Source organism: Budorcas taxicolor, chromosome 7 (genome assembly GCF_023091745.1).
Source record: "Budorcas taxicolor isolate Tak-1 chromosome 7, Takin1.1, whole genome shotgun sequence".
Classification (NCBI taxonomy): domain Eukaryota; kingdom Metazoa; phylum Chordata; class Mammalia; order Artiodactyla; family Bovidae; genus Budorcas; species Budorcas taxicolor.
Genome location: NC_068916.1, coordinates 80,076,482 through 80,320,274, shown reverse-complemented (window position 1 = coordinate 80,320,274; position 243,793 = coordinate 80,076,482). Strand labels below are relative to the sequence as shown.

The 243,793-nt window shown below is 39.3% G+C and overlaps 2 protein-coding genes across 2 annotated transcripts; one reads left to right on the top strand and one right to left on the bottom strand.

Moving 5' to 3' along the window:
* Positions 1-1,728: 1,728 nt before the first annotated feature.
* Positions 1,729-191,459, bottom strand: MSH3 (mutS homolog 3). The gene is made up of 24 exons (XM_052643629.1): positions 191,253-191,459; positions 189,422-189,542; positions 179,960-180,180; positions 178,448-178,654; positions 176,035-176,151; positions 175,512-175,629; positions 173,530-173,675; positions 170,163-170,329; positions 143,321-143,433; positions 140,407-140,521; positions 134,856-134,940; positions 132,112-132,221; positions 104,293-104,425; positions 91,723-91,910; positions 90,663-90,831; positions 78,602-78,666; positions 75,618-75,734; positions 67,416-67,523; positions 61,134-61,245; positions 40,482-40,639; positions 18,502-18,688; positions 14,644-14,773; positions 5,498-5,669; positions 1,729-2,384 (listed from the first exon to the last, which is right to left on the bottom strand). Exons 1-24 carry the CDS (start codon positions 191,457-191,459, stop codon positions 2,288-2,290), a joined length of 3,363 nt encoding a protein of 1,120 aa, XP_052499589.1. The 3' UTR covers positions 1,729-2,287.
* A 268-nt stretch (positions 191,460-191,727) lies between these two features.
* On the top strand, positions 191,728-205,375 carry DHFR (dihydrofolate reductase). Its single transcript, XM_052644199.1, has 6 exons — positions 191,728-191,813; positions 192,182-192,231; positions 194,743-194,848; positions 199,081-199,207; positions 201,476-201,591; positions 205,297-205,375. The coding sequence occupies exons 1-6, from the start codon at positions 191,728-191,730 to the stop codon at positions 205,373-205,375; spliced, it is 564 nt and encodes a 187-aa protein (XP_052500159.1).
* Positions 205,376-243,793: the final 38,418 nt, after the last annotated feature.

Genomic DNA, 243,793 nt, shown 5'->3' with positions numbered 1-243,793 from the left:
CCCTGATGCTGGGAAAGACTGACGGCAGGAGGAGAAGGGGACGACAGAGGATGAGATGGTTGGATGGCATCACCAGCTTGATGGACATGAGTTTGAGTAAACTCCAGGAGTTGGTGTTGCATAGGGAGGCCTGGTGTGCTGTGGTTCATGGGGTTGCAAAGTTGGACACGACTGAGCGACTGAACTGAACTGTACCCTGTTGGTGGGACTGTAAACTAGTTCAGCCATTATGGACAACAGTATTGAGGGTGCTTAAGAAATAAAAACTAGAACTATCGTATGATCCTGCAGTCCCACTTCCAGATAAATAATTAAAGGAAATCAACTCAGGATCTCAAATACATTATATCTAATGTTAGAACTGCAGCCCTCCTTAAGTTTGATACGTGGAGTATGTACCCAATCAATCATCTTTACTGCCAACCTCCACGACATATGCACAACCATCACAACTAGGACTCTGACACAACTTTCCCTTCAACACCTCAGTGCCCTGGCTGGGAAGGAGCCTCACTTAGAAAGGGTGTTTGGCACGGCTGGTCTTCTTTCAAACTTGGAGGCAGGCCTGACCTCCCGCAAAGTGGCTAGCTGATATCCTGCTTTACGTTAGGGAATCTACTTTGCAACATTCTGCATTGTCACTTGCCAGACTCTGGGGACTGTCACTGCCTGGACACACTACTCCTGAAACTCTTACCTGCTTGAATGTTGACACTGACCTGGGCAAGCAAGCCAGAGATGGCCCGGAATGTCCACCTGGACATGAACAGTGACTGCTGGTCCCTGCAGCTCCCCGGCCATGGGCGTGACATTCCTGAATTCATCTCCTTTTCTGCTGACCTGCCTTTAAAGCACTACCTCTGTTAACATAAAACATTGACAGTCTTACTGAGTATTGAAACACTGTTTAAAAAGTGCTATTTTTAAAAGTTAAAGAGTAAATCCCAACTAACTCTATTTTGAGATATTTTTGAGAATTTCATTATATGTTAATGAAACATATAATGCAAGGATGGAGGAATCAAATCACATCATATTCTAACTCCATAAAGGGCTAGAGTGTAAGTGACTCAAAAGTGTAATGGTGGTCTAGCGGCTAAGACTCCCTGCTCCCAGTGCAAGGGTCTGGGTTTGAACTGGTTAGGGAATTCGATCCCACATGCCGAATACTAAGACTTGGCACAAATAAATAAATATATATATTTTAAAGTGTAGCAACCAACCACTTGCTTGGTTGCTCCAATCAACTTGGAGAGACTCAACTGACTGTTTCCAGGGCTCACTGTTACGGCCACTGTTACAAAATAACCTAAACAAGAAATTAGAAATATGACCATCAAATGTGTGGAAGGCATTTCACTGAGTAAGAATGAAAACTGAGTGGGAAGTAGGATAGAGAACCTTTGTGCAAGAAAGAAAAAGCATATGAGAAGCCAGGTTTCAAGTGCTATAGAAAGCCCGGGGACACAGATGATCATGTGTTACCCTAACCTTGCAGAGAGGGAGTGCTTTTATGAATCAACAAAGCTCTAAGGCATTTGCTGTACCAGATAGTAGAAAGGTCCAAAGTGAGAAAGCTCAGTTCTGTGCACATGGGAAAAACAGCAACCTTGGTTCCATAACTAAACCCCAAATTCAACAGGAAATAGATCATAAATTATGCCAAGTACTCATCAATGTTTATTACTGAAATGAATGACAAATAATTTCATCCAACAATCTCCAAATTGCTTAAAACTATGACAGTATTTAACTTCTCAAATTTCATGACCTTGTTCTTTCTGTGCTCTAGTTTCTAAACAGCCTGACAATTCTATTTCTTTTCAAAAATTCTTATGCTCACAGTGAATAAACTGGTGGTATCATAAAATTATTTCAGTTCGAATAAAAGGTGTATTCCTGCCAGACATTTCACCCAGCTGCAAATTATCTGAACTGAAACAAATAAAATCATGCATTACTTTTTATATCAGCCTCTAAAACTTCATGAACTGTACTGCCTACTTCAGATTTTACTTAGAAGCTTTTTATTTTCTTTGAATCGTACCGTCCATGAGATTTTTTAATGACATGATAGGAATCTTAATATTCAAAAGTGTTTATACTTTTAAAAATCAGGATAGCAGGAACCTAAACAAAAGGCCTCCCTGTTTCTGATAGCAATATGCCACGGTCAGGCTTTATGCTCACATCACACAAAGATGGGCTGTTACTGGAGAGTTGTTTTCACACAGTTTGTATTTTTAATTCTCTATTTTTTGGTTCCAAAACGTAGCCTTTATTTTCATCACAAGGAGACGTCTGTAATTTCTTCTTCTGTCCACTTTCGCAAGTCTTTTGCATCATTTACCGTCCATAGCTTCGCAAAACTCTTTAGCTTTTTCCTGGACAGAAAATAAAATACCATTTCTTTTATAAATGGAATTGTTAGGAGCCAGTCCATCCCATCAAAACTATAAAAAGTCTGTGATATTAGAATAGCAGGCAGGCTGTATGGTTAGCAGGCTATGGCGGGAAGCACCAGCCTTTTGGTGAAATAAGTTCTCAGGGCGGCTGCTTTAATCAAGAGACCAAGGTTGCTGATCAGCTCCAGGGAGGGGATGGCACAGCTTCCTTCTCTTCTAACTCAGCTAGAGGCTGTGTGTGCTCACAGGATGAGAAGTGAAATTGACTTAATAAAATAATGCAGGCTATTGGAAAAGTAAAATGCTAACATAACACAAACCTACTTTTCTTTCTGCAAAAACGCAATCCAGTTAAATGTTAACATCTTATGAAAAACCTGAATGAACTTTTTGACCAAGCCAATATTCAGAGTCTGAAGATGGAACGTATGAGTCCCGATCACGGCTCAACCATCAACCAGCTGGGTGACCCTGGTCCCGGTCGGTTTCCTACCCTCACTTGGCCTCGTTTTTCCCAACTACAACATAGGATGAGAGCGGTACCTATTTTACAAGGTTATCCTAAGGGTTAAGTGAATTAATGTATGTAAAGCAGTAAGAATAGTACCTGGCTACAGTGTCTAGGCTGCTGCTAAGGACTGACTACCTAAACTTGCTGGTACCCATAGCAAGCACTCAATAAACATTAGCTTTTAACAAACTCACAAGGATGCACCAGATTCAGTTTGGGTTCTGTGACCAATGAAATCAATGTGATAACCACTTTTAGTGAAAAGGAAAAACAACAAATACAGTGTGTCCTGATAAATCAAAAGATATCATGCCAATGTAGCCTCTTTCTACAATTCGCTGTCTTATTAAGCTAACTTTCTAGATTTTAAAATATTATATACTAATTGGAAGAGCTAAAGTATTTTTTCCCTTCTTATTTTTAAATTAATTTATTTTAATTGGAGAATAATTACTTTACAATATTGTTACAGTTTCTGCTATATATCAATACGAATCGGCCACAGTCTCTCCCCACCCTATCCCTCTGGGTTGTCCCAGAGCACTGGCTTTGGGTACTCTGCTTCATGCACTGAATTTGCACTTTGTCCTCTATTTTACATATGGTAATGTACACGTTTCACTGGGGTTCTCTCAAATGATCTCACCCTTGCCTTCTCCCACTGAGTCCAAAAGTCCTTTACATCTGTGTCTCCTTTGCTGCCCTGCATGTAGGATCCTCGGTGCCATCCTTCTAAATTCCATATATATGCATTAATATACAGTAGTTGTCTTTCGGAAGCGTTAACATACTTATAAATAACCTGTGAATTTTACTGCTCTTCCTTTATAGCCTACAAGAACTTTCATATCTTGCTGCCATCTTGCACCTTTTGTAGTAAAGTTTAATTCCAGTTTCTTTATGAAAAAAGAAAAATAAGAAGACAACAAGAGAGGATTTAAAGTTGTCTGTGGACTTTGAGCAGAACTAAGGGCTAAGCTTACTTTTAAAATCTCATAGATGATCACTTTTCCCTCTAGAAAAATTTTATGTGAATCTACTTTGTAACAAGTAACTAGAAGTAGCCTGTCACTGACTGGATCATTTGTTTCTAATCTGGTATTGTGGAAAGGATCCAGAAGAGAATGTCACCGGAGGAAAAGACCAACTGCTGCAGTATTCCAGCACTTTGGACCTGGCCCACCACCAGTTATCGTGGCAAGGTTAGGAGTGCGAGGCAGAAACACAGAGGAAAAAAGAAGAGGAGCAGAAGCTGCTGCAGGACTGTCGGTATACAAGCTGGCGACTGTCTCTTTAACTAAAATATCAGGTATTCATAGTTCAATATTTAAATTGGTAATAATTCCCAGAACTAAAAAATATTCCTACAGCATAATGGCCGGCCAGGATGGTCTACCTGACTCACAGCCTATTCGCTCCAGATCACATGGTCATGGACCAGAGCAGTAATGCCCTGCCCGGGTCAATTAGACTCTTCAGGCAGAGCAGGGTGGGGTAGGAGGTGGGCGAGGAGTTTATGCTGTTTTAAAATATAATCTTATATTTGGGAAACAAAAGGCTGCAATTTATTATTTATTAATACTATATTTTCTTAGGAATATCTTCCTTCCAAAGTATGTTTCAGGTTTGTATGACGGTCAGTTTATATACTGACAACATACTCGCTGGATGTCCAGGGTAAAAGTGCATTCACATAAAGCATTCTAGGTGGTGGAGAAGTTTGTTTAGAATAAAAAATCTGTCACAAACAAATCCACAAAGTGACATGCACAGATACCGACTCTAATCACCTAACTCTGTGATACTGATTTTACCAAAAAGTTCATTCAGGCATTTCTGTAAGATGTTATGTAAAAAACCTAAAGTACTTGGTTGAAAGTGAAAGTGAAAGTGAAGTCACTCAGTCGTGTCCGACTCTTTGCAACCCGTGGACATGCTAAATTGCTTCAGTTATGTCCAACTCTGTGCAGCCCTATGGACTGTAGCCCACTAAGCTCCTCCGTCCATGGGATTCTCCAGGCAAGAATACTGGAGTGGGTTGCCATTTCCTTCTCCAGGGGATCTTCCTGGCCCAGGGATAGAATCCAGGTCTCACACATTGCAGGCAGACGCTTTAACCTCTGCACCACCAGGGAAGCCCCAGTACTATTATTTTCATTCACATTCTGACAGAACTCTTCATTTTTTAATGCAACTGCTGCATATCTGAATGAGCATAAAAGAGTATAAAAGAAATACTCTAAATATTATTTATATATTGAGGTTTCCATTAGTAATATTCTTCATAAACGAATATTTTAAGCAACCAATGTGTTGGTATACATTAAGGAGTTAATTCCTTAGAAAAATGACTGGGAAACCAACTTAGCAACTTAACAGATAAAGATCTGACTAGAGAGGCCTAAATGAATTCACATGGGCTTTGGGAAAAACCATTTTCATTTTATCATAATTGAATGTTTCAGAATATTTGAAGAGGTGCTTGAAGGAAGATCTGATGTTCATTTACAGGACAATCCTCTTCCTGGGACAACTTGGAAGAGTTCATTATAAATCAAAAATGCAGCACAATCATTCTGACCTTTTCATATTTACTAATCCTTCCAGCTCTTTGGACTTGCTAGCTGCTTTCTTTAAAATTTCTCCAGGAACATCTGCTAGTTTAGCCACATTGAGTCCGTAACTCCTTGCTGCAATTCCTCTGGTTATTTGATAAAGAAATATGACAGAATCAGGGACATGGTCTTCTTCACCTGAAAGAATAAAGTTAAAAGAAAGAGAAAGACAAAGAAAACCACACTTGAAAATTGAAAGAAATTAAAGACAAAATAGAAACCTGTATAACTTTATTCAATTAAAATTTGTAATCTGAAAAAGAAATTCATTGTTCCTAATCTGTTACCTTCTTTTATCAATATTACATATCTAGAAAAAGGGTAAATACCATTTTGAAAATGCTTTTGCATTTAGGATCTATCTTTTAGCTCAGTTAAAATGCTTTTTAACAATTATTCATTGTTAAGTTTAGAAATATTTAGCTGTATGCTGCTTGCTGAAAATTTTCAAATGAATTTCTTTTTTTTTTTTTTCCAAAAAAGAGTGATTCTGATACATGGTACAATATAATTTCTCCCTTAAAAACAGTTTTGGTTTTTTTTAAAGTGTTTTCCAGTGAAAGAGTGTATTCACCAGTCTTGTATGTAACATACTCTGTAAAGTAACACATATAAAGGATGTTTCCAGGAGTGCAAGAAACAAAGCCACAAAACCAGATAAGGAAATAGTCCATGTTGCATAGTTTAGATAACAAGACTGAGAAATTCTGGCTTCTTAAATATCCTAGTTAAAAAAGAGTTATACATATTAAAGTTGATACTGTTCACATGTGGGCATGCTAAATTGCTTCAGTTATGTCCAACTCTGTGCAGCCCTATGGACTGTAGCCCACCAGGCTCCTCTGTCCATGGGATTCTCCAGGCAAGAATACTGGAGTGGGCTGCCATGCCTTCCTCCAGGGATCGAACCCCGGGTCTCTTGCATTGGCAAGCAGGTTCTTTACCACTAGCGCCACCTGGAAAGCCCATGGATGCTGTTTGGTACCACCCAAATCCCATTCAGACTGCTACAGCTATTAGAGCAACCCTCAGCTGTGTGCTCTCTTTGGGAACTTCCGCAGCTGGAGAAAGCTGTTTCACCCAAGGTCACCTCCCATCTTGGGGAGCCTGCATCCAGTCGACTGGCTGCTACAGGGGCTGATAGGCAGCTTCGAAGGTGGCCACCAAAGCTCCCCTGCCTCCTGGTGTCCATGTCCTTGTGTCATTCTCCCTCTCTGACTGTGAGCTGAACCAAGGGACTTGCTTCTAATGAATAGAATACGACAAAAGTTATGGCATGTCACTTTTGAGATTAGACTGCAGGAGACTGTGGCCTGTCTCGGGCGCTCTCACTTTCCTCCCTGTTTGCTCTAAAGGGAGCCAGCAGCCATATTGCGGGCTGCCTTGTGGAGAGGTCCACATGGAAAGAAACCGATGCCTCTGGTCAACAAGTTAGTGGGGTCTGGAGGCCAGCCAACAGCTGTGTAAGTGACCTTGGAAGGGACATTCTGAGGCATGCCAGCAGCATGTGAGGGGGCTGGGAAGTGGGTTGTCCCAGTCAGTCCCTGAAGTGATGCTACTCGGCCAATATTTGGATGAAGCCGGTGAGAGACTGTGAGGTGTTCAGCTTGGGTTCGTGACCCACAGGAATTATGAGATAATAAACAGTTGCTGGGCTAAGCTGCTATGTTTTAGGGGGAAATTTGTTATGGAACAATAGATAATAAAAGGCATAAGAGTCTGGCTCTCTCACCTCAAGCTGAGGTGACTCTGAAGGACCAACCCCTGACTGGGCTCTCTGCAGGGTTGGCTGAAGTCTTACAAGTGTAACGCAGCTCAGGACTGCCCAGTCCTGCTCGGGTATTGATGGTGAAAGCATTTCTCAATAAAACTCTGACACTCAAATTTCAGAATCTGTTTCCTAGGGTACCAGTCTACCACCTAATACATATGCTTGAAGCTAAAACTTTTAAAGAATTGGGATATCATGAAGTACAGTGTTCATTGGAAGGACTGATGTTGAAGCTGAAACTCCAATACTTTGGCCACCTGATGCGAAGAGCTGACTCACTGGAAAAAACCCTGATGCTGGGAAAGATTGAGGGCAGGAGGAGAAGGGGATGACAGAGAATGAGATGGTTGGATGGCATCACCGACTCAATGGGCATGAGTTTGAGTAAACTCCAGGAGTTGGTGATAGACAGGGAGGCTTGGCATGCTGCGGTCCATGGGGTTGCAAAGAGTCGGACACAACTGAGCAACTGAACTGAAGTACAGTAATACAAAGACAACACTACGAAGATATTCAGAACAAAATGTGCCACTTTGGCATGCAGACTCTCTTGAGTTGAAGACAGTGAAGGTCCAAAAGGCTCAGGAAGACCTTTCTATCTCCCCCTTCAATGGCCTAAAAAAACTTAGATGGGCAGAGGGGTGCTGGCTCGGAGACAGACTATTACCAGAGAGAACTTTTATCAGAATGACCTATGCATATGGCAAGACAAACAATCTAATTAACAAATATCTGTTTTTCCCATTTTCCCATCAATTACCCTCCTCCTCTTTGAAGCTCCTTCTCCTATCCCATTCCTTAGCTCAGGACAGTAGAGAAGCCTCAACCGCCTCACTGGCTCTCATATTTTTCTGGGGCTCCTGTAGGTACATAATTAAATTTGCTTTTCTCCAGTTAATCTGCCTTATGTTAATTTGGTTATCAGATCAGCCAAAGAACCAAGAACAAATTCTTCCTCCCCAACAGCTGCATAGAGTTTAATCTTCGATAAATCTAAAGCAATTCAGGATTATGTAGCTTTTATTACAAACTTCAACATAATTGCACTCTACTGCAAAAAATGGCCAAGATGACCAGATTCACAGTGACTTCTGAGACCCTGGTATACTTATTATAAGTGTATCAGGAGTTTTTCTCATAACATTATTTCATTTGATAAATATGTAAGTTTTATTCTTTTATCAGCTAAAAGCTAAAAAGCCCAAAGACTGAACACAACAGAGAAAAAAGGATAATGGAAATTTCTTTAATCTCCTCTAAGAATTCAGCAACAGACAAATAATACCTTTTTAAGGGTGGGTGCTAGAGGTGGGAGGTGAAAAGGAAGCTGACACTCTCAGAATACACAGACTAAAACTCACATTGCAAAGCACTAAGAATATCCTTTACCTCCAAAGAAAACTAAAGGAACGCAAAGAACAGGTGACGAAGTGGGTGGGAAAAGACTAGGGAGGAAGCATGTAGAAACCAGGGCCTGCTAACCTGGATAGTTTTTTGTTACCCTTCAATTGCTCACAAGACCCAAAGCGAAGTGAACAGCAGTGGGGTATCAAAAAGGTGAACTCTCTTCATTTTTAAGACAAACACAGACTTTATCACTTCAACTAGGCTAGTCCTAACTGATGTTTTCACCTCCAGCCTCACCTCGATAATCCAGACTTGACAATGACCATTCTAAAAATGAGATTAATTCATCTGTCAGTCCATCTGTCCATTCATTATCCATCCATTCATCCATCCATTCATCTATCCATCCTTTACTGAAAGCCTGCTGCTAAATTCCATAAACTCCCCTCATTTAAACATTGCTTTGCTGACAGCTTTTTTCTTTTTTTGCTTTATATACATATACTATGTATAATATGTAGTATATATAATATAGCTAGCTAAAGATGCTTCTTAAATGTAGCTATAAAATATAGCTAAATTATATCTGCTGCCCCAAAAGACTCATTAACACATCTCAGGACAAACAACTGCTGAATTTGTCATCATATGTAGTCTCTACTTTAGTAATGATCATGGTAGTCCTTGGTGGCACTAGTGGTAAAGAACCTGCCTGCTAATCCAAGAGATATAAGAGATGTAGGTTTGACCCCTGATGGGAAGATCCCCTGGAGAAGGAAATGGCAACCCACTCCAGTGTTCTTGCCTGGAGAATCCCATGGACAGAGGAGCCTGGTGGGCTACAGTCCATGGGGTCACAAGGAGTCGGACACAACTGAAGCGACTTTAGCACACAGCATGGTAGTTCTTAGAGCAGCATCAAGGTAAATACTGTGACCACTCTTCCATAATCACCTGAAGGAGCTGTATTATAGTTAGGTTCTACCTTAAGACTATCTTTCACCACTCTTCCATGGGAAGGAGAGGGAAGAAGTGGGAGGAGGAACAGAGAAAGAGAGGACAGGGAGTGCGCATGTGCGTGTCTGTGTGTAAGATGGAAATGTGGAGGCAGAAAGAGCCAGGTCAGAGAGCAGATGGGAAAAACAACTCATGTCTTTACAGCCTCAAATAAAAGCTCATGGTGAGGACTCTCCTTATAAGCTATGATCATTTCTTGTGTGTGTGTGTGTGTGTGTGTGTGTGTGTGTGTGTGTGTGTATTAGTTGCTCAGTCATGTCCGACTCTTTGTGACCCCATGGACTATAGCCCACCAGGCTCCTCTGTCCGTGGAATTCTCCAGGCAAGAATACTCCTTCTCCAATGATCATTTCTTAAATGGATATTATTGAAAAGCTTATCTGACACTGCTTAGAGTCAGTGAAAGCAATCACTCAAGTTTCTCCTTGTTACAGGGAAACTTAGCACAACTGTCTTAAAGCAAAACTTCTCTAGGCAGTTATTAAACAGATGTGTGCTGATCAAGTAGTTTCTGAAATCACTTTCAGGAGAGATTCCTAAAAGTTATTAGACACGGATGACATTAGGTGACTTGTCCAAGATCTTATGGACTGAAAGACACTAAAACGCAGGTTTGTCACTGCTGGTCCACTGATTTATCTACCACCCCAAGGGAAAGAGATAAACAGAGAGTCTTAAAAGGCACCCAAAAGGCCTTTGGGGAATTTACTGATGACCAATGGCCTCTAATTTAGACAGAAGAGGGATTAGGTCAGAGGCAAAGGATGAAGCCTAGATACAGCCAGGGGTAATACTGGATGTGAGCAGGCAATGGAGCAATGCTTCAAGTTTCTGAGAGAAAATGATTCTCAACCTAAAATTCTAGCCCTAGCTAAATTATAAATCCAGTGTGAAGGTATAATGGAGACATTTTCATTCATGCAGAGTCTTAAAATTTTTATCTCCTTTAATTAATATTATTAGCAGCTTCTCCAAAATCTATTACACTTCTAAGAAAACTCTGACTTATAAAGGGATTAATTCCCTGAGAAATGTTGGACTGGATGAAGCACAAGCCGGAATCAATATTGTTGGGAGAAATATCAATAACCTCAGACATGCAGGTGATACTAAACTTATGGCAGAAAATGAAGAACTAAAGAGCCTCTTGATGAAAGTGAAAGAGGACAGTGAAAAAGTTGGCTTAAAGCTCAACATTCAGGAAATGAAGATCATGGCATCTGGTCCCATCACTTCATGGCAAATAGATGAGGAAACAGTGGCAGACCTAATTTTGGGGGGGGCTCCAGTATCACTGCAGATGGTGATTGCAGCCATAAAATTTAAAGACACTTGCTCCTTGGAAGAAAAGCTATGACCAATCTAGACAGCATATTAAAAAGCAGAGACATTAACAGCAAAGGACCATTTAGTCAAAGCTGTGGTTTTTCCAGTGGTCATGTATGGATGTGAGAGTTGGACTATAAGGAAAACTGAGCACCAAAGAATTAATGCTTTTGAACCGTGGTATTTGAGAAGACTCTTGAGAGTCCCTTGGACTGCAAAGAGATCCAACCAGTCCATCCTAAAGGAAATCAGTCCTGAATATTCACTGGAAGGACTGATGGTAAAGCTGAAACTCCAATACTTTGGCCACCTGATACGAAGAGCTGACTCAATGGAAAAGATCTTGATGCTGGGAAAGACTGAAGGCGGGAGGAGAAGGGGACGACAGAGGATGAGATGGTTGGATGGCATCACCTAATCGATAGACTTGAGTTTGAGTAAACTCTGGGAGTTGATGATGGACAGGGAGGCCTGGCGTGCTGCAGTCCAAGGGCTCGCATAGCACACAGCTGAGCGACTGAACTGAACTGAACTGAACTAACTCCCTGACCATTTAACCCAGGGGATAATGTCCTTATGTCTACTTCCAAATGTTGATTCCAATTAGTCTAGACTGTTCAAAGTTATCCTTGCCATTCTCACTTCTAGAAAGTGGTTTAAGAATGAGCATGTGCACTGATTCACTTTGCTGTACAACAAAAACTAACACAACACTGTAAAAGCAACTACTGTTGTTGCTGTTTAGTCACTAAGTCCTTGTGTCCAACTCTTTTGTGACCCCATGGACTGTAGCCCACCAGGCTCCTCTGTCCATGGACAGAGGATTGCCCATGTCCATGGGATTTCTCCAGGCAAGAATACTGGAGTAGGTTGCCATTTCCTCCTGTAGGAGATCTTCCAGACCCAGGGATGGAACCTGCATCTCCTGCATTTCCCACATTGCAGGAGGATTCTTTATCACTGAGCCACCATATTCCAATAAAAATTAATTAAAAAAAAAAAAAGAATGAGCATGTGAATCAATTCTGAAAATAAGACAGGACACTGATGAGATCCTAGTAGGCATCTAAGAAAAGTTCTCCTGCTCCTAAGAAAGACTCACAGGAAATGCTGGTCCTTTTTCTTCCTTCGGACATTATCAGTGCTGGATGTGATGCCCAAAAGAGCTGCAGCCATCTTGCTACTAGTGTGATGATGAAATTAGCAGAGCAGGAAGACAAAGCCTGGAGAACCGCAAAGAAGAGAAGCTGAAGCCCACCCTTCCTGAGGTTCCCGTAATACAAGATAGTATTTATCCTCATTGTCTGAGCCAGAGTGAGTCCAAGCATTCTGTTACTTGCAAGCAAACGAACAGAAGACAGGTTAAGAGACATCCCAGAATGACACCAAGGCAGGTCTTGGGACAACAGCTGAGGTCTAGGGAGAAACCAGTACAGATGAGCAGGAGGACATAGGGCTCCAGGAGGAATGACCCCAGTAAGGAAAACTGGAATCAATAGGTGCAATCACGTGAAAACTCTCTAGAGAGGCGTTTTACAGTTACTGGAGGATAGATTCAACAAGAGACTCAAAACAATGAAATGAAAGAATAAAAACAATTAATCATGACCTTGGAGAAAAAAGGTAGAAAAGAAAGAAAACATACTTGTGCCTCATATGTGCCTCATGAGTAAGCAATAACTAACGGCAGTAACAGTGAAAACAATGAATGTGAATAAAATAGGAAAAATGTGAAAGTATTACACTAGGAGGAAAGGGGAAGGGAGGACTGAAGACCTTCATTTAGCACAAGCAGTCAGTAATATTGTCAGGTTGGTGAACCAAGAGACAGGAAAATAAGCACAGTATTTAGACCCAGGGAAGAAATGGATGGATGAAAGAGCTGAAAACAGTTGCCTTGGGACTGGAGGGAAGAGGGGCCGTGGAGGAAAAAAATGGAAGAGGGGACCACTGCTGTTAGCACAAGTCTTTAGCATCATTTAGTTTTTCTAAAATTCTGTTCATGAATAAAAATTTAAATCAATAAAATAAAAAGTCAAAACACTTAAGATATAAGGGTCTGGGTTAGCAGTTCACATCAAACGCTTACCACTGACCCTCCCCTGCTGGTGAAATCTATTTTGTTTATCCCATGCAGTTTTAGCTTATGAGCTCCTCCTGTCACTTTGGATGCAGATGAATAGATTTGAAACTGTCTCCATGAGAGAATTTATGGTGTGTTTTTCAAGATCGCATGGTGGTGAAAGGCAAGGATTGCCTAACTATATTTATCTCAGGTCCACTGCTGTTTTATTTGGGCCAGTTGCCTGATTTCTTTTTCAGGTCCATCCTTACTTATTACTTTTCCAAAATAAAACCTGGACTATGAAGTATCTTGGATAATGGATTTTCCATTGTAGCACACCAACTGTGTAAACCATCACTGGCCCACAGGCTGGTGGCTTAAAAAAATTACTACCGAGCATGGGGAAAAATGCTAAAATCTACTACATTACTAACAGCGCTTGAATTTTTTTATTGGCTAATGACGTTCTTTTTTCATGAAATGTTTCATTTCTGTGACATGAGTAGTAAGTGGAAGGCTAAGGAAAAAATACTGTAACTCTCACATAGCAGTTCTAACAGAGATGAAAAGAACCTGCAGGAAGAGGGCATGGATTCTAGGTTCAACTCAGCTTCTACACAGGTGCCTGACATGGGGGACCCAATTTACCTGCGATTCACTTTCCTTGTCAAATTAAGATAAAACATATGTCCAGTACAGAATATCAGAGACATCACTTTGCCAACAAAGGTCCGTACAGTCATAGCTATGGTTTTTCCAGTAGTTATGCATGGATGTGAGAGTTGGACTATAAAGAAGACTGAGTGCCGGAGAATTGATGCTTTTGAACTGTGGTGCTGCAGAAGACTCTTGAGAGTCCCTTGGACTGCAAGGAGATCAAACTAGTCAATCCTAAAGGAAACCAACCCTGAATATTCATTGGAAGGACTGATGCTGAAGCTGAAGCTCCAATACTTTGGCCCCATGGTGCAAAGAGCCCACTCACTGGAAAAGACCCTGATGCTGAGAAAGATTGAGGACAAGAAGAGAAGGGGGCAAAAGAGGGTGAGATGGTTGGATGGCATCATTGACTCAATGGACACAAGTTTGAACAAACTCCAGGAGATGGTGAAGGACAGGGAAGCCTTGTGTGCTGCAGTTCATGGGGTCACAAAGAGTCAGACACAACTGAGCAACTGAATAGCAAGTATAGAATATTGCTCTTAGTAAGTAATTCATGTTAAATCATATTTTGGGAAATATGTTGAGTATTTTTCAAAGATTACTAATATACTTGACTGTTAAGGCATCTTTCCTAAGATGGACCTAGGAGTAAAATCTAAATGTTCCCCCCTCGCCCCACCTTCTTCTTGAAGAAAAATGAGATAAAGAGGGCTAGAGAAGGACTCAAGAGATGGCGAGGAGAAATGCAAACTCTGTTTGACCCTAAGCTTAGAGAAAATGATGTTGGACAAATGTCAATTACAATGGACATTCATAGTTTTTATTATTAATAAGCAGTAAGTTCATACTCCTATGAACTTTGGGTTATTCATCACAAAACCGAACAGAATGATAGTTGTACTTACTGCAAGAACAATTCATACCTGCACCCTGTTTGCTTTCATCCTCGTTGACCAAAAATCCCATGTGATAATTCCCCACCTGCTGTGAGTAACTTTTTTCCAGTTCACAAACTGGTGGATAATGGGTAACAAACAGGGTTAAGGATTCCACCTAAAGCAGTGAGACATAATGAAAGTTATTTTATTTTTAAATTTAAAATTTTCTCCAACTTTATTTTGAAAAATTTTAAACCTTCATAAAAGCTGCAATGAAAGTACAATGGACATTCATATATTCTTTATTTAGACAACCACTTGTTAGTATTTTGCTGTATTTCCCCTTTCTTCCTTCCTCCCTCCTCTACACACACTCACATGAACACACATAGTTTTTTTTCCTGAACCATTTAAGAACTGCAGACATCATAAAACTTCATCCTTAAATACCTAAGATTCTATCTTCTGAGAACAAAAATATTCTCCTCCATAACCAAAATAAAGTTATTATGCTCAAGAAATTCAACATTTGATATATCACTATTTGGGCTTCCCTGGTGGCTCAAAGGGTGAAGAATCTGCCGGTAATGTAGGAGACCCAGGTTCAATCCCTGTGTTGGAAAGATCCCCTGGAGAAGGGTATAGCAACCCACTCCAGTATTCTTGCCTGAAGAATTCCATGGACAGAGGAGCCTGGTGGGCTACAGTCCATGGGGTCGCAAACAATCAGACACAACTAAAGCGACTAACACTTTCACTATCACTGGTTACTAATTATGTAGTCTGTGAATTTCTCTTACTGTCCCAATAATGTTCTTTAGAAATTTCTTTTTTAAAAAAAATATATTTATTTATTTGGCTGTGCTGGGTCTTAGCTGCAGCATGTAGAATATAGTTCCCGAACCATGGATTGAACCCAGGCCCCCTGTATTGGAAGTCTCAGCCACTGGATCACCAGGGAAGTCCCTAGAAACCTCTTTATATTAAAAAAAAAAAAATCAAGATTCATGTAGTACACCTGGTCATGTCTATTTAGTCCCCATTAATCTAGAAGAATTCTCCAGACTTCTCTTTTTTTGACTTTTATGTCTTTAAAATTTTTGAAGTATCCAAGATAGTTGTTTTGCATAATCTCTCTCAGTTTAGAGTCACCTGATTGTTTTCTCCTGATTAAATTCAGATCAAAATTTAATGCCAGAAATATTACATATACATGTAGGTGACATAATCTTTCTAATATATCACATCAAGAGGCATATGGTGTCAATCTGATCTATTATTGGAGGGTGCTAAATCTGCTTATTGGTTTAAGTGCATGCCCATTCTTCACGGTACTGACACCTTTCTTCTTCTTAATTAATAAATAACTTGTGGGGTTACACTTTGAAACTGTGTGACTATCATTTTCTCCAACAATCTTACCATCTATTGATCATTACTGCCAGAATCGGTCATTATTGTCATAGTTGATAAATGTCAATTTAAAAAACAGCACTCTCTGTTTAGTAGCTGGCATTTTGTAATGTAGAGTTTCCCTTCTTCCCATCCTACCCCCACCATTTAAAAATTTACTTTTGTGTTATTACTATCAGTACAGACTTGTGAGTTACTTAATTAGCATTGTTTCAAAGCACACATTCTATGTGTTCTAGAAATCCTTGTCTTAGGGGAAGTTAACATCAAATCTTGGTCTAAAAATTAGCAGAAAAGGGTAATCGAATTAAAGAACTCCAGTTTTGATTCGTCTGCCATCACCTTATTAAAAGTCAGAACATATGTCTTCTGTCTAAAAACAAGTACAAATAAACTTATTAAGGCAGGGTTTCTTTGACAAGTTGCTCTTAAAATCTGCCCTAAAGCATCTTAGGACCAGCTGGCTCCGTGGAGCCCCTTCCCTTAGCTGACAGGCATTTCTAGCTGGAAGATCTAAGGGTTTGGCCTCATCAAGGCCACACTCAGCTTAATGCAGCAACACAGAGCCTCCCCGATTCCTCCTCTCTTCCCTATTCTAGCGATCAACAGACATCATGAAAAATAAAGATTTTCATCCATAAAAGGTTAGGAATTTTGTGACTTTCTTCAGTGACTTTCCTCTAAGATAAAATTTACCTAAAACTAACACTTTCTTCACCAACATTTATAATATCCAAAAACTGTTACTGAAGCAATGAAAACAGAAATGACAAATTCAATTCTGTCATAATTTGTTCCTGAAAGTGCTTAAATAACTCCCTGGAATTTTGACAAACTGCTTCTGGCCGACAGACTCCAACGTGGCCCCAGCGATCTCCACTTCTCGTTGTTCAAGCTCTGGAGGGCCCTCTTCCCACACTGAAGAGCGCTGGCCCTGTGTACTCAACAACGTGATGGCAAAGTCAAATGCTCTGTTGCTTCTACCCTGGCCTCCTGGAATGCCTCCCTCTGGGGGAAGCCAGACGGCCCTCTGTAAGGATGCTCGAGCAGCCCACGAGAGGCCCACCGGGTAAGGAAGCGAGGGCCCTGGCCAATCGCCTCACCAACTCGCCAGCCATGTGACGGAGCCAGACTGTGAGAGGACCCTCCAGCCCTGGCTGACAACTCGACTGCAACTGCAGCAGAGGCCCTGAGCCAAAGCCACCCAGCCAAGCTGCTCCCAACTTCCTCACCTCCAGACACTCCGAGAGATCATGAATGATTATTGTTGTTTTCAGCCACTAAGTTTAGGGGTAATGCATTATGTGGTCATAGTAACTGATAGACTTCTACAGAGTAGATACAATTAAATTCAAAGTTGACAAATTCAGCCCTGTCATAATTTGCTCCTGAAGGCTCAAAAAAAAGGAGTATCTTAAACAATTTTTTATTAAATGAAAAATTCTTTAAATTCTATAGTGTGTTACAATTTTCAAAAGTTTCACACACATGATTTCATATAACCCCATAACATCCCTTTTTCCTCCCACCCGTATAATGGCTCTCCCCCTTCCCTCTCCCACTGGTAACCAACAGCTTGTTCTCTGTATCTGCGAGTCTGCTTCTCTTTTGTTATATTCACTAGTGTGCTGTGTTTTTTGACTCTACATAAAGTGATATCCTACGGTATCTGTCCTTCTCTGACCTATTTCACTTAGCATAACACCCATCTACGATGCTTAAAATGGCAAAATTTCATTCTTTTTTACAGCTAAGTAGTATTCTTAAGTGAATGTTTAAAAAAAATCCATTTGGGAGGCAGATATAGGACTTTATTGAATCCATGATATATAGTTTCTATAATGATTAAAGAAAAGTTCCTGAGCTATACCTTTTTGCAAATACAGAATTTCTTTTTTTTAAGAAAATATTTATCTTAAAATATATCATCATTAACTATGTAATGGGGAGAATTTGATGAAAGTGACAGGGATGGAAAGTTTGCCACAAGTAAAATTGTACATTGAGATGCTTAGGAACAAATTCTGAAAACAAAAATGACACACACACTGAAGGAGTGGAGTTACTAAAACAGAGACTCAAGAAGATTAGTTCAAAGGCCTTATATGGAGATCTTTTAGGATATCGCTGAAAAAAAGGATTTCACAAGGCAAAAATGGCACTGTCTTTTATCTGGTTCTTTTCTCAAGGATTGTGTTGAAGGTAAACGGTCTTTGATCTTAATTTAGTTTGCCAAGGATAGTAAGATACAGTTTCTAGGTGGAAATATTGCCAAGGAGGCCTTTCTCCTACTGACCAGGTTTATTTCACTTCAGCTAAAGAAAGGAACACACATCAAAGAACTCAAACATTATTTAGGGCCAATCTACCTGGGTTCCATGTATAGCATCTGAATGATCAATTGCAGGAATAGGATCAACTATAACAAAGATAGTGTTGATTATTTAGAAACTGAGGTCAGGGTACAAAAAAGGTATGCATGATACTTACATCTCTAATGAAATGTTCAAGTGTAGCATAAGCAATGGCAATTCCATCATGGGTGCTCGTCCCCCTTCCCAATTCATCCAAGATAACCAACGACTGTGGTGTTGCTTTTCTTATTATTTCTGCTGTGTCAGTCAGTTCTTCCATAAATGTACTCTGTCCTTTATATATGTTATCTGCAGCCCCCATCCTATAAACAAAATGACAATATCTTGATTTTCCTTCATTATTAGGATCCCAGACATTATTTTCTGAACAATCATTATAAAAGAGTTCCATGAGTCTATGTACTTTGAGCCAATAACAGCTGAAATTACATTAAACAAGCCAAAAAAATGTTGTATGTAAACCGTGTCTAACATCAAATGGCAGTTTATAGAAACATTCTGGAGAGAATCCAATGTATTGGACAGAGCTCTTGAAAAGCAGGGGAACCTCTGACTAGGCCATTTTCTGACAAGTCATTTCAAACCGAAGTTTTGGTATTTACAGTGCAAAACAATACTTGTCGTGTTGCTGTGTTTAAAACCCATGAGTAATAGTATACTGTACAATCAAAGGCTTTTTCCAGTGTTTCCTTAAGATTCCATACTGATATTACAAATTAAAGGACCACATTGAATAAGATAAAACTATCTTTTATTCAAACTAAAAGTATATAAGTTTAATAGCCTCAAACACCTAATACACGTTTCTAAAGTGGACTTCATGGAATAGAAGTGCATAAGAGATGTCAAGAAACAGGTTCAAAAGATTTAAGAGTTCATTCCTGTAAGACTTCTTAGAGCCTTTAACATTCTACTATACATTACGCATTTCTTACAGCATATCTAGTACATAGCATTTCAAACTCATTTAACCACGGACCCTTGAAACTTACCCTGGAGTTTCAAGGTCTACAGTAATGGTCTGACAATAATGGTCTACAGAACACATTTTGGAAAATGTATAAAAGAAACTGGGGTGCGGGGGTGAAATTAGGTATATGCACTCCAGGCAACTCAGTCAGCAGCAAAACCTAGAATCGACTCTGACCCACTAACCAGCTTTGTAAATGCTGTAACTATTAATATTTATTTTCTCAGCAAAATACCTTCATCAATTTAGCTTTTCTACAACAGTTCACATGTGACCCACAGCAGGATAATATATCTCTTATTTCTGGAAGAACTCATGGTGAAACCGAGGCTTCATCAATCTGTGACTGGAGCCCTGCAGTGGGCAGGAGACAGAGTGTAATTTCCCCCCATGCGAGACTGGTGGAGCCTTAGGAGAACTGCTCTAGTGGCATTTAGAAACTACAATTAATTACATCTCTGATGGAAGGAATGATGCTAAAGCTGAAGCTCCAGTACTTTGGCCACCTCATGCAAAGAGGTGACTCATTGGAAAAGACTCTGATGCTGGGAGGGATTGAGGGCAGGAGGAGAAGGGGACGACAGAGGATGAGATGGCTGGATGGCATCACGGACTCGATGGACGTGAGTCTGAGTGAACTCCGGGAGATGGTGATGGACAGGGAGGCCTGGTGTGCTGCGATTCATGGGGTCTCAAAGAGTAGGACACGACTGAGCGACCGAACTGAACTGAACTGATGGAGGTGATATGGGTTTACTCAAAATGCTGCTGATTTTATCCATTTTCAAATCAGTAACCACAAAACATAATTTCTGAAATGTTGCTAACTTAGGAGCATTCTGGTTACTTTATCTAAGTTCAAATTCCGTTATTTACCTCAATTTCAAAGTTCACTTTACCAATACACTCCCTACCATAAAGCAAGAATATTAAACTTTCCTATCTCTGCAACCACAGTGAATTCTTCAGAATATTAATGTTTGATCCTCACTTAATGATACTTTATTTTATTCCTGACTGTGAACTGATGAAACAAATGTATCTTTGGCTGACAATGAAATAGATCTGATAAGGGCAAATGACTGGGAGGGGGTGGTCTTTGATTCAAGAATTAGAATAACAAGCAAGCATGGGATAATATTTTAATGCAACGGTTTACATATAAAGCACTTCTTAGAAATACTACAATAACAGAACAGTTTCAATGGAACTGCAGGAACTATAGAATGCTCTTGGGAAAGATATTATAAGGTGAGATTTCAAATCAGGAGGGAAGAGTGCATGATCAATCAATCAATCAAAAAAAAAAAAGATGGTAGCTAATTGGTTGCTTCAGGAAAAAAAATATCAACACAGATATGCAAATCATATTCCACAATAAATCTATACAAATTTAAGAGTTGAATGTAAAAACAGAAACCATAAACATACCAAGCAGCCTAGATGAAATATAATCTCTAGACAGATATGTGGGTGGCTTTATATATTAATCTGTGTGTGTGTGCTCAGTCATGTCCGACTCTTCGCAACCCCATGAACGGTAGCCTTCCAGGCCTCTCTGTCCATGGAACTTTCCAGGCAAAAATACTGGAGCAGCTTGCCACTTCCTATTCAAAAGGATCTTCCTGACCCAGGGATCGAACGTGCGTCTCTCGCATCCTGCATTGGCAGGTGGATTCTTTACCAATAGTGCCACCTGGGAAGCCTACATGGCATCAAAACGTGTGAAATAAAATCCCACAGTACCAGCATGTCTCACAGTATTACAGGGTTTCTGTCCTTTAGGAGGCTGGGCCAGGTTTGGATGGATCTTGGATGTATTTTTATTAAACAATGGTCTCGACTCTACTATAACACCAGTGGTTTTCAAATATCTTTTTACCTGTTAAATCCTTTGTTCACATATAATCTTATAAAGAAACTCACTCTGCAGATGAGATAAAAGGAACACTGATGTGGCCAAGAACCCAGCACTATGAGGCTCACTTTCCCACCTAGAGGGGGCTCTGTGGGAGAATTAACACCCTGTAGAACATTCTGAAGGCCACTGCATTATTAGCAGCCAACACATCTTTCACAACTCCATTTTTCCACAGCATCTGATGATAAAGTAGCAACGCTACTCAGCAGACAATGAAGAAATGCTGGCAATTAAACAGTCACTGGGGTCATTAGGGAATGTGTTTGTCACTGTGGCAACTGTTTATTGATAAAAATATTTTCTGTTAACTTCTCCTAAGAAATTTAAGAGATTCCTCTTCTTAAGAAATTAATTTTTCCCATAAACTTCAGCAATATAATAACTTTGTAAGATTCTGATGGACAAAGAATTTTATCACTAAACACATTTTCCTTTTAGTCTTGGTTACTAGGAAACAATTGAATAACATCTTAAAATAATAGCAAACAGCAACTGTGACTTTATCTAATGTTTCTATGCTAATTTCTCCTTGATCTTTGAATACCATTATACTTTCTTATTATCCTGCTCTCTTGTATATATCCCAGTAAACTGCCTAAAATAAGTTTTTAAAACAAGGCAGGGTTTAGCATCCTTAACAAAAAGTCTCTAATTTTCTATCACTCCAACAAGCATTTACAAGACATCCTATGGGACAATGATTCTGAATTTTTTCAACTGTTAAAATATATTAGAGATTTAAGCAATTTCAGAACATATGTCATTGTTATCATTCTGCCTGTATTTGTATTCATATGCAGTGAAAATGAAAAATGCACTCTTTAGGTTTCATCTCAGAGTTTGCTCTGAGTAGACAGGTTACAGATATGTGATTAAGGAAAAAAAATCACTCTGATATTTTTAGGAGTGGAGGCTCACTAATCTTCCTAATCCCCTACCCACTCCTCGTCTATAACCCTTATATAGGTCAGCAAAGCTTAATAAAGCATTAATGGAGAAAAGAAATTACTACTTTTTTGAATCAGTTTCTAAAGTCAAGAATACTTTCATGAAAAGTTGAACGAGGGTTTGTTTTTATGAAGTCTTGATATTTTGAAATAACATTCTAGACGTTTCTAAATTACAGCAAATAGGTGGGCCTCTGTCCATCCAAAACACAATCTCTGGGCCTTATGAAAGGAAAATGCTAGCATGAGAGAAATACTACAATTAACAGGGGGAAAAAAAGATTTTTTATATTGAAAGAAAGTAACTGGAGCTTAAATATCAAAACTAAATAGAGGCAAAGATTATTTGTATGCATCAGGATTTTTTGACATGCTTTAAGTGCTTTTAAAATAACATATAAGTATATATTATTTTACATATACATATATATATATATATGTATATATATATATGGCTTTCCAGGTAGCTCAGTGGTAAAGAATTCACCTGCCAATGCAGCAGACTCAGGTTCAATCCCTGGGTTGGGAAGAGTCTCTGGAGAGGGAAACAACAACTCACTCCTTGCCCAAGAAATCCTGTGGACAGAGGCACCTGATGGGCTACGGTCCGTGGGGTCACAAAAGAGTTGGACACGACTTAGCAACTAAATAACAACAACATGCACATGCGCGCGCACACACACACACAACTGAAATTTACCATTTTACCTTTTTTGGGTGTATAATCCAGTGGTATTAAGCACATTCACAGTGCTATACAGTCATCACTACTATTCATCAGCAGAACTTTTTCATGATCTCAAAATAACTCTTTAAAAACTAACTTCCCAATCTCCCCTTCCCTCAGCTCTTGTCTCTACAATTTACCTCTTCTAGTTTCTCAGATAAGTGAAATCACACTCTATGTGCACTCTGTTTTGTACAGAAGGGCTTTTATATTAGCTCATTTTGCCTTCTTTTTGAAACTGAAGATGTTCTACTCACTTCACTTTGCTAAAAACTTTGCACAATTCTGTATAGTATTGGTATCTTTGCTTGGGTTTTTTTCTTGCATATTATATAAACTTTACAAAAGGAAAATAATCTCCTGAATAGCAAAATACTCTAATTTTTAAGAAGGATGATGGTCTAAGGGAAAAAAAGTTAAAGTCTAAGAAGAGAAAAGGCTGAAAATGATTACCAAATATTGAAAACTGTATATACACCATGGCATTTAAAAGGTATAAAGAAATGTGAAGTAGTAGATTTGTATCACATTTAAGTAAACATAAACTAACCCAGCAATGGAATGAAATCACAAATAATTTACCACTATACATGTGCACTTTTTAAAAGCCTGGAAGGTCATATACCTAAAGAACAATGGTTTTCAGGTCGTGGAATTATAGGTGATCTAAATTTTTTTCCTTTTTGAGCTTTTCTATAGTTTTAAATTTGCAATGAACAACCTTTAAAGTGTCATCAGAAAAACACATGTTAATTTAAAAAGCCACAATACATTAAAATGCTTTGTACTCTACTGATACATTTAAAACACTGTATATTCTACTGTTATCATTACTTTAAGACAAGGCAAAATGGTCGTAATTACCAAGAAAAATAACCAGCTTTCTTCTACCAATATCAAAAATACCTTATTAGCAGCGATGAGATTATGATAATAGAAAAGAAAAAGGTTTATTTCTCTAGTTTACCTGTTTCTACTAACAGCTGCAATCAGATCACACTATGGTATTTAAAGTCAATTTATAACAATTATGACAGTGAACTGCAAATATAACCAAGCAAAAAACCACTACAGCAATCTTTCTGGGTCGATGGAGACACGCTGAGAATCAAGGCAGCAATCCAGGAATGCCAGGCTTTTACGGGCTCACATGAAATCACAACCACTAGAACCACCTACAAAGCACATGCAGGCCACGTAAGAAGGACACAGGTGTTTTCCTATCAAAAGAAGCTCAGTGTGCTGAGTGGGCAAAACATCTACTAGTCTACTCAGGGGGATGGTCCCAAGAAATTCAAGGGAAAATAGTTAACCATCTCTTAAACTAGTTTCTGTGAAAAAAAACATAAACAATTAAAGCCATCAAAGGAAGGATAAGATTAATCAGTCATGAGGGTAAGAACTAACCATATTAATTAATAAGTATTAGTTAATAAGACGGGAATCCGACACAATCAAAGGAGGCATTGTTATAACTGTATGAGCTCGAGCAAATCAGTCTGTTTTCCCTTATGTAAAATGTCCAGCATTGAGACTGAATAATAGCTCCTAAACCTGGATATGTTTCTGAGTCACTTGCAGAGGTTCTTTTTTAAAGAACATTTTACTTAAAAAAATGTAAGTATAGAGGGCTTCCCAGTGGCTCAGTGGTAAAGAATCCACCTGCAGTGCAGGAGACATGGAGATGAGGGTTCAATCTCTGGCTGGGAAGATCCCCTGGAGGGGGAAATGGTAGTATTTCCCAGCATTCTTGCCTAGAAAATTCCACGGACAGAGTCTGGCGGACTACAGTCCATGGGGTCACAAAAGAGTCAGACACAACTGAGCGACTAAACAACAATAAATAGTTGATTTACAATGCTGTGTTAGTTTCAGGTGTACAGCACAATGATTCAGATATATGTGTGTTTGTGTGTATTCTTTTTCAGATTCTTTTCACTTACAGGTTATCACAGAATATTTATTAGAATTTCTGTACTATACAGTCAGAGAAGGCAATGGCAACTCACTCCAGTACTCTTGCCTGGAAAATCCCATGGCCAGAAGAGCCTGGTGGGCTGTAGTCCATGGGGTCGCTTAGAGTTGGACACGACTGAGCGACTTCACTTTCACTTTTCACTTTCATGCATTGGAGAAGGACATGGCAACTCGCTCCAGTGTTCTTGCCTGGAGAATCCCAGGGACGGGGGAGCCTGGTGGGCTGCCGTCTATGGGTTCACACAGAGTCGGACACGACTGAAGCGACTTAGCAGCAGCAGCAGTACCATACAGTAGGTCCTTGCTGGTTATCTATTTTATATATAGTGGTATGTAAATGTTAATCCCAACCTCCAAATTTATCCCCTCTTCCTTTCCATTTTGGTAACCATAAATTTGCTTTTCATGTCTGCAGGTCTGTTTCTGTTTTGTAAACAAGTTCAATTGTATTTTTTTTAGACCCCACATATAGACAATATCATCTGATATTCTTCTTTCTCTGTCTGGCTTACTTCACTGAGCATGATAATCTCTAGGTCCATCCCTGTTGCTGCAAATGACACTATTTCATTCTTTTCTATGGCTGAGTAATATTCCATTGTGCACACACATCTTTATCCAGTCATCTGTCAATGGACATTTAGGTTGCTTCCATGTCTTGGCTATGTAAATAGTGCTGCTATGAACACTGGGGTGCGTATATCTTTCCAAATTATACCTTTGTCCAGATATACACCCAGGAGGGGGTTGTTGGATCATATGACAACTCTATTTTTTAGCTTTGTAAAGAACTCCATATTGTTCTCCATACTGGCAGTGCCAATTCACATTTCCACCAACAGTGTAGGAGGGTTCCTTTATTTCTAACACCCTCTTCAGCATTTATTATTAGTAGACTTTTTGATGATAGCCATTCTGACTGGAGTGAGGTGATACCTCATTGTAGTTTTGATTTGCATTTCTCTAATAATTAGCAAGACCGAGAATTTTTTCATGTGCCTGCTGGCTATCTCTATGTTTTCTTTGGAGAAATGTCTATAGATTCAATGTAATCCTTATCAAATTACTAATCGCATTTTTTCACAGAACTGAAACAAAATTTTTTTAAATTTTTATAGAAATACTAAAGATCCCAAACAGCCAAAACAATCTGGAGAATGAAAAACGGAGCTGGAAGAATCAGGCTACCTGGCTTTAAATTATAGTACAAAGCTATAGTAATAAAAATAGTATGGTACTGGCACCAAAGACAGATACATAATCAATGGGACACAGGAGGAAGCTCAGAAATAAACCCATGCACCTACTATGGTCAATTAATCTATGACAAAGGAAGCAAGAATACACAATGGAGAAAAAACAGTCTCTAGTCTCTTCAATAAGTTGTGCTGGGAAAATTGGACGATTATATTTAAAAGAATTGAAAAGATTGAAATTGGAATGTTTTCTAATACCATTTCAGTCATTTCCAACTCTTTGGGACCCCATGGACTGTAGCCTACCAGGCTCCTCTGTCTATGGGATTTTCTAGGCAAGAATACTGGAGTGGGTTGCCATTTCCTTCTACAGGGGATCTTCCCGACCCAGGGATCAAACCCGGGTCTCCCGCATCGTAGGCAGATGCTTTACTGTCTGAGCCACCAGGGAAGTCCAATACCATATACAAAATAAATTCAAAATGGTTAAAGACCTAAATGCAGAACCAAACACTACAAAACTCCTAGAGGGAAACATAGGCAGAACACTCTTTGACATAAAGTGCAGCAATAGCTTTTTAGATACATCTCTTAGAGTAACAAAAATAAAAGCAAAAATAAACAAATAGGACCTAAAAACTTAAAAGCTTTTGCACAACAAAGGAAACTGTAAGCAAAATGAAAAGACAACCTACAGAATACAAGAAAATATTTTCACATGATGTGATTGACAAGGGATTAATTTACAAAACATACAAAGAGCTCATACAGCTCAGTTAAAAAAAAAAAAGTACACAATTAAAGAAAGAGAAGACCAAGCAGGGGTTCTTAATTACAGAGTCTCAAAACCTCCTTCATCATACTGGTAACACTTGAATCTCCAGGGAATCTACATTTCAGGGACATGCCTGGAATCTACACTTAAAATTAAACCAATTCAAACCCTCAGGTGACTCTGAAGCATTAAATTCATACAACCACTTCCCATCAAAAAGATGAAGTGAGATATCTCCTGTTTGGCAGACAAAGCTATAGGAGCTAAATAAACCAGAGAGACACTCATAACGTAACATTTCTGATGCCAATAAAATTTTCAACTGCCCACTCATTTAGTAATATACAATGTGGTTTTTAGTGCTAGTATTTACTACCAACTAGACAAACACATACTGACTCAAGATGTTTTCTTTCTATTCAACCAGGATATATATTTTTTAACAAAGTGTAAATACTCCACAATAGGTACTCAATCAGTATGTCCTGAATTAAACTAAATTGGGCAAACAGACCAGTTATCATCCACACAGCCAAAAGCAAACATTTAAGATAATTTAATATAAGTATCTGAAGACCTATCACCTTCAACTTCTCTCTCAAAATTAACACACTGGAGCTATTCTGGTTACACAGCATTGCTGAAGCTGGGGGCCATAAAAAAGAGTTTACGTGGGGAGCGCAGCATGAAAATTACTAAGCAGGGGCCACTTAACGTAAATACCTTTCTACCAACATTTAACTGTCATAAATAGACATAAATTATGCTGAGAGAAGCCAATTGCTTTGTTTTAAAACTAGACAATAATTCATCATTTTTCTAAAACTTAATTACTGAGTCTAAAGCACTGAATAAGGTTTAAGTTTGCATTTATCAGAATAACAAAAAATAGATCTTAATTCAGTGATGCACTCAAAGATGTTAATGATCTTTGGAAAAAAATGTCCAGAAATATTTCACTGATGAGCATATATATCACAATACACTGATATAAATATACCAATTATAGCCAAATGAATATGTCTGCAAAAATTCTATTTCTAAAAAATGCTTCTTATTCAGAGAAAGGTTCAACATTCAACATTCATATGAGGTTACAACATTCATCCCAAAGCCTCTTGTTTATAGCTTTTCATGTGTTTATTTAGTCTTCTTATAACACAGCACATAGTAGGTACTCAATAAATATTTAAGCAAAACATGAATTTAGTCCTAGTGTTGTAAATATCCAATTAATAATGCAAAAATAAACAATTTAAAGATACAGCCTGGAGCCACATGTTATGTATATATGTTAGACTTTATTTTTTCCACTGAGCACAAAAAAGATTTGAAGTGATTTGGAATAATAATATATTTATAACAGAAGAGTTACAATGAATAGGAAAGTAATATTACAAGCCATACAGCAGAGTCTCAAATTTGAACAGCAAATATAGCATGAGCCTTTAAAATGCTAAATTTAGGGTCTCAGGCCAAAGATTCCAATATAGTAGGTCTGTGACAGGCCTTATTAGAAAGTAGCATTTTTAACAAGAATCTCTGATTCTGATATAGCTGTTCTCAGAATTATGCTATAGAAGTACTCATGGGAGAAATAGTCCCATGTAAGAAGAGAAGGGGAAAAACAAACCCTGAATTTGTTTCCACATTTCTGCCTTGAATTTACCTCTTGCCTTCCTGGCAATCAACACAAAAAGTAATTAAAGAGGAAGCAGCCATTGGCTGAAAACAAGAGGCCTGGCGGTTTGTTAGGGAAGGTCAATAAATTGCTTCAAATCTCTTTGTAAACAGGCAGTGTATGCACATGAAGGAAAAAAATTCCTTAGCATTAATAAAAAGTGATTTATCAGATGGTACTTTATGTAAAACACATTAAGTAACAGGAATGAAAATGTCTTTAAGAGCAATTTTAGAGAATATAGAGAAACATCATCAAACGGGTATTCTTATTCTAATTCATTTTAAAGCATCAGGAAAAATTTTACACACTGCTGATGGGATTCTAAACTGGTCTAGCCTCCTTGAAGACCAAGACAGATGCACTTTCCTTATACTCTACCATCCCACTCCTAGATAAAGTCCAGAATCAGCAGACTCACTTGTGTACTACATGTGTGTAAGACAAGTATCAGCACTTTTGATATTTGCAACCAATTTGGATATTAGATATTAATAAAGAAAAATGGATAAATTATGGTACAGGTATACAATGGACTACCACAATTAGAGAAAAATGATTGAACTAGAATTATATGAATCCATAACAATAAAGTTCATAAATAAAACAATGAGGGGTGAAAAGCCACTTATAGAAGTTTAAAAACATGCCAAATAATTCTGTGTATTGTTTCAAAACATACCTATATTGTAAAAATACAGAGAAATTCATGGGGTAAAAACCAGAGTCAAAAAGGGCGGTTACTCTGGAGCAAGTGGAGAGGAATGGGACCAGGGAGGACTAAGGGTTCAGCTGTATTGGCAATGCTTTATTTCTTCAGGAGGGTGGAAGTTACATAGGGGATTGCAATATGTCTGAATAATTTCATAATGAATAAATGAAAAATGTGAGGGCATAATATTAAACCATACCCTAGTAAAAATTTAAAATCCTAGGGATACAACTGAATGTGGTCCACACAGACTCCTTTCCAACGGTAACAAGAACAGCAGGTGAGGACAAGGAATGGATAGGGAACAGAGCCCTTTCTACTAGAGCAGTGCAGTGCATCCCAGATGGAGCTTTCAGAGGCTGAAGAGTTCAGGGAACCTCTGCACGGCAAATATACACCAGCCAATAACAGTGTGATTCTAATCCATATGAACTGATAGGCAACTCAGGTCCTCCACAAATTAGGAAATAAAAGCAAGCTAAATAACAATAATGCTTAGTATTAACATAATTGGGTTTTCCTGGTAGCTCAGATGGTAAAGAATCCACCTACAATGCAGGAGACCTGGATTTGATTCCTGGGTTGAGAAGATCCCCTGGAGAAGGCGATGGCTACCCACTCCAGTATTCTTGCCTGGAGAATTCTATGGACAGAGGGGACTGGCAGGTTATAGTCCATGGGGTTGCAAATAATCAGACACAACTAAATGACTAACACTAACATTTTAAAAAGAGAAGATTTATGTATACTTGTAGATTTGCAGAAAGTTGTATAAAGAACCATAAATAGATGCTGGCCTGAGGAGAAGGTAAAGATTTCACTTTATACCCCATTACATCGCAAACAGTTTCATAAGAAGTTTCTATTACTTTATAATTAATCAACAGAACTCTCCAGCAAGGGCTTAGGGAAATGTGTCTCAATCTTGGTCACCTTCAAAACTATCTGGACACATGAAAAATTCAACTTCCAGATCCCACCCCAAATTAGAACCCCTGAGGTTAGGGTCCAGTACCAACATATTTTAAAAGCTCCATTAAAAAGAACCCAATGTACACAAAGGGAAGTGTTAAAAATGCAAATGGCAATATTTCTGTTATGAAAATCAAAAACACCAGGTATACTGATCTCACAGAAAGCCATCAATTCCTAGTCGGAAGAACTAGGGCTACTCAGAGGTTTGGTTAAAACTTTGGAAACATAAGATCTGATATGTTGTTGGGAAGCTTTAAAGCTTCAACCCCAAATTCTACGCAACTGAGTTAAGAGAAGTTTACCCTCGGAAAAAAGTATTCCCAGACAACAACCAAATACACATTTCAGTAGACTCCTAGGAAACATCTCATTTTGACTGATACTACCCTAAATTGGTGGAGAAGGCAATGGCAACCCACTCCAGTACTCTTGCCTGGAAAAATCCCATGGACAGAGGAGCCTGTTAGGCTACAGCCCATGGGGTCACTAAGAGTTGGACACGACTGAGTGACTTCACTTTCACTTTTCATTTTCATGCATTGGAGAAGGAAATGGCAACCCACTCCAGTGTTCTTGCCTGGAGAATCCCAGGGACAGGGGAGCCTGGTGGGCTGCCATCTCTGGGGTCGCACAGAGTCGGACACAACTGAAGCGACTTAGCAGCAGCAGCAGCACCCTTAATTGGGGTGGGGGGGTTGGGGAGGTATTTACTTAATTACATGTTTATTTCAGAATTTAAAATATATTCATAAACCAAAGGAAAAAAGTCACCATAATGCCATATTCTTGACAATGATTTTGGAATAGAGCCTTCTATCTAGATGGTTTGCACTGCATATATTTACATATATAATTTCTCATACAAAAGTGGAATCATACCGAATGCCAGGCTCTGTAACCAGCTCTTTTTCATGTATTTTAACAAAAATATTCTTTTATGTAATACTACCTCTGGTAAGACCAGGTAACTATAAAATGTATCTTCAAGTAGCTGAATAAACTAATGTGTTTAAAGGAGTTATCAGAATGAATACTACTATACCGGGCTTCCCAGGTGGTGCTAGTGGTAAAGAACCTGCCTGCCAATGCAGGAAACACAAGAGACATGGGTTTGATCTCTGGGTCGGGATGATCCCCAGGAGGAGGGCATGGCAATCCACTCTGGTATTCTTGCCTAGAGAATCCCATTAACAGACAGCCTGGGTGGGCTACAGTCTATAGCATCACAAAGAATCAGACAAGACTGAAGCAACTTTGCTGTTGTATACTGAAACAACGAATTTAGTGTTGGCAACGTTTACAGCTCAGGTGTTGTCTTATGCAGTGACTGGTTACTACTCGAGTTCCTTAAGGCCTCCCCTGGTTCCTGAGCTCCAGGCGTACCTTCATGCCATCAGTGTGGAAGAAGAAGCTCACATCTCATGTGAACACCCACCGTGTCAGCTGATGCTGCTGTTGCTGCTAAGTCGCTTCAGTCATGTCCGACTCTGTGCGACCCCATAGACGGCAGCCCATCAGGCTCCCCCGTCCCTGGGTTCTCCAGGCAAGAACATTGGAGTGGGTTGCCATTTCCTTCTCCAATGCATGAAAGTGAAAAGTGAAAGCGAAGTCGCTCAGTCATGTCCAACTCTAAGCGACCCCATGGACTACAGCCCACCAGGTTCCTCCGTCCGTGGGATTTTCCAGGCAAGAGTACTGGAGTGGGGTGCCATCGCCTTCTCCGACCATGTCAGCTACTTCTTGAATAACAAGAGGAATGGCTCTTTCACCATTCCATTTTGTGGGGCTAGAGCCTCTGGGTCGACGATTCTTACCTGTTTCACATCCTGAGAGTTTCAAAAGAGTAAGTAACAAGGGGGTTATATTTGGTTAACGTCTTTCAAGGATCACAACTAAGACCAGAAATTCACAGTGGTTTCACATCCTTTAAAAAATATTCTCAAAGCCTGTAAAGCAGATAATATCAAACCTTTGTTCTATAGGTGTCAGACCTGAAGCAAAGTTTAGGAAAGGAGTGCTACACTAACATACACATGAAGCCAGACTTTACAATCCAAAATACTAATGACACAGACTCTAGAAGAAGGAACAAAACTCAGATTTACTGAGCACCTATTATATGCCAGGTGGCTTATATACTTAATTTTTATTTCTCACAATAATCTATGATTTAAGCAGTATTGTAGGAGACAGAAAGAATAAAAGAAAATCAGGCCCTGGGAAGTGCCACAAAAGAAACTAAAGAGCCTCTTGATGAAGGTGAAAGAGGAAAGTGAAAAAGTTGGCTTAAAGCTCAACATTCAGAAAACTAAGATCATGGCATCCAGTCCCATCACTTCATGGCAGACAGATGGGGAAACAGTGGGAACAGTGGCTGACTTTACTTTTCTGGGCTCCAAAATCATTGCAGATGGTGACTGCAGCCATGAAATTAAAAGATGCTTACTCCTTGGAAGGAAAGTTATGACCAACCTAGACAGAATATTAAAAAGCAGAGATATTACTTTGCCAACAAAGGTCCATCTAGTCAAGGCTATGGTTTTTCCAACAGTCATGTATGGATGTGAGAGTTGGACTATAAAGAAAGCTGAGTGCCAAAGAACTGATGCTTTTGAACTGTGGTGTTGGAGAAGACTCTTGAGAGTCCCTCGGACTGCAAGGAGATCCAACCAGTCCATCCTAAAGGAGATCAGTCCTGGGTGTTCATTGGAAGGACTGATGCTGAAGCTGAAACTCCAGTACTTTGGCCACCTGATGCGAAGAGCTAACTCACTGGAAAAGACCCTGATGCTGGGAAAGATTGAGGGCAGGAGGAGAACGGGACAACAGAGGATGAGATGATTGGATGGCATAACCAACTCAGTGGACATGGGTTTGGGTAGACTCCAGGAGTTGGTGATGGACAGGGAGGCCTGGTGTGCTGTGGTTCATGGGGTCACAAAAAGTTGAACACGATTGAGCGACTGAACTGAATTATTGATAAACTGGATGCTACAAGGCATAAGACTCTTGGAACAAGTCCAGAGGGAACAGTTCATAATCTTGAAAACAAGATATGATCCTGGCGTTGGAAAACCTACCCCAGACGGTTTCTCAACTGGTGTCTCAGAGTCACATGTTTTACGTATCTGGTGGAAAAATCTATAGATAAGAATATTAGTCTTAGTTATCTATTTGTTATTGACTACTGTTTCCTAATTACTCAATGGTTAATGATCATTTCGTTCTGTGGCCCTGAAGGCCACATGAGTTATAGTTTAATTCCCCGCATATTCTTTCATTCACAGCTGAAAGTATAATAAAGTTGGCTTGGATTCAGTCTCGGCACCTTCACCTTGGAGCGGTGTTGGTCCCCTGATCCTCGCTTTTCTCTGAATTCTTATGTCTCGTTTCTCATTCTCTCACTGTATAGCGCTTTTGGAAACCCTGCTTGTCGAGCTGGTCTCGACACAGTATAATCTCCATTTTCATAGGTGATAAAATTGAAACACTGAAAAGTCAAGTAATTTAGTAAAGGTCACATAGTTGTTAAGTGGAAAAGTGGGATTTGTACTCAATTATAACACATCTTTTTTTTTTTCTTTAAATAAAAGGACACCATACTTCTTTCAAGGCCCTAGGTAAAGTAACTAGTGCATGGTCAGGAAATTGGTTAATCCGTGTGGAAACCTGCATTTTCTGGCTCTAAAGCTTCCATCCTTTCCCAATACTAACCTATCTACTTCCATCTTCAGTCCAGTTCAGTTCAGTTGCTCAGTCGTGTCCGACTCTTTGCAACCCCACGGACTGCAGCACGCCAGGCCTCCCTGTCCATCACCAGCTCCCAGAGTTTACCCAAACTCATGTTCATTGAGTCAGTGATGCCATCCAATCATCTTATCCTCTGTTATCCCCTTCTCGTCCTGCCTTCAATCGTTCCCAGCATCAGGGTCTTTTCCAGTGAGTCAGCTCTTCACGTCAGGTGGCCAAAATAATGGAGCTTCAGCTTTAGCATCAGTCCTTCCAATGAATATTCAGGACTGATCTCCTTGAGGATGGACTGGTTGAATGTCCTTGCAGTCCAAGGGACTCTCAAGAGTCTTCTCCAACACCACAGTTCAAAAGCATCAATTCTTCAGCACTCAGCTTTCTTTATAGTCCAACTCTCACATTCATACATGACTACTGGAAAGACCATACCTTTGACTAGTTGGACCTTTGTTGGCAAAGTAATGTCTCTGTTTTTTAATATGCTGTCTAGGTTGATATTATCAAGAGATAAAAGAATCCTGGTGACCCATCCAGAACTGGCCAAAGTCTTGGGTTATATTCTATTTACGTCAAGTTAATCCAGCACCCGTTTCATGGATGCTGTCAAAAGACACAAAAATCCTGAATCAGAGACAAAGGACTTATTACTCATGTTGGTTTGCATCAGCTGTTAAGTGCCGTAGGGAGAAGGCAAAGGGCTCACCATGGATGCTGATACTGTGCATGTAGTGGGTCGTTAATCAAGCAGAAACTCTGAGCTTGAGGATTGACTACTTGTGCAACAAACAGAAACCAGCTTCCTCATTGAGGGGAGATGTCACCTCTTCTCTCAATATTGCTTACTGCAAGTCCACCTCTGACAAAAGCCTAGGTAGGGAGAAATCGGGTTTTCTTGGTATACTTAGCAGGTACATGCAGAGACACTCAGGCCCATGGCAGACTGCTTCTATCAATATAAACATGACCTTGAGGTCCATGAAACAACAGCTACTTAAAGGGTAAAGCATTAAGAGAATGTTCCATATTTATGTGTTTAAATCTTTATAATCTATTTATTTCTTTACTTCTTTAACTGATTCACAGTTACAAGTTTGCTAATTAACTAGTGTTTTAAAGCTGTGCTCAATCATGCAGTATAAAAGACCAGTATCTCTCTCTGTTTCAGACAGATCTAGAGATCCAAATAGATTTAGATTTGATTTGTTTGCCTTGAATTCATAGCTTGTGTTACAAACTTTACCTAATGTTTGGTTGCCTCTCTTTTCATGACATTAGCAGCCATTTCTAATTATTGCCTAGATATATAATGACATTAGGGACTGAAAAAAAAACGGGGGGGAGGGTGATATTCTAATTCCACTATTCCCTCTCTGCTAGCTGGAACAGTGTTATAAAGGGAAAATTCTTCTCATCATCCTTTTGGAAAGACATGGTAGCTGCTTGATTCTCCCCTTTATCTTTAAATTCTCATTCTCCAAAGTGACTAATGACTTCTTGTTTTAAATATCATGAATTCATTCTAATATCTTCCAAGGTGATCGATGCATCTTTTTTTAGAATCATAAATTCATGGACATAAACATACCCCACTGTACATCCCTCTTAAACATGTTCAAGTTACCACTCAAAAACAAAACAAGTCCCTTACTGGATTTCTCACCTCCTCTTCCCAGTCAATCTGCTCCAGTGTCATCTACTAACTGTATTTCCTAACCTCTCACTTACTGTTGAACCCTCTATAACTGGAGGGTTAAAGTTATAACCTCCCACCACCCAAACATAACGGTTCTTGCAAAGGTCACTCCTGTTCCAGTTCAGTCGCTCAGTCAAGTCCAACTCTCTGCAACCCCATGAATCACAGCACGCCAGGCCTCCCTGTCCATCACCAACTCCCAGAGTTCACTCAGATTCACGTCCATTGAGTCAGTGATGCCATCCAGCCATCTCATCCTCTGTCGTCCCCTTCTCCTCCTGCCCCCAATCCCTCCCAGCATCAAAGTCTTTTCCAATGAGTCAACTCTTTGCATGGGGTGGCTAAAGTACTGGAGTTTCAGCTTTAGCATCATTCCTTCCAAAGAAATCCCAGGGCTGATCTCCTTCAGAATGGACTGGTTGGATCTCATTGCAGTCCAAGGGACTCTCAAGAGTCTTCTCCAACACCACACTTCAAAAGCATCAATTCTTCGGCGCTCCGCCTTCTTCACAGTCCAACTCTCACATCCACACATGACTACTGGAAAAACCATAGCCTTGACTAGACGGACCTTAGTCGGCAAAGTAATGTCTCTGCTTTTTAATATGCTATCTAGATTGGTCATAACTTTCCTTCCAAGGAGTAAGCGTCTTTTAATTTCATGGCTGCAATCACCATCTGCAGTGATTTTGGCGCCCCAAAAAATAAAGTCTGACACTGTTTCCACTGTTTCCCCATCTATTTCCTATGAAGTGATGGGACCGGATGACATGATCTTAGTTTTCTGAATGTTGAGCTTTAAGCCAACTTTTTCACTCTCCACTTTCACTTTCATCAAGAGGCTTTTTAGTTCCTCTTCACTTTCACTAGTCACATCCATTTTGCTAAAACCAAGGTGGACTTCTGAGGCTTCATCTCATTCAACTACTGTGGACCACTTCTTCCTTGAAGCACTCTTCCCCATGCTCCCATGATACTGGGATGTCCTGGTTTTTCCCCCTACCTCTCTGGTTACTCCTCCTCTGTTGGTTTTTCAAGCTTATTCTTCTTATTCAGCCATGACATGTTGGCAGTTCTAAGGCTCAATCTTGGAACACTGTCTTCTTCACTATACTCCCTGCCAACAAGATCCCATTCACACCCAGGATTTCACTCCCCACTTACACAAAGATGTCTAACAACAAATCTATATTGTTACCTTTCCTTCTCCCTGAACTCAAATTTTATATTCAACTGACTACATGACAGCTTTCTAAAGGTCTAAGACTATTTCTACCTACCACATACAGACATAAAGTCAATACTCAGTCATCAAAAAGAATGAAATAAGCCATTTGCAGCACCATGGATGGACCTAGAGATTATTATACTAAGTGAAATAAGCCAGGCAGAAGAAGACAACTATCAGATATCACTCATATATATGTAGAATCTAATTTTTTTTAAATGATACGTATGAACATATTTACAAAATAGAAACAGACTCACAAATTTCAAAAACAAACTTATGGTTACCAAACAGGAAACATAAATTAGGAGCTTGGGATTAACATAAACACACTATATATAAAATAAATAACCAACAAGGATCTACTATATAGTACAAGGAACTCTATTCAATATTCAATAATAACCTATATTAAAGAATCTGAAAAAGAATGGATATGTGTATATCTGTAACTGAAGCCGGAGAAGGCATTGGCACCCCACTCCAGTACTCCTGCCTGGAAAATCACATGGGTGGAGGAGCCTGGTAGGCTGCAGTCCATGGGGTCGCTAAGAGTCGGGAACAACTGAGCGACTACCCTTTCACTTTTCACTTTCATGCATTGGAGAAGGAAATGGCAACCCACTCCAGTGTTCTTGCCTGGAGAATCTCAGGGACAGAGGTGCCTAGTGGGCTGCCATCTATGGGATCGCACGGAGTTGGACAAGACTGAAGCGACTTAGCAGCAGCAACAGCATAACTGAAGCACTTTGCTGTACACCTGAAACTAACAACATTGTAAATCAACTATACTCCAATAAAATTAAAAACAAAACTAAAGTCAGGATCCATGGGAAAAAAAAATCATCCTCTTCCAGTAAATGCCACCATTCTTCAACCAGATGCACAAATTATTCTCATCTCTGAAAACTCCACTTATTTATCTCAGCCTCATACCTATCTATTATCAACTCCTGTTGATTTATCTTCTAACTGCCTTTCAATTATGACTCCTTTCACTTTAACACTACAAACCCAGTTCAAACTACTGATACATCTCACCAAGGCCACTGCAAGGGCCTACTGATAACATTGGTCTGATCAACTGTGTCCTTTCTCCAAATATCTTCTGCGTTGCAGCCAGTGTAGAGGTGATCATGCCAAGCCTTTCAGTGGTTTCCCACGGCTTTTACACAGACTCCTAACATGGCCTACACTCTGCGTAACTTGCCTATTTTCTTCTTCATGTCTTCATTGAAAATGTGCTCCCCTAGAGAGCAACCACTTAGTCTGTTATCTATGTGGGCTTTTTTTTTTTTTTTAATGTGAAAGAACTTTGCACATGCTGCTTCCTTGGTCTGAAATGCTCTTTCTTCAATTTAACTCCTCCTTCCCACACACATCACTTGCTAAAGGGAACCTTCCCCTGATCTTCCTGACCAGATCAGATCCCATTACCACAGGCAGTCATAGCCTCTTTACACAATCTTTGTAGACCTGTCGTATCTGTAGTTTTACATTTCTTTATAGGATTTTTTTGGTTTATGCTAATATTCTCCATCAGGTAAATTTAATGGGAACAGAAACTATGGCTGCTTTGTATTCCGAGCACTTGTCACGTTAGATGTCAAGTTAGTGTAAGTTGGATGAATGAACAAGTGAAAACAAATGGATAAATATCCAAGTTTGTTGAAATTAATATGTGTTATCCTTTTCCAGAAGGCTTATGTTTGCTCTCACTGAATGCACTTTATATAAATATTTTATGTACACAGAACAGTGTCTATTCATTGATAAGAATATTATATTAATATTATAATTTTTTTATTATCATAAAGGTTAGCTGTTGTTATCACTGAATTCATTCCTTGTGGCAGAAACTATTTTCTGGTTACTTCTGAATCTATTCCTGAACATCCTGTCCCTTACCTAACTCCATTATAAAACTAGACAAAATCACATTCATAACTTGTTTCCCTTATAATTATCGCCATGAGACACAGTTCTGGTTAGTGAAATATAAGTGAAGCTTTCTGGGAAGCTTCCAAAAAGGTATGGACTTCCTGAAAAACAGAAGTCTTTGCATTCCTTTTCCCCTTTTTCCTCATGCAAATATCAACGTGCTATCTAGATTCACAGTAACTATCTTGCAGCTATCAGGAGAAGACAACCCAACTGCAGAGCCACTAAAGCACCAGAAGGTGCCACCTGCTTCAGGCCTGCTTGCTCAATGAGAAAACTAAAACCTATTTTCTTTTCTATTACTTGTCTAGAAAAATACTCCTGATATTCTGCTAACTAGACTTTCTTCCAGACAAATTACCTTACATGGACCAAGATATTTTTTCTCTTTCTTTTTATTTTCCTTTCTTTATATCTTTTTTCTCCTAATAAAATTTCTCTGTCAGTCTCCCTAATAATGTAACCAAAATAAAATAGTATATTTTTCTTAGGAAACAGAAAATTAATTATAATTTTTAAAACTAAAGGAAGATTTTTTAAATTTCTTGAAAGTGAAAGATAGTCATGTCCGACTCTTTGTGACCCTATGGACTTTGTGACCCCATGGAATTCCCTAGGCCAGAATACTGGAGTGGGTAGCCTATCCCTTCTCCAGGGGATCTTCCCGACCCAGGAATTGAACCGAGGTCTCCTGCATTGCAGGCGGATTCTTTATCAACTGAGCTATCAGGAAGGCCTAGTTAATTTACAAATATATGGAAATCAAAATAACATCTGTCTGGTGATATGGCATAAAACATAATTTAAGCTGCTTTGCTTTTGCTCATTCTTAGATATAAAACCAAATTTTAAAGTATTCTAATGTCTATTCAAATACATGAACATTAGCATGTGACATATTCTGATGTGTTCAAGGGTCAAATATTAAATAAGCAGGAAAATAAATCAGATACTCTATAGACATACTTTGACTATGTGCTATAGACTATATTTATTTTTTTCCTAAAAATTAAGTGTAGGAAATATAAATAATACTTTAAGAACTCATAAATCTGAATAAGTAGATTAAACTATGAATCTTAACACATGGGACCAGGATATTTCACCTATATTCCAAATATGGCATATAATTTAGGTTTATATGTTGAGGGTAAGTCTTAGCCTCATGTTATGTCCTTAGAGCAAAAAGGAATATGAATTAAATTATCTGGGGCCAGTGCCTTTTCCAGTCTGTTCTCAGTTCCCCATCTATAAAACAAGGAAGGTAGACCACCAATAAAACATGGATAGCAGACTTCTCTACAGAGCCTAGAAACCAAGTCTCCAAGCTCTCTACCTCTGATGATCTTCTACACATGATTTCCTTTAAAGAAAGAGCTCAGTAACTAAAAATAACTTGGAAACTATTGGACAAAATGATCTCCTAGGTCTCTTCTGATATTAGTTTCATGATGAAGTGATTTCTTTAAACTCCTAAATTCTAAATAGCAAAATCCTATACAGCAAATCTGTTCAATTAAATATGTACATAAGAAAATTCATGTGACAATGTGGTCTTGATTTATTGTCAGAAATACATTCAAATAGAATTTGTGTTTTTACCTTGTGAAAATGCCATCCACAATTCCAATTGTTGCTTCCTCTGCAGGTACGTAGGAGCCAATCTGAGCCATGACAGTAATCAGTGCAACCTGTTTTATATACGAGCTTTTTCCACCCATGTTTGGTCCAGTAATTATCATTACTCTCTCCGAGTCCCCCTAGAAAATTAAAAGGCAATTTCACTTATTGTACCAGAGGGGCTTCTATATAATATCTATAATTTATTCCATAAATGGGAATGTATTAGGCAAAGATTATGCTGTGGTATTTAAATGTCACCCATTAAGCATCACAAAGGGAAAGAAGCTCTCTGTCTTCAGTTTGAACTGTGATATTACAGAACAGTGAATTCTCAGCAGTGCACAAGGTTGTTTCGGAGTATAAAAAAGGAAATAACAAGAATCAACCTAGATGAGATAACCCCTATGGTTTTCTCTTTAAATAATCATTAATCTGCTTATGAGCGTCTTTTATATTACTTACATTTAAAATCTATCAATTTCCATATGTTCATCTTGAAAATTACAGGTATTATACATCTAACTGCAGAAGGCCTAGTCTGAATTGGTAGCACATGATATTTTCAGTTATAGATTTTAATATAGATAGTAAAGAGATTGATAATACCAAATTCTAGGTATCAATTTTATCAGCATTTAATTACTCACTGACATTTCACCAGAGTAAAGTGAAAAAGGCAGAAAAGCTGCAATAATTGCTGTGATTAAATTTCTAGAACTTACCTGTATTAAACAATTCTAGTACTTGCCAAGTATATCCTAAGAGAAACCATCCAAATGCAGTCCTCTACAGAGGAGTCAGCCTTAGGCATCCACGTGCTTTACTATGTGAACATAACGCCCTTGGCAATACCTGCCTGGTCAAGAGTAGCCAATCCATTAACTGACCAACAGCCTAAGAGAACACATAAACATCTTCTGAAACTAGGGTCATCAAATCATCTCTTGGGAGTTGAAATTGAGAACCATGGAGTGCCTGCGTGCATGCTCAGTCACTTCAGTCATGGCTGATTTCTTTGAGCCTCTGCGGACTGTATATAGCCCACAAGACCCCTCTGTTCATAGGATTTTCCAGGCAAGAATACTGGAGTGGGTTGCTATGCCCTCCTCCAGGGATCTTCCTGATGCACGCATGGAGTCCGTGTCTCCTGTGGCTCCTGCATTGCAGGCAGATTCTTTACCACTGAGCCAGTGCAGAAGCCCCAAGAACCATGGGGAGGATCAATCTATTGATAACCAGAGGAGAGGTTGATAAGAAAGGCAGAATGAAGCTACAAGGCACTGGGGACTGTAAATGAGAAGTTATGAGGAACCAAAAGGTATGACATGGGTAAAAAGAATAATTAGCAATGATTAGGAAACAAAAAATAGAGAAGAGCCAAGAGGAGGTGAGATGCCTCATGCAAATAATGGGGGTATCAGATTAAAGCATTATAAAGCCTTACAACTGAGGGGATAAAAAGTAAACCTATTCCATCTCTAAGTTGAAAAAGTGAAGTGTTAGTTTCTCAGTTGTCTGACTCTTTGCAACCCCATGGACTGTAGCCGCCCCCAGGCTCCTCTGTTCATGGAATTCTCCAGGCAAGAATATTGTAGTGGGTTGCCAACCCTTTCTCCAGGAGCTCTATCCAACCCAGGGATCAAACCCACAGTCTCCCACATTGCAGGCAGATTCTTTACTGTCTGAGCCACCAGGGAAACCCTGAATGATAAAACTTGTGATCAAAAATCTTTTAATTTTTCTACAGATGTTAAAAAATAACCTATTATAAACAAACATTTGGCATATGAAATGCTTTGAAAATTCAGATTAAATGAGCAGGGTTCTTTTAAAAAATATATAAAAATAATATAATAAATAGAAAACAATCCAGTATATATTAAAGATTTTATATCTGTAATTAAAAATCCTTCAACAAGAAAAACCCAAACCGAGATAACTTTCCCACTAAGGACAGGGAAGCCTGGCGCGCTGCAGTCCATGGGGTCGGAAAGAGTTGGACACGACTGAACGACTGGAAAAGAAAATCGAAAAAAATAGTATCAATCTTACAAAAACCATTCTAGAGAATAGAACAATAGGGAACTCTTCCCAAATCATTTCTGAAAGCCACCATGATCTTGACATCAAAACCTGACAAGAGCATTACAAGAAAGAAAACTTACAGGTCAACTTCATCCACAAATACAAACACAAGACTCCTCAACAGAATATTAATAAGACAATCCAAAGATATATAAACCATTTAGAATTTTTGAAGAAAATAAGGTTGGTTTAATATTCAAAAGGCAGTTAATGTAATTCACCACATTAACAAAATAAAGAAATTAAACATCCATTCATTTTTTAAAATGTAGGAAAAGGAAATAAAAGATATAAGGATTAGAAAGAGATTAATGAAACTGTCATTACTCCTATATGTCATTACTATGTTACCAGAAAATCTAAAGTGATCTATGAAAATTATTAGAATCTACAAATGAATTGAGCAAACGCTTTAGGTACAAGTTCAGTTTTCAAATGTCAACATAATTTCTACATTTTATCAACAAGTAACTGGAAATTTTTAAAATGATCTAATTTACCACAGTATCAAAAGAAATCAAATATCTAGGAATAAACCTAATGCAATGAACAAGATTTCTACAGAGAAAACTACAAAATATTATTGAAAGAAATTGAAAAAGGTAAACAGTAAAAAAAAAAGTTTCTTTTAAAACAAATTTATAAAAGCTTTTGAAGGCTTGATGCTTTTGAACTCTGATGTTGGAGAAGACTCTTGAGAGTCCTTGGACTGCGAGGAGATCAAACCAGTCAATTCTAAAGGAAATCAGCCCTGAATACTCACTGGAAGGACTGATGCTAAAGCTGAAGCTCCAACACTCTGGCCACCTGATGCAAAGAACCAATTCATTGGAAAAGACTCTGATGCTGGGAAAGACTGAAGGTAAAAGGAGAAGAGGACGGCAGAGGATAAGATGGGTTAGACAGCATCATCAAATCAATGAACACGAACTTGAGCCAACTCCAGGAGATAGTGGAGGACAGGGGAGCCTGGCATGCTGCAGTCCATGGGGTCACAAAGAGATGGACATGACTTAGCAACAAAACAACAATAACAACATTGATCAAAAGATGTCATTAAGAGAATAAAAAATTACAGAATATATGATATACTACTATATATTTCCCAAAGACTTGGATGTAGTGTACATAATGAACTTCCACAAATCAAAACAAAGACAAACTTCAAGAAACATGGTAGAGAAAAAAAAATTTCAGTGACAACAGAAAAAACCACCAATGACCAGTAAGATGACAGTCTACTTTAAATTATTACGAAAACACAAACCAAATCAGGGATACAACATTACTTCACTAAATGGCTACAGTTAAAACTAAAAACTGTCAGTATTAAGCTTTGGCAAAGATGGAGGACAACTAGAATTTTTATATACTATTATTAGGGGAGTAAATTGTATGCTATTTTGGAAAACCGCTTGAGAGAGTCTACTAAAGCTGAAAGTAGACATATCTGAATAATTCTGCTCCCAGGTACATGTCCAACAGAAGTGTACATGATGTACATTAAAAAAAAAATGTAAAAGAATGTTCACAGCAATACTTTCATAATAGTACCAAACTGGAAGTAACTCAAATGTTTACCAACAGAACAGAAAAGTTATATATCTATACAATGAAATTCTCTATGACAATGTAAATATGCAATATGGAAAAAAAAAAAAAGGATGAATCACATAAAACCAATGTTGAATCAAAGAATCCAGACACAAAGAATACATATTGTATGTTTCTATTATATAAAGCTCAAAAACGAAAACAAAAATAACCAAATTATTATTCTTTGGTAAAAGAAATTAGGAGAGTGGTTACCCTCTAGAAGGGAAGGAGTTATTGGGAGGCCCTCCCTTTCTCTACAAATGGAGATTTTAGAATATGTTCCTTCCCATACTATTCTTCCATTTCTTAACCTGGTTTTGGATACTTATATGGGTACACTTTGTGAAAATTATTTAAGCTGTACGCTTACGATTTGTACCTAATTCTGTATGTTATGTTTCAATAAAGGTTATCTTCAAAAGGAAATGAATACATTCTCACAAATTAACCTACATGCAATACAACTGTAGAAGTTAATTCTGAAATTTCTTTGATAGAGTTAAGTCAATTCAACTTTGAAGAATGAGCTGGGAGAGGAGACTTTGTAAAGCTATAGTAATTAAAAGTGCAGCACTGCTTTAGGAACAGGTAAACAGAGAAGTAACAGCAAGCCTGGACACAAACCTATATTGGCACGTGTATATGTGAGAGTTAGGATCACAAATAAGCAGAAAAGATGCCACGCTCAATAAACAATGGTGGGGTAACTGGGTACTCATATAATAAAAGTCAGGCTTGAATCTCACACAGCCTCTAAATCAATCCAGATGGATCAAAGAAAAAATATGAAAAGCAAGCAATCTTTTAGAAGAAAACATGGAAGAACAAGTTAATGACATGAAGGTAGGGAATAATTTACTGTCAAGATAGAGTAAGCAATATAAAAATATAAATCATACAGGAAAAGACTAATATATTTGATTAAATTTTTAAAACCTCTGTTATTAAAAGCAGTCACCAAACACAAAATGAAAAGGCATATAACAAAGAAGTAGTGCTCCTACTTATTAGGACCATCAAAACAATGGAAAAATAGGCAAAGGACATAAATATATTATATACACAAAGGCCAAAAAGCATTTATCAGAGAAAGGAAAATGAAATCAGCAGCATTTTTCAAGGGACCTATACGCTATTCCTCATAGTCTTATAAGAAAAAAAAAAAGAAATATCAATGGTCAAAATTTCTGAAGGAACAATTTTTAAGAAATAACTTTTTACATTCATCATACTATCAGAAAGTTTAAAAGTCTGCTTACATAGCATGTTGGCAAGAACGTGGAGAGCAATTTGGAAATGTTTACTGAAGCTAAAGAGCCCATACACTGGTCTACGTGACACAGTGATTCCCCTTTTAGAAATCTAGGAAAGTACACTAGCACTCAAAAAGACATTTATAAAGCTGTTCAGTGTAATACTGTTTGTATTCATAATAGACAAAAAAATGGAAAAAATCTAATTGTCTATCATTAGGAAAATGAATTGATCTACTTAGTATAATAAAACAATTATTTACAACGTAGAATACAATTGTATTGGGGTATATTTATGTACAGTTTAAGTATATACAAAAATAATTATATCATATTAAGATATATCTATATCAAATAAAAGAATAAAAACCATCCATTATGATAATAAATAACACCAGGATAATAGTGAGGATAGGAGGTGAAGAGGGAGGAAAAGAGATGGCAGTTAATTACATATGACCTTAGCTATATGTGTAATCTTTTACTCACTTCAAAAAAACCTAAATTTTCACAAAATGTCAGTCTTTATATTTGAGTGAAGGGTAAATGAGTATCTATTACATAGGTTTCTGTACCTTCTCCTTTATTTGAAATATCAGGTAGTTAAAAGTTATTTAAGTGAATTACCTTAAGATTTAATTATTTATTCATGGATAATCATGAACAAGGAGAAGGCAATGGCACCCCACTCCAGTACTCTTGCCTGGAAAATCCCATGGGTGGAAGAGCCTGGTGGGCTGCAGTCCATGGGGTCACAAAGAGTCAGACACGACTGAGCAACTTCACTTTCACTTTTCACTTTCATGCATTGGAGAAGGAAATGGCAACCCACTCCAGTGTTCTTGCCTGGAGAATCCCAGGGACGGGGGAGCCTGGTGGGCTGCCGTCTATGGGGTTGCACAGAGTTGAACACGACTGAAGCGACTTAGCAGCAGCAGCAGTCATGAATAATCAAGTAACTCTTTACAAAGACACTAGTATAACTTACGAAAAATTCACAAGTTTCAAACATTTTGTTATTTGGACTTCTTAGTGTATTACACGAAAAACAACTATTATAGAAATCTAGCACATAATGGAAAATGAAAGAATACAGCACAAAGCAGACAGCCCACAGAAGGGTTACTCCCGTCATGCTAAGGCCCCCCATGAAGGCCTGGTTTATGGAGCTGCCTGAAGCGGAACTACCCAACTCGATGAGCACAAGAGGGTGGCCAAGGAAATGTGGGAGTCAAATTTTTGTTTAAATCAGTAATTTAGGGAAGCTATGAGACAAAGGAAAATGAACACCTTTTATCTGGTAGACACCTTACTCTTTTCAACATCTTAAAAAATAAGTAATTATATTTATTCTTCAATTCTGTTTTTCCTTCCAAACAGAATCAATAATTTGACAGAGTATCTTAAAAAATCTTAATTTAATAACCAAATAATTTAGTAAATAAGATATACAGTGATAAAGCAAAATAAAATAGAAAATAATGTTTGTAATTAGAAGACAGTATCGGTTTCTGGCTTTCATTCAGTTCAGTTTAGTTGCTCAGTCATGTCCAGCTCTTTGCGATCCCATGGACTGTAGCATGCCAGGCGTCCCTGTCCATCACCAACTCCCAGAGCTCGCTCAAACTCATGTCCATCAAGTCGGTAATGCCATCCAACTATCTCATCCTCTGTTGTCCCCTTCTCCTCCCACCTTCAATCTTTCCCAGCATCAGGGTCTTTTCTAATGAGTCAGTTCTTTGCATCTGGCCAAAGTATTGGAGTTCAGCTTTAGCATCAGTCCTTTTAGTGAATATTCAGGACTGATTTCCATTAAGATGGACTGGTTTGACTCCTCACAGTCCAAGGGACTCTCAAGAGTCTTCTCCAACACCACAGTTCAAAAGCATCAATTCTTCAGTGCTCAGTTTTCCTTATCGTCCAACTCTCACATCCATACATGACTACTGGAAAAATAGCTTTAACTATATGGACCTTTGTCAGTAAAGTAATGTCTCTGCTTTTTAATATGCTGTCTAGGTTTGTCAGTATGAAAAGACTTTCATTAACAAGGTACAATCTCATCTTCTCATCTGTAAGAATGAGTAATAGAAATCCTGGCCTTACACAAATTTTGTGAAATTTAACTAAATAAGAAAAAAATTATGTGAAAGTCCTTCAAAATTATCAACACTAATGATTTTTGTAAATCACTGTTTCTTAAAACTAAGCCACATGAAGAAAAAAGTTGCAACACACTCTAGAGTATCTGAAACAGCAAAAATGAACAAAAGGCAATGAAAGTTTTTTTGCCTTAGACTTTTTTTTTTTTACAATACTGTATTGGTTTTGCCATATATTGACATGCCTTAGACTTAATGTAAAAGTCAAATGTGAAACTTACTGGAAGAGTTTGATAAGTAAAATAAGCATGTGTATGCATGGGGTCGCAGAGTCAGACATGACTGAGCGACTGAACTGAACTGATGGCACATACACAAATAGAAATGTTACTTTCTTTTGGATTTAAATTGCATGTAAGTCAGTGAAAAATGGATAAGCAAATCTGGTACTTCCTATTATTTTCAAGAGGAACGACATTTTTCTTCTACACTGAACTACACAGAAACTGCTGTTATTTAGAACCACATCATCATGTACATGTTCCTTGAATACTTCGTCTCTCCTTCAATACAGGACAGCAAAGCTTTTAATTTTTTATTTCAGAGCCAACTGATGCACAGAAATCAATTCTCTGTATTTAGCTTCTCCAAGCCTTTCTTTCCTCACCTGTAACATGGGAAGAAAGGCCTGGAGAAGCTAAGTATCTTGGCCAGTAACACAGAGCCACTACAGTAGCTAACATCCTGACAGATGTCTCAAAGGGAACTTCCACTCAGTGACAAGAAATCACAGTCACTGCTAAATAGGAGGAGTGCTCCCCTAGCTCTGGGCCAGCATCCTTGGATTCCTCACTGGATAAACTACAGTAATGATCAATCAGTATCTATGAAGTTATAAGATGCAAAGAAGGGAAAAAAAAGTTGTCTAATGTTAATTTCCAAGACTTGAATATCAGCTAATTTTCTGCAAAAACTGTCTTCTTCCTTGACAGGTACAGATATTCACATCCATCCTTTAAAAAGAATCATGGTAGAACTATTTATATAATAGTTGCAGACTGATGAAAAGTTTGACAGTTTCAAAGTGTTTTATTCCCTGAAAACATCAATCAATGGCACATTATAGTAAGAGGACTTCCCTGGTGGTCCAGTGGTAAAGAATCTACCTGCAAATGCAGGGGAAACAGGTTCGATCCCTGGTCCAGGAAGATCTCACATGCTGTGGAACAACTAAGCCTGTGTGCCACAACTACTGAGCGCCACATCTACTGAGCGCAAGCCCGAGAGCCTGGTTACTCTGCAACAGGAGAAGCCATCACAATGAGAAGGACACGCACTGCAGCAAAGAGAAGCCCCCACTTGCCACAACTAGAGAAAGCCCATGCACAGCAACAAAGCCCCAGCACAACCAATAATAAATAATTTTTTTTAATAGCATGTTACAGTAAGAGACTCCTTAGTGAAAGCTCTGTCCAGGCAAGCGCTCAGCCAAATTTTTATACTTTTCACTCTAGGTACCTGTCAAATAGAAAGGGGGAGAATGAGGCTGGAGAGTTTAGGCTGCATGCTAAGATACCAAGATAAAAGTCCAAATCTTTCCGACATCTCCATGCTTTCCAATTTACATCCTACTGAGAGCTAGTGGTTACTCAGCCCAACCCCTGCACTTTATGGATGACGAAATCAAGACCCAGTGAGGATGGTGGCCTATCCAGAGATGACAGTACACTAACAGCAAAGTAGGATTTGAATTTACCTCTTCCATCATGGTTAGGCACTCTCCCACTACACCCATGTACCAAAAAGTGGTATATGATGAGAAATTTTTTTTTTTTAAGGAACAGAGAAAGTGCTAGAATAGAAAGAAATTATTTCTGGCCAGATGGGGAAGGCTTTAAGGAGGCAGTAGCATTTTGGGGGCCTTGAAGGCTGAGTAGTGCAAACAGTGAAGATGAGTGAGACAGGAAAAGAAACAGGAACATTCTGTATCACGGAACAGTTTAAAAAGCGGTTATCCTTGACACTCAAACGGTGAAGAGTTTTATGTTATCAATCTATAACAAAGGAGGCAAGAGTATACAATGATGACAGTCTCTTCAATAAGTGGTGCTGGGAAAACCAGATAGTTACGTGTAAAAGAACTAAATTAGAACGTTCTCTAATACAACAACACAAAAATGAACTCAAAATGGATGAAAGACCTAAATGTAAGACTGGATACTGTAAAACTCTTAGAGGAGAACATAGGCAGAACACTTCCTGACATAAATTGCAGAAAGATCTTTTCTGATGTACTTCCTAGAGAAACGAAAATAAAAACAAAAATAAACAAACGGGGCCTAATGAAATTTAAAGGCTTTTGCACAGCAAAGGAAACCATCAACAAAACGAAAAGAAAACCCACAGAATGGGAGAAAATATTTACAAATAAAGTGACTGATCAGGGTTAATTTCTAAAATATACAAGCAGTTCATACAATTCAATAACAAAAACAAACAACACAATCGAAAAATGGACAGCAGACCTAAACAGACATTTCTCCAAAGAAGATATACAGATAGCCAACGGGCACATGAAAAGATGCTCAAAACTGTTGATTATTAGAGAAATACGAATCGAAACTATGAGGTACCACCTCACACCAGTCAGAATGACCACCACAAAGAAGTCTACAGAAAGCAAATGCTGGAGAGGTTGTGGAGGAAAGGGAATCCTCCTACACTGTTGGTGGGAATGTGAATTGATACAGTCACTATGGAGAATAGTATGGAGGTTCCTTAAAAAACTAAAAACAGAACTACCATATGATCCAGCAATCCCAATCGTGGCCAAATATCTAGAGAAAACCATAATTCCATAAGATACATGCACACCAATGTTCACTGCAGAACTATTTACGATAGCCAAGACGTGGAAGCGACCTAAATGTCCATCAGTGGAGGAATGGATAAAGAAGATGTAGTATATATATACCATGAAATACTACTCCACCATAAAAAAGAACAAAATAATGCCATTTGTAGCAATGTGAATGAACCTAGAGACTGTCATACTGAGTGACGTAAGTCAGACAAAGACAATATCATATGATACCATTTTTATGTGGAATCTAAAGAAATAGTACAAATGAACCTATTTACAGAAGTTGAGTCACAGATGTAGAAAACAAACTTGTTGTTACCAGGGGGAAGAGCAGGATAAATTGGAAGATCAGGGTTGACATATACACACTTATATATAGAATAGATAACCTATTAAGAACCTAATGCACAGCACAAGGAACTCTATTCAATACTCTGAAATGAGCTGTATGGGAATAGAATCTAAAAATAGAATCTAAAAAAAGTGTGGATACATATGTACATATAACTGACTCACTTTGCTGAAGAGCAGAAACTAATACAACACTGTAAATCAACTATACTCCAATAAAAAAATTAATTTAAAAAAGAGTAAGAAAAAAACATTGATTTTTTTTTTAAAGCAGTTATACAAAATGTCCTTCTTTAACTCACTGTTTCATAATCAGGAAGAAAGGAGACAGAAGCAACAGAAAACAACACTGATGCCATTAATGTTTCCTTCAATCATTAACAATACATCTGATGATTATGCTATGTGAAAAACACATTTATAGTGATTCTCACTGAAAATAAACTACAGACTGGCAGAAAAGACTTTGTACAACCAATGCTGTAAGAAAGATCCTAAAGAGACTCTTCAAAAATGATACAAATGAACTTATTACAAAACAGAATAGACTCACAGACACAGAAAACAAATTTATGGTTACCAAAGGGGAAGAGGTAGTGGGGATTAATAACTGTAGACAGTCAAACACACAGATATACATATATATCTATATACAGAGATAGATATAAAAAAAAACTATATCACTTTGCTATACATGTGAAACATTGAAAATCAACTATACTTCAATAAAAAATAAAAAGAAATGGAAAGGTCACAAAGAATTAGGTAGGAAAAGAAGAAAAGTCATCAGATCAGGATCTAGGCCCCTGGGAAAGGACACAGAAGAGAAAAGGGATCCTTCCTGGGGAGTGATCCGGTCAAGCCACATACTGGGTGTCCCGACCTGGAGTACAACACCAGGAAGACAAGTCCCCTGAGCTGCTTAGAAAGCCAGCGGTACTAACAGGAAGGCCTAAAGAAACCTAGCAACATAAACAAACCCCATGCATGGATGCTAAGTTACTTCAGTTGCGTCTGACTCTGTGCGACCCCATGGACAGCAGCCCACCAGGCTCCTCTGTCCACAGGATTCTCCAGGCAAGAACACTGGAGTGGGTTGCCATTTCCTTCTCCAAATAAACCCCAAGGTAGCCACAAATCAAAATCCTACAATAAATAAACAAAAATTAGAGAGAAAGGAGGACAAGCATAACACTAAACAAGAATCATCAAACCACAGGTAGGTAAAATAATAAAAGAACAGACAAACTACAAAAACAATCAGAAAGCAATTAACAAAACGGCAATGACAGTAAGTACATGTGCGTACGTGCATGCTCAGCTGCATCAGTAGTGTCTAACTCTTTGTGACTCTATGGACTCTAGCCTGCCAGGCTCCTCTGTCCATGGGATTCTCCAGGCAAGAATATCAGAGTGAGCTGTCATATCCTCCTCCAGGGATCAGACTTGAGTCTCTGTGTCTGCTGCACTGCAGGTAGATTCTACCCACTGAGCCACCTGGGAAGCCCTAGTAAGTATATGCCTACCAATAATCACTTTAAATCACAATGAACCAAATGCTTCAGGCAAAACACACAGGATGGCTAATGAGATTTTTAAAGTAAGGACTCATCTATTTGCTGCCTACAGAAGACTTGCTTCAGAGTTAGAGACACACATATTGAACATGAGGGTGAGAAAGATATTTCATGCAAATGAAAACAAGAGAGTGGAGGTAGCAATATTCATAAGAGACTAAACAGACTCTGAAACAAGGTCTATAATAACAAAAGACAAAAAAAGGGCATTATACAATGACAAAGGAACTAATACAAGAAGAAGCTATAACACTCATTAATATTTTTGTACCTAATACAATACAGTGGTGTTGGAGAAGACACTTGCGAGTCCCTTGGACTACAGTCAATCCTAAAGGAAATCAACCCTGAATATTCATTGGAAGGACTGATGCTGAAGCTGAAACTCCAGTACTTTGGCTACCTGATGTGAAGAACTGACTCTTTGGAAAAGACCCTGATCCTGGTAAAGATTGAAGGCGGGAGGACAAGGGGATGACAGAGAATGAGATGGCTGGATGGCATTACCTACTCCATGGACATGAGTTTGAGCAAGCTCTGGGAGATGGTGGAGGACAGATAAAACTGTCCTTCTCTGGGATGTGGGTTTCCCTTGGGTTACACAGATACACAGGGTTCCAGTACTTCCTGGGAATCTTCCTGCTTTGCATTTGACTAACATTTACAAGGCACCAACTATATCTTCCCCTTTCTCCTTCCCAATGTTTATATTATTTATATTTTTTACAAAAACACAAACTAAAACCCCCACCTTTGATTTCTATCAAAAACCCATCTATTACATGAAGAACAAGGATCTACTGTATAGCACATGGAACTCTGCTCAGTGTTATGTGGCAGCCTGGATTAGGAGGGGACTTTGGAAGAGAACTGATACATGTATATGAATGGCTGAATCCCTTTGCTGTGTCCACCTAAAACTATCACAACACTGTTAATCAGCTACACCCCAATACAAAATAAAGAGTTTTTAAAAATCCATCCATTACAAAGTCATTTGGCTTAAAATGCAGAAAACTCCTGAGATTACAGTAGGTTATGGTGGAGTTTCCCAAGTAGTACTGAGACAGGCTGGGGTCTGGGATCTGGGATACTTTGCTGTAGTGCTTGCATCTGGACAAGTATCTCTTTGAGTGTTATATTCTGTTAAATACAAAGAAACTATAAGGGACCATAAATAACTGCATATATATACAGTTGGGGCAAATTATGGACAATAATGTATAAAGAGACCAAAAATCCAACTGCCACTTCTGAAGGCCAGGAGCAAAACAAGGGTACTGCGCATGCCTCCTGCATACAACACCAACAAAGGGGTGGGCAAACCACCTAAGCTCCCCCTCTGGCCTGACCCTGGACACACCCCTATACTCCCCCATATAAGGAACCAGCTCAGCTCCCTTGAGCAAGCAAGGGAAACTGCTGCTTTTTATCACTCTCTACTGCTGCTGCAGGGGCCCCAATAAACTCATGCCTGGCCTCTTAACAATTTCTATCGATTAAGGAGCCCAAGAACCCTGGTTGGTAGCAGTATGTCTTGGCATACTGCGTCTTGGACTGCCTCAAAGGTTACAGGTGTTCTAAAACGTTGACCCTCAAAGTGGCAGGTGGGGCTGGGGTGGTCAGAGCCCTTGGGCCAACCTCATTTTCTCTGAGCAACCTCTTCCTCCAATGTACCAGCGCTGTAATCATTTTCTTGGTGTGCTGTCAAGTGAAAAGGGTTGGCAAGCACTGGCTTGCCTTAGAATACGTGTTTTGGGAAACAGGTCATGACTATTTGACTTTAGAAACCCCCAGCAAGTCGATTCCCCTTTCTGGGCCTTGGTTTACTCCCAAGTCACACCAAATGATCCCTAATACCCCTTCTAGTTCTTCAGTATAATTACTGTATGAATTGTGAACTCCTAATATGATATCCTGAAAAAAAACATTTCGTGAAGGAAAAAAAAGCACAAATTTAAAGTAAGACTTGGCGACTGCTCAAAACTTCAAAGCTAATCCCTTTTTATTTAACAAATCTGACTGGATCCCTGCTATGTGCCAGAGAACTGCAACTGACAGTATGATTACAACTAAAGAGGAGAAGCAAAGCCCCTGTTCTCTTTAAGCTTATAAGCCACTGGCAACCACAAACCCAAAAAAAGGCAATTACAATTTAGTGGGATAAAGACTAAACGAGGGAGAAACATAGAGTGTTGCGGGCATACGACGGGGGGGACCCATCCCAGCTTCGGGAGGGAAGCCTTAGTCAGGATGCGACACCAAGACCACACTTAAAGAACGAGCAGGAGCTGGAGGGTGGACGGGGTGCGATGTGGGCGTGTGGGAGGTGGGTGTGGACGGTGCGGGGGAAGATGACGTTCTAGGCTGAGGGGAGACCATCTGCCAAGTCCTAGAGGAGCAGTAGCTTGGGAGCTGCACGGCTGGAATTTTCAGCGTTAATTCGAATGAGGGAGTGATATGACAGGTTAGGAAAAGCCCTGTGGCTGCAGAGTGGAGAAAAAACTGGAGGTGGGCAGATCCAGTGGCTGTTAAGTCTACAAATACTCAGATTATGTAAGGAGTCGGGGAAGGGAACCAAAAAAAGAGGGTTTAAAAGTGTATTCCTTTCAATTATGCTTGCAGAAGTCAAACAAGGTCTCCTAGAAGATGAGGCAGAGCGAGGTCTTAAAGGCTGAAAAGAAATATACAATAGCTCCTTAAAAAAATTTTTTTTTTGTATTTTTATCTTTTTGATGTTCAGAAGAAACAATAACTAAATGCTAAACATTAGGTAGGGATATATTTAAAAGATACTTGAAAAGTTCTCTTCATTTAAACCCACTTTCAGTGAAATGACTCCTTTCATGTCAATGCTTGAGAAGGCTTTTTCCTCAGCCTTCTTTACAGAGTTATACAATCTCCCTGAGAGACAGACCCAGAATCTAAACCCCCTGAACATGCCTCATGATCACTGTGGAAGCCCTAACTCCATCTCAGCCCTCTCTCCTGGCTTTTATATCCACCTTCATATTGAGATCTCCACCAAACGTCCCACAAGTACCCCACAGTTCCTATTTGAGTCTTTGCTAATACTCCTCCAGGAAACTCAATATAGCAGTTTAAAAAAATGTTAGTTTGTTTATTGACCATTTGGATATCCTCTACTTTGTTATGCCTGTTCAAGTCTGTTGCAATTTTTCTACTGGATAGTCCATTAGGTCCCTCCGTTTTTAATTGGATCAATTTCTCACCAGATTAGAGATATTATATCTCTTCTTTGTGAGCCTAAATTCAAGCACAATATTGACACAAAGTAGTTGAGTTAAAATCTATAAGAATAAAATATTCATAAAACAATGCTAGCAAAAATTTGTAAATCAATGCAAGATTGTGAAATGTGAAAAAATGAGTATTCTTCAGTTATACACATACACATATATTATTTTTCAGATTATTCTCCACTATAGGTTATTACAAGAGATTGACTATAGCTCCCTGTGCTATACGGCAAACCTTTGTTGAGTGTCAGGTATCTAAAAAAATGAGTATTCTTAAAACTGGTTGAGGAAAAGTGGGCAGTAACTTGGCTCATTTAGAAACATTATAATCAGTTCATATAATACAGATCCAGAAAAGTACACTCATAATTACATGTACAAAAGACCATTTCTTAAAATTACATGACTGTCAAAAGCAATAATGCCACTTGACTTTCAGGAAATTATTTTCAGAGTATATTTTATAATTAACACCTATAAAATATTTAAAATTGAGTTGTACATAGTAAGTTCTTCTTCAACACTATCCCTATATAGAAATTTATACCCTGCAAAAAAGACTGTACTTCGCCATAGCAACAGTTCTGTATCAACTCCTACTCAAGTTAGAAAAAGCATATGTAAAAGAAATGAATATTCTGGAATATTCTGAAGTGCTTGCTGGAATAAATCGCTCCATTCATTTTGTAAAAATTTAAATAAAAGAGTTCAACATTTCTTTAAAACATCCCTGTCATTAGGCTAATTTAGTTTCTCAAATTTTGCTGTTTTAAATAGTGTAATACATTACTTAATAGAAAGGAGGGGAATGAAAAGGAAACAAAAATAAAAATTCAGTGTCAAGAATAACATACATGAGATCAAGTTGACTGATGTTTAGGGGCATGGGAATAATAATAGGAAATGATATTTCAAGTGATTTATAAGTAAACCAAGGTACTAAGGGGAACAGCTGTATTATTTTCTCAAGAAAAGCTACACCTTACTAGTATCATGGACACTGAAAAAGGAATTCTTATGTTCACAGAGACTTCCTATAAAAGACAATAAATACATTAGTGCCTGTTAACTTGGTTTGATAAATCAAGCAACTCACAAATTCTCTAAGGAGAATAAGCATGTTTACAGACATCAGAGATCTAGTTATGTACTATTCCAAGTTTCTGTATGATACTGCCAGCTAAAAACTGCCACCTTCCATTTGCCTCTATAAGGACTAAGTCATAAACCGCTGCAGCCGCTGTTCTCCAACACACCCTGAAAGGAGTTCAGGGTGGAGATCAGGAATCAGGCACTCTGGGCTTTGGGAAAAACTGGCAGCCAGGTCTTTAGATAGTTAGCTTATTTGCCGGAGAAGATTCTGAGCCCAATTCTTGCATCTCCTCATATCTAGAAAAGCACTAAAATCATTAATGGTGACATCTGCTCCTTGTGACTAGCAGTAAGCATCTGCCAAAATGTGTGCTTAGCTGCACGTTCCCCACTTCACTAAAATCATACATCACAATGGCCTTCCCCCCATGTCTCTGGAGCAGTTTCTCAGAGCTATCTGAAATGCTATCTCCTGGGCCATAGTCCTCATTTTGCCCCACATAAAACTTAATACACAGCTCTCACGTTGTGTTTTTTTTTTTCTGTCAGCAATATCAAAAATGTGTTATTGAACTAGATATAATTCAAAGTATTTCCTTTTACTTGCCCCACCCTTATGGTCAGCCAAATTTAGCAGGCTCATATCTCTGTCACCCTGCTCACAGCCCAAGATGGAATATTCTGTGATAGTCCCAACTGCCTTGCCCTCCTGGGTTTCCTTTGTGTGATCTAATTTCCAACTGATTCCCTACATTTCAATTTTCTCACTGTCCTCTGAAAAATTCCCCAAGACTTCTATGTTTCTAACCTCCTTGTTTAACATTTCCTTCACACACTGACTTGAGCTGAAAGCTGGCTGTTACTCCCCTGCAGTTCTCTCATTTCAAGGATGAGCCTTTTGCCACATCCTTTCATTTGTATCTCAGGGTTCAAAGGTTCTCCCATATCTGCTTCTTTAGGGCCTTATCATCTACCTCCAGCTCATCAAGTCTCCATCTCTTGGAATCTCTGACCCCTGGACCACCTTCGCATGCCACTACAAATCAAGTTGTTTGGACAATTTCAACACGCCTATGGATACCTTCTTCTCAAAAGCTGTTCCTTGATCTCCTCATCTCCAAAGACCTCCTCCACTTCTGCTACTCACCATCCATGGGCATCCCTGGGCAAAGACCTCCTCCACTTCTGCTCACCTTCCATGGCCATCCCTGGGATCTTTCTATCACCCAGCACACTGCCTCTGGAATCTGTAAGTCAGGAACCTCATTCTCCAATACAACCTCCCTCACTTAGCGACCCCTTCCAAGTTAATTCTTTCATATCATCACCAGATAATTTCACTGCGTTGACAGAGACTCCCTTCTTGATCAAATGCTAGTCAGGCTCCTCTGAGCCCACTGGGTTCCAACCTTGGCCTATAACAGCTGCAATCCTCTTGGCACAAATGATTTCATTCCCTCCCCACTAAGAGACCAGAACAAAAGCCAGCATATAGTTTCTATTTAACAGCTCAAGGCCACAATCTTGGGATGATCCCAGTCCCCATTAAAGTCCCTGCTTAATATCTGAGGCTATTGATATTTCTCCCAGCGATCTTGATTCCAGCTTGTGCTTCATTCAGCCCAGCGTTTCTCATGATGTACTCTGCATAGAAGTTAAATAAGCAGGGTGACAATATACAGCCTTGACGTACTCCTTTTCCTATTTGGAACCAGTCTGTTGTTCCATGTCTAGTTCTAACTGCTGCTTCCTGACCTGCAGATTTCTCAGGAGGCAGGTCAGGTGGTCTGGTATTCCCATCTCTTTAAGAATTTTCCACAGTTTGTTGTGATCTACACAGTCAAAGGCTTTGGCATAGTTAATAAAGCAGAAGTAGATGATTTTCTGAAACTGTCTTGCTTTTTCAATGATCCAATGGATGTTGGCAATTTGATCTCTGGCTCTTGGTACTCAGACAAAAAGAAAGTTTTCAGAATTTAAAAAGACACATGTACCCCAATGTTCATTGCAGCACAACAGACGAATGGATAAAGAAGCAGTGGTACATATACACAATGGAGTATTACTCAGCTATAAAAAGGAATGCATTGGAGTCACTTCTATTAAGGTGGATGAACCTAGAGCCTATTATATTGAGTGAAGTAAGTCAGAAAGAGAAAGATAAATATTGTTCAGTTGAGTTCAGCCAATCAGTTGTGTCCAGCTCTTTGCGACCCCATGGACTGCAGCACACCAGGCTTCCCTGTCTATCACCAGCTCCCGGAGCTTGCTCAAACTCATGTCCATCAAGTCAGTGCGCCCATCCAACCAACTCATCTTCTGTCATCCCCTTCTCCTCCTAGAAAGATGTTACCGAAGAATCTATTTGAAGGGCAGCAATGGAGAGCCAGACATAAACAGACTTATGGACATGGGAACAGGGGAGGAGAGTGTAAAATGTGTGGGGAGAGTAACATGGAAACTTATGTTACCATATGTAAAATGGATAGCCAACAGGAATTTGCTGTATGTCTCAGGAAACTCAGACAGGGGCTCTGTGTCAATCTAGAGGGGTGGGAAAGGAGGGAGGTGCAAGAGGGAGGGGATATATGTATACTTATGACTGATTCATGTTGAGGTTTGACAGAAAACAACAAAATTCTGTAATGCAATTATCCTTCAATTAAAAATAAATTTAAAAAAATAAATAAATAAATAAAGTCCCTGCTTACAAAAGCACAACAGTGCCAGGAAAGAATCTGTATTTGTTCCAGCCAAAACCTAGTGAAAGATAGACATCAAACCTACTTTTTGAGCAATTACTTCAGAAATCTTGTGGTTATAAATCCTCTCTAACCCCTTTAAGAGGTAAGTCTTCTACCACTTAGAAATAAATGCGTGTGGAGCCTCTCTTTGAAATGCTAACATCCATGGTGATAACTCTCACTGTCCTTCTCAGTCCCCATGGGAGAGGATCAGCAACAGTTGCTAGTTATGAAACCCAGAAGGGTTTCACATTAACCAAACCCCTTTTCTCAGTTTTTCTGTTTCCACTTCCTTGAACCTGGCCATGCCCAGCCCTCCTCCCTACTTGCTCATTCTTACTTTAAGACACCTAGTCATCTCTGAAAGGACGGCAGAGAATGAGATGGTTAGATGGCAACATCGACTCAACGGACATGAATTTGAGCAAACTCTGGGACGTAGTGGAGGACAGAGGAGCCTGGTGTGCTGCAGTCCGTGGGGTGGCAAAGAGTCGAACGTGAGCTAGTGACTGAACAAACAAAAACATCTCTGCACAAACTGTACTCAGTTCAAGCTAGACTTTCCTATGCAACAATATTACTGAGTAAAATTACCCTTATCACCTGAATTAGTGCATGGCTCTGTTTATCATGGACAATGTAACTCAGTGTAACAAACATACACACACAGGTTCACTTTTTTCTGCAGGTTTAAACACTCTTTTCCTAGCATTCTCAATCCTTTAAGAAAACAAACAAACAAACAAAAACCCTTTAAACTCCTTAATACGGCTTTAAACAAACTGGCCTCTTTCTTATTTCTGACACTTGCTTCTTTATAGTCTATGCCCCAACCTTATGCAACATCTTTCAGTTCCTTGAGCCCACCGGCGCTGCTTCACCCCTAGACTCTACCACCCTGGCTCCTGCCCTGGAATAATCGTCCCCATTTCCCTGGTCTGCACTAACTCCCTTTCTCTTCAGTCAGGATCTCATCCCTGGGAAACCTTCCCAAACATTCTCCCTAATTCTGGGTTACGTCAATCTGCTACATGCTCTATGACACCTGGTCTCCTGAATCCTGGCCTGACCGAGCCACATTACAATAATCTATCTTCCCTGCTAGACCACAAGCTCTCTACCAGCAGGGCATACTTCTGTCTTGCTTTCCACTGTCTGTCCTAATACTCTGTTTCACTACCTGGTGCTAAAAAGGTACTCAGTAAGTACGTGTTGGATGAATAAATACTGTAAATCATTAATGTTCTATAAGAGAACCCTAGTCCATATGACAAAAATTCTTTTTTTTAATGACAAAAATTCTTATCACTGAAATCAGCTGAAGCATCTGTGATCCTTTCACAAAACATCTGAAAACAGACCACAAGACAAAGCCTATACTATACACCAACAGGAATTTGCAAAACCATGGTGTGATTCCTCTCCATTAGCACCTGTGGGCATTTAAAAATATAAAATATTTTTGCTGGGTTACCAGCTAATTAAGGCTAATCTTTTAGTTGCTAAATTGTTCCCTCTATGGATAATCTTTTATTGGAAATAGCACTGACTCCATATATGGTGTTGAGTATAAAACTACAGCCATGGATTAGTTGACTGAAAGCCAAAGGCAAAACTTGGGTAAATTTTTAAAACATCATATGGTATTTAAAAGTTCGAGATCAATGTTATCATCTTCCACCTTTTATTGTCATGATGTGGTACTTACTGACAAATCTGTACTATTGGGAACAAACTGGTCCTGCTCTCCCAGCAGCACATCAATCACAGGGTGCCGGCCATTTTTTATTAGGATTTTCCTTTCTTCTTGTAGAGTTGGTCTGTGAGAAGAAGCATGTTTCAATTGACAAGGCAAGGAAAGAGACTTTTAAAAAATCTCAAAAAGCATGAAGATTTTTGTGGACAGTCTGTCAGACACACAACCAAACCTTAAACATGGACTTTAAGAACATATGCTCAGGACAAAGCTGAGTATAAAAGTTTAAACTCAACTGTAGAATCAGAATTGGAAAGACAATTATTATAATTACAGTGCTCTGAAGCATAAACTTTAGAAGAGTCTTATATGGCTCTGTAACTAAGATCTCCCTTATAAGATCCTTTTTCTTTTTTTCTTTTTCTACTACTCTCTAAGATATATTCATTAAAAAAAATTACATTTCAGATTACTGCTACTTAAAATATTTTTAGCAATAAACAAAATTTTAAAAATCATGCAAAATTATTTCTAGATTATTACATTAATATAAATTGTATGTTGGACTCAAGGACAGAATGACCTAAAATTTTCACATTCTGTTTAATTAAAACATCTTTCTATGGTCTTTAGTATCTTTTACTTTTTTTGATATAAAAAATGTTTATTTGCCTTGCTTGTTTCTTAAGGTCTTATATTTCTGTTTTCACCGATACCTTCATCGATTTATCCAAGCTCTCTGAGCGCCAGCCTTCTCTCAGTTTCCTCCCCAGAGGTTACCACTGAGAGCAGTCTGGCATCTACCTTTTCCAGTTTGGTGTCTACCTTTCCCAATGTTCTTCTATGCATTTAAGTTTCCATAAACTCATTGTATCGCTTTCTGATTTCTTCTTTAAAAATAAACAAACAACAACAACAAAAACCAAGAATCATACTGTAATTCATCATTCCACAACTACTTTCCCCCCACTTAATATTCCTTGATACCTATAAAAGACAGACTTCACCATTTACCATGTGGGTCCAGTGGACTCTGTCATTTTATTTCTTTAAATCTTTTCTAAGTTATTTTATAAGTACTATGTAGAATTGAGAAAAAAATAACAGTGAGGGGAAAAAGTCACGACAACTAGTAAGAATCCAAACATAGCAAATTTCAAATTTTTATTTCATATTTTCCAGGTTTTTAAAGCACATATAGGGCTTCCCTGGTAGCTCAGTGGTAAAGAATCCGCCTGCCAATGCAGGAGACCCAGGTTCAAACCCTGGGTCAGGAAGATCCCCTGGGAAAGGAAATGGCAACCCCATTCCACTATTCTTGCATGGGAAATCCCACGGGCAGAGGAGCCTGGCAGGCTACAATCCATGGGGTCGCGGAAGAGTTAGACACAACTTAGTGACTAAACAACAGGCATATATACCCGGAATGGGCAACACACTATGAATCTAAGTAACTGTGCATCAGCTGTCATGCAGGTACACGGACGATATTCACTTACAAATACTAATTCTAAACTCCAATACATTTCTAACAGGTTCTAGCTTATCCTTATTTCTGGTTCTTCTCCCACTTGCAACAAAAATGCAATGTTTGAAGAACATTTTGAAATCTTTTAAAGTTCATTATTTTGATAAAGAGAATATAGCTATCTTCTTTGCTTCATAATTACAAAACATTTTCATATCTACATTTATAAAGACAATTCAAATAATCAATCAAATGAGTATTTTTATTTTATATCATCTATTTTCTTTCACTCTCCTGCTTCAGCACCTATCCCCAAGCAAATAGTATCAAGTAAACTTTAGGGTACAAATATCATAAAAGAATACTCCCATATGTGTTTTTAGCAAATACTAGCGTGTGAGATGAGTGCAGTTGTGCAGTAGTTTGAGCAGTTTTTGGCATTGCCTTTCTTTGGGATTGGAATGAAAACTGATCTTTTCCAGTCCTGTGGCCATGGCTGAGTTTTCCAAGTTTGCTGGCATATTGAGTGTAGCACTTTCACAGCATCATCTTTCAGGATTTGAAACAGCTCAACTGGAATTCCATCAACTCCACTTGCTTTGTTCATAGTGATGCTTCCTTAGCCCACTTGACTTCGCATTCCAGGATATCTGGATCTAGGTGAGTGATCACACCATCGTAATTATCCAAGTCGTGAAGATCTTTTTTGTATAGTTCTGTGTATTCTTGCCACCACTTCTTAATATCTTCTGCTTCTGTTAGGTCTATACCATTTCTGTTCTTTACTGTGCCCACCTTTGCATGAAATATCCCCTTGGTATCTCTGATTTTCATGAAGAGATCTCTAGTCTTTTCCATTCTATTGTTTTCCTCTGTTTCTTTGCACTGAAGACTGAGGAAGGCTTTCTTATTTCTCATTATTCTTTGGAACTCTGCATTCAAATGGGTATATCTTTCCTTGTCTCCTTTGCCCTTAGCTTCTCTTCTTTTCTCAGCTATTTGTAAGGCCTCCTCAGAGAACCATTTTGCCGTTTCGCATTTCTTTTCTTGGGGATGGTCTTGATCACTGCCTCTTGTACAATGTCATGAACCTCCATCCATAGTTCTTCAGGCACTCTATCAGATCTAATCCCTTGAATCTACTTGTCACTTCCACTGTATAATCATAAGGGATCTGATTTAGGTCATACCTGAGTGGTCCCTGCTTTCTTCAATTTAAGTCTGAACTTTGCTCATGATCTGAGCCACAGTCAGCTCCCAGTCTTGTTTTGCTGACTGTATGAGAGCTTCTCCAATCTGATTTCACTATTGACCATCTGGTGACGTCCAGGTGTAGAGTCTTGTGTTGTTGGAAGAGGGTGTCTGCTATGTCTAGTGTGTTGTCTTGGCAAAATTCTGTTAGACTTTGCCCTGCTTCAATTTGTGCTCCAAGGCCAAAACATACCCTTACCTATTAGTAAATTTGGTATTATCAAACTTTCTAATTTTAACAGTGTGATCTCATTGTTTAAATATGCACTCACTGCTTCATACGGTTGACGTCTTTTCATCAATTTCTTGACCCCTTTTCTTTTTCATCTTAATGTCCTATCAGTGATCTCGAGTTTTTAGACTCAGACCTTTCACATATAAGCACATTTCTGAACATACTCATAACACCAAGAAATAATACTTTCCTGAATATTGAATTCTTCTTAAATATATCTGACTAACAAAACCCTGAGAGTATACATTCACATCTCTAAAACAAAGTTACTAAAGTATCTTCCAAGTAAATGATTTGAAATCACCTTTTGAAAAGGGACATTTAAAGTTACAAGAAAATGACACTTTTTAAATTTTAGAGTATAATTTTAAAACAGAATTTTTATCTATATAGATTATGAATATACTATAAAGAAAAAATGATGAAACCAACTTTAAGTTGTATCAGTTTTAAAATTCTAAGTGCTCTGCCAAGTGAAATCAACATATCATATTCATGACACTGATATGGCTTCCCAGGAAGGTTTTCACTTTAAAACAAAAATCTGAGTGATTTGTTCTGCTCTAAAATCTACACTGACTTACTCTGTTGCCTTCAAAACTACATAATGACAACACTTTCTGGTACAGTATGAAGCAAATGATTATTCAGAGACCTGAGAAAATTTATTAGGACAGGACAGTGATAGTAGAACAATATGAAATGTTGATAGCATTTAGTGGCACTGAAGAGTAAGAACCGAGAAAATCTGGATGCTGCCTGAAAAGAATGAAACACTAACCTTAAACAAATTTACCCATTTTATTTTATATTTTTAAAACTGCATTATTCTCCTTTGAATGAGCCAGAGAAACAGAACAACAGTCTATATTAGTAAAAATGTACAATGTCCAGAACACAAATTGGATACAAAGACCTGGAATAAGAACTTCTGTATAACAATTTAGAATATAGTGAATAAAATGTCCTAATAACATTTAGAAAGACGACTGTAATTATGAAGCTAATGATCAATTTGAACTAACTGCAATAACTCAAATGCCTAAAAATCTTTAAACAAGCTGGAAATCTAAGAGAAAAGAGCATAAACTTCAGATTATTTAGATACTAGTTTTAAACGCATTTTAGAAAAAAGCTTCCTATTTCATGGCTATTTACACTCAATTTTATGGCTGCCAAAAAAAAAATAAAAAAGAGAGAAACTGATTGTATTACTTAAAGATGATGGCACAATTCTCATTTAAAATTTTTCAGGTGAAATTTTCTTACTATAAAATATATAGTATCCAATTTGGAAAGTATTTTAGCATGTGACATTTCCTGACACTGTCTTACTGACAGAAGATGTGGTTTAGAACAATCCTACTGAGGACAAATAAAAGGCTGGATAAAGTATAGAAAACTTGTACTTCACTTGAAGTATACTACTTGAAGCCACCTGACAACTAACAAGACAACAAGGAATTACCAGGCCAGGAGCCGGGGTAGGACCGAGGATAGAGGGCCAGGGAGGGTGTTTGCTGATTTCTGCTGCTTTCTGAGGGGATGCTGAGCACTATAAACAGCTTTAATCTGGATTGAGACACCAAAAGACTGCACACCAGGCAGAACACTGGATCTGAAGTGATAACTGCAGGCTTTGAATCTTTGAACTTTTGAATCTTTAATCCTTTGAATTTCTGAACCTTCTCAAGCTCTGATGTGGACTAAGTAATGCCAGAACAACATTAGTGTCTTAAGATGTGACCCTTTCAGAGAAATATACATCAAATTATTTATACAAATGACTTTGCAAATATAATGCCCAGAAGATAATCAAAATAAGCAGGCATTCAAAGAGATGCATGAATGAAAATGAACAGAAACAACAGACAATAGAAAGAGACCCACAAGGACCACAGACATATGAATCATCAGACACAGACTTTGAGATAATTACGCTTACCACATTCAAAAACACAGAAAAGATTGTGAACTGATGGAAAACAAAAAGCGATTTTTAAAAAAATAAATAATGATAGGTATGAAAGATACTAACAACCCATAAGCTCAGATGTTTTTATTATAGGCAAAAAAATTTTACAATACTTAATTCTTTCTGATGTTTGAATAAACATCAGGGAGTAACTATCGCTGTTTATTAAGTATTTATCATCTGCCTGGTTCTCCTTAGAAATTTCATAAAGTCTTTACCTCATTTAATTTGTACAACAGTTCTAAGGGCTAGGTATTATTTTGTGAAGAATATGAAGAAACTGAGGAGCACAGAGGTTATGAAACTTAGTTTAAGATTAGTGGTTAAAATAACCAGGCTGGTGATCAAACCTATGCTGCTGGGAGGTGATCAGGTCTTAAGGGCAGAGCCCTCAGGAATAGGTTACTACTCTTACATAGAGACCCCAGAGAGCCCCCAAAAGGGCTTCACAGAGAGCCCCCAATGCAGAACTGCAGTCTAGGGGAGTTGCTGGAATGAGCCCAGGCACAGAATACCAAGCAGAAGTGGGGCCACCTCAGAAGCAGAGCTTGGCCACGGAACGAACCACTGCGGGGACTGGGCAGCCTGGAGCCCTAGGGGCCTAACCCCTGCCCAGCAAAGCTATGGGAACAGGATTACTACCCCCTCGGGCCTGGAAAGCAGGACCTCTGTGCCCCAGTGGGCCTGGAAGGCAGAGCACTGAGCCAAAGCTTTAGCTTAAGATTTAGTCTTAAGGAAGAGCAATTTGAGAACAACTGAGTGGAATTTGCCTTAAAATGAATCATACCTTAAGTCTCCCCCATATCTGATTTAGATGATGTTTAAATAAGACTTTTATAATTACAAAGTTAAACATATCCTAAGTGTTCAAGTGAATGCTAACAAATGAAAGGATTGCTCCTCTATAAAAAATGTCACCCACATAAACCTAAAAATTGAAATATGTAACATTTCCCTCTAGTTATAGTCATCATCTGCTTTCATTATACTCAATGGTAGAGCAAGAAAGGAATTTCTTAATTTTAAATCAAGCTATATGTGTATGACATTCAGCTTTACCAAGAGTTCAACATATCTGAGTAATTTTAATACTTTATAATGGAAGTGAAAGTCACTCAGTCAGGTCTGACTCTCTGCAACCCCACAGACTATACAGTCCATGGAATTCTCCAGGCCAGAATACTAGAGTGGGTACCATTCCCTTCTCCAGGGGATCTACCCAACCCAGAGATCAAACTCAGGTATCCCACATTGCAGGCAGATTCTTTACCAGCTGAGCCACCAAGGAACACTAAATTAATTGAAAAATTCTATCTGTTCTAAAGCACTGAAAAGAGCTGAGGTAAACAAAACAAAACACATTACCTGCAATAAACTCCTTGCTTAGCGACCTTGGCCAGGGAGAAAATGCAGTCAATCGTTGCTAGGTGATGGACTGCTTTACACAAGGTGTGATAATGTTCACTGAAATTCCTACAGAAGCAACAACAACAAAAAGGTGAGCAAATTGATTTCTTAGATCTATAAAAACTGTATAATAAGTAATCAGTTTGGTAGCTATGATGAGCATAAATAAATAGGCACACAGCTAGCAGTTGAGAAAGGTGGAAATTACATTGAACTATTTTCTGTTTAATAACTTGATTACTGAGACTTTATTTGGAAAAAGAAAATATATATATATTTTAAAAGTTTCTTTACAAAGACATCTACTATTAATACCATATTGCACATTTCATCTGACCATTACTGTGAACTCAGACCTAATTAACACTAACGTAAAGATTATTTTCATTTAACTTAAATGACATCACGAACTACCCAAATGGATCAGCTTCCCTTTGCACATATCCTTCACAGCATTGTCCAAACTAGGAAAACAGTTTCAATATCTTCTCCTAAAATTTATTGGAAGTGTCTCAATGGTAGAGCGCATCAGGTCCACCTGATTTATCTAACATCTAATAATAGAGTTGGCACTGCAATAAATTTTTTGAAGGCAAGCAAGAAGAAAGGTCCTTTTTTTAGTGATCTTCAGTTTTCTTATTAATAATTCATACAGAAATTAAATATTAGACTTTTTTAAAAGGTCACTTTAAATCTTTGGCTAATATAAACAGTGCTGCGATGAACATTGGGGTACATGTGTCTCTTTCAATTCTGGTTTCCTCGGTGTGTATGCCCAGCAGTGGGATTGCTGGGTCATAAGGCAGTTCTATTTGCAATTTTTTAAGGAATCTCCACACTGTTTTCCATAGTGGTTGTACTAGTTTGCATTCCCACCAACAGTGTAGGAGGGTTCCCTTTTCTCCACACCCTCTCCAGCATTTATTGCTTGCAGATTTTTGGATTGCAGACATTCTGACTGGTGTGAAGTGGTACCTCATTGTGGTTTTGATTTGCATTTCTCTAATAATGAGTGATGTTGAGCATCTTTTCATGTGTTTGTTAGCCATCCGTATGTCTTCTCTGGAGAACTGAAAGAGACACATGTACCCCAATGTTCATCGCAGCACTGTTTATAATAGCCAGGACATGGAAACAATCTAGATGTCCATCAGCAGATGAATGGATAAGAAAGCTGTGGTACATATACACAATGGAGTATTACTCAGCTGTTAAAAAGAATACATTTGAATCAGTTCTGATGAGATGGATGAAACTGGAGCCGATTATACAGAGTGAAGTAAGCCAGAAGGAAAAACACCAATACAGTATACTAACACATATATATGGAATTTAGAAAGATGGCAATGAGGACCCTGTATGCAAGACAGCAAAAAAGACACAGATGTGTATAATGGACTTTTGGACTCAGAGGGAGAGGGAGAGGGTGGGAAGATTTGGGAGAATGGCATTGTAACAGGTATACTATCATGTAAGAATCGAATCGCCAGTCTATGTCCGACGCAGGATACAGCATGCTTGGGGCTGGTGCACGGTGATGACCCAGAGAGATGTTATGGGGAGGGAGGTGGGAGGGGGGTTCATGTTTGGGAACGCATGTACACCCATGGTGGATTCATGTCAATGTATGGCAAAACCAATACGGTATTGTAAAGTAAAATAAAGAAAAAAAAAATCTTTGGCTAATTAGGTAGCTGGTGATCTAAAAGTTTAAAAGACTTGCATTGAAAGACTTATGCTAGAAGAAACATACGCTGTATGTAGGGGTTTTCCTTTCCTTTTTTTGCTTAGATACTTTCATTATCTCTTATCACAGGAGTTCCTCATAACCTGCTAAAGATGATCCTCTCCAAAAGAGATGCGTATTACACTGAATACATCTCTTAAAAAATATTTCTCTATTTAATACTGTGGGTTTCAGAAACTAAGAGATTTACTCTGTTTGCTTCTTAAATCCAAAGGTTTTTAAAGTGCTTCCTACTAGAAAAGGATATCCAGATTAAGCTACTATGTGATCAGTTATTCCAATATTATTACCATTGTACTGGTTTTCTAGAACCCATAATTTCTGACTTTTTATTAATATTAAAATAAGATATTCTATGTAAATGACTTTTCCAGATACTAGAACATTTTAAATATTCAGTTTTAATTCTAACTATTTGTGAATTACAGGGTATATTTACAGCATAGTTTAAACTTCTTTGTCTGAGTAGATACAGTACTTGTTCAGTTGCTAAGCTGTATCCAACTCTGAGATGCCACGGACTGCAGCATGCCAGGCTTCCCTGTCCTTTCACTATCTCCCTGAGTTTGCTCAAACTCCTGTCCAACCATCTCACCCTCTGTCATCCCTTCCCCTGCCCTCAATCTTTCCCAGCATCAAGGCCTTTTCAAATGAGGCAGCTCTTTGCATCAGGCGGCCAAAGTATTGGAGCTTCAGCTTCAGCATCAGTCCTTCCAATGAATATTCAGGGTTGATTTCCTCTAAGATTGACTGGTTTGATCTCCTTGCTGTCCAAAGGACTTAAGAGTCTTCTCTAGCACCACAGTTCAAAACCATCAATTCTTCAGTGCTCAGCCCTCTTTATGGTCCACTTCTCACATCCATACATGACTACTGGAAAAACCATAGCTTTGACTAGATGGACCTTTGTCAGCAAATTGAGAACCTCATAAACAAGGAGAGCATAATGAATATAATTTACCTATTTCCCCCAAATTAAAGTTACTCAGAAGGACTATATGGTTACCACTAACAATGTTAAGAGTCTGTGCAAAATACCAAACACAAAGGAGACTGGACCCTGACATTAAACAGGAGCACTCAGCTGCCACCTTAAAAATGATTCTTAGTTTTGAAGATGCCATGTGCTGTATGGACATAATGCTCCTGAGGGCGCCCTGTCATTTCTAGCCTAGCTGCAATTTTAGATCTGACCACTCATCTACCCCTTGGACTGTGGCTGATTCTGTCCCTATTCTAATTACTTTTTTTTTCCTATTCTAATTACTAATCTATCTGGTCTTCCTATCCTGGCACTCTCTCTTTTGTCAGAAAGCAGCCATATTTGATATTTCTGCTCTTGCCTCTCTGAATCTGAGTGTTCAATATATCCGTGGCACTACAGTAAAAAAAATTAAAAAACAGCTGATTTTTTCTCATCCCCATTCCTTCCTTCTCAGGTCCTGTCCAGGCCACTAATTTGTCACTACCCAACAGCCTTAGGTTGAGGATAACTGTCCCTGATGATCTAACTTCAAGGATTGAAATGAGTTAACTCTTGGTCAGTACCATTTCAGCTTAGCAACAACAAAAAAGGCAGGAGAGAGAAGGTAAATTATTTAGCTGTGGACAACAATGTTCCTTTTCATGTCAACTGTATAAATAAGGCATGTGAAAAAAAATTTTAAGCTATCATAAACCTTAAACATCACCATCACAACTCTTACAAAGCCTTGCTTGACTTCTTGGTCTTTGCCTATTTGTTATTCTTGATCAAATTTCAAAGAGATCATTTTAGAAAAATGACAGGCTGAAAAATGGACAATTCAGGTAACAATCCAATAGACCTGGGTTTATGTCATAACAACATACAACTTTACCAGTAAGCCACCAAAAACAACTTCAACTAATCACTGTGATTTAATCTCAAAAGGTATTGCTGGGTCCACGGGAAAGAGATTAAAGACACTGGGGTTCTAAAGTTATTATGACAGTTTACCATCCGATGTGATTCAATAATATTTGAAGTTAATTAAAAAGGAGAATATTTTATTTTCTATTTGCAAATGTATTTCTAAAATCCTTTGAACTACTGTATGAGATGTAATTTTATTCAACTGAATAATATTCAATAATCTTATTATTAAAGATTTTTCAATTGAGATTATTCAATATCGAGAGCCCATTTTTTAGAACATGAAAGAAGAGACACTGTTTTTTGAGAGAGGGTTCCATTCACAGACTTTCTTACAGCCTTGATTTCTTGCAATATTTTAATATAAAGTAATATGACTAATGGACAACTGTTAGTATCTCAGTAAGAGACAAAAACACTTGTATAGCTGGTATTCAATCCTCTGGTGTCAGATTCAATGAGGTTAATCATTTTTGAAATGACATTATATTCACACCATCTGGCACCTCAATAAATAGCATGTCTAACAATCACTGCTATTCTCAAGTGGGGGTCTAGCTGCAAATGTTGTAGCTAAATTTCAGCCAATATTATTTAGATAAAAAAATTTATATTTTTCTATTTGAAAGTACTATATGTATATTACAGAAACTTTTGATATCATGGATCTGCAAAGTACATTAAACTTCCAGTAATCTCACCCTCCAGAATTAATGTTAATATTTGAAGTTATTTACATATATATGGTCAGTAAGCATATTAATAATAGCATATGTATTCAATATTTTAAAATACAAAAATGTGTATGCTGTGCATGTATGTGAATTTACACATACAGAACTGGCATCACATTTTTAATACTTTTCATCCTTTTTTCACTTGGCAATATATCATATTCTTCTATGATGTTTTATTTAATGCTAGCTTACTCTCAGCAGCTCCCAACTCCAGCCAAGCCACAGTATGATGAGAGCAGGATTCTCCTGGGTTAATGGGGTAGAAGGGCCCAGGCAGAGGGCTGACACAGTGAGAACGGCGGGGTGTGAGAAGAGGATAGGAGTGGAAGGGGCAAATCAAAGAGATGTTTCAAAGAGAAAAAAGACAAACAGGAATTTGATAATAGATAAAGGCGAAAAAAGGAATAAAGAATCAGGATAGTGCCAAAATCTTTACCCTGGGAGATCCGAACTTTCTCTACTCTAGAACCAGGAAAGAACATAACCCAGACCTATAAAATCACGTACACTATGCCGACAGTGAAGACGAACAATCTCATTGAATCCTAGAACCCTAGAATACAGTCCTTGAAGCTTGAAAGGGAAAACATCAGTCCACTTTTCATGTTCTCAGTGATATCACTAAGGGGAAAGTCAGGAAAATAAAAACTCAAAAGAGCCCTGAAAATCCTTAGCAAGGGTAATTGAAAGTAAGTTGGAAAAGGAAGTCAGTAGACCAAATTTCTATCCCCGGATTCAAGACTCAGAGTCAAGATAATCTCAAAAGATTCAGGGTAAGTGTACTGAAATCTCTTTCTGATCCTGTAATTCAAAACTCCTCTGGGCAACAAGAGATAGTACCAACCTACCACCTTATAAAAACTGTCACATAATATCTTTTTTGTTCCTCCTTTTTCACTTGTCAGAGTTGTTACTTTAAATGGAAAAAACTTCCCTGAAGACTACACTGAATATACTGTTCAAATTTTTAAAGAGCAAGACTGAGAGATTTCCCAGTGAAGCCCATGGATTGATTCACCATAGGCAGGCTCTACAGCCTGACAGTATAGATCACATGCCCTACCACCACACGCCCTGAGTTGAATCTGGGTTACAGTCTTATTGTGGACAACTTAATTTTTATTTCTGTCGCTCACCTTATTCATTTGTAAATTGGGAATGATAATAGTATTTCACTCTTAGGACTCTTATGAAACAAAATGAGCTAATAAACAAAGTGCTTAGGTGACTGGCAGTCTGGAGCTGACTTCTATGGACTCATGAAAGTCAACTGTGTGCACATCTCTTTTCAATCGAGGCCAGCAGGAGCTTGTAATCAGTCCTGGATGGTGCAGTGACACCAGAGAAATCAAACACACACTACTGCTCTCCAGAGAGCTGGCTATTCACCATTTATCAGAACACCACCAACTTAAAACTATTACGAGGAACATGTGACTGCTAATAAATCCAGAATGAGAGATTCTTTGAGACAATGGCATGGATGCCTCCCCTCTAAATTTCATAATATAAAGGTAGAGAGCTATTCTAGATTAAAATATACTAATAAAACTTAATAGACAAAATGCAACATGTGAAAGGATTTTTTTTTAATATGGGAGGAGGGGAAATCACAGTCATGGAGAAAAGACTTGTGGTTGCCAAGGAGGAGGGGGCTGAGGGAGGGAAGGACTGGGAGTTTAGGATTAGCAGATGCAAACTAACATATATAGATGAGTAAGCAACAAGGTCCTAGTGTATAGCACAGGGAAATGTATTCAATATCCTATGACAAACCACAATGGAAAAGAATATAAAAAAGGAATGTCTATATGTATATAACTGGGTTACTGTGCTATATACAGCAGAGTTTGGCATAACTCTGTACATCAATTGTAAATCAATCAATTTCAATAAAAAAATAAAAACAATAAAAATATGGGGAGAAGAGGAATTGAGACAATTTAATATTTAACTTAGTAGCTGCAGTCCATGGGTTGCAAAGACTCAGACACGACTGGGTAACTGAACAACAACAATTAAAGTTTCTTAGGAATAATAGTGGTAGCAAAATTATATAGCAAAATGTCCTTATTTTTAGAAAATGTATGCTTAAGTATTTAGGGGCAAAGTGTTATAATGTCTAAAACTTACTTTAAAATGTTTCAGAAAAAAAAAAGTGTGAAGGAGATATAAAACAAATGTAGTAAAATCTTAACACTTTAAATAAACCTAGGTAACGAACACAGACCACCTGACCTGCCTCTTGAGAAACCTATATGCAGGTCAGGAAGCAACAGTTAGAACTGGACATGGAACAACAGACTGGTTCCAAATAGGAAAAAGAGTATGTCAAGGCTGTATATTGTCACCCTGCTTATTAAACTTATACGCAGAGCACATCAAGAGAAACACTGGGCTGGAAGAAGCACAAGCTGGAATCAAGACTGCCATGAGAAATATCAAAAACTTTCTGATATGCAGATGACACCACCGTTATGGCAGAAAGTGAAGAGGAACTAAAAAGCCTCTTGATGAAAGTGAAAGAGGAGAGTGAAAAAGTTGGCTTAAAGCTCAACATTCAGAAAACGAAGATCATGGCATCTGGTCCCATCACTTCATGGCAAATAGATGGGGAAACAGTGGAAACAGTGTCAGACTTTATTTTTTTGGGCTCCAAAATCACTGCAGACGGTGACTGCAGCCATGAAATTAAAAGACGCTTACTCCTTGGAAAGCAAGTTATGACCAACCTAGACAGCATATTCAAAAGCAGAGACATTACTTTGTCAACAAAGGTCCATCTAGTCAAGGCTACGGTTTTTCCAGTGGTCATGGATGGATGTGAGAGTTGGACTACGAAGAAAGCTGAGTGCGCCAAAGAATGGATGCTTTTGAATTGTGGTGTTGGAGAAGACTCTTGAGAGTCCCTTGGACTGCAAGAAGATCCTACCAGTCCATCCTAAAGGAGATCAGTCCTGGATGTTCATTGGAAGGACTGATGTTGAAGCTGAAACTCCAATACTTTGGCTACCTGATGCGAAGAGCTGACTCATTGGAAAAGACCCTGATGCTGGGAGGGATTGGAGGCAGGAGGAGAAGGGGACGACAGAGGATGAGATGGCTGGATGGCATCACCGACTCAATGGACATGAGTTTGGGTGAACTCTGGGAGTTGGTGATGGGCAGGGAGGCCTGGCTTGCTGTGATTCATGGAGTCACAAAGAGTCGGACATGACTGAGCAACTGAACTGAACTGAACTGATAGAGTACAGAGATCACCATTTCAACTTCCCACAGATTTGAATTTTTTCAAGATACAAAGTAGGGGGAAATAGGTAAAGGATGCAAAAATATAAGAAAAAAATTAAATGTAGATAGTGGGTTGGCCAAAAAGATCGTTTGAGTTTTCCTGGAACAACGTACAGACTTTGTTTCCTATAACAACAAACTTTTTGGCCAATGCAATAAAACAACTAACCCATACTTGTCCAACTCTGAAAATGTTAAGCCTTTATACAAGAAAAGTAAACAAAATCCAAGGTAGAATTTCAAAGTGACATTAATAAACATCCTTAGCAACAAAATGTTAGTACAGTAACAAAAAGTATATTTGGTCTCTTACCAAAGACTAAGATGAGTTTGCATTTCAATAGATTAAAAATAAAATCAGAGAACACATGTACTCAACTATTTTATGGCAGGTCACAAGCAGTAATCTCTACTTTTCTTTTTGGTGGAAAGATTTTCCGGTCTATTTCTCATAGCAAAAAGTCAGATTACATTTTTCATTGTAAACTCACTCTAGAAAAGCAAGCCATTCAGCACTGCAGTCAAGGACTAGCTGCTCCCGGAGCTGATTCAGATGTCTGTAATTTTCTACAATAAAAGGAGAGTGAAAGCGGCTCACAGCTTTTGTGCTAGAAAAGGAGAAAAAACATAAATAGAAAATCAAGGTTACTAAGAAGTCAGTAATGCCATCACTTCAGAAAATTCAAGTAGTTATTTACTATTCTCTGATGAACCTTGAAAGTAAATAGCTGTAAATAGAGAACATTCTTTAATTATGATCCTAAACCTTATTGATTCCAAAGATCTTTATTGTAAATAAAGTATTTGAAGTTCAGAGTACTTTGTTAGGAAGCTTTTAAAATTCAAGTTATATCCATATGGCAAAAATCAAAGTTTAGAATTTCTGTTTCATAAGTAAAGAGGTTTTTTCTGTAAATTATACAAAATGAAAATCTTTGGTTTAAAAAAAAAAAGATCAGAAGCAAATATAACAAATTTAAGTCCTAACAAATCAAAGAGTTGGATATTATGGTGAAGGTCATATCATTTTTTATATTTTATACTTTTCTGTATGATTAAAGTATTTCAATTTAAAAAAAGCATTACAATGAACAGCAATGCATTAATTCAGGAAGCAGTCAAAGAAGGGTTCATGATCCAACAGCAGATTCACAGTGACCCTGGATGGGAAGAAATATCATGTAGTCCTCATCTGAGCTTGCAAACTCTGCTTCCTCATCAAGAAGCTACAGAGCACAATGGTGGATGCTGTGGGTCCCCAGTCAGAGAATCCACAGTAAGATTTCAACTCTGTCACTTACTCATTATCTATGTGACTCTGGGCCAATAAAACTGATTTTGTGTAAACTAAAAACTTTCCTCACCTATCAAATGAGGATAACAATAGTATCTACCTCATGAAAAGTGAAAATGTTACTTGCGCAGTCATGTCCAATCTTCCCATGGACTGTAGCCCACCAGGCTCCTCTGTCCATAGAATTCTTCAGGCAAGAATACTAGAGTGGGTAGCCATTCCCTTCTCCAGAGGATCCTCCCGACCCAGGGACTGAACCAGGATCTCCTCCACTGCAGGCAGATTCTTTACCATTTGAGTCACCAGGGAAGCCCATAGGTACTGTTGGTAGGATCAGATAGTGCTCAGCAGAGTAATTATGTCACTAGTACTCAATGATTTCCTAAAGGAAATCAGTCCTGAATATTCACTGGACAGACTGATGCTGAAGCTCCAACACTCCGGACATCTGATGCAAAGAACTGACTCATTAGAAAAGATCCTGATGCTGGGAAAGACTGAAGGCAGGAGGAGAAGGGGATGACAGAGGATGAGATGGTTGGATGGCATCACCAACTCGAAGGACATGAGTTTGAGCTACTTCTGCCAGTTGGTGATGGACAGGGAAGCCTGGTGAGCTACAGTTCATGGGGTCGCAAAGAGTCAGACACAACTGAGCAAATGAACTGAACTGAACTCAATGTTAGGAGCCATTCCACTGTGGTAGTGATTACTGCTTATTGATGCTATTACTATGATGGAAACTTTAAGAAGAAAAGGTCAAGGCTGAGTGATGACAGAGTGTACTCTGATCTCTGCACACTTACTCCTGTTAACACATGGTCACAATTATCTTTAATTTGGCAAGTTACTGAAAATGAGCCTTCTGCATTCAAAATCTGCCTAGTGATATTTTAACTTACTCCTGTCAAGGCTCTGGTGGCTAAACAGATAAAAAATACCTTCCCAACCACATTTATTCATTTGATTTATATCACTGAAATGTTGAAAAGACACTGGTATTGATTTATGCCTTGCTTGCTTTTGAAGTATGTTATCTAGATTTCTATGCAAACATATTAATCATAGCTTTTTCTTCTGACAAAACTCATTTAGTGTGACTTTTCAGTGGTTGTTCTAAACAGATTAACACTATTTCTAGTAATTTCTCTTCATAAAGTGTATTACCATTCATTAGCTGTAGTATAGGACAAAAATTGATAAAGGAAAGAATGGCTGCCAAAGAAGAAAACATTCCCTATAATCAACAATATCTGAAGCTCAATTATAGCTTCTGATAAAAAAAAAAAAAAGATGGTATTAGAGCTAAAGAAACCCATGACTATGCTTTCAGGATCCTTTGATAGTGGCCATGGATAACAGGGTTTTTTATTAAAATAATAAATTAATAATCATTCACACATCATGTCAAAATCATGTCAAAATTTCCTTCCACTCTTAACATAGCATTCCTTCATACCATCACCAGCTACTAGTCCCTATTCTACTGTCTTAGGAAAATGTAACATTTTCATCTCAAGTTGATACAAACATACCAACAGTAGTAATAAATATTTCAGAAACAGTACCACACACAAGAGGAAATAAATTTCTCTAAAACCACTTCTTTAATGAGTCACCTCTTGAGGATTAATGCCTAACCAAGAAGAAAAGGCAGGGTTTCATGTGGTTCTCTAATATTGTTTCTGATTATTTTCATGAATTCAAGACATAACTTTTAAAAAGAACATGTAAAGAACTAGTATAACTATGTGCCATGGAAAGCATTAAGAATAAAGAAAGGCAGAGCTCATTGAGGCAGAAAATGAAATGTCAGCTTCTTAAAAGAAATGTCAGGTATAGCATTCATCAAGAAGTTCAAGCAACCAAATTAATCTTATAACTGAAGGTTCTGCAACTTTCTCTTTTCATGTGTTTAAAGTGTACTCTGAAGTATAAGGATAAAATAGTAATTCACAAAACAAGAAAACAAATATATACAAATAAGATACCTTTTGGACAAAATGTTTAAAAATCAATGATTAAAAGTTTAAGATAATTATTTCTCTAATTAAAAGTTCCACAAGGAAACTGAAGGGCAAGAACTGCTTTTAATGTCAAGGATGTGCTTTTAACAGTCCAGAAGCATGAAGGTAATTATAATCTACATGAATAATAAAAAACATGTATTTTTAAACTTACCTTCCAACCTTAACCCAATCAGTTGGTATACAAGATACAGCAGAATTCTTTACTTCAATCATAAACTAAAATAAATACAAATAAATGTTATATATTTAAAAGATTAGCCATTATATTTTTAAATCTTCCACAAAACTGTGCTGTGATAGTCTAGCAAATATCATTCTAAACATTCAAAATAAATCTAGCAGTGTTATTGGGAGAGTTCATATATGTCTGTACAACCATTATTAATAATTAGGGTTTCAACACTTAGGAAAAAGTACAATTTGTACTGAGCAAAAAGGTTGTAATAAAAAATATAACCTGATGATTTAATACCTGCAACACTGTTATGTTCATACTACAAATGACGATTTTTCCTTAATGACCTTTTTCATTCATTTCATTAATTAGTAGCATTTATCTTAAGAATTCTATGACTCAGTAATAAGACTGAACCTATAAATACATAAAATTTTAGAATATTTTATTATTAGACATTATATCAGTTTGAGATATGGCCAATCCCTTAATCTGAACGGAACAGGATTTATTATAATAGCGTTTATCCAAGAAACCTAAGTCCTTTAAAAGTATCATCACACAAAGCACTTAACCCCTTAGCAATTAAGGAAGGAAGAGATTTCTTCACATGAGTATTTTCTTTAAGTTTTCATTTATATGAACTATTACAGATCCAACTGTACTCTACAGGCTTTTCTGAAATCAGCCAGGAAGTAAATGAAATCACTACTTCTATCACATCTTCCATTTTTCACATAAACTATATATCATCTCCTCTTCCTGCTCACATTTCTGTATTATTACAGTGAAATCTAATGTTTCATTTAAATAAAAATACACCTATTTTGTATGGGATGGGACCCAGAAATTCTGTAGTTGCCATTCATTTTGAGATGACTACAGGAATTTTGTCACGTGTTTTACAACATTTAGGTATTTATAACATGCATATTATTACTAGTACCAGCCTGGCTTTTGAGTTTACTTTTCTGTTAATAGAAACACTTTAGCTTTTATATTCATTATAATTGGAATCAATGGTTAAGAATCTTTATTCTTAGCAATGATTTTGCAACTAATGATGTCCTCTTGTATAGAGGAAATTAATACAATTTCAATCTGACATATCCAGTTAAAGAAAAGAATTTTAAAAATTCTCTCCGTTGGCTAAAAAAAAAGTTACTGAGGGGGAAAAAAAAACCAAAATAAATATCTCTAATGAGAAAGATAAAGTCTCTCTAAGAGTATGCTAAAAAATATTCTGCTTAAATATTTGGAAATCTTCTATGAGAAAACACATTGGTGTTTTTATACAATAATTGTGAGAGGAGATAAGCCAAAGGCAAACGGCAAAATTCAGGACCACAGTAGACCACTAACATTTGGGAATAATACATATAACACAGCTCCATAGAAATTACTGCCTAAATGATAGTGGAAATTTTGAAAAGAAGCTAAAACTGCCTCAATGAGGTCTCTGGGCAGCCAGCTAGAATAGTATACTTAAGTTATGCAGCATAACTATGCAGCTTGGCAGCTCTGAATTCAAATCCATGCCCTAGAGGGCAGACACACTGAAACCATACTCACAGAAAACTAATCAATCTAATCACACTAGGACCACAGCCTTGTCTAACCCAATGAACCTAAGTCATGCCGCGGGGCAACCCAAGATGGGTGGGTCATGGTGGAAAGGTCTGACAGAACGTGGTCCACTGGAGAAGGGAATGGCAAACCACTTCAGTATTCTTACCTTGAGAACCCCATGAACAGTATGAAAAGGCAAAATGATAGGATACTGAAAGAGGAACTCCCCAGGTCAGTAGGTGCCCAGTATGCTACTGGAGATCAGCAGAGAAATAACTCCAGAAAGAATGAAGGGATGGAGCCAAAGCAAAAACAATACCCAGCGATGGATGTGACTGGTGATAGAAGCAAGATCCGATGCTGTAAAGAGCAATATTGCATAGGAACCTGGAATGTCAGATCCATGAATCAAGGCAAATTGGAAGTGGTCAAACAAGAGATGGAAAGAGTGAACGTCGACATTCTAGAAATCAGCAAACTAAAATGGACTGGAATGGGTGAATTTAACTCAGATGACCATTACATCTACTACTGCGGGCAGGAATCCCTCAGAAGAAATGGAGTAGCCATCATAGTCAACAAGAGTCTGAAAAGCAGTACTTGGATGCAATCTCAAAAACAACAGAATGATCTCTGTTCGTTTCCAAGGCAAATCATTCAATATCACAGTAACCCAAGTCTATGCCCTGACCAGTAACGCTGAAGAAGCTGAAGTTGAACAGTTCTATGAAGACCTACAAGACCTTTTAGAACTAACACCCAAAAAAGATGTCCTTTTCATTATAGGGGACTGGAATGCAAAAGTAGGAACTCAAAAAACAGCTAGAGTAACAGGCAAATTTGGCCTTGGAATGCGGAATGAAGCAGGGCAAAGACTAATAGAGTTTTGCTAAGAAAATGCACTGGTCATAGCAAACACCCTCTTCCAACAACACAAGAGAAGACTTTACACCAGGACATTACCAGATGGTCAACACCAAAATCAGATTGATTATATTCTTTGCAGCCAAAGATGGAGAAGCTCTATACAGTCAACAAAAACAAGACCAGGAGCTGACTGTGGCTCAGATCATGAACTCCTTATTGCCAAATTCAGACTGAAATTGAAGAAAGTAGGGAAAACCACTAGACCATTCAGGTATGACCTAAATCAAATCCCTTATGATTATACAGTGGAAGTGAGAAATGGATTTAACGGACTAGATCTGATAGATAGAGTGCCTGATGAACTGTGGATTGAGGTTTGTGACACTGTACAGGAGACAGGGATCAAGACCATCCCCATGGAAAACAAATGCAAAAAAGCAAAATGGCTGTCGGGGGAGGCCTTACAAATAGCTGTGACAACAAAGGCAAAAGGCAAAGGAGAAAAGGAAAGATATAAGCATCTGAATGCAGAGTTCCAGAGAATAGCAAAAGAGATAAGAAAGCCTTCTTCAGCGATCAATGCAAAGAAATAGAGGACAAGAACAGAATGGGAAAGACTAGAGATCGCTTCAAGAAAATCAGAGATACCAAGGGAACATTTCATGCAAAGATGGGCACAATAAAGGACAGAAATGGTATGGACCTAACAGAAGCAGAAGATATTAAAAAGAGGTGGCAAGAATACACAGAAGAACTGTACAAAAAAGATCTGCATGACCCGGATAATCACAATCGTGTGATCACTCACCTAGAGCCAGACATTCTGGAATGTGAAGTCAAGTGGGCCTTAGAAAGCATCACTATGAACAAAGCTAGTGGAGGTGATGGAATTCCAGTTGAGCTGTTTCAAATCCTGAAAGATGATGCTGTGAAAGTGCTGCACTCAATATGCCAGCAAATTTGGAAAACTCAGCAGTGGCCACAGGACTGGAAGTTTTCATTCCAATCCCAAAGAAAGGCAATGTCAAAGAATGCTCAAACTACCGCAAAACTGCACTCATCTCACATGCTAGTAAAGTAATGCTCAAAATTCTCCAAGCCAGGTTTCCGTGATACATGAACTGTGAACTTCCTGATGTTCAAGCTGGTTTTAGAAAAGGCAGAGGAACTAGAGATCAAATTGCCAACATCCGTTGGGTCATTGAAAAAGCAAGAGAGTTCCAGAAAAACATCTATTTCTGCTTTATTGACTATTCTAAAGCCTTTGACGTAGAAGGCAATGGCACCCCACTCCAGTACTCTTGCCTGGAATATCCCATGGGTGGAGGAGCCTGGTAGGCTGCAGTCCATGGGGTCGCTAAGGGTCGGACATGACTGAGTGACTTCACTTTCACTTTTCACTTTCTTGCACTGGAGAAGGAAATGGCAACCCACTCTGGTGTTCTTGCCTGGAGAATCCCAGGGACGGGGGAGCCTGGTGGGCTGCCGTCTACGGGGTTGCACAGAGTCGGACACGACTGAAGCTATGCAGAAGAAGATGAAAGCCTTTGACTGTGTGTATCACAATAAACTGTGGAAAATTCTGAAAGAGATGGGAATACCAGACCACCTGACCTGCCTTTTGAGAAATCTGTATGAAGGGCGGGAAGCAACAGTTAGAACTGGACACGGAACAACAGACTGGTTCCAAATAGGAAAAGGACTACGTCAAGGCTGTATATTGTCACCTTGCTTATTTAACTTATATGCAGAGTACATCATGAGAAACGCTGGACTGGAAGAAACAGAAGCTGGAATCAAGACTGCCGGGAGAAATATCAATAACCTCAGATATGCAGATGACACCACCCTTATGGCAGAAAGTGAAGAGGAGCTAAAAAGCCTCTTGATGAAAGTGAAAGTGGAGAGTGAAAAAGCTGGCTTAAAGCTCAACATTCAGAAAATGAAGATCATGGCATCTGGTCCCATCACTTCATGGGAAATAGATGGGGAAACAGTGGAAACAGTGGCAGACTTTATTTTTTCGGGCTCCAAAATCACTGTAGATGGTGATTGCAGCCATGAAATTAAAAGACGCTTACTCCTTGGAAGGAAAGTTATGACCAACCTAGATAGCATATTCAAAAGCAGAGACATTACTTTGCCGACTAAGGTCCATCTAGTCAAGGCTATGGTTTTTCCAGTACTCATGTATGGATGTGAGAGTTGGACTGTGAAGAAGGCTGAGTGCCGAAGAATTGATGCTTTTGAACTGTGGTGTTGGAGAAGACTCTTGAGGGTCCCTTGGACTGCAAGGAGATCCAACCAGTCCATCCTGAAGGAGATCAACCCTGGGATTTCTTTGGAAGGAATGATGCTAAAGCTGAAACTCCAGTACTTTGGCCACCTCGTGAAGAGTTGACTCATTGGAAAAGACTTTGATGCTGGGAGGGATTGGGGGCAGGAGGAGAAGGGGACGACCGAGGATGAGATGGCTGGATGGCATCACTGACTCAATGGACGTGAGTCTGAGTGAACTCTGGGAGTTGGTGATGGACAGGGAGGCCTGGCTTGCTGTGATTCATGGGGTCGCAGAGTCGGACATGACTGAGCGACTGAACTGAATATACATTACTAACCGCCACTGGTCACACTCCTTTGGAGCACGCTAGGAACAGTTTAGACCAGGGGTGCTCAACCTTCAGGATCTAATGCCTGATGATCTGAGGTAGAGTTGATGTATTAGTAACAGAAATAAAGTGCACAATAATTGTAATGCACTTGAATCATCCTGAAACCATCACCCACCACCCACTACCCTGGTTCACGGAAAACTGTCTTCAACAAAACGGGTCCCTGGTGCCAAAAAGGTTGGGAACTGCTCATTTAGACCATAACTGTTCAATCTTAAAGTATCCAGGGTCTACTCTAAGGACCACAGCTCCTCAAGCAAGCCATTTACAGAATCAATACTAGATGGAAAACAGTGAGAATCAAGAAAGCCACGTGGACCCCCTGTTTGTTAAACTCCTGGGGTCACTTTCTCAGGTGCTGGTCCTATGTGTCCTCTTGTGTTTCTCCTCAGCATTGTCACCAACTAGCAGTTTTTCTCTGTTCTACCCTAGTTATGGGATAGGAAATTTTCTATTTCTTTTCAATGAACGTTCTAAGGATGAGCAGACAAGTCTTTTGTTTAGAGACTTTACTGCTAAAGGAAACTAACAGAAATTGGAAATTAACATGTATTTCAGAAATTTTAGAGAGTTCTCATAGAAACTTTCCTTGCTCTACGGTTTGTGACTTTGTTTCTTAGATGTTGATGTGAAAAGTATGTCCAGATTCATTCTAACAATCTCTCATATTCTTCTGCTGGGATCCAGTTCTCTCTTGGTTAAACATCAGATACTGTTACTCAAACTATGGCCCATGGAATCACTGGGCTGGAATCATTGTTAAGTTTGCTGAAATTCTTCATTCATTTCAGAAACTGCTCTCTTTCTCTCCAAGGCCACATTTCACCCATTCCTATTCTCCCCTCTTTCTCATTGTTTCATAAGAATTCACAAATATTTTTTATTTAGATGCTTTTCATGTCTCAATCATGCTAAGCAGATATCTGGATATGCTGCATGCTGTGAATTAATAAATTTTTTTCTAAAGATGTTCCAATAATATTTATTTCCTCTTCCTTTAAGAAAACTACTAATCAAAACTGTCCCAAATCTAAGTATCATCCCATGCCTATTCCATATTTGATTCAATCTTGAGATATAATTCTCCCCACACATAAAACATGAGAGACACTATCACAGAAACAATGAACTAGTAAAGCTATGTAAATTTCTACTTTCATTATTTTCTTTCCAGGGTTTTTTTCCTTTCACTATTTTCTAAAACAATACTGTCAGATGAAGGTGTGACAGTCACTCAGTCGTGTCCGATTCTTTGCCACCCCATGGACTGTAGCCTGCCAGGTTCCTCTGTCCATGGGATTCTCCAGGCAAGAATACTGGGGTGGGTTGCCATTCCCTTCTTCAGGAATACTGTCAGAGTCAGACACAATAATTCCCCATAGGCAATAAGGCTTAGTATTCTCATGAGTACATAAAAACTGGGAACAAAGTGAAAAAAAAGAATAGAGCAAAAAGTAACACTGGTTTGACAGTTTATTTTTACTAGCAAACTCACGTACCCCACAGGGCTATTACAACAGGTTTTTTAACATATATTACAAAAGTTATATGTATGGAAATAAGCTTTCAGCTAGAACAGAAGGGTATAAAATAAGAAGCACATATATATAATACAAGAGTTTTCCCTCCTAGCTCCTTCACTTCTCGGAGGTAATCATATTTGATGAAGTCGGTTCTACTCCTTTAAATATCTCTAAATTTTGTTGATACCTTTAGTACAAATATTTAAACAGAATTTGATTATAACAATGCTGGCTACTTAGAATTTATCTGATGTTTGAATGAACAGCATCACTAATTCCAAAAAAAATGTTATAAAAGTGATTCTATAATGAAGTACTATGGAGAAGGAAATGGTAACCCACTGCAGTTTTCTTACCTGGAAAATTCCATGGATAGAGAAGCCTGACAGGCTATAGTTCATGGGGTTGCAAAGAGTCAGACAAAGCTGAGCACACATTCAATTCGAATGAAGTACTATCAAGACTTTAGAGGTTTAAAAAAAAAAAAAAGAATCTATCCTTTTGTTAAAAACTAAAAAATTTCCTGTCTCAACCTCATCACCTTCATTTAGTAAAAGTGAAGAATAATTAGATGATTTACCTTCCTTGATAATCTTTTGTAATCCAGTTACTTGATCTCCATGCTGTGCTTTTTCTTTTTTTTTTTTTTTTTTTTTTTTTTATTATGCTAGTTTATTTTTTTATTTTTTTATTTTTTTAAATTTTAAAATCTTTAATTCTTACATGTGTTCCTATACTGTCAATGCTAATCTACTAACCATTATGAATTTTTGATAAGTTTTCCCCATTTTAACTTTAAAACTCCAACTGAATCTAGGGCTGTCTTTCAAAACCTTACGTTTTATTTCAATTGGAATAGTACAAGCTCTAAAATGCCTGGATTTTATCAAATGAAATCTATGATGTTGATAATCCCTTGTGTTAACACTGTTTGTGAGCTGAGTGAAATGACAACATGGTATAAAGATCAGGAAGAGGGAGACCTGGGCTGGAAATAAGGTTCTAACGTGGGCAACTTATCTCATTATATTATGTCAAGTCTGAGTTTTCTTTCCTGAAAAACTGGAAAAAACCCTTTTGTGTTGTTACAGGGATTCAGTAACATAAATAAAGCACTTTCCACCATTCTGAACTTTAACAGGTGCACAACAAATGGTAACTGTATTGCTATTATTAAATGAATAATACCTGCAGAGTGCTTTATGATTAGAAAGTACTTTCATGCTTTTTAACTCATTTGGTCTTTGTAGTAGTCTCACTTCAGAGGTGACTCTTCCATGGTCAGAGAGCATGTAAGAGGTAGAACTGGAGGATTTCGCCACTATAATACCAGGTAACCACTTTTCTACTACACATTTTCATTAATATCTTAAGCAACTTTGATCATCTCATTTCCAACAAATACACCAAAACAGTGGTGCTGAGGTCACTTGTCACACTGCAAGGTCATAATTATATAGTCCGATGCTCTAAAGAGCAATATTGCATAGGAACCCGGAAAGTTAGGCCCATGAATCAAGGCAAATTGGAGGTGGTGAAACAGGAGATGGCAAGAGTGAACGTTGACATTCTAGGAATCAGCAAACTAAGGAGGACTGGAATGGGTGAATTTAACTCAGATGACCATTATATCTACTACTGCAGGCAGGAATCCCTTGCAGAAATGGAGTAGCCATCATGGTCAACAAAAGAGTCCAAAATGCAGTACTTGGATGCAATCTCAAAAACAACAGAATGATCTCTGTTCGTTTCAAGGCAAATTATGCAATATCACGGTAATCCAAGTCTATGCCCTGACCAGTAACGCTGAAAAAGCAGAAGTCGAACGGTTCTATGAAGACCTACAAGACCTTTTAGAACTAAGCTCAAAAATGATGTCCTTTTCATTATATGGGACTGGAATGCAAAAGTACGATGTCAAGAAACAGCTGGAGTAACAGGCAAATTTGGCCTTGGAATACGGAATGAAGCAGAGCAAAGACTAACAGAGTTTTGCCAAGAAAATGCACTGGTCATAGCAAACACCCTCTTCCAACAACACAAGAGAAGACTCTACATATGGACATCACCCGATGGTCAACACTGAAATCAGATTGATTATATTCTTTGCAGCCAAAGATGGAGAAGCTCTATACAGTCAGCAAAAACAAGACCAGGAGCTGACTGTGGCTCAGATCATGAACTCCTTATTGCCAAATTCAGACTGAAATTGAAGAAAGTAGGGAAAACCGCTAGACCATTCAGGTATGACCTAAATCAACTCCCTTACAATAGTAGTGACAAACAGATTCAAGGGATTAGATCTGACAGAGTGCCTGATGAACTATGGAATGAGGTTTGTGACACTGTACAGGAGACAGGGATCAAGACCATCCCCAAGAAAAAGAAATGCAAAAAAGCAAAATGGCTGTCTGAAGAGTCTTACAAATAGCTGTGAAAAGAAGAGAAGGAAAAAGCAAAGGAAAAAAGGAAAGATATATCCATTTGAATGCAGAGTTCCAAAGAATACCAAGGAGAGATAAGAAAGCCTTCCTCAGCAATCAATGCAAAGAAACAGAGGAAAAGAACAGAATGGGAAAAACCAGAGATCTCTTCAAGAAAATTAGAGATACCAAAGGAACATTTCATGCAAAGATGGGCACAATAAAGGACAGAAATGGTACGGACTTGACAGAAGCAGAAGATATTAAGAAGACGTGGCAAGAATACACAGAAGAACTGTACAAAAAAGATCTTCACGACCCGGATAATCACGATGGTGTGATCACTCATCTAGAGCCAGACGTCCTGGAATGCGAAGTCAAGTGGGCTAAGGAAGCATCACTACAAACAAAGCTAGTGGAGGTGATGGAATTCCAGTTGAGCTATTTCAAACCCTAAAAGATGATGCTGTGAAAGTGCTGCACTCAATATGCCAGCAAATTTGGAAAACTCAGCAGTGGCCACAGGACTGGAAAAGGTCAATTTTCATTCCAACCCCAAAGAAAGGCAATGCCAAAGAACGATCAAACTACCACACAATTGCACTCATCTCACACGCTAGTAAAGTAATGCTTAAAATTCTCCAAGCCAGGCTTCAGTAATATGTGAACCGTGAACTTCTAGATATTCAAGTTAGTTTTAGAAAAGGCAGAGGAACCAGAGATCAAATTGCCAACATCCGTTGGGTCATTGAAAAAGCAACAGAGTTCCAGAGAAACATCTATTTCTAGTTTCTTGACTATGCCAAAGCCTTTGACTGTGTGGATCATGATAAACTGTAGATTCTGAAAGACAGGAATACCAAACCACCTGACCTGCCTCTTGAGAAACCTGTATGAAGGGCAGGAAGCAACAGTTAGAACTGGACATAGAACAACAGACTGGTTCCAAATAGGAAAAGGAGTACATCAAGGCTGTATATTGTCACCGTGCTTATTTAACTTATATGCAGAGTACATCATGAGAAACACTGGGCTGGAGGAAGCACAAGCTGGAATCAAGATTGCCGGGAGAAATATCAGTAACCTCAGATGACACCACCCTTTTGGCAGAAAGTGAAGAACTAAAGAGCCTCTTGATGAAAGTGAAAGAGGAGAGTGAAAAAGTTGGCTTAAAGCTCAACATTCAGAAAATGAAGATCATGGCATCTGGTCCCATCACTTCATGGGAAATAGATGGGGAAACAGTGGAAACAGTGGCAGACTTTATTTTTTCGGGCTCCAAAATCACTGTAGATGGTGATTGCAGCCATGAAATTAAAAGACGCTTACTCCTTGGAAGGAAAGTTATGACCAAACTAGATAGCATATTAAAAAGCAGAGACATTACTTTGTCAACAAAAGTTATCTAGTCAAGGCTATGGTTTTTCCAGTGGTCATGTATGGATGTGAGAGTTGGACTGTAAAGAAAGCTGAGCACCGAAGAATTGATACTTTTGAACTGTGGTGTTGGAGAAGACTCTTGAGAGTCCCTTGGACTGCAAGGAGATCCAACCAGTCCATCCTAAAGGGGATCAGTCTTGGGTGTTCATTGGAAGGACTGATGTTGAAGCTGAAACTCTAATACTTTGGCCACCTGATGGGAAGAGCTGACTCATTTGTAAAGACCCTGATGCTGGGAAAGATTGAGGGCAGGAGGAGAAGGGGACAACAGAGGATGAGATGGTTGGATGGCATCACTGACTCAATGGACATGAGTTTGGGTAAACTCTGGGAGTTGGTGATGGACAGGGAGGCCTCGTGCACTGCAGTTCATGGGGTCACAGAGTCGGACACGACTGAGTGACTGAACTGAACTATATAGTGAAACCAAGAGATAAAATAAAGGATTTGGTATTTGCCAGGTCAGGGGAGGAGTGAAAATAAGTATACACATTATGAAATCATTTTTTTGTTATACAGTGTACTATTTAGAATCCATTATGCAATGTGTATAACATCCTAATTTCATTTAGAAGACAGGCTGACTTAATCAACAGTATATTAATAAACATTTTAATAAAAGATTATAATTTATTATAGAGTGTCTTCTTCAAATAATCATGCAAATTAACAGTCTTTTGGCTAAATAAAGCAATGCAAATATGTTTAAAACTGATCTAAAATTAAGTTTTTCCCCATTAGAAAAATATCTATTTTTTAAAATTCTGAATAAAATGTTTATCCTATAGAAATTATTCACAAATTTTCCAATTTGCTATTTAAACAAGTAGAATTTTTCAAACTGCTTCAGTTGGAATCTTTATATTTTGTTAAACATAAGATGTAAAGGTAGCAATACCTCAAGACTGAGAATAGGACCAATGGATATAGCCACAGTTTGAAAAGTGTACTTCTTCCTGGTTCTCATTCAGGTACTAATATTAAACTTTAAACAGAAACACACATACTGAAAAACACTTCCTACACAGCACCATAATCTTATGGAAGATTCACGAAATGTAGTTGTTTGCTATAGTTTTGTTTCTCTGTTTGTTTTTTTTTAGCAACTATACTCCTTCAAATAGAAGCCTCGTCATTTAATTAATATATGATCCAATTAGTGTAGATGGTTCACTTTGTATCATTTATCATCTGCAGACTGAGAGTCAAAGACTAACTTCTCTCTTCTAGAGGAAATTAATGATTTAAAGTTATTATTTACCATAGTCAAGGTTTCCTGTAATATAATTTCAGTAGATAATACTAAAATACATGTAACATTAAGATCCATGATTCTACCAAGAAACTAAATAAGCAAACAAAATACTGCCATTAAAAAAAGTTTTTATCAAAACAAGGTATTACAATATATTTCCAAAGAATAAAACAGAAAATCTGGGAAAAAAAAAAAACTTTCATCCTATCATCAGATATTTATTTATACTTTAAAATAGCTTTTCCAATTGAAGAAAATTAATATAAAAGAAAAGTATTTCAATATTACCTCCTGTCCTGATACAGTCACATATTGTGCAGAAGGATTTTTTAGTATTTTTCGTATTTCTTGCAAATGTGTTTGGATCTTGTTGGTAACATCTTGAATTTCATCTTTCCTCTTTTTTATTAAAGGGAAGTCAGAAAGGTCTTTGAATAATTCAGTTTTATCCCCAATTCTAAAAAAAATTTAAAAATGCAAATACATATATTTAAGCATATTACTCATACTAATTACCAATTATTTTTCAGAACATAATGAAAGGGACTTCCCTGGTGTCTTCTGGCTAAGACTCCATGCTCCCAATGCAGGAGGTCCAGTGGTCGATCCCCAATCAGGGACCTAGACCTCACAAGCTTCAACTAAAAGAGCCTGCGTGCCATAACTAAGACCTGACATGGCCAAATAAATATTTTTTAAAAAACATAATGAAAGACCAAAGGGTAGGAAGTCAGGAGAACAAGATTCTAATCCCAGCTCTTCTATAAATATTTATGGGTAAGTTTCTTAACTTCTTGGAAGACAGATAAAATTACCCTAACATCACTTTCATTTTGGAAGTTCATGGTTGTCATGATGAAACCAGGAGATGGAATTCAACATTTGTTGTATATTCAGAAAATAAATACAAATGAAAATACTCTCAAATCTGTTTTCTTATACATAAGGTTCTTTGTGGGATAAAATGTAAAATGACTACCCCTTAAAGGATAACTTTACTTCTGCAGTTTCTACATATAAAGCAGACCATCTCCGGCTATCTAGCAAATAAGCACAAGATGCCATCTGCCATCTACTTTTGGATTAATAAACTGCTACTACTTGCTCAGCCTGGACTTCATCATCTGATACCTGAGGAAATACCATATTTGTTCCGTATGACAGAATTGACTAAATGCTAAGGGTTAATTCCAGCTGTAATACAGAGCCTTTAGTATTCAATCACAATTCTAGTTTTATATGCAACTTCTACTATTAATTCTAAGGGAAGCTTAAGTATCCACATATCAAATGGTAAATAACATTACTTTCACTACTAGAAAGGAAGAACTAAGGGTCTGCTACTTACTTGGCAGCTTGTTCATTGAGTATCTTTAAGTAATGCTCCACTGGACTGAGGAGTTCAGGAATTTCTAAAATAAATGTCTGGAGCAACTCTGACTCAACATGGGAATTCACAGCAGGTATTAGTGCTTGAAATTCTGACTTCAAGTAATACAGGGTTTTGACAATCAGGAAGAACTCTTGCGTAGAACACTGAAAAGAGAAATATCTTTTACCTAAATAGCATAAGATACATGAAAATGAAATTCAGTTAGTGGTCTTTTTAAAATTAGAATAAAAGAACATTTTAATTTATTGCATAAATGCTGCTGCTGCTGCTGCTGAGTCGCTTCAGTCATGTCCGACTCTGTGCAACCCCACAGACGGCAGCCCACCAGGCTCCCCCGTCCCTGGGATTCTCCAGGCAAGAACACTGGAGTGGATTGCCATTTCTTTCTCCAATGTATGAAAGTGAAAAGTGAAAGTGAAGTCGCTCAGTCGTGTCCGACTCTTAGCGACCCCATGGACTGCAGCCTACCAGGCTCCTCAGTCCATGGGATTTTCCAGGCAAGAGTACTGGAGTGGGTTGCCATTGCCTTCTGTTTCCATAAATGAGTTAATTGAAATAAAGTATTGTTGATATGTCCTAAATGTTAAATCAATAGTTTAAGTACTTTATAAGGTAAAGCTATAAAGAAAATTTGAGGCAAGGATAGGAAAACCAATGCTTGTTCAGTACTTTTTCATTTTAAAATATGCTGATCACATAACAAAAATACAGTAAACAACGTCACAAATAAAAAGGATAATTCTGAGAAAAATCTGCAAAATATTTAAGAGATAAAGGTCAAAATTCTTTCAAGTATAATGAGATTTTACAAATTGGAAAAGATGAATAATTCAAAGAATAGTGGCTAAATGATCTGAATAAACTCATAGGAAAAAAAATATCCAATAAGCACATAACTAACCTCACATATAATTAGGACAAGCAGATTAAAATGACAAGATAGCATTTTTCACTCATCAGGATGTCAAAGATTTAAAAGTATGATAAGAGCCAAGTCACACTGAGTATGAAAAATGATACTTTTATATACTATTAGTAGAGGCATTGGAGAAGGCAATGGCATCCCACTCCAGTACTCTTGCCTGGAAAATCCCATGGACGGAGGAGCCTGGTAGGCTGCAGTCCATGGGGTCGCTAAGAGTCGGACTCGACTGAGCGACTTCACTTTCACTTTTCACTTTCATACATTGGAGAAGGAAATGGCAACCCACTCCAGTGTTCTTGCCTGGAGAATCCCATGGACGGGGGAGCCTGGTGGGCTGCCGTCTGTGGGGTCGCACAGAGTTGGACACAACTGAAGCGACTTAGCAGCAGCAGCAGCAGTAGAGGCATAACCTTCTTGAAAAGCAATCTGGCGTGTATTTATAATACAGAGTGCAACACTCTTTGACTACAAAACTTCATTTTAGAGAATTTTAGAATATTTCTCACAAGTAGTAAAAAAAATGTATCTGAATATTTATAGTAGTAGTTTTGGTAATATTAAAAAGATGAATAAAAAACAACCAGAAATTGAGATATCAGGGAAAATTCATTCAGTGTACAACTATAAGACAGTTAAAAAGCTAACACATCTGTAAATACTAATGTACAGATTAATATGGAACTGCATAATTTCAACATATAACTGTATATAGTATATTTTTACACTATATACCATTTATCTATTTTACATAGTAAAATTTCATTTGTGATTCTTTAAATTATATATGTTATTCTACAGAAGTTCAAGTATAATTTAACTTTCTCTAGCTATCTCTGGATAGTGGATATGCCAAAGGGTGATAAAGGGAGGCTTTTTACTCTTTATTTATACTCCTGCTCATTGGAAAAGATCCTGATGCTGGGAGGGGTTGGGGGCAGGAGGAGAAGGGGACGACAGAGGATGAGATGGCTGGATGGTATCACTGACTCGATGGACATGAGTTTGAGTGAACTCCAGGAGTTGGTGATGGACAGGGAGGCCTGGCGTGCTGCAATTCATGGGGTTGCAAAGAGTCGGATATGACTGAGCGACTGAACTGACTGAACTGATACTGTTGTAATTTTGTAATATGAATGTGAATAATTTATACTTTTGGAGCTTTGGATAAAAAAAGTGGGCTAAACAAGTACATCTAATTTCACTGTCTTGAAGTTATAGTCCAAGACTGTTTTAAAAGACATGAAACTTCAAGAATAATTAGGAGAAAAAACAATGACAATAATCTCTTAGAAGCTACAAAGTAAACAGACTAACGGTAATTTGACTTAGAAGACTCTAGGTATTTGAATCTTAAGCTTGCCATGAGGAAAACTAGGACTCAACTTGAGTTATACCCAGAATCCTAAGACTCAGGAATTGGGGGCACAAATTATCTTTGAAAGTGGAAGCTGGGGTTTTGGGAGTGGAGAAAACAATTGGCTGAAAGTGACTTATGCAGCAATTAAATCCCTCAATCCCCTATTCCTCTTCATGTCACTAAGTTCAGTTCAGTTCAGTCGCTCAGTCGTGTCTGACTCTTTGCGACCCCATGAATCGCAGCACGCCAGGCCTCCCTGTCCATCACCAGCTCCTGGAGTTCACCCAAACTCACGTCCATCCAGCCATCTCATCCTCTGTCGTCCCCTTCTCCTCCTGCCCCCAATCCCTCCCAGCATCAGAGTCTTTTCCAATGAGTCAACTCTTCGCATGAGGTGGCCAAAGTACTGGAGTTTCAGCTTTAGCATCATTCCTTCCAAAGAAATCCCAGGGTTGATCTCCTTCAGAATGGACTGGTTGGACCTTCTTGCAGTCCAAGGGACTCTCAAGAGTCTTCTCCAACACCACAGTTCAAAAGCATCAATTCTTCGGCACTCAGCCTTCTTCACAGTCCAACTCTCAATCCATACATGACCACAGGAAAAACCATAGCCTTGACTAGATGGACCTTAGTCGGCAAAGTAATGTCTCTGCTTTTGAATATGCTATCTAGTTTGGTCATAACTTTTCTTCCAAAGAGTAAGCGTCTTTTAATTTCATGGCTGCAGTCACCATCTGCAGTGATTTTGGAGCCCAAAAAAATAAAGTCTGATACTGTTTCCCTATCTATTTCCCATGAAGTGATGGGACCAGATGCCATGATCTTCATTTTCTGAATGTTGAGCTTTAAGCCAACTTTTTCACTCTCCTCTTTCACTTTCATCAAGAGGCTCTTTAGTTCTTCACTTTCTGCCAAAAGGGTGGTGTCATCTGCATATCTGAGGTTATTGATATTTCTCCCGGCAATCTTGATTCCAGCTTCTGTTTCTTCCAGTCCAGCATTTCTCATGATGTACTCTGCATAAAAATAAGCAGGGTGACAATATACAGCCTTGACGTACTCCTTTTCCTATTTGGAACCAGTCTGTTGTTCCATGTCCAGCTCTAACTGTTGCTTCCTGATCTGCATACAGATTTTTCAAGAGGCAGGTTAGGTGGTCTGGTCTTCCCATCTCTTTCAGAATTTTCCACAGTTTATTGTGATCCACACACTCACAGGCTTTGGCATAGTCAAGAAAGCAGAAATAGATGTTTTTCTGGAACTCTCTTGCTTTTTCCATGATCCAGCGGATGTTGGCAATTTGATCTCTGGTTCCTCTGCCTTTTCTAAAACCAGCTTGAACATCAGGGAGTTCACGGTTCACGTATTGCTGAAGTTTGGCTTGGAGAATTTTGAGCATTACTTTACTATCATGTGAGATGAGTGCAATTGTGCGGTAGAAATAGAGGAAAACAACAGAATGGGAAAGACTAGAGATCTCTTCAAGAAAATTAGAGATACCAAGGGAACATTTCATGCAAAGATGGGCTCAATAAAGGACAGAAATGGTATGGACCGAACAGAAGCAGAAGATACTAAGAAGAGATGGCAAGAATACACAGAAGAACTGTACAAAAAAGATCTTCACGACCCAGATAATCATGATGATGTGATCACTAATCTAGAGCCAGACATCTTGGAATGTGAAGTCAGGTGGGCCTTAGAAAGCATCACTACGAACAAAGCTAGTGGAGGTGATGGAATTCCAGTTGAGCTGTTTCAAATCCTGAAAGATGATGCTGTGAAAGTGCTGCACTCAATATGCTAGCAAGTTTGGAAAACTCAGCAGTGGCCAGAGGACTGGAAAAGGTCAGTTTTCATTCCAATTCCAAAGAAAGGCAATGCCAAAGAATGCTCAAACTACCGCACAATTGCACTCATGTCACTAAAGGGCCACCATTCTCCTACCCTACAAAGACTGTAGTGGACCCTTCAACAATGTGTGGAGGTTAGGGGTGCTGACCCTCCACACAGTCAAAACTCTGAATAGAACTCTACAGTGAGCCCTTCATATCTGTGTTTCTATATCCATGGATTCAACCAACCATGGATCACGTAGTACTGTAGTACATATTTACTGAAACAAATCAACTGTAAGAGGACTTTCACAATTCACACTCATGTTGTTCAAGAGTCAACTATAGTTTTAGTCTCTGGAGAAGGTAAAACACAGGTATTTGAATCAGCTTCAGGCACAGTGACGGATGAGAGTACCACAAAAAGCAAAGGATTTAGAGAATGATTCCAGACTGAATGTTGAGATTCCCAGCTGTCCTCACTGAGCTCACAGAACATTGTTAGCCAGTCAGAAAGCGGAAAGAGTCCCTGGGGAATCTCACAAGCCCAAGAGAAAAATTATAAAGACAGCATATAGCAGGAATTCTCCCCATAAATGGACCATCAAGTTCACACAACAGTTTACCTCATAATCTGCAAGCCACATCCAACTACACAGAGCTTACTACCAGCGTTTTAGTTTCTTAGTCTAAAAATGATCAGACAGATTTAAAAAGATTTTTAATATATTTTATTTAATTGGAGGCTAATTACTTTACAATATTGTAGTGGTTTTGCCATACATTGACATGAATCCGTCACGGGTGTACATGTGTTCCCCATCCTGAATCCCCCTCCCAGCTCCCACCCCATCCCATCCCTCTGGGTCATCCCAGTGCACCAGCCCCGAGCACCCTGTCTCATGCATCGAACCTGGATGCATGAAATGATTCTAACATGAAATGTAAACACTAAAATAAGCAACAAATTAATCAACCAACAAATACCAGAAGGAATGGAACCTATACAGGTAGAAGAAAAAGTTAACAATATCCTGTTAAACAGAGAATATTGAAACAAAGAGAGAATCATGAATTAAGAATGGTATGTTGTTATTTTAAAAGAAACATTCAGAGAACAAGAAAACAATTAAAAATTGCATAAATTAAACTATGATAGTAGAAATGAAAATTTTAACAAAAGAGGTAGAAAATCAAGGTAATAAAATTTCCAAGAAGGTAAAGCAAAAGGGTAAAGAGATGGGTAACACAGAAGAAAGATCGATAATCAGTCCAGAATATTCAAGGACTCAAATAATAGAGCTATAAAAAGGAGATAAATTATCAAAAAAATAATTCAGAGGTATGTCATATATATACAATGAAATACTACTTACCATTAAAAAAATGACATAATGCCACTTTGCAGCAACACAGATGGATCTAGAGACTATCATACTAAGTGAAGTAAGTCAGAAAGAGAAAGACAAATACCATATGATATCACTTTTATGTGGAATCTAAAATATGACACAAATGAACTTGCTGCTGCTGCTGCTAAGTCGCTTCAGTCGTGTCCGACTCTGTGCAACCCCATAGAAGGCAGCCCGCCAGGCTCCCCCGTCCCTGGGATTCTCCAGGCAAGAACACTGGAGTGGGTTGCCGTTTCCTTCTCCAATGCATGAAAGTGAAAAGTGAAAGTGAAGTCGTTCAGTCATGTCCGACTCTTAGCGACCCCATGGACTGCAGCCCACCACGCTCCTCCATCCATGGGATTGTCCAGGCAAGAGTACTGGAATGGGGTGCCACTGCCTACAAATGAACTTATCTATAAAATAAAAACAGACTCATGATGTAAAGAACAGACTTGTGGTTGCTGAGGAGGAGGGGGCCTGGAAGACGGATGGATTAGAGTTTGGGATTAGCAGATGGAAGCTATTATATGTAGAATGGATAAAAAACAAGGTCCTACTGTATTGCGCAGGGATTATAGTCAATATCCTGTGATGAACCATAAAAGAAAAGAATATATAAAAAAAGAATGTGAGTATATGTACCACTGAATCACCTTTCTGTACAGCAGAAATTAACACAACATTGTAAATCAACTATACTTCAATAAAAAGTAATAATTTTGAATTTAGAATTACACATCCAAACTTTAAATAATAATTCAGAAAAATTTCCTAGAACTTGGTTGCCAGATTGAACATCTCCAATACAATGAATTAAAACAGAACCAAATCGCAGCTGATCATCATGAAATTTTAAAACGTTGGAGACAAAAGACACAATCTTCCATTTCTAGAAGGAGAGAAAAAACCACCACCACAACAAAAGAAGGTCACACAAAGAATCGGGAACCAGTACGACTTCAGACTGTTTAAAAATAATAGTAGAAGCTGTTGAAAAAGACAGCACAAAATTCTAAAGGAAAATAATTTACAACCTAGAATTTTACACTCAACCAAACTACCAATCAAATGTGAGAGCGAAACAAAGACATTTCCAGACATCAGTGTTTCAAAACTTACTCCTAATACCCTTTCTCAGGATCCCTCCAGAGAACGTACCCCACCAAAATGGAGGAATGAACCAAGAGGAAGTCATGAAGTACAGAAAACAGAAGATTCAATTCAAGGGAAATAAAGGGAATCTAAAAAGATAGCTATTCAACGGGTATAGCAGGCAACAAGTCCAGGTTGAATCAGGCAGGAAGGCTCAAGAACATGAAATGAACAAGAATATTTGATGAAAATGAATACCTTGATATGAGAGGACAATGCAAGTTTAAGTTAATGGTAAGTACACACCATAAATAGTATATATATATGTATATATATATATAATGGATGAATGTTAAGAACATATTTAGAAAGATAATTACTTATAAGAAATGAAGAAAACTGGACCAAAAAAAAAGAAACTAGGTTCAACTGAACAAATGGTGAGTTCAGAATGTATCATAAAGCACCTCATTTCCAGAAAGGCCGTGGCTCACTGGGAAAGATACATATAGGAAACTGCACTGTTTGTATAAATATGGAGCCTGGAAATAATTTATAGCCTAGAATTGAACTCAAGTCACTTAATGGTATACTCTAGTAAAAGTAAAGGGCCAAAAATAAACATTTTCAATAAAATTTCTGAATAATAATCTCATAATTATTGCAATTTGATAAGCAAAAAAGAAAAAAAAAGGAATTGGTTCTTCATGCTTAGATATGATATCAAGTTTAAGTGAGCAACAGAAATAAGATGAAAGCCAGGAATGCTTGCAACCAAGTCCTAAGTGCCCAGGGCAGGCTGCTCTCAAATGTCTTAAGCAAAATGACTCAGCGGAGTCACAAGAAAGCTGAGAAGAAGGGTAGAACAGTTGCTCTTGAAGTCACTCATGTTCGACCCCATTTCTGGCAGCAGCTTCTCTGTGGAAGTGCTTGAGAATACATGCGCAAGTGCAGAGGCAGATCACAGGACTGGAAGAACCCCAACCTAAGCTCCACACGGAAAACATGGAGTTGGGCTTCCAGCAGTCTAGCTAAGAAATTAACTATAAAACCTACAAAGTCTGGAAACCCTCTCTTTTCAACATTTACTAAGTGCTACACCCTTAGCAGTTATGTGTCATTTTCTTACAAAAGTTATTATAGTTATTGAGCAGTTAATGTGAACTCCTATCACTAGCACTATTTTCTAAGATTTAAATTTGAAGTCTTACTATCAAAAGAAATGTTTATTTCAGAGTTGGCCCACTTGGTATCCTCTATTATTATCATCATAAAAATACCTATTTGTGCCTATTCCGCAGCACTTTCCACACAGCCAGATGGCCTAAGCCTACCACTTCCACAATATTCAAACAATGTTCCTTAACATTTTCTGAATTTCACAAAATTGGCACAATCTGTACCCAGGATATCACTCACCATTTGGTGCATACAGCAGAAGCTTATTTAGAGTAATCTAATGATAAAGAATAGATATGTGTTTTATGGTATGTTCCAAGAGCCAGCTAACTAATCTATAAAAATGTGGTTTAAAGCGTTCAGACTTCCTAAAGTTGGTCTATACCAAATCATTTGTAATCTCCACTTTTCAAATCAATCCTTAGGCATATTCTCGTACAAACACTACAACAGCAAGAAAGGAACAACTTCTGAGTGAGTCACAAGTTTCATCAGTATAAGCTGAAAGTCTAAAAAGTCATTCCTGTTCTGCATATTGGTTGCTTTTAAAAGAAATTAGATTCTATTCTGCATGATCTCACTTGGATGTGGAATCTGAAAAACCAAACAAAAAACCTGAATTAATAGATATAGAGCACATATTAGGGGTTGTGGAACATGGTTATGTAGGCAAAATGGGTAAAGATGGTCCAAAGGTACAAACTTCCAGTTGTAATAAGTCCTGGTGATGTAATGGCATGGCAACCACAGTTACTAATACTGCATTGTGTGTATTTGAAAGTTGCTGAAGAGTAGATCTTAAGAGCTGTTTCTCATCAAGAGACAACAAAAAAGCTTTGCAACTTTACGTAGTAAAGGATGCTAACTAGAGACTTACTGTGGTGATCATATATATTGAATCTTTATGTTATATACCTGAAACTAAAATAACGTTGGACATCAATTATACCTCAGTTTAAAAAATTAAGATTCTGACATTTACCAGAGTTTTAAACTTTTATAAGTATACAAACTTTATGAAATGCAAATAATAAAGTACAGTTTAAAGAGAAGCAGGAAGGCATAATAGAAATCACCACTGTAATAAATGATGATGCCATCTTAATGCCATGGATACTATGATTCAGCTCTTTTGATTAGCCATTGATAATTTTTCAGCTTTGCTCCTATCTTCTTTTGAGAAAAACAAAAATCTCTAACATCTGTCAGTGAATCCTTGTTAGTAGTGAAAGCAATGTGTTTAGAGATCTGCTGCTCAATGAAGGGTAACAAGCATGGATTATCAGCCACTGGGTCAAGGTCAAAAACAAAATAACAGATGGTATGTCATCCATTCTGTAACCTCAAAAATGCCAACCATAATACTTCCTACAACCGGAACAGCCTCTACTCTTGCCAGCAAAACAGAAACTCAGCAACTTCCCTGGCAGGCCAGTGGTTAAGACCACCTGCCAAAGTGGGGGGTATGGGCTAGATCTCTGGTTGGGGGGCTGAGATCTCACATGCCTCATGGCCACAAAACCGAAAGATAAAAACAGTATCGTAACAAATTTAGTAAAGACTTTAAACATAGTACACATCAAAAATAAATAATCTTGGGCTTCCCTGGTGTCTCCGTGGTGAGGGGTTCTCCTGTTGATGCAAGAGACACGGGTTCAATCCCTAATCCAGAAAGATCCCACATGCTGCAGAGTAGCTAAGCCCATGCACCACAATTATTGAGCCTGTGCTCTAGAGCCCAGGGGCCACAACTACTGAAGCCCACGCACCCTGCTCTACAACAAGAGAGGCCACTGCAATGGGAGCCTGGGCCCTGCAGCTAGACAGCAGCCCCTCCTTGTGACCACTAGAGAAAAGCCTATGCTGCAGCGAACACCCAGCACATTCCAAAATAAAAATAAATAAATAAAGGTTTTTTTAAAAGTCTTGGGGGGGAAAAGAAAAAACAACTCGAACACAGTGCATCAAGCAATGGAACAATAGATGCCAACCCCATAACCAAGGCATACATTTTTTCCCTAGGGATCAGTATTTCCCAATTTTGACTTTTTCTTTCTTTTCAAATTTAGCTGAAGCATATGGAACAGTTACGTAAGTCCTCCTGGGCACTGCAAGTATTTTCAGAAGCAGTAGTTATTATTCCAGTAAAACACTGTAAAGGAAAAAGGCTTAAAAAGGTAAAGACTAATAGAAAATTGGTCACAGCTAAGGTTTTTCCAGTAGTCATGTATGGATGTGAGAGTTGGACTATAAAGAAAGCTGAGCACTGAAGAACTGGTGCTTTTGAACTGTGGTGTTGGAGAAGACTCTTGAGAGTCCCTTGGACTGCAAGGAAATCCAACCAGTCCATCCTAAAGGAAATCAGTCCTGAATAGTCATTGGAAGGACTGATGCTGAAGCTGAAACTCCAATACTTTGGCCACCTGGTCCAAAGAACTGACTCATCTGAAAAGATCCTGATGCTGGGAAAGATTGAAGGCAGGAGAGAAAGGGGATGACAGAAGATGAGATGGTTGGATGGCATCACCAACTCTATAGACATGAGCTTGAGTAAGCTCCGGGAGTTGGTGATGGACAGGGAAGCCAGGCATGCTGAAATCTATGGGGTCACAAAGAGTCGGACACAACTGAGTGACTGAACTGAACTAAAAGTTTGGGCACATAAAAACTGTTTTAAAACAAAGGTCACATCTCCCAATACCTGGCAAACAAATGCAGTATTGCCTCACAAATTGATTGCTTCTCTGAGGTGCCCACCAGTGTTTTGGGGGAGAAGCTTCGAGAACAAGTTGAGGAGCAGCTGTCCTATTATACTGGAGAGATTCCCCGAAAGAATCTGGATGTCATGAAGGAGGCAGTGGTTCAGGCAGAGGAAGCGGCTGCTGAGATTACTAGCAAGCTTGAGAAACAGAAGAAATCCTTGAAGGAAAAGAAAAGGCTGGCTGCAATTGCCCTGGCTTCTTCAGAAAATAGCAGTGCCCCGGAGGAGTGTGAGGAGACCAGTGAAAGACCCAAAAAGAAGAAAAAGCAAAAGCTCCAGGAGGCTCTTCAGGAGAATCTGTGTCTTTTCCCAAACCCCAGAAAGAGAAATCTTTTTCCAAGGAAGAGCTAGTTAGAGACAGCTGGTACTGGAAGTCTTCCCAAGAGGAAGAAATCTTTTCCCAAAGAGAAACAAGTTACTGACCCGGATGACTCAGAAAAAAAGAGGATCCTCAAAGAAAAGCAGAAACTGTCTTCCAAAGAGGAGCCACTCAGCAGTGGACCTGAAGAGGCTGCTGCCAGCAAGAGCAGCGGCTCCAAGAAAAAGAAAAAGCTCCGAAAGCTATCCCCGGAAAGTTAGAATGGACATCTTCCTAGTGGGGCATAAGTTAACAGAGGTATTCCCCATTCCATCCCCTCAGTTCAGTTCAGTTCAGTTCAGTTGCTCAGTCGTGTCTGACTCTTTGCGACCCCATGAATGGCAGCATACCAGGCCTCCCTGTCCATCACCAAAGCCCAGTAAAAAAAAAAAGAAAAGAAAAGAAAAAATAAATAAAATAAATTTATAAAAACTGTTCTAAAAAAATTATTAAATTGGCAAGGATTTACATTTGGGCAAAAAATAAAAGTTGCTTACATAGGGACAGCCAGGAAAAAAGATTCAATAGTATTCAAAACTGCTGCTACATCAAAAATGGTAGTGTCCAAAAATGTAAGCCACTAAAACCCAGTCAAGGACCCTAGTTTAAATATGAATTCCATCACTTATGAACAAGTTATTAACCCTCCTCTTAGCATCATTTTAGCCAAGGTAATGCAAGTTGTCATAGCATTATATAAAGACAGCAATATACATAATTCCTCGCCAGTAAGAAAGTAATAAATCTTCTCAACCTCACAAAGTTTTTTTTTTTACAACAAAGAGTTTAACATATGTGAATGACTTCTGTAGTAGGTAAGACACTATAAAAAGTTTATTAACAATTACAAATATCATCAACTGATAATTTTTTTAATTTTAGGCATATTTTGAAGATAAATTATTTCTCTAACAAATCTCACTTGTTACTGTTATGATTTAAAATGGAAAGCTTAGGTGATGAAAATCAAAATAATGTGTTTTACTTAGCTTCAATATCCAAACTTGTCTGTATATTAATAATACCACAAATATTTTACAAGCAGATTTTTGCTTTGGTTAAGTCAAATAAGAAGTTGTTGTGAGGTCAAAAGAAATAAGGCATCTCTTCTTAAAGTAGCTAGTCTAAGTAAACTCCTTACTTTGATGGTGGTCCATACTTTGAGGATGAAATAGGAGAATATCTTGTATTAGAACAGCCTCTATATGTTGCTGAGGTTAACAGAAGTGGGCAAATAATGCAAAAATTGGAATAACCTCAGTTTGTGCAATTAAAATCTCTAAGGATTCTCTTATGTTATCTGTAAGATTTTACAAAATAAAATAATAATAAAGCTCTGTGATGTTTCCTATTAATATCTGGTATCCCCTGGTGGCTCAGAGGGTAAAGCGTCTGCCTGCAATGAGGGAGACCTGGGTTTGATCCCTGGGTCAGCAAGATACCCTGGAGAAGGAAACGGCAACCTACTCCAGTACTCGTGCCTGGAAAATTCCATGGATGGAGGAGCCTGGTAAGCTACAGTCCATGGGATCACAAAAAGTCAGATGCAACTGAGCAACTTCACTCCATCCTCAAGCTGAAGAAAATCAACAGTTTTAAAAGATGTGATTTCTATCACACTTACTTTTTTGTGATAAATGCTACAGAGTCCTCTCTCTATGTCAGGCAATTTACGTAGATGATTTTCTATCTGACCAAACACACTGGATTCTGAGTGGAGAACTTCAGATACAGCATCAAGTCGAGTATTTATTTCCCTGTGGGAACAGAGAAATGGCAATTATCAGATAAGTTAGGAACTCAGAATGTAGGCATTTCCCACTCTAAAGCCCAGTACTGTGACAGCAGCCACTTAGAAAAGCACAAAGGAGATTTCATCCATACCTGCAGCCCTTCTCTGCCCCTTATCACTGGAATCAAAGGCCAGGTACCACACTAGGAAAGTCATTAAACAGATGGGGCAAAGATGGGCTCCGTAAGTTTTCCTTCCTCCAGAACAAACACACAGACTACACTTCCCAGACTCCCCTGCAATGAGGTATAGCCACGTATCCAAGTTCTAGCCAATGAAATACATGTAGGAAGGATTACATCACTTCTAGTCATGGTCTATAAAACCTCCTGCAGTATTTCACATTCACTCTCTCCTCCTTTGCCAACTAGATGTTGAGCCCAGGGCTATTCTGTGAGCCACCTCACCTGTTGACTCCATCAGCGTGAGTCTGTGAGTAGAGCAGAAAACCTTCCACCCCACATCCTCTATCAAATGAACTTTTCATTAGCAAAAAACAACCATTTCTTTTGTATTTAAACCAATGAGACGGAGAATTTGCTACTATTGCTTTTATTACCTGGTTAATATAATGGATCTACAGTAAGCAAATGGATTTTTTTGCTCACTACAAAAAATCTACAGTGGATTTTCTACTCTGACTGAAATAACTGACCATCTCGGTCAAAAATCACTTCATTCAGCCAATCAGCTGCTTTGGGAGAAGTCTCAGTGGTGGTAGCTGAATTGATCATATGTTTGATCGAAATGGGACTTAGGCACACTGAGCCTGGGCAGAGATTGGAAGTCCTAATAGAAAGGTCAGAGGATAAAGCATTAGGACCTCAGGAAACTATATTCAATATCAGGTGATAAATTACATAACAGAAAAGAATATGAAAAGAATATGAAATGAATGTGTGTGTGTGTGCGTGTGTGTGTGTGTGTATATATATATATATATATATATATATATAAAAACTGAATCACCTTACTGTAAGGCAATAATTAACTCTATATTGTAATTCAACTACAATAAAAATTTTTAAAAAACATCACGAGACATGGGAGACCAGGATTGCAGCATTTTATCAATGGCTACACCTTAAGTGATGGGTCACTTGGAAAGAAATGGTGAGACTGTCAACTCAACATGGAAACTTGACTAATGTGTCCCAAATGAGATAAAACCCATCCAGCACCTATACATGTCAAAGGCCTACACTAGGTATAATGGCCATATGTGAAAAAACTGAAATAAGTAAACATATCTAGTAGAAAATGGGCCCTCAGTAAATGTTCTTTTCGATCAATGAATGAATGACAACAAACAACCAAATAAAAAAACGAACTGACATTTGGGGGGAAATGGGGACATCAGCTACAGAATGCACTCTATCAAAATTCTTTCGATATCACATGCACTGATGTAAAGGGCAACCTGACATCAGAATCCTGCCTAGATGACTATTAAACTGTTTTACAATTAACTGAGAGTTTTTATCTTTCTTACCCCTATAACTGGGGTTTCCAGGTGGCTCAGTGGGTAAAGAATCCGCCTACAATGCAGGAGACACAGGAGATATAGGCTTGATTCCTGGGTCAGGAAGACACCCTGGAGGAGGAAATGGCAACCCACTCCAATATTCTTGCCTGGAGAATCCCATGGACAGAGGAGCCTGATGCCCTCACACTCCATAGGATTGCAAAAGAGTCAGACATGACTGAAGTGACTGAACACACCACCACATCCCTATAACTATGCTGTGAAGTCAAGCTTGTTCACAAAGCAGAGGCTAACTTCAGCTATCATTTTTTGTTCCATTTTTCTCTAGTTCATCCTCTGCTGCGTAGAACAGGCATTTGGTTTCACATGAAAAAGTAGAACAAGCCAGAATTTTGCAGACACACAGGCTGATTCTTCCATTCTCAATGCTGTGGCCTCTTAAATCTCTTCAGTTTTTTCCATTCTATTGCTTCTACACTAGTCTAAGGAAATATGACTCTCTCTCTTTGTGAAAACAAAGAGAAGTGTTCTACCAAAACAGCCTCCGAAATTTTCTCCTCACGCCCACCTCTGTCCCTTTTCCCAATCCATTCTCCACAGCACAGCCTGAGCAGTCTTCCTAGAACCCAAACCTGTTCATGCCTTACTTCTGCCTTAAGCTCATCAATCAGTTCAGTTCAGTTCAGTTCAGTTCAGTCACTCAGTCATGTCCGACTCTTTGAGACCCCATGAATCACAGCACGCCAGGCCTCCCTGTCCATCACCATCTCCCAGAGTTCATTCAAACTCACATCCATCGAGTCGGTGATACCATCCAGCCATCTCATCCTCTGTTGTTCCCTTCTCCTCCTGCCCCCAATCCCTCCCAGCATCAGAGTCTTTTTCAATGAGTCAACTCTTCGCATGAGGTGGCCAAAGTACTGGAGTTTCAGCTTTAGCATCATTCCTTCCAAAGTAATCCCAGGGCTGATCTCCTTCAGAATGGACTGGCTGGATCTCCTTTGCAGTCCAAGGGACTCTCAAGAGTCTTCTCCAACACCACAGTTCAAAAGCATCAATTCTTCGGCACTCAGCTTTCTTCACAGTCCAACTCTCACATCCATACATGACCACTGGAAAAACCATAGCCTTGACTAGACGGACCTTTGTTGGCAAAGTAATGTCTCTGCTTTTCAATATGCTATCTAGGTTGGTCATAACTTTCTGTCCAAGGAGTTAAGCATCTTTTAATTTCGTGGCTGCAGTCACCACCTGCAGTGATTTTGGAGCCCCCCAAAATAAAGTCTGACACTGTTTCCACTGTTTCCCCATCTATTTCCCATGTAGTGATGGGACCAGATGCCATGATCTTCGTTTTCTGAATGTTGATCAATGACTTCCCATTAATCTTAGATTCAAATCCAGGATCCTTAAATGACCTGCTTGCCTCACAAGTCTCATCTGAGATCGCCTGCTCCTCTCTTCCTCTCACTCTAAGTTTCAGTTGGACTGATCTTCTTCCAACAGCTTGGTCACTCAAGTTCTCTGACATCACGACTTTCTCACCTGCTCCTCACTCTGCCTTGAAGACTGGTTTCCCGTTTCCTCCTGCCTACCACCTTCCACTTTGTTTTGCAAACTCCTTCTCATTCTTCCTCTGAAAGGGCTTTCTAGACTCACTAGAACTAGATTTCATCCTTTGCCATCCTTTTCCATACAACTCTGTTTTCTTTCTATAGTGAAACTTACAACCATATTTACTTCTCGACTGTCTTCACCACTCGAAAGTAAGCTCAGTGAGTGTGAGAGTCTGTTTGTGGTCAGTCATATCCTACTCTTTGCGACCCCATCAACTTGTAGCCCACCAGGCACCTCTACTCATGGGATTTTTCCAGGCAAGAACACTGTAGTGGGTTGCCATTTCCCCCTCCAGGGGATCTTCCCGACCTAGGGATAGAACCCACATCTCCTGAGTCTCCTGCATTGAAAGACAGATTCTTCACCACTGAGCCACCTGGGAAGTCCTAAGCTCTATGAGAATGGGGATCATTTCTCCAATAGCGTAACTGATCATGATACATAATCAATAAGTAGCTGCTGAAATCAACTGAATTTCGAAGACTACATATAAAATAAATCAAGATGAGGTGAAAAAATTAAATTAAGATTGTTAGGGTAAAACATTGATTTATTTTATCACAACGTTTACCCCCAAATGCTACAGAAATATAAAGTTTTATTTTAATAGCTCACTCCTGCACAAATGAAAGAAGGCACCAGTTGAAATAGACTAAGTTGATGCTGCAGATGGTATGAGGACAGATAAAATAATGCCATCTGTGAATGTATAAGACAGCCAGAGAGCTCCTCTCTCAAAAATTATACAGGTTGTCTGAGACATGGAAAGATAAAAGCAAAAGAGGTTAATAAAAACTTAAATCATATTTATGAAGTTTTCCAAAAGACTTTTTAAAAAAATATTTTCTTGGAAAATATACAGGTAGTGGCTTTTATTTTAGCATTGTGATAGCACAGACAAAACCTGGTTCTGAATCATTTTCACATTAACCCAGCCTTCACTTGTTAGGGAGGTTAACAGCTCAGAGGTAAAGAGCTTGAGCTAAGAAGAGAAATAACCTCAGTTCAAATCCAGGTTCTTTCATTTACCAGTTATATAGACTTGCCCTAGCTTCTCCCTCTATAAAATGGGAATAATAATGGTCCCTCACTCATATAGAATTGTTATAAGAATTCAATGAAATAATACATATTTAGCACTTAGCAGACTGCCTGACACACAATAACTACTCAATACTCGTTAGCTGTTACCACCACTATTGTAACAGACACCTTTGGTGGCAACGTAGTCACTCAATCTTGTTCTACTCTTTGCAACCCTATGGACTGTAGCCTGCCAGGCTCCTCTGTCCATGGGATTTTCCAGGCAAGAGTACTGGAGCAGGTGGCCATTTTCTTCTCCAGAGGAACTTCCTGACCCAGGGATTGAACTCTGGTCTCCTCTACTGCAGGTAGTCTCCTGCACTGCAGGCAGATTTCTTCGGCAAGCGAGCCACCAGGGAAGCCACAGACACCTTTATTTGGTTATGAAATTTGTTTGGTAGGTACCGCAAAGAACAGCACAGGGGAGGGAGAAACAACACCCAAAACACAAGCTGGGATATAACTATGTTTAGACAAGCCTCTAGGCATAGATACAAAACAGTATTTTGTGCAAAGTGAACAAGGAAGGATTACACAAGAAAGGCCAGTCCTAGCATCTTAAGTGCTAAATCTGACTGGTAGTAGTGACCTGAAATACTGTGCTGAGACTTGATAGGAGGTACATTGAGAAACAATGCCATAACCAACTACAAATGTCTAACCCAGTCAGGGAGAACTGGAGAGGGTGTGAGGCACTATTTATCATGAATTTCTCATCACTGGGGAGGCCATACTTCCACTTTTAACTCCAATAAGCAGATCAGAAGGCAAATCAGTAAAAATGACTTCCAATCAAGTTTTTTGGTGTATCTCAGAACTGTTCTCTAATTGGTGGGTATAAGACTTTCTAAATAACTGTAATAAAATAATAGGTCAGACCACCAGAATAGAAAACAATTATTTTGGTGCAGTCAATGAGTGTGCTCACTCAGTCATGTGACTCTCTGCAACCCTTTGGACTGTATAGCCCAACAGGCTCCTCTGACCATGGGATTTTTCAGGCAAGAATACTGGAATGGATTGCCATTTCCTCCTGCAGGGAATCTTCCTGACCCAGGGATCAAAGCGTGTCTTCTGCATTGTAAGGTGGATTCTTTACTGCTGAGCTATCAGGGAACCAGTCAGTGAGAGAGATCAACAAAACAGGAAATAGCACTGCCAATTAAATGATGATAAATACATTATTCTTCCAAGATGTCCTATGGTACTCTACAATTGATCATACCACAGGATACATTCTAAACAAATGAAAAAGAGAACACCTGGGTCATTCATTTCATTCCATATGACAAAACAAATAATGAATCTAAGGTCCTGGAGATGACAAAGATTTCTCCTTTATCACCAAAGATCCAACAATTAAATGTGGGTGTCACTAGAGTCCTTCACATTTGAAAATCAATGGAGTGATGACGTTAGTATCTGCTGTGTGGGGCTGTCACTGAAACACAGTGTATCACCTACAGCCACTGCCACAGTAAGGACAAGTGATCAGTCTGTACCTACCGGTTGCTATTTGTGGAAAATGCCTCTATTATCCTAATATAAGTTTATTTGGAGGGAAAGAGATAAACTACTGCAGAAAAGTTGGGGGTGTTTTGGTAGTTGGTTCTGATTTTTTACTGAAAGGTTAGCTCTAAAGATAATATAAAATGAGTAAATTAAATTCAGACATTAACACATTGGTCATACAATATGGCTAAATCAACTACCTAAACAGCTTTCTGGTAGAAACCAACATGAGTCACAGGCCTTCTCCTAGGGCCTAACCATTTCTTGAATCTACCTAGCTTTACCTTTCACATACACTATTCACTTATTTACTCAATGAACAATTACTGAGTGTTTATAAAGCACCAATTGCATAAACAGAAGAAGGAGGGACTTCCCTGGTGGTCCAGGGGCTGATACTTGGCGCTCCAAACGCAGGGGGCCTGGGTTTGATCCCTGGTCAGGGAACTAGATCCCATATGCTGCAACTAAAGCCCCCACACACTGCAACTAAAGCCCCCGCACACTGCAACTAAAGACCCCACCGCTGCAACAAAGACTGAAGATCCCACATGCCCTAAGGCCCAGCACAGTCAAATTAAAAAAAAAAAAAAGAAGAAGATGGAGAGTGAAAGTGTAACAGTAGGAGCTAGAAAGCGGAACAGGAACTTGGCCACGTGAATAATGCAGGCCACACAGGAGCTCTGACTTAGTCCTCAAAGCAAGGGGAGTCAACGGCTAATTGGCAGCTTCAGGAATCCAGGGGAGTGGCACTGATGATCTGAACCCAAGCAGAGGATATACCAGTAAAAAGAGCACATAGTTTCAAAAGATATTACACAGGTAAAGTAAACAGGAGTTGTGATGGATTATACAAGGGAGGGAGAGAGGAGAAAAGAAGGAATAACTTCTTTCTGAGAGGTAATGAGAGGTAGTAAGATGCCATCTGCAAACATCATGCTCAAAACCTTACAGACCATGAAAGGGTTTATTTATGAAATTACATTGTAAACAGCTATTCTGAATATTTACTTAGTTGCAAACTGTAAATCACCCAATCAGTTTTTAAGGATTTTTATTACTCATATTCAAAAGAGGCATCATTTTACCAAGAGACAATTTACCCCTTTCAGAATATTAGACAGAACAATTTCCTGACAGCTACCTTCCATTATTGGTTCAGGCCACAAACCTAAGTCATTGAAAAGAGCATGAATGTGATTTCTGTTTTTGACAATAATGGGAATGGGTACTTCCAGACCATCCCTCCCACTGGGGACAATTTAAAAAGCCAAACAAAACATAAAAATATGTTGTCACAAGTATCAAAGGACTAAAAAAATGGTAAGAAAAAAACTATATGAGAATCAAAATGAAAACAAGAATCCAAAGAAATAATCCAGCAGTCAACTTTTGCACTAAAAAGATATGCCAGAAGAATCTTCTGCAAAAATGAGCTGGCCTCATAGTAAGGGTAAATTTGTAGTCTAGGTTAGTATCATTTGGATGAACTGAAACATGTCAAAACTGAACTTAAATTTAAGACAGTCCCAGACTGGTAATACCACCAAGAATCTGGCAAAAGTGAACAAAAATATTCTTCAGGAGAAGGTACCTTCACGTTAGTACTCATATTATTTATTTAATTGAAGTACAGTTGACATCAACTACATTTGTTAGTTTCAGAAGTAAAGTGATTCAGGTTTTTTTTTTTTCATATTATGTTTCATTATAAATTATTACAAAATTTTGAATATAATTCACTGTGCTATCAAACCTTTCCCTTTGGTAACCATAAGTTTGCTTTCTATGAGTCTGTTTCTATTTTATATATAGATTCATTTGTACGGTTTTTAGATCACACATATATGTAACATCATAAAGTATTTGTCACTACATATAATATTCTGTAGGTCCATTCATATTGGTGAAAATGGCAATACAGTATTTCATTCTTTTTTATGACATAGTAACATTCTATTATTTATGTGTGTGTGTGTGTGTGTGTGTGTGTGTGTCCCAGATGGTAAAGAATTCACCTGCAATGCAGGAGACACAGGTTTGAACCCTGGGTTGGGAAGATCCCCTGGAGGACGGCTTGGCAACCACTCTAGTATTCTTGCCTGGAGAATGGAGAATCCCCATGGACAGAGAAGCCTGGTGGGGGCTACAGACCATGGGGGTCACAAAGAGTTGGACACAACTGAGTGACTAAGCACAAACACAAGCACAAGTAAGTGTGTGTGTGTGTGTGTGTGTGTACGTATCTTCTTATGCCAGTATAAAAAGAAGCCAGATGAGTAAGAATCAATAGAAGCAACAGACAATAGAAAGAGGCTACAAACTACCAAGCTTTTGAAAAGACAGCCTTCAGAATGGGAGAAAATAATAGTAAATGAAGCAACTGATAAAGAATTAATCTCAAAAACATACGAGCAGCTCCTGCAGCTCAATTCCAGAAAAATAAATGACCCAATCAAAAAATGGGCCAAAGAACTTAACAGACATTTCTCCAAAGAAGACATACAGATGGCTAACAAACACATGAAAAGATGCTCAACATCACTCATTATCAGAGAAATGCAAATCAAAACCACAATGAGGTACCATCTCATGCCAGTCAGAATGGCTGCTATCAGAAAGTCTATAAATAATGCTGGAGAGGGTGTGGAGAAAAAGGAACCCTCTTACACTGTTGGTGGGAATGCAAACTAGTACAGCCACTTATAGAGAACAGTGCGGAGATTCCTCAAAAAGCTGGAAATAGAACTGCCATATGACACAGCAATCCCACTGCTGAGCATACACACTGAGGGAACCAGAATTGAAAGAGACACGTGTACCCCAGTGTTCATTGCAGCACTGTTTATAATAGCCAGGACATGGAAGCAACCTAGATGTCCATCAATGGACAAGAAAGCTGTGGTACATATATACAATGGAATATTACTCAGCTATTAAAAAAGAATGAATTTGAATCAGTTTTAATGAGATGGATGAAACTACAGCCTATTATACTGAGCGAAGTAAGTAAGAAAGAAAATTTGGCAATAAGGACTTAATGATCTGAGCCGAAGTCAGCCCCTAGTCTTGTGTTTGCTGACTGTATAGAGCTTCTCCATCTTTGGCTGCAAAGAATACAATCAATCTGATTTCAGTGTCGACCATCTGGTGATGTCCATGTAGTCTTCTCTTGTGTTGCTGAAAGAAGGTGTTTGCTATGACCAGTGCATTCTCTTAGCAAAACTCTATTAGCCTTTGCCCTGCTTCATTCTGTACTCCAAGGTCAAATTTGCCTGCTACTCCAGGTGTTTCTTGCCTTCCTACTTTTGCATTCCAGTCCCCTAGAATGAAAAGGACATCTTTTGGGAGTGTTAGTTCTAGAGGGTCTTGTAGGTCTTCATAGAACTGTTCAACTTCAGCTTCTTCAGCGTTACCGGTCAGGGCACAGACTTGGATTACCATGATATTGAATGGTTTGCCTTGGAAACAAACAGAGATCATTCTGTCGTTTTCTTTAATATATATATATAAATTTATTCATTTTAATTGGAGGCTAATTACTTTACAATATTGTATTGGTTTTGCCATACATCAACATAAATCTGCCATGGGTATACACATGTTCCCCATCCTGAACCCCCCTCCCACCTCCCTCACCATACCATCCCTCTGGGTCATCCCAGTGCACCAGCCCCAAGCATCCTGTATCATGCATCGAACCTGGACTGGCAATTCGTTTCATATATGATATTATACATGTTTCAATGACATTCTCCCAAATCATCCCACCCTCTCCCTCTCCCACAGAGTCCAAAAGACTGTTCTATACATCTGTGTTTCTTTTGCGGTCTCGCATACAGGGTTATCGTTACCATCTTTCTAAATTCCATATATATGTGTTAGTTACTGTATTGGTGTTTTTCTTTCTGGCTTACTTCACTCTGTATAATAGGCTCAAGTTTCATCCACCTCATTAGAACTGATTCAAATGTATTCTTTTTAATGGCTGAGTAATACTCCATTGTGTATATGTACCACAGCTTTCTTATCCATTCATCTGCTGATGGACATCTAGATTGCTTCCATGTCCTGGCTATTATAAACAGTGCTGCAATGAACACTGGGGTACACGTGTCTCTTTCAATTCTGGTTTCCTTGGTGTGTATGCCCAGTAGTGGGACTGCTGGGTCATAAGGAAGTTCTATTTCCAGTTTTTTAAGGAATCTCCACACTGTTCTCCATAGTGGCTGTACTAGTTTGCATTCCCACCAACAGTGTAAGAGGGTTCCCCTTTCTCCCAGCCCTCTCCAGCATTTCTTACTTGTAGACTTTTGGATAGCAGCCATTCTGACTGGTGTGAGATGGTACCTCATTGTGGTTTTGACTTGCATTTCTCTGATAATGAGTGATGTTGAACATCTTTTCATGTGTTTGTTAGCCATCTGTATGTCTTCTTTGGAGAAATGTCTGTTAAGTTCTTTGGCCCATTTTTTGATTGGGTCATTTATTTTTCTGGAATTGAGCTGCAGGAGTTGCCTGTATATTTTTGAGATTAGTTCTTTGTCAGTTGCTTCATTTGCTATTATTTTCTCCCATTCTGAAGGGTGTCTTTTTACCTTGCTTATAGTTTCCTTTATTGTGCAGAAGCTTTTAATTTTAATTAGGTCCCATTTGTTTATTTTTGCTTTTATTTCCAATATTCTGGGAGGTGGGTCATAGAGGATCCTGCTGTGACTTCTGTCGGAGAGTGTTTTGCCTATGCTCTCCTCTAGGAGTTTTATAGTTTCTGGTCTTACGTTTAGATCTTTAATCCATTTTGAGTTTATTACTCTGTCATTTTTGAGATTGCATCCAAGTACTGCATTTCGGACTCTCTTGTTGACTATGATGGCTATTCCATTTCTTCTAAGGGATTCCTGACCACAGTAGTAGATATAATGGTCATCTGAGTTCAATTCACCCATTCCAGTCCATCTTAGTTCATTGATTCCTAGAATGTCGATGTTCACTCTTGTCATCTCCTGTTTGACCACTTTCAATTTCCCTTCATTCATGGAACTAACATTCCAGGTTCCTATGCAATATTGCTCTTTAGAGCATCAAACCCTGCTTCCATCACCAGTCCCAATCACAACTGAGTGTTGTTTTTGCTTTGGCTCCATCCCTTCATTCTTTCTGGAGTTATTTCTCCACTGATATCCAGTAGCATATTGGGCACCTATCGACCTGGGGAGTCCTCAAGAAAAAGAAATGCAAAAAAGCAAAATGGCTGTCTGAGAAGGCCTTACAAATAGCTGTGAAAAGAAGAGAAGCGAAAAGCAAAGGAGAAAAGGAAAGATACACCCATTTGAATGCAGAGTTCCAAAGAATAGCAAGGAGAGATAAGAAAGCCTTTCTCAGCAATCGACGCAAAGAAATAGAGGAAAACAATAGAAGCAGCAGCAGCAGCAGCAGAGATCTCGTCAAGAAAATTAGAGAAACCAAGGGAACATTTCATGCAAAGATGGGCTCAATAAAGGACAGAAATGGTACGGACTTAAGACAAGCAGAAGATATTAACAAGAGGTGGCAAGAATATACAGAACTGTGCAAAAAAGATCTTCACGACCCAGATAATCATGATGGTGTGATCACTCACCTAGAGCCAGACATCCTGGAATGTGAAGTCAAGTGGGCCTTAGGAAGCATCACTATGAACAAAGCTAGTGGAGGTGATGGAATTCCAGTTGAGCTATTTCAGATCCTAAAAGATGATGCTGTGCAAGTGCTACACTCAATATGCCAGCAAATTTGGAAAACGCAGCAGTGGCCATAAGACTGGAAAAGGTCAGTTTTCATTCCAATCCCTAAGACTGGCAATGCCAAAGAATAATCAAACTACCACACAATTGCACTCATATCACACGTTAGTAAAGTAATGCTTAAAATTTTCCAAGCCAGGCTTCAGCAATAAATGAACTTCTAGATGTTCAAGCTGGTTTTAGAAAAGGCAGAGGAACCAGAGATCAAATTGCCCACATCCGTTGGATCATGGAAAAAGCAAGAGAGTTCCAGAAAAACATCTATTTCTGCCTTATTGACTATGCCAAAGCCTTTGACTGTGTGGATCACAATAAACTGCAGAAAATTCTGACAGAGACGGGAATATCAGACCACCTGACCCACCTCTTGAGAAACCTGTATGCAGGTGAGGAAGCAACAGTTAGAACTGGACATGGAACAACAGACTGGTTCCAAATGGGAAAAGGAGTACATCAAGGCTGTATATTGTCACTCTGCTTATTTAACTTCTGTGCAGAATACATCATGAGAAACGCTGGGCTGGAAGAAGCACAAGCTGGAATCAAGATTGCCGGGAGAAATATCAATAACCTCAGATATGCAGATGACACCACCCTTATGGAAAAAGTGAAGAAGAACTAAAGAGCCTCTTGATGAAAGTGAAAGAGGAGAGTGAAAAAGTTGGCTTAAAGCTCAACATTCAGGAAATGAAGATCATGGCATCTGGTCCCATCACTTCATGGCAAATAGATGGGGAAACAGTGGACACAGTGGCTGACTTTATTTTTCTAGGGTCTAAAATCACTGCAGATGGTGACTGCAGCCATGAAATTAAAAGATACTTACTCCTTGGAAGGAAAGTTATGACCAACATATACAGCATATTCAAAAGCAGAGACATTACTTTGCCAACAAAGGTCTGTCTAGTCAAGGCTATGGTTTTTCCAGTGGTCACGTATGGATGTGAGAGTTGGATTATAAAGAAGGCTGAACGCCGAAGAATTGATGCTTTTGAACTGCGGTGCTGGAGAAGACTCTTGAGAGTCCCTGGGACTGCAAGGAGTTCCAACCAGTCCATCCTAAGGGAGATCAGTCCTGGGTGTTCATTGGAGGGACTGATGTTGGAGCTGAAACTCCAATACTTTGGTCACCTGATGAGAAGAGCTGACTCATTTGAAAAGACCCTGATGCTGGGAGGGGTTGGGGACAGGAGGAGAAGGGGATGGCAGAGGATGAGATGGTTGGATGGCATCACCAACTCGATGAACATGGGTTTGGGTAGACTCCAGGAGTTGATGATGGACAGGGAGGCCTGGCGTGCTGCAGTTCATGGGATTGCAATTAATTGGACATGACTGTGCGACTGAAATGAACTGAACTGAACTATTATCATCTGTGAAATAGATCGCCAGCCCAAGTTTGATGCATGAGGCAAGGTGCTCTGGGCTGGTGCACTGGGATGACCCTGAGAGATGGGATGGGGAGGGAGGTTAGAGGGATGGTCAGAATGGGGAACACATGTACACCCACAGCTGATTCATGTGAATGTATGGCAAAAACTACCACAATACTGTAAAGTAATTAGCCTCCAATTAAAATGTTTAAATAAAGAAAAAAAAAACATGAATCTAAAAAAAAAAAACAACTCCCAAGCTTTGTGGGGTATGGGCCTGAATGATTAAAAAAATACACAAAAAATTCAAAAGACATTGTCAAAAGAAAGCAGATGAAGAACAGAACAGGTAGGGAAATCAGAACTTAAATCAGTTATTTAATTTCCATTGCTTTACAGGTGATCTTTCTTTGCTCCCTTGACCTCTATAGGATTTTTATCTCTCATTTAGAATCATACAGAGTTTCACTGCAGTTTAGGAAATTGTGGATTTCTTGTTTGTTTTCAATTGCACTTTGGATTCAGTTGTGCTTTCTCTACCTAAAGATTCGCATCTTTCATGAAATGTGAGAAACTCTCATCTTTCATTTCTTCGAACACTCTCTTTTCCTTCTACTGGAAATTTGATGAGGATTATGTTAGACCACCTAATTCTTGATTTGTCTTTTAGTCTCTTTTACTTTGCTCACACTGTCTCTCTGTGCTACACTCTGGGTAATTTCTTTAGATAAGATCTTGGATTTCAGTTATTTCACCTACTCTGGTCTAACCCACTAATTGTTTCTTTTCTTTTTTTTGGAAACTATTACTTTGGTAAGGAATCCACTTCCATGTCTCATGAAGCTCAGGCTGTTAACAGTGATGAGTTCTGGAGATAATGACACTTCACTCTGGACCTTCTCTCTCTTCCTCTGAGCAGGCAGGTAGCTAAAGATGAACAGAGAAAGGGGGGTGCAGGCCAAATTGCAGGAGACCATACATCTTATCAACAATGGGAGTCCTTGGGCATACAAAGAAAAGAAGGAACCTCTGGACTGACATGAAACCACACATTTTGGGATGATAAGTGTCCTGGAGGCCAACAAAGAAAGGTGGGAAAAGGAGGGAATCTCTGGCATCTGAATGTAATCTTTTGTTCATCATGTTCTTATAACAGTAAAATTAGCCTTAAAGATAAGAAGTTCCCATCAGGCACTGATACCATGATACTTCCGATCAAGACTGCGGCTGCTAAGTCGCTTCAGTCGTGTCCGACTCTGTGCGACCCCATAGACGGCACCCCACCAGGTTCTCCCATCCCTGGGATTCTCCAGGCAAGAACCCTGGAGTGGGTTGCCATTTCCTTCTCCAATGCATGAAAGTGAAAAGTGAAAGGGAAGTCGCTCAGTCGTGTCCGACAAGTAAGGACAAAAATCCTCCCTCACCTCAGGAAGATGGAGCTGGGATGAAAATCAGAGTATTCAACTTCAAACCCCTCCCTCCCCAATGAATATCCTGCTCCTTCATTTCTATACCTCATATAACCACATTGCCAAACAAACTCAGTGCAGCTACTCACCTGAGACTGCCCACTCTCCACTTAATAAATTCTCACTTTGCTTTCCTGACCTCTCTGTCTTGTCTCTGAATTCTTTCTGCAACTTGACAAGAACCTACTCCCCAGTAATACTTCAACTGAAAACCCAGACTCATGAGGCTTCAATCCCTGCCCCTCTATTCCTGGAAAATGCCAAAACCAAATATGTAAAAGGTTTTTTCAGAGGAGGAGACGACTTTTGTCCTCCCAAAAGAAAAACCCTTTCCTTTGCTTTATGAGGCAGGTAGCAATCCCAAACCATGGACAGGCGGGGACCTGCGCAGGCCTCAATCCTACCCACTGTTTATATTAATAAAAGCTACATGGAGTTGTTTTTAAAAATCAACCTGATTTCTTCTGATGGTATTTTTGTGCTGTTTTGATTCCCTTTTGTGTTTCTTTTAATTTGGTGGTTCAATATTCTCCTTTCTAATCTCACTATCTGAAGGTCTTGGGATTCTATGTCTAGTGTTTATAACTTCCACTAACTCACACTCATGGGTACTTGTTTCCTCACGTCTTTTGTAATTATGGTTTATGAACTTATGGCAGAGTTTTCTCTTTGAAATTCCTAGGAGGCCTAGATCAGAGTGTACACCTTCTGGGAGGGTCTGTATTTGCTTTTACTAGGAACCATAAGGCACAATGGGACAATTATAAATAAATTTCACAACTTGGAGACTGCCAGACCACAGGGATAAGACGAATCAGAATAATGAACCTGGGTGTAAGGTTGGCCTGTTACATATTCTTAGAAACTTGGCAACTATAGAACAAAGCAGAGACCAGCTCAGGGTTCCTGCACAGAAGCATCCCAAAAGATGCTGGTTAAACCATATGCAATAACAGGGCAGACATTTGGGTAAGAGGCTTTTAGGGTCACTTCTTTCCTGGTGGCAGCAGAACCCCTCTCCACTTTCACTCACATCCACACAGTAAAGGCGAAGAAGCAGGGGATCAACACCCATCAATCACAGCCCCCAATCAGGCTTCACCCACCACTCTTCCATCCCATTTGTGAGCAGTACTGTATCTCACTGGACTGAGTAAGATTAGAGTCACCACAGGTGAATGTTTGTAAGCAGACTCATGGATCATGGGAAACCACAAAGAATAAATAGGGCCTTCTCGTGCAGTTAATTTCAGGAAGTTCCAGAGTTAAAAATGGCACTTAGTCTTGCTAAAATAAATGAAATGTTAAGTGGAGCAAACGTATAATATTCTATTACTTTGTCACTTAGACTAGGGCTATGTGGCGCTAGCAGTAAAGAACCTGCCTGCCAGTGCAGGAGACCTAAGAGACACAGGTTCAATCCCTGGGTGGGGAAGATCCCCTGGAGCAGGAAATGACAACCCACTTCAGCATTCTTGCCTGGAGAATCCCATGGACAGAGGGGCCTGACGGGCTACAGTCTATGTGGTCACAAAGAGTCAGACACGACCGAAGCGACTTAGCATGCACATATGCATATGAATTAGAGATACAAATGCTAATACCCCAAACATAAGGGTTTACCAAAATAAAAGTCATTTAATCACTGAAGAGAAGGTTCAAGAGGAAGGGGACATGTATGGCTGATTCATGTTAATGTACGGCAGAAGCCAACACAATATCATAAAGCAATTATCCTCCATTAAAAATAAATAAATTTTAAAAATTATTCAAGAGAATTAACTTCAGTAAAATACACTTAGTGCTCTAGAAAATTACACAGAAATCTAGTCCCGGACCTTCCTAATACCAACAAGCTTCAATTTTCTTAAATATTTATGTGATTTAAATTCCAAGAATAAACTTAGCATGCTTAATTCTCTTAAGCAGCTTTCTAAAAATTGAATTGAATTATAAAAGCATTCTTCATTTGTTCCAACTGCATTATTGAGCTAGACAGTGAAGAACAAGCATTTTATTTTAGGTGTTAAAGTTTCCTTCACTTTCAGCTCCTCCTCACTAGAAGATTATACCTTGGTCAAATTAGATTAGAAGCTCCTTGAGAACAGGAACACTGTCTTGTCATTGAGATTAAACCATACAAAATTTTAAAAACCTGTCTTATACTACTAAGTGTTAATGGGCACTTGGTCGATCAGAACAGAAAGCTGAGCTTCCTAAATCCCCAGGACTGGGTCAACTTAAAGCATTAAATAAGAGAAAGGTTGTGATCCAAGCCTGACCACATACAATGACAATGCTCAACAGCTTATGGTTGTATGATTCCGAGAAAGACTCACAGAGACTCCACTTACTCACCAGTAGCCCTTGCACATTCTCCAAAATCCTGACTATAGCTACAGGCAAAAGACACAGCACATGAAGTACCAGATTCCGGAGAACTGATGGGGACATATACTGGACAACTGACAACATGGGCACAGAGCCTCCTTCCTTTCACCACTGGAAGCCCCCAGCCAGGTCATCTCACCAGTCAAGACTGACTTCCCATCTTTCTAAAACAAGATGAAGTGAAATATAAATGCTCTGGAGTCTAACATGGGCTTTCCAGACAGATGGGCTTGAGTTTGCATCTCACTGTCACCTGATCAGGATGGTGGTGAAGGGTGGTAGCAGTACCATTTAACAAATACATATGTATATGTGTGTATGTATACTTTCTCTATATTATTACTTTCTAAAAATAAAACACACAGAAAACACTCCCCCACCCATTTTTCTTTCCCTTTCCTCTCTCCCAGAAGTAACCATTTTCCTGATGTTATTAAACATTCTTTCTACTTACTATTCTTATATTTCTGCCACTTATGTCTGAAACCATAAACAACACACAGTATTACTGTGTGTTACAAAATTTAAATAAATGGGTTATCGTGTCTTATGTCATAAACATTACTTTTATGAGATTTATCCATGTTGAAAGATGTAGACTTGAGTCATTCATTTTAACTGATATACCGTATTCTAATGTATGACCAGGTAACTATTTTAACACTCCCCTCCTAATAACCAGGTTGCTTCCAATTTGGGGGTATTATAAAGTCCACAGCCACCTTCTTGACTGTGTGACTGATGCCAGGAACCACACTAACCCTTTATGCAGACCATCTCATTTGGTCCCCACAACATCACTACAGGGTAGGTGGTGCAATTCCCATTTTACAAGTGAAGAAACTGAAGTGTTCAAAAGTTCGTAACTTGTCCCACGTGACAGAAATGAGTGAGCAAATCTGGACTCAAGCTCTAGTGTCTCATTTACTCCAAAACTGTGCTTTCAGATACGCGCCTACGTGCTTTGCTGGATGATCTTGGATAATGAACCTGAATGTCACTTTTTCTCATCTATAAAACAGAAGCAGTATCCCCTGCCATCTTCTTTCTATGCATTTGATCCTTCTGAGTTTTCATCTCCTACTTCCCCCACATAGACACTGGAACAGAGAGGAACAGACCAGAACTCAGCTCTCAAGCCTCAGCACTTCCCTCCTCCCACCTTGGCTACTCTTCTTTCCTCAACTCTTAGATCTGGACATCTTCTCCTTCCTAGCAAAATATTTTCCTTTCTTTTTTAAAAAATATAAAGTTTCCTTTTCATCTCTAAAATCAATCTAAACATTTTGCATAAATACCTACACTTGGACAGACACAATCCAGAATGTTTTTCAAAGGTAAGGAAGATGAAAGATTTTTCAGAGTCCTGTACTACAAGGATAAAATTACAGAATGTTTGCAACTTACAAATTCAGTGTTCTCTACCATCTCACTTCAGATGTTGAATAAAAATGTATGACACATTTAAATGATAATCAAAACACTTGTTCCCATTCAAGAGATGAGAACATTTGATCTGTCTGTGCCAAGAAAAGGAAAAATATGAAATAATTGAGCCTATCTGTTGTGGATGAAACTGTGTCCCCTCCAAAAATATGTGTTGAAGACCTAACCCCCATTGCCTCAAAATGTGACCTGACTTGGAAGTAAGGTTATTGTAGATGCAATTGGTTAAGATGAGGTCATAATGGAACAGTCCTAATCCGATATGACTATATTCTTGCTAAAAGAATGCCGTATGAAGAGAGAAGCACACAGGGAAAATACCACACGAACATGAAGGCAGAGATAAGTATGACACACTGGACTTCCCTGGTGGTGCAATGGGTAAGAAAACGCCTGCTAATGCAGGGGACATGGGTTCTATCCCTGGTCTGGGAAGATTTCAGATGCTGTGGAGCAACCAAGCCTGTGCACCACCACGACTGAGTACATGCTCTAGAGCCTGTGAACTGCAACTACTGAAGCCTGCGTGCCCTACAGCCCATGCTCTGCAAAAGAGAAGCCACCGCAATGAGAAGTGTGTGCACCACAGCTAGAAAGTAGCCCCAACTCGCCACAGCTAGAGAAACCCTGTGTAGAGCAATGAAGACTCCGCACAGCCAAAAATAAATAAATAAAATTTAAAACACACAGGAAAAAAACAAAAGGCATTATCCCTTTAAAAACAAAAGAAAAGACACATCTATAAGCCAAGTAACACACTAAAGATTGATAACAAACCACCAGAAGTTAGGAGAGAGACACTGAATAGATTCTCCTTCATAGACACACAGACGCTTTGATCTTGGACTTCTAGCCTCCAGAACTGTGAGACAAATTCATGCTGTTTAAGCCACCTAGTTTCTGGTACTTCGTTTCAGCACCCATAATAAACTAACAGACCCATTATGTACTTCAGATTCTACTGATATGGACTTTAAAAAGCCATACACGAAAATCATAATAACCCTAAATATTTGTAAGCAAATAAAGTCTGACTCAGATGAGTTTAGAGTTATAAGCTAGATTTTTTTACATGATACTTAAAACTAGCTATGCCTGATTCTTATCACCAAGCCTGGATTCCTTACTAAGTCATATGACTTTCTCTAACTTCTAATCCTATGAGGGGTTTGACAAGAATGCAAGATGTTGCAACACCATTTCTTCCATGGTTAAATATCACCTTTTCACATTAGACCAAGCAACTATTCCACTAGAAGGGAAGAAATAATTTCTCAGAACTAATTCTGTGGCACTAAAACAAGGAATCATATGAAAAGAAACAATTGCTTCTAAGGGTCTTTTAAATCAAGGAGTTTTTCCGAGAAAAATAAACTTCCCTTACATAGATGTGCTTTTATTTTAAAGCCTACTTAGAAGCCTAAGATTTTTAAATGGATTCATTTGTTCATAATTTCTTGATCACCTATTACATTAAAAGCACTATTAGCCCCATTATGCATTCTGTGTGGGTGTCAGGGGTGGAGGAGTAAGAAGCAGAATAAAATTGAGGGAAGATACCTTTCTACAAGGATGAAGTGGGGATTGAGGGAGAAGGACTTCTCAGAGGCAGGATCTGAATTAGATCTTGAATGAGTTACTCTTTTAATTATTCCTTCAATGAATAATAAATATCCACTTAATAATAATACTACAAAGCTACAGTAATCAAAACAGTATGGTACTAGTACAGAAACAGATGTATAGATCAATGGAACAGAGTAGACAGTCCAGAAATAAACCCATGCACTTATGGTCAATTAATCTATGACAAAGGAGGCAAGAAAAGACAGTCTCCTCAATAAGTGATGCTGGAAAAACTAGATGTGACACATAAATCAATAAAATTAGAACACACCCTTGAACCATAGAAAAAAGAAACTCAAAATGGATTTAAAGATCTAAATGTAAGACCTGAAACCATAAAATTCCTAGAAGAAAACATAGCCAGAACATTCTTCAACATAACTCATAGCAATATGTTTTTGAATCTGTCTCCCAAGAGAAAATGGCAACCCACTCCAGTATTCTTGCCTGGAGAATCCCAGGGACAGGGGAGCCTGTTGGGCTGCCATCTATGGGATCGGTCATGACTGAAGCGACTTAGCAGCAGCCCAAGACAAAAGAAAAACAAGCAAAACTAAACAAATGAGGTCTGATTAAACTTGAAAGCTTTTGCACAGTCAAGGAAACTGTCAATAAAACAAAAATACAACTTACTGATTGGGAGGTTATTTGCAACTGACATGACCAATAAGGAGTTAATATCCAAAATACATAAATAGCTCATATAATTCAATATAAAACAATTTTTAAAATGAGTAGAAGATCTGAATAGACATTTTCCCAAAGGAGATACACAGATAGCCAACAGGCATATGAAAAGATTCTCAACATCGCTAATTATCAAAAACTGTGAATCAAACCATATTAAAATTATAACCTCACAACAGTCAAAATGACTATCATCAAAAAGTCAACAAATAAATGTTGGAGAGGAGAAAACGGAACCCAAGTGCATCATGTGAAATGCCACCCTGGATGAAGCTCAAGCGGGAATCAAGACTGCTGGGAGAAATATCAATGACCTCAGACATGCAGATGACTCTACCCTATTGGCAGAAAGCAAAGGGGAAACTAAAGAGCCTCTTGATAAAGGTGAAAGAGGAGAGTGAAAAAGCCTGAAACTCAACATTCAAAAACTGAGTATCATAGCATCCGATCCCATCACTTCACTGCAAATAGATAGGGGGAAAAATGGAAAGTGACTGACTTTATTTTCTTGGACTCCAAAATCCCTGAGGACTGTGACTGCAGCCATGAAATTAAAAGACGCTTGCTCCTTAGAAGAAAATTCATGACACCTAGACAGCATTTTAAAAAAGCAGATACATCATTTTGATGACAAAGGTCCATACAGTCAAAACTATGGTTTTTCCAGGAGTTATGTAGGGATGTGAGAGCTGGACCATAAAGAAGGCTAAGTGCTGAAGAATTGATGCTTTCGAACTGTGGTGCTGGAGAAGACCCTTCAGAGCCCCTTGGACAGTAAGGAAATAAAATCAGTCAAACCTAAAGGAAATCAACTCTAAATATTCATTGGAAGGACTGATGCTAAAGCTCCAATACTATGGTCACCAGAGGGAAAGAGCTGACTCACTGGAAAAGACCCTGGGGTTGGGAAAGATTGAAGGCAGGAGAAGAAGGGAACAACAGAGGATGAAATGGTTGGATGGCATCACAAACTCAATGCACATGAATTTCAGCAAACTCCAGGAGACAGTGAAGGACAGGGAAGCCTGGCAAGCTGCAGTCCATGGGAATCACAAAGAGTCGGACAGGACTGTGTGATTGAACAACACACTATTGATGAGACTGTAAACTGTTGCAGCCAATACGGAAAAGAGTATGGAGGCTTCTCAAAAAACTAATAATAGAATACCACATGACCCAGTAATTCTCCTGCTGGATATACATTTAAAGAAAACAAACACACTAATCTGAAAAGATACATGTACCCCAACGATCACATGATCATTATTTAGAAAAACCAACATATGGAAGTAACCTAAGTGTCTACTAACAGATGAACAGATAAAGAATATGTGATGTATACACAATGGAATATTACTCAACCATAAAAAAGAATGAAATTCTGCAATTTGCAAGAATGTGGATGGACCCAGAAAGTATTATGCTTTGTGAAATAAGTAAGACAGAGAAAGACAAATACTCTCTGCCAAATAGGAAAAGGAGTACATCAAGGCTGTATATTGTCACCCTACTTATTTAACTTCTATGCAGAGTACATCATGAGAAACGCTGGGCTGGAAGAAGCACAAGCTGGAATCAAGATTGCCAGGAGAAATATCAATAACCTCAGATATGCAGATGACACCACCCTTATAGCAGAAAGTGAAGAGGAACTAAAGAGCCTCTTGATGAAAGTGAAAGAGGAGAGTGAAAAAGTTGGCTTAAAGCTCAACATTCAGAAAACGAAGATTATGGCATCCGGTCCCATCACTTCATGGGAAATAGGTGGGGAAACAATGGAAACAATGTCAGACTTTATTTTTAGGGGCTCCAAAATCACTGCAGATGGTGACTGCAGCCATGAAATTAAAAGACGCTTACTCCTTGGAAGAAAAGTTATGACCAAACTAGATAGCATATTCAAAAGCAGAGACATTACTTTGCCAACTAAGGTCCGTCTAGTCAAGACTATGGTTTTTCCAGTGGTCATGTATGGATGTGAGAGTTGCACTGTAAAGAAAGCTGAGCTCTGAAGAATTGATGCTTTTGAACTGTGGTGTTGGAGAAGACTCTTGAGAGTCCCTTGGACTGCAAAGGAGATCTAACCAGTCCATTCTAAGGGAGATCAGGCCTGGGTGTTCTTTGGAAGGAATGATGCTAAAGCTGAAACTCCAGTACTTTGGCCACCTCATGCAAAGAGTTGACTCATTGGAAAAGACTGATGCTGGGAGGGATTGGGGGCAGGAGGAGAAGGGGGCGACAGAGGATGAGATGGCTGGATGGCATCAGCGACTCGATGGACATGAGTTTGGGTGAACTCCGGGAGTTGGTGATGGACAGGGAGGCCTGGCGTGCTGCAATTCACGGGGTCGCAAAGAGTCGGACACGACTGAGTGACTGAACTGAACTGACTAATGGTGGTCAAGATGGCAAGACACATACAGACTATGGATATATTTTAGAGATAAAAACAAAAAGACTTAGATTGGATGTGGTTGTCAAAAGGAAAATGTCCACAGTAACTCCCAGGTTTCTGGCCCAAGAACCTCACGAGGTAGAGGAGCTGGTTCCTAGAACAGGGAAACCAGAACGAGGAATATGGTTAAATATGTTAAGTTTGAAATGCTTGTGATACACCTATGTGGTTAGGAGTCTAAGTTGAATATATAAGCCTGGAGAATAGAGGAGGGTTAAGGACAAAAGACATAAATTTGAGAATCACTGACATTTTGATATTTAGGGTCACTGGTTTAGGTAAGTTCATTGGAGAGAGGAGGAGAAGGAAAGATAAGGGAAGGAAGAAAACTGATCTCCTAAGATACAGGCCTCAGGAACTCCAACATTTAAAGACACAGAGAAAGGGACTTCCCTGGCAGTCCAGTGGTTAAGACTTCGACTTCCAATGCAGGGGGTGCCGGTTCGATCCCTGGTCAGGGAGCTGGAATCCCACATGCCTCACAGCCAAAAGGGGCCAAAACGTAAAACAGAAACAATATTGCAACAAATTTAATAAAGACTTTGGAAATGGTCCATATCAAAAAAAAAAGAGAGAAAATCTTTAAAAAACAAATTAAAAAAAAATACAGAGATGAACAGAGAGCAAAGGAAACTTTGAAGAAGCAGCGAGGAAATTAGGAGGGAAACAAAAATGAGTAGTTTCCATTTTAGAAAAAGGGAACAGACTGTACAAAGGTCCAGAAATAAATTACACCTCAGTGTGTTGTGAGGACTGTAAATAGCGGAAAGCAAAACATAATCAGATACACATTTCTTTTTTAATCATCTTTGGGTAGTGCAGACAGAAACAGAGAAGGGCAAGACCAGATGGGTGGAGATACTTAGCCTTCTTGATAAACAAAGTCTTTACAAAAAGGCTTTCATCTGAGTGTCTTTCATAAAAAGTGATTTTACAAAAAGGCAAGATGATATAATACTACTTCTTACAGAGAGACTATTTTCATCACTGGTCAAAATAATTCCTCCACTAAGAGTGGAGAAACTGATTTCTCAGGTTCCCTTTGTGGTCAATAATCTGCTGTTCTATAAGCGTGTATGCATACCTGTATGGGCGCGCGCGCGCGCGCACACACACACACACACACACGAGAGCTGCATTTCCAAGAGATCACTCTGTCACTGAAGGAAATGGTCTTATTTCCAATTTCTTTTGCAACTCATGTGGAACGTTTCCTGAGGCAGAAACGTGCTAGCAGATGTGTGGGTCTGGAACTGGGGGAGAGGATGGTGACAAAGCCATCAGCACATGAAGCTACAGGAGGTGCCACAGCCACAGGTAAGACCCTAAGTAGCGCTGAAAGTGAGAAGACACCCGGAGGAGAACCACAGGTAACAACAACAGATAAGGTGCAGGAACAAAAAAGAGGTGGGCTTCCCTGGTGGCTCAGTGGTAAAGAATCCACTGCCAAGCAGGAGATGCAGGTTTGAACACTGGGTCAAGAAGATACCTTGGAGAAGAAAATGGCAACCCACTCTAGTACTCTTGCCTGAAAAATCCCACGAAGGGAGGAGCCTGGTGGGTTACAGTCCATGGGGTTGCAGAAGAGTCAGACACAACTTAGTGACTAAACAATAACAGAAAAAGAAGTACTTATGGAGAAAGCTCAGAACTTACTTTTGTTAATATTTCAAAATACAGAGTAAGTTTTTACTGAATCTTTAATACTACTTCTATGATAACCAGATCTGCCTTGGAAACTAATCTTCTGCCTAAAATATCATTTTAGAGACTCATGCCACACTTCTCAAAGTTTTCTTTCCCCTGCTCCCACCTGCCCAATCATTACTGTATTTACAAGCAGAATTTGCATTTTGGGATTTGTGGACAAAACCAATAAGGTACATATGGTATATATATATAAGATTGACACAACTCATCAACGAAAAGAAACAGAAAAAATTCAAAGACTAGACCTTGAAAAAATGAATTCAATATAATTTATTTAATTTTAAAAGGTCTTAGGAACAATGGCTTACCAACATGACATTCATTTATAAGAAACCAGAGACCTACACTGAAGAAGCTTCCTGCCTAAATCAGAGAACTGATAAAAAGCGTAAGTCATAACACATAAGAAGCATAACCTATTTATATGGGCCAATGTGGTTTCAATAGAGTAAAATCTGATCTCAACAACCCAAGTGAATTCTTTGAATCAATCAGTAAGAATAGGGTCAAAGCCATTTATACTTTCTAGAAAGTCACTAGAAAATCCTGCACCAAAGAAGTCATTTTGCAGAATAAGAAGTAGTGGGAGTGGAAAACCCTCTGAAACTTGAAACACCTGGTCCTGAATTTATGAACTGTGATTGCACTGGGAATTCAAATAGACTAAAAATACAAAATATATACATTTATAAAAATATAGAGGGATTTAAGAGAATTCATGGATGACTGACAAATAATGGGCTCTTGAAAAACTTAGGGAAACCCACCTTACATCGTGCTGAATTCCCTTGTCACCAGTAATTTTTCTATGATCTCACGATAGAAGAAAACTAAGCCCTAAACTAACCTTTGGTTGCCAATGTCAGAGACAGAATGTTAGCCTGGATAAACAACTGACATGATCACCATGGCACCGAATGTTAGCATTAAAACAACAACGACTATTCAGCTGAACAACTGACTAATCAGCTAAAGATTTTCTCTAGGTATTTGGAATAGGTTGCAAGCACAACTAAGATTTAACTGGAATTCTTCTGAAGTCAGTTTTAATTGATTAGACAGCTTAAAGTTTTAAAACTATGACCTAAAATAAAAAGGGCAAAAGAAGAAGCTTTGTGTGCTTGTTTTCAGCTATATACGCTTTAGGATGGTCTAATGTTCGTACTTGAAAGCACTGGAGCTCAATGCATGGAATGCTTTCTCTCAGCCTTTCTGGAAAGAGAGGATCCCAGAAAGAATATGATCAACCCACAAGGAACATACAACATGGTCTACTGAATTCATCTCAAATTAATCCTCTTTATACAAAACAAGTTTAACAACAGAAACAAAAATTTTCATTTACAGGAAAAAGTTTGCTAGTAAGTCTGTTTCTGCTGAATATGTCAACCAATCAAAAAAAAAAAAAAAAATAGTAAGAACAGTGTGGCTGCTCAGCCAGAAGGCAATGCTTCTTACACTGCTGTCCACAGACTGCCTGCTCTTGTTCCATGAAGCATCTTTATCTCATACAAATGCTGGTCCAAAGCAGAGACTTCCATTTTCAGAATTTCATCTCTACCTAGTCAGTTTTCACTACCTGAAGGTCTTTATGGTCAAGAAAAGAAATCGTAAAAACCCACTAAAACCTGAAGTGATTTAGTAATTATCATCATCAAAACAGTATTTTAAAGCCTATGACCAACAGTGACAACATCTGCTATCCTTTGCCAAAGATGGCTATTTACTAAGCCAGCATAAAATGCAGCCATGAGTGAGGTTGTTGTGCAGTTTAAAAGAGACGATCCATGTAAAGCCCCTAGCACAGTGCTTGCTATATGATAAAGAGCTCAAAAATGGCAGTTAGGATTACTGTCTTATTCTGTTCCTTACAGCAGCCTTGTGAGAAGGTATTGTACTACTGCAAAAGTGAGAATGCGGTATGCCGGGGCTGATGGGTTATGGCCTTAGTGAGACTGACTCAGCTGACAGAGCCCACTCATATAGCACCAGCACCAGCCCCTCTCTGCTCAGTCCATATGGGAAGCTGTTCAGGATGGAGTCAATGCTGATCTTACCTTTAGGCTCCACCCAGTTGTGAAACATTGAGCAAGTTATTGAAACTCTCTGAATCTCTTTACTCATCTCAAGGATCTACCTCAGAAGATGATTTGAATATTAAATACTGGGTCAGAGCAAAAGCACAGTAGATAACAGCATTCGTCATTCAGTCAACATTCCTGGGACTCCTACTAAGTGAGAGGCACAGGTCACAGCTCTCAAATCTATCTGCATGTCAGAATCATCTAGGGAGCTTTTAAAAATTCCAACTCCTAGGCCACTAATAAGTCACAATATGTGGGGGCAGGACACAGGTGTAAGTATTTTGAAGCTTCCCAGAGGACTTCAATGTGCAGACAAGCCTGGAGACCACTATGCTTAGGCACTAGACTCACCTACCTTTCCTGAAAGCTCTCCTAGTTTACTCATTCTACTCTCTTAAACATCTCACACCTAAGCCCTCTTTCAGATTCTTACTGCTCCTTCTCCAGCTCAGGTTCACAGGTCCTCTGCATGAACTTGCTAACTTGTCCCCTACCCGTCACTACTTTCTCCATCCCCCTACACCCACCAGCTCTGATCCATCACTCCCGTGTGCAGAGCCACTGGATTAACTTCCTCTGGCTACTAGCTCCTCAGCCCAGCCTGCAAAGCCCTCAACAAAAGGCAGTGCCCCATCTTCCCAGCCCCTCTCTCCCTACACCCTATGCTACTGATGACCCAAACCAACTGATTACCTCACTCTCCCCAGGTAGATCCCATGTCTTTCAACTGCAAAGACTCATTCTTGGGAACAAGGAAAAAGTCCTTATGATATTAGACAGTCTATCACCAGCTACAAAGTGACATCTTCCCCATTTGAAAATGGTGTTCTTATAAACCATGGTGACCTTGGTTTTAAGGAGGCTGATGTACCTTTAATTTCATAATTTTATATAATTTCAGATGAAACACAAAAAAGAATTCCTTTTACCTTAACTTAAGGAGCGGCTGGCTCACCCACTTCTTTAACTTGCGTCTCCCAAATGAAGTTTTAGTATGGTCTAAAACCCAAAATAAACTTCCTTTGGTTTTCATATCAGTCTAAAAAAGACCAGAAAGCATGTTTTATTAACTCATTGATTGTATTTGGACCAAAATTGCCAGTTGTTCATGTGCCCTAATTATTCCATATACCCCAATTATAATGTTACACATGCTTAGCTTTTATGCTCAAAACAGGAGTTCATACATTAGATGAATGAATGTGTGTGTACGTATATATATATACGTACACACACATATATACACACATTCTGTTTCCCAGGTGGCACTAGTGGTAAAGAACCTGCCTGCCAATGTAGGGGATATAAAAGACACAGCTTCAATCCCTGGGTCAGGAAGATCCTCTGGAAAAGGGTATGGCAACTTGCTCCCATATTCTTGCCTGGAGAATCCCATGGACAGAGGAGGCTGAGGGGCTAAGATCCACAGGGTTGCAAAGAGTTGGACACAACGGAAGCAACTTCACACACACACACATCCACACATCCACATAAACACACACGAAGTATTGACATTTTGCATAAGAAAGATACAGTTTATGCGTAGTTTTTAACTAACAATAAATTACTGAGAAGTCTCTTTTAAAACATCTGTCCTAAACACCTTAGAAATATAACTGCATCCTTTCCTGCCTTAGGAAAGCACAGTGAAAATAATTTCATGTTCCTTTGGCAATTCAGTATCTCCCACTACCCAAGAGTTGCCATTCTAAAGACAGATAGTCTCATGACAATACTCTCTCTCTTAAGGAAAGAAGTGAACGTGCACTGCACTCTAGGGCTGTACCCTGGAGGGTTTGATCTTAGCCTGTTTTATTAAATCCTTAGCAAAAATTTATCTATGCTTTGCTACTTTAAAGTTAAACCATTGAAAAAATTTACAATTAACTAGAGATTGTATTTAATTTTAACCAAGGTTTACTGTAATACAAAATGTCTATTAATAGGTTTGTTTTATTTGGAACACAGAGTTATAATTTTCGTCTGAATTTTTTTTTTTTTTTTGCTTTTTTCCTTTTCCTTCATATCAACAAACAGGTACTTATAGAACACCTCCCATGTGCTCAGCAGAATGACTGGCAAAGGTATATTAAGACATGGTCCCTCCCTCAGGGCACTTATATCCAAGTGTGGGAGGAAAGACTTCTAATGAGTACACGATGTTATCTGGCAGAAGTCAACTATAAAAGGTGTGCTACAACCTCTCCAGGCCTCAGGAGTTTAAAGCAGAGCACACACGAGAACGACAGTGGTCATGGAAGGTTCCCTGAGGACGAGCTGGGCACGCAGAGCTGACCTATGAGGGGAATCCACATAGATGACGGTACCATACCATCCTGAGACAAAAGCCCAACTGCTGGGACCACAGTGAAGGGTCCCAGGAAGAGCATGGAGCATTGGAGAAGCACATTCAGGCAGGAGAGGGACAGGTGGGGGAGACCGGAGGCCTGTTACACCTTTGCTCTCTCTGCTAGTTAGACCTCTCCTCATGACCCTTTTCCACTGATCCACGGCAAAGGAGGAGAAAGCTGAAGTGCAAAGACAAGCAGAAGATGTTAATTCTCAGCTTCCACTTCTACAAAGGCCCGAGTCCTAATAAAAAAAGGGATTTGTAAAGGCTATTTTGATGAGGGATGATTTTTGCCTTAGGACTTTGATTTTGGAACTGACACCACTGTGATAGGACCCGAACAGGAAGGATGTGGAAGAAGTAAGGAAATCTTGAAATGCTGGGGCTGCATCTGGAGGCTCTGACTGTGGGCTCTACTCCTACCACTGTTTCCTGTCTTGGGGATGTATATAGCGGTGAAGAGAAAGACCTGCGGGAAAGATGCTCAAATTCCAAATAACAAAATGATATGATAAAAATGCTCAGGCATAACAGGAAGGCTGACTTCAGTACGTAAGGACAGCCTGGCAGAGGGAGAAACCTGAATGAGAGAAATCAGATAGTAATATACAAATCCAAGAGTCAGGAGACTGAATTCAGTATTTGCTTTAATTCACAGCAATAGCAGTGATTCACAGCAGATGGTTCAGCTCTTTCACTACTTACTCAAATGACTCGGAACTACCTTATATTTTTGTGACTTTATGTTATAATAACATTATTTTTACAATATAGTAGCTCACTCTTTCACGTGATAATTTATGAATGAAAGCAATTATTTTAATATCTTCATTATCCTTCACATTCATCAATAAAGGACAAGTAAGCAATGATGAAAGTTTGTGAAATGACATATTATGTATCTTACAGTTAAATGGAGTATCAGAGAAACTTGTTTTATACACTGGACAATTAAGTAAGGCTATGGACATTTTAACAAAAAGTTATGTAGAAAACAAACATACATAGAAAAATATAACCAAGCAGATCAAAAAAAAATCCACTGTATATTAATTTCTAAAGATGATACCTTTCCAAAGAAATATTTAAAATAGAAATTATCAAGATGGCCATATTGCTTCAATCATTAAAAAGCATGCTCTAAAGCTCCCAATGTAATCCCCAAATAAGAAAGTAAGCAGTACAAATATCAAGAGATGTGAGGCAGGCCAACCAACCAAAAATAATACTGTTTCACCTGCGCTACTAAGAACAGACTGCTGCTTCATCCCAAATTTCTTTTCAAAACCATTTTGAATCAAATAGCCCTTATGTTTGCCTGACCTGATTCTGAAGGATTTCCAGGTTCCTTAATGTTGTTCCATTAATTGTCATAAATTCCATTTCACCTGACAACTGTTTAAAATTCCTGTAAAGGAATGAAATAAAAGCCATGAGGCAAGTGCATAAACAGAAAAACACATTCACCCGTTAGAAATATTCCAATAACATTGGAAAATATTAACATGGAAAACATGTAAAATATTCCAATTTTACAACAAAAGTTTTAGCCCTCTGATAGGAAATCAAACCAAAAAAAGCCACAAGAATATTCATTAGAAGATTGTCTTCCATCAGTGCTGGTGCTCTTAGGTAAACTGATGTGAAAGGACAGCCATTCTCACACCAAAAACTAAAACAAGGAAGGGAAGTAATGGTATTAACAGCTTTTTAGTTTTTCAATTTCCAGTAATAGAATCAAGCATAGTCTTTTAGATTTGGGAAAGCAAGTGGGGGTCTCTTCAGGAAAAGCTATGCAATTTGCTAGAAAAATATGTCAAGGTGCTTTAAAATGTCCTCCCTGTTCTTTGGCATGAGATCATCTTGATAAACACTTTAAAAACTTTTAATCAACATTCTGATACATGCAAATGTTATTTATTCTATAATCAAGACCACACATTCATGTGGCTAATGTTTTAGTAGAGTCTAAACTGAAAAAGTAGAAATTATTTAAGTTCAAAGAATTCACATTTTGCTTATGCCCCTCTAAGTACCCCAAACTAGATTAATAGTTCAGTAAATTTCAAATAAGCTTGAGTATTGAGTTCAGTGTGATTACTAAATACATGCACAATTCAAACTGCATCCTTGTTAGTCTTTCATGTTAAAAAATATATTAATCAATGCATTACTAATTCAATAATTAATGGCCTTTATAAGTCAGTCATTTGACATTTCTATCCACACACTTATAGACTTGATGGCTCATTTTTCAAAGCAAGGAAAATAACAGCAGGTCACTAAGCTATTTGGAGGGAAAGCATGAATGTTTGCATCATAAAACCAATCCCACTCACCATGGCCCTAATAAGATAGAAATAAAACCCAGTTTCCCAAGCCAGTGATGGAAGAAAGCCTTCATCTAGGAGTCTAGAGCCTAGAATCATGGCCAAGGAGCCAGTGTTCACTGAGAGATGCCTTGACTTCTAGATGACTCCCACAACTAAGACCCAGAGCCCTGAAAAAGAAGTAACTTGCTGCATATTAGGAACACTACGTAGTGACTGAACATTGTCCTTCGGCAGTGTAATGAACCTGTGACAGGTTTACCTAGCTTCCAAAAGATGACTTGTTAAAGATTTTCAGAGGGAAGCAACTCCAACACTGACAGTAGATATGTGCGGCCAGTCTCTCCTTGTAACTGTTAATCTGCCTTGCATTATGGAAATTTATGTTCTGCGGTGATCCTTATTAATAGATCTAAGCTCCATGGAGGCATGGGTTATTTATGCCTTACACATTTTGCAGCACCTGCAGAGCCTAGCAGAAAGCAGATGCTCAGCAAAGGTCTGTCATCTTTTGATGGGGAGGCCAGTTTGGGTTTCTTTGTTTTCCTGAGTCATAAAGCCCAGAAATATATGTGAAACATCCAGAGACAATAATAAAATGTAAAACATTATTTTTAGGAAGAAACAATTGGGCAGTGATTTGCTATACATCTGACAGATGTCCATACTCCTTCATGGTGAAAAATAGTTGCAAGTACTGCTAGCCTGGCCTCTGAGTTGGTATCCAACCAGGTCTCATAGGTTTAAATAAAGTCATTTACCTCCCCCTCTCCGGACAGGTTTAAACTATGTCCTAGGGGTGATTAATGAACACTTGAGTACCTTAACATATTACTGACCAAAGATGTATTAATGCCACGGGCATGAGTTTCGACAAAAATGCCCCCGTCAATAAAGTGTTAATCATTCTCAGACACTGAAGGATGCTTAGCTGGCATCAGGAACCCACAGTCGGGCAGCACTGACATCTGCACTGATCTTAATAAGAGATCGGCCTCCAGGAATATTAAGTTAAAGCGATTCCTACGGCACAATAACCACCAAACACCTGAAAGAACCCACTCTGCTTTCACGTTTACCACGTCTGGGTGATAAAGTACTCTGGAGCTGTGGCTCTCCTTACAGATGCAAAGGAAATGTCCTCTGGCGCTGCCTATTTTCAATAGGAATTATATATATATTTTTTTGAACTCAGGGTTGTGTCTGCCAGCATTCCCTAGGACTTTGACAGGAATGATCACTGATTAAGCAACTCTAAATTATTTATCCTTTTGGAAGAAACCAAATTTGATATGCTTTGAAATAAACCTTATAAACAAGGCCTGGCTAGCATTCACGCTGTGTGAACTTCAACAGAAATCTTCCAAGTTAACATGGGAAAATACTTCAGTAATATTTCAGACAACAATAATACATAGCATGCTGTTTTATAATGGGAGAAAAACATTCCTGCTAAAAACTGCCAAAGAAGTTTAGGATTCCACATCACTCCCATTTCAACTTTTAAAAAAATGAAAACCAATCTTTCTGATTCAGACAAAGGCAGCAAAGGTGCAGACCTTATGTGAAAGATCAATCCCTTACAAAGATTCTATTTAAATACTATTAATATTATTTGAAAATGAAAACAGAAAAAAAAAAACCCTACCATACACACCATCTTACATATGAAATCCATAGTATAAAATAATTCTCTATATAGTTTTCAGAGTTCATTCATTCACTATTAGTCTAACTTTTGATTAACTTATAAATTAGAAATTATATCATATTACAAAAATTCAGTTTTATTGTAAATTCACTTCTAATTTATTTGCAATTAAAATGAATATCTTTGCATTCCTAAATGCTGCCAGTAAGCATATTAGAGAAGAGAATAATAAGAAAGATGACTAAGAGATCCCCAAGGATTCACTAAGAGAATACACAGTACTCAGCATACAGTCATAAGCTATGATTCACTGCAGTGAAAGGATACAAAGCAAAATCAGAAAAGCAAAAAGGTACACAAGGCAAAGCCTGGAGGAAACCAAGGGCAAGCTTCCAAGAGTCCTCCCTGGCAGAAATACCCAGGATGCACTTAACTACCCCAGAGTGAATTGTGGCAATATGTCTGAAATGTTTACCAGAGAAGCTCACTTGGGACTCAGCACCCAGGATTTTTCAATGGGGGGCTGTTTTTAAAAAGGCACCTGTTCCTGAGCAGGTGCCAAAATCACAGCTCTCAGAAAGTAGGCAGTTGCCCAATATAAACCATACTACCTGCAGAAATGGTTTAGGCACAGGGAGTCATTCTTATCAGAGAATGCTGGAGATCAGCCCCAAATGCAAGTCCCAGACGCCAGTCAAGAGTCAAGCCTGATGTAAGGTTTTCTAAGGATAAATGTCTCATCTGGCTTGCCATGTTAATCTGTTTTTAATATCAGTGTTATATTTATATTCTTTTGTGTTCCTTCCAGTTTACTCTTTATTCCTAAATTGATCTTTTCTGTACATACAATTCATTCTTAAATCTTATCATCTCATTTCAAAGCCTTCCTATTGCTTATCTATTCTCCTTTGTTCTTTCACATTTAGCATCATTTCCTTAACGTCGTTTAGCTCATTTTGAAGTAGTAGGTTATAGTTTTTATTTCATCTGTGAGCATGTCTTTCTGGTATGCATTTATTTTCTATAAGGATATTATCCTGTTCCCCATTCTTTTCTATTATAATTTTAAATGGGATTTTCAATTTGGTTCTTTTCCCAATTTTCTTTGCTAGTTTTTAAGTGACAATTTGTTTTCCGTAAGTTTCAGGACATAGACACTGTTCAGGAAAGCTGCTGCTACTTTATACATCTCCCTCTTCTGTTGCTTTTGTGTGGTATTTAATCATGGAACCTCACCTGCTTTTATTCATAAAAAGATTAAATGCATGAACATTGCTCTTTAGCCACAATTAGAAAACTGGACACATTACCTATGCACACACACACACATATATATACACATACACATATGTATATATTTGTGTGTTTGTGTGTATTTTAAATTGTTTTTCAGGCAGTTGAACATCAGGCAGCATAGAACTGTGGTGCCTGAGAGAAGAAAAAAAGAGATAAACACTAGGACTAGCGTCTTGGAGAGACCAAGGGAAGCTGAAGCTGTGAGACAGAATGCCAGAGATGCACACAAGAGAGATGCAGAAGGGTGTGCTCAAGGCTTTGGCCAAGCCCTGATCCCGAAACTGTGGAGCACATCACATGCAATCACAAGAAACAGTAGGATGAACAGGACCAGGGTTCACATATGGCTTGCTATAGTTTGCTCTCTGACTAATGAGAATGGCTGCTGCTGCTGCTAAGTCACTTCAGTCGTGTCTGACTCTGTGCGACCCCATGGGCTCCCCCGTCCCTGGGATTCTCCAGGCAAGCACCCTGGAGTGGGTTGCCATTTCCTTCTCCAATGCATGAAAAGTGAAAGTGAAGTCACTCAGTCATGTCCAACTCTTCACGACCCCATGGACTGCAGCCTACCCCAGGCTCCTCAGTCCATGGGATTTTCCAGGCAAGAGTACTGGAGTGGGTTGCCACTGCCTTCTCCAAATGAGAAGAGAAATACCTCAAAATACTTGGGACACTGGGTAGAAGTCTCAGAAGTGCATTGCTTTAGGGGTGGGGTTAAAATAGACAAAGACAAGGACTTCCCAGTCTTGGTGTGTGTCGTCACTCAGTCGTGTCCGACTCTTTGTGACCCCGTGGACTGTAGCCTACCAGGCTCCTCCGTCCATGGGATTTTCCAGGCAAGAGTACTGGAGTGGGGTGCCATTTCCTTCTCCAGGGGATCTTCCCGACCCAGGGATCGAACCCGGGTCTCCTGCATTGCAAGCTGAGACAGCTCCTATCTGTCCACTCCATCTCTGCAGAAGAGGAAGCAGCTTACTTACCCAGGATCAATATGATACAGGATAATTCTTCACAGAGCCAAAGGTAAGAGGCCAGTAAAGGTAGAATATGGAAAGGCAAGAAAAGTACTCTGTTACCCTTTTTTTTCCCCACTAGCTTTTAAGCTAGCACTTTCTTAGAAGGTCAATTGCCAGCTTTTAAATCTCTCAACTCTACAAAGTTAATCACTCTTTTAAAAAGCTGTCTATGTTAGTGGCTGTCCTCTTTATCTTCAACTTTATGGTCTGTGAAATAAGGACTGAAATCAAGAATAAGAAAGGTGATGAAGTTTTATGAACGCTCTTAAATACCCCTTCTTAATACTACTTGTGAATTAACTGTGCTTTAATATAAAGCACAGTTCTGTACTCAACACTAAAATATATTCAATAGCAATCATGAATACAAACTGACCCAATTCTTAAGCCTTCTATTAATTTTTTATGTCAACTAACATTTTTAATACTCCTCAGCAACAATACCACACAGGTCACTCTTGCCGCAGAATACAGTATTCCATCGAGAGCAGGTAACTAAGTATAGTACTTACCAAATTCAATTTAAGAAATGTTTTTTACTATAACCCCACCCTTCTCAAAAATTTTCAGAAACCACTTACTTGGGTTTGGAAAGCACCTTTTCTAAGTTAAACTCTTTGAGGTATCTTATTATGGCAGCCAAAGAGCAAATCACAGGCTTCTCCAAGTTAATGATGTCAGAAAAACTTTGAGAATCTAAAAAACAGAATAGATACCTTCATTAAAATTATTATTCATTATTTTTTAAAACAAACATTAAGTGAAATAAAATTTTGTTTATAATTATTGAAATAATCATTTAGACACTTAACTCCTAAACTTATCCTTTGAAAAAATACAGAAGATTATAAATACCTAGAGTATGAAAAAGGGCAATTTTCTGATGGTGGATGAACCTTCTTTCAAAAGCAAGGGAGCAAGTATTTTCAAAGTGTAAAACGCTCATCTGCTTTGACCCAAAAGTACTCCAAAATGCTTGCTAAAGATGTGTATACAAGGAAGTGAGTTGAAAAATCTTTCATAGAAGTAAAAAATAACAGAAAACCTAACTGAACATCAATAAGGTATTATTAATAGATAAATAAATTTCAGTACCTCTAGATTGGTATGCACCTACTACTGGGAAGGACTTTCCCATTAGCTTTCCATCTGGTCTCCCACCTTTATCCCTGTGCCCTACAGGATATTCTTAACAGAACAGGCAGAGGAATCCTTTTTAAAACATACATCATATCATTAGATTACTTTGCTTTCAAATCCTGCAACATCTCTCAACTCGCTGAGAGATGTGGCTCAAGCTCATAAGGATCTAAAAGTCCCTAAAAACCTGCTCTCCATCTCCTTTTATCTCTGAGCTTACCTCCCAATAGTCTCTTCCTTAGTTACTCTGTACCAGCGCCCAGGCTCCCTGACATTCTTTAAACACACCAGGCACTTAGATATGCTGTACTTAGCATTGTTTCTGCCTGAAAAACTGTTTCTTCGCTCATCCATGTGGTTTTCCCCCTTAACCCCTCTAATCTTTGTTCCATCTTCATTCAATTGCCATTTTCTCAGTGTGGTTTTCCTTCACCACTACATTTAAAAATTCACCTCTTCCCTGTCTTTCTTCTTTTTAAAATCTGCTTGTTCATTTATTTTTGGCTGTGCTGGGTCTTTGCTGCTGTGTGGGCTCTTTCTCTAGTTGCTGCAAGCAGGGGCTACTCGTCGTGAGGCACATGCTTCTCAACTGCGACGGCTTCTCTTGTTGCTGAGTACGAGCACCAGGGTTGAGGCACATGGGCTTAGAAGTTGCGGCTCCCAGATTCTAGAGCACAGGCTCAGCAGTTGCGGTGCAGGGGCTTAGCTGCTCTGCGGCATGTGGGATCTTCCCAGACCAGGGATCAAACTCGTAGGACCTGCACTGGCAGGTGGGTCCTTTACCACTAAGCTACCAGTGAAGACCTTCCCTGCCTTTCTGTAAAGAACTCATCACCTTCAAACACTATTTTATTGTACACCTCCTTCCACTAGACTAAAAAACTCCAGAAGGGCAGGAATTTTGGTCTAATTTCTTTAAGTATGAACAATGCTTTTAATAGGCATTCAATGAAAATTAGTTGAAATAATAAATCAAAGTCATATTTAATAAAAATAAGGAATTATGCATGTTCATGTGTAGACCTGTACATCAAAAATTTCTTAAGAATTTGAAAGGAGGGACTTTTTTTTACCTTCTACACAACTATGTTTTAATCTTTATTTTTTGCAGTAGGTATTTAATACCTTTAGAAAAAATTATACTCTCTACAAATCTGTAATATAAAATATATTACTTTCAACATAACTTTTTGTAAAAACAAGGTATAAATGAAGAATTAAGTCTTTTCTCTTCTACTGAGAATTTCATCTTTTGACTGCCCAGCTCTGTTCCCCAGGAAACTTGATAAAGATGAAATGCCAATGTGTTATGAGGTAGCATTGCATATGGCGGAAATGACCTGAAATCAGGAAATTGCATCCAGACTAGGAGAGGAATTACCTGATTCTAGAATTTTGGCCTTCCTTCAGTACACTGACTCTTTGAACTTGGTATGTCCTTTGGAGAAATTCCAGCAAGAGCTGAGGTTTCCTGTAGGGCAGATCCTGCATCCACCTGCTTTCTTTGCAGCTGAGTTGTCACTAGAGGATGCCGGGAAGTTCAGCACCCAGTGGCTCTATGGACTGCTGCAAAGACAGAGAGGACTCCTCCCGCTAAAAGAAACGGTGCTGTGCCAGCAAACTGGATTTTCTGTCCTATGTGATTGTAGGTGAATTGGATGCCAAGAATGGCTTATGATAGTTTCATGACTTAGTCTTGTCTTTAGTTGAGCATAATTTGATGATTCCTTGGCACTGGCCAAGATACCATGAGATTAAAAAGGATGGGGGAAAAATGCCAATAAGACACTGATGCCTAAGAGGGAGCTGAGGAGGTTGGTCCAAGGGTGAAAGCTTTGCAACAGGATAAAAACGGATCTTAACAGAAGCTGGACTGGCAAGAATGAGGGGTGCAGACCAAATCAGATACTTGGCTGAGGAAGCATGAACTAGACAAATAATGGAGTCAACCTACTAAGACCTTGTCAATAATGTTCTGATATTTTAATTCTGGGTATTAATTTTTAGAAGTGCTAGCCTTCCTTAGGAGATTTATCCACACATTTTATAAAACTGCAAGGAAAATCATGGCCACCTTTTGAGGGAAGGAAGAAGGAAGATGACAAATAATTAACTTGTTATACTCCATAAATACGTCAAAAATATCACATTATTAAAATGGTCATAACTACAAAAAGCAACTGCAGTTACGCCTCTGATAAGTGTAAGAACAGTGAACACTTTCCTCTGCTTCTTCCAGTTGTTTATCAATAACTACCTAGCTTTCACTAGCCTTTAAGTCAAATTTGCACCTTTATCTAAATCTCAACTCAGTTACATTTGCGGACATATGGCTAACATGTATAAAACATTTACCTTTAATGTCGACTACATCTTTTGCATAAAATTCTGTAACCTCTTGGAAAGCATGGCTGTATTCAAAATACACATTCTTCATCCTTTCTACTCGAATTCTGTCATCCCGCACACTGAAAGAAAAAAAACAAAAATTTAAAAAATAATTATACATAATCTTGAACTATCTGTATTCAGGCCCTGACCTGACCAAAATAAATACTCATTCATTATTCTTCCCCAAGATGAAAAAAAAAAAAGATCTAAGGTTTCCCTGTCAAAAGTCTACATTTCATAAAATACTATTACTTTAACTACTGGTATTTTATATCATCTCCTCACAATGAGCACTCTAAACATACTATTATCAGGAACTTATTAAAATTATGGTCAGTTACTTTAATAAACAAGAAAGAGAGAAAAACAGAAAAGCAATCAATTGCATTATTTGTTTAAACCCACTAACAAGAGAACACATCACTGAGTATTCCTTTCCTCGAAAAGGAATTCTTGTCTGGTTGGCTCTATGCTAAGTCCATTTCTTCTTCCAGAGCCTTCCCAGTCAAATTCAGTAAATTCCTCTTAGGTCAACTCCCAGTCTTTACTTAAGTGGTTCTACACGTCTTTAAAAATATGCATGTATGTATGTATATATGCTCATCTGAGTAAATGAACAAAGTCATCAAATCACCATCCATGCTGATAGTACACTGTCTCATCCGTTTCCGATTTTGCTTGACTCCCCCTTCCCCTCCCTCTTCTCCTTTCCTAATCACCTCACTCCCAAGCCATGGTAACAGCCTAGGAGGAATCCCTTCTCATTTTTTTCATGATAATATGGTCATACACAAGTATGTCATACACATATATACTCACACATACACTGTTTCATAAAAATGGAGCGGCTTTATACTAACTTTCCTGCATCTTGTTTTCTCTGCTAAGTAATAACTCTTGGAATTCCCTCCATATAAACTGACCTAGATATAACTCACTCTTTCTAATGGCTAAAAAAATATCTGATAGTATGTAAAAGCAATAATTTATACAACCATTTCTTTACTATTGGACATTCACCTGATGTTAATATTTTGCCACGTTACTTTAGAATATTTTTATCTAAAAAAATTATACATACAGATGTATCCTGCACACCTCCCTCTTCAGTCATATTAATCTACCATCTTTAGAAGTAAATGCTACCATCAACTTGGTGTATATCACCATGTATGTTTTTATATTTTACAACATATTTTAGCATCTTTACACAATACATTGTATTGTTTCATGTTTTAAATCTTATATAAGCAATACTTTATTATACATACACTTCTACAACTTGCTTTTGCACTCAGTACTATATTTCCAAGATTTGTACATAAAGCTAGACATGCTTCTTTTTATATTTTCAATTATTTCTTATATTTGAGTAGACTTTTAAGATTTGTCATTCAAATTTAATTAATCCAAATTTATTTGGGGAGATGGTGTGAAGTTGAAAATACACTTTTATTTTCCATATGATCATCAATTAATGACCAAGCACCATTTATAAAACATTCCATCTTTTACTACTGATTTATAATGCTGCCTCCACATTTCTACATATGTGTGACACTGTTTCTAGCTTTTATCCTATTCTACTGATCTTTTTGTCTATCTCTGTATCAGGGCCATACTATTGTAATTTCCATGGCTTGGTATCAATATCTGTGGCAAGGCCCCATCTTGTTTTTCAAGATTGTCTTCATTACTCCTGGGCTTTTGATTTTCTTTAAAATTTTAGGTTCATTTTGTCAAGTTTCACAAAAATCTTATTGGGCTTTTGAATGGATTGCAATGAACTAATTTAGAGAGAAATTATATCTTAACAAATTAAGAGATCCTACTGTTAAAGATGGCATAAGATCTCTACTTATTCATGTCTTTTATATCTAACAATATTGTTCCATTATTTTCTCCATATTATATGTATCTTTGATTGCGCTCACTCTTAGATTAATAATACTATGAAGGGAATCTTTTCTTCTATTATATTTACTAAAAGCTTATCACTGGTGTATATGAACCCAAATTCTTATATGTAGCAACTATGCTAAACACTTTTTTCTTATATTGTCTGTGTATATATTAATATCACCCACAAGAGGAAATTTTCTATTTTTCATTTCTTTTTCCTATCTCATTATACTACTAGCTAAGACCTTCAGGGCTACGTTGAACAATGGTAATGCCAACAGGCATCCTTAGTTTCTTACTGAAGCTAATGGGAATGCTGCCAAAGTTTCAACTCTTAAGTATGATATTTGCTGTGGGTTTTGGAGTAAATGACTTGTTAGCCAAAGGTTTGGTAAGTTCCCCAGTTTTTGCAGAAAGAAAAAAGTCATAAACAATTACTGAATCTTACCTAATATTCTTTTTACAGGTGTTAAAATGATCATATGGTTTCCTCTCACTTAACCTCATATTATTCATTTTTTCTAATGCTGAATGAACCCTGCATTCCTGGAATATAGTATACTTGTAATGATGCTCTGTACTGCTTAAATAAAGTTATAAACTTGATTTCTTAGTTTTTTCCCCCAGAATGTCTGTGCCAGCATACCTAGCTCCAAAGGCATTTTCTGTTCTACTATAAAACTAGACAGGCATCAGCTGCTTCAGAAAGAAATCTTAAAGGGAGGATTTTCCCCCATCTGTGGTGCTGAAGAGGATTTTTCCACCTTAATCCAATGGAGAGAGTATCAGACTATTGCAAATCTCTTGTCAATTTTTACCTTCCTATAGACACCCTTAATACCTGAATTTTTAGAAGCCTGCTGCAAAGTTATTTAGCCACTCAAAGAGCAATGAGTGACCTTACATGAGTCCCACAATGTTTCTGTACAAGTTCCTAGAGTGAACACACGAGGCAGCTGGTAACTCAATTACTGTTCTAATTAACATTTTGTTCGAGAAGCAGATAAGAATTTAGAAACCCATTAAATCTGATAAAAAATGACTTGTCAGTTATCCTTGAGGCTTTCCATGGAAGCATTACAAGAGTGTTAAATTCAACATTTTGCAATCTGTATGTTAAATATCCTCCTACATTTTTTTTCCCCCACAAACTGGTTGGAGTTTTATGTGAAATCTCTAATCTGTGGTTTCCTAGATTTTTTTCTTTTTATGGTAAAATCAAATCACTGTATCTTCGAAACAAAAGCCTTCCTGAAACACTGTATACATAAAGAGTAATATCCAGCCAGAGAATTTTGTCAAACTGGATATTAGTAAAATTTCTATATTCAACAGAGGATGGTCGATCTTGGTTTCTTCAAACTGCAGCCTGCACCCAGGAAAGACCTGGGTGGGAAACACCAGCAACAAACATTAAAAGCACAGGTGCTACACCCCAAATGTGTTCAATCTGAATTCAGCAGGAAGCTGGGGGAGAGAGGGTATTTTCAGCAGCGTTTTGGGGGTGATCCACAGGCAATGTGCAGACCACAAACACTCATCTATATGAAAAATATTAGTGACTATCACAGGACTGAGTACAAAGTGGAAATGTAAATCTTCTCCAAAGGCAGTCCATGTTTTAGCTGCTCTGTTAGAGGTGGGCAGTTAGTATCTATTCACCAAAAAAAAAAACAGTAAGGAAGTCAACTATAGTCAAGTAATTGACATGGAACTTTAAAAATGATTTTTAAAAAACAGAAACAAAAAAACACCTTCCCACCCTCTTAAGAGGCTGTTTGTGACCAGGGGTTGAAGCCTCCTGAATGGAAAAGAGGCCACAGAAGCTATGTTCCTCCAGGGACCTGGGGAGGCAACCGCCCCTCTGGGCTGGATGTGAGGACTAATGTCAACATGCAACAAGTCTCAGTCATTACATGGGGTAGGCAAAGCTGGACTGTCTTAAGTTTCCAATTTTAAAAATTCCTTTTTGTATATTACATGCCTGTCAGTTGCCAAATATACTGTATTTGAAAAGTTAAGCGGTGGTAAGAGTCTCAACAAGCGCGGAGTCCATGCTAAAAAAGAGGGGGAGCTTTAGACCAAGGAACTTTTAAAGTCAACTTGGATGTAAAACTGGTAATTTTCTGGTGTTGAGTAACAGACTACCTACAAAGGTTTTGATAATGTAAATGTGACCAAATGTCAGCTTACCAATTTTATGATCTATGCTGACTTTGGAAACTATCATTTTTATATATTAAAAAAGCCTTGTTAAATGCTGATAATCTACTCTAGGAAAACTCAAGCCCTCCTCTGACGGTGTATTTACTGATAATAACATACAGACTGAGTTCCAAGTTTGCTGAGTGATTAAATTCTGTCCTCTGGAAACAGAATGCAATAGAGGTTGAGATTAAATAAAACAGACCATGTAACATAGTTACGATGTCTCCATATTAGGATGAAATTCATTAATTTTATCACTGCTCATAATAGGGAACTATCATCACTTTCTTAAAAGACAGAGGGCATAATGTCAAATTATAAAGACAACCACTAGAACAAAAAGATCAGAATAACCCCAGAAGAACAGCAAGGAAAACATACCACACAGTGAAAGAGTCTTTGAAAGATATTAAAAAAAGAAAATTAAATACAGGCAAGCTAATATCACATATATCTGCCATGACAACAAATGTGAGTTAAACTCACCTATTTAAAGAAAATTAATCTCAGACTGGATTACAAGATAGAAAAACTTTCTAACACTACCAATAGGAACAAAATTTTAAATAATTCAGAAAGGGTAGAAATGGATAGATGGGGAAAACTGCCCAGATGGATATATTAGGCTAATACAAATTTTTAAAAAAAGCATGGGACAAGATTTTGCTATCAGACAAGGTAAAATTCAGGAACAAAAGCATTATAACAAGACAAAGAGAACTACTTAAAGATAAAAAGGACCGGATAGAAGAAATGCTTTTCATTCCATATTCTTTTATGAATTTTAAATTTCTGAACCATTAGAATATACTACTTATTAAAAATTAAGTTGTTTATTAAGAAGAGAGAAAAAAAAGGAAACTGGATTTACATAGGAGCTCTCGGAAGATGTCTGTCCATCTCCCCGGACTTGAAGCTGGACGGCTAGGAGCTCAGGAGACAGAGTGGCTGCCGCCATCCTGCTACCTTGCAGAACACGAGCCGTTGGCCAGCACCAGAGTGGGAGACAAAGGGGAGCTCGTAAGTCCAGCCACGCCTAATTCCAGCCTACCTTCAAGCTTTTCACTGCTGTGCACCAAGATGCTCATTTTCTACTTTTTAAAAATTCAGCAAGAACTCAGTAGAAAGTATAGGGTTTTAGAAAAGTCAAAAAGGAGTCTTTCACTGTCCAGAGAAGGAGGCAGACACAATCTCACAGAGAACATCTTAAAGATGGCAACAAATGGAAGTGAGAAAAACCCAGTCTGATTTCAGGTGGTGAGCCTGCTTCAGCCCCAACTGAGAGGGAGACAGAGGATAAGTAAGAGATTCTAGAGACCACGACGACCCCCCTTCCCCACCATGCAGAGCAAAAAGGACCCTTGCCAAGTTACTGCTAGGGGCTAGAAAGTAAAAGCAGGTTTAGGGCCAAGCCCCTGCAGGATTAGAAAGAGCTGAGGTAAACAAACACTAGGATGTGGCCTCAGAGGACAGCCCAGCTGGGGAGCAAGGGGAAGGACTGAGAATTTCCTCGCTCACTGTGTAAACCCCATGGGGCCTGAGGCGGAGAGAAGGCCTAAGGTCCAGGGAGTAACCAAGGCTGGCAGCTGTGCTTGCTGTTCAAAAGACTAAGATAGGAGATCTTACTTTAAGGGAAGACGTCTACACTAGCTAAAGTCATGTCTTTCCAAGAAAATCTTCTGGTTTTTACTTTTTCTTTTACAGTAGTATTTACTTTGGGGGGGGGGGGCGGGGAGACAGGCAACAGGCCATCAAAAAATTGCTAATCTGTCTGGAAATTGCTAACCTGAAGGAAAGCACTTCTATCTGCAATGAGATTAGGAAAATAAAGAGAATTAACAGTGCTCAAAGTTGGGGAGCCAGTGGGAAGGGGAAGATGAAGGGAGAGGAAAAGGGGGCAGAAAGTCCAGGGGCCTAGAGAAGGTGTTATTTCTGTCTACAGTCATAACTAGCTCTTCTTCCCTGACCCTGGAAATCTTCCCCAAGGATGAACTCCCATGGAACAGTATTTTAGAACCTCCATCCCTTCTTAATCTTTCAGTCTATCCCAGTCATGAATCTTTTTACCACCCATCTCCACATACCACAGCCGCAGGCCTCTGCACACATTCTAACTTAACAAGCCAGCCAGGACTCACCTCCTCTAAGCAGCTTTCCCAGAAGAATAACCACACGCCAGGATGACCTGTGCTTTCTACTGGACCCGTGGGACTGTGGTTTGTAAAGTAATACCTTCAGAAATAGGTTTGCAAAGTAATACCTTCAGAAATAAAGTTATTTTGTTTGAAGCCCACATGCTTTTTGTCAAGAACTTTACTGCTAGAGAGAGAAATACAAACCGTAATATGCATTACAAAGGAATGAAAGTTTCATGGAATATTAACCAAAATAATGTTAACTGTGCTATAAAACATTACTCCTTTTGAAATCCAGAAGCAGCAGAGGTAAAGGAAGGGAATGGTTGCTTCTCTGTGTGTTTTTCCTGAGAAGCCATATAATGGAGTGGTTCCGAGCCTGTGCTTCAGAACCAGGAAGTCTGGGTCAAATCCCAGTTCTGCCACTTACTAGTGGCATAACCTAGACTTAATAGCCTTAGGCCTCAGTTTCCTGGAAATCTGTATTAAAAGAACAGTAGCTCCCTCATAGGGTTTGTGAAGATTAGCTCAGTCAATAAATATAAAGCCCTTAGAATAGGTACCTAATACCTACTGTTAGCTATTGCTATTATTATTAATATTCTCACTGCTACTTAAGAATGAAAGATAGCAGTAGTCATGTGCTCAAGGGGAAAAAAGAGAGCTTTAAAAACAGATGGAATTGGGCAGGACAGACGCAAAGGAAAGAACACGTCAGCAATGAGAAATATTCTCAGTAGCTCCCAAGATGTGTTTCTAACGGCACCTTTTTCATTCCAGGGATGAAGCTGAGGAAAAGCTAAGGTAGGATTTCAGAGAATTACTGCTCCTCTCCAAAATAGACACAAACCATTTTCATTCAACAGGGAAAAACAAAAGAAGTCACTCGAAGCATCACTTAAATACCAGTCTTCAGAGTAAAGTAAGCCAGAAAGAGAAAAATAAATATTGTATATTAACGCATGTATGTGGAGGCCAGAACAATGGTACAGATGAACCCATTTGCAAAGCAGGAATAGAGATGCAGACATAGAGAAGAGACACAGGACAGGTAGGGGATGGGATGAATTGGGAGACTGAGATTGACATATATACACACCACCATGTGTAAAATAGATGGCCAGTGGGAATCTGCTATTCAGCACAGGGGGCTTAGCTGGGTGTTCTGTGGTGACCTAGATGAGGTGGGATGAGAAGTGGGAGTGGGAAGGAGACCCAAGGAGGAGGATATATGTATACACATGTAGTTGATTCACTTCGTTATACAGCAGAAACTAACAACATTGTAAAGCAACTATATCCCAATAAATCAAAATTTTTTTAATTTTAAAAATGAGAAAACAAAAGATACAGATTAACTTTAAAGTTAAGCATTAGAAAAATTAACAAAAGCTGCTAAACTCTAAAACTGATAACCTCGATATATACACTGCTGCTGCTGCTGCTGCTAAGTCGCTTCAGTTGTGTCCGACTCCGTGCAACCCCATAGACGGCAGCCCACCAGGCTCCCCCGTCCCTGGGATTTTCCAGGCAAGAACACTGGAGTGGGTTGCCATTTCCTTCGCCAATACATGAAAGTGAAAAGTGAAAACGGAAAGTGAAGTCGCTCAGTCGTGTCCGACTCTTCACGACCCCATGGACTGCAGCCCACCAGGCTCCTCTGTCCACGGGATTTTCCAGGCAAGAGTACTGGAGTGGGGTGCCATCGCCTTCTCCAATATACACACACTATATATAAAATAGATAACTAATAAGGACCTACTGTACAGCACAGAGTACTCTAATGAACACTCTGTAATGACCTATATGGAAAAAGAATCTGAAAAAGAGTGGAATATATGTGTATATTTAAATGATTTCAGGCTTCCCAGATGGCTATGCCAAAGCCTTTGACTGTGTGGATCACAATAAACTGTGGAAAATTCTGAAAGAGATGGGAATACCAGACCACCTAACCTGCCTCTTGAGAAACCTATATGCAGGTCAGGAAGCAAGAGTTAGAACTGGACATGGAACAACAGACTGCTTCCAAATAGGAAAAGGAGTACGTCAAGGCTGTATATTGTCACCTGCTTATTTAACTTATAGGCAGAGTACATCATGAGAAACGCTGGGCTGGAGGAAGCACAAGCTGGAATCAAGATTGCCAGGAGAAATATCAATAACCTCAGATATGCAGATGACACCACCCTTATGGCAGAAAGTGAAGAGGAACTCAAAAGCCTCTTGATGAAAATGAAAGTGGAGAGTGAAAAAGTTGGCTTAAAGCTCAACACTCAGAAAACGAAGATCATGGCATCTGGTCCCATCACTTCATGGCAAATAGATGAAGAAACAGTGGAAAAAGAGTGGCTTGCTTTATTTTTCTGGGCTGCAAAATCACTGCAGATGGTGATTGCAGCCACGAAATTAAAAGATGCTTACTCCTTGGAAGGAAAGTTATGACCAACCTAGACAGCATATTAAAAAGCAGACATTACTTTGTCAACAAAGGTCCGTCTTGTCAAGGCTATAGTTTTTCCAGTGGTCATGTATAGATGTGAAAGTTGGAGTATAAAGAAAGCTGAGCGCCGAAGAATTGATGCTTTTGAACTGTGGTGTTGAGAGAAGACTCTTGAGAGTCCCTTGGATTGCAAGGAGTTCCAACCAGTTCATTCTGAAGGAGATAAGTTCTGGGTGTTCACTGGAAGGACTGATGTTGAAGCTGAAACTCTAATACTTTGGCCACCTGATGCAAAGAGCTGACTCACTGGAAAAGATCCTGATGCTCGGAAAGATTGGGGGCAGGAGGAGAAGGGGACGACAGAGGATGAGATGGTTGGATGGCATCACCGACTCAATGTACATGGGTTTGGGTGGACTCTGGGAGTTGGTGATAGACAGGAAGGCCTGGCGTGCTGCAGTCCAAGGGGTCACAAAGAGTCGGACATGACTGAGCGACTGAACTGAACTGAGGTGGCACAGTGGTAAGGAAACCACCTGCCAATTTAGGAGACACAAGAGACACGGGTCCAGGCTGGGTTGGGAAGATCCCCTAGAGTCAAAAATGGCAACCTACTCCAGTATTCTTCCCTGGGAAATCTCATGGACAAAGGAGCCTGGCGGGCTACAGTCCATGGGGTTGCAAAGAGTCAGACATGACTGAGTACCTACACTCACACACATATATGCTTATATTTTCCCATATTCTTCTCCATCACAGTGTATTACAGGATACTGAATATAGTTCCCTGTGCTATACAGTAGGACCTTGTTGTTTATCTATTTTATATATAGCAGTTTGCATCCATTAACCCCAAACTTCTAATTTATCCCTCTTCCACTCCCACCCTTTAGTAAACGTAAATTTGTTTTCTGCATCTGTGAGTCTTTCTCTGTTTTGTAAATAAGTTTATTTGTACAACATTTTAGATTCCACATATAATGAGCAAGAGGATGAGATGGTTAGACAGCATCAACAACTCAATGGACATGAATTTGAGCAGACTCCAGGAGATAGTGAGGGCTTCCCAGGTGGTGCTCGTGGTAAAGAATCCACCTGCCAATGCAGGAGATGCAAGAGATGTGAGTTCGATCCCTAAATCAGGAAGATCCCTTGGAGAAGGAAATGTCAACCCACTCCAGTATTCTTACCTCAGAAATCCCATGGACATGGGAGCCTGGCGGGCTACAGTCCATGGGGGTCACAAAGAGTCAGACATGACTGAGTGACTGAGCACACACAGACACCAGGAGATAGTGAGGGACAGGGAGTCTGGCATGCTGCAGTCCATGGAGGTGCAGAACTGGACACAACTTAGCAACTGTACAACCATACAAGTGGTATCGTATGGTGTCTGTCTTTCTCTGTCTGACTGACTTTACTTACTGGGATAATCTCTGATAATCTAGGTCCATTCATGTTGCTATAAATAACATTATTTCATTCTTTTTTAGGGCTGAGTAATATTCCACTCTGTATATGTGCCAAATCTTCTTTATTGATTCTGTTGATAGACATTTAGGGTTGTTTCCACGTCTTGGCTACTGTAAACAGTGATGCTAAGAACAAAAGCATGTATCTTTTCAAATTAGAGTTTTCTCTAGATGTATGCCCAGCAATGGGACTGCTAGATCTTACGGCAATTCTATTCTTAGCTTTTTAAGGAACCTCCATACTGTTTTCCATAGTGGCTGCACCAATTTACATTCCCACCAATACGGTAGGAGGGCAACCCACTTTTTTCTTTAACAAGCAAAAGAAGCATATGAAAACATCATTGGTGATCAAAAAAGAAAAAGTAAGTTAAAACCAAAAACGAGACACGACTTCACGATCACTATAATGGCTAAAATTAAAAACAATGTCAACACCAAAGACTGGCAAAGATATAGGGCAACTGTAATTCTCATATCCTGCTGACGACAGCATAAATTGGGTAACTAAGAGTTTGGTTGGGCTTCCCTAGTGGTCTGGTGGTTAGGAATCCACCTGCCAACACAGGGGACACAGATTTGATCCCTGGACCAGGATTCCACATGCTGCAAGGCAACTAAGCCTATGCTCCAGAGCCCACGGTCCATAAGAGAAGCCTGGCAACAAGAAGCCTGTGCGCCACAATGAGCAAGTAGCCCCTGCTCTCTGCAGCTGGAGAAAACTCATGCACACCAACAAAGACCCAGTGCAGCCAAAAATAAATAAAATTAAAATTAAAAGTTTGGCTATGTTTCTTATACAGTTAAATATATACTTACCAACACAGCCCAGCGATTCCATTCCTAGGTATTAGCCCAAAATAAAAATATATGCCCATAAGAAGACTAGAATATCAATGTGCTCAGCAGCTTTACTGCAAATACGCAAACACTCAAATGTTCAACAAGTGAATGGATAAACAAATTCTGTGGAAATACCACTGAACAATAAAAAGGAACAAACTACTGACACACTCCTAGGTATTATGCTATAAGGGGCTGTACACAAAACAATGCATACTGTAATGAGCCCATCTATGTGAACTCTGGAACAGTCTAACCAGATCAGTATTTGTCTGGAGTAGGAAGAGGAGGTAGGGAGAAGAATGCAAAGAGGCACAGCGAACTTTCTGAAAGGAGGGAAATGCTCTATATCTTAGTTGGGGCAGTGGTTACATTGATGTATATATTTCTTCAAAATTGATTTGACTTATACACTTAAATTGTGTAAATTGTATTGCATGTAAATTATACTCAATTAAAGCCGATTAAAAATTAAAGTTTTGATATTTGCCATTATAATTTATAGCTGAAAATATTCTATTAAGAAATCTGAACATTGGCCTTAGGAAGCATCACTACGAACAAAGCTAGTAGAGGTGATGGAATTCCAGTTGAGCTATTTCAAATCCTAAAAGATGATGCTGTGAAAGTGCTGCACTCAATATGCCAACAAATTTGGAAAATTCAGCAGTGGCCGCAAGACTGGAAAAGGTCAGTTTTCATTCCAATCCCAAGGAAACACAATGCCTAAGAATGCTCAAACTACCGCACAACTGCACTCATCTCACACACTAGTAAAGTAATGCTCAAAATTCTCCAAGCCAGGCTTCAACAGTACATGAACCATGAACTTCCAGATGTTCAAGCTGGATTTAGAAAAGGCAGAGGAACCAGAGATCAAATTGCTAATATCCTCTGGATCATCAAAAAAGCAAGAGAGTTCCAGAAAAACATCTACTTCTGCTTTATTGACTATGCCAAAGCCTTTGACTGTGTGGATCACAATAAACTGTGGAAAATTCTGAAAGAGATGGGAATACCAAACCACCTGACCTGCCTCCTGAGAAACCTATATGCAGATCAAGAAGCAACAGTTAGAACCAGACATGGAACAACAGATTGGTTCCAAATCGGGAAAGGAGTATGTCAAGGCTGTATATTGTCACCCTGCTTATTTAACTTCTATGCAGAGGACATCATGCGAAATGCCAGGCTGGATGAAGCACAAGCTGGAATCAAGATTGTCGGGAGAAATATCAATAACCTCAGATATGCAGATGACACTACCCTTATGACAGAAAGTGAAGAGGAACTAAAGAGTCTCTTGATAAAAGTGAAAGAGGAGAGTGAAAAAGTTGGCTTAAAGCTCAACATTCAGAAAAGTAAGATCATAGCATCCAGTCCCATCACTTCATGGCAAATAGATGGGGAAACAATGGAAACAGTGAGAGACTTTATTTTCTTGGGCTCCAAAATCACTGCAGATGGTGACTGCAGCCACGAAAAAGAGGCTTGCTCCTTGGAAGAAAAACTATGACCAACCTCTAGACAGCATATTAAATAGCAGAGACATGACTTTGCCAACAAAGGTCTGTCTAGTCAAAGCTATGGTTTTTCCAGTAGTCATGTATGGATGAGAGAGTTGGACTATAAAGAAAGCTGAGCGCTGAAGAATTGATGCTACTGAGCTGTGGTGTTGGAGAAGACTCTTGAGAGTCCCTTGGACTGTAAGGCGATCCAACCAGTCCATGCTAAAGGAAATCAGTTCTGAATATTCACTGGAAGGACTGATGCTGAAGCTGAAACTCCAGTACTTTGGCCACCTGATGCAAACAACTGACTCACTGGAAAAGACCCTGATGCTGGGGAAGACTGAAGACAGGAGAAGGGGATGACAGAGGATGAGATGGTTGGATGGCATCACTGAAGCGATGGACATGAGTTTGAGCAAGCTGTGGGAACTGGTAATGGACAGGGAAGCCTGGTGTGCTGCAGTCCATGGGACTGCAAAGAGTGAGACACGACTAAGCAACTGTACTCAACATTTAGACCAACAAATTGCTATGCAAATGTCTACTTCAAATACATTTTTGGAATAAGATCCTAATTCTAGAATTTATTCAGCAAAAACCATGGTGCAAAGAACTTCTTTTTGAAGAGAAACATTTAATTTTAAAAAGTACATTCCATATTTACATGCTTTGAGATGATCACAGTTTAAATGTCAACCACTATTTTACATACATACAATCATCCTAATACCAAGCAAATTTTTACAAATTAATTTACATTTCCTATGACTGAAAGACATTTTTTTGCAGTCACAAAAATCACCAAATCATTATCTGATATTATATGCCTTTAAGAAAAGCAAACAAAACCCTACTTTCTGAGAACTCAATCATCTTATAGAATTCTGAAGAGAATCATCAGCATTACAATCTCAGATTAGTGGAAAGTCACCTCAAATTTTTTTCATGCATGATTAAAAACATTATCTCAGTGACAGACACAAAATCAAGACAATTTCACTCAGATCACATGCCTTTTGAGATCATTAACAAGCTCAAGCCTGCCTGAGAAAACCTAAAACAAGCAATCTTCCTAAACTAATGTTTTCCTCATCGAATACCAAACTCTGATATTATCCCCAGAAAAGGCTGCTTCTAAAAGACATTTGGAGGGAGGTTCAAAAGGGAGGGAACATATGTACACTTATGGCTAATTCACGTGTTGTACGGCAGAAACCAACACAATATTGTAAAGCAATTATCCTTCAATTAAAAAATAAATTAAGAAAAAACCTAAATGAAAAAAAATCAACAAGCTGACAATCTGCAATTCATAGTACAATGAATAACTAACTGATGTTTCCTTTTCAATGCAACAAATCTTCACTACAGGAATAAATGGGAAAAAAAGAGAAAAGGAGGTCCCTGCTGTGTGTTATGGGTTGAACTGTGTCCTCCTAAAGGCCCAGTGTGGAAGTCCTAACCCCAGTACTTCAGAATGTCAGCTTATTGGGAAACAGAGTGCTCACAGAGGTCAGCAAGTTGAAGTGATGTCATTAGGTGGGCCCCCGTTCAGTATGACCTGTGTCCCTATAAAAGGGGGGAATCTGGACAGAGCTCGGGTTCATGCTCAGTTGGTTAATCGTGCCTGACTCTGCAGGGCTTCCCAGTGGTAGAAGTAAGTAAGTGAAAGTCGCTCAGTCGTGTCTTACTCTTTGCAACCCCATGGACTATATAGTCTATGGACTTCTCCAGGCCAGAATACTGGAGTGGGTAGCCATTCCCTTCTCTAGGGGAGCTTCCCAACCCAGGGATCAAACCCAGGCCTCCCACATTGCAGGCGGTTTCTTTGCCAGTTGAGCCACAGGGAAGCCCAAGGCAAGTGGTAAAGAACCCGCCTGCCAATGCAGGAGACTCAAGAGATGTGCGTTCTCCTGGCTTGGGGAATAAAGATCCTCTGGAGGAGGGCATGGCAAGCCACTCCAGTATTCTTGCCTGGAGAATCCCATGACAGAGGCCAGAATACTGGAGCAGGTTGCCACTTCCTTCTCCAGGGGATCTTCACAACCCAAGAATCAAACCCACATCTCCCGCACTGACAGGTGGATTCTTTACTGCTGAGATACCAAGGAAGCCCCTGGACACAGAGACACACACAAAAGAAAGACAATATAAAGAAACATAGGAAGAAGATGGCCACCTACAAGCCAAGGGGAGAGGCCTGGGAAAGCCTTGCTTCACAGCCCTTAGAAGAAACCAACCCTGCTGGAACCCTGATGTTAGATTTCTAGCCTCCAGAAGTAAACAAATTCCTGTTTTTTAAGCCACCCAGTTTGTGGTACTTTCATCAGTCCCAGCAAAATAACATAACCCCACTGAAAGGCTCAACACCTATTCAGAGATGCTTATAAACAAATCATTGAAATACCTAGTACATTGAGAGGCATGCTGTGGCAACCAATTTAAAGAGTGTCAGTATGCTCACCATGGCTGATTTTAAGCTACCAAGGCTTTAACAACCAGAAAGAAAATTCCATGAGAACATAATTAATTGGCCAGTCTCACAAGCCTCTACAACCTAGATCTAGCACAGACCAACGACACAGGCAACAGAATCTAATAGCTACAATTCCTTTTCCCAACTGATGTTTCTGAACCAGGGATCAAACAAACCAGGCCTCCTGCACTGCAGGCGGGTTCTTTACCATCCGAGCTACCAAGGAAGCCCTTAATATCTACAGATTATTTTTCAATGTAAACCAAGGTTAGAACCCCAACTGAAAACTGTAGGATAGCTTCATAAAGGCGTAACACTGTGAAAATACAGGCTATTTTAGAAGACAGATGAGGAGAAAACCCAGCGTACCACATAAGAATAATTTAAGAATGGTAAAAAAAAAAAAAAAAAGAAAGAAAAAAAGAAAAGAAAAAGAAAACAAGCAGTGAATGAAAAAAAGAGCTAACACTTACTGAACACTTCCTATGTTCTTTGTACTGTTTTAAATCATTACTTGTATTAACTAACTTCATCGCCACTACTACTTTATGAAAAGTTCTATTATTATATACCTGGTTTTGAATAAGGAAACAGAGCCAAAGAGAGGTTAACAAGATCCATAGCTTTAAAAAAAACAAACAAACAAACAGGAAGCTAAGATGCTAAGATTCACACACAGGCTGTTTGACTCTACACTCAGACCATGGTCCAGGCCATCTCTCACTATATATGACATGTTTAGAACATGACCATCAGCACAGAGCAACCAGAGAGAGGGACAAGGGACCAGACAGGAGAAAGTGCGCCATATTCCTGGCCTCATCTTACCTTACATAAGCAATGGGTTTGCAACTCAAATGGGGTCTTTGCAACTTCATGGACTATACAGTCCATGGAATTCTCCAGGCCAGAATACTGGAGTGGGTAGCCTTTCCTTTCTCCAGGGGATCTTCCCAACCCAGGGATCGAACCCAGGTCTCCCACATTGCAGGCAGATTCTTTACCAGCTGAGCCACAAGGAAAGCCCAATAATACTGGAGTGGGTAGCCTATCCCTTCTTTAGCGGATCTCCCTGACCCAAGAATTGAACCGGGGTCTCCTGCATTGCAGGCAGATTCTTTACCAACTGAGCTATCAGGGAAGCCCATTGTAACTCAAACTCGTAAAATCAATTAATTTAACCTTTCTGCATAACTTGTTGCTTAAAAATGTCAAATCAAGTAGAAGAGTATGCAAGTGAAAACTAAAACTCTCTCTATAAAACATCACTATCTCCTTACTTATGTGTAAAAAATAAGGTTTAGATATAAGATAAGGATTGCCGAGCAGGCAAAAAGCACCTGTCCTCTCTCAGGAGCAATCAGCACAGCCCAGAGCCTCTCAGAAGGAATGCTGGAGAATCACACACATTCCCTAAGCCACAAAGAGAATTCTGGAAGATAAGACTGGCACTCACTAAGCTCCTGGGACAAAGGCAGCATCAAGCAGGAAAAGTCAAAGTTTTCTACTTTTAAAGTTAGAGGGAAGACATCCACAAACACTTCACATCATCACGGCCCCAGGGGATGAATGAATCCCATGACTATTCCCAACTTTTAGCCAGTAATTAACTCTGGAATTGTTCTTTTTTAAAAAATCCTTTCCATCTATGTATCTGCAGAGCATTGTGAAATACCAGCACTTTGACAAAGGCAGTGTATGGCATAACGGACTGAAAAAAACACATGTCCCCTTTGTCAGTACAGAGGGGAAGACAAAGTAAACGAACAAGCAAACAAGAAGCGCCTCTTCTTTCAGGGGCATATATTTCACTGTACACAGGGCCCTAAGGGCACAGTACACAGTAACCTAAGGATGCCCTTTCCTCAGCAGCTGCAGGAAAATGACAAAACTCGTTGAGAGGCTAAGTTCTGTCTCTCTCCGTAGCAATAAGCAGGCGGAAAGGAGGCAGAATGTGACAATCAACCCGTAGACCAGGCTGTTCCCACGGTTTTCCAGTAGGTAGAAGAAATAGGATTTTATTCTGTATGGGTGAGCAATCAATTGTCTTACTCAATTTAATCACCCACAGGTAAATTCTGTGGTCTCTGGGGATTGGTAGTTAAAAGTTACATAAAAGACTGCCAAGGATCCTTACCTACAAGGTAACTTATACATCAATGACTGCCTGACTTAGCAAGTAGGAATTGCTCAGCCTTAAAAGGACAGTAATGATTTTATCAAGTGCTTCCAAACTACTAATATTTCAGTCAGAAGCCAGCTAGTTTTTACATTCCTACTTGTAAAAGTTATGTCGATGTCAAGAGTATTAAACAACTGTCAGCTAGTTTGAAAAAGGAAGCAAAAGAAACTGGGCATTCAAGGAAGAGAGGCAATGGTTTGACTTAATTCTGTAACCAGCTACCAAGTAACAAAAAATTCTTTAAAGCTACAAGCCACGGGAAGTAAAACAGTTTGCATGACTACCCAGTACCCACACAAAATGATAGTGTATTACTCTTCTATTAATATATAACAAATTACTAAAAACTTAGTGGCTTAAAACAACATACATTTATTACCTCAGTTCTGTAGGTCAGAATTCCAACACTGAGCTCACTGGGCTGAAATCAAGGTATCAGCAGGGCTGAGCTCCTTTCTGAAGTCTCGAGGAGAGAATCTCCTTGCCCTCTCCAGTTGCTAGCGTCAGTCTACACTTCACGGCTCCTGGCCTCTTCCTCCATCTTCTAAGCCAGTCTGAGTGGGTCAAACACTTCCATCGCATCACTCTGATTCTTCTGCCTCCTCGCCCACATTTAAAGGACTCTGGTGATTCACTGGGCCCACCTGCCAAATCTAGGGTACTCTCCCTACCTTAAAGTCAGCTGAGGAGCAATTTTAACTTCCCTTTGTCATTTAACCTCACATACTCACAGATCCAGATCCTGGGTTCGGGACACCGGATCTTTGGAGACAGACAAACAGATACATGTAAGCATTACCATGCCACTTGGTAGCTACTAGACCACCGGCGCCTGTTTCCTCATATACAAATTTGTACCTTATAAATTATATAGTGATTACTATATAATAATAGTAATTACCACAAAGGGCTGTTGTGAAGATTACATGAGTTAATATGAGCAATGGTCACCAAATATACTTGGTGTATAGTAAGAGCTTCACCCAACATTTTTTACAAACTCGTATTTCATCTTTGTTTAAACTTTTCTCTCACTGTGGAATATACTTCCCCAACACATGTCTAATTAAGTGTTCCATGAAGTTCCCCCTACACTACAAAAAAACTGCTTTTGTCTAATATAGCAGTTACTACGCATATGCAGCCACTGAGCACTTGCAATGTGGCTGGTCGGAACTAAGATGTGCTGGAAGTGTATAATACACACTGTACTTCGAAAATTTTGTAAAAAGTAATGTGAAGATTTAATACAGAAAGCAGAATATAACAGAGCTGCATGTTGAAATGACATTATGGATATACTGAATTTAAAAAGTGAATTATTAAAAATTAATTACATCTATTTCTTTTACTTTTCAATGTGGCTGCTAGAAAATTTTTAATTACATATGTGACTCACATTATATTTCTACCAAGCAGTTCAGTTCAGTTGCTTAGTCATGTCGAATTCTTTGCGACCCCATGAACTGCAGCATGCCAGGCCTCCCTGTCCATCACCAACTCCTGGAGTTTACCCAAACCCATGTCCATCGAGTCAATGATGCCATCCAACCATCTCATCTTCTGGCATCCCCTTCTCCTCCTGCCCTCAATCTTTCCCAGCATCAGGGTCTTTTCCAATGAGTCAGCTCTTTACATGAGGTAGTCAAAGTATTGGAGTTTCAGCTTTAGCATCATTCCTTCCAAAGAAATCCCAGGGCTGATCTCCTTTAGGATGGACTGGTTGGATCTCCTTTCAGTCCAAGGGACTCTCAAGAGTCTTCTCCAACACCACAGTTCAAAAGCATCAGTTCTTCGGTGCTCAGCTTTCTTTATAGTCCAACTCTCACATCCATACATGACCACTAGAAAAACCATAGCCTTGACTAGATGGATCTTTGTTGGCAAAGTACTGTCTCTGCTTTTTAATATGCTGTCTAGGTTGGTCATAACTTTCCTTCTAAGGAGTGCTGGTTCACAAAGAATTATCCTCGCCCTCTCGTGTACTCTCTTAGTATTTAGTTTGCTTTCCTATCACACACACTGTATAATCTGCTTTGTACTGCAGTGATTTGCATATATGCTAGCTTTTCAAATAGACTGGTAGCCTTTAATGGGCAAGGGCTTCCCTGGTGGCTTAGAACGGTAAACAACGTGGAAGACCCAGGCTCAATCTCTGGATTGGGAAGATCCCCTGGAGAAGGGAATGGCGACCCATACCAGTATTCTTGCCTGAAGAATTCCATGGACAGAGGAGCCTGGCAAGCTACAGTCCATGGGTCGCAAAGAGTCGGTCACGACTGAGCTACTAACACACACAAGGGACAAAGGTCATGGATCTTCTAATCTCAAGAAGATCCATGGTAACTGTACAATAAACATTTGGGAAGCTGAATGGAAAAGGAAGCATTATTTAGCTAATGTGTTTTGTCTATATTATTTAATTTATTGTTAACTGGAATGACCAGAAGTCAATCTGTCTTTGATGCAACTTTTTCTTGGGTTAAAGGATTAATTAGGATATAAGTTTCATACTGGAGCCTATTATACAGAGCGAAGTAAGCCAGAAAGAAAACCACCAATACAGTATACTAACATATATATATGGAATTTAGAAAGATGGTAACAATAACCCTATATGCGAGACAGCAAAAGAGACACAGATGTATAGAACAGTCTTTTGGACTCTGTGGGAGAAGGCGAGGGTGGGATGATCTGAGAGAAGAGCATTGAAACAAGTATATTATCATATATGAAACAGATCGCCAGTCCAGGTTTGACGCATGAGACAGGGTGCTCGGGGATGGTGCACTGGGATGACCCTGAGGGATGGGATGGGGAGGGAGGTGGGAGGGAGGTTCATGATGGGGAACACATGTACACCCATGGCTGATTCATGTAAATGTATGGCAAAAACCATTATAATATTGTAAAGTAATTAGCCTCCAACTAAAATAAATAAATTAAAAAAAAAAAAAGAAGTTTCCTAAAACAATTCTTAGCTTATCACATACAACACACCCATCTACCTTTGACTCTATACTACTGTACTTCATTTTTTTTCTAATGGTAACTGTAACCCACAAAATTGTTTTCATAGTCCACCAATGACTTCTGACCACAGTTCAAAAAGCACCTCCTTGATGTGGCAGGTGCTGGCCTCCCCAGTGGGACACAAACCATCTTAAGGATGTCAGGTGATACTCAGCCCTCCCCTGGTCTCAATGGCCCCCCCAGGTAAGGACTGACCCTGTGGTGTGGCCTTGGTTCAACACGCAGATCCACTGATCACGCATTCTTCTCCCCCACAGCCTTCCTGTTAGGGCTAGGGGCAATCCAGAACACAATCTAGTACAGCCTATTCAGGGCCTATGTCCACTCCCAAGAGATGGAGAGCCCAGCTCAGCCTGGCCAAGAAGAGCTCATCAGAGCTGAAGGTACAACATAAGAGAAAGAGCTCATGACGGTGCTGAGGAAAAGAGTCCTAAGAACTCATCAAGCATTTTCTGAGCTGCTATCGTGTGCAGGGCTCCCAAACAAGCTTGTAGAAATGCCATCAACCTCAGTATATTAAATCAAATTACTGTTGCTGTTACCACTTACTCCTATCCAACTCTTTGTCACCCCATGGACGGTAGCCCACAAGGCTCCCCTGCCCATGGGAACAGAGTCTTGTCCTGGTAGTTGGAAGTCTTACGGTTGACTATTTTGAGGTTACAGAATGGATGTCAACCAATATGTTATTTTGTTTTAGACCTCTGACCCGGCCAATTACCCTTCATCAAGCAGCAGATCTCCAGACACAGATTGTTAATTCACCCAGGAATGGAAGGTGGACTTTCCCCATTGGCTACGTTTTTAAAAATATTCTAACATGCATAAAGTTAAGGCGATACCAAAGAGTAATAAATTAGAGAAAATTTGAAAAGAAAGTTTTCTTTTTCCCTTAATCAGATTCACCCATGTACAAAACTGCAGTAAAGATTTGAACAATGGCATTATTAACATAATCTCAGGGCTTTAAAATTTTGTTTTATTAAGATAATATCCAGGAAGCAATGTTCATTCATACTCAGAAGAATCTTTAGAATAAGATCCTGACTAGAAGCACTTCTGCTCTGGGAAGAAAGTGCAGACACGCTCTTTCCCCTCTCTTCAGAAGTACAATTCCCTGCACATTACACAGAAAACGAATAGAAGCCAACTCTGGAAGACGGGCAGAGAGCAGACCAGCAGGGAACCTGAGACCTGAGGAGTGACGTGGAGGGGAGCCCCCCGGATTTACTTTTGCACATACATCGCAGCTTTGGAGGTGAAAAAGCTGACAGTCTCCAACAGGAGCACACAAAGGCTCTAACAAGCCTGCTCTCCCCAGACAAACACGCAGGAAAGGCCTAGCCAAACAAGATTGAAAATTCTTAAACAATTACCACCCTACTCCAGTCAAACACCACAGAAAAAATACGATCCGACCCCATCCATACTAGCAAAGGCCGAGGGGGGAACCTAGACTGCCTTTCTCACCAGACTGATAAATGGGATCAACGGATTAGGGTTAGTTTTTTGCCAAATATATATTTCTAAATGCCATGCGGTTCCAGAAAATTTTAACAGCGTCAATATTGTAAAAAATCAACACACAGCACAGACCCCACCATTCGCAGCAGATGGACTACAACTGTGTCTCCCAGCCTCCTCCTGGTTCTCTGACTGGCTCTTTATCCCCGCCCTCTCTGCAGCTTTCGATTCTTCCCCCCACTCCCAGCTACTGACATGCTCCAAACTCCTCGGTCTCCTCCTTTTCTCTGCACACCTTCTTCCTTTATGGGAACTGTTGTTGCTTTTCACTCAACTCTCCCGTGGAGGCCTCTTTTCTGTCACGCCATTCCTTTACCCAGAGACCCAACTGTCTTCCACTAGAGTCCACAGCCCTTGGCTGGACCGTATGGTCTTTGACTCTCTTTTTCACCAACTCTACTCTCAACATGAAAGTTCTCCTCCAATCAGAAGAGTCTCCCCTCTGTCTTCACACCTCTTCTAATATTTCCAGCCTGTGAGTCTCACAGTTCGTGTCGTTTCCACACATACACAACATACCATCCTCCCCACTACCAATTCAAAGCCCCGCAATCCTGCAAAGGTCCCCGACCCAGCCCACCTTCTCCACAGGCCTTCCTTGGCTGTGCCAGGACCCAGGAAGCTCTCCCTCACCGTACTCAAAATCGACCATCATCTGCTCTGTTCACCTGACTTGCCTTAAAAATCAGTTTCTTTGAGAACTAGTAAATATTAATTAATGTATTAATATTAATCAATGCATTGGTTAATATTAATTAATGCATTAATTAATATTAATTAATGCATTAATTAATATTAATTAATACTTGTTTATTGCTTTCTTCTTTTATAACCATATAATATCCCTAAGCTAAAGTGATCTTAACTGCAGTTAACACAGTGCTTAAAAATCATTGTTTTTCCTTTGCTTCTCTCTATAGAGAAAATGTAAGAACGTGTACATTCTTACAACAAATGGAAAAGATAACAAGATAGTAAGACTGATTTCCTAAGAACCAAACTGAAATCTTAAAAACACATTTTACAGAAATGATCTATAAAATTTTATATAAATTATCTATAAAAGATAACTCTGAAGAAAAATCAATAGTTTAACATTATTTAGAAATAATAACTTTATATTTGTACTACCTTTGACTAGAATTCATTCCAAACTATCATACAATACAAAGTAATTAAGTCTTTACCTAGACACACAGAAAGTGAAGCTTTCCGTGGTCTTTACATCTTTGCTGCTGCTGCTGCTGCTGCTGCTAAGTCGCTTCAGTCGTGTCCGACTCTGTGCGACCCCATAGACAGCCTCCTACCAGGCTCCTCTGTCCCTGGGATTCTCCAGGCAAGAACTCTGGAGTGGGTTGCCATTTCTTTCTCCAGTGCATGAAAGTGAAAAGTCAAAGTGAAGTCGTTCAGTCGTGTCCGACTCTTCAGCGACCTCAGCCTACCAGGCTCCTCCGCCCATGGAATTTTCCAGGCAAGAGTACCGGAGTGGGGTGCCATTGCCTTCTCCATTTACTTGGTTAATACATAATAAATGAAGTGCTTTTGGCGCCCTCTTGTGGTCAAAGTATAAAAATAGAAAACAAAAACCCCCCCAATACATACTTAAAATGGATATTCTGTTAATTTCAAGCCATTCTGGTTTTTGTCACAAAGCTTTATTATTTCATCTGTATTAATAAAATATCAACCATTAACTGACAAAAACTGCTGGTTTTACTTTATGGTTTAAAGCGAAAGAAAAAGAATGAATTCTGAATTTGAGACACAAGAAACTACTCCTCACTACTTAAAGTGAAGTTGCTCAGTCGTGTTTGACACTTTGAGACCCCACAGACTGTAGCCCACCACGCTGCTCCATCCATAGGATTTTCCAGGCAAGAGTACTGGAGTGGGGTGCCATTTCCTTCTCCAGAGGATCTTCCCGACCCAGGGATAGAACCCAAGTCTCCCACATTGTAAGCAAGACGCTTTACCATCTGAGCCACCAGGAAACTTAAAACAAAGATGATACCAAAAAAAAAAAACCCACAAACTTTTCTCCTTGACAGTTCAATGCTATATTATTTACTGATAGTAAACATGAAACAGACTTTTGGCAAGCTATGTTCTTCATACCCTAATTAAAAGCATCCCTATCCCCATTGCTAACTTTTTTTAAAAAACAAGGCTAGGAAGGCTAAATTTTATGGATGTTAAAGTGGACCCACTAGCATTCAGAAAGAAATTAAGGTAGAACCACACCTACACAGTAAAGGAAAATAAAGGGAAAATGAGTTAGACATCAAATGTAAAAAAAAAAAATTAATAATAAATTAAAACAAAATATAAACAATTATGTAAGCCTTGTTAGAATAAGGAGATATTTCTACATATAAAAGTAATGGAATGTTCCAGTAAGTATGGAGAACTTAATTGGTCTAGGCAGTATACTAAAAATAGAAAGAAATAGTGATTAAAATATAAACAAAAATGTTTTTTCAAGAGTCAAAATAAAAAGGAAATCCCCAAGGAGCAAAACCAATATGGAAACAGCTGCAAGTGGGAGATGACACCATAAAGGACCACGCACAGACAGTACAGTGTGAGTTCCAAAACACTTCCAATAGGAGTTTCAGTGGAGTGTAGACGAGAGGCAATATTACAGAAGACAGTGGCCGACAGGGAGAATAAAAAGAACAGCTTCCATTACACAGAGCCTTCTGTGCTGGCCCTGCTTCAAGCACTTTAGATAAACTTTTTATATTTACTCTTCACAACAATCCCAAGGGGTAAATGCTCTTACTTTTTCTATTTTAAAGAAAAGGAAACCGAAGAACACCACAATTGAGTGATTCACCCAAAGCCACTAAGGGGAAAGTCAATTTTTTCAACCCAAACCCTATGTCACAAGAATCACACTGTTTCACTGCTTGACTTTTGAATGTCTATTACTTCCTTCTGTCCGTAGATATAGATCAGCTTTAGACTGAACAAAAATGTGGATTAACTGTTGACTATGTTTAGTCCATTATGTGAGTAAAATAAAAATTACATGTGGTTAGTAAACACAGGAAAAATTACATGCCCCCAATGCTACCAGAGAAATACAAATTAAAACAAGACAAAGGCAGTTATCAAATTTGGTAAAACCTACATATGAAACCCATATGATCTTTGGTATGCCAAATCGCTTTTGAATCTCATCTTATGAGTAAACATTTATGAACATCCTCAGGCAATGCTATCTGCCAGCCAAAAAATTCAGTTTTGGTAATGTCTTTGTGGAATGTTTGATGTTTTATTGAATTCTGCCTTTATTGTTTTATAAAAATAAATGAAAATCAGAAAAATGAAACTGTTGATTCAACTGATCAACTTTAGGCTTACATCTAAATTAATCAAATATACACTTAGTTATGAAGGAAAATTAAAATCAAAAACATAAAATATGGGAAACACAGTTTTAGAAGACTATCTTAAAAAACTTCTGAGATTTTATTAATTTTTTTAGCTCTCGAAATGCAGCATCCCTTATTAGTCCACTTGTCTGACTTTTGATTATTCAAGTTTGAACGCAGTCAGAAAAGGATTAAGAACAAAATACGAAAAAATAAATAAATAAATAAAATTTTTTAAAAAGAACAAAATACGGGGAATTCATGCAAAATTTTCATCTATCCAATTGACAGAAATTATTTCAGTGATCACTTCCCATGCTACCAAGGGAAAAAATACATAGGAAAATTTAAGTTAAAAATTAAAAAAAGATACAAAAAGATACTGACTTTGCAATACGAATCTAAATTTATAAACAACAAGCAAAAGGATAAATATACACAGAAATAATATACCAAAATGTTTAACAGTAGTTATCTCTGAGTTATAGCTTACTATTATGTTTATGGGACTTTTTTTTTTATAACTCTTAACTTTTCCTGAATGAATATGGATTAGTGTTCTAATCAGGAAAACACATTATGAAAGCTACTCTGAAAGAATTTTAAGTCAAAGGAAAAAGGAACATTCAACTCAAAGAACAAAGAAACACACAGAACTTCACTGAATCATTCAGTTTGATCTTCTAACTGCTTTGTCAACCTATTAAACATAAATCTTTGTGGGCTCACCTGCCTGAAGTCCAAATTCCGCAGTATATAATGTCCTCCTCACTGGAGCCCCAGCCCAACTTCCCAGTCTCTTCCCACCAAACTCCTTGGAGAGCAGCACAGAATCGCCCCACCCACGCACCTTCACGTCTGTCATGCATACACCACGCTTTGTGAATCCAGTCAGGTCTGTACCTATCTTCCTCTCCCAGTGGGTTATGGACGCTGCAGACACATATCACAAGCACATCTTCCTCCACAGGCCACGGTGCCTAGCACACGGCCTCATCAATAAGAGGAGTGACCACGGATCTAGTACATTCGACTACTGGACTTGGCCACAAATTGAAACTTGCAGCAAAAATAAGGCATTTCCAAAATTACATAAGCTTTCTAAGAAATGATTACCTCCAGAAACTGAAGATCAGCTACCAGATAATCTCATTAAACAATACCATAACCCTTGCTGTGTACTCGGAACCAGGTATACTGAGATTCCACTGATGAATAGGATACAGTCCCTGCCATTAAGTAACTGTCTACTAGGAGGAGAGACGTGGCTCAGATGGTAAACCGTCTGCCTGCAATACGGGAGACCCAGGTTTGATCTCTGGGTTGCGAAGATCTCCTGGAGAAGGAAATGGCAACCCACCCCAGTATTCCTGCCTGGAGAATCCCAGGACGGAGGAGCATGGTGGGCTACAGTCCATGGGGTGGCAAAGAGTCTGACAAGACTGAGCGACTTCACTTCTTCTTTCCTTATCAAATAATACCATTAAATATCACAAACCCCTTTAAAAAGAGAAACTTCTAAAGGTCTACATTAAGGTGACATTATGGGTAATTCTGTTTCTGATTTTTGAAATTTCCACTACTATGATAAAATATTTTTACACATAAAAACAATTTTTAACGACTTTGATACCCATTCACTTGGGAATCAGATCTAGGTTTCAGAATCCACATTATTTTCCAGCAATGTGCCAACTCACCTCACAGCCGTGACCCTGTGGATGAGCGTCTCTGTTTGCTCCGACAAGTCTGACGGAAGCAGCAGCTCCACCGGCTGCAGGCACAGTATCCGAGTTTCGAGCTCTGAACGGGAAGCAGAGTCCTGGAAACTGTCGAACACAACCTCACCTGTGGCGGGCTGTACTCCCTAAAGACAAAAACATACAGCACAGAACATATATCTTTCCCCATTGTAACTATGGCACAGCATTAATAAACATGGAAATAGTAAAGAGCATGAACTTGAATTTCTAACGTGTTTGAAAACCTGTCTGCTTTCCAAGACTCTTACATAAGAAGTCAGATTCACCAATATTTAAACTATGCTATCGACATCCTGAGTCCAGCCAAATCCTGGATATACAACAAAAGATGAAGCGACAATAACAAGTCACCAAACCCTCCTGGGCCTCAGGGCCCTCTGTAAGTGGGAATCAGCCAGGTTACTTCCCTCACAAAGTCACTGGAAGGGTCAAATCAGAAAATAAAAGAACACTTTGTAAGCTGTAAAGTGCTGTACATATAGTAGATGTTATTGCTAAAAGTAACAAGTGATATGCTCCTAGCACCCTGGCCGCCAAAGGAGAAGTAAGTTACTATTTTGTTATATAAAATGAATAAATAAAAAGTGCATCTTTTTCAAAAAACAAAACTGAATATAACAAACTCTGACTAAACCCCATGTGCACAGTCTATCCAGGGAAATAACCATGAGAACTGAAAGCCATTTGCATCACCCCAAGCCAATAACAGCAAAGAAAACCTGGAAAAGATTTCAGTTTGGAAAAGAAGAAAAAAATTAAGTCATTTACTCATAGGTGGAGAGGCGATACAGTGGTGGAGGCAAGATTCACATAGTCTGACTCCAAAAGTCACACTCCTACTCATTACTGATAATTAAGAAAGGCACGGGGCCAGCTACAGACTGCATGAGTGAACAGGAGGAAAAATAACCTCCCTACACTCAAACACAGCTGGTGGAAAGTCAACTGGCACAACGTCTTCGAAAAACAGTCTGGCATTTTCTAGGAAAGTTGAAAACATCCTGTAAAAATATCCTGTAACTCAGCAATTTCTCCCCTGAGCTAAGAAACTCAGGCACGTGCATATCAGAAGCCATGCATTAATACAAAAATGTCTATAGTGTATACTTTGTAGAAGCAAAAACTGGGAGGAATCCACTTGTCCCTTAACAGAAGAATGAATAAACTGTAAAATGAAATACAATGTCGCAACAGAAGAACTACTATGGTAACACGTGGAAATAAATCTCTTGTACAAAATGGTAAACATAGAAGCAAGACCCAAAAGGAGTAAATACAACATATTTATATGAATACACTGCTTAAGGTGGTAAAATTGGATCAAAAAGCAAGGGAATTACTATCTTAAAGTCTGGATTTTGGTTACCTCTGGAGCCAAGGGGCCCTTCTGTGAATGGTGTTATATTTTCTAACCTGGGGGGCTGTCTCACATCACACTGGTAATTTTTGATGTATGCATTTTTTTCTTGACTTTTTTTTTAATCACTCATTCTTGGCTCAAGGAAGTTCCTTAATTCTAGCCCATAGGCCTTCTCTAGTGGCCAGATAACTGAACTGTAAGTACATTAGCATACAAACTACTCCCAATCTACAACCCAATCTACAGTTGGGTTTATCTCCCAATATACAACCAAACTTGTACAAAAGCTATTTCCAGGAGTTCAAGTAATAAGTGTATTGGCCAAATTCCTCTTTGCTATTTTAATCAGAGAAATGGTCTATATCATAAACCCTGCAACGCCTACTACTCTGTGTGATATGTGACACTGATAAGCCCACAGGCAGTCTATAGATAGAGCGTCTGATTGCATTGGCGCTGCAACAGTAAAGCCTTTGATTTCAGACTAACTACCAGTATCCAAAGGATGACTCCTAGGTAGTGACTGGGGAACAAGTGACACCCATCACAACAGGGAAAAACCCAGCAAGAGCAGGGTACAGGAAGAGGAGCTCCATTTCAGCCACACTGAATGTGAGGGCCTCATCCAGTGAAGAGCTGGGCATGGCACATGGAGCTCTGCTCAGTGTTTCTGGCAGCCTGGGTGGGAGGGAAGTTTGAGAGAGAATGGACATGCGTACATGTATGGCTGAGGCTCTCTACTGTCCACTGGAAATGATCACAACACAGCTATACCCGCTGCAGAATACAAAGTTAAAAAAAAAAAAAAGAGTAAGTCCCAAGAAAATGACTGAGATGGAAACTATCAATTCTCATTTCTTTCACATGCCAGTTTATACACTATGTTCACTTTGGCAAGATGCCAAAGAGTATTTCTAAAAGCACGAAACAGGAGTTGTATATACAATCAGCTCTGCTCCTCAGACTGAGTTCCAAGTAAATAGCACATTACATCTGTTAAAACTTAAAAGCAAATAACTTTACTATTTGTAGATAGGTTCAGTTGCCTGCAGCTAGATAAAAAGTGCTTCTCAAGGATAAAAAAAAAAAAATCATTTAGAGTCCCCAACAGTAATGCTAACTCCCAGAGAGAATGGCTTACTATTAAGCAACATCAAAGTTAGTACCAAGTTATGCAGCCAAAATGAGGTATCAAAAGGAATTTTGGAGACAACTGGGCTGTAGGAATTTTTACTGATATTGTAGCTGGTTGCAAAAGTTCAAAAATATAAACAGAGTGTGTTATTACTTAGGCAAGGAGTCCTGCTTATGCTTAAGAGAACAATGGAGTCTAATAGTAGTTCCAAGAGGCACTTTAAGTCTAAGATTTAGAGTCCAAATAGGTCTCTAAATGGGCAGATCTGTTCATAAACTGCCAGAAGGCAAGATCAATAAAACTATGATTCACAAACTATACTCACCTGGAAGACCGGTTATAAATATTCCTAATGTTTATTGAAAACGGAGTTTTGAATTGGCCAGTTATAACACTTAACTACCCTTTCCTCTAAAACTAACCATGACAAACCCATAATTGTTTGCCTTTAACTTCAAATCTAGAGGAAATTTGTAAAAGCCTTTGTCATCCATGCATGTGTTGACTTAAACGTTTCATTCTGCTATCTGAACACTGTTTGCAGACATGCCCATCACTGTGCCTGTCTTCAGCCGTAAACTACTAGAGCACATGGACAGAAAACTACCCGGATCCCTCCAAAGCACAGAGTGCCGAACAGTCACGTAAGAAAATTTATATTGTAACATATAAAACCAGCAGGGAAATGCTTTTCTAGTACAATTACTTGAAGACACAACCCATCAGATAGTCTCATAAACCATACATCATTACTCATATTTAAAGATACCATGAACATATCATTTGTTCTTCACCTACAAAGTACTTACCACAATTCCAATGGAAACGTTCCCCTTTTTTTTGTCTTTAACGTTTTCTTTGTTTTCACAGATACACAGAAGATAGCTGGTAGAAGTATCAGTCATTACCTCATCGACATTTACAGCATCATCCAGCTTGACCAGAGGATTCACATGTAATAATTATTAAGGAAAAACAAATGCTACAGTCCCATGAGCTTTTCCTCCTTAAAATAATAGTTTATTTTCCTGGATATTTTTGCTCTATACAAAATCTTCCATACAGCATTCATTCTTCTGATTTACTCTGATTATAGTTACAAGGCAGTATCTTCCCTAAGATGTAAGATTCATGAGAACAACTATTATCCTCTCACTTCCAAAAGGCCTGGAATATACCTCAGATCCTATGGAAGCCCAAACATAATCCTTGAATCCGTAACAATCTCATGAAGTTTAATTCCACAAATCACAGCACAAATAAACTAAAACAGTGTAAATTACTTCCCCCTGCTTAAGTGCCTAACAACTCTCAGACACAGCAAGAGAATATTTTTTAAAATGTGAGAAAACAAAAAAAAGAAAACAGAAACATACTTGTGTGTGTGTGTGTGCGTGTGTGTGTGTGTGTAATAAGTCCATTAAATAAATTATCAGGGATGAAAGCTGTCTCTGGACATGGTAAGCCTGGGAACATCCGCTTTGGGCATCAGCTGATGAGACAGTAAAAGAGAAGCGGGAAGGGGTGCTGTTTTAGAAGCAGGCTTTAAAAAAGACTCAAGTTTGGGCAAAAGAAACAACAGAATTACCAAGTTCTTACAGCCTGATCAGCTTAGAACAATACAGAGTTGTTAATAGTCTGGGGTCCATTCTGAGTGATAACTGTTCCCTATTCATGGTATTAACAGAACAAAACAGCTTTCAGAATGTGGGTAGAAGCTACGTAGGACTCTAAATAAGCAGATCTAAATAAGCAGATCTGTAATAAATCATAACAGAAATACTACTGTTACACAGTGTCATTTAAGACTTTATCCCTACATTCTTTTATTCTGAGAGACCTGACCCGATCCCACAGTAAACAAAGCGCTTCCTTATCATATTTTATATGTAATTACTTGTTTTTTTAAGTTGACAAAATTTTATGACTCTGCTGTTAAAATCATTTGCTTTCAAGTAACTCACCGAATTGATAAATAACCAAAAACTGAGGGGCAATCACCGTATATACTGAAGATTCTTACAAAGTGAGAAAGCTTACAATCCATTTCAAAAGTAGTAAAATTCTTATGACACTGACAATTAATGAAGATGACCTACTATCATCTTTTATAAGCAGTTAACTGTGTGTTAACTTTGTAGTTTTCACATTGTGAAGTTAGTAAGTTATTTCGTAGGTCTCACTTAGGGAGATGTACAGGAGTTTGTAAGCCCAAGCAACTAACCACGAACGACACAGGCCTGGGGAAGATGTAATTTCACATCAGTTGCTGACTTGCTGTCATCATTTACCAGGCTCTCTTTTTTTCTCTTAAAATATGATGACCTCTTCTGTAACTGCGGCATTTGAAAAATGCCTCTTTTTAGCCAAAACCAACCCTTCTCTCCTCAGTTATCATACTAATCAAAGGTCCAAGTAACCATACTGCCTCATCTCATCAAAAACGTACCCGATCATAGTTTGGAATGGACATGTACAGACTGCTGTATCTAAAATGGATAACCAACGAGGACCTATTGTATAGTACCCCTGGAACTCAGCTCTGTGTTGTGTGGCAGCCTGGATGGGAGGGGAGTTTGGAGGAGAATGAACACGCATATATATATATATGGCTAAGTCCCTTGGCTGTTCACCTGAAACTACCACAACACCGTTAATCAGCTATATCCCATACAAAATACAAAGTTTATTTTTTTTAAAAGTACCCAATCAAATAACAGTTTTTAAAAATGTTATTTAAAACAAAGGCCTTGTAACATTTAAGAAAAAAATTCCTACTCAAAAAGGATATCTTCTCCAATAAGTGTAGATTTTGTATAAAGAGCAGTCAGTTTCCGGGAAAAGAGTGAACTTTTGTTGTCCCCAATGGCCTTTAAAGCAGCTGTTTCAGTTTGCTTCACAACTCCCACCTTCAACAAAAGTCATAAACACTGCATGTTAAATATGATGGAAAATTTGTTAAGATGACATTATTTCTAGAGTTTAGAAGTTTAATTCTGAAACATTTAAAATAACAAACTAGTCCACAACATCCAGATGTAGGACCTAAGTTTAAGTAAGAAGTTAACACAGGACCTTACAAGTGTGGATAAATCACTAAGAAACACTCCAACACACAGTTGAAAAAATTTTTTACCCTAAATATCTAATATGTTAAAAACTCATGAAAATAAAGTCCTAATAATTATGACAAACTTTAATTTTTCCAAAATGCCCAATTCCAAAACCAATTTCAGCCTCCCACCTTAGAAACACCTCCCTCTCCCAGAAGAGACTTCAACCCCCTTTTCCCACAAATTGAAGCCAAAGCTGACCTTATATCCTTTGGCCACAAGGCGGCGTACGTGAACAAACAGTCGGTGAGTAGGTATGCTTGCTGTCATAAAGTTGTGATCTAAATGGCAATAGATATTGAGCTCCCGGGCTGCAATCTAAAAAAAAATTTTTTTAAATATATATCAGTAAATTTCTATTTAAAGATTCCCTGTGTGGTATTTATTCACTTTGTTAAAAATCCATCAAGGTATATATTTAGGATTTGTGCACAGGACTGAAGTGACTTAGCAGCACAGCAGCAGCAGCTATCTATGTGGTAGGTCAATAAAATGTTTAAAAGACATTCCCTGTGCAGAAGCCTATGGTTTCATCTTTTTTTTAACAGTGTCCATGGCCTAAACTAAAGGCCAACATCTATATCTATGAACAACTTGGAAAAATATGACACGTTTTCTTTTATGTCCTTATTAGCGATTATCAGGGATTAGCGAAGTGGCTCACTCGAGGCTGACTCTGCGACCCCATGGACTGTAGCCTACCAGGCTCCTTGGTCAAAACTTTAAAGTGCTGAACCTTTCCCTGTGCAAAACAGAGAGCATGAGAGTGTAATGGAATAAGAATCTGCTACTTACCACATGCAAATAATTGAAAATTAGGAGATATTGCACAGTATACATAAATGATAAACCTCCCTGGACAGAGGGCATCTTTGAGAAAGCAAAAAGAAAACCCCCTGGTCTGGTTAGCTAATCAATGACGCACGAGTGACAGGAACGTGGAAACACGTAGCACCACCTGATTCCCTACTTTTTTCTAAGCAGCATCACGGCAGACTTTCCTGGTGGTCCAGTGGCTGAGGTCCTCCTGCCAACGCAGGGGACCTGGGTTTGATCCCTGGTCTGGGAAGATTCCACATGCCATGGGGCAGCTACGCCCACGCACCACAACTACTGAGCCTACGCTCTAGGGCCCAGAGGTCACAACTAGTGAGTCCGCGTGCTGCAACTACTGAAGCCTGCTTGCCAAGAGCCCATGCTCCTCTGCAATAAGAAGCTTTTGCATCTCAACAAACAGCAACACAACTTAGACTAAGATAGCAAAATGACTGATATACAGAGACCTGTAAGACTTCACACACCTGCTGGAAGGCTGCTGCTGCTGCTGAGTCGCTTCAGTCGTGTCCGATTCTGTGCGACCCCACAGACGGCAGCCCATCAGGCTCCCCCATCCCTGGGATTCTCCAGGCAAGAACACTGGAGTGGGTTGCCATTTCCTTTCCCAGTGCATGAAAGTGAAAAGTGAAAGGGAAGTCGCTCAGTCGTGTCCGACTCAGCGACCCCATGGACTGCAGCCTACCAGGCTCCACCGTCCATGGGATTTTCCAGGCAAGAGCACTGGAATGGGTCGCCATTGCCTTCTCCGGTTGGAAGGATAGCAGAGTTAATGTGCCCATCCTTTAAGATGTAACTATGTTCCTGGCTAAGAAAATTCATCAAGTAAAGGTAAAGTCAAAGTGAAAGTGAAAGTGAAGTTGCTCAGTCGTGTCCGACTCTTTGGGACCCCGTGGACTGTAGCCCACCAGGCTCCTCTGTCCATGGGATTCTCCAGGCAAGAATACTGGAGTGGGATGCCATTTCCTTCTCCAGGGGAATCTTCCCAACCCAGGGATCGAACCCGGGTCTCCCACATTGCAGGCAGACGCTTTAACCTCTGAGCTACCAGGGAAGGCCCAAAGTAAAGGTAAAGAGAAGAATTTCATACATCTCAGTTTTTTTTGGTGTGAGTCTTCATAAGGAATACTCACATGACTATGATTCATTCACCTACTATTTGGTTCATCCACAATCAACTTTTGATGGATGAAAGACACTAGGTAAGCACCATGGAGAATAAGCATGAACATTCCAATCAGAACCACTCACTTCCTTCTCCACAAATTTAGCATCCACCAAGCTTGCTTCTGTTTATATGTAGTGTTTACTTCAAATGAAAGCTTTAAATGGGGCTTCTCTGGTGGCTCAGGGATAAAGAATCCACCAGCAATTCCGGAGACCCCTTTTCAATTCCTGGGTTGGGAAGATCCGCTGGAGAAGGGATAGGCTACCCACTCCAGTATTCTTGGGCTTCCCTGGAGGCTCAGCTGGTAAAGAATCTGCCTGCAATGCAGGAGACCCAGGTCCAATCCCTGGGTTGGGAAGATCCCCTGGAGAAGGGCACGGCTACCCACTCCAGTATTCTGGCCTGGAGAATTCCATTGACTCTATAGTCCATGGGGTTGCAAAAAGTCAGACACGACTGAGCAACTTTCACTTCACTTAAATGAAAGCATTTTTGAAAGGCAACTGATTACATTAGCTTTTTCATAAGGTCAGAAAGCGAAGTGAAAACACTGGAAAATATTTAAGGCTGGACAAGAAAGATCACGAAATAATGCCTATGAAAATAACTTACCTCAGCATCTTCCCCAAAGAATCTATACTTATATCCACATTCCACACACAAAATTGCATCTTTCTGCTGCTGCTTCATTTCTAAGTATTGTAATTCTAAGGGTGTGTAGATGCTTTTAGTCCGTTTGTTAGATGGTTTAGAATCAGAAGTTTTCTGCAGGTTTTCATAACTCCTTTGTGATGGTCCGAAATGGCTGAATGTCTTGTCCTGGCAACCAAAAGATTTTTATAGTTTAAAAAGTATTAACCATAATAATAGTTCGAGAGAGAAAGAGAGAATGTAAATTTGGCACAAAGCTAATAATTGGTGAATCCAGGTGAAAGGTTTACAGGAGTATATTGTACATTTAGGCTAATTTTCTTGCACATTTGGAATTCTTTCGAAGTAAATGACTTTAAAAAATTGAGCCAAAGTAGACAACTACTTAGTATCTTAAACAAATTTTGAAAGCCTAAAATAAAACCCAATTTCATTTACTTTTTTTTTTGACTAGTTCATGAATCCGGACTTTGCAGAAAGGAGTGGGAACTTCTGAAAATCAGATACAAAATTGTGTTGGTCTGAGTATTCCTCTGAGTAAAGAATCCATAGTTTCATTAGATTTAAATGATTCAAAAAAAAAAAGTAAAGAACTATTTCTTTAATTCAGTAGCTCTCAACCATGGCTACACATTAAAATGAGAGCTTTTAAATGATAACCAAGTCCAGTTTTTCATGAACACCAAATAAACATGATTCTGAGAAAGGGTTCTGATTATAGATTTTTTTTGCAAAGTTCTGTTCTCCAGGTGATTCTTTTGTTTTTAGTTGACATACAGTTGACACACAATATCATGTTAGTTCCAGGTGTGCAACACGGTGATCTGACAATCAAATATATTATGAAATGATCACAAGTCCAATAACCAATTGTCACCATACAAAATTATTATAGTAAGGTGATCTCATTTAAAGCTGGCTTCACCACTATTCTGAGTTATAGATTTCAATGATGGATCAAGAGTTAAATTCCCTGATTTTGCAATGGTGAAAAACACTGATAGTCACAAAACAGTAGAAGAAGTAAGGAACCCATGTATTTAGTTAACTTTTCTATTTATTATATCAGTCAAGCTTTCAACTAAAAACCTCAAAACATCTCTATAAATTATTTACCATGATTTTCTAGACTCATGGAAACTATAAGGAGGACTACAAGAAACTGTGCTTCTATTAATTATTAATAAAGAATTCCCTCCCAAATTAGTGATTCATAACCTAGGCTGTATATCAGAATCAGCTGGGAGGTTTTATTTTGTGTTGTTTTAATAAAACCAATCTATCCTGCCTTAATAGTAAATCAGAATCTCCAGGAATTTAAAAAAAAAAACTAAGAAGCAGAAGCTCCCTCAGCTGATTTAGATGATCAGCCAGGTTTGGGAACCCCTGCCCCAGGTAAACCCACAGAACCTAATGGCACTTGAGAACCTACCATTTTAAGTAACCGCATATCCATCCATATGAGTCACATACCTTTTGGCTAGTTTGGGATTTGGAATCTTCAGAAGAAACAGCATTCTTTGCACGTAGAAGATCGATATCCTCAAAATCAGTACATTTTGGCAGAACTGCAAACTTCTTCTGAAGAGGTTCTGTCTGGACTCTATTTTGAGGAAGGGCAGAATCGCAGCAGAATTCTTTCAGTTTTTCCAGAGACTTTAAAACAGTCCTGGTCCTCAGATGTTTCTTGGGCTCTTAGCAAATCAGATGAAAATATAACAACAGTATTTTATGTCAGTATGTCAATTCATAATCAGCATACGATTTTTACAGAAGGAGCTTCTCACTTAAGGCAAGACTCTAACTATAATGTGATAAAGAAATGAAGAAATCTTGGGTTCAGGGTGAAGATGGCATAATGAAACACACATCTAATTTCACTTGGTCCTGAAACCTTATTAAAAACTACAATAGGGCAGAAAGAAGAAGAGGTGACAACCGCAAACAAAGTATCTGAAGCTAGAAGGAAAAATGGATGACCAATAACCAATTTAGTACACCTGAAAGCTAAATCCTAAGTCAGTAATATATAAAACCAAGAATCAATCCTATTCACAACAAAAATGAAATGGGTCGAGAATCACAGCAAGAGTAGCTCTGGATGTGGAAAAATGGGAGGTTCTAAAACAAAGAGGACTGTGAATGGGAGGGGAGCTTGGGGGAGAATGGATACATGTACATGTATAGCTGAGTCAATTCGCCGCTCACCTAAAACTATCACAACATTGTTAATTGGCCATACTCCCATATAAAATAGTTTAATAAGTAAATAAAGTAAAATCAAATAAATAGGACTGGTTCAAAAATTAAATCCTTATACCTCTACCCCCCTCCAAGCTCAAGGATAGCTGTCCTCCACCTCCCTCAGAAGACTGGCAATTTCTCTGAAAAAAGCAAAACAGGCACAGGTGAGGCGCAGTACTGTGCCTGCGTCATAAGAATAATGGAATATAGGTTTACTGCACGTGGAGAAACCAGCCTCTTCTCATCAGCTCTCAGAACACCGCGAGCCAGAGCTCTCCCTCCAGGCAGGAGCACAGAAGACTATTGACTAGGGAAACTGAAGAGCCTGTAGCAAAGTCCTAAAGATAATGAAACCAGAATTCACCAGGGAAACCCGAAAACCAACCCCCAGGACAGTGACCTTCCCGCCTCCACAGCTTTGCTCATGCAATTCTCCCTGAAATGCCCTGGACCCCAATTTCCACATGTCAAATTGTACTCACTTTATCAAGACCCATCTCAAAACTACTTTTTCCAAGAAACTCTGCTAATTCTCCCAGTTAAAAGTCATATTTTCTTTCCTCTATGTTCCAATAACAAAAGCACATCTTTCTACAGCCCATATCACACTCTGCCAATTAGATATTATTAAGAAGCAAGCAATCCATAAAGGAAGGGATACTATTCACATATTGGGTATTTATAATAATAAATGCCAGAGTACATTTTTTTGCCCCTAAGAGCAATAAAATTCGGCAGTTAACTTTTAAAAATAAAGAAATGGGACTGCATTTATCATCTCTTACCTTTTCCATTAAAGCAAAATACTCTGAGGACAAGAGTTGTGCTGCACTTATTTCTAAAAGTTTAAATTGTCTCATATTCATCTCCAAACCTCTTTTTAGGTATATACTTTATCCTGTCTCCTGTTAACCTTATAGCTAGAAAAATATATATTTGAAATCTCTTTTCAAATGTATATATTCATCTTATTTTCGATTATTCTCCCCTTTCCAGGACGTATACTTGAATCACTCTTCAAAGATATATACTGTAAGTTTTTATATAAGAACTTTTCTCCTATCTATACAAGAACACTTTCCCAGGGTGGGGGTAGGGTATAAGTCTTAGAACTGTACTTATACAAAAAAGTAGTATCTGAAACTGAAGTGTTAAAAACTGCAGTGAAGGAGCCAGGGACTCTTCTGACTACTGAATATTCTGTTCTTTTCTTCACATTATTTATGTTTTAAGTAAAGTTCATATTTCAAAAATTCCATGTTTATGGCCTGATTTCCACAAACTTCAGGGTCTGTTTGGCTGAATCTACAGCAAGGCCTTAGCATGCATGTGGTTAGACTCCTTGATGGCTGACTTTCCCATTTCCTCTTCCTCCATCCTTCCCCAGCCCCCTACTCCACTCTCATCATGCCGAGAAGATTCCCTCATGAAGCTCCATCCCTGAGTTATACTCAACTCAGAAAGGTTATGTTGGTTCAGATATGATCCTGGATTGAACCAGTTTTTCTGTATAATCTCTCTGCCACCCTTCCACATCTCTTAAAATTTGTTCTTTCCTTTTTCTGTGTAGCTATCTTTCATCCTTAGGCTAGAATGTCTTTTATGGGTACACCTCCGCTCAAGAGACAGGAAAGAAGACATCCACCCTTATTCATTTACATCAAGCCATTATGATTCCTGAACTACAAAATAAGGGAAAGAACTGGTACATAAGAAATGACGCAAAGTTATAATTTTTTCCTAATGCTCCTAGGGCCATCATATCTTGAGCCATCTAAAAGAAAACCAGGAGGAAATATGAACATGTTTATCTGTGGGAAGAATGAAGCTTACAGAGGAAAGCCACAATCTTTCACTGCCTTTCTCACAGATATCTAAGAGAGATCTTTACACCTTATAAGGCCCTCAAGGGAAAAAACTAAATGGAAGCCCTCTCAAATAAAAAGCCCCCAAGAGTTATAAAACCCTTATGCCTCAGAGGAGACATAGATATAGGCCCCAGTTCCTCCTTTAGGCCTTGAGGAAGACTGTAACCACTGTGAAACACCTGACTGGTCAAAAACTGAGTACAGTGTGTGTGCGCATGCTTAGTCATGTCTGACTCCTTGTAACCCCACGGACTGCAGCCTGCTGGACTCCTCTGTCCATGGAATTCTCCAGGCAAGAATATGCAAGTGGGTTGCCATTCCCTTCCCCAGAGGCTCTTCCGGACCAAGCGATCAAACCCACATCTTGTGTGTCTCCTGCACTGACAAGTGGATTCTATACCATCTGAGCCACCAAGGAAGCCCCTGAGTACAGTGTGTGTGTGAAAATCACTCAGTCGTGTCCGACTCTTTGCAACTGTATAGTCCATGGGATTCTCCAGGCCAGAACACTGGACTGGGTAGCCGTTCCCTTCTCCAGGGGATCTTCCCAACCCAGGGATCAAACCCAGGTCTCTGCAGGTGAGTACAGTATACTACGAAAATTAAAAGGAAAATGGAATTGGGAGGTCAGCAGGGGGAGCTCTCTTGCACACACAGTGTCAGTACAGATCCCAACAAGAAGAGACTTACCTTGCATCTCCTACAGAAGTGATACTACTTTACTACGACCAGGAGGAGGAAGATTTTCTCCTAGCCTGACAACAGTTCAACCAATGAGAGACTGTCACAACTCAGACAAAGAAAACCCTCTATATTCTGAACTCCCAATTTCCTCTAATCAACTTTCTGTTTATAACAAACCCTCCCAACTTCCCCTTCTCCTTTATAAAAAGTTTTCCCTCCTTAGCTTTGCCAAACTTGCATGCTATTTGCTATAGCTGCATGTCCTGTATTTTCTGCTGCCCCCCAGATAAAGCCATTTTGCTGGTAAAATAATTGGGTTGTTTTTACTGTTTTAAGTTAACAGGACCCAAACAAACCTTAGCAACCTCTATATTCTGCTCCTATATTTAAAACTTCACTTATACTAACTCATTTTCTGAAGATGCCATGAAATGAGCCATCAAACTGGCATAATATGAGATTAAGACTTCGCAGCATTATCACTAGTCTCTGAGCCCCTTAAGAGGATATACCTTAGAAATAAGGCCACTGGTTGCTGTCCCAAGACGTTAAATAGACCAAAAATTCCTTGCTAAAAATCTTTCATTGAAATTAACACTTAAATCACTGTTTGAGCTTTAAATTCTCTGTGCCATAAAATGGAAATACATAATAGTTACTTTCCTCAAGACTACTCTTCTAGACTTAGGTTATGAATGATCAAGGAGGAGGAAGAATTATCATATTTTAAATGAAGAATTTTAATCTAGAAGGAAGCACAGAACAGATGCTGAAATATAAATACACCATTATAAACATATTTTTAAAAATCTGTACAAGAACCTGTTTTACAGATAATTCATCTTAAAAAAAGGAAAAAAAGAAAAATCTTTGTAATATTACAAACATATTTTAAGTTGGTTAAATTAAACACAACGTTCAGGCAAAACCAATCTACACTAAGTCAGATAACAGTTATCCTGGGTCGGGTGAAGGGGCTGCAGTGGGAAGGAGCAGAGAGCCATTTCTGGGAGTCCTAGTAATACAGCTTCTTGATCTAAGAGATACAGAGGTGACCTCAGTTTGTGAAATTTATCAAGCTTATAATTCTCTACATATCTTAAACATCTATAAAGAATTAACAACAACAAATCCATTATAGATCTCAGGGTGTCAAGAACTGTCTGGAAAGACAGTGTTTAAGCTGGAAATAAGATATTTAAACTTAGGCAGACAAAAAATAATATATAAGTCAAGCAGGATAAGGTCTTAAAAAGAAAAATAAACAAATTTAAGACCCAGTTTCAAATCTTGTCTAACAGTAGAAACCCAGGTAAGCAGTAGAACTTTCTCTTAAATTAAAAAACTTAGTTTTTAATCTCAGTGCCTTTGTTTTAAATATTCATTCCAAACTGAGGCATGTTGTTTTAAACTTCTAAAGGTGATTTTTTTTAAATAGTATAAAATAAAAATGGAAAGTTCATTGGACAAATTTTTTTACCTTCTATAATAAGTATAGTCATTAGAGAATACAAAAATGGGAATTTGGGGAATGGTATATTTAATTTCATTGACAAATTTGATTTTTTTCATTAAAGCTAAGTAGCTTTATCCTCAGCCATTAAAAAAAAAAAGAAATAATGCCATTAGCAGCAACAAGGGTGGTTACATTATCATACTGATGAAGAAAGTCAGAAAAGACAAATATCATATGATATTACTTATATGTGGAATCTAAAATATGGTACAAATGAATTTGTTTACAAAAAAAGAAACAAGACTCACAGACATAGATACAAACTTATGGTTACCAAAGGAGATGTGGGTTGGATAAATTAGGAGTTTGGGATTAGCAGATATAAACTTATATATATATAGTGTGTGTGTATATATATATAATATATGATATATATTATACATATAAAATAGATAAATAACAAGGACTTACTGTAGAGCAAGGCAACTATACTCACTATTATATAATAACCTATAAAGGAAAGAAATCTGAAATATATATAGGTATACACAAATATATATATATAACTGAATCACTTTGCTGTACACCAAAATCTAGCAATCTAAATCAACTATCCTTTGATTTAAAACATTTTACTTAAAAAATTTTTTTATTAAGTAGCTTTAACTTTAGGATGTTAGTGTCTAATAATTATAAATACTGGTTGATGTCTTTTATAAAATGGTTCAAGGATAACCTGGCAATTATATGAAAAAAAGTTATGACCAACCTAGATAGCATATTCAAAAGTTATGACCAACCTAGATAGCATATTCAAAAGCAGAGATACATTACTTGGCCGACTAAGGTCCGTCTAGTCAAGGCTATGGTTTTTCCTGTGGTCATGTATGAATGTGAGAGTTGGACTTTGAAGAAAGCTGAGCACCGAAGAATTGATGCTTTTGAACTGTGGTGTTGGAGAAGACTCTTGAGAGTCCCTTGGACTGCAAGGAGATCCAACCAGTCCATTCTGAAGGAGATCAGCCCTGGGTGTTCTTTGGAAGGAATGATGCTAAAGCTGAAACTCCAGTACTCTGGCCACCTCATGCAAAGAGTTGACTCATTGGAAAAGACTCTGATGCTGGGAGGGATTGGGAGCAGGAGGAGAAGGGGACGACAGAGGATGAGAGGGCTGGATGGCATCACTGACTCGATGGACGTGAGTCGTGATGGACAGGGAGGCCTGGCGTGCTGTGATTCATGGGGTCGCAGAGAGTTGGACACAACTGAGCGACTGAACTGAAGGTAAATTTCAATTTGAACTTTCTGGGTACAGTTTAAAGGCATAATATCTGATACATTTTCCAGGTCTTTTTTTTAATTGTATACTATTCTTATATACCCTAGCTGTATTTTCTTGTATCCTTAATTGATTTTGTAAAGTCCAAATTTATATAGTATTAAGATAATGGATATCTGTATTTCTCAAAATGCTTTGAGACAGCGTTCTACACTATGTTTATCTGTAATTAAAGCAAGTCTGAATTTGGGGAGATTTTCAAAGGTAGTCACACATGTATATACCACTGAACTGTACACCTTAAAATGGCTAAGATATAAATTTAACCATATAAAATAAAAGTTTTGGTTAAAATTTAACCAAATTCTCTGTTATGAAATAACATAATTAAATCACAAGAAGATGAACAACGAGAAATTTTTTAAAAAACTTTTGAAAGGGGTACAACAGACAAAAAGGTCACATGCTGTATGATTCTATTTATATGAAATGTTCAGAATAGGCAAATCTATGGACAGAAAATAGATTTGTGCTTACTTAGGTCTGAAGGGGTGCTGTTGGGGGAAAATGGGAAGTGACTGCTACCAGGTACTGAGTTTCCTTTGAGGGTGATGAAAATGTTCTAAAATTGACTTTAATGAGCGCTGCACATTTCTGTGAATATACTAAAAGTCACTGAACTATACATGCTAAATGGGTAAACTGTATAACCTGCAATTATATCTTAATAATTCTGATACTTAAAAAAAAAAATGAGGTGGAGTAATCACCCAGCTTTCGACTGGTGAAAATTCTTTCTTCTTCCTGAGAGCAATGTTTACCAAGTAACAAAGGTTTTATATCATAACATTTCAAGTCTGATGCCCCATTTCTACCTCATCTCTCCTGGGTGCCAGGGTAAGTCACTGAAGTGTAACCCTCATACCTCACATATCACCAACTCTTCTTCTATAAAAGGAGAATAACAAGGGGTACAATAAAAGAACTACAAAAAGCCTCCAGAACAACAGCAGACAAACAGACGCTGTTCATTAACAGCTTGAAGACTTTACTGAGAAACTAAATAGATCAGGTCTATGCAGAGTAATGAAAAGAGAAACAGAGTTCCAGAAAAACATCTATTTCTGCTTTATTGACTATGCCAAAGCCTTTGACTGTGTGGATCACAATAAACTGGGGAAAATTCTGAAAGAGATGGGAATACCAGATCACCTAACCAGCCTTTTGAGAAACCTATATGCAGGTCAGGAAGCAACAGTTAGAACTGGACATGGAACAACAGATTGGTTCCAAATAGGAAAAGGAGTACGTCAAGGCTGTATATTGTCACCCTGCTTATTTAACTTCTATGCAGAGTACATCATGAGAAACACTGGGCTGGAAGAAGCACAAGCTGGAATCAAGATTGCTGGGAGAAATATCAATAACCTCAGATATGCAGGTGACACCACCCTTATGGCAGAAAGTGAAGAGGAGAGTGAAAAAGTTGGCTTAAAACTCAACATTCAGAAAATGAAGATCATGGCATCTGATCCCATCACTTCATGGGAAATAGATGGCGAAACAGTGGAAACAGTGTCAGACTTTATGTTTTGGGCTCCAAAATCACTGCAGATGGTGATTGCAGCCGTGAAATTAAAAGACGTTTACTCCTTGGAAGGAAAGTTATGAGCAACCTAGATAGCATATTCAAAAGCAGAGACATTACTTTGCCAACAAAGGCCTGTATAGCCAAGGCTATGGTTTTTCCAGTGGTCATGTATGGATGTGAGAGTTGGACTGTGAAAAAAGCTGAGCGCCCAAGAATTGATGCTTTTGAACTGTGGTGTTGGAGAAGACTCTTGAGAGTCCCTTGGACTGCAAGGAGATCCAACCAGTCCATTCTGAAGGAGATCAGTCCTAGGTGTTCACTGGAAGGACTGATGCTAAAGCTGAAACTCCAATACTTTGGCCACCTCATGTGAAGAGTTAACTGATTGGAAAAGACTCTGATGCTGGGAGGGATTGGGGGCAGGAGGAGAAGGGGACAACAGAGGATGAGATGGCTGGATGGCATCACCGACTTGATGGACATGAGTTTGGGTGAACTCTGGGAGATGGTGATGGACAGGGAGGCCTGGCGTGCTGCGATTCATGGGGTCGCAAAGAGTCGGACACGACTGAGCAACTGAACTGAACTGATGCAGAGTAATGAAGCAAAGAAAAGTAGACAGCCCTGGAAAATGCAAATTCTGTCGAGTCATGCCTCCATTCAAGCAGGAGGAGGAAAAGGGTATCATCAGACCTATCCTTCACTTTAATCATGCATCTCCATTTCTATGGTTATTTCATACATAAATTCAAATTTTACTTCTTGATCCACCAAACTGACACTTTTCTTTTTTGTTTTTGACTCATTTGTTTTGGGCCTCCCTGGTGGCTCAAATGGTTTAGAATCTGCCAGCAATGCGGGAAACCTGGGTTTGATCTGGGTTGGGAAGATTCCCTGGAGAAGGGAATGGCTACCCACTCCAGTATTCTTGCCTGGAGAATTCCATGGACAGAGGGGCCTGACAGGCTACAGCCCATGGGGTCACAAAGAGTCAGACACAGCTGAGTGATTTTCACTTCACTTCACTTCATTTTCCCTACATAATTTCGTGAGAATAATGAAGAAAGAAGCATTCTCTGTCCTCTCCTATCATAAACTGTCTGAGGCCACTTAACTAAAGAAAAATTTGCTCAAGTATCTGTATCCAATACCTCCGCTAGAAGTCCAGGAGCTCAGGAATGGTGGTTTTACCCAAAATCTTTTCACATACAGAAGAAACAGCTCCATGATTAAAAAGGACAGGATAGATCTACACGTCCTAACACTGAATGTTGTTCAAAAAGCTCTAAGAGGGGAAAAATTGTTGCAAATTAGTATATATAGTATATTACAATTTATGAAATACTATTCGTTAACTACTTTGTGGTATGTATTTATACATATAGATGTGCATAAGTAGAAAAATCTGGAAGAATATACAGCATCTCCAAAAATCAGCAGTAGGCCTTACTGAAAGAAAGACTATGAGGTCTTTGACTGCCTACCTTCTATGTTTCTGAACTGTTTGAAAATTTTATAATAAGAATGTTTTACTTCTATAATCAAGATCAAAATTTGCTAAAGGCAATAAAAGAGAAAATTGAAAGAACTACAGCCAAATTGCAGAACTCCAGCTTTTACCCCTACTTCTCCAACCTTCTACCCACACACCACCACTTAAAAAGGTGCCAGTCTGCTTAAGCACAATGGAAGCCTTTCTCCACAAAGGAAAAAAATGGCCCAATTCTCCTATAGCCTCCTCTTCCCTCAGGAGAACACAAGAACATCAGAGCCATGACTTGTGAGAACGAAGAAAAACTGCCCCAGAACTCACCAGAGTTTCCAGACGTTACAGAATCACTTCCTTCTTCCTTTTCTTGGACTTTCCTTGCTTTCTTTTTAACAGGCCCATCACTCTCCAGTGCTCTCTTTTTACTTCTGTCAATTTCTGCAACCTGTGTTAGAAAAGGATGTGTCATCTCTAATCTCAAAATTTGATGTACGCAAAATAATTTAAACTTTACTTCTGAATGACAGTAGGTTCTTGCCATCCACCCTTCATAGAATTGTCTACTTAGAGCTATGGGTGAACTGTTCCACCATCATCAAAGATAAGCTGGAGGTCAGGTCACGAGCCTCGGCATCTCAAGCAGTCCTAGAATTAGAACCAAGGCTGCTACTTTTCTTCACTTAGTCAGCCTTGTCCTAGCTCAGATTATGAATCACACTACTTACCTACGTTAAATAGAGTACCTTCAAGAAAAAAAACTAATATTTAGATAATTAAAGAATGGTATCATTTTCGAAATGTTAATTGCAATTTAACTCTTTCATGTTCAAACTTGGCTTATGTTTTACCACTGAAGATGCCACAAGATTATAGACTGTATGCTGACAGAAAAACTGTCAAAAACTTAGCTCCTTCACCAAATGACCTCTAAACAGTAGGTGTAAAATAAAATCTTGGTGAATTCATGGAAATGCACACTATGGTCAAAAAACAAAGACAGGAGAGGTACAATCTTCTATAGAAATATAAATGAAGGGAACAAAATTTTGAAGCAGCCAAGCTGTCACCTGCTTCAAAACCTGGAGGGTTACTTAAAAGCCAATCTACAACTGCCTTCCACATTTTCAGTTCGAGAAATGCTGTACCAGGGAGCCCCAGTGAGGGCTCACCCTTAGGTATTCCTTTGTGGCAGTGTTCCTGGTCAAAAACAAAACTATTTTACTCAAAGGATGGCAAGCAACAGGAAGGACCCAACGACTAGCGCATCTGTATCGTCTCAAGAAACTTTATCCACTCATATCGTGTATCAGACTTTATAATCTGAACCACAAGGGGTAGGTACAGTCACCAGGGAACCGCACATAAGTCATGACTTTGACTGGTAATCATCCGAAACATTGAGCAAGGCTGTTGCAACCCTAAAAACTGGAGATTAAACGCCAGTTTTCATCCAGTCACCTAACTAAACAAATACAAATGAACAAGGCTCTTCTTCAACCCTCAATTCAGGCGGGGGAGGGGGGGAAAGAGGGGGCGGGCGGGTAGAATGGAGATTAAAATGAACAAGGCTCTTCTTCAACCCTCAATTCAGGGGGGGGAAAAAAGGTGGGGGGGGAGGGCGGGTAGAATGGAGATTAAAAGAGGTATCCTCTGACCCTACTCATCAGAATGGGCGTCAGGAGACCTGAGTTTCTGTCTCAGGGCTGCCATTAAGAGTTGGTGTGACCCTAACCTCAAAACTAATACCTCAAGTGTAAGTGTGAAGTGAAGGTCGCTTAGTCGTGCCCGACTCTTTGCGACCCCATGGACTTCTCCATGGAATTCTCCAGGCCAGAATACTGGAGTGGGTAGCCTTTCCCTTCTCCAGGGGATCTTCCCAACCCAGGGATCGAACCCAGGCAGCATTGCAGGAAGATTCTTTACCAGCTGAGCCACAAGGGAAGCCCGGTTCGAAGGGCACCTAGGATGGAGGCGGGCCTACCTCTTCCTACCGCCTCCTTCCTGAGCCCTGCCCCTTTCCCGTCTGGCCCAGTCACCTCGCCGATTCTCGCGCACAGTCCCCGCCTCATCCCGCCCCACCCACAAGCGCAGCCTCCGCCCGTCTGGCCCCGCCCCCTCTCCCCGATTGCCCCGCCCCGTCCTGGACCGAACCCACCACGTGTGGCTGCAACTGCGGCGGGAGCGTGGACGCTAGGGGCGCCGCGGAGTCAGAGTCACGGTCCGCCTTCTCGGCTGCAACCGCTGGGGATGCGGTGGATTTCAGGCTTCCCGTAGACTGGAAGAATCTGCTCAAAACAGCCTGCCTTGCAGACGCTGGGTTGGCGGGACCGGCGCCGCCGGAGGCCGGCTTCCGGCGCGACATTGCAAGGCCGGGAGTCAACAGCCCGAGAGCCAACAGCCCGAGAGCCGGGCCTAGCCGGGAGCGCGGGCCCGCGGCCGCAGTTCCCGGGGTGTCTGCGGGCGCGAGCACGTCGTGACCCGGCGGTGCGCCGGGGCGTGGGGCGGGGCGGGGGCGCGGTCTCGCCTACACAAATAGGGCTGGAGGGGCGGGGCGGCCAAAATTTCGCGCCAAGCTGGCTGTGCGGAGACCGCGGTTCACGGCTAGCTAGAAAGTGTTTCCTGCCGCTGTCATGGTTCGTCCGCTAAACTGCATCGTCGCTGTGTCCCAGAATATGGGCATGGGCAAGAACGGGAACCTGCCCTGGCCACCACTCAGGTATCTGCTGAGCCCGGGGTGGTGGATGGGTCGAGAGTGGAAGCTGGCGCCAACGGCCCTTGATCGGGATAGCTGGGACGCGTCGCCCCGACGCTGGGAGGAGGAGGGGTCGGTCTCGTGACCTGAGCTGGCGAGAGCTAGGCTTGGGCTTCATTCTGCGTCCGGAGCCTGGCGGCAAGTTATTGATTTACGTCCCGCTCCAGCTGCCCGGCTAGACCTTTACTCCCGGCTCCTACCCCGGGAGCAAAATCCCAGCCCTGGAAGTCCTCACCACCACCCCGCTACCAGCGCCCCGTTTGTCTGGGGCTTTAGAGCTTAAGCCCATGGGATCACATTCTGAGGAACTGCGTGTTTCTCTTAACTTGTAGGAATGAATTCAAGTATTTCCAAAGAATGACTACAGTCTCTTCAGAAGAAGGTAATGTGGCATTTTCAAGTGCTTCAAGTTTGCCAAAGGTCTTGCCTGAGGAAGCTTACCAGTGCAAATTTTACTTAAGTGAAAAGTTTCTCATGTTAGTCTTGGACCTTTTGTCTTAACATCAATGTGTATACAGTTCCCAAGACTCATTAAACATTCCTTAAAAAAATTTATTTGAAATTTGATGTGGGCGCGTACAATTCAGGTATTGGGCAAAATTGGAAGCTAGGTAAAGGCTTCTGTGGAGGTCAGCGCTCGCAAAGGAGAACGGAAGAGGCTTTTGAAATCGCTGCTGCTGTAAGATGTCTGAATGGCAGTGGATAGGACAAAGGGCAAAAAAGGGTTACAAGATGCTCGATTTGGAGATCCGAAAGTTGAAGGTGGTGCAGTAAGGCAAGGATGAACTCTCATTTCCAGTTTGATAGTCTGAGTGACATGGGGAATAGTGAGCAGCTCTAATGATGACGATTTTGAAGTGCTTGTAGGATATTCGAGACAACTTCAGGCCCAGGGAACGAGGTGAATTGAACCACTGGCAAGAAGAGGATAACCAGGGAAAAGAATATGGGCATGAGGGATAGGACCATTTAAAACCTAAGAGGAGTGTATCTTCGTTCATTGGAGGAGCAGGAGCAGCGTAAACAGGGCAACCATAAATCAGAAAGGAGCAGATGCAGCATAACTGTAGTGGCAGGGATAAAAGGTCCTTGGATTTGGCCCTTGAATCACTGGTCGAGACAGGATGGCAAGAGCTTTAAGGCAAAGGATTGACATGAACGCTCTCAAGAATCTTAAGTATGGCCTGCTAATAAGAGCATCCTCTGCCTGTTTGTTTGTTTTCAGTAAATATAGTATTTCTTGGATGAATGAATGAATGAAAGGGTACCAAGGATGTCTTGGCTGTCTCCCTACGTCCTTCATTCATCACTTCTACCTTAGTTGTTAGGTCTGTGCCATTTTCCTCATCAGAATTCCTCACCTGTTAGCTCCATTAATAGTTGATAATCTCCTTATTGAACACATAAAGTTCTGTCCTTGAAAATACAATGTATATTGTATAAGGGTTCTCTGAATTACCGGGGGGGGGGGGGGGGGGGTGTTTATTCTTGGAGGAAAATAAAATTTTTTGCAGTTTGTAAATTTCATGTTTTTGTTTTGAAAAAAAACTAATGATGATTCTTCAAGAAAACAGACACATGCACTCCTTTGATAGTCTCTCAGAACATGTCAAGAATCAGAAATGTATATGTTCCTTTGATCCAGATATGCAGCTCCCAAGGTTTTCCCTCCTAAGTAATTAAACAAAAATGGAAGCTACATATGTAAAGTTTTTATAGAAGCAGTATACTTGAAAGAGAAGCATAGAGGCACAATTGATAATGTTTTAAGCACATTGCTTGGAATATAAAGCAGCTATCTTTAAGAAAAATTAAGTAAGTAAGTAAAGTCGCTCAGTCGTGTCCGATTCTTTGCAACCCCATGAACTGTAGCCTACCAGGTTCCTCCCATGAGATTTTCCAGGCGAGAGTTGAGTGGGTTGCCATTTCCTTCTCCAGAGGATCTTCCACACCTGGCGATTGACCATCTGAGCCACCAGGGAAGTCTAATTTAAGAAAAATTACTGTAATTTAAATCTATAAAGTATGCAAATATAAATAATGTGTATATGTGAAAGTCACTCAGTCATGTCCAATTCTTTGCGACCCCATGGACTGTCTACAGGCCAGAATACCAGAGTGGGTATTATTCCCTTCTCCAGGGGATCTTCCCAACCCAGGGATCGAACCCAGGTCTCCCACATTGCATGCGAATTCTTTACCAGCTGAGCCACCAGAAGTGAAGTGCAGTAGCTCAGTCATGTCCGACTCTTTGCAACTCCATGGACTGCAGCCTCCCAGGCTCCTCCGTCCATAGGATTTTCCAGGCGAGAGTACTGGAGTGGGTTGCCATTTCTTTCTCCAGGGGACCTTCCCGACCCAGGGATCAAACCCAGGTCTCCTGCATTGTAGGCAGCTGCTTTATCATCTGAGCCACCAGGGAAGCCCTTAAATACCCCTAACAACTTAAATACCCTTAAGAACTCAATTGCCCACAACAATAAATAAGTCTTAAATACCCATAACAACTCTACAAGGAACCATTGTTATCTCCATTTTATAGGTAAGGAAAATAAAGCACAGGAAATACACATGACTTGCTTAGTAGATGACAGAATACGTTCGATTTTAGCACTTCATCCTAGTATCTTTGCTTTTAACTACTATAATATACATGATTACAGTTGATTAAAGCTATATATTGGTTATAAATTGGCTAAAGGCAAAGGGAATAATAGTTACTAGACTTAGATAATGGATGACATGATAAATTTTGGTAAAGCTGTTTTAAATTTTTAAAGCAGATCCACTAGGTGTCACTATGACCATCATATCTATGCATATATGTATAAGTATATAAAAATATATATGTATGCTCCCAAAATATATTTATTCTTTCCATGTGATTTTAAAGGTAAACAGAATTTGGTGATTATGGGTAGGAAGACCTGGTTCTCCATTCCAGAGAAGAATCGACCTTTAAAGGACAGAATTAATATAGTTCTCAGTAGAGAACTCAAGTAAGTACTGTAACAAATTTACTGCAAGAAAATCGTGTTCCATTTCTTACGGTAGAGGTTTCAGTTCAGTTCAATTCAGTCACTCAGTTGTGTCCAACTCTTTGCGACCTCATGAATCTCAGCACGCCAGGCCTCCCTGTCCACCACCAACTCCCGGAGTTCACTCAGACTCACGTCCATCAAGTCGGTGATGCCATCCAGCCATCTCATCCTCTGTCGTCCCCTTCTCCTGCCCCCAATCCCTCCCAGCATCAGAGTCTTTTCCAATGAGTCAACTCTTCGATGAGGTGGCCAAAGTACTGGAGCTTCAGCTTTATCATCATTCCCTCCAAAGAAATCCCAGGGTTGATCTCCTTCAGAATGGACTGGTTGGATCTCCTTGCAGTCCAAGGGACTCTCAAGAGTCTTCTCCAACACCACAGTTCAAAAGCATCAATTTTTTGGCGCTCAGCCTTCTTCAAAGTCCAACTCTCACATCCATACATGACCACAGGAAAAACCATAGCCTTGACTAGATGGACCTTAGTCAGCAAAGTAATGTCTCTGCTTTTGAACATGCTATCTAGGTTGGGCATAACTTTTTTTCCAAGGAGTAAGCATCTTTTAATTTCATGGCTGCAGTCACCATCTGCAGTGATTTTCGAGCCCAAAAAAATAAAGTCTGACACTGTTTCCACTGTTTCCCCCTCTATTTCCCATGAAGTGATGGGATCAGATGCCATGATCTTCGTTTTCTGAATGTTGAGCTTTAAGCCAACTTTTTCGCTCTCCTCTTTTATTTTCATCAAGAGGCTTTTTAGCTCCTCTTCACTTTCTGCCATGAGGGTGGTATCATCTGCATATCTGAGGTTATTGATATTTCTTCCAGCAATCTTGATTCCAGCTTGTGTTTCTTCCAGTCCAGCGTTTCTCTTGATGTACTCTGCATAGAAGTTAAATAAGCAGGGTGACAATATACAGCCTTGACGTACTCCTTTTCCTATTTGGAACCAGTCTGTTGTTCCATGTCTAGTTCTAACTTGCTTCTTGACCTGCATACAGATTTCTCAAGAGGCAGGTCAGGTGGTCTGGTATTCCCATCTCTTGAAGAATTTTCCACAGTTTATTGTGATCCACACAAAGGCTTTGGCATAGTCAATAAAGCAGAAATAGATGTTTTTCTGGAACTCTCTTGCTTTTTCCATGATCCAGCGGATGTGGGCAATTTGATCTCTGGTTCCTCTGCCTTTTCTAAAACCAGCTTGAACGTCAGGGAGTTCACGGTTCACGTATTGCTAAAGCCTGGCTTGGAGCATTTTGAGCATTACTTTACTAGCATGTGAGATAAGTGCAATTGTGCGGTAGTTTGAGCATTCTTTCGCATTGCCTTTCTTTGGAATTGGAATGAAAACTGACCTTTTCCAGTCCTGTGGCCACTGCTGAGTTTTCCAAATTTGCTGGCATATTGAGTGCAGCACTTTCACAGCATCATCTTTCAGGATTTGAAACAGCTCAACTGGAATTCCATCACCTCCACTAGCTTTGTTCGTAGTGATGCTTTCTAAGGCCCACTTGACTTCACTTTCCAAGATGTCTGGCTCTAGATTAGTGATCACATCATCATGATTATCTGGTTCGTGAAGCTCTTTTTTGTACAGTTCTTCTGTGTATTCTTGCCACCTCTTCTTAATATCTTGTGCTTCTTTTAGGTCCATACCATTTCTATCCTCTATCGAGCCCATCTTTGCATGAAATGTTCCCTTGGTATCTCTAATTTTCTTGAAGAGATCTCTAGTCTTTTCCATTCTGTTGTTTTCCTCTATTTCTTTGCATTGATCACTGAAGAAGGCTTTATTATCTCTTCTTGCTATTCTTGGAACTCTGCATTCAGATGCTTCTATCTTTCCTTTTCTCCTTTGCTTTTCACCTCTCTTCTTTTCACAACTATTTGTAAGGCCTCCCCCGACCGCCATTTTGCTTTTTTGCATTTCTTTTCCATGGGGATGGTCTTGATCCCTGTCTCCTGTACAATGTCACAAACCTCATTCCATAGTTCATCAGGCACTCTATCTATCAGATCTAGGCCCAGATTAAAGTCATCTAATTACCAGCTTTAATCACACCTACAAAATACCTTCACAACAACACCTAGATTGCTGGCTAAATAATTGAGTACTGTAGCCTAGCCAAGTGAATATATCAAAGACCGTGGGAAGGAAAAAAACACTGCATAACTATAGCCTAAGGGGACTCAGGCTTGTATAGATTGTCTCCCAAATCCCTCCCAGAATGGTGTAGGTTAAAAACATGAAAGAAAGTGTACCAGAATATTTGCACTGATCGCCTTTGGGTAGGGGAATACATCTTGCCATCTGCCCCAGTATTCATGCTGGTCTCTCCTGGTTGCAAGGATATTCTGATTATCTCTTTACTTGGTAGAATTGAGATTCACTGATTGTATTGCCATTCCCAGAGACTCTTTAATAACATATTCTTGAATACTACTTAAGTTTATCTATGGCCAGCTTGAGCTAAAACGAACATAAAGAAATCTCAGTGCGGGAGATTTTCAGTTGGGGAAGCATATCTCCAATTTCTTCCTTATGACCCCCCTGTGGTGTATGTAATTGGATTTGGTTTTTTCTTATGCATTTATATATAACATTCATTGGTGTATTTTCACTTTTTTTTTAATAAGGCAGAAAGAAAATTTAAAATCTTTATTACCAAGCACACCAAGGAAATAAGGATACCAGTTAGGGAAAAATTTTAGAGTTATTTTTTGTCCTTCCTTCTGCTTCCCTACTTGTGGTCAGTTCCACATATATCCTGAGCACCTGCTGTGTGCCAGGCACTGCTAGGTCCTAAATAAAAGTGGGGAGATTCACACAGGTAAATCTCTAATTCACGTAAGCTTTTAGATAGATTCAGTTTCTTACCAGCCCCCCGCCCCCGCCAGTGTAAAAAGAAACTGAATCCTCAAAGTAGCCCCAAAATTTGCTGCCAGATATTAGTCATTTTGGGTAAGTGTTTCCCTAATGAGGTATAGGAAAAAAATGCCTTTGCAAAGCTTTCTAGACAATCCAGTTGTGGCTTTAAAAGAAATATTATGCAGCCACATTTGGAAAACAGGTATTTTCTCAAAACATTAAGCATAGAATCATCATATGCCCCAGCAATCCCACCCCTTGCTATACATACCCAAGAGAAACGAAAACATAATTACATAAGAACCTGTACACAGATATTCAAAGCAGCATCATTCATAGCAGCCAAAAAATGGAAACATCCCAAATGTCCATCAACTGATGAATGGATCAGCAAAATGTGCTATATCCATGCTATGGAATATTATTCCACAATAAAAGGAATGAATTACTGATACCTGCTACAACATAAATAAACTTGGAAAACTAGAGTTTAATATTATTCATAGCAGCCAAAAAATGGAAACATCCCAAATGTCCATCAACTGATGAATGGATCAGCAAAATGTGCTATATCCATGCTATGGAATATTATTCCACAATAAAAGGAATGAATTACTGATACCTGCTACAACATAAATAAACTTGGAAAACTAGAGTTTAATATTATTTTACTGTTTTTCTTTTGAAATAAATACTATGTACAACAAAATGTACATTTTTGTCTTATGTGTACATTTCCTACATTTTAACAAATGTATGCGCCTATGCCTCTGATGCTGGGAAAGACTGAAGGTAAAAGAAGAGGGCAGCAGAGGATAAGATGGTTGGATAGCATTACCGACTCAATGGACATGAGTTTGAGCAAACTCCGGGAGATGGTGGAGGACAGGGAAGCGTGGTGTGCTGCAATCCATGAGGTCGCAAAAAGTCGGACATGACTTAGCAACTCAGCAACAACATGCACCTGTATAACCCCATATCAAAGATAGAGAATGTTACTGTCACTCCCAGAAAGCTGCCTCAAGTCCCTTACTGGTGAATTTTTACCCCTTCCCTCCAGAAACAACCACTGTTCTTATCTTTCTACCACACATATCATGCGATATCACAGGTGGTTTTGGTTTTGATTCATTGTGGACTGTACATAAACAAATAAGGGTTGAATTATTGGCCATGGGCCATACTGATGCTAAATGCTTTTTATTGAAAGATTTTATGTTTATGATGATTTTTACTTTATAATTACTGCTTCCTAGTCAGATTATTTTACTAATATGAATGGTGTTTGTAGATATCATGTGTAATTCTTTCTGTTAATCTCAGGGAACCTCCAAAGGGAGCTCATTTTCTTGCCAAAAGTCTGGATGATGCCTTAGAACTTATTGAAGATCCAGAATTAACAAATAAAGTAGACATGGTTTGGATAGTGGGAGGCAGTTCTGTTTATAAGGTAAGTAAAATTATCTGTGAATATAAAGAAATAGTCTACCCTCTTTCAGCTTCCCTGCCATCTGAACTTAGAAAAAATAAGCCATGAGCAAAGCGTGTTATTTCTATAAATTAGACATACTATCAGTTTCAATTACTCATTTTTTTGACACTATCACACAAACTAAATGAAATTTTTAAAATAAGTTTTTAGGTCTATACCAATTTATTTTCAATTCAAAATAGTTGATGTTTCCTATTTTAAAAACATTCTAAACCCTGCCTGAGAACTGTATTTGTGTGCATTGTTTACTGTTCCGTATGTGCCTGGCAGACACTGAGTTATCATCTGTTTTTCAGGATAAATATGTTACTTACTGAAAAAAGGCTGTGGCTGTCCATTGATATATAGTGACTAGATGGATATTAGCTAATTAAAAACAGAAGACTCCCTCAACAGTTTTCATTTAAAATGATAGGGAGAAAGTGTTATATGATTTCATATCATAAAGGAAGACAGTATGTAAAATAGAAAATAATTCCTTTTGCTTGATACCAGAAGACCTCCAGCTTTAGAAAATGCTGAGGTTAATGAATAGAATTCTATAACATTGATGAAAGATGAACATTTATGGGGAGAAAAAAAAGTCAGCCCCTATCCTTTGGTGGCTTGTGGTAATATACGAACACTGAAATTATTTTAGAAAGAAGAGGTATACCAAGATCCCAGTTGGGATTATAAAAATTCTTGTTTTTTGTGTTCCTCTTTCTACAACCTTTATTTCCTCCATTTGTAATAGGGGGAAAATGGACATTTTTCTTTGGTCTTTTTGGCCAAATATGAATTTTTTAAGAAAATAAATCCTTTCTTTTCTTCAGTGTCTATCATATTTTGAATGATTCAATACTGCAGTCACTTGAAAATGTATTCTAAACGATATAAGTACTTAAATACATTTATATAATTTGATATATCTAAATGCATATAAATAAAGAAGTAGAATCCCTAGGTGATAATTCACTAGGGATTACTTCACATCACAATGACTTGTAGAACATTCAGATCTACCAGCCTGTTTTTGTAAACAGAGTTTCATTAGAACATGGCCATGCCTATTGGTTTATTGATGTTTATGACTGCTTTTGCTACAAAGGTAAGAAACTGTATGGCCCACAAAGCCTAAAATATTTACCATCTGACTCTGTACAGAAACAGTGGACCAAATATCATTAACTATTACTTTTTTCCCAAACTTTGAGCTTTTTATTTTGTATTGGGTATAGCCAATTAACAATGTTGTGGCAGTTTCAGGTAAACAGTGAAGGGACTCAGTCATACATATACTTGTACAAATATCATTAACTTTGATATAGATCTTCAAATGCTACTGTGATTAGTCCCTTCAATTTTTCTAATTTTTGGTACAGTTGAATTGATTTGGTTGGGGCAAGAGAAAAACTGATTTAATGGAAGCCATAGTATTGAAAATAAAAAGTAAAATTTGTTCTATGACCTTTAGGTGGAATCTTAAGGATTACAAACACTTGAATTTATATGTATATGGTTTTGTGGGTTTGTTTTGTTTTGTTTTTACCTCTGTAAGCTATTTCAAAATCAAGAGTTATTGCTTTCCTAGAGCTGCAGTTGGGACTGACTCCTGACTTTGTATTCGAATTTTAAGATATTTGTTCCAGGGAAGTTTTTTCTGTAGAAACTAACAACAGTGTTATAGGCAGTGGCACTGTCTCTATAAGACCAAATGCAATCATTGGCAACAGCAGACAGAATGCGTTACCTACTAGCATTGTGACTATCTGCTGAGAAATTGAAACATTATTAAATTTTATGTAAAGGTGCTAAGTATCCCCTTGGGATTTTCATTAGTCAAAGTTTCATGAAATTGCTATCTTATCCATATATACATATATATATATGTAAGTTTTTTCCATGGAGGGAAAGTAGATAGTCTGGGGGTTTTAATTCTTAAACAACAACCAAAGATAAAAGACAGATTGAATGCTTAGATGCAAAGAGTTTATGCAAGCAAACTAGAGCCCAGAGTATATTTGATTCACCCTTGTAATTATTGATAAATGATTAGGGCCATTCTCAGCTAAGTCATACTTAGCCGAGACCCAAAGTGAAGTATGAGACCCATACTTAGCAGGGACCCAAAGTGAAGAATAGGATAATTATAGCATACTTTGGAAGTAATTAAAAATATTAGAGTTTCTATAGCTTTAGACACAGATAAATAAGGAAATTAATGCCTTTTGTTCTATTTCAAAGGAAGCCATGAACAAGCCAGGACATCTTAGACTATTTGTGACAAGGATCATGCAAGAATTTGAAAGTGATGTGTTTTTCCCAGAAATTGATTTTGAAAAATATAAACTTCTTCCAGAGTAAGTAAAATGTTATCAATTAGTCTGAAGCACCTTTGGCTTTCCTGCTTAAGAACTATAAAAAAGACAATGTGTCTTCAGATAGAATTCAAGGTAGTAATGTGTTTTATAGACATTATGCTATAGGAATTCTGGGTATCTGCTTTAACACACTTGGGAAGGTTCAGGTTTTAATGATTTTGCTGAAATCTAGAGAGTCGGCCTTAGTTGGTTCTGTGAGATCTCTGCTTATTCAGGATCAGACCATTGCCTTAGGGGATACAGTGCTTACCTAGACAGGTGATGTACTATCACATTTTTCATAACAGGAGGAGGGGGGTGAATAACAGGTAAGCATCCAAAGAGTTGCTGTGTGGTGAATTGAAGCACTGCAGTGTGGTAGATGCTGTATAGTCTGAGAAGTCCTTTCTAAACGGTGATGCCTACACTGAGAGCTAAACAGCAAGAAGCCAGCTACACAAAGACCTGAGAAGAGCATTCCAGAAACCGTAAGTGGCTAGTGCAAGAGACCTGAGGGCAGAAACAAGCCTGGCATGTTCCCTGAACCTGAAAGCCACTGTGGGCATTGAGTGAGGGGGGGCTCAAAAGGGATCAGACGAAGGGTGAGGCTAGAGGGTTCTGAATAGAGAGTGATACTGTTCTTCTGGAGAAGGGGTAGGCTACCCACTCCACTATTCTTGGGCTTCTCTTGTGGCTCAGCTGGTAAAGAATCCGCCTGCAATGTGGGAGACCTGGGTTTGATCCCTGGGTTGGGAAGATCCCCTGGAGAAGGGAATGGTACTCACTCTAGTATTCTGGCCTGCAGAAATCCATGGACTGTATAGTCCACGGGGTCGCAGAGTCAGACACTGAGCAACTTTCACTTTAACTGTTCTGTTACGGGAAGTGGGCTGGAGGGACAGGAGTGAAGGAGGGAGGCCGGTTACAGCAGTCCAGGTGAAAGATGAAGGAACTTAGTTAGCAGTGGTGGAGGTGGAAGAGGAGGTTACATTTGATTTACTCTGTACTTGTGCTTTTAGCATGAAACTGATTGTTTTAAACATTTAAACATTTTAAACATTTTAGTTTAAAAGCACTTTTCAGCTGTAGGCTATGGAGAGTAGAAGATTAATTATACCAACACTTTTAGACTAGCTCTTAACACATTCTTTCAGACATTCTCAGTTGAAAACAGTTTTTCTTTGAGTGCAAGTTTGATTTTGGAAATTCCTCCTAAAAGCAACATTCAGAGCAGAGTCTGTATAAATGGATGATGAGGGCCAGTCTCAATTAAGTCATACTTTTGCAGGGTGAAATATATTATGTATATTTACAATAAAGCTTTAGAGTAAAGTATATTACTTTCTAGAGCTGGGGCTTCCCTGGTAACTCAGCTGGTGAAGAATCTGCCTGCAGTGCAGGAGACACAGTGTAATTCCTGGGTTGGGAAAATCTGCTGGAGAAGGGATAGGCCTACCCACTCCAGTATTCTTGCCTGGGAAATCCCGGGGTAGAGGAGCCTGGCAGGCTACAGTTCAGAGAGTCGCAAAGAGTTGGACACAACTTATGACTAAACCACCACCGTATATACAGTTTTTAAAAACTGTGTTTCTTTTTCCCAGCTTATTTTCTTTTGTACTGCTTAGATTGCTGACTCTCACCTTCTGTAGATACTGATCTCTGCTGTCCCTCTTTTTTAAGTTTCTTTTTTTGCTACTAACACAAAGAATAAATTACTGTGTGAATCAGCTTCATATTAAATACCTTTAAAATACCTTTCTAAACCCTGTTGCTCTGAATCAGACATCTTACAAAGCTGTGACCCTTTAGAATCCTTTATAATTTAAATACAGGGCTGGCTTTTTGACTCTTAGAAAAAAAAACTATGAACATCTTTACTGAGAAATGATTCACACATCTCAACATTCATCCATTCGAAATATAAACTTCAGTGGTTTTTAGTATATTCAGAGTTTTGTGGCTATCACCACAATCTCAAGTTCAGAACATTTTCACCACCACCCCAAAAAATCCCTGTGCACATTAGCAGCTGCTCTTTATTCCCCTCCCATCTTGGCTCTAGGGAACACTAATCTATTTTCTATCTCTATAGATATGCCTATTCTGGATATTTCATATTAACAAAATCATATAAAGTGAAGTCTCTAACTTAGTATTCCATTTGTAAGGTCATCCATGTTGTGACTGGTTTGATCTCCTTGCTCTCCAAAGGACTATAGTCTTCTCCAGCACCACAGTTGGAAAGCCTCAATTCTTCAGCACTCTGCCTTCTTTATGATCCAGTTCTCACAACCATTCGTGTCTACTGGAGAGACCATAGCCTTGACTATACGGACCTTTGTTGGCAAAGTGATGTCTTTGCTTTTTAACACACTGTCTAGGTTTGTCATGGCTTTCTTGCCAAGAAGCAGTCATCTTTAATTTCATGGTTGCAGTCACCATCCACAGTGATTTTAGAGCCCAGAAAGAGGAAATCTATTACAGCTTCCACCTTTTCCCCTTCTATTTTCCATGATGTAATAGGACCAGATGCCATGATCTTAGTTTTTTTAATATTGAGTTTTTAGCTGGCTTTTTCACTCTCCTTCTTAACCCTCATCAGTACAATACAGGATTGTAAACTATAGGCACAGTGTCACACAGAACATCTCCAGGACTTACTTATCCTACTAAAATTGTATATACCCTTTGAACAGCTACTCCCTGTTTTCCTTCCCCCAACCCCTGTGAACCACCCTTGTACTCTTGCTTCCATGAATTTGACCATTGTAGATTTTTCATTTAAGAAGAATCATGCAATACTGTCCTTCCGTGACTGACTTATTCCACTTAGCATAATGTCCTCCAAGTTCATCCATGTTGTTACAGATGGCAGGATGGCCTTCTCTTTTGAAAGCTGAATGATAGTCTATTTTATGTATACATATTTTCTTTATATATTCATTTGTTGCTATAGTTTCCATATCTTGGTTGTAGTGAATATGGAAATGCAATTATCTCCTCAACAGCCTTACCAGACTTCACTTACTAAGTTACTTACCAGAAAAATGAGAGTTAGTGTTGGCAAGGATGTGCAGAAATTAGGACTCTTGCACACTACTGATAGAAATGTAAAATGGTGCAGCCACTATGAAAAACAGTATGATGGCTCCTCAAAATACTAAACGTAGAACTACCATATGATCCAGCAATCCCACTTCTAAGTATATACCCAAAGGAGGGCCTGAGTTTTGACTTAGAAGCTGGTGGGAACACCAACCTAAGTGAGTGTTAGGGCACAGAAAAAATAAACAGTGATTCTAGTAAAGGATTTGCAGTAAGCCACACAGTGGGGAAGTAGAGCAGTGCCGTGTCTACTAATTAAACAGAAATCAAGAATATCCATATATCACATATAACTTCAGTTCCACTCTCACAGCTAAAGGTTGAATTTTATTTTCCCTTTGCTCACACAAGAAATTTGATACCAAGTTTAAGACTTACAAAACATCCTTAAGAAATTTCATATTAGCTGGATAATAGAGTGGAAAGATAAAGACAAACTGCTAACAGTGGTTAGTTTGGGGGTGAAGAATTAGGAGTAAGAAGGAAAGGAAGAATTACACATTTCATTTTCTAACGTTCTATAGAGTTTGAAGTTTTCTTACTATTTGCATGTGTGATGTATTTGCATAATATTTCATTATACATCTTTTTCTTTTACAGATATCCAGGTGTTCCTTTGGATGTCCAGGAGGAAAAAGGCATTAAGTACAAATTTGAAGTATATGAAAAGAACAATTAACGTGAAAATGTTTTCTGATCTATTTCAAGCCTTTCTAAGCAATGTACTTTTATTCCCTATTAATCTTTTTTTATTAATTATTATTGGAGTATACTTGCTTTACAATGTTGTGTTAGTTTCTGCTGTAGAACAAAGTGAATAAGCTATCCATACACATATATCCCCTGTTTCTGGATTTCCTTACCTTAGATCACCACAGAGCACTGAGTAGAGTTCCGTGTGCTGTACAGTAGGTTCTCATGACTTATCTGTTTTTTACCTACTTGTATATTCCCCATTAATCTTAACTAGACTATATCAGATACCATTTGTAAAACATTTCTTGCTATAACTGTCTGAATTCCCATTAAGGGCCAGGAATAGGTTACCAGCACCACCTAGGGTAGAATATAGCTATCAAGACAGTCCAAAGTGGGAGAGTCCCCTGGTGGCAAGAATTGAAACCAGAGCCTATAGAGCTAGGGGGTAAGTTCAGAGGTCAGAAATGGACAATAAACAGAAAAACTAGTATTCAGTTATCAAATTAGATCAAAAGAGGGACTAAGAATTACTCCATATAGATCACACTACTGAAAAAAATTTTGTTCACTCAGACAATTCCACAAGGATAGTGATGAACAGGCACAAGACTACCTTTTGAGTTAAGAGAACGTCTGAGACCTTTAAAAGCTTTGTTTCCGACCTTCAGTGAGATTTCACAGGATGTTACAATGATAGAACAAGAAGTGGCTGCTCTTTACAAAAAAGGATAACCTAAAATCATGCAAAATGGCTTAAATTTTAAAAGGTAATAAATTGAGAGTGAATATTGCTAGAAACCAAAATTAGTAAGTTAGAAACTAAACATCACAGAATTAAAAAATGAAAACTAAACCATGTTTTACCCATCTTATTAGCAAAGATTTAGATTACTAATATAAAAATATAGCATTTTCTGCCTATAAATTGGTACAACCTTTTTAGTGTGTAAGTTAGCAGTATTAATTAAAATTCAAAATATTCTGGGTTTGGACCCAGAACTTCCACTTCTAAAAATTATTCCTGAACAAAGAGATGGGTCCAAGAATATTTGTTGCAAAATTTTGTTTTAAACTTGGAAAGAACCCAAATGTTGATTAATAAGAACTACTTAATGTCTATAAAATGTAACATCTGCAGCAGTAAAAAAAAAAAGGATTGACTGAAAAATGCCAAAAACTGCTAAGAAGCAACTTATGTATCAACTCAAAATGTTTAATAAATGTTAATGTGTGGGAAAAAGCATGCCGCAAACTATTGATAGTACCAGTTTGGAGTGTTATTTTCTGCATTAGGTATGTCTGTTGTGATTAGACTTTTTGAAGTGTTATGTGCTCATTTTTATTTTAAAAATGACAATAAATAGAGCCCTTTATGTTTAGCAGTAAAATTAGGATACAGGCCATCAGAAGTAAAAAGAAATGTCCTAAAATCTTCCTAGAGGGAAAAGACAGATCACACAGAAAAATAGGAACCAATACTGAGGAAGACTTACAAACCACAAGAAAACAGTGGTGCTCTCTGCAAGGAACATAACCAGAAAACTATTAGAATCCAGAATTTATAGATCTTAGATACTGACACGAAAAAGAAGGAAGCCGATTAGAGAAGAGGAAACTCAAATGACCAAAAATATATATAAAGATGTCCCTGCCCAACTGGAGAAATGCAAATTAAAGCTACAGCAGGGTACCATCCACACACATCAGATGTGGCATTCTCACTAATACCAATTTATTTGATAGATGATATCAGAAAGCATCAGTTGGTATGTGGAAAAGTAAAACCAGGAAGGTAAAAAGGCCAGTTCAAGGTCAACGAGCAGGTTCCCACTGGGTTACAAACTCAATACTGCTGAAATATCTGGGAAATGGAGGGGAGGAAAGCTGGAGTATTTATCCATTTATTCATCACTCATTGATGGGGCTACTCCAACTAACTACTAGACAGAGTCCCAGGTATTTGCAATAAGGCTGCTGACATGCTCAGTTCAGTTCAGTCACTCATTGGTGTCCGACTGTGACCCCATGGACTGTAGCACGCCAGGCTTCCCTGTCCATCACCAACTCCCGGACTTAAACTCATGTCCATTGCGTCAGTGATGCCATCCAATTATCTCATCCTCTGTTGTCCCCTTCTCCTGCCCTCAATCTTTACCAGCATCAGAGTCTTTTCCAGTGAGTCAGTTCTTCACATCAGGTGGCCAAAGTATGACATGCTCAGGACCAGCAAATGTAAACACTGAAAACAATTCCATATTTATGATTATGTACAATTTCATACTAATTTATATAGTAAAGAGTATAAAGGCACAGATAGTTTAAAGTATTTTACAATTTTAAAATACATAGAAGCATGAAGACCAATTAATTATACGTTCAGGAGAGGAATGATGGTAATTCAGACTGGAGAATTGGGTGCAGTAAAAAATTTGATTCAGGATAGATTTTAAAGTTGGAGGTAACAGGATTTTCTGGTGGCACTGGATTTTGGCTGTGGACCTACTGAATTTGAAATACCTATAAGGAAGGAAAAAGGAAAATGAAAGAAAAACTGAAATAATAGAACCATGCTGTTAAAATTCTGAGAAATTATTTTTAACTGATCTGTGCTGAGTCACTTCTATCATATATTCAATTTTAAATTCTATGTGGCATCCACCTTTGGGGCTGATTTGGCATTTAATTATATTAACCACATTGCTATAAATGACATTCCCAATCAGTAGATTAAAGCAAACATGTGCCCTTCCCCTCCGGTAACATTAAAAGTGAAAGTAATGCTGTTCACTCACCATGTTGAGAATTCACTGCCTTAGCAGATAAAACCCTAATCACAATGACTTAACACATGGAAGTTTATTGCTCAGATGAAGTCCAACACAGGTGTTTCCAGTCAGCTGGTAGCTCTCCAGGTGGTGATAAAGGGAGCCAGGTTCATTCCACCTTGTGGTGTCTGTCTTCTACTAGGCATTTCCAGGATTGTTGCCAAAAAGGAAAAAGCATGGAGGATCACTTGTGGGAGGTCTGGCCGTGCGGGCAGTCCAGGAACTGGTTACACGTGACTTTCTTCCACATTCCACTGACCAAAACTTTGTCATATAACCACATCCAACTGCAAGAACCCTGGGAAATGTAGTCTAACTGGAGGACAAAAAAACAACACAGATTGGGTGAGCAGTTAGCCAGACAGGGACAGAAAGATCAGGATTATAACTTGACTTACGCCTCCAATTTTCTGTTTTTGAATCTTTAAATAGTTTGGAGATGCATCTTGCTTCGAAAATCATTTTGTGTTGTTTCAGAGGGCTCCAAAAAGCTCTGGTACCACAGTCCTTTATGTCTCAGTGCAGAAAGAATTCAGCGAGAGGAAAAGAGAAGAATAGGATGCTTGTGAGGCTTACAAGAGGATGGGTGAGGCAGTGCCATGCACAGAGAACTTCCTGGGCTATAGTTTTATAATCAAAGGAAAAGTGAGGAGATGGAGAAGAACTTTGTCTTTCTTGAGCAGACACGCTTCCATCATCAGCTCCTCCTCCAGGTTGGGCAGGGGGGTTTTCTTGTTCCTGTGTGGTCAAGCTAGGTCCGCAAGTTATTGTTTTTTATGTGTGCAGAGAGCATATCCAAGGGATCATTAACTTATTGAACTCAATGGCAGGATGTGGGTCTCAAGCCACCATTGTTTTGTTGTTTGGGGGCATGTCCCGTGCTTCTGTTGCATGGTTCTGTTACCAAGCAAGCCTGCTTGGTTTTGTGGTTAAGAACACCTGCTTTCTTGAGTAATCATTAACTTACAAGGGTCTCCCTTTTTTTTTTTTACTTAAAATCCCCAAGTGGGATTAACTGTTTATTCACCTACTTGGTCACTTTATCCCTATCACTTCTAGTATGGGCCGTTGAGTTTTTTGAAACTAGAAGACTGGAAAGAGTTAATGCTAATTGTTCTTTAGTGGTCGTGAGAAATGTAAGCAGAGTGCAGGTCTTCTTAGGAAAGAACTCTGTATTTTAGGAAACTGACTCATTCACGGGCAAAGACTAGATGACTCTTGTAAAGAATGGAAAGAGTAATACCATTCTTTGCACATGGGGGTAATTTTGTCATTTAGAGCCTTTGTTTAACATTACATGTTGGGCTTGGATTTTAGTTGCATATTACCTGTATTCTCATTGCCTGTGTCATTCTATTTAGTAAAAAGTGTTCTATTGTGGGTTATATTCTTGTTTGACTTTTCCATCTGATTAGGAAACCTGTCCTTCCCCAACAGGCTCTTAACAGCATAGATTTCTTCACATTCTATCCTCAAAGCTTACTCCTTTGTAGGTCTTTGTTTCAAGTCATGAGTGGAAAGCCTATGGGTCTCATTTGGTGAGTGCTCTCTGCTGGCTCTTACCCACTTGAGTTCTGTGTGTATCTCCAGGCAGCCTGACAACCTAAACATCTGTCTCACTTCCCTAGACGGCATTTTGTCACATTTGAATTGAAGTTAAGAGTGCTGTCAATTCACTTAGTACAAACTCAGAGGAGCAGGAAGAAGGTCCATCCAGATTGAATGGTTCTGAATTTCCATCTTAAAAACTACTGCTAGTACTCAAGTACACAATGTGATTGAATTGCTCTGGATTTTCCATAGAATCAGAAATATATATGTCAATTCCAGGTGGCACTAGTGGTAAAGAACTTGCCTGCCATCGCAGGAGCTGTAAGAGACATGGGTTCAATCTCTGGGTCGGGGAGATCCCCTGGAGGAGGGCATGGCAACCCACTCCAGTATTCTTGCCTGGAGAATCCTATGGACAGAGGAGCCTGGCAGGCTGTCGTCCATAGGGTTGCACAGAGTCGGACACTACTGAAACGACTTAGCATACATATATACATGTATGTATGTGTATGTATGTGTGTATGTATATATATAAGGAGATTTAAGTTATTGACTCAGTTAATTGTGAAGGCTAACAAGTCTGAAGTCTGCAGAGAAGGCCAGCAGGCTGAAATTCAACCAGCAGTCGACACTGCAGTCTTGAGGCAAAATTTCTTCTCTAAAAAAGCTGCTTTTGTTGTTCATGGCAGCACTTTGTATAATAGTCAAGACGTAGGAGCAACCTAAGTGTCCACTGACAGATGAACGGATAAAGATGTGGTACATATATACAATGCAACACCAGCCATAAAAAAGAATGAGAGAATGCCATCTGCAGCAACAGGAAGGAGCCTAGAGATTATCATACTAAGTGAAGTCAGACAGACAGACAAATATCATATGATAGCAACTTGTGGAATCTTAAAAATATATATGAACTTATTTACAAAAACAGAAACAAACTCACAGACATAGGAAAAAAACATGGTTTCCAAAGGGGAAAGGAGCAGGGGGGATAAAGTAGGGTTAACAGATACACACTACTGTACATAAAATAGGTAAGCATCAAGGACTTACTGTACAGCACATGAAATTGTATTCAGTAACTTGTAATAACCTATGTGTGTGTGTGTGTGTGTATGTGTAGGTATATATACATATGCTCCACTGTGCTTAGTTGCTCAGTCATGTCCAACTCTTTGCAACCCCATGGACTGTAGCCCACCAGGCTCCTTGGTTCATGAAATTTTCAGGCAAGAATACAGGAGCACCATATGTAAAGTAGCCAATGGGAATTTGCTGTATGGCTCAGGAAACTCAAAACAGGGGCTCTGTATCAACCTAGATGGGAGGGGACACATGTATACCTATGGCTGATTCATGTTGAGGTTTGACAGAAAACAGCAAAATTCTCAAAGCAATTATCCTTCAATAAAAAATAATTTACAAAAAAAAAGAATATGTGAGCAGGCTGCCATTTCTTCCTCCAGGGGATCTTCTCAACCCAGGGATGAAACCCGCATCTCTATATGTATGTGTATGTGTGTGTGTATATATGTAACTGAGTCACTTTGCTGTATACCTGAAAAAACATTGTAAATCAACTACATTTCAATTTTTTAAAATTATCAGGCAGGAAAAAGAGAAACCTGCTTTTGCTACTAAGATCTTCAACTGATCACATTTGACCCACCCATGTTGTTAGGGGTTGTTTCGTTTACTTAAGGCCTACTGATTGTGGGTGTTAACTGTATCTACAAAATACCTTTACAACAACACCTGGATTCATGTTTAATTAAATTACCAAGTACTACAGCCTGGTCAAGTTAATGCAGAACACTTAGCATCGCAGTAATCAGAGTAATCGAAAATGTGACTTTGCTGTATGCCCCTTGCAGTTATTTCCTTTACACATCAGAGAGCTTTTTGAAATAGAGGCAACAGTTTCTTAAGCACTAATGTCACACTTGGCCTACCAGGATGCTGCTTCTTAAAGAGTTTGCGGTTAGTCTAAATGGAATATCAACCAGATTGGAGAGTTTTGATTTATGATTGGATCTTAATTATCACCTCCTCCATTGTTCAATGATGTTTCAAGCTTAGATGAAAAGTAAAAAGTGAACTATAACTTTTCATAGTTATGAAAAGTTGCCCCTTGTCCCTGAAAATCCAGCTCCAACACAACATCTCACTTTTGCTTTTTATCCGTGCCTCCAGATATTTGCAGCTTCAAAAAACATTCCTTTGGAAAACCAAATCTGAAAATATTCGAAGGGCTGGCCTTCAGCTCCGCAAACTTTTGACAGTATGTGCACTGAATGCAGTTTGTCAAAATTCTGTTTCTTTCCATAGCCTGTAGCTTGTGAGTGATTTCTGGGAAATGTTGATTATAAAATAAGCTCTTTTCAGCTGGTTTCAAAAGATGACCCCCAGGTAGGTAATCGTCAAGTAGAGACATCTTTTCAGAGAAACGCAGGGGTGAGCGAACCCCTCTGGGCCTGTGTTGTCACTGCCCAGCTTCAGCAACCTGCCCGTTCAGCCCTTGAAAAGCAGCACTGAGCGCCCACCAGGAGAGTGGAGCCTGCTGCCCCCACAGGCAGGTGTGTGGGGTGCTTCAGCGTTTTGTATTTTAACTTTTCAACACAAATTCTAAAGCCAGGGAATAGGGCAGGAAAACAGCCAGGCTTCATCTCAGCTCCATCCTTGAGTCACCCTGTTAAGTGGAACCAGCAATTGTCTCGCTGGAGACCTGCAGAAACAGCTCGTGGGAAAGAACAATTTGCACCTGGAATATATTCATTAGCGTGTGTGTCAAAAGGCCACACGTGGATAGAAACCATGATCTCGCATTCTCTGTACTCTGCAGCCTTGAGACTTCAAGGGCAGAAGCCCACGTGCGCAGGTGACCACCTGTCTACCCACCTGCCTGGCAAGGTGGGCGGCAAGTGGACGTGGTGGGAGGGGATGGCTGGAAACACGGCGATTTAGGTCCAAAAAGAGGAGATAAGGCAGACGCGTTGTACAAATAAGCACTCTGTCAAAGGCCTGTTTCTGGTTTCAGGACCCTCCTACTAGTCTAGCTTAAATTGAGAGGGGATTTGGTGCGCCTCACTGGCTGTTTCCTCCCACTCATACAATCACAGCTCTTTTCATTGTCCTTAATGTACCATTTTTGCATGGCCCTCTGCTAAAATCGGCACAAAGGCAATGGCCCTAGTCCTGAAATTGTGGAAGGAGCACTGGGCAGAGAGAGAAGGCCTGGGTTTCGACGTGAATGTCCATTCAAAACCTTAGTTGCAAGGAACAAACCCTCAATGAAACCACCTCTCATAGTGGGGCGGGACGGGGTTTTAGCCCGAGCATCTAGGGAGGAGAGGAGCATTAAACCCCAGAGAAGGAGTTCAGAAAGGAACCAAGAAGGGAGGTGCTACCTCCACTGGGGTAGGTGGAGTTTGAGGTGCCTCTGAACATGCAGAGATGTTGAGAGGCTCTGCAGCTGGATTTTCCAGCCTGTTGCTCAATAGAGGAGACTGTGATGGAGATCCAGATGTGGAGGCATCAAAAGATGAAAGCATCTGAGATGATGGGTCAAGAGAAGGTGTAGTGTGAGTGTGGGGGTCCATGTGGGGACCATGGGTGGACCCATGTCTGCAGGGGTGAGGGAGACTCACTGTGATCAAAAGAAAACCCCACCCCACCGTCCCTAAGACGAGCAGCTCACTCCCATCCCACCATTCAGGAGCATGTTCTAGACAGAGACAGAACAAATCATTATTCCCTGACAAAGATTAGTGGCATTTACCTTAAACAGGAATTTGATCTGGACCAGGATAAGGATAAGCTGTAGTTTCAAAGTTTCAACCGTGTGCGTGCGTGCATTTGTGTGTGTGTGTATGTGTGGTTTATGTAGTATTAGGGTTCCAAAAGGCACAGTGATAAACTTTCTTCTTCTCCCTAAGGCCATGACCCAGTCTAGAACTCCACTGCTCTGATAGTAATATATTTGGCTATTCCCATCACGGACATGAGAAACTGTACTGGCAAACATATTCTGGGGAAAGATTCATGATGGGTAGAAACATGTACTTATAGGTTCGCTGAAAGGAAAGGTGTCAATGAAGCCAAGACTGAAGATAGACAAAAGCACAAGAGAAAAATGATGACGAAGGAGTATCCCCCTGGGGGTTCAAAAGCAGAGGTAAGGGGCTGGCCCTGGAGAGGAGGCAGCAAGAAGGAAGGAGTCAGAAGAGCAACCCAGCTCACAGCTAAGTGAAGGGAAAGGAACTTGATGCATAAGTGAAAACAGTTCACATGCCAGGCTGAAATCCCAGTGAATACAGAGAAACAAAGCAAGACTTTTCTGAGGAGAGGGACCACGTGCTTATGCAGTGTGGGCTGCAGAACAGACAGCTGTGTGGCAAAGCTGGCAAGGGGTCACAGATACATAAAGAACAGCCTGTCGGTCAGTGAAAGTCACTCAGTCGTGTCCAACTCTTTACGACCCCATGATCTATACCAGGGAATGACTATACCCCATGGAATCTCCAGGCCAGAATACTGGAGTTAGTAGCCTTTCGGTAGCCTTTCCCTTCTCCAGAGGATCTTCCCAACCCAGGATTCGAACCCAGGTCTCCCTCATTGCAGGCAGATTCTTTACCAGCTGAGCCACCAGGAAGCCCACATAAGGAACAAACCAACACATATTTGCAGTAAAGTGTATACAGTATCTGTCAAGGTCACGTATAACTGGGGATGAAAGTGAGTATCTCATTCTTTCCAGTTTTAAATAGAAAAGGACCCAGGGAAGTCATCATTTCTCCTTGAATAAACTCAGAACAATTCACAGACCTTACTAAGAGAAAACACAGGGATTTATTGAGCTTTGGGAAATCAAGCACTTTTTGTGAAAGTTTCAGTCTCTACAATATATAAAAAGTCCTGAAGATAGAGGAGAAAAGAAGCAAAGGACTGATAGGAAAATCTCAAAAGATAAGAACAAAAAGGGCACAGGAAAAAATACAAATGGCTCCTACATATATGAAAAGCTGCTCACATCACTAAAAATAAGAAAAATTAAAATTGCACCCAAAAAGCTTGACAGCATACTCTGGTACAACCCCTATGGAGCAAAACTGGACAAAATACACAGCACACCTATATAGTCTTTTGCCAAAAAATTGAATCTGAATTGAATCAAGCACCAGACCCAAATTCTAATTTATTAGAAATATAGAGGATAAAGGAACAAGTCAAATAGCCTCATCATAAAAGCAGAGTGTTGAACATTTAAAAACAAAACCAGACTAGACTTTGAAAAACATCAATGCTATAAATTAGAAATAACCCAAATGTCTATCAACAGTGGCATGGATAAATTTTGGTACAATCCTACACTAGAATGCTAATACAGCAAGAATGAATGAACTTCGGCTACACACAAAAGAATAAATTTCACAAATATAATGTAAAAAGTAAAAGAAACAGAAACAGAAGAATCAATATACCAGAGTTCAATTTATATAAAGTTCAAAAACACACAAAACTAATTTATGGTGTAAGAAGTCAGCATTCTGGTTACTCTTGGGGGATAGTGATGAGAAGAGATCAAGGCAGCTCACCTTGTGAAAATTCAGTCATAAACTTAAAATCTGTTCCTCTTTCCTTTCTTTTCTTTTAAAATTGTGGTGTAATATATTCAGTGAGGCTTCCCTGATAGCTCAGTTGGTAAAGAATCTGCCTGCAAGGCAGGAAACCCCAGTTCGATTCCCAGGCTGGGAAGATCCGCTGGAGAAGGGATAGGCTACCCACTCCAGTATTCTTGGGCTTCCCTTGTGGCTCAGCTGGTAAACAATCTACCTGCAATGCAGGAGACCTGAGTTTGATCCCTGGGTTGGGAAGATCCTCTGGAGAAAGGAAAGGCTACCCACTCCAGTGTTCTGGCCTGGAGAATTCCATGGTTCATGGAGTTGCAAAGAGTCAGACACGACTGAGCAATTTTCACTTTGCTCAGTCAAATGAAAGACATAATGAAAGACATAAACTGTAATAATCTTAATACATACTGTAATTTTTTTATAATTATATGCACCCTGTAACCACCATCCAGATCAAGATATAGAATATTTTCAACACCCCAGAAAGTTCCATGATGACCATTCCCCATCTAAAACTCACACACACACACACACACACACACACACATGCTATTCTGACCCCCTTCACACTGGATTAGTCTTTCACACACTGGATTTCATCCAGCTTCGGTGTCAGACCTTTTTGCAGCATAATACCTGCGAGGTTCCTCCTGACTGTTGCGTGTGTCAATGGTTTTTTTAAAAATTGGGAAATAGTCCATTGTCTAAATATATAGTACATTATGTTTATCTCTTCTCCTGTTGGGGAATATTTGGATTATTTCTAAAGCAGTGAATTATGAACAGTTCCTCTACCTATCTTTGGTAGACACAGGTACTCATTTCTCTTTGGTTATAAATCTAAGAGTGGACTTGCCTAGTCATCAAGTGAGCCTATGTTTAGCGTTAGTAGATACTGGCAGACAATTTGCCAAAGTGGTTGTGCCAACCTTCTGCTTACTAGCAATCTATGAGATATTTGAGATATTCTAATACTTCCATAACCTCTTCAACTCGGATTTGTCATCTTTTTAATTTTAGCTATTTTGATGAGTGAATAATGATATCTCTTTGGGGTTTAATTTGCATTTCTCTTATGACTAATGATGTCTAACACCTTTACATATGTTTATTAGTCATTTGGCTATCTTTTTTGTAAGATGCTTGTTAATGCTTTTTTGCCCATTTTTCCAAAGCTTGGGTTTTATTTTGTTACTTTAGTGATTTGTAGTAGTTCTGTATATTCTGGAACTCTGAGAAAGCTGTCAAATATAAGCACTGAACCTGTCTTCTCAATCTGTGGCTTTCTTTTCTTTATGCTTTCTTAGTTGTGTCTTCTGATGAACAGATGGTATTTATCTTAATGATGCTAAATATATCAGGGTTTTTTTTGTTTCTTTTAATGTTATTGCTTTTGTTTACTATTTTAGATACATTTGTTTGCCTAAAGTCAATAAGACCTTTTCCTTTGTTTTCTTTCAGAAATGTTATTGTTTCACTTGACATATCTAGGTCTGTGATCTACCTTGTGGTCTGAAGTAGGGGTCAAATTTTATTTTATTTTCTATATAAATACCCCATTGCTCCAAGGCCACCTATTAAAAAGGTAACATTGATACTTTCTCCCACATGACTGTAGCAATGTTTTTATCATTTAGCAAGGGACGGTATGTGTTTGCATATATTATTTCTGGACTCTCTGTTTTATTGCATCGATTTATTTGTCTTTGCTTGTGCTAATATTCTAGCATCTTGATTATTCTACTTTTATAGAAAGTCTGGAAATCTTATATTACACATTCTCCAAATGTGTTTCATATTCAGCACTGCCCTGTCTATTCTAGGTGCTTTGCAGTTCCACCCAAATTTAGAATCACCTTGTCAATTTCCATTTCATTTGGAATTATTATTAAAGATTAACTATGTAGACTTACTATCTTTCCATTTATTTAGGTCTTCTTTAATTTTTCTCATCAACTATTTTATACTTCTTAGTATGTTTGGAAAGCTTTAGTATTATTACCCAAATGCTAGTCCCTGAAAGCAAACCATGGTTTCTGTATATACACTGATAGCTCAGATGGTAAAGAGTCTGCCTGCAATGCAGGAGACCTGAGTTTGATACCTGGGTCAGGAAGATCCCCTTGTGAAGGAAATAGCAACCTACTCCAGTATTCTTCCCTGGAAAATCACATGGTTGGAGGAATCTGATGGGCTACACCCCATGGGATCACAAAAAGTTGGACACAACTGAGCAACTAACACACACACACACAGTATAGAGGACAACTCTTTTGCATCTTTTTTGAGGCTTACTTGTGGAAATTTTGTGCATTTTGATAGTATTATAATTGACTTTTTACTGCTATATATAAAAATTATTTTTGCTGTGACCTTATATCAAGGTCAATTGTAAAACACACCTTTTGTAAATATTTTAAAACCAAGATTTAATAAGTTTTCATATATTACATTTGGTTATGTCATTATAGACTCTGTTAGCCTAATTCAGTTATGCCACTAAATTTAAAAAGTTTGAATTATATTGTACATATAGTAAGGCTTCCCAGGTGGTGCTAGTGGTAAAGAACCCATCTGCCAGTGCAGGAGACATAAGAGGTGTTAAATTTGAACACCAGGAAGATGGGGATCTTCTGGTGTTGATGATTTTGTTTATTTGCTGATTTTGTTTATTCTAATAGTTTACAGATTATTTTGTTTTGCTTTGTATACAATCATACCACCTGTAAGTAAAGACAGTTTTCTTTCTTCCTTTCCAAACTTTATACCTATTTATTTCTTTTTCATAAAGCAGGATACAACATCCAGAGATTTTTGTATTTTTCTATATGCATACATGCTAAGTTGCCTCAGTCATGTCTGACTCTTTGTGACCCCATGGACTATAGCCCACTAGGCTCCTCTGTCCATAGGATTCTCCAGGCAACAATACAAAGTGAGTTGCCATGTCCTCCTCCAGGGGATCTTCCAGACCCAGGGATCGAACTGGCATCTCTTATATCTCCTGCACTGGCAGATGGGTTCTTTACCACTAGCACCACCTGGGAAGCCTCACTATATGTACAATATAATTCAAAATTTTAAATTTAGTGGCATAACTGAGCTAGGCTAACGGAGTCTACAATGATATAACCAAATGTATGATATGAAAACTTATTAAACTTTGGTCTTAAAATATTTACAAAAGATGTGTTTTACAATTGGCAAATTTGAACATGATCTGAATATTAAATGATTAAATGAAATTATTGTTAATTTTCTTGAAAACAGTTTGATAATGATGTGGTCATGGCATGCTCAGTCGTGTCTGACTCTTTGTGACCCCGTGACGGTAGTACATCAGGCTCCTCTGTCCATGGGATTTTTCAGGCAATAATTCTGGAGTGGGTTTGCCATTTCCTCCTCCAAGGGATCTTCCTGACTCAAGGATCAAGCCCACGTCTCCTGTGTCTCCTGCACTGCAGATGGATTCTCTACCCCCTGAGCCTTGCTAGTAATTTTAAAATGTACTACTCTGAGGAGATAAATGTTTGAGTATTTACAGAGTACTGTTAATCATGACAAGTATTTTCCAATAGTTCAACAAAAATGTATGCATGTGTATAAATTTGTATCTATATATGTATGGAGAGAGAGACGGACAGAAAGCAGATGTGCAAAATATTAACAAGTCTTGAATCTAAAGATAGAGTTGTGCTGGACAACTGGAGTGGCTCCCGTGATCCCCATCTCCGGGAGTTCATCCTCTTGTGAGACTCCCCGTCCGTGACTATGAGCAGGACCTGTGACTTGCTTCTAGACAGTAAAATACTGCAAAAGTGCAGGATGCCCACATTTATGTGTTCATAATAATGTGATTAAGTTACATAAGACTGCAGCTTCTGTCTTAGTGGAGTCTCTCTCTCCCTTGCTAGCTGTGAGGAAGCAAATGGCCATGGTGGAAGCCCCACGTGGCAAGGAACTGTGGTAGCCTCCAGGATATGAGGATGGTTTCCAGCCAACAGCAGAGAGAAACTGAGCCCTGCAAAGAATTGAATTCTGTTAACAACCTGAATGAGCTTAGAAGCAGATCCTTCCCCAGTGGAGCCTCAGATGAGACTATAGCCCTGGTCACCACATTGTGCAGCCTTGTGAGATGTAAGAACAGGACTCAGCTAAGCCACGCCAAGATCCTGACTTGCAAAAACTGTGAGATAACAGATATATGTTGTTATAAAGTGCTGAATTTGTGAGGACATTTTTGTGCAGTAATAGAAAATTAATACAAGGTGTGACAGTTAATTTTGTCAACTTAGCCACAAGGTCCCCAGTTATTTGGTCAAACTTATTCTGGATGTTTCTGTGAGGGTGTTTTTGGTTGAGATTAACATTTATTTGTTTCTAATTCATTTTTATTTGGAGTATAGTTAATTTACAATGTTGCTGATTAACATTTAAATAGGTTAACAGAGTAAAGCAGATTGCTCTCCCTAATGTGAGTGGGCCTCATCTAATCAGTTGAAGGCCAGAATAGAACAAAAAAGCTGACCTTTCTCCAAATAAGAGAATTCTTTCTGCCTGACTGCCTTTGAACTGCAACATCACCTTTATTTCCTGCCTTCAGACTCAAACTGATACATCCATTCTTCTGGTCTCAAAGCTGCTGACCTTTGAACAAGAACTATGCCATGAGCTCTGTTGGTTCTCGGCTTTCAGGATATGGTAGGATACACTGATATTACTGCAATATTCTTTTACCTTTTCTACATGTTTGAAAATATTCAAAATAAAAATTGGGGAAAATGTTCTGAAGTCAGGAAGTATCCGGAAACAGTTAAAAGAAGGCTCCTATGAAGATCCACTAGATTATTTTCCCTCCCTTTTTCTCAACCTCCTTTCTTTCCCTTTTTTCCTCGGTGAATCTACTTTATTTAATATGAGATTTAAACTTTTTTATGGATGTATTAATATTGTGTTAATTTCTACTGTATAGCTATGTGATTTAGTCATACACATATATTCATTCTTTTTCATATTCTTTTCCATTATGGTTTATCACAGGATATTGAATATAGTTACCAACGCTACAGTAGGACCTTGTTGTTTATCAATTTTATACATAATAGTTTGCATCTGTTAATCTGTTAATCTATCTAAATGCAAACCCCAATCTCTCCCCCACTCCCCGCTCCCTTGGCAACCACAAGTCTGTTCTTTATGTTTGTGAATCTCTTTTTCATAGATAAGTTCATTAGTGTCATATTTTAGATTCCATATAATAGGAAATTTTAAACAAATAGACACTGTATTTGAACATAAATAATAAATCTACCCCTTTCTGTGCAGATTTATGCTCTATAAACAAGAGAGTGAGAAAGTTTGACCTTAACCTTTGTTCTGCAAATGTTTCAGAATTTTTTTCTACTGCCACATTACAAAATAAATATCAGTCTAAATGAAGGCTTTTCTGTAAAACAGCAGCTACACAGATGGCCTCTACTCCATACTCATAAAAGACAAGACTACATTTTTTTGGTTGAAAATAATTTCAAAAGCTCTTCTTAAGTTCCCACCAGAACATAATGCTACTTTGGATGCTGCATGAGGTCAGTTGAATAAACTCAGACACTACTCTTCAGGAGTTATCAACCAAACTGAGAAAATTACATAGAAATCATGGTTTTACCTCGGAGTAATATAACCACTTTTCCCAGAAACTTCAATAATTACACATGGCCAAATCACTGCTTTAACCCAGGTTGCTTCCTCTGATGTGACTTGATGAATAATCCTCCACAAAAAGTGAACAAGGTTAGCCAGAGGCAAACAATGAAGATATATCTCAAATGCATGTTCTTAAAAGCATACCTTAAAGAAATCTAAAACCAGGACTTTCCCTGTGATCCAGTAGCTAAGACTGTTGCTGCTGCTTCTAAGTTTCGCGTCAGTCGTGTCCGACTCTGTGCGACCCCAGAGACGGCAGCCCACCAGGCTCCCCCGTCCCTGGGATTCTCCAGGCAAGAACACTGGAGTGGGTTGCCATTTCCTTCTCCAATGCATGAAAGTGAAGAGTGAAAGTGAAGTCGCTCAGTCGTGCCCGACTCTTGTAGCTAAGACTACATGCTCCCAATGCAGGGGACCTGGGTCTGATCCCTGGTCAGGGAACTAGATCCCACATGCCACAACTAAAAGCTGCTGCATGCTGCAGCTAATACCTGGTGCAGCCAAACAAATAAACAGCTATTAAAAAAAGAAACCTATAAGCCCTGAAGCATGTTTAAGGAGGTCCATCGCATAGTAGAGCAGTGGTTCTGGCTTGGGCCACACATTAGAAACACCTGAGGATCTTAAAAAAAAAAAACCCACTGGTGCCAGAGTTTCCAGCCCCCAACCCCAGAAAGCGCAATTTTGGTGTGGGGTGTAGCCTCAGTATCAGGATTCTTAAGTTTCCTTTGTGCAACAAAGGTTTTGGAATTATTGCAGTAGAAGCGCAGAATATGTTGAATGAATAAATAAACTCTTTATATATTCTTAAATTACATGCAGAAACTAATTTGAATCGAATTTACTAAATGATAATACTCCTATAATCTAGGCCACCCATGCTATTCCAAAATGCACAAACCTAAAGGAAAAAAGAAAGGGTTGAAAATGGAGAAAGGATTCAAAAGGCTGTCAGATTAGGAATTGCTATAGCAACAGGTGATGTTGATTCTGAAAAGAAAGACCTGGAAGGTGAGAGCTGTCTTCACATAATTGAAGGGTACACAAAGGGCAGAGCTAGAGTCACGGATTACAGCTAAAGGAAGCTAGATTTTGTGCAGTATAAATTTTTTTCTTAAAAAGCAGCGTTATCTGTGGAACATTCTTTGACATAAGTCATAGCAATATTTTTGATCTGTCTCCTAAAGCAGAGGAAATAAAAGCAAAACTAAGCAAATGGGGCCTAATTTAACTTAAAAGCTTTTGCACTGCAAAGAAAACCATTGACAAAATGAAAAGACAACCTACTAAATGAGAGAAGATATTTGCAAATGATGTGATCAGTAAGCGGTTACTCTCCAAAATATACAAATAGCCCATACAACTCAATATCAAAAAAGCAAACAACCTGATTAAAAAATGAGCAGATGACCTGAATAGATATTTTTCCAAAAAAAGACATACAGATTGCCAACAGGCACATAAAAAGATGCTCAACATCATTAATTATTACAGAAATGCAACTTAAAACCACAATGAGATATCACCTCTTACCTGTCAGAATGGCTATCATCAAGAAGAACAGAAATAACAAATGTTGGCAAATATGTGAAAAAAATGAACCCTCATGCACTGCTGGCAAGAATGTTAGTTGGGGCAGTCACTGCGAAAAACAGTATGGAGGTTTCTCAAAAAACTAAAAATAGAAGTACCATATGACCCTGGGTACATACTGAAAGAAAATGAAACACTAATTCAAAAAGATATATGCACTCCAATGTTCATGGCCCCATTATTGACTATTGACAACATCCAGAAGCAACATAAGTGTCCATCTACAGAGAAATGGATATATACATGCATGAAAGTGAACGTGTTAGTCGCTCAGCTGTGTTCAACTCTTTGCAACCCCATGTACCCTAGCCTGCCAGGCTCCTCTGTCCATGGAATTCTCAAAGCCAAAATACTGGAGTGGGCAGCCATTCCCTTCTCCAGGGGATCTTCCCAATCCAGGGAGCGAACCCGGGTCTCCTGCACTGCAGGCAGATTCTTTACCATCTGAGTCACGAGAGAAGCCCATATACATATATACATATACATACAATGGAATATTATTCAACCATAAAAAAGAATGAATTTTTCAACAATGTGAATGGACTTGAAGGGTATTATGCCAAGTGAAAAAACTCAGAGAAAGATAATTATTATATGATATCGCTTTAATGTGGAATCTAAAAAAAAATAAAACAAGTTAGTGAATATATCAAGAAAGAAACAGACTCACAGATATAGAGAACAAATCAGTGGTTACCAGTAGGGAAAGGGGAGAGGAGAGGGGCTAGATTAGGGGTAGGGAATAAAGAGGTACTATCTATTATGTTGGCAATTTGATCTCTGGTTCCTCTGCCTTTTCTAAATCCAGCTTGAACATCTGGAAGTTCATGGTTCACACACTGCTGAAGCCTGGCTTGGAGAATTTTGAGCATTACTTTACTAGCGTGTGAGAGGAGTGCAACTGTGCAGTAGTTTGAGCATTCTTTGCATTGCCTTTCTTAGGGAAAGCAACTGAACTGAACTGAATTATTATGTATAAAATGAATAAGCTACAAAGATATATTGTACAGCACAGGGAATATAGTTCAGTTCAGTTCAGTCGCTCAGTCGTGTCCAACTCTTTGCGACCCCATGAACCGCAGCACGCCAGGCCTCCCTGTCCATCACCAACTCCCGGAGTTCACTCAGACTCATGTCCATTGAGTCAGTGATGCCATCCAGCCATCTCATCCTCGGTCGTCCCCTTCTCCTCCTGCCCTCAATCCCTCCCAGCATCAGAGTCTTTTCCAATGAGTCAACTCTTCGCATGAGGTGGCCAAAGTACTGGAGTTTCAGCTTCAGCATCATTCCTTCCAAAGAAATCCCAGGGCTGATCTCCTTCAGAATGGACTGGTTGGATCTCCTTGCAGTCCAAGGGACTCTCAAGAGTCTTCTCCAACACCACACTTCAAAAGCATCAATTTTTTGGCACTCAGCCTTCTTCACAGTCCAACTCTCACATCCATACATGACTACTGGAAAAACCATAGCCTTGACTAGACAGACCTTAGTCGGCACAGTAATGTCTCTGCTTTTGAATATGCTATCTAGGTTGGTCATAACTTTTCTTCCAAGGAGTAAGCATCTTTTAATTTCATGGCTGCAGTCACCATCTGCAGTGATTTTGGAGCCCCCAAAAATAAAGTCTGACACTGTTTCCACTGTTTCGCCATCTATTTCCCATGGAGTGATGGAACCGGATGCCATGATCTTCGTTTTCTGAATGTTGAGCTTGAAGCCAACTTTTTCACTCTCCTCTTTTACTTTCATCAAGAGGCTTTTTAGTTCCTCTTCACTTTCTGCCATAAGGGTGGTGTCGTCTGCATATCTGAGGTTATTGATATTTCTCCCGGCAATCATGATTCCAGACAATATTTTATAGTAACGATAGGTGGAAAATAACCTTTAAAAAATATGAATCACTATGTTGTACATCTGAAACCTATATAATACTGTACATCAACTAAGCCTCAATATTTTAAAAAGCAATATTATCTGGGAATAGACTGGGTTGTCTTGAAATTGTGAATAGTTGGTCACTGCAAGAATTCTGACACTACCTTTTGAGCTCCAGGCCAAGTTGTAACAAAGGAAATCCTATGCCAGGTGCTACGTTAAGCGTATTTGCTATTTTTGTGACCATCCAGTATTCCTTTGCTCTTTTCCTATAACAGCCCCATAGTTTTCTTTGAAGGCTCACTCTTATCTTACTCTCAGTTCTGACTGAGCCAAACACTGACCCCCTCCCAATCAACTGGAAAACTGTAGTCACCCTTCACAGTGACTGGTTCAAGAAAAAGAAAATAACCCAGTTGAGCCACTCAGCCAAACTGTGGGGATATTCCTTACACTTTTGAAGACTGTCTTCCATTAGATTCAAAATGTGAGAATGTGGTGTGGAAAATATGAACTGGAAATAATGAAGAGAAGAAAATTTCAAAAGGATCATTTAATAGCCTTAGAGATTAAATAAGATAATATATCTGAGAAACAAGAGGATGATGCTATAGAAAAAGAATATTCAGAAAAAGAGTCCTTGGAAATTAAAATATATGATGATAGTTTTCTGATACAACACAGGCACAAATCAATGATCAATGTACCAAGGCTATGCTCAGACATCCTTAGCACCATCTCCCTTCAACAGACTGCTAGATAAACCACCTTTCATTATACCAACCAGCTGCCTAGATTCTACTGACAACTGTGAATACAAAGTATATTCTTCTCAGTTGTTAAAAACAAATTAATAAAAATTTGAAATATACTATTATCGAAAAAAATCTCTTATGAAGTTGAAAGACAAATACGAGTAAATCCTACCAAAAGTAAAAAAGGACAAAGGGATGAAAGCTAGAAGAGAAATTATATGTGTATGATTAATCCAGTATTAACAGGATAAAAATAGAAGACTGATAAATGGAGAAGACAGAAACAAGTTGTCAAAGAAATAATAAAATAAAAATTCTTAGAATTGAAGGACAGCAGTGTTTATAGTAAAAGGTACTACCACTGAGAGCACAGCAAAAATAAATTTTAAAGACCCACAGTAAGACACATTTTCATTGTCTCTGATGCTAAGTTCCTATAACCACAAGGCTTGGAAGAAAGCAAAAATCAAAGTGCAGCAGTAATGAAGGGTTTTGCCCAGACTCTGAAGTGCAAAGCCAAACAATGCCCTGCTTTCATAATATATATTTCTCTTCAACAAAGCTAAAAAGATTTAACATTTTAAAAGCTTTTTAAAAAATCATTTTAAAAGATATTTTGAGGAATTCTGTAGAGACCACTCTCATAAATATGGAAACCAAGATTCCCTGATCTAAATGAGACTAGAAGACAGACTAGCTGATTCATAAAGCTTACCAGGAAAATAGCATTGATAGTGAGGGCCTGCCTGACTGTATATAATCACAGAAAACTACAAGTAACTAATAAATCTCTCAAGATGACTTCTTAATGCTCTAAAATTATCTCAATAAAAGACTGAATATAAATTTTTATGACTGCTACAATTGTGTGAAAAGAATATCTGCAGTATGGCTGAGCACAAAAAGCTATAAAATCAAACTAACAAGTTTTGGTAGTATGTTTCTATTGATGATGTTTTTATTCATTAGATTTTTCTTAATATTGTTAGTTTGGCAACAAAAAATTAAATTCCTTTTTTTTTTCCTTTAAAACAATTGGTCCCAAGTACAAAATGATAACTTTGATTCATTTTGATTATTCTCGAGACATGTTCCGAGATAATTTTGTGAAGACCCAGTTCCATTTAGTATTAGGGGAAGTAAAATGTTAAGGGATGTTTAAGCTCTGTAAAGTTGAACAGAATAGCATTTGAATGGCAGGATATAATTACAGATCACTAAGAATACAGTACAAAATGTACCCGATCCCACCTCTTCATACTTAGCTAAGAACAGTGCTTCAAAGGTATGTGAGATTAATAAAATAACAAAAGAAATAATAATTCTGGAAGAACCAAATCTCCCTAGTTAGATTTATCAGATCTATAAGAATTATTGATAAAATTAGTAAAGTCTTTATTAACCATAAAGAATTAGAACCTGTACTACATGTGTGTTATTTAATTGAAACGTGTCTATTTTCATTTTGTGATTTTCCAAGAATGTGTGTCCAAATACTCCATCTAAACTTATGAGACCCTGATATGTAAATGCTGTATCCTATGTATCTCTCTGTTTTAGTTTAAGTTTCCCCTCGATAAGGTCTGGGAACAGGTCATTTATTTGGGATGCGATCCTTGGGAGCAGAAATGAGAGAATAAAGCAAGAAAGGAGAAAAAGTATTTAAAGGGCACATATCTCAAAGTTACTATTAGGTAATGGGGACCTGGCTGAAACTAAGGTGGTCCAAGGGGATGTGATATGGGGCACTGAAAGCATCTGCTATACTCATACCTAGAATCGTGCCCCACACTCCGAAGACTCTCAGTAAAAGTTTCCCAGTCACTGAATTTCTTCCAATGACCCTCAAAGCTTCCTGCTCCCAAGAGTGATGTCATCAAAGATCCCCTGAGAACTTGTACATTGCCTTTTACAACTACATTCCAGGACCTAATTTCCTTTTGTAAGTTCCATGTGTCTCAGTAGCAAACAAATGAAGCTTTTTCATGAGCACTTAAGCTTAAGGGGGCATTTATTATGAGGCTATGGGGATATCTCATGAACTCCAGCATGACTTTTAGGCTGGAAATCTGAAGGCAGCCCTCTTCTCTGCATGCTAGTCTCATCTCTCTGCAGAGTTTAAAATGAACCATCTCTATGTCTGCATCTCCATTCCTTCCCTGCAAATAGGTCATCAGCACTATTTTTCTAGATTCCATATATATGGATTAATATACAATATTTTTCTCTTTCTGACTTACTTCACCATATAATAGGCTCTGGGTTCATCCAACTCACTACAACTGACTGAAATTCATTCTTTTTTGATGGCTGAGTAAAACTCTGTTGTATATATGTACCATATATTCTTTATCCATTCATCTGTTGATGGATATCTAGATTGCTTCCATGTCCTACCTATTGCAAATAGTGCTGCAACCAACATTGGGGTACATGTGTCTTTTTCAATTGTGGTTTTCTCAGGGTATATGCCCAGTAGCGGGATGTGTGTGTCTGCTCGGTCATGTCCGACTCTTTGCAGCCCCATGGACTCTAGTCCGCCAGACTCCTCTGCCTGTGGGATTTTCCAGGCAAGAATACTGGTCTCATTTACTACTCTAGGGGATCTTTCTGACCTGGGGATCAAACCCACATCTCTAGCATCTCCTGCATTGGCAGGTGGATTCTTTACCAGTAGTGCCACCTGAGAAACCCATAGGTGGTATGGGGAGATAAATATATATATATATTTATAATTACGGCTTATTCATGTTCTCATATGGCAGAAACCAACACAACATTGTAAAACAATTATCCTCCAATTAAAAATACATTTAAAAATAAAAAGAAAATTTAATTGCTCTTATAAAAAAAAAAAAAAGAACCATCACGTTGAGTGGATCTGTGGATCAGTCATCCAGTGCTCATTGTCTGTGTTGAGGTGGTACTGTCAGTGATTCAGAGATTGGAGACATGACCCTGGACCTTAACAAGCTTAGAATTTTGCTAAGAAGGCAAGGCATATAAAGAATAATCTACACACAAACTAAAGACCAAATGACTGCTACTATGTAAGTATCACAGGGAATCTAAAAAAGGCTACACCATCGTGGTTGGGATGGTTGGCCAAGGCTCCATGGAGGATGTGAGGGGGGTTTCCAAAGAGATATGAAATTTAGAAAAGCAGAGAGGAAAAGAGGGGACTGAAAGGACAAAATGAGCAACGACGGTACCAGAAGAAAGAATGCATCCAGACCACTTCCAAGAAATGACTTGACCAGTGGCAAGGTGCCTCTATCCATACTGATTAACGAACTCCTTACTAAATGCTGGTCAGAGTGGTAAACCAGAACCTACTGGGACTATGAAAACATCTTCCAATTCTTTTCAAATTACAGTTGCACAAGATCTTGAAAACTGCTCTCACAGAGTATGACTTTGGTAATACCCTGGGTGAACTCTCTTACCTAATCACAAGCTTAATCAATTTTACTGGGATCAAGGAACACTTAAAATTCAGTCACCAGAAAACCATACACAAAAAAAGTGATTTTGTTTTCCAAGAAATTTTGACAGGTAGGTATTTTTCCATAGAACTTTGCAACATGGACTATATGATATTAGTATGAAACCTCATAATCTATTATTACATTTCATGCTTAAAATGATTTCCTTTGAGTTAGAAGCAAAACTGAAAGTGACACTAATTCTTAATTTATCTAGTTTTTAACCTCCCCATTCCTTAGGAAATAGCACATCCTTGACTTATATCCGTAACCTATAAAATTATTACATTACTCAATGATTAGTTATCACCACCTAAACATTACTTTAATACTTAATATAGCAGTTATTTTCATCACACTGCTATATAAAAATCCTCACAGAATATTTTCAAAGTTAAAAAAAAAAAGAAAAAAATTTTATTGGGTTGGCCAAGAAGTTCATTCAGGTTTTTCTATATGACATTATGGAAAAACCCAAACAAACTTTTTGGCCATCCCAATAATATTGTATCTTAATCAGGTGATCATTTCTTAGTTTTCTTCCTTCTACGTATTTGTTAGGCAGGAGCTACAGCCTTAGCCTTGCAGAAATAGTTCTTCTTTGAACTCTCTTTTTTTCCTGGAGTGGACTTTTCCCACGCAAAAGTTTATCCCAGTTTTGCTTGTGTTTTCCAATCTTCTCTGTGCCAGGACACCTCCATCCCCTACAGTCACCATCTTGGTTTGGAGACAGGTTTTGCTTTGTTTTCCCATTGCACAACTTATGCTCATCCAACAATATAACTTAAAAAAAATTAGTAAGAAGACCTATATTGGGCATAAATCAAATAATAAACAAAAAGCAACTCTAAATGGCAATAGTATGCAGAAGAGATGAGTTATCCTGAAGCACATCAAGATTTCAATATATCCCATCTGTCAAAAATGTAACATTAAAGCATGCTACATGGTAGTAACGCCTGAGAAAGCAGTTTTAATTACTGATTTTCAAGCCTAAATGAGATAAATTCTGTCCTTTGAAATGATTTATTAATTTTTTTGGCAGCGGGGAACATACAAGTAATATCTGCCCAACATGTAAAGCAAACACCTCAAACTGAAGGAATCATTCTCCCTAATAGCCAGATAGCGTCACCAACTTGTGACGAGTTCAATTGCAGTAAAGTTCTACTATGCTTCTCAATATCATGACCAAATGAAGAAGGGAACAAAGTTCCAGAAGTTGCAGCTGGAATCACAAGAGTTTCAGCAAGGTGACAAGTTTCTACAGGGGTGGAAAAGAAAAAGTGCTTAAATGCTTAGGCTCCCTCTCCACACATCCCTGGGACAAGAGAGGAAATTCAGGTATGGACCTGTCTCTGAGTCTGTCCTGTTCCCTGCATTCCATCCATCCCGGCATGCCCCCAGCAACTCAACACTTACTCAACTTTTCTCTGATTTTGTAACCTGATTTTGTGACTGCTCTGGCTCGATGGACATGAGTTTGAGTGAACTCTGGGAGTTGGTGATGGACAGGGAGGCCTGGCGTGCTGCGAGTCATGGGGTCGCAAAGAGTCGGACACGACTGAGCGACTGAACTGAACTGAACTGAACTGGCCTTGTAACCAAATGAAAGGGTAACAGTCAGAAAGGCTAGGGATCCCCAAGGGAAGGAAATTGACTGCAAGTGTCAGGCTTTTTCTTCCCTTCCCTATACAAAATTAAAAGGAGGTTTCCTTTCAAATTCCATATTGCCACAAGGACACCTGGTTCCACCTGAACTTAACTTTTCTCAAACCTTGAGCTAACCAATGCATTTTTCTTATGGAAATATTCTCTTAAGCTATGTTAATGAAACTATGTATTTGCTTGGAAACTTGCCTTTCTTCAAGATTCTTGTCAATTGTTTTATGGCCCGGGATGACTCACCTTGTGCCAATGCTATCTCAAAATGCATGTTGTGGGTGAGGGGCCTGGTGCCACTCTCTCAGTTTTGAGCTATTTTCTTTCTCTAATTAGCAGCTTGCTAATAGGTATATAGGGCTTCCCTGGTGGCTCAGAGGTTAAAGCATCTGCCTGCAATGTGGGAGACCTGGGTTCAATCCCTGGGTCGGGAAGATCCCCTGGAGAAGGAAATGGCAACCCACTCCAGGATTCTTGCCTGGAGAATCCCATGGATGGAGGAGTCTGGTAGGCTACAGTCCACGGGGTCGCAAAGAGTCAGACACAACTGAGCGACTTCACTTCACTTCATAGGTACATAACGCCTTGCTAAAACTAGCAAGGGGACACTCTTTCTGCCCCCTTCTGATATCAATGTAAGAAGCTTTCTCTACCCCTTTTATACTTTAATAAAACTTTATTACACAAGAGCTCTGAGCCATCAGGCCTCGTCACTGGCCCCAAGATCAAATTCCTCTCCTCTGGAGGCCAAGAATCCCAGCGTCATCACAGCTTATAGCGACCTTTCACAAACACACACTTTTTGATCTCAGTTCTGCTAACTGGATACTTGTCTTTGCCACTCCCTTCCCTACTCTGCCCATCTTTCCTCCAGGAATGGTGTCAGATTATAACCCCTGCACGTCCACTAACTGACCATGCAATCTGGGGTGAATCATTTAGCCAGCTTGAACCTCAGTTTTCTTATTTGCAAAATGAGGGGTTTGGATGAGATGGTTTCAAAGATGCTTTCGAATTCTAAAATACCACTACATTTCTGTCAGGCTCTTGAAGACTGTGGCCTGTCCCTGATCAGTCCTTTGTCCGTTAAAAGGGTGAGTAGCAATTAAATGCACTGAGAAAACATGTTAGAAAACAACATCCTTTGTAAAATACATGCCCTCCTATCAGTTGGACCCCAAAAGCAACTGTAACGTTTTTTTCAAATTAATCCTTCCTGGCCCAAAATTGGACCAGGTACAGAATAAAACATTGTATCGGCCAGTGTTACTGCAAATAATAAAACCAACACAGACTAATTTATACAGAAAAGAAATTTACCTGAAAGATAACCTGATACCCCAAAGAACTTCAGGGAAACTGAAGAATCACCCTTGGAAATAGGAACTCGGGGCTGTGTTGCACAATCAAGATTCCATCAGAGGGTCAGTAAGTGTAGGGTGCTGGGCCCCAGCATCTCTTCCCTGAACACTTGTCACCATCCCCCTGTCAGGGGAGTGTAATCTCCTCGGGTCTGTCTCGTCACAGCAAAGATTTGAAGCGACAGACGTTAAAGCGCATCACAGCTCTTGGATAGTCCGTGTTATAGATCTCGGACAGATCAGTTTTATTTAGAAAATAAAAGGAAAATACATCCTCACTCAAGGCGTGAGGGCATGCCGACCCAAAAGACTCAAAGAGAAGAGAGAGAGAGAGAGAGAACGAGTGTGCGAGGGAGAGAGAGAGACCCCTGGCCAGTTGGCTCCTCTTTTTATATGCTTTTTCCTCCCCCCGGGCCTGCCCTGTGTAAACTGGGCTAGCCAGGAATGCTGTTTGTTCTACCTGAGGTCCTCACTCCGGTCCTCAGACCTTCCTTTGTTCTCTTTTCTACGGCTTTTCCCTTCCTTGTCTTTTAGCCATTGCCATTCTGGACTCCTGTTTCCTAGTCTAACTACCTAACATACCCAAGACCCAAGTCCATCCAGCCACTACGAACGATCTATGGCTGTCTCTAGCCTTATTCTCACTCCCTGAAGACCCAAAGTCGCACCAAAGAGCCTCTGATTGGCTGAGCCTTGGCCAAATGTCCACACACAGGTCTAAGGGGTTCAAAGGGGGATTACCTGCGTTGCTTCAGGTTCCAGAGTGGGAAGCCAGATCCTAGCCTCCATTCATCTTGGATCTGCCTAAATAGAAAAGGTGTTTGGATGCTAAACAACGCAAAATGACACATAGCTTTCTCACGTATGATTATAAACGTAACACATCTTGAAGGCATATGTAAGAGGTTAATCATGTTTTGGAGAGGTTTACATCTGATTAATTATACCAGCATTACTTCGTCTCTTTATTGATTTACGTGAATCAGTAGTTGGTCCTGTAAATGAAAACATATTCATCAGTATGCTGACTAATTTATTGGGCTGGCTATTCATATTTAATGGGTCCTCTATATGACAAAATGAGTATTTGGAATGAAGAATGAGTCACCAGAAGGAAAAAAAGATAAAACACATCTTCATTCTGAATAGAGGCTGTCCATTGAGTTTTCAAGTAAAAATAACACTGTCTGGTATTTCGTTCTCTCCCGAAGTTCTTCACAGAGCTGATGTTAGTTTCCCTAAGATGTTGCACTGTCCTGGTTTTATAGATCAGTTGGAATGTCTGAGGTACCTGGAATCTATAATAGACTACATGTATTGGAAGACACACTAGAGCTTGTCTCTTTCCAGAACAAATCCACTCAGACTCCAAAACAGTTCTTCCACCCTAAGAAGAAGAAGGCAGGAAGGCTCGCACAGGACTGCTATCATTAAGTGGCACCCCTCCCAAGGCCAGCATAATAGAGGAGAGATTTGTCCACAGGCTCAAAGACTGAGAATATGTGGTAAGCTCAGAGAACTTGTCTGAGGAACTGCAGGGGATCAGCCTATATGAGGCCTTTGGGTTTCGTTACGTTTTTAAGATATTCAGGGGCCAAGCAAAGAAAACCTCCTTAAAGAGGAATAAGCAGCCAGCAATCCAGAGTCCTTTATCTTGGAACACAAAGTACCTCCCTACATCAGTCCATCCTTTGTTCTTGTACAAAGAATGTAGTCATTACTAAATAAGAATGGATGCATGTAACAGACATCCTCAAAAGACCAAGGCTGAAATAGATGAGAAGTACGTTTCTCTCCATGAAAAAGTCCCTCTGTTCTTCACTGATATGCTATCTACTTGTTCTTCAGGCATCACTGGAAATGTCGCCTCCTCTGAGAAACCTTCCCTGATGCCACCTATTATAGTATTCTGCTCTCTGTTTCCTGAGCACCTTAGAACTCTCTATTAAAACAATGTATTATAAGGGAATTCCCTGGCGGTCCGCTGGTTGGGACTCCGTGCTGTCACTGTCAACAGCCTGCCTGGTTCAATCCCTGGTCAAGGAACTAAGGTCCTACAGGCAGCATGGCCAAAACAAACAAAAGAAAAACCCATAAATGTGTTATGGATTTGTTTCATTTTTTTCCCACATAAAAATTAGCAACACAAAGGTAGGGGCTGTGTTTATCTCACTTATCATCTTATCTCCAAAGAGCCACCTCCTACCTGCGTATCACAGGTACTTATTTGATGTACCAAATATACCTTTCTTGAATGTTCTTGAGGTTAGCAGGAATTGAATACTTCTCGTTTATCATATATAGGACTATTGCTCAGAAGATTTCAAAAATAGTAAATAGTATTAACAAAAACAACAACAGGGAAATAGGAACCATTTACGTCCCCAGCACAACAACAGATTTGGAAAAGAGCAAAAATCTGTATTTCCAGTTGAAAGACCTCAGCTTATACAGCAGGGGCTGACAAACTTTATCTATAAAGTGACAGTAAATGTTTTTGGCTTTGCTGGCCATATGATCACTGCTGCAACTACCCAGCTCTGCCCTGGGAGGAGGAAAGCAGCCACAACCCAAGTGTAAACTTGGGTATGATTCCTGGGTTCCAACAGGACCTTGTTTATGAACACTGAAATGTGAATTTCATGTCATCTCATATGTCATGAAATAGTCATCTTTTGATTGTCTCCAACGATCAAAAAATGAGAAAGCAGAGGACTCGGCTTGCCAACTCGGCTTGTCTGGTTTGCCAATCTCAGAGAGTACACTTAGGGTTAGGGTTAGGGTTAGGGCTTGCCCTAGGTTAAGACTCGGCTTGCCACACTTGGCTTGTCTGGTTTGCCAATCTCAGAGAGTACACTTCTGTTCATTTCTGTTGCTGCACTCTACCCGTTCAGTGCAATTCACACTGATAAGCACCTATCATGTGTCCAGCTCTGGGCCAGGGGCTCAAGAGAGGCAGAGATGGTTAAGACCTGCTTTCTGCATCCAAGGGCATGCAACATGGACCCAATAACTGTGACATAAGGCTGGGGGTACTGGTCCCCTGGAGAAGCAGCTGTGGCCTCTGATTGGAGGAAAGTATTTCATGACCAGGTGGCATCTGAGAGGTGAGTCATGGGCCAGGCACCCAGGAACCAGCAGCTCTGTCTGGCTGTGGCTTCAGATGAATCCCTCAGGGGATCTCGGGCAGTCAGCCTGGGAGGAGCTGTATCAGGTTGTGTGAGGAACCCTCAGGGTCCAGCATAAAGATTAGTCTAGTGGGCAACTGAGAACCAGTGGGGAAGATTAAACTGGTAGTAATCAAGTTATCCATTTTTTGATGTTCTAACTTACAAATAATGAAAAAGTGATCTCTGAAGCTATTTGATCCCCTTTTCTGTTACTAATTTACCAAATATTTCATCTGACAAACCCTCCTGGGAAAAACACACGGAGTAAAAGGATGCCTAGGAGGCAAAAATGCCATCAGTGTCCACCAGGAAAGAGGGTTAGTGTTTTCCCAGGAGCCAGAGTTTATAAAAGGAGTCATTGCACAATAAAATACAATGTAAAATGAGGATAAAATGAAAATTTCAAATATTCATTAGATTTTGGGAAAACTCTGAGGTATTATACAAGGCCCTCCCTTGCTCCATACTAATGAAGAAACCCCCATTTTGTCCCCAGGAAGAAAATTACTCAATATTATACTGTCTTTTTCCTTTTGGCTTTGAAATGGGAGTCTTGTTGGAAACCATGAATAGGAAAATAATAAATCATCTTTTCATACCAACATAAAATACAGAAAGCAGGAAAAATCAACTCAAGTTACAAAGATGGAAACTGAATTCTGCTTCAATTGTATAAAAAGTCACCTTCCTCATGCAGCCAAAAATTCAGAGCGAGTCTCCTGGAGTGCCCTCTATTAAAAGATACCATCTCAGGACATAGGATACTCAGGAAATGAAAGTGACATTAATCTGCAGGCAGTGACCATCTCCTTCACACTAACGCACAATCTGATGAGAGGTGAGGAGTCCAATTGCTGGCGCCCAGATGCACTGTCTTGGCCAGAGACTCAGGCAAAATGCCACAGCTCTGCCTTCCATTCAAGAATCCACCCAGGGGACTTTCCTGGTGGCCCAGTGCCTAAGACTCCATGCTCCCAACGCAGGGGGCCCAGGTTTGATCCTGGTCAGGAAACTAGATCCCACACGCCACAACTAAAGATCCTGGATGCCACAACTAAGACCTGGCACAGCCAAAGAAATAAACAACATTTTTTTTTTTAAAGGAATTCACCTAGCTGCTCCTTTCTGCCAGCTTTATTCATCACCTTTCTCCTTTCCCTGGGCATAGGATTAGTGAATGAGGGAGTCATGCTCAACATGCTGGTTGAGTGCCAATCAGTGATGAATTGGCACAAAGTCCAGTGGTGCAGTATCAACATTTCTAATTAATGAATTAATTTTATTTTAATTTTTTCAATAAGTATTACATTTATATGGGTAAAATTTCAACAACTATAAATAGATAAGGAATCAGATTTATTTAGGTCATACCTGAATGGTAGTGGTTTTCCCTACTTTCTTCAATTTAAGCCTGAATTTTGCAATAAGGAGCTCATAATCTGAGTGCCAAAGAACTGATGCTTTCAAACTGTGGTGCTGGAGAAGACTTTGAGAGTCCCTTGGACAGCAAGGAGATCAACAAACCAGTCAATCCTAAAGGAAACCAACCCTGAACATTCATTGGAAGGACTGATGCTGAAGCTGAGGCTTCAATATTTTGGCCACCTGACGTGAAGAGCTGACTCACTGGAAAAGACTCTGATGCTGGGAGGGATTGGGGGCAGGAGGAGAAGGGGACGACAGAGGATGAGATGGCTGGATGGCATCACTGACTCAATCAATAGGAGTCTGAGCAAACTCCTACACACAGTGGAGGACAGGGAAGGCTGACATGCTGTGGTTGACGGAATCACAAAGAGCTGGACGTGACTGAGTGACTGAACAACAACATGGAGTCAGAATGAAACTAAAGAAGACAAAATTCCCTCCCACTACTAATACCCAACCTCTCAGTTCCCTCTTCTATGGGCAGCCTAAATACCCTTCTAGAAATATTTTATGCATATCATTAGCAAATATATTTTCATGGGTACTATTTTAAATTATGGAAATAATTTACTACTTGAGGGTAAAATGCTGAAATGAATATCCAAAATGCAATAGTTCAAACAAAACAGGAATTTCTTTCTCTCTCATTTAACAGTCCAGGGTCAGTGGGCAGCTCTGTTCCATGAAGTCATTCAGGAATCCAGGCTTCCTAGCAGCTCTGCTGTCTTCACGAAGTCGCTCTAGTCACTGCCCTTCCTGCCATCAGATGGGAGAAGGCACAAAGGCCAGAGGCCAGGGTTTTCCCTCATGCACACTTCACTTCTGCTCATTCTCCACTGGCAAAAACAGTCACGTGGCCACATTAGCTGCAAGGGAAGCCAGGAAATGGAGCTATAGCCAAGCTTCAGCTCTGCCATAACTCTTGCCGTTATGTCCTATTACTTTAAGGAGTCTAGCCCTTACTCCACTCTCTACAAATCACCTTACAATGCTTTTCCAAGCTGTTGTCAAGCACCTATGCCCAGTGAGGACAGCAACCATTCCCCTAATCCTCCAAAGTACAGCTAATATTAGGTTATAATGTTCAATAGACTGTTGTTACAAAAGAGAATCACCATGCAGGAGAGCCATGCTTAATGGTGGGCCCTACTAACTGTCCATCCAGTGAATACTTTTCCCTTTTAATATATTTTGAAAACACTTTAGGGCTTTCCTGGTGATCCAGTGATTAAGGGTCCACCTTACAATGCAGGGGCACCAGTTTGACCCCTGGTCCAGGAAAATTCCCCACGCTATGGGTCAACTAAGCTCATGTATTACAACTACTAAGCCTGTGCTCTAAAGCCCTTGAGCCACAAATGCTGAAGCCCACAAACCCTAGAGCCCAAGCTCCACAAGAAGAGGAACCACTCCAGTGAGAAGCACAGGCACTGCAACTAGAGAGTAGCCCCCTCACTGAACCCAGAGAGAGCCTGCACACAGCAATGGAGACCCAGTGTAGCCAAAAATAACTAAATACATACAATTATTTTTAAAAGACACTTTAATGGTGCTATGTTCTGTGTGCTTTATAAAAAAATTAAATCATTTAATCTTCATAATAACCCTCTGAAATAAGCACGGTTATGGTCCAGTGCCCAGTTTACAGACGAGGAAACTAGAACACAAAGAGGTTAAGTGATTGTCCAGGCCACAGCTAAAAACCTATGCTAGTTTCCTGAACTTGGTAAAAAAAAAAAAAAAGGTTGTGCCCTGCCCCCTTCCCTTCTGTTTCACCAGGTACCAGTTGAATACGCTTTCTGTCCAATCCTTGGACAGAAAAAAACCTTTTTTTTTTTTTGCTTTCCTTATAGTAGAGGTATGACCTAATTCAAGCTAATAAATGTAAGGGGAAATCGTTGGGGCAGACACCAAGGAAAACTATTGCTATACTGAGAAAATAAACTAAAGGGAGAGATACAGGTGGCATTCCTCTTTGGTTCTTTAACCCTTACCCTTCTTCTGGTCTAGAATTTGGACATGATACTTGGAAGTTATGCAGCCATTTTGTGGTCATGAGATGAAAACTGCAGCTGAAACAAGAAGAAAGAAGGAAATAGTCTTAGACTTACTTTTTATGTGAATATATATATATATATGGCCTGATTTGTATGAGATAAGAATTGGGCCCAAAGCTATCCTTCAGTTCAGTTTAGTTCAGTCACTCAGTCATGTCCGACTCTGCGACACCATGAATCGCAGCACGCCAGGCCTCCCTGTCCATCACCAACTCCCGGAGTTCACTCAGACTCACGTCCATCGAGTTGGTGATGCCTTCCAGCCATCTCATCCTCTGTCGTCCCCTTCTCCTCCTGCCCCCGATCCCTCCCAGCATCAGAGTCTTTTCCAGTGAGTCAACTCTTCGCATGAGGTGGCCAAAGTATTGGGGTTTCAGCTTCAACATCAGTCCTTCCAAAGAACACCCAGGGCTGATCTCCTTTAGGATGGACTGGTTGGATCTCCTTGCAGTCCAAGGGACTCTCAAGAGTCTTCTCCAACACCACAGTTCAAAAGCATCAATTCTTTGGCGCTCAGCTTTCTTCACAGTCCAACGCTCACATCCATACATGACCACAGGAAAAACCATAGCCTTGACTAGACGGACCTTTGTTGTCTTTACTGGTATTTAAATCTAGATCATAGTTTGATTGCCCCAAAGTCCCTAGGTCAATTATCCCCTTTTTAAGGGTCCTCCAGTTAGCCTCTCCTTTATCATGCCTGCCCTGGATCCTCTTCTCAGAGTCCAATGCTCATTCTCTCTGCGTCAAGCTCTGATACCAACTCTACCTCCAATGCAGTCAACCTTTCCCGTCACAATGCACAGCCTCTCCTCATGGTCCTGAGCTTCTGACTTGCATAATAGGGTTTTGGACCTACCCACTTAGGTTCTGGGGAAGTAGTCCTGAAACTGGGTGACCCCTTTGCACTGCTGCCCCTGCAGTTGTATTTGCTAAGCCACTTACAAAGTCCAAGAAAAGAATCACAGGCATCTTCTAAAATTTGGAAGATTCCAGCCTTTTTATAATGTCATAGAAGCCAATATGCAGAAGGACCTCTCAACTCTGAAGGGCTCAATCTTCAATCCAGAAGTGCCATATTAAACATTCATCTGCTCCTTATGGAGCAAATACAAAGGCCCAGCTCCTACCCCCAGGGAAGAGACAGCCTGGCTTAAGAACCAAGGATTGGACAGAAAGCATATTCAACCGGTACCTGGTGAAACAGAAGGGAAGGGGGCAGGGCACAACCTTTAAAAAGAATAACCTAGCCCTTGAGGATGCAACATAACTGATTAAAAGATTTGGATTCCAGTAAACCTTGAGCCTCATTATGCACTCATTGTAACACACTCAGTTCAGTTCAGTTCCGTTCAGTCGCTCAGTCGTGTCAGACTATTTGCGACCCCATGAATCACAGCACGCCAGGCCTCCCTGGCCATCACCAACTCCCGGAATTGACTCAGACTCATGTCCATCGAGTCAATGATGCCATCCAGCCACCTCATCCTCTGTCGTCCCCTTCTCCTCCTGCCCTCAATCCCTCCCAGCATCAGACTCTTTTCCAATGAGTCAACTCTTCGCATGAGGTGGCCAAAGTACTGAAGTCTCAGCTTCAGCATCAGTCCTTCCAAAGAAATCCCAGGGCTGATCTCCTTCAGAATGGATTGGTTGGATCTCCCAGCATGTGCTAAATGACACACCCAAAGGTGCCATGACAGTTCCGGGAAAGAGGCCAAAAAGTGGGAGGTGGCCTCAATCCTGGAAATCCCCATCTGTTCCCCAAAATAGTTGGACTTCTCCTCCCACTCATTTGCCAATGAAATTACCAAGCCCATAAAAACTAACCACCTCATATGTCCGGGCCTCTCACCTTCCAAGAGGACCCACACTTTATGGAGTGTTTCTCTCTTAATAAATCTACTTCTTAACTATCATTTTGCCTCTCACCAAATTCTTTCTGTGCTGAGACATAAAGAACCTGAGCTTCAGTAAGTCCTGAGACCAGGTGTGTGATTTCAATTAACAGATGGTGGGTTCAAGTCCCATCTGAGTTGTGCTATTTCACTGGTAACGTTCAAAGACTATGGTGAAGCTCTCCTTTTGTGACCTCTTTTCTTTCCTCCCATCAGGTAAGGCACGGTGTGTGGCACCTGTCTGTGGACAGCCAGGGCTTTGGAAGACTAAATACATCCAGGTCTAAGGCTCATGGATTTCAAGCATGAACTCTGAAATGGAGCTGTTAGCCCTAACTTCTTATCTTTTTAGCACATTAGAAGCATTCCGCGCCCCCCCCCAACCCCCCACCCCAGAACAGGAAAGCAATTTTCTCCAAAAATGAATCAGAACACTGCTGGCAGCTTGGAAACAGCAGCCTTTCTCCACTTTCAGCTGTTAAGGTTTAGAAAATGTTAGGGAATGCTCAGCCAGGGGCCTCCCTGTGTGCTAGGACAGTGTGGGCAAACAGGGAAACTTGAAGACAGGAGTGGAAAGGAACCAGGGGAGAGAAAATGATAAACAGAGGAAGCAAAACACGCTCTGTTTTGTTCAGTCTGACAAGAAGCTTAGCTTAATGTCTTCCTACAGCCCTTCCTGTCCCAAAAAGAACGCTCCCCCAAAGATTATATTCAGTGTGTTTGAATCTTAAGTGAAAACAGCCTTGAAAAATGTACTTGCATCTCAAGAGCTGAAACTAAATATTTCTCCTGTATTGGTGAGAAGGTCAGGGGCCACGGGCTGTCAAGGCTGGAGGAAGAGAGCTCCATGCTCCCTGAACTGGATCCAGAACGCCCCCACAACCCTCCTGGTGGGCCCAGCAGCCCCCTGGGCCCAGGAACCTGGGGATGGAGGTTGGGGGGAGGGCTTCTGGAGCCCCCCTCGCCAACTCCTCCATCTCCACAGCCAATCACACAGTGTTGCCTGTCGTCCTTTGTCTCCCACAACTGCTCTGAGACACAGCACTTAAGGCTTTCAAAAACTATGAATTGTTGGCTTTAAGATGGTTAATTTTATATTACGTGAATCTTATCTCCAACATTTTTTTCCTTTAAAAAGTTTTTTTTTTTTTTTAATGTGAACTGTTGAGCAGAAAACATAGTCAAGGAAGGTTACCTGTTTAAATCCTAGCTCCCTCATCCATCCCCAGTACAGGTTACCCCCTCTCCCACCAATCCTGGTTTGGCCCCGTGGTGCTAAAGCCTCATTCTACCACAGCTTCCCCTAACAGGGGAATATCCCATTAGGGGATATAGGGGATATAGGTATATCACTAATGTACCTATTAGTGATACCCTAATAGGTATCACTGTTTCAAGTGTCTCCAGTGGGTACCTCTATCATTTCTTGTTCAATCAAACATAGTCTTTTCACCAGCCACACTCTGCTTTCTCACTCACTTTCTCCTAACTCTGTGCTCTGTCATCTGTATTTTAATTTTTGTATTATTAAAGTTGACAAAAGTTTTTCTATTCTGAAATTATAATTTTTTTTTTTTTTTTTTTTGCCACACTGCATGACTTGTAGGATCTCCATTCCTCCACCAGGGGTTGAACTGGTACCCGTGATAGTGAAAGTGCAGAGTCCTAATCACTAGGCTGGCAAGGAATTCCCTGCCATCATATGAAGTCTTCTGTGCTTTGCCTTCACAGTTGAAAATCAAGTAAGTGTTCCTACCACCCTAATTGCCCATATAATATTTACTGCACCGTTTAATAACTGCTTTCTAAGAAAATTTCCCAGAACTGAACAACATGGGTTTCCAGATGTAAAGGGCTCGTGTGTGCACGTGTGCTAAGTCGCTTCAGTCGTGTCCAACTCTGTGGGACCCTATGGACTGCAGACTGCCAGGCTCCTCTATCCATGGGATTCTCCAGGAAAGAATACTGCAGTGGGTTGCCATGCCCTCCTCCAAAGGAATCTTCCCAACCCAAGGAGGGAACCCACTTCTCTTACATCTACCTGCATTGGCTTCCTAGCACCACCTAGGAAGCCCAGGTAAAGGGCTTACTAAGTACCTAAAATATTACATAAAAATATTAATAGACACAGATTAAGGCAAACAATAGTGAAATTTAAACCACTGTAGAAAAAAAAAAGGGGGTAAATGCTGCATATTTGTAAAGAGAGAGGGAAGAAAACATCCCCACTGAAAGATCGCAAATCCGAATGGCTTCAGATTTTCTCTCAATAACTCTGGGAACTAGAAGACAGAGAATGCTTTCAGACTTTTGAAGAACAATCATTTTCAACTTGAAATTTTTATACCCAGAAAAATTATCAAACAAGTGTTCAGGCAGAATAAAGACATTTTCAGATATGCAAAGACTCAAACATTTACCTTCCATATATACTTTCTAGGAAGTTACTGGGGATATGTATCAACAAATAGAGGAAGTTAAGAAAAAGAAAGATATAGAACCATCCAGGAGAATCACAGAATCCTAAGGGGACAGCAAGCAGAAAGCAGCCAATTAAAACTTGAAAAGAGTGAAGTAAAAGGAGATATCAAAGGCTTGACACTATCCTTGAGCACTTGGAACAACTTAAGTAAGCAGCCAAGACAGAAAAGCTTAAGGGGAGAGGGGCATGGTGGAAAGAAAGACAAGAAGTCCAGGGGAAAAACAGCTGTTCAAGAAAGGAAATAGTTATGAATAATGATGATGAGTATGATAATGATAACCATGGGATTTTTAACTCAAAATGGCAGAATAACCACACATCTCCTCTCTGTCTTGAGATCTGAATTAAATAGATAGTAAGTGAATTATAAACCACTATTTTGAGGAGAACTGGAGGGGTTCCATCAGTGGACCAAAGTGTTCAGCTTATTTCTGGGAGGCAGAAAATAGTTGGAAGGATTTTGGATCAAGATGCTTTTCAAACACAGGCATTTACTTTTACTTGTTCCTAAAACCCCATCAAAACATATTATTAAGGGTATAAAACCATGAAGATAACATGTTTCATATTCCAGATCATCCCATTTTATCACCCACAAAATACGATGTGTTTAATTTGATTTGCACACCTTGGGTCAGTTCTGCCTCTGGGCTCTCATCACCTCGGGATCTCAGTGAATCTCTCACAGCAGGGAGGTGGAGGAGCGCCAAGGACAACAGAAGAACTGCAAGACTCATTCTGTTCTTGGTTCCATTCCTGAGGCTCCTTGAGTAAATTAGAGGGCCTCTCAGAGCCCTGCTGGTCTCATCAGTAAAGTGGAGATTATAACATCTGTCCTATTTCCTTCAAGTTGCACTTGCTGAACTAACATGAGACCAGGAGTAGGTAGAAGAAACTACATGTTCTCATCCTCAAGGCTTGAC

Excerpts from the sequence above, each read along its gene's own strand:
- MSH3 (XM_052643629.1), bottom strand. The coding sequence starts at position 191,459 with ATGTCGCGCCGGAAGCCGGCCTCCGGCGGCGCCGGTCCCGCCAACCCA. Across the intron at positions 143,434-170,162 it reads CACAGGGTCACGGCTGTGAG|TGTGCGGGATGACAGAATTC; the intron begins GTGAGTTGGCAC and ends TTTTTCTTTCAG. Across the intron at positions 75,735-78,601 it reads GATTGGGTTAAGGTTGGAAG|CACAAAAGCTGTGAGCCGCT; the intron begins GTAAGTTTAAAA and ends CTCCTTTTCTAG.
- DHFR (XM_052644199.1), top strand. The coding sequence starts at position 191,728 with ATGGTTCGTCCGCTAAACTGCATCGTCGCTGTGTCCCAGAATATGGGC. Across the intron at positions 192,232-194,742 it reads TACAGTCTCTTCAGAAGAAG|GTAAACAGAATTTGGTGATT; the intron begins GTAATGTGGCAT and ends GTGATTTTAAAG. Across the intron at positions 199,208-201,475 it reads GAGGCAGTTCTGTTTATAAG|GAAGCCATGAACAAGCCAGG; the intron begins GTAAGTAAAATT and ends TCTATTTCAAAG.